The sequence below is a fragment of the Kogia breviceps genome, chromosome 17 (assembly GCF_026419965.1).
Source record: "Kogia breviceps isolate mKogBre1 chromosome 17, mKogBre1 haplotype 1, whole genome shotgun sequence".
Classification (NCBI taxonomy): domain Eukaryota; kingdom Metazoa; phylum Chordata; class Mammalia; order Artiodactyla; family Physeteridae; genus Kogia; species Kogia breviceps.
Genome location: NC_081326.1, coordinates 18,247,320 through 18,535,677, shown reverse-complemented (window position 1 = coordinate 18,535,677; position 288,358 = coordinate 18,247,320). Strand labels below are relative to the sequence as shown.

The 288,358-nt window shown below is 36.6% G+C and overlaps 1 protein-coding gene and 1 pseudogene across 2 annotated transcripts; one reads left to right on the top strand and one right to left on the bottom strand.

The window, feature by feature from the left end:
- Nucleotides 1-21,555: 21,555 nt before the first annotated feature.
- On the top strand, nucleotides 21,556-33,356 carry LOC131743768 (elongation factor 1-gamma pseudogene; annotated as a pseudogene).
- Nucleotides 33,357-95,312: 61,956 nt separating this feature from the next.
- Nucleotides 95,313-234,820, bottom strand: HNF4G (hepatocyte nuclear factor 4 gamma). Of its 2 annotated transcripts, none has more exons than XM_067018117.1 (10): nucleotides 234,138-234,820; nucleotides 117,725-117,896; nucleotides 114,028-114,122; nucleotides 112,134-112,240; nucleotides 109,986-110,141; nucleotides 106,104-106,191; nucleotides 103,733-103,885; nucleotides 103,154-103,390; nucleotides 102,098-102,220; nucleotides 95,313-97,889 (listed from the first exon to the last, which is right to left on the bottom strand). In XM_067018117.1, the coding sequence occupies exons 2-10, from the start codon at nucleotides 117,868-117,870 to the stop codon at nucleotides 97,768-97,770; spliced, it is 1,227 nt and encodes a 408-aa protein (XP_066874218.1). In that variant the 5' UTR covers nucleotides 117,871-117,896; nucleotides 234,138-234,820; the 3' UTR covers nucleotides 95,313-97,767. The 2 variants fall into 2 exon arrangements, with proteins under 2 accessions (XP_066874218.1, XP_058898636.1); XM_059042653.2 differs by lacking the exon at nucleotides 234,138-234,820 and adding an exon at nucleotides 121,187-121,322.
- Nucleotides 234,821-288,358: the final 53,538 nt, after the last annotated feature.

Here is a 288,358-nt window from a genome sequence, read left to right as displayed (position 1 = left end):
TAAGCAGCCATTGGTGATGGTATGGGAACATATACTGAGCTGCATCCAGGAGCATTGTTTCAGCTGAGGATAAAGTAACTGCATGATTTTTTAGAAAAGGTGCTCTGTGCTGAGAACACTATCTAAAGAGGGTGAGAATTTGGGAAGAGAAAGCCAACCAATAACGCACGTGCAGCCAGGTGCACTCGTTGCACAATCAATTCCTACCTTTTGGCAGTGACCTTTTGGAAAGTAAGGTATACGACTCTAAGAGACCCATGCCTTCTAACTGTATTCAACACTCAAGGATATGAATGACACACAGACATCTCTAGATAACTGAGGAAATTATTCCTCACTAAAGATACGGATTTGAATGAGCAATCAAAATATCTGATCCCAGAGAAAACAGAGATTATTCATGGAACAGAGATGAATTCTAATCCATGTCTTCAGAGAAAGTCAAGGAGATATTTTATCCATAAAGTAATAATGATGAGCTGCCTTGGAAAAGGGTTAAGTAGTGGACAAAAAATAGTGTTTCAAAATTTAAGATAAGATTGTCAAAATTATAAAAAAATTTAAAAACCAAATGTATGGTCTTAATCATAAAATGATATCTGACTTAAAACAAAGTTAATAATTTACAAGATAAAGTCAAGGAAATCCTCAGAACATAGAAACAAAATGCAGCAGAGTTGAAAAAAATGTACATCTCAGAATTTAAGAATTACAAAAATAGGGACAAATAATCAATTTATGATAGAAGAAAAAAATTCCTGAGCCCCTTCCAAAGCTCTTCAAAACATAGGAAGAAATAAATGTTATAAATTTAAATAGAAGTTAATATTTACTAAGTATTAACTGGGTTGAAGGCTTTAGTCCAACTTTTCCAGAAATGAGTATAATTAGAGGGCAAAATAAGTATTTGAATTAAAAAAATTTTAGGGGAAAATGTTTATACAATCTGAGGAGTACACAGACCTTCTTAAGTAACACCTAAGACAGAAACCGTAAAAAGGAATATTGATGAATTTTATTTTATGATATTTTAAATTTCCATACACTGAAAGACAGCATTAAAAGTTTACGACAGGGCTTCCCTGGTGGCGCAGTGGTTGAGAGTCCGCCTGCCGATGCAGGGGACACGGGTTCGAGCCCCAGTCCGGGAGGATCCCACATGCCGCGGAGAGGCTGGGCCCGTGAGCCATGGCCGCTGAGCCTGCGCGTCCAGAGCCTGTGCTCAGCAACGGGAGAGGCCACAGCAGTGAGAGGCCCGTGTAAAAAAAAAAAGTTTACAACAAATACAGAAAGAGAAAGACAAATACCGTATGATATCATTTATATGTAGAATCTAAAATATGACACAAATAAACCCATCTACAAAACAGAAACAAACTCATGGACATAGAGAGCAGTCTGGTGGTTGCCAACGGGGAGGAGAGGGATGGAGTGGGAAATTGGGGTTAGCAGATGTAAGCTATTATATATGGAATGGATAAACAACAAGATCTTACTGTATAGCACAGAGAACTATATTCAGCTTCCTATGATAAACCATAATGGAAAAGTATATTTTAAAAAAGAATACATATATATATATATATATATATATATATATATAACTGAATTACTTTGCTGAAGAGCAGAAATTAACACAATAAAAATCAACTATACTTCAATAAAATAAATTTTAAAACAAAATAAAACAAAAAGTTTATGACAAATAAACGTATTATATATTGGAAAAATTATTAGTCTCCAGAATTTGTAATGACTTTCTATAAATGAGTAAAGACAAATAACAGTAAAAAATAGAAACTTTACTAAAAAGAATTAACTGGTCAATAAATATTTTAAAAGCCTATAAACCGCTTCATTAGTTAGCAAGATGGTTATTTAAATAATAGTTTTTTGTTGAGTTTTATTTTTTTCCCAATAGCAAAAACTAAAACTATATAGATATTGATCATATCATGTACTGACATGAGTATGAGGAAAGATAAATTTCCATATGGAGTTGGTAGAAGCTAAACTGGAAGAACCTCTTGGAAGGCCATTGACCCATACTTATCGAAAGCTGAAATGCACAAATCAACTTGCTCCTTCATTTAACAGCTATTTACTGAGCATCTACTAATTAATTATAGACACTGTTCTAGGCACTGAGGATAGAGCAGTTAATAAAGGATGAAAGGTGTCTGCCTTCATGGAGCTTACATTCTTATATACACTTCATTGTATATTTTTAAAACTTCATATTTTCCCGGGGAATTCCCTGGTGGTCCAGTGGTTAGGACCCGGTGCTCTCACTGCTGAGGCCCTGGGTTCAATCCCTGGTGGGGGAACTAAGATCCCGCAAGTCACGTGGTGCAGCCAAAAAAAATAAAAAATTATATTTTCCTGTTGCCTCTATATCCCCACAAACAGGCTGTGAACATCACACCCAGGCAACTATGTGCACCCATGTGAAAGGATGGTCCTGTCAATTCCCCCTGCATATCCTCACCTATGACCAAGTGACATGCAAAACACCAATGAAATCCTCTCATGTCCTTTGCTGTGTACTCCTCTGTGACCCTCACACTTGTCCCCAGGTCCTCACTCTCTCTCAGCTTTGCACCTGCATAGAATAGCTCACTCCGGACAGTGCCTCTTATGTGACCCACTGGGTGGCAAGTTGTGACTCCCTCCTCTAGGACCTGTGAGGAAAAGAATCTCCCACTTTCATGTGCTTCTCCATGGTGTTATTCTGTGTTTACACCAAACTGAGCATCAGAAACCCGACTTTTAAGTAACATAATTATTTCTTACAACACATACACCTTAGCAAAATAATCACAAATGCTCATAAAGTAGCATTTATAAGGATGCCCATTGTAGCCTTATTTATAACAGTGATAACCCAGAAGGCACTGAAATGTCCATCAACATGGGAAAAACTAATCTAATTATGATTTCTCTATATTAAAAATAATAAGCTTCTGTTAGAAAGAATGTGGCAGAGCTATGAATACTAGCAGGAAAAAATCTCCAAATTATGCTATCAAGTGAAAAAGACAAGTTGCAGAATAAAAAAATTAAATGACTGCGTGTACTTTTCAACAAATATTCTCATGTATTTCTTTTTCAATCTTTATCTCCCTGTACTTATATATTTATTATATTATATTTGTATATTCTACCTCCATAGGAAATGTCTGAATTTATATATACTAATTAGTCAATGAGTTAGTAGTGGTTATTCCTGGGACAATGAGTGAGTGGGATCTGGGAAGATGAAAAATAATTTTATATTTTTATTACATAAATTTTATTTTGGTTAAATTTTAAAGGAAAATGTCTACAAATTGTCAGGCAAGCAAAGTCAAATAACCAAGGAACACATACTCTCTTCCTCCTAGAGCAATATTCAATGGAGAAAACTGCCAAGACCAGAAGAGTAGCAGATAAGCAGATCCCCAATTCCCATGTGTCTTATACAACATGTAGAGCTCCATTAAGGATCTCCATCAGACTCCAGGTGAGGTACCTTGACACTCAGGTTGTGTGATTTTTTACCTGCAGGTGTAGGGAAATACCAGCTCCTTACCTGGTCACTCAAGGACCAGGATACAAGAGAAATATGATCTGGCAGAATCTTTAATCCAGCAGTAGCCTGGAAGCTAATTAATTGCAGTAGGGGTACCACTGGCCCCTCTTTGGCCTGACTAAGGGTTAGGGTTCAAGCCTCGCTGTGGCAGCTAAATGATACTGGTTGCTCTATTTGCCATATCAGCATTCTTGCTTAGGAAAGCAACAGCTTCTTCTCTGGCATGATTAAGGAGCTGTGGTCCTAACCTTGAGGCTAGTCAAGTTTGATTGCCTTAAGCATGGATATGTAGCCAATTTCCATGGAGTTTTGTAAAAGATCATATTCGTGTTTGGAAGCTAACCTTCAGGAAATCAGTCTTGGGCAATATTTTTCTGAAGAATTAATGTATTTTAAAATGTGAGTTAGAGATAATACAATAATTGTTAACATATTAAATTTGTATATAGTAGGGACGATGGTAATCTTGGAGAAGGTGGTAGTGTTTGCGGTAAAAGACTGAGGTCATAGGGGAAAAAATGGATGGTGAGTATATAAAGCTTTCTGAGAAATATGACTTTGAAGGAGGGGTAAGAAGCAGACAATTAACTGCTACGGTGTATGAGTGGTTGAGAGCAGGTCCAGAAAGGTGATTTAAATTGTGTGCAATGAGGGTGTGGGGAGCCTGTGGGGAACGTCAGTGATAGTGAAATGAGAAGGAGCCAGAATCATGGAAGAGAGAGCATGATGGGCGAGGGCTGACGGTCCATGAGCTCGAGAATGTAGCGGGAAGGATTGTCCCTGCTTGGGAGAATGAACTCCTTTTCCATTCTAGTTAGAGGGAAGGGAGAAAGGATGGTGCACAGGCGAACATTTTTTGGAGATTTTTATGATGAAAAGTTGAGGGAGGTCTTTTCTGATAGTTTCCAGTTTATCTGAAAAGTTGAAAGGAATTAAACAGTTTTTTCTAAGAATCAAAGGAAGACTACGCAGTTTGAAACAAAAGAAGATATCTGGAACAGTTGTCATGGCGGATAAGAGATGGATGTTTTTCAACAGTGCTCCACATGAATACAAGTGACAACAACTTGAATATTTTGTTGTTCCCCCAACAGCGCTAAACAGGCTGGGTGCAGATGTGAAAAAGACAGATATTTGGATTGATTCAGAATTGGGAATTTTCCAGTTTAGTGTGAGCGGAAAACCATGAGCTAATGCTATGCATAGAACCCACTACATATAAAACATTCAATAAATCTTAGCTATTGAAGCGATCAATGGGTTAGAAAAGAGGCTCTCCCAAATGATCTAAAACTCAGGGTGCTGGAAATACAGTCTAGAAGGTTAGAAAGTGGGAGATGTGGAATTTGATTTCAGGAGTAGAGTGGTTTCAAATAAGGGCAAAATAATCTAGGGCAGAGAGTCACTGAAGATGAGGTTGGATACTCGGTACACTTAGAATTTAACTGAGGCATATACAGGAGGTCCAGTGGCTTCAGTGTGACTCTTCCCTATTTTTCTAGGTCTTGGGAATTGGTGACAAAAAGTAGCAATTGCCAGGGAAATGAAGAGATCCTTGTGGTCTCGGTATTCTAGGATTACCCATAGTTTGAGGGCTTTGGATGTGGAGAACGCAGGGTCCCATCTTGCATGCTTATGTTTTTTATTTTTATGATCTCTACTCCAAATTTGGTTTCCTTCTCAGAAACAGTTGCTTTCTCAGAACATTTGATCAAGAAGTGCCATGCCCTTTTGAATTGTTTCACACTGTAGTATTACAATTCAATACTCAAAAGCAGCTATTTAACTCTTATTGTGGGCAAGAAGTAATGCTTTGTCCCTTATGAGATACGAATTCCTCGTCTCTGCCCTCAAAACATGTTCAATCCAGTTAGTGTAATACCCTTATATAATATAGGATATATAATATAATATATACTATAACTAGGATAACATAGTCTAGCTTATACAATATATTTAGAAGTAAAACCAGTTTATTAGTGTCAAAAGCAATTTTAATAATCCACTTTTTCCTGAATTCTCAAGGCATTTTATTTGTACTTCCTTTACTAAATTAATGCATGGTATCATAGTTTTGAGGGGCATACTTCTTAACTACTCTGTTATAAAATAAGTTAATCATAGATAGGATCATATATTTTCATATGTATTTAAATTTAATGAAGGTCTAGATAAAAAGTATGGCTCTATGGGATATCAATCTATGTTCGACTGTGAAGGGAAAAAAAGTCCTTTAAAAGACTGCTGAGCCACAATGAGCTGGATTCTTGTGCCAAGAGTTAAAGCTGTGTAGATGTGACTTTTATACCTGGAAGTATAAAAGATTAGAGTCTCTAAACACATAGTCCAGGCAAGCGATAATATTTCTGATGGACAGCTTTAAAGACTGGAAGTAGTTGTATGGATTGACAAAATTAGTTTTGGACTTGAAGATGACAGTACTAAAAATAGACTGAGGCTATAGTTTGGTTCATTGTGCTACAAAATTCCAGAGGAAAAGCAAGTAGCAATGACAAAGTTTATTTTTTAATGCCACTTTTATTGTAACTTTAATGGAACCCAAGAACTGACTTGCTTAAGATGTAAACCCTGATTACATCATCTAATCTTGACACCACCAAAGCCATTTGTTTCAGTTTAGGATGAGAAAAAGTCAAATTGTTTGTCTACAAAATAAACAAATGCCAACCAATTCAACAACCATCATTCCAGTTTGTTATGACTGGTTCATTCATGTTTTCAGCACACTCATCTCAGCATGCTCAGAACCCCAAATCTATATTTAATTTAAACATTGCACCATCACACAGAAATCTTTCAATAAACGCACTGCCACTTAAAGGGAAAGGGAAAAAGCGACTCCTTACTAAAAGTACTTTATTGTCTCAGAAGAAATAATAATTCCAAATATATAATTTTTTAATTCAAGAAAAAATAATTTTAAAAAACATAATCCCTTTTCTTTCATTCTGCATCTTAGCAGAGTTAGGAGAAGTTTGCATTTTAACTTAAAATTTTAACTTCATGCAGAAAATGCAAGAAAAATGTTACATAAGATTTGAGAACCAAAAATAGACTTAGCTGAGCATTTGAATTTAGATTTTAAACTTTAATCAACAAAGCTTCCCAGTTTTTAAGTGATCATTTTATCTATTGTTCATTTCTGTTTCCTGGTAAGAAAGAGACTACAACTCAGACACTAGAAGAGATTTTAAAGAAAGATCTATTAACAGAGGTGTAATTGGGTTTAAGAGAACAAAGGGGCCAGTCTAGTCCCAGAAAGGGAGGGGGAGAAAACAGAGTTACTGGCACTCAGTGGGAACTGAAGGCATGAGGAGGAGCCCTAGGTTATGGGGAGATGCAGTAAGTACCACAAACTGCAGTGCAGAGCAAAAAGAGCAGAGAAAAAACATGCACACTTTTCCCCATCTTCTCTCCCACTCTCCCATATTCTTCTGGTACATCCCATTAGCTGAAACAACCAAAAGCCAATAGGTGAGGGAGACTGGGTGATGCAAAACAGGTCTCATATCACAAGGAACAAAGTAGAGTCAGGGAGGGACAAGATGGGATCCAGATGTTCTAGGAAGGGAGACAGAGATGACCAGACAATATCACCCAAGATGAACAGGAGTTTCCATATACCATGAAACAGATATCTGTTCAATTGCCGACTCTGCCACCTAGTCTTTTCATAGATTTGTGCAATCCACTTCCCTTCTCTGACCCTTGGTTTTCTTTCATAAAGATATCTGCAAGGGGATTGCATTCTCAAACAAAGGATTTTCAAATTCGCCTAACGTTAGGTTAAGGGTGGGTGAGTTAGCACAAAAAAAGAAACTAAATCCTGATCATCTGGGGGTGAAAACTAACATGAAAAAGAAAATAAGAAAGGTTAAAAATGGTCTAGAGATGGAATTAGTTCAAGGAAGCACAACTTTGTCACTGCTTGCCAGACCACAGGGTATCAATGACTCCATCAACTTTGTGAACACACTGATGTAGCAACCCAGGAAAGGAGGGAAAAAAAAATTTTGGGGGGGTGCAAATTATGTACCAGAGGCATGATGAAGTTTTAAAATATTGTACTCATATTGTTTAAACCCTTTATATTCTTTATTTTTTTGCTTTCATTTGTAGTTTAATTCATTCATCTATTCACTAGCCATAGAATCAGCATCTAGTTTGAACCAGATCATGTACTAGATTCCTAGGACACAAATATGGAAAAGACATTATCACCTGAGGACTTCTTACAGATAGAAACTAACTTAGAGTTGCAAGGAAAAGATCTGTATTTGTCAGCAAATTCTCTGCCAGCATTAAGGGGAATGTTAACAGAAAACTCAGGTATTATTATCCACATTTAAACATATTTTTTTCTACTTGCGTGACATGTTTCAATATAAACTATCAAATTCATTTATAGAATGTTTTGAGGCTTAAGTAACAAGTGCTTTTTTAAAATTCTATTATTTTTTTATTCTATTCTGTTTTATTCTATTCTATTTTTTATTCTATTCTATTTATTCTATTCTGATCTTCTGACAGCATGGTCCAACTTATTGCAGTTTCTGGGATCTAGAAGATCATTTGGAAGATCTCATAATTTCAGAAAAAAAATCTAGATTTTTAGTCTAACATAAAATGAATTCTGAGATGTCAATACATTATCTTTAATTATAAACAATATTTTTCAGAAAGCATCTTAACTTTCTCCCCACTATTAAGATTTTAAGAAGCTGTCATCTGACATAATCAAATTAAACCTATACATATATTCAACTATGATTAAGTTGCTGATATGATAAAATTCTATAAATGATTGATCATTGCTCTTTTGACAAGGCACCATGATTTTGTTTGTGTTTTGTTGGTTTTATTTTTTATTGTTGTGTGTCTAGCTTTGTTATTTCAGAAAACATGATGCATTTGTAATGATAAATATTTCCATGAATTTTAATTTACAACTTGAATTCATAATAATAAAACCATATTACTAGAACCTGAAAATGCAGGCAAAAATGTTATAAGCAATTTGATCTTGCTCAAATGAGATGATAAATTGATATCTGACATTTTCATTGGATCAATAAGCTATGTGCATGGATACAACCAGGCCCAGCCAAGACTTTGGCATTGTGTAACTTCAGGGGATACCATATTGAAAAAAATGGCACCCAGAAAGTGTTGATCACTATAGCCCAGAACCCGTGTTGAGTAGCACAAGTCAGAAATTATACAGTATTTTCATTTTTATTTATTTATACCACACATTATTCCCCCAGCGAATTGGGGCAGCAAGATTCATTAGTACAGTAAAGGCTGTTGACCCAAGGTGTTTTATTTGACATCTACAGTACATTGGTTGTTCCTACCTTGTACTTTTAGACCCAGTCTTAAAGAACTAAGCTTCTACCTTGAATTCCTTAATTTATACTCTATTAATTAATATAATCCAGAATCATAATACATCACCAACATATGTGATGCCATATGGCGGTGGTGTCACCACCACCACCTTGTTATTTTTATCATTTCAATCGTTATTACCATAACTAGCACTAACATCAGAGTTCAGCTTAAACCTCCTGCTTTCATGCCCTGCCCAGTGGATTTACCTCCATTGGGTGTTATGCTCTCTTATCTTATATAAATTTGTCATCACATTGAGTTGTGTGTATTTGCCTGCCAGTGATTAGGTTGATTTCCCCAGTACAGTTCTCTACATGGTTTCAACTTTCTCTGCACCATAGTTCCCAACTGATCCTATTTAAATTATAAAAGTATTAAGCACCATATCAGATTTAATACATTTATAAATGTAAAAAGTGTAAAATCAGACACTATAACTTAAAAAGAAGTAGTCTTCAAATGAATTGGAAATACAATTGTAAAACCATATATTCACAGACTTTCATTTTGGTCTCTGCTAAGCTCTTTTAAAATATTCCTAATCATAAACCACCTCCCTCCATCACTCTGTGATTCACCTCTACTGGCAGCATGTGCTCAGCTCTCTACATCCTGCTTCTTTGACCCTATTGGAATATGCAACCTCTTTTCAGACACATCCTGTGTGTCTCCTTACTGCAGGCAGTTCTCCTTACTGTTTGTTAAGTTATGTTCCTTCTGATTTTCCCCAGAAATCAAAATTGGACAACAGTTGTTTAATATTTTATACTCTATAAAGTTGGAAAGTATTTCTGAAGCATACCTTAAGCATTCATAATGATGCTAAGCCCTAAGAGGCAATGAAAGTAGGAAAATGTTAGGTAATAAGTTGCCTTCAAGAAGCCCAGAGTTGGGGGACCTTCAAAATAGAGGAGGAGTAAGACATGGCAATCACCTTCCTCCCCACAAATACATCAAAAATACATCTACATGTGGAACAACTCCTACAGAACAACTACTGAATGCTGGCAGAAGACTTCAGATTTCCCAAAAGGCAAGAAAATCCCCACCTACCTGGGTAGGGCAGAAGAAGACAGAAAAAAACAGAGACAAAAGAATAAGGACGGGACCTGCACCTCGGGGAGGGAGCAATGAAGGAGGAAAGGTTTTCACACACTAGGAAGCCCCTTCGCAGGTGGAGACTGTGGATGGCAGAGGAGGAAAGCTTTGGAGCCACGGAGAATAGTGCAGCAACAGGGGTGAAGATGGCAAAGTGGAGAGATTCCCACACAGATGATCGGTGCCGACCAGCACTCACCAGCCTGAGAGGATTGTCTGCTCACCCGCCAGGACAGATGGGGGGTGGGAGCTGAGGCTTGGGGTTTGGAGGTCAGACCCCAGGGAGAAGACAGGGGTTGGCTGTGTGAACACAGCCTGAAGGGGGCTAGTGCACCACAACTAGCAGAGAGGGAGTCCAGGAAAAAGTATGGAACCCCCTAAGAGGCAAGAGACCACTGTTTTGGGATGCACGAGGAGAAGGGATTCAGAGCATCCATTAAACAAGCTCCAGAGATGGGCGCGAGCTGGGGCTATCAGTGCAGACACCAGAGACGGGAATGAGATGCTAATGCTGCTGCTGCAGCCACCAAGAAGCCTGTGTGCAAGCACAGGTCATTATCCACACCTGCCCTCCTGGGAGCCTGTGTAGCCCACCACAGCCAGGGTCCTGTGATCCAGGGACAACTTCCCAGGGAGAACACACTGTGTCCCTCAGGCTGTTGCAATGTCACGCCGGCCTCTGCTGCCTCAGGTTCACCCCGCATTCCGTGCCCCTCCCTCCTCCCAGCCTGAGTGAGCCAGAGCCCCCTAAACAGCTGCCCCTTTAACCCCGTCCTGCTTGGGCAGGGAACAGATGCCATCAGGTGACCTACACACAGAGGTGGAGCCAAATCCAAAGCTGAAGCCCAAGAGCTGTGTAGACAAAGAAGAGAAAGGGAAATTTCTCCCAGCATCCTCAGGAGCAGCAGATTAAATCTCCACAGTCAACTTGATGTACCCTGCATCTCTGGAATACCTGAATAGAAAACAAATCATCCCAAAATTGAGGTGGTGGACTGTGGGAGCAACTGTAGACTTGGGGTTTGCTTTCTGCATCTAATTTCCTTCTGGCTTTATGTTTATCTTAGTTTAGAATTTAGAGCTTATTAACACTGGTAGATTTGTTTATAGATTTCGCTGCTCCCTTCATTTTTTTTTCTCTCTCTCTCTATATATATTATTTTCCCTTTTTCTTTTTTTGTGAGTTTGTATGTGTATACTTCTTTGTTTGGTTTTTATCTGTATAGCTTTGCTTTTACGATTTGTCCTAGGGTTCTGTCTGTACTGGGTTCTTTGTTGTTTTTTTTTTTAGTATACTTTTTAGTGCTTGTTATCATTGGTGAATTTATTTTTGGTTTAGTTGCTCTCTTCTCTCTTTCTTTTTTTCATTACTTTTAAATTTTTAATTTTTTATTTAATAACTTTATTTTACCTTATTATACTTATTTTCTTTCTTTCTTTTTTTTCCCCTAATATGGGAAAGGAAATAGTGAATCAAGTCCAGGAAGCACATAGAATGCCATACAAGATAAATCCAAGGAGAAACACACCAAGACACATATTAAACAAACTATCAAAAATTAAATACAAAGAAAACATATTAAAAACAGCAAGGGAAAAACAACAAATAACACACAAGGGAATCCCCATAAGGCTAACAGCTGATCTTTCAGCAGAAACTCTGCAAGCCAGAAGGGAGTGGAAGGACATATTTTAAATGATGAAAGGGAAAAACCTACAACCAAGATTACTCTACCCAGCAAGGATCTCATTCCTTGAGAATTCCTAGAGAAATTTAAATAATTAATTAATTAATTCCTAGAGAAATTAAAACTTTACAAACAAGCAAAAGCTAAGAGAACTCAACAACACCAGACCAGCTTTACAATAAATGCTAAAGGAACTTCTCTAAGCAGAAAACACGAGAGAAGGAAAAGACCTACAAAAAAAACACACCCCAAAATTAAGAGAATGGTAATAGGAACATGTATATTAATAAGCACCTTAAATATAAATGGATTAAATGCTGCAACCAAAAGACAGAGACCATCTGCATGGATACAAAAACAAGACCCATCAATATGCTGTCTACAAGAGACCCACTTCAGACCTAGGGACACATACAGACTGAAAATGAGGGGATGGAAAAAGATATTCCATGCAAATGGAGATCAAAAGAAAGCTGGAGTAGCAATTCTCATATCAGACAAAATAGCCTTTAAAATAAAGACGATTACAAGAGACAAAGAAGGACACTACATAATGATCAAGGGATCAATCCAAGAAGAAAATATAACAATTGTAAATATTTATACACCCAACACTGGAGCCCCTCAATACATAAGGCAAATGCTAACATCCAGAAAAGGGGAAATTGACAGTAACACAATAATAGTAGGGGACGTTAACACCCCACTTTCACCAAAGGACAGATTGTCCAAAATGAAAATAAATAAGGAAACTCAAGCTTTAAATGACACATTAAACAAGATGGACTTACTTGAGATTTATAGGACATTCCATCCAAAATCAACAAAATACACTTTCTTCTCAAGTGCTCATGGAATATTCTCCAGGATAGGTCATATCTTGGGTCACAAATCAAGGCTTGGTAAATTTAAGAAAACTGAAATCGCATCAAGTATCTTTTCCAACCACAATGCTATGAGACTAGATATCAATTACAGGAAAACAATCTGTAAAAAATACAAGCATATGGAGGCTAAACAATACACTACTAAAGAACCAAGAGATCACTGAAGAAGTCAAAGAGGAAATCAAAAAATACCTAGAAACAAATGACATTGAAAACACTACTACCCAAAACCTATGGGATGCAGCAATAGCAGTTTTAAGAGGGAAGTTTAAAGCAATACAATCCTACCTCAAGAAACAAGAAACATCTCAAATAAACAACCTAACTTTACATGTAAAGCAATTAGAGAAAGAACAAAAAAAAACAAATTTAGTGGAAGGAAAGCAATCATAAAGATCAGATCAGAAATAAATGAAAAAGAAATGAAGGAAACAATAGCAAAGATCAATAAAACTAAAAGCTGCTTCTTTGAGAAGATAAACAAAATTGATAAACCATTAGCCAGACTCATCAAGAAAAAAAGGGAAAAAACTGAAATCAATAGAATTAGAAATGAAAAGGAGAAGTAACAACTGACACTGCAGAAATACAAAGGATCATGAGAGATTACTACAAGCAACAATATGCTAATAAAATGGACAACCTGGAAGAAATGGAAAAATTCTTAGAAAAGCACAATTTTCCGAGGCTGAACCAGGAAAAAATAAAAACTATAACAGACCAATCACAAGCACTGAAATTGAAACTGTGATTAAAAATCTTCCAAGAAACAAAAGCCCAAGACCAGATGGCTTCACAGGTGAATTCTATCAAACATTTAGAGAAGAGCTAACACCCATCCTTCTCAAACTCTTCCAAAAGATAGCAGAGGGAGGAACACTCCCAAACTCATTCTACGAGGCCAACATCACCCTGATACCAAAACCAGACAAAGATGTCACAAAGAAAGAAAACTACAGGCCAATATCACTGATGAACATAGATGCAAAAATCTGCAACAAAATACAAGTAAACAGAATCCAAAAGCATATTAAAATGATCATACACCATATCAAGAGGGGTTTATCCCAGAAATGCAAGGATTCTTCAATATACGTAAATCAATCAATGTGATACACCATATTAACAAATTGAAGGAGAAAAACCATATGATCATCTCAATAGATGCAGAAAAAGCTTTCTACAAAATTCAATAGGCATGTATGATAAAACCCTTCCAGAAAGTAGGCATAGAGGGAATTTACCTCAACATAATAAAGGTGATATATGACAAACCCACAACCAATATTGTTCTCAATTGTGAGAAACTGAAAACATTTCCACTAAGATCAGGAACAAGACAAGATTTCCCACTCTGTCCACTATTATTCAACACAGTTTTGGAAGTTTTAGCCACAACAATCAGGGGGAAAAAAGGATCCAAATTGGAAAAGAAGTAAAACTGTCACTGTTTCCCTATGACATGATACTATACATAGAGTATCCTAAAGATGTCACCAGAAAACTACTAGAGCTAATCAATGAATTTGGTAATGTAGCAGGATACCAAATTAATGCACAGAAATCTCTTGCATTCCTATACACTAATGATGAAAAATCTGAAAGAGAAATTAAGGAAACACTCCCATTTACCATTGCAACAAGAAGAATAAAATACCTAGGAATAAACCTACCTAAGGAGACAAAAGACCTGTATGCAGAAAACTATAAGACACTGATGAAAGAAATTAAAGATGATAGAAAAAAGATGGAGAGATACACCATGTTCTTGGATTGGAAAAATCAACATCGTGAAAATGAATATACTACCCAAAGCAATCTACAGATACAATACAATCCCTATCAAACTACCAATGGTATTTTTCACAGAACTAGAACAAAGCATTTCACGATTGTATGGAAACACAAAAGACTCCGAATAGCCAAAGCAAACTTGAAAAAGAAAAACAGAGCTGGAGGAATCAGGTTCCCTGACTTCAGACTCTACTACAAAGCTACAGTAATGAAGACTGTATGGTACTGGCAGAAAAACAGATATATAGATCAATGGAACATTATAGAAAGCCCGGAGATAAACCCATGCACATATGGTCACCTTATTTTTGATAAAGGAGACAAGAATATACAATGGAGAAGACAGTTTCTTCAATAAGTGGTCCTGGGAAAACTGGACAGCTACATGTAAAAGAATGAAATTAGAACACTTCCTTACACCATACACAAAAATAAACTCAAAGTGAATTAAAGACCTAAATGTAAGACCAGACACTATAAAACTCTTAGAGGAAAACATAGGCAGAACATTCTATAACATAAATCACAGCGAGATTCTTTTTGACCCACTTCCTAGAGAAATGGAAATAAAAACAAAAATAAACAAACGGGACCTAATGAAACGTAAAAGCTTTTGCACAGCAAAGGAAACCATAAACAAGTCAAAAAGACAACCCTCAGAATGGGAGAAAATATTTGCAAACGAAGCAAGTGACAAAGGATTAATCTTCAAAATATACAAGCAGCTCATGCAGCTCAATATCAAAAAAAAAAAACCAAGAACTTAGTCAAAAAATGGGCAGAAGACTTAAATAGACATTTCTCCAAGGAAGATATACAGATTGGCAACAAATACATGAAAGGATGCTCAACGTCAGTAATCATTAGAGAAATGCAAATCAAAACTACAATGAGGTATCACCTCATACTGGTCAGAATGACCAGCATCAGAAAATCTGTAAACAATAAGTGCTGGAGAGGATGTGGAGACAAGGGAACCCTCTTGCATTGTTGGTGGGAATATAAATTGATACAACCACTATGGAGAACAGTATGGAGGTTCCTTAAAAATGTAAAAATAAAACTACCATATGATCCAGCAATCCTACTACTGGGCATATACCCCGAGAAAACCATATTTGAAAAATAGTCATGTACCACAATTTTGATTGCAGCACTATTTACAATAGCCAGGACATGGAAGCATCCTAAGTGTCCATTGACAGATGAATGGGTAAAGAAGATGTGCCACATAATTGCAATGGAATATTACTCAGCCATAAAATGAAATGAAACTGAGTTATTTGTAGTGAGGTGGATGGACCTAGAGACTGTCATATAGAGTGAAGTAAGTCAGAAAGAGAAAAATACCATATGCTAACACATATATATGGAATCTAAAAGAAATAAAAGGTTCTGAAGAACGTAGGGGCAGGACAGGAATAAAGATGCAGATGTAGAGAATGCACTTGAAGACATGGGGAGGGGGAAGGGTAAGCTGGCACAAAGTGAGAGAGTGGCATGGACATATATACACTACCAAATATAAAATAGGTAGTGGGAAGCAGCCACATAGCACAGCGAGATCAACTTCGTGCTTTTTGTCCACCTAGAGGGGTGGGATAGGGAGGATGGGAGGGAGATGCAAGAGGGAGGAGATATGGGGATAGATGTATACGTATATCTGATTCACCCTGTCATACAGCAGAAACTAACACACCATTGTAAATAATTATACTAAAATAAAGATGTTGAAAAAAGAAGTCCACAGTCTAGTTAGGGAAAGAAAACATGAAAAGTAAATAACAATAAATTTTTAATTTGTAATTTAAGACAATAATAGAAAGGTTATCAAAAGGCTGCACAAAGTAATCTTCAAAATATTAGGGAATAACTGTTAGGACAGTTTAAAGAAGTACAGCTGATAAGTAGGCTGGGAAGAGAATATTCTAGTGTATGCAATATTACTAGTGCAAGTAATGAGAGAGATGAGCAGAGTAAAATTTGTACTAAAGAGAATAATTTAAGAAAGAGGGTGGGGAGAGGCCTGAAGGAATGCAGGCGAGAGAATGCAGGATCTCAATTATTCAGGACCATAAATAACAAGCCAAATCATCTCACCTTCAACTGGGAAACAGGAGCTATGAAATATATTGGAAATGGATAGTAATGGGCTCATTTATCTAGTGATGGTGTAAAGGATGGTTGGGGGAGCAGAAAACTATCATGAAGACAAATCGAGGGGCTATTACTTAGGTTCTAGTGTGTGATGATAACTTCCAGAATCAACAGAGTGTCAGTGGAAGAGAAAGAAAAGTTATTTGGAGTCACTCGTTTCATTTACTAAGAAAGAAGAAAAAGGGGGAATCAAAGATGATCCTAAGGCTCTTTTGAGTTGAGAAGATAGATGATAGAGCTCTTTGGATGCCAGCTTTGGAAAGCCATTTTAGAGGAAAATATGAATACAGTTTTTAAAAAGATATTCAGTCATACATATGTATGTAATTTACAAATAAAGTCTGGAGTTTAAGAGAGAAGCAGTGTCTAAAGGTACATTGTTTGTATGGCCAGCAGAGACATGCTATTTGAAAGTACAAGATGATGTATTGTAAACTCAAGTGGGAGGAAGTATAGAGAGGTGTGCCAGCTAGTGTCACAATCAGCGTAGAGTGACACAATGTGTGTTACTTGGTGATCATGAAGCAAAGTGCAAACGAACAAAACTCTGAACAAATAATTTACCATGGAAATCTGACAAGATCCGGATCTCTACTAGACCACAGACTGCTACCTAAGATCACAGACGATTTCCGATATCACCTACACATTTGCAAATTTAGTGCAGTAAGTGTGCATTCTAGCTGTGGAAATAGGGACTTCTAATGAAAACATGATTATTTATCCAATTTAAGTCGATAGTATATACTTGCAGATGTGAGGCAGAAGAACTAATATTGTAACCATAGTTGTAAAGTATGTAGATGAAATATGATATCATTTTCAAAGAAAAGCTACATTTTTATAAATATGTCATAGGATAACAATGGCATTATTATCCCCCAATATGTTAACTTGAACCATATGAAAATAAAAAACCCCAAATAGTGAAATATTGGCAAATTTATATATTCCACTTACAATTTATACTCATATCTTTTTTTTTTTTTTTTTTTTTTTTTTTTTTTTTGCGGTACGTGGGCCTCTCACTGCTGTGGCCTCTCCCGTTGCGGAGCACAGGCTCCGGACATGCAGGCCCAACGGCCATGGCTCATGGGCCCAGCCACTCCACGGCACGTGGGATCCTCCCGGACCGGGGCACGAACCTGTGTCCCCTGCCTCGGCAGGCGGACTCCCAACCACTGCGGCACCAGGGAAGCCCTATACTCATATATTGAACAGGTTTCTAAATTTTAAAATTCAAGTTAAAAGAATTATAATAATCCAGTAGAAATTTCCTGGTTTTACTTTCTTTGACTTACAAATATTCTTTTTTCTGCTATATTTAACTCTCAAATAAGTCCCTATAATAAATTATACTTGATATACAAGCATAAGAAAAAATCAAATAATTACCATTCTACTACAGAACCTAAAATTAAATAAAGATCTGGTAATTATTGAACAATTTGGACAAAATACACAATTTAACAAGTAGTAAAAATGAAAAGATATACCTTGTCCACTTTACATTGCGTCTGCATTGATCCTCTTAACAAGATTCTTACCAAACTCTAGTTTACTTTGTACTCTGTGGAAAAAAAGCCACCTTATTTAAATGTATTGAAATGCTAAACAAAGGATACAAAAATTACTTCTAAAATATTGATCTGCTTTTAAAGTATAGTGGACAGTTCAGCATTGGCACATCATGAAGCTCAGTACAAAACGGATTTTCGGGTTTCCCTGGCGGCGCAGTGGTTGAGTCCACCTGCCGATGCAGGGGACACGGGTTCGTGCCCCGGTCCGGGAAGATCCCACGTGCCGCGGAGCGGCTGGGCCCGTGAGCCATGGCCGCTGAGCCTGCGCGTCCGGAGCCTGTGCTCCGCAACGGGAGAGGCCACAACGGTGAGAGGCCCGCGTACCGCAAAAAAATAAAATAAAATAAAATAAAATAAATAAAACGGATTTTCTTCTTTCAGGGCAGGAACTATCATAATATACACGTTAAATGTATGCATTTGATATAAGAAAAGTAGGGTAATGTGACATTCCTACTACATGATGGAATATTCTTTTAGATGGTGAAACATATTAATCACACACATGATAGAGTTCTTTTTGGTTCTTGACATTTAGAACCAAATTTTTCAAAGGTTGTCCTCATTATGCATGTATACAGGAAGTATAAACCGCACCAGCACCAGGCATACAAACAAATGCCTCAGCCTTTGCTTCAGTAGAACTTTGCCCAACGGGTGATCACAGTTTTCTAGTTCCTTTAAATACAAAGTCTTTAAAGAAAACTAAATGAAAACATTTCTTGGTAAATTATTTGCACTGGCACAACCTTTTGAGATAAGCTTGTGATAAAAGTATTTGGGATGAAAGGAAAGTTAAAGCAATGTTGCCTCCTGCTAAAGTCATGCAAAATAACATTTACTAGGATTCTGTGTGTTTGTTTACATACACTCATGAATATACAGGTGCCTTCATACACAGACCTGGCTATAATATATACACATATATATGGGTATATATACATATATATCTTTGTGACTCAAGTTAAATGACATACTAAGGAAATTGTTGTAAAAGTTTTTGTGTCACCAATCTGATATTTTTGAGATTGTTACGGATTCTATGAACCCAGTCCCCACAGATAAATCTATATGCACATACATGTAGCATTCTGTGTGTCCTTTCAGGGGTTCAGTACATTTCTGGAGTCTAACCACAGGATTCTGCAGCTGCTGCTTTCAATGTGATGACTTAGCAAACATGTTGTCTTTGTAGATTTGTTTTAGACAACACTGTTACTTTTGAAAGGAAAAAGTAGAATTGCCTCATAATTTTGACATATTCATCATCAATATTTATTTGAAATTCCCAAGAGGCAGCTATCATACACTATCACAGAGACACAATTTGGAAGTTAGACCACGTGGATATTTGAATATCATCTCTCCCAGTATTGGGTTCATTGGTAAGTCACTTGACTTCTCTGTCCTTGGTTACCTCAACTTCCAATTATGAATAAAAACAATCATAGAGCATATTAAGCATAGAAAAGTACCTAAAAAGCACTTAAACCTGTTCCTGATATTTATAAACATCAATAGTGGAGAGCTATTATTATTTTCAAAGTCTATCTCTTAAGGTATGGATACTGTTGCTGTTCTGTGTCTTCTTCGGCCATCTTCTGGACTATCCTTTTTCATATTGCATTATGTCCCATTGCTCTAATTTATAGACTATTAAAATTTCCATTTGTAGTGATTGGAAAAAAATAAGAGTTTGTTTGTTTGTTTTGCTTTGCCAAGTATCATGCCTCCATGAAATGAACTCATGAAGTGAGTACAAGAACGATAGTAAATGGTATTACCATTAGACCTATTCCACTGCAAAATGCAGCAAGGTGAATTAGAGGCCAAGGTCTACTATTATAAATTATTTTGTCTATCCAAAAAGATAGCTATGTTTTATAATAAAAAAGGTAAGAAGCTCTCAGCCATATAACTGTGACACTTGAGGTCTCTTTTATCTGTTTCTTGAATTTAAATCATTAGAAATTTTAATAATACCTTATGCCAATGTTTGATGAAAGCTTGAAATCAGCTACTGAATTTGATAATTGGCTTACTATTATTAGAAATTAGAAAAAGACTATCTTAATAAATTTATCCACTTGAATTTTGTTGTAGATTCTACATGATTAATCAATATGAAATGCAAAGATGCTAAAGCCAAACAATTTGGCTTCAACAATGTATATCTAGGAGCATAGTACAGGACAAATTAATCTATAAACTCATTTTCATTAAAAAAGAATTTTGGTAATTCAGTGGTTTGATAGCACAGCAGAGAGAGGTATGAGAAAGGAACAAGACTGGAAGATCAGGATACCAAAACAAGTCATTTCTTTTTTTTAGGCAAGGGTTTTAATTTTTCTAAATCTCAATTTAGCACCTTCTACTATAAAGTGATATAATTTGACTAGTTTGGATAGCAAAAAAGGTCCAGTGTCAACTCTGATTGATTAATGATAACTCCCTCAAGTCCTGTGCTGAGACTCATTTTTAGACTCCATTTCTATCCTGCCAAAGAGGGAGAAGGATACCATGGACGAGGGTGGAAGCAAAGGCAGAGCATATATTTTGACGACTGCAGAATTATATAAATAAATACGATTCTTAGTAGCTCTAAAAAAGGTATTAATTGCTTAGGGCCACCATGAAAATTATTTATAATAATACTTTCTGGTGCATCTTTCTAAAAATAAATTTTAATTCATAACTATGGCATTCAACTGAAATGTATTAGACCTGATGAAGGAATAAATACAATTCTGTTTCTAAAGTATACTTTTTTTTACCAAAAAAATCCAGATTACTCAATATGACTTGGTTTACATCACTTGAAAAATGCGGTATGCTTGAAAAATTGTTAGTTCCACACAATAGATATCTGAGTCTCCTTAAATAACAAAGCATAAATGAATGTGGGTTGTGAACAGAGTGGAAATGCTACTGATCCAATAGCTTCTTGGGAGCAGAGGCCATGTCTTAGTTAACTTTTTGTCTCTCCCTAGGGCCTGAAATATGAATGATATACAATAAACATGGATCAAATTATACTGTTCAACATATAACTTCAGTTCAAACATTTACTGAGTATTCAATTATTCTACTAGAATTATTCAGTGTTAGTTGCTGGTATAAAATTTTTCTTTTTTTTTTTTTTTCTTTAACTGGTTATTCCATGTTGAGATTATTTTTATAGTCAAAAACTCATTTGTGAAATGTCTTATCCATGTTGTGATCTAGTTTCTGGCTGTGCAGCACAGAGGAGAGAACTTAATATTACAAGACCGTCCTGACTCTAGTCAATTTGTATCCTATCTTAGTTCAGGGCATAGATTGGATTCCCCAGGAAATAGGCTTGGAGATAGAGATTAGTGTGCAAGATGGTTCTCAGCAAATGTCCAAGTGCAACCTCTGCGAAAGGGAAAGTAAGAAAGCAGCATTGGGCAGACAGAGAAGTTGAGCTGTGATACAGTCTCAATGAAGATCTCAACTATTTCTATGAGACGTTCTAGAAGTAGGATGACCCTTAAGACTTGTCTCAAGTTGAGGCCCCAGTGCCGTGGTTCTCTCCTAAGACAGAAGACATTGTCTAAGCACAAAACAGCATGGTGGTAAAGACCATCAAATCATATGCTCAGCCATGATTTCTGAGAATTCTGGGAGAAGGAATGTCAGCCATTAGTTGATGTAACATTAACCAATTTGCAAAGCTTGGCTCAGACTATGGCTTGCGCTGGGCCACATAGCCAGAATGGCCAGAGGTATGGGGGCTGCATCTAATTCTGCAAGCCTTTCCCTGGTGACAGGCTGTGTCTACCCAGAGGAAGGAACTGTCATATTGCAATCCACCCACCATAGGGTCAACATATCCAGCATTTACAGAGGTGCTGTGTGTTTTAGTAAGGGCTCAATCTTTATTGCTATTCTCACTCACATATAAACACTGTGAGCACATATATAACCTATTTTATTCCTTTGCTTTTCTCTTTCAGATGTAAACAATGACTGTGTTGGCAGTGGTGAAAAAATTCCATTTTTGTACTATCAGCCTAATGAGTGTCATATTGTCAAGGATCACTATTCTTAACATATAGGCACATCACATGATAGCCTTATTTACATCACTACACAAAACAATGCCAGAAGAAACATGGCAGTATAAAATAAATTGTATTAATCAACTTATGCATTTTGAATTATTGTTTGGTTTTTAGAACAGCTGAAAACTTCCAATACTAAATTCCATAGGATTAGAAATTTTACAGGAAAACTTTGCAAGAAAAATATTAAGTGGTTTATTTTTACTTGTATTAAAAAGTCAACATTTTCATGAATTCTACTAAATGCCTACCTATTTAATCATATTTATTGTCATAAATTTTAATCTGCATTTCTGCTATTTGACATACTGCTGGCTGTATACATAAAATAATACTAAGCAATAATGATAGCAAAATTCCCTAGAATTTTTAAAGTTTACATCTGTGTTCTCATTTGTTTACATATGTGAAATTATATACAGAGACAACCCATTTCCACTGTTCTTCAATTCAAATCAGAGTGTTTAGGTAACAGTGCCACCTATTGCTATAAAATTGAAGTAACCCCATTTGTTATCATTCCTTTGGTATTTGATACTACAATTCTTTTTTTTCTAACTGCTTCTGTCTGTTAGCTTAAGTTTTCATTTTTATTTTAAAGTAATAGATAATTTCATGTAATTTAAATATATAATACTTTAAGGAAAACTACATTTAAAGGACAGATTTCTTCTGAAGGTTTAAGTACACAACAGGTCAAAAACAATATAAAAATAAATTAAGCTTGAATTTTTTTGTCTGTGTTTGAGAAGCAACAGTATAGTAGTATAGAGCAGAAATTTGTATTTTAATTAAATTTTGTATTCTTATCAAGCATAAATAATGGCCTTTGATTTAATCTGTGACAAAATATACTAAAATATATTTAAAATAGATCATTGAAAAAAGGAAATAAATTTTCTTTGCTGTGCTAAAAATTGAGAATTTATTTTCAAAATATTGTTCACAGTATTCATTTGTATATACGTAAGAATATGTAAATTGCAATAGTTTGCACATTTTATTTCAGTTTTCTATTTTGCAATAAGTTCAAAATTCACTGCAAATATACACTCATAGAATTAATATCAATTACCTATTTTCAACAACATGTATGTGAATACCTTTTTGAATATAACTATACTTTTAACATGTGTAAAAGTAAGATGTTTATTTGCTTAATTAATTCTTAAAGACTATGAAAGGTTTATTTAGATATATTGTGAGTTTTTGTTTATTCTTTATTTTATTTTACAAATAACTGTATAGGGCTTTGTAAATGATGAGACTGTCTAAATATGTAAAGGGGAGTTATGAATTTCCCAGTAGCAAAATAATCAGTGAAATAAAATATAAGAAAAGCAGAATTTTCTTTACCTCCTCAAATGGATTATGATTTAAAGTGGTATTTATAGTTTAAAAATACTTTAGATGAGCAAAAGAATGGTTGATTTGTAATATATGCTTCTCAGTCCTTAGGGAAGATATCATAAATAATGTTTTTCTAAAACCTAATTGTAGAGATTGTATGATTTTTCAAAATTACAATTACTGTAGTTTTGTATAATCTTTGTAACTTAAATGTAAAAATTATGTCAATCTTTCAATTATACCTTTTAATTTTTATATTCAATTGCATAGAAATGTTCTGTTGACTGTATATGTTTATATGGAAAACATGATTGAATCACCTCAAATTGTGTCATTTAATTTAAAAGTAAATTTATTAATGCTATAAATTCTGAATATGCTGAAATATTGAATTAGTTTAATATCACTGACCGATTGCTTATATACCTGTGTATGTGTTCAGAAGACACCCAAGTTTAGTAAAAATATGGCCAGTTACATATCTAGGAGAGCAGGGAATATAGCTCTCTTTTTTTTTTTGATTCTTAAATAATTTATGCTATAGGTAAAAATGTAATATAGTATCTTATAGACCAGGAATTTTGTTCATAATAGTGAGTACAGTTCTTGGCACATAGTAGGTGTTAAACAACTATTTATTCAAAGTTAAAAGAATGAACACAGTTATCATTTGTTCTAGAAGGATCAAAACACTTTTTTTCTAAATTTCAGCTCCCTTGTATATAATTACTCTTCTTACTCAACATAACTGATTATTTTAAACATGATTCCATTCAAGTATAGATTGTTTTCAGAAATATTTTAACTCAAATGTACAAGACAGTATGTATTTTAAGGTCAAGAAAAAAATATTGGAAGAAACCTGACTATTGTTTCAAAAATCCTTGTTTTATATAACATTTTTTTAAAACTTTAAAAATTATTGTCAATTAATATCTTTACAAACTTTTAAAAATTCCTCATCTTCAGAATAATTACCTATTGTTTTTCAATTGGAAAAATAGAAACAACATAAAATAGAAAAGATGGGCTCAGATACCAGTGAAAATATCCTAGACAACTGTTTTGAAATATCTGCCTCCTGTAATATAAAAATGCAGAAAAGATTTTGCCTATGTAAAAGTTTATTGTCTATAAGAGTAAAGAACACTGATAACATATATTAAGAACAAAGATAACATGTTGCTCGAGAAAAATAGGCTTACACTAACATACATAAACTGAACTTGATAATTCTTGAAGTCTGATTGATTTGGCTTATTTCGTTCTGTTGAAATTAAAACAAGTATTTTGTATAAAGCTCTTCAAGGTGCTGAATTTAAATTTGGGGGTCATGGTCCTTTATATAAGATTATTATTAGGGCATAATTCAATCTAGGATAAGAATGGGGAGGGGTGGATAATTAGGTCTAACGTTTAATTATTCGTCTTAGCTTCCCCACATGATTTTCTGAGAATGCAGACCAGGAATGCAAAGGTAGGATGATTATACCCCAACAGCTAACATCATCACTGCTTTTATGTCTTGGTTTTACTAGATCATTGCTTTAAATGAGCATCGCAAAACCAACAGAGCTTTAGTCTCTGCCTTTACCTTCTCCTCATAATCATTTTCAATTTATTTTTTTTCTTGTATGTCATCATTTTAATGTAAATCTTTCTTTTTCTTTTCAATAAAATGAAATGATTAAGTAATTCTGCCTTTTGCATGATTAAAGATGACGGATAAACTTGGGTGGATATATATGAAGGCTCCTAACAGAATCTGTGCACCTCACATGTCAGATTTCTTCTAGCTTGCTCACTGTTAATGACAGGAAAAATTAGCATGTCTGTGGATAGCCTAAGAAGAATCAGAAGATAAGGAAACTATAACATTTTTTCTTACTAAGTTTAAATCCCTTTCATTTTTCTTGCTGTAATTAATCTCACCTGTAAAGAGCAGAAATTGAATTACATGTAAGTCCTAACCACAAGACAGGTTTACATAAAACTAAAAAATCAGTAGTTATTTAACAATGGTTTCGTAAGTACACAAGTATAAACAAATAAAGGATAGAGAGAAAATATTAATGCAAGGACATTTACAGAATCATTGATGATATGAAACATTTTTTATTATAATAGCACTACTTTAGTCATTTTGTCATTTAAGGGGTAAACACAAACAAAATTAACGATATTTACCACTTTATATTTTATAAATCTTTTATCTTTCATCTTTTCATACTCAGACATATATATATATATATATATATATATATATATAAACTATTGCAAGAGAGCACATAATATATTGTCATTGCTTTTAGATATAAGAACTGAAACAATGTTAAGAATTGGGTTTTTGGCCCAGTACTAACTAGCCTCTTGTGATTAATTCAGATTTTTAAAAATTTAATGCTAAAGACCAAGATTATTTTTAAATTTTAACACTTCTAAGGACACACCATATTTCCCTCAATCAGTCTTAGTTTTATAAAATAAAAACCACTGGTTTCTAAGCAAGGCCTGTGACAACAGCAAAACACCACCTGCATCAGCTTTGCTCACCAGGACCACACAACATTTCCTGACCTAAGTTTTGTAGATGCCTGTATCATGGTAGCCCTGATTTTTGTTTCTTTTGACAGAAGAATTACTATTCTCCGAATTTTTTTTTTTTTCTGAGTGTATTCTGGATGGCAAAATTTGGGCCACAAAATGCTAATTTCTAACCTAACACCGTGACAGCAATCACAGCCTTCACAAGGATGGAATAAAGAGAGCAATCTAACATCCAGGGGTATGAGTTTCTCATCAGTGGCTGGCAGACTGCCGTGAAGGCTTACAGTAATCCCATTGGACAGCCCTGTTTGATGAAGCCTGGGAACAGGCAGCCACAATGTAGGGAGTTCACAATTGCAAGCATTTGTCCATAATTTAAAGCTATACGAGAAGTGGAGAGTATTCATCTGAACAACACGCTGTAATTTAACTGGAGTAACATTTACACAGGTTTTAACCCATTAACTCCTTCTTTCCTCATGCACGCTGACTTCCTTGTTTCAGAAAATAACTCTCCAAAGAAGCAATGTGCAAACACCTAACACAAGCTTATCTGTTAAGCTGTGAAAACCTGCCATAAGAATAAAAGCTTTTTGTTTGGAAACAGGATCAGTGAGTGACATTTCTAAATCTCAACCTTGGCAGTTTTTTGATAGTTTCCTCTTATGCTGCGTTTTAGTACTTGAAATTCATTTTTAGCATATCACAAGCATATCTAGGCTGGTATTTAGCTTTTTTCTTTTTTCATTTTAATGTGCACTAGGTCTGACCACCTATTACTACAGCCTAGGATGTTACCAAATGTAAATATATTAACTCAAGTAACTCAGTTTTACCATTCACACAGAACTGTGAGTGTGTGTGTGTGTGTTTGTGTGTGTGCTTTCCCCTGCTATTGTACAAAAATATTATAAACTTTTGCAACTTATGCCTTATTTGCTTCTCTTATTACTTTAGAAGTTGGATGTTATTTCAAGAAAAAGAAACAATGTGTTTTGTTATATCAAAAATACAGAATATTAGTTTTTAAATATACAAAGCACTTCTTTTCAGAATGTTCATGGTTAGATTGTCTAATAGGTCATTTTGAATAAAAGAGTCTGCCATCCTCTAAAGCTTAGAATTGGAAAGTTAGTGCTGGTTACGCTTCTTAAAAAGTCTTTATTCCCTCCTTCCTTTCCTTTGTACTTTCTCAGGAATGTCTTGACATGTACAAATATGGCCATAAGGCTCCATTTTTCTTGTTCTCCCAGATTTAAAAAAGACATTTATATGTTATGATATTATTTCAAATTTCCACTCTCCATCCAGTGTTTAAAGAAAATCTAATTTTATCTCTACAGCAAGGGTTACTTCTTCCCATCATTATTTCTTTTTTTATATATACAAGCTTTTGTTTGTTTTTTTAAATTTATTTTTGGCTGCATTGGGTCTTCATTGCTGCGCGCGGGCTTTCTCTTGTTGCGGCGAGCGGGGGCTACTCTTCGTTACAGTGCGTGGGCTTCTCTTGCAGTGGATTCTCTTGCTGTGGAGCACAGGCTCTAGGCGCGTGGACTTCAGTAGTTGTGGTGCGCAGGCTCAGTAGTTGTGGCTCGCAGGCTTAGTTGCTCCGCGGCATGTGGGATCTTCCTGGACCAGCGCTCGAACCCATGTCCCCTGCGTTGGCAGGTGGATTCTTAATCACTGCGCCACCAGGGAAGTCCCCCCACCATTATTTCTTACCCCCATCTTACTCTTTCCATTTAAAACTACAGGGAAATCCTATGATAACTAGTATTATAATGTTTTACACTTTGGTCTTCTGGTCCCAATTTCTTTCTCAATAAATTCTTTGAAGGCTACAGTAATTTTGCTTGCTTACTAATCCAGTCATTTTAAGGACAAAAAAAACCTCCCATTTTAAATCCAGGTCATTACCTATTGTGCTGAAGTAGCATAAAGAGAAAGAAGATCAGTAATTTCTTTTACAAATTAGACATATTACTGAGGCACAGATCACATTTTCTACTATCTGTTGTTACAATATACAGTCCAAGAAGCCAAAAGGTACCCTGGCATTGAACTACAGTGGGCCTGATGTGCCTAGGTCTTCCCTTTCTCCTGGGCCAGCTCACTTTTTGTGAAGCTGTCACAGATACATTGTGTTATTATACCACAATGCCAGTGGTATCTGAAGAGTCTCTTATTCAAATATGATCTAGAATTCTCAAGAAAAACCAAGTACTATTGCCAGATGGCCCTAAATGTGGCATTTCTATTTACCTAGTTATTCTCAAATTATCCTTTGTGATTTACACTGAAGCCTATATTTCTCCAAAAGCTGCTCATTGTATTAAAGATAATCAATAATTTCACATCATCAAATTAAATTCAGACTCCTTTCCTTAGCACTCAAGGTCCCAACCTCTGTTTCTAACATTTTTAAACTTTATTATAGTAAAATAAAACCCAGATCTGGAAAACCACACACACATAAATAGTATTACTTGATGAAATATTATAAGGCAAATGTTCTTTTGACCCTGCTTAAGTGAAAAAACAGAATTTGTCACCCCAGAAATCCCTCCACATGCTCCATCCTAATGGGAGCCCAGTCTCTTTGCATTTGTTTATGGTTTCATCATCTAAGTGTGTGTGCAGCCCTAGTCACAAAATATAGTCTTGCCAAAATTTTAACTTGATATCTTATAAGTTAAAATAAAAATCTTTAGATTCCCCTGCCCTACCCCTTTCTTTCCATACAATTTTTCAGGTGAAGAACACACAACTGATAGTTTCTTAAAGAACCTACAAACATGTCACCTGAGTTTGTCAGTCTAGATTTGCTGATTGTGTACTCCTGGTGCAATTTAATTGCACCCTTTCTTTTCATATAATTTTTCAGGTGAAGAACACACAACTGATAGTTTCTTAAAGAACCTGCAAACATGCCACCTGAGTTTGTCAGTCTAGATCTGCTGATTGCGTACTCCTGGTGCAATTTAACATGTTCTTCTGTCCTTTATTTCCTGAAAATTGGCATTGTATCCAGAGGATCAATTAATCTCAAGACCGATTCCATTGATGGTGTGTTCTTTCATCAAGAAGCACAAAATGCCTTTTTCCTTTCTGTGATGTTTGTGGCTGGAATGTAAAGTGTCTAAATCCATTAATTCATTAGGGATTGCAAACTTGTGATATTTTGATTCCTTTTTTTTTTTTTTTTTTTTACTTGTTAGATGGAACAATTTCATAAGGAGGCTCTATAGGATAGAGTTAATCTACAGCTGGTCTTGGAAAACTCTCTCTTTATCTCCAGGGATGCCTGGATTATCTGGCTTTGACTCTTGACCAAGGTAAGTGCACTGAAATTTATGATGTTTTGTTTAAAATCCAAAATTCCCTTGGTGATCCCCAAACCCCAGAGTCAGTTTGTTTATGGATAGTTTTCTACTGGCATGACTGGTTACACAGCTGGGTGATTATGTAACCAGAAGGGCATAAAAGACCTCCTGGAAGCTTCTGCCTTGAGCTCTTTTAAAGCCAAATTCAAAATTCATTGCACAGATCAACCTGAAGTGAGTAAGAACGACAAGGAGATTTCATCTGACTGTCTCTTGGATCCCCATTGCCTACCTGCACTCCCTTTCTTTTGCTGTATCATCTTCTCTGACTTTAGATAGTAGTGTTAAATGAGCATGTTCTGTTGAGTCTTATAAGTCTTTTCAAATATCCAAAACTAAAAATTACTTCCAGAGACAACTGCCCTCACCTACTAATTTTTTATCCAATAGTTTAGTTCACATAGAAAGGCAAGATAATGTTTATTTCTTTCCTCTGATTTAACCAGCTTAGTTTTCAAGAGAATGAACTGGTTTTCTGTTATCTTCAGCAGGTAACCAATTATGGGTTTGTTTTTTAAAGATACTTTTTACACTTGTTTGTTTAAACATAGCCAACAAGTTTAGATCAATTTCGACGTTTATCCTTTATGAAGTTCAAATTGAACCATTTGTCCCAGTAATCTTTGTCACCTTTCACGCTCTGGTAGGTCAAGATGGTCCAGAGTCATCGTTTGCATTCCTACCCACCCCCAACCTGGTATCATCCATTATTCCAAAAGCACAGTCTGTATCCTGGGGATGCTCATTGCTACTGGGTCACTCATTATCTCTAGACTTTTTCAGTGAACAGAACTAACTAGTAAATAAATACTTTAAAATATTTTATGAGTTTATACTCATATTTTGAGTTCAAATGTGGACTATGGGGTGTTTATTTAACCTCCTCTATATATCTTCTCCAAACTGAATACACAATGAACTTTAATGGATATTTGAGGAGGTTTATTTATTTATTTATTTTTGTTTGTTTTTTTGTGGTACGCGGGCCTCTCACTGTTGTGGCCTCTCCCGTTGCGGAGCACAGGCTCCGGACGCACAGGCGCAGCGGCCATGGCTCACGGGCCCAGCCGCTCCGCGGCATGTGGGATCCTCCCAGACCGGGGCACGAACCCGTGTCCCCTGCATCGGCAGGCGGATTCTCAACCACTGCCCCACCAGGGAAGCCCAGGAGGTTTATTTTAAAAGGAGGGAAGTTATAAATATCTGGCTACATAGGAATCACAAAGGTTAGGACAATAATCTGGCGCTTGTCACAGGTGAGCTGATACCAACCTAAAGCACAAATGAATGAGTGGAGGTATTGTCTCTAGAACCTAGAAGGATTAAGAGTTGTGTAGTCAGTCATCTTGTTAGGAATCATGACCATGATCAAAGGACACAGTTAGTTCAAGAAAAACTTTCAGGGAGGGAGCCAGAAATTAACTCTGATCTCCTTCTCCTAGCGATTCATGTTATGCATATTGTTTTATAATCTGTTTTCTATACTTACTCTGTTTGTCAGTAACTAGTCTTCAAAAGTAGTATTTCAATTGCTAAAAGATATTTTATTACATATGTATGCCACAAATAATGTGCTCAAGTAGTAAATATTTAATCTCTTTTCTGTTAATTTTCTACCATTATAAAAGAGTTTTTATGGAAATGTATGTGACTAATTGTTTGCACGGGTTTCTACCTATATCTTGGGTAAATATGTAGAAATAGAATTGATATTCCAAGCAGCAAGTACCCTTTCAGTGCTTTCAGGATATTTTGTAAAAGTGCCCTCTAGAAATATAGTAGCACCTTACACTTCCTACAACAGTTTTTTCATACTCGATTAAAAATGTGGGCTCTGATGTCAGATTTTCTGACATCAAAACCTGACTCATCTACTTATTAGTTATGAGGCAAGTTACTTAACCACTCTCAGCATCCTTGTTCTGTAACTAGAGATGGTAGCTATCTACTTACTTATAGGATTGTCTGTTGGAAAAATTAAACAGGATGCTGCACCTTTAAAATGGTGTCTGACATACAGAAAGCACTCAATAAATGTCAGCTAAATAATAGCAGGCATTATAACCCTGAGAATACATCTTTGCCAATTTGATATGTACAAAAGTTATTTATTATTATTTAACTTGAAATTCTTTAATAATCAGCTTGAATTTTTAAAAATTTCATTATAAATGATTAACCCTTACTCTTTATGAATTGTTTATTTATGCTTTTCACAGATTCCTTTTATTTTGTAGTATTTATTTTAAAAATTATTTTAAATATTTAAATATTAAATTTTAATATTTATATTTAAATATTTTAAATATTAAGTATTTGTTTTAAATAATTAAATATTTAATTATTTTAAATATATTTTATTATATTACATATTTTAAATATTAAGTAAGTATTTAAATATTAATAAATAAATATTAATATTTATTTTAAACATTGTTAGTATTTATTTTAAATATTAAGGTATCCATATGTTAGATATAGTTTGTATATTATATATGCTTCAAATTATTCTCAGGTTGCCATTTGAATTTTAATTGTACATTATAAGTAATTGATTCTGTAATTTTTTTAATGATTTCTGATTTTGTCATCATGCTTGTAAAGGCCTTCTACAACGCAAAATAACAAAAATAGTCTTTATATTCTCCAATTATGTCTATAATTTTGTTTTGTATACCTCTACCTTTAATACCTTTGCAATTTCTTTAGATGCAAGTTGTAAAACAGAGAATCTAAATATTATTTTTCCAAGATGACTGAAGTTTACCCTAACAATTTTGTGTCTGTGTAATATATGATCTTATCACTAATTGGAATAGCATTCTTATTTTATGTGAGATTGTTATTATTGTATCTTATTTTGTTATATTGTATCTTATTTTACAAAGACTGTGTAAGTATAGATGTAATTCAGAAATTTCTATCATTTCACTCATATGCCTGTAGCTTTCTTATATATGTGAATATATGATAGGGCAACTGTGACGTCACAGTTGTCTGCACCCTGTTGTGGCTTTATAAACAGGTTCTGGAGTCCTCTTTCCACCAGGCCTTCCCTAATACAAACCGCTGGTTCCTCACCTGCATTAACCAGCCCCAGTTCCCGGCTGTCTTGGGGGAGGTGAAACTGAGAAAATGGCCCACTTTGGTGCTAAAAAGTTTGCAGAGAGCCAGCCTAAGAAGGACACCCCACGCAAAGAGAAAGATTCTCGAGAAGAGAAGCCGAAGCCCCAGGCCAAGCAGAAAGAGGAGACGAAGGCAGCTGCCCCTGAGGAGGAGCTGGATGAACCGAGCGGGAGGCGGCTGCTGAGCCGAAGGCCAAGGATCCCTTGCTCCCCTGCCCAAGAGCACCTTTGTGTTGCATAAATTTACGCGCAAGCCCTCCAATGAGGACACACCCTCCGTGGCGCTGCCGTACTTTGGGGAGCACTTTGATAAAGATGCCTGGTCCCTGTGGCACCCCGACTACCGCTTCTCCGAAGAGCTCACCCAGACCTTCATGAGCTGCAACCTCATCACGGCAGTGTTCCAGCGATTGGACAAACTGAGGACGAATGCATGTCAGTGTCATTCTCTTTGGAACCAACATTAGCGGCTCCATTTCTGGAGTCTGGGTCTTCCGAGGCCAGGAGCTTGCCTTTCCGCGGAGTCCAGATTGGCAGGTAGACTACGAATCATACACATGGTGGAAACTGGATTCCAGCAGCGAGGAGACTCAGACTGGTTCGAGAATGCTTTACCTGGTATGGGGCCTTCCCGCATGTGGGCAAAGCCTTCAATCAGGGCAAGATCTTCAAGTGACCATCTCTTGCCATAGCCTAGCTTCCTGCACCTGCCCTTCAGGGAGAATGGGGGTCGTTAAAGGAAACTGAACATCGAACCCTTTCCTGCCCTGCCTCCTTTGTGGGTGATGGCTGCTTCAGAGGGGAGTAGATAGATTGAAGCAGGGTGCTGTCTATACCTGCAGGACCTCCCTGTACAGGAAAGAAGTCTTCAGAAGAGCAGAAAGAGAGGCCTCTTGTCAGTTTTGATTTCTGTTTTTTTAATCGCCTTGCCTCTCCTGTGATGACCATCTTCTAGACTAGCTGGGAAAGATTGGATGTAGTTAGAAGGTGGTGACATGAGGCTTTGTAAGTACCTAATTCCAGACCTTCCTGCATGAAGGGGGAGAATACCTGCTGACTGGGTGAGAGCACAGCATATGCAAAGCGACTTAACACTATTTCCCTACTTCCTGCAGCTGCCCTGTGAAGTGGGGTGGCAGCTGTATCCAAGAGTTATAGTTTCAACACTTCAGACAAACGGCAAGCAGAGGCACAGACTCCTTGGAACAGATGCTGGCCTGTGGGCCCTAACCTGGCTGTGGGTCATCTCTGGGGTATCCCTACTTTCTATCAAGGAAGTGGGGTTCAGAGATTTAAGCAACTTGCCTGTGATCACACATCTTAGATGGTGGAGACAAGATTTTGAACCCAGCGGTTGTCACTGGAGCCTGTACCCTAAACACTCCCCAGCGCTTCCTGCAATGTACAGCAGTCATAAATGTCATTCAACAACCCTGAAAAAAAATATATAGGGGCTTCCCTGGTGGCGCAGTGGTTCAGAGTCTGCCTGCCGATGCAGGGGACACGGGTTTGTGCCCCGGTCCGGGAGGATCCCACATGCCGCGGAGCGTCTGGGCCCGTGAGCCATGGCCACTGAGCCTGCGCGTCCGGAGCCTGTGCTCCGCAATGGGAGAGGCCACAACAGTGAGAGGCCCGAGTACCGCAAAAAAAAAAAAAAAAAAAAAGCAATCGTCATATCACTGAGATGTACAGGTAGCAATGAAACATTTGTGTACACTAAGAAATTGAAGGAGTAAAGCTTTTACATGTCACCTGGTGTTATATGAGCTTTGATAGGAAAACAGTAATCAGAATATCATTTTTTATAAACTAAATGAGCATTCATAAATAACTGTCTAAATGTCAGAGGTAGATCAATAATAGATAGATAGCTAGAGGTATCTATATCTATCTGTATACATACTGTATGTCCTTCTCTATAGTACCCTTACCAGCATCAAGGCTCCATGTAATATGTACCCGAGATTGTGCCTCATTTTATTTAAACCCACCCTGTAAGATTTAAATCTTCATTGTACAAATGATGAAACTGACACTTAGAGTTTAAAAACTCACCCAAGGACACAAAGCTGGTATCTGGCAGATCCAAGACTGGAAGTCAGAGTTTCTCACTCTGAAGCACAAAATGGGCAGAAAAGCTGTTTTCTGTAGATTCTATCTATATCAACAGATATATTTTTTTCTTAAGTCCAGAGTCACTTGTGACACTTAATGTTGTCATTGGGTGGACTGGGTCCTGATTCTCTCCCACCCACCCAATTTCATTTTGCAGCAGTTACCCCAGGTCTTTTCACTCTAGACATATTGGCTTTTTTTTTCTTTTTCTTGAATTCCCATTTTTCATTTATAGAACTTTTTGAGAGTACATGATTCATCTAATTAAACTTCATATACAGGACAAAGCAAAACAAGTTGAATGTTTTCATTTTTCACTTTGGGGAAAAAAAATAAGCTTTTAGTTAAATCAACTTAAGAAACAGCTTGAATTGCAAGATAATACCACTCCTATAAGTAATTGCTTATGTGCTTGTCCTATTCATAGTGGAAGAGCTATGATTTATGAACATTTTTAGTTAAAGTATAATCTTGGATTTATTCCAAATAATTGCCATCTTTGAAATGTTGTCAACCTGTGATAGCCACGGGGATGCCAGAATTAAAGTATTATATCAGCTCACCACATGGTCCGCCCATTGGGCTCAAGTACGTTTTTATCCATCTCTCTTTTATCACATATTTCCTTACTTCACATTTATATTTAATCCATTGACTTCCGTGATTTCTTTTATACCAGAGAGCATGTGAAACACAGGGAAAATGAGTAGACATATTCACTTAGCAGGAGCTTTCTTCCTGGTTCTCTTTCCCTCTCTTTCTGGCTAAAACTCCATTAGGCGAAACTGCTCCTGGTATTAATCTAAGATGATTAGCTGTGAAGTGGAACACAGAGGCTGGCCTGGGGTGGAGACATCTGACAGTGGGAAGATACTTCAGAGCAAAAGAATCAAGAAGAACATGAGTTTAAGAGGCAAACTTCAAACAATATTAGGCACAAGAAATAATGTGAGCTGCAGCTGCAAACCAAATGGAAAAGTATATTCGCCAGTGTAGAGACTGTTCCTGGCCTTTCGTTAGCTGTGCGTGGGTCCCAGAGAGCAACACCAGTATATTTCAGTTAAGTTTTTTCCTCTCTCTCTCATCCTCCTCTTACTTTTTACTTTTTAAAATTTTTTATGGGAATATAATTGCTTTACGATGTTGTGCTAGTTTCTGCTGTACAAGGAAGTGAATCAGCTATATGTATACATATATCCCCTTCCTCTTGGACCTCCCTCCCACCCCTCCTTCCCACCCCTCTAGGTCAACACAGAGCACTGAGCTGAGCTCCCTGTGCTGTACAGCAGGTTGGTTCATCACTTGACTTTTTTTCCCTACATGCCCCCACATCTTATTCCTTTAGTTTGCCTAACTAGCTATTAATGTTGTGTTAGAGGCAGCACTGCTTCCCTTATATACTATGTGCTCCTCTAAATAATTCAGCCTCCCTGGCAATTATATTAGGCCACGAGGCTAGTTCCAGCCAATACTGACTTATCAGAGGTGACCTATTGCACTTCTAGACCAAACATTTGATCGTGTGGTACCTCTCTCAGGAAAGGGAGACATCACAACATACAGGGAACCTGGATCCCTGAGTCACCTGATGGAAGAGCATCTCCAGTGACTGGCATCAGACTTCCTATGAATAATTATTAAAAGTTGTATAAGAAACTGTTGAGATTCAGAGATTAATTTGTTCCTATAGCATAGTCTAGTTTATACATTAAGCTACATTTTAAACTAACATATACATTGATATTCACTACTAATGTGCCAATGAAGTGGAAAGAATGCACAGGTCACACACTAGGAGTCTAGGATTTTACTTCTATCCATTTTATATTCCTTCAAACACTATGTATGAAGTTTCTACAGTATTTTAATCATTGTTTCAGAGAGGCCCTGGGAAGAGTAAATAAGACAGATCAGATCCCTGTTCTCAGAGAAAGGGTTAGACAAAAATTAAGTAAATGAACATATTAGGTAATTCAGAGTTTAATAAGCACCGTTAAAATCAATACTAACATTGTGTGAGACCGGTGACTGGGGGGACTATTTAATTCAATAGTTAAGGAAGACCTCTCCACCTTAGAATTAGGACATGACTGAAATAAAGGTACTAGTCCAAATATTTCAGAGAAAAGAACGTGGGTAAAAATATTCTTAATGCATTAAGAAAACGAAAGAAATCCAGAGTAACGGAAGCATCACAGTGAACCTGAAGAGAGTAGTACCGTATGGGGCAAGAGTGATATGCACCATTTCAGTCCGTAGTAAGGATTTGCAATTTTATTCTAAATTCTATGAGAAAATATTGGAGAAATTTAAGTAGGAAAATATTTTAATTGTGTTTGCATTTTCATACGTTCATTCCAGGCATAGTGAAGAGAATATGCTTATTTTTAAGGTAGAACTGACTAGACTCACTAATCAATGGGATTTGCAAAGTGAAGAAATAAAGAAAGCAATAACAGCTCCTAGACTCTAGACTCGTACAACTGGTACATAGTGATGTCTTTTGCTAAGATGAAGGAAGCTGGATTGCTAAGATGAAGGAAGCTGGAAGGAGAATTTTCTTTCAGATGGGCTTTATGCTGTCAATTACACATCCAAGTGCAGGTGTTTATTTACTTTTTTTTTTTTTTTTTTTTTTTTTTTTTTTGTGGTACGCAGGCCCCTCACCGCTGTGGCCTCTTCCGTTGCGGAGCACAGCCTCCGGACGCGCAGGCTCAGCGGCCATGGCTCACGGGCCCAGCCGCTCCGCGGCATGTGGGATCCTCCTGGACCGGGGCACGAACCCGCATCCCCCACATCGGCAGGCGGACTCTCAACCACTGCGCCACCAGGGAAGCCCCCGTGCAGGTGTTTAATAGAAAGTTAGATATACCGTACTAGAGCACAGTGAAAAAGAGTGAGAAAAATTTGGAAATATTTTTATGCAAATTTCATTTGATGCACTGGATTGGTCAAGACCACTTAGGGAAAGAGCTTAGACAGAGAATAAGAGTCATCTGAGGGTAGAGTCCTGGAATATTCCAGCATTTGCTAATTCAGAGACTTAATCCCTCACTCTCTTTCTCCTCCTCAAAGCAGATGACTCAGTCTCTAAAAGCTTTATCTTGAGGCAAATCCAGAAAGAGTGATTATAGTGAAATTTTCAGGTATAGTGATAAAGCCACTGAGAGAAATAAAATCAGTAAAAAAGCACTTTTGAAAAATCTATAAATACACGACTTAGGTAGTTGCTTATTCTATCTGCAGCCCTGACTTAATTATGAAATAGTCACCTAACTCAGAGAATCCTCATTATATGACCCTACAAAGGGAAAGTAAGAGCAAGCTACTTCCTTTAATATATACTGGGAATACAATCATACATTTGAAATAAATGATCACCCTGCCACATATCTTGATTGGGTTTCCATGAATAGCTCACTCGTGAAATATTCACTTGGTTAGTCAAGGAAATGATAAGGGGACCACAGAAATGAGTATTTTTTTCCGAGAGTGATCTGGCCTAGTTTGTTATAGGTCTTGGGGACATCACTCGAATTTTTCTGTGTGTGTTTTGAAGCAAGTGCTAGGACATGACCAGCAGCAGAAGTTCCATTTGCCCTCTCTGCAGTCTGTTTTCACAGGCAAACCACCACCATCATTCACCAAGTAGCACAGGTATAGTTTTTACTGGTAACAAAAGAGACATCAGGGACAGGGGCAAAAGATGTCTCAATGGAATAATGATGTTTAGCTCTTGAAAAACCACTGATGAATTCCAGAATGCCAGCCACAGACCTCTTCTATATAGCACTGTGAACACGGTAACCAGGCAAACTAGAGGAAGATAGTAAATAAAATGCCTGTACCACAGTCTTAGTTAACAATCATACGAAGGATCTTAATAAGAAAGAGTCATTCGGGGAGGAAAACAATTATTCACTCAATTGGTTTGGGCAATTTCCTATGTATAAATATTAAATCTCGGGCTTCCCTGGTGGCGCAGTGGTTGAGAGTCCGCCTGCCGATGCAGGAGACGTGGGTTCGTGCCCTGGTCCGGGAGGATCCCACGTGCCGCGGAGCGACTGGGCCCGTGAGCCATGGCCGCTGGGCCTGCGCGTCCGGAGCCTGTGCTCTGCAACGGGAGAGGCCACGGCAGTGAGAGGCCCGCATACCGCAAAAAAAAAAAAAAAAAAATTAAATCTCTTATGGATACACTTAGTGAAGGTAGACTAACAGAATGGACATTCATTGGTTTGATTGCTCATGAGCTATCTAAGGGTCACAGACAAGTATTGCTTACATTGGATCGTTGTGCAAATATACAGTTGTTACTATAAATTTGAGGAGGAGTGAAAACAGAAAAGAAGGGAAGTGAAAGAGTATAAAGGGGAAGGTGCTTCTCCGCCTTTGTCTGCAGCCCTCAGGTGCAGACAAAACTTAGGATCCTTGTATTCACTGTGCCTTCTCTAAAGCTTCTTCTTTCCCAACACATACATAATTTGCTTAATTATTAACTTTCCACGAGATCTACCATGTTCCTTCTTCATTTTCCAGTTATATGTCTCTCTCCCAGCAGTCTCTGTTCACCTCTGCTTTTCCAGCATGGTTTAAGCTGGTTAATAACTGAGTGGGTTTTAAAAAAAAATTTTATTGGTGTATGGTTGATTTACAATTTTGTGTTAGTTTCTGCTGTACAGCAAAGTGAATCAGTTATACCTATACATATATCCACTCTTTTTAAGATTCTTTTCCCATATAGGTCATTACAGAGTATTGAGTAGAGTTCTCTGTGCTATACTGTAGGTCCTATTTTATATATAGTAGTGTGTACATGTCAATCCCAATCTCCCAGTTTATCCCTCCCTCCCCCACAAGAATTGGGTATTTTGAGTACATCAAAACATCTGTTATAGGGGAACTTCTGAAAAGCCAAGATAATACCGGGGTTTAGCCTGATAAATATGGTGTATTCAGTCAGCTTATCTTGCATTTATATTTACATTTTTGTTTAATTTTGCCTGAACTTTCATATATCAAGCACTTTCAAATAGTCATCCAATTAAGTTATTAAATATATCTTAAGTACTTAATACAGGGATCCCCTTATGATACACTGGATACAAAGCAGGGACCAAGACAGACAAGTTCTATGCCCTCAGACAGCAGATGGTCTCATATGGAAGCAGGCATTATATTAAAAAATTACAATGAAATTTGATAACTCTTATGTACAGAACAATTTTGGAGCTCATTACAATTATCATCAGGAGTATCAAACAAATCATGTCCTATTTTAATCTGCAGAAGATCTCTAGGAGAAATGACCCTAAACCTTCCCCTGAATTCTTATTCACACTGGGATATTTCCTGACTTCCAATTAAATTAGTACGATTGAACTCTTTGTCTTCAAAGCAATTTACTGAGGTATTTTCCTGACATACCTAACATGTATATTCTGTGTTTTCCATCCATGTAAATCCTGAATACGTAACCTTAGACATGGTAGAAATATCATAGAATAAGGACTGTCCACTAAACCAGAGACAGTGAAGTGGTTTCAACTGAAATGCTAATCTATGCTTTGTTGAAAAAGATTCTGGAGTCACATTTGAGATCAGCAAGAAAAACGACCAATGAAAATACCTGTGACATGAACAAGAAGAGGAGAAACGGCTCCTATTTACCATCTGTGTGCTAGATTGAGCGCACCCTCTTTGATTAGACTGAGACCTCCTCTATAAGACTGAATTCCCTGAGGGCTGACAGTGTCTTGTTCATTTTGGTACTTATTTAGGTGCCTAATCATTGTAAATGAGAGAGCAATTTTATATAGCCTCCCTCCTTCCACTGAGAATTATCACTAGGAAAATTCTCTGTAATTTAACCTTATTCTACATTTTTGAAATAAAATGGAAGAGGATTTGTGGGGAATTTTCTTGGAAAATGACCTACCTATTCTTCATTACATGGTATCAAATATGCCTTTCTAATACACATGTTTTTCACGTTCATATGCTGATGTTATTGTTTTCTAAATTCATACTCTACCCAGAAAACATGGAAGTGCCAAATGCAAAAAGTTAAGTTATATCAAATTAGCAAGATATGACACACATACAACCGAAGGGGAGCATTTTTTTCTCCTTTTTTTGTGTGTGTGCTATATTTATTCAGCTATCCAAGTACTTATAGGATAAAAATTCTTAGAATAGAGAAAAAGAATAAAAAATACATTAGTACTCTAATAAACTATGTGCAACTCCTGATATTGGGTTGGTCAAAAAGTTCAGTCAATTAGTGAACACGTTGTTCAATAGAGTTCCTCGTGAAAATGAAAAATGAGTCTTTTATGTTTACTTAAATACGCACGAACTTTTTGGCCAATGCAGTAAACCCCCCAAATTCTGAGTTTTCTCCAGTAAAAGCATTTTCTTAACATGTACCTATAATAAGTAAATTTTTCACCTGAAGAAAATGGTGAATTGTTGTGATGTGTGTTCTAATAACATTTTCCTTTGTTTATTAAGGAAAAGGTGTTTTCACTATCCTTTACCAGAGCATTTCTTGGGTCCTTCTCCCCTGGTGCACTGTTTGTGCTGAGCAACTTGTCATTTGACATGCTTATTTGGCACTTCCCTAAGTGCTTATAAAAAGCCTTTCAAACAATCTTTCAACCAGATTAAAATTTTAGAAGAGAATGCAATTGGTACTTTTGTTGGGGCTAGGGTGGGCAACATTAAAAGAAAATTGTTAATGTTGTCTATACTACTTAGATTGATTCATGGTGTAAAACGTTTCTTAGTTTATTGTCTCCATCTGAACAGCAAATCTATGTAGAAAATCTGATCAAAGCACACTCTTCAATAATGCATCATGTCTTACTATTGACATTCTTAAGTTGTGTTGACTTTTACCACACTGGTAATGGTAGGAGAAGCTTAACATTTATAAGTGAACTGATATTTTGAATATATATGCTCCATCTGAGTGTTTGGAAAGTCATTTAAATGCTGCCTTAGGTCAAGTATATTGTAGAAAAAAAGTAAAAAATCTCTCCCAATGGCTGATGGCATAAACGTAGCTAAATGTAGACCAGTATTTGTTTCTGTTCATTTTCTTGTCATCTAGTAGAAGCATGCTGCTGTGTATCAGGGTTGCATTTTAGCTGTTGGGTACCCGGGGTATTGGTCATGAGTGTCTGATCTGTGAGTGGTGAGTTTTCTGATTTCAACACTAGCAAAAGTGTTCCAAGACTGTTGTCTCCTTAGTCGGTATTCTAATGACCTTTCAGCACTGAATTGAGATAAAGGAATGGATGCCACTAATAGAATTTGCTGCAGGGAGGCTCATGGTGAATTGCTGACTTCACCGTGAACTCTAGTGCTATAGGACACTAAAACAAAGCTACGGTGAGGGAAAGAACAGTGACTAGAACATAGAAAGGAAGTACAATTATTTAAAAAATTAATCTGAATATTCCGAGACTGTGTAAAACATTATGTGGTTTAACATACAACAGTTTTGTTCCTTATATCTGAAGCCAGGCTGGTGTCTTCTTTGGTGCAATAAGCCCTATGGCAATGCACATGTTTTTATGCTGCTTTGCAGTACTGAGGATGGTATTATACATTATAATAAACAAAATGCAGGAATGTCACAGTTGGCTAAATTCCTATCAATTATGAACTTAATTTTTACACACATTTAATACTTATCTCATTTCAGACTTTGCTATACTGAGAAATCTTCTTTTAAAGAAAAATGGTTTATACAGTTCACTTCCTGCCATAATCAAGGTCTTTCTAACCTGATATCTGAAGGTTATGCTTCAGTGAATAATTCAGTAGGTTAGTGAAACTCTGGCAGCAAAGAAAGTGCTAATCTTAGATGGAAGCTGTGAGGGATATTAAGAAACAATTGCAAAAAGTGACATATTTAATAGAGAAAGATTACGCTGTGCTACATCTATTTAATTTGAATTGAATAAATTTTGCCAGTATTTTATAAGATGCAGACTAGAAATTATGTGAAACTTCATAGTGTCACTTTAGGAGAGAGAATAAAGGCCTTAAACATATTTTATTATGATTTTGAAGACTTCTCTATCATTGAAGTTACAGTTTTGAAGAAACTGCAAAAGAATTCACTTCAGGACTTTATTCATTTGAATTTTAAAATAAAGGATTGGAGAATGTGATTTACCAAAAGATAAATAAGGTGCAGAACTAAAAAGAAACCATGTCAAATGAGTCCTTGAAATCGGGGAATTCCTTCTGGGCTGTGACTGAGTGAGGTTGGCTTCCTTCTCCATTTTTCAAGGGAAATTTAGTTGATCTGGCTGAGACAAGTCTGAAATTATGAATAATTGCAAGTGCAAAAATGATAGGGGGCAGTGTGTGGTCTTAATCTCTAAGTAGATCCTCATATGAACCCATCTCTGATATTTATAATTACGTTTTGCAACGTGTACATCTGACATAATTTCTGAAAAAGAAAACATAAATACTTCTAATGCTTAACCTAGCACTGCTTAGTTTAAGAACTTAAAAATGGCATATTTATTAATAAATTCACTTGAACGATATTTATTTTGGGGGGAGTTTGCAAGTATAAATATACCTCAAAATCAGTTTTCTCCACCCAGACTGTGTTCCATGAAAAGTAGAGCCCACTTCAACAGTCTTGGGAAAAATATGTACTCTATCTCTTTGTTGGCTATTCACAATATTATTTAACATATTAAAATCTAAAATATCCTGCTGGAAAACAAAGTAAATTTTTAAAAATATATATTAACCAAAAATAACATTATTTAATCTCACATTTCCCGAATTCAACTTCTATAGTCTATCCTCTTCCACATAGTACTTTTCCTGCAAAATATATTTTTGGAAATTGCTCCTTATATCATTATAATGGACTGAATGTTTGTGTCCTTCCAAAATTCATACTTTGAAGCCCTAACCCCCAATGTTGTGCTATTAGGAGATGAGATTTTGGGAGGTGATGAGGTAATGAATCCTGAGAGAGGATCCCCCATTATACAATTAGTGCTCTTAGAAGAAGAGGAAAAGACATCAGAGCTCCATTTCTACGTGCACATGCACCCAGGAAAAGTCATGTGAGGACACATGAGAAGTTGGTCCTCTGCAAGCCAGGAAACAGGTGTTTACCAGAACCCGGGTCGTTACCAAACCTTGGTGCTGGCAACCTGAGCTTGGACTTCCAGCCTCCAGAACTGTGAGGAATAAATGTCTCTTGTTTAAGCCACCCATTCTATGGTATGTTGTCATAGCATTCTGAACAGACTAAGACAATCGCTTTATCATTTTTCAATTTATATCACATTTTATCTATCCTTGGATAGATCATGTCCTTGGATCACGAAAGTTTCTTCTGTCCTTGACTCTCATAGGGACGTGCATCTCAATCTTTTAAAAGGTAGAGGTGTTTTTAACGTGGAAAGGACACAATGGCCTTCCCATCTGTAGGTATACCCAGGTTTAGCTGCTACTTATCCTGGAGTAATTTCCATACCAAGCATTAGTTTCCTCACCTTAAACAGTATTAGTAACATTACATGGCTAAAGTGATGTAAAGATTAAATAAATCGCCTTATACAAAATTTCAAAACAGCTCCTGTAGTCCGTAGACAATTAGTGAGCGATAAGACATTATTATGATCATTATTAAAGAAAATCTTAAGAATAAACCAACTAACTAGACTACTACTAGTATGCATGTATGTGTTATAATAATACCAGAACAACTTTCCAGTACCGTGACATAGGCGGCAGCCTTAGGAAAGAAGTCTGCAGGCTTTCTGGTCCTTTTTCTTCTCAGCCCTGTGGCAGATTGAGAGTGAAAACCTTGCCTATTTAGTTACTGTGGCAGATGCTGTCAGTTCCTTTGCTACATCCTGTACACCTTACTTATTTGGTGTACTCTTGCCAGCTTCCACTTGCCAGCCCGCCTCCTGTGAGCTGAGTATGCCTGAGAGGCCTTTTTATCTGGCCATCTGGCCCACGTGAAGTAGGCTGGATGTACAGGGGAAATCGATAGCATCCCCACACCCCATCCTTCAAGAAATGCCTCTTGGGAGTTGGGGATAAATCTCCCAGCTCACTTGCTATAGGGTGAGATCATTCTGAATGCATTTCTCAGAGTCTCCTTGAGGGATTAACGTCAATGCCTTACTTTCCTTTTGATGTTTCCTGCATTTTGCGAATAAAGTATTTGCACTTGAAGCTTTGTCTCAAAGTCTGCTTCTAGGAGAACCCAACCTAAGAAAACTGTGACTAGTTCGTGTGGGCTGTCATGAACCCACACGTACACAGCTTCTTCAGAAATGCTCTGAAGTCTAGGCTTACAACTTGTTATGAGTCCTGATTGATTCCATTGCTTTTTCCGTGAACATTATGAAAACTAACAAAAACAAAAATGAGAACTGAATCCACACTGTATGTAATGGAAGAACTAACTTATATAGTTGACACTTCTATTCCACATTGAGGGAGTCCAAAGTCCTTCTCGAATTTTCTGAAATTCCCAGAGAAGAATGAAAATTTCATAGTCACCTTTGCCTCTGGGACCATGCTTCTATGCAAGCCTCTTTAATTTATATAAAATTCCCACTCACATCAATTAGCAGTAACTGTGGTAACTTGTGAAAACTGGGGAGGGTGGGAAGTGAGAAATAGTTTGTATGGTGACAGTGAAGAGAGGCTTTGTTCTTCCACAAAGCATTAGGCTATCCACTGTCAAAATATTACCTGGCTACTATATTCTCTGTGCTATATAATATTTCTGCATGATAGAAGATTCTACTCTGGCTTTACCAAAGGCCATCCTCTTAACTGTACAGTCTGTCATGCCCCAATCCATCTTTCTTTCTCCTCTTTTTAGTCCCCCTGTTTGAGAAACAAATTTTTTTTTTTTTGTGGTATGCGGGCCTCACTGTTGTGGCCTCTCCCGTTGCGGAGCACAGGCTCCGGACGCGCAGGCTCAGCGGCCATGGCTCACGGGCCCAGCCGCTCCGCGGCATGTGGGATCTTCCCGGACCGGGGCACGAACCCGTGTCCCCTGCATCGGCAGGCGGATTCTCAACCACTGCGCCACCAGGGAAGCCCAGCAAATTATTTTTTGATCAGACCCTGAGTTTCACTATTTCCCCTAAAGTCACTGCAAGGTATTTTCTCCTTTAAGGAGTATTTTGGTGCCACTTCTTTACACTTATACTGTTTACTTTACACATATACTGTTTAACTGTTTCTTTTTCTAATTATGTTAGTAACATCCAAAGTAATGGTTTATGTAATTACTTATTCCTTCTCACTATGCCAGAGTTAATAAATGTGGTTAAATTATAGTGTACAATTGAATTCTAGGAGATAAACAGGTGAACATTGTTTATTACTTATAAATTTATTTTATGTGAATTAGAAGCAATATAACTACAATATCAAAATTTAAAAGAAACCCGTCATGTAAGAAGATACTACTTTCAAAATATCTAATTCAAATTAAAGTTGAAATAAATAAAAATATTATAATGAAGTCAGTAACACTTCTGACATAGCCAACCGACATGCCAAGAATTACGAAGGTGGTGTTTGACTGATTGAATGAAATTTTTGAATTAATTCCCTAGAGTAATGGTGATGAGTTTAATAAAAAATGGCTGGGAGAATGTTTGTCATGATTTAGGTCCTGTTTTATTTGTCTCAGATTTTTATATATTTTTGGAAAATATATGGTACTCTCAAATGGACTGTTAAACTTATTTCACCAGGTCTGAAACACTAATTTAAATTCACTGTGACTCTCCACTTTAGCAATTGTTCCAAGTTGAATATTGACCCTATTAAGAAAACTGATATTGCCCTAATTATTTGTCTCATTTAATACTTCACACACATTTGCACATACATGCATAGACAGAAAGAAGATAGATAGATAGATAGATAGATAGACAGATAGATAGATAGATAGATATAGATAGATACATAGATACATAGAGTTATAAGTATAGGTACTCATAGCTTCAACAGTGGTGCTCCTTTGCTGGGTTTCCTTTAATATTCCCACTTTCAAAATGTAGTCTTCTATGCTCTTCCAGAGTGAGTCAGTTTCTCTAGACTACTGTGGATTTGAAATAAAGGGAATAAATCCCAGGCTAAGTACTACCTAAAGTTTTCTGTTTATTTATTCTATGGTTGTTTAATCCAAAATTCTTGCTCCCTACCCACCCCAAATTTCAAAAAGCATGACTAAAAATAACCTTCATGCCACTGTACTGGAATTGCATTATTTAACAATTATTTTTGGATACTTCTTCGGTTACATTTAGATTGGTCCCAAAAATTGGGGACAGGAGAAGACAAAGGTCATAGCAACTCTCCAGAATATCTCTGGATATCAGTGGTCATTCATTCACCAAATATGGATTAAGCATTATGTTACGATTAACATAAATGAAGACAAAATGGGTCTTGATGTACAACAAATTAAATTATATTTTTTACTTGCCCATCTTCAGAGTAAATGCAGTAAAGTGCCCACATTTATATTAAACATTAAAATATTTATCTAATATTGATTGAATAGGCTACAGCCTCATTTCAGACTTTACCATCAGTGCAACTTATTTCAAAGAGGATATTGAAATAATTAAACAAAATCACGTCCACCTGTATTTCTTTTTTTACCTTGTCTTTTCAAAGACAATACTTTACACTTTAAAAAATATTGTCCATATATACCTAATTTTATCCTCATAACAAACAAATCAACTGAGTAGGTTATGGCATTGCACCAGATTCATCAACGAGGTCATAGACAGATGAGAAAATCATGTGACCCTTAAGAATGGCAAACACACTTATTTCTGTCTCCTTCCTAACTAATCCCTGGCACTTTGACAATACTCCTATCTTCTGGTTGTCCATGGACAAGTGGTTCTATAATGAACAAAGTGTGGCTAGGGAAGCAGTCATGCACTTATATACCTCAACCATCCAGTCTTTACCTTAAAGCAACTGTGCCTTCACCTTTGTACCAGGTAAGGCACCGAACCCACACATTTCCCCAGTCACTGTTATTGATACAAAAACAAATAGAAGAATGACCCATCAGCTTCTGTCCAAAAATTGTGATTCAGTGGCTCTGTTTAGACACCTCCTAGAAAGGACATTTGTCTTTTCAGATACCAGCCTTTCCACTTCTGCCCTAAATCCTGTAATTTCACTTACCTTCTATTTCATTTCCTCTCCATCCATCCATCTCCTCACTTCTGCCTTCAAGCACACCCAAGACATTTACTATTAAAAGAAAAAAAAAGTAAAATTCAACACTGTAGCTTCCAACTAGTATCTATTTTATTTTTCCTCCCACTGTATTTTTTTAAAACTTAATTTCCACAGCCTGTCTCTAGATAAACTTTAAACAATATATGTTATAAATAATTGAATATCTGTAAAAGTTGAAATGTATTAAATAGTGAAAAACCACTCTTCCTCTCAAGCTTCCACTAGCAGCCCAGCTCCCTTTCCCAGAGGCAATCACTTTTATCACTGTGTGTTGTTCCAGAGGTAAACATGCTTAAGCATATATGTTCATATCCTGTTTGTTTTTACACAATTGATTACATGCAATGCACATGGTTCCATGTGTTGGTTTTTTCACCTGAGATTAATATCTCTTGGAGGCTGCAGAATATTTGTACACTATGAAAATGCCTAGGCTTATTTTTATTGTTTCTTTTATTAGTTTGCTTCTTGTAAAAACAAATATCATATATTAATGCATACATGTGGAATCTAGAAAACTGGTACAGATGAACCTGTTTGCAGGTCAGGAATAGGGACACAGACGTAGAGAATGGACATATGGACACAGGGGAGGAAGGGGAGTGTGGGACGAATTGGGAGATTAGGATTGACATATATACACTATCATGTGTAAAATAGCTGGTGGGAACCAGCTGTAGAGCACAGGGAGGTCAGCTTGGTGCTTTGTGATGACCTAGATGGGTGGATGGGGTTGAGGGGTGAGAGGGAGGTCCAAGAGGGAGGGGATATACATATACATAGAGCTGATTCACTTTTTTGTACAGCAGAAACCAACACACCATTGTACAGCAACTATATTCCAATAAAAAAAAGAAGAGCTGCTCAGTAGTCATTGCATGTGAATACCGTCATTTATTTACCTGTAAATTAGCATTTAGGTGTCTCAAAGTTTGATATTTCAATAATACTGCAATGAATAGCCTCTACATAAGTCATTTGGGCAAGTATATATGTAAGATATATTTCTAGGAATGAAATTGCTCACTTAAAAATGGAATTTAAAAAACAGTCTAATCTTTTCTCTCGGAATTACTCTATGCTCTAGTCAAAATAACTCAGTAATCCTCACTACCCACTTATTTGCCTGCCTTTCTACTGCCTTTCTCGTCCATTTTGTGCACTTCTCTTTAAATGTCCTTGCCACTGCTTTCACAAACTCAAGTTATCTTCTTTTCAATTAAAATCTTCTTCCTTAACAACCATCATCTAATTCTCCATTCCACAAGGACACACCCCTGTTTCTTAATACCTCCATTAAATCTTGTTTACGATGAACTCTCATGACACGTGCTGCTCTCAACTTGGTAATGTAGTCATTTGCATGAATGCTTTATCTCCCATCTAGTTTCTTAGAAGGCAGTCTGTACATTTTTGTTTGTTTGCTTGTTCCTGAGTTGCACTTAGCACAGACCTGTATATTTAGTAGACTCAATAAATGTTTGTTGCATGAATATATTATTAAATAAATGAATGAAAAATGAATAAATGAGCAAGTGAAAGAAATATAAGTTTTGCAGAGAATCACATTCAATTCAGTCTGAGAAGGCAGTGTGTATCCTTCTGCACTTTTATTTTTGTATCTACTTCACGATTTTTATCTTCAAAGCCATCATTAAATGCATAAAATCTTAGGGCATTTTGAATCCCTCCAAATTGAGATAAATTGTAATCCCTTCAAGTTCAGCATTACCTGTATACATTTGACATCCAAATGAAGATGCTGTTAGAAAAATGTTTTTCTACTCTGGTCGTGTACACAGGGTTAGATATTAATTCTTATTAGTAATTGAGATCAGATGCATGGCTCATGGAGAAGCATCTCTTCTGTTCATCATTGCTTGAGGAACTAACTTTTGCCTTCTCTGCATACCTCTGTTATTATTATTATTTTTTAAGAGTCTAGATTCTACTGTGGTTTGAGGAAAAAAGCCTAGACGTCATATAAAGCAAACTACAAGCCTTCTGATTAGTTCTGTAAGAGAGACACAGTGGTGAGAACTGCTACCATAATGCACTGCTAACAGCATTTGCCACCACTCACTATACAAATAACAGAATTTGGGATTTTATGTGATGAAGCTCTGTCTTTCTCAAGAAGACAGACTCTGGAAATGATTTTCTGGTTTCTGAATCAGAGGATTGGGTCAACTGTTTAATTATTATAAATACTGAACTTTTAAAAATTTTAGACATTCTCAAATTTTGTAGTTAAGAAACTGTTTAAAATGCAGATAACAGGATATTGTAATTTAAAAAAAAATACATTAGAAATAACAAGGAAGGGCTCTGGTCCTAACTCTGCCTCTGTCTCATCGTCCAGTCCGTTCCCTCTCCGTCCTCCATCTTCTCATTGAATAAATAACGGTTTAGACTAGAAAATTTGAAGGTCCATTTAAGTCCTAATGATCTATTTAGGAGTGGAGTTCTGGAGATAGAAAAACTGCCTCCCAGATACAGTTGCACTATTTTGTGCTAAGCGAGACTTGGCAAGTTATTTTAAGTCTCTGTGCTTCCATTGCCTTATTTTTTTCATTTGGGGCTAATGATGCCTACTCTACACAGTTATTGTGGGGTTCAGATAAAACAAAGTAAGGAAAAATAATTGTAAATTTTAAGTCACTGCATACAAAAAGTAGTTATTAAAATTGTATTGTTAGTTCTTTCTTAATCATGAATAGAGACATTCTCATTTTTCTTGCACAGGGTTTTATTAGGTAGCATGTGTGGTGAATAAAGCATGGCATGGCACATTGTTCCCATAACCTAAGCTCAGTTTTTTGTATAAGGCTCCAAACTTTGGGAAAGTCAAGTTATGTCTTTTAGCCACAAGCTTTCAATACCCCTAGGAAACAAACAAACGAAAAATCTTTGTTTTTTTAGAGAAAGGAATAAATGCTAATATAAAAGAAGAATTCAAATGCCCTGCAGTAAAAATTGAAAATAAGCCAACTAACACCAAGATATACTTAAACATTTCTAGACTCCATGTATTTCTAATAATTAGGTAACATTTTACACTTTAGTTTCAGATACTTTTCTAAGGACTTTGCATGCATTAATTCAATTAACATTAAAATCAGGTACATATCATTTTAATTTTGCACATGAGATTAATTGGGGAATAGTTTAAATAATTTGATCAAAGTCAGATTCTAGATAACCTAGTCATTATTTCAGTTCACACATTTCAGGTCATAATCAGAGATTATGATTATACCTGGCTCATAAAAGGTGTTGAATAACAAAAACTGTAACTTAATAGTAAGAATTACTCCTGGCTCAGGTATCCTAAAGAGTCATAGAAACAAAATTTAGTATTAAAATTTTTTCATTATTCCTGTATGTTTTAATATAACTTGAAAAGAATGGAGAGAGTCTATGTGAGATAAAAGGTCTGCATGCTGCAGAAGGAAAAGGTGGGAAAAATTATTTGAAAGTTCATGATAATTTTTGTGTCTTTCAGGTAAATTAAAGAGCTGCTCTCTTGAATTTACCATTTCTGTGGAAGACGAATACTGATATTAACTGCAGTTGGGGAACCAGTATCAATGCCAGCTATAGTGGTATCAGTATCAAAACAGTAGTTAGCATCAGTACGCAAAAGATATTTCTCAGCATCAAAGGTATAAACAGAAATGCACTATTCAATTATTTTCTATGCTTTTTCTTGCCTTTCTTAAAAATATTGCCAAAACATTGAGGAGGAATGGTAAAGAAAAGTGTATTCTTTACATGTGCCTGCCCTTTGAAACAGCAAGAGTATGTTGGTATTGTTTTTTATTTCTTTATACAAGTGTGAAGATTGATTCTATTTGTCTTTTGATGATTTACTTTGTTTTGTTATAGAATGTAACATGTTCATAATCAGCAACATTTGTCTCTATTACAATTAGGAACTAAATGAAAGTCTAAAACCATCAAGCGTTATCATTACAGCAATGCTACCAACTGGAAGCAATTGGAAATTTTGAGAAACTAACTTGCCTTAGATACTTTAGGCTTAAAAAGCTTTTAGAATCTAAGGCAATTATATCACTGATTTTAACAACATGGATTGTGATGACTCAAATTTAAAAAGGTCGTGTTGCTCTGAGCATGATTTATTTACTTTCCATGTACAAAATGTTATTTTATTTTAAAAATAACAGGTTGTTTGAAATATGGCTGGCTAAAGTTATGGTAATATAAAATTAAAGAATCATAAGCACAGACAATCACAGAGAATGAGAGAATAATGCTTCCTTAAACCTAAGACATTGGGTGCATTTACATACAATCAAATATATGGGCTTAATTTACCATAGCAAAGCAGTTCAGTTCCCTTTACGTGTGTGTGTGTGTGTGTGTGTGTGTAAACACATCTTTGGTATACATGCTGTCATTTACAAATGCACCTTTGTGCGCACATGTCACAATAGTTGAGAAGTGATATTGTCAGAAAGATCCTTAAACATTAGTATTGTATTTCTTGGGAAAAGAGTGAGTCTATCCTCTAAGCATTAGTTACTGTGCTTGATAACTCAGAACTTCACTTTAAATTAGCTCTTGAAATTTTACCACCCCTAGATTTAAGGCAGTTACTATAGGTCCTTTGTTTTCTATCTAGTTTGCTCTTGAGTAGGGAAGAACATCCTCTGCCTTCTGCCTGATGAGTTTAAAGTCCCCGGTTCCCAGAAAGGCACTTGTACAAGATTCACAGGAAACATGGTATCTTCTTGCAAAGCAAGAAAGGAGAAAATGCAATGCTTAGATTTCTAGTAGTATGTAATTAACAAATCATTTTCTGTAAAGCAAGCAAATGGAAAACAAAATACAGAAGCAAATGGAGTCCTCTTAAAAGTGAATACTCCTCATTTCTTGCTTTTTTAAAATAAAGTCCTTAACTGTATATGTTTATAGGATATGTATAAGTGGCATAAATTGCATTATAAAACATCTACTATAAATGGCTATATGTATATGTATGTATACATGTATCTATATCTATTTATCTAGATGGATATAGACATCTGTATGGATAAATGTAGATATATATCCATCTAGATGGATAGATAAAGATATAAATATACATAAAGAGGAGAGGAAAAAAAGGAAAGAGAAGAGAAGGGAAGAGTAAAGAAAGAAGGAGGGAATAAAAGGAGAGAAAAGAGACAGATTCTTATGAAGAGGGGACCTTGCAGGATCTGAGAACCAATTCATTTGCTTTCATACCCTTTGCTTCTTAACAGCTATAGAGCTGAGTGGAGTATTCTCACCAGGCTTAGATAAAAAAAGGAAAATTTCTTACCTCTTTTTCTCTACACCCTCCAATTAAATCCCTGCCAACAAACTGTACTTAGTCTCAAAGCATCTCTACATAATGCAGGGGATTACTTTTAACTATACCCTGAAACTGAGAATACCCATTCAATTGTGTATTGCCATATATAGAAGGACATTATAAAAATGAAACCAATTCAATCAATAGTTCATATTTTAGAATCTATAATAAAACATAGAAACAAAAAAGGAAATGTAGATTGATATAAAAATAATATTCAGGCAAAATGTAGATTTACATCACAGTATTTAGGAAACACCAATTAAAAGATGCATGCTCAAATTGTGACGATGAATATTCCTTTCATAGAGCAACATAAATGTTCTAGTCCTAAACCTAAGAAAAAAATATATAATTATATCCCCACCTAGTGGATACCAATGGTAAAGCAGGTGCAAGAAGCAAAACCTAAAAATTTCTCACCGTCTAATAAAAAGCAGCAAAACAGGATTGCCATAAAAATCTTGAAAATGAACCCCAAATTAGTTTATGATGTCTTCAGGGACTTTAAGGCATACTAGGGTACTCCTGCTTTCAATGTTTTATCTCGAACAGCATTACTCTCTCTCTGGATGTTAGAAAACCGTGTCTGGTCTTAGACAGAAAAACGTACTTTAAATGGAATTGGAGATAGATTTGTTTGATTTGGTGTGTATTTGGGTGGATATTGCCTCTTAAATTTTTGTCTGAAGAAAACAGTGAGCTTGATGATTATCACTGGAAGCCAAAGGGAATTCCAGATAAAACACAAATAAAAAGTAAAAAGAGATCCTTGGATTATATTACGGGACTGCCTATTAGCAATTGTTTTGATGTTAATGAGGGAAAAGTTCAGACAAACTCACTCCAAACCAAAGGTTTACAGAGGGGTTATGTGGTGTAATTTAATTAGTATTTTTTAACCAGCACAAGCATTTTTACTCTAGGCGCAAATGAAAATTTTTATTTTGTCCTTCTCCCTTAAGTGTTCAAGGGAATATTATAAATATTCTAAAGCTGTGATTTACGGCTGTAAGATCTAGAAACAGTGGACTGAGGTAATCTTCACAATGTAATATGTTTAGCACAATAATGTTCACCACAAAGATGTATATCTGGTGTATGTTTTGGGGGGAGGGTGAAAATGCACTTCCTGGAAAGTCAATGGCATTAGATGGCATTAAAATACTATGATTTCTCAACACAAAAAAAAAGCTCATTAAAATACATCATTGCTAGAAAAACAAGATCATTGATAGTTTTTAAAAAATTGTTGGACCCAAAATAAGGATGACTTTAAAAATCATAAATCTGTTTTAAAAAAGAATATAGGGTAAAAAAAGAATTGTTTAGAATTAAACAGTGAAAAGTAGTAAAGCTTATAGATTCTCCATGGTAGACAAGGATGAAGACTTGCAATTTATGGATTATATATCTACAAATCTAGAAAGGTATATTAATACTAGAAAAAAATTATTCAATAATAAAATTATACCAATAAACTTGTGGTTACAAGTAAAAAGTAAAATAAAATAGCAGCAGGAAAAAAAAGAATAAAATTTCAAAATAGCCCATCAACTGATGTTGATTTCATTTGTGCTTTTCTTGTTTGCTTCTTTATATTTCTCCTTTGTTTTGTTCTTAATTTTTCAGATTTCTGAAATATGATGTATTTCCAATTTTGGGAATAGATTTTGCAGGACATTTTCACAATGCTAGCACGTTTACTATCCTGCTACCTAACTCTACCATTTTCAAAACTGGTATTAAAACAATTTTCTAACTTAGAAACAATTTTGTAAAAGAACAAAATCTTGTTAAAATGTTTGTGAAGATTCCCTCTTTAAAACATGACTAGAAAAAAAAATAAAAAAAATAAAAAAAATAAAAAAAAAAAAAAACATGACTAGCACGTTTCTGATCCAAAGATCAGAGATTTAATTATGTATATCAGTATTTAGCATAATATTTTAAGTCTGTATTATGGTAACTGAGAAAGCTAATTTAGTAATATAGCTGCTACCACTATATAATAACAGAAATGAGACTCTTTTCTACATACATATCACTGCAAATGTTTTTGAAATTTTCCCTGGGCCTTTGTCTCATTTCTTGTGAAACTAAATATAGATTCTATGCCTGCTGTTTTCCTTCTACAAAAGATTTAAATTTAAAGAATAATAGATGCCTGTCTAGACAACCCTAAAATTGTTTTACTTACTGATGTATGGATGACTGATAAATGTCATCTTTTCTGCCTGCAGTGCATTTTGAATCTAGTCTACTGACATTTGTCTATAGCTGACCTGGGTCTGCATTTTAGATTTACATGATGCATTTAAGTTTTACAACTATCAACCTTTCTATTTCATTGTTCCTACTCTACATCCAATACAATAAAACAATTAGATCCTTTACCATGTTTCTTCTTCCTCACATGGATGTTTTTAATTAAACCAGCAGGGAAGATTGTAATCAAACGAAAGGCAATGGAATTTACTTCATCCCTTACCTAGTGAAACAATTATTAAATTCCCTAGCTTCATATTTCTCATACCGATAAAATTAAATCTGCAGCTCTGCTAGGAAGGGTGGGAAAAAAAAGCAGTGCCAGGTAATCAAAGCCTATAGGTCTTCAGAACAATAATGCAAAATATATAACTCTGTTGTCTGGAAAATTGTTAGCTTACTCCTGTAGATTTCATATCAGTTTTCCACATTTTCACTTTATTGGGAAGTGTTCCTATATTTTACACATAATAACAGAACAGTAGCCCTTAGAAATGTGGTTATAAGACCTAATTAGGTTATTTCTGAACAACGTTTTTATAGAATAATGGCTTACCTTGAGTTGACCCATGGTTCTATTGAAAAAAAATAGGTTTTTTGTTTTGTTTTGTTTTTTGCTTATGTTATAAACACAAAATTATCAAGAACATGAATACGAAGAAGTGCTTTGCAGGCTGTGTGTCTATGAGTCTTTGTTAGACATCTCATTATCCTGATACATTGTGACATGTGACATTCTCACTTTTCACCTTTTACACAGCTTACACTGCTTGGACAAGTTTAAAAATTTATATTAAAAAATCAACCTTACATTTTTAACATGTAGAGAAAACAATTTACATAATTCCTAGCCAATAAAGAAACAAAGAATTTGAGCAGCTAGAGAAGTGATAACTTCAGTAATATGAACAACGATTCCTGACTTCTCTCCATCTGATTTAGGTTTGCACTAGACGTTTAGCTGGCAAAGGCCAGTGAAAACGTCCTTCCTTTGTATGTACTTCGTTTATAGCACTTATCTCAAATATATCAGTATTTGTCTCCATCACTTGACTGTGAGATTAAGAGCAGAAAACATAACATTTGTCACCATCAAATACTTCACACACGGTAGGCACTCAATCAATGTTAGATGGATTAATGGATTAATTAATCTTAAAGGAATGAATAAATATAATTGAAATGTTGATATTATGTTACCAATTCCAGACTCCATCCTCTTAAACATCAAAATATTTTTTTTTAAAACTTGCTAATTTTCTGCAGAATCCTATAGAGGACCCTGAAAGTCATAAATGAAGTTAAGCATAAGATAAAAGCACGAAGACCCCGAAAAGAAAAGGATAAAAACCTTCCGAGTTAATCGTGTTTTGGATGAGATAAGAGGGAGAAAAACATAAAACAATTAAGATGAACATAATTTTATAATATTTTGAATGTGAATTTGAAGCTTTAAGCTACATTAATTGAAGGCACTTAATGAAAATTAGGCTACAATCCTAACTTCGTGACTATCCTTTACGATTTATTTTGTCTGGTTTCAAAATGAATCCATGTTCTGTGAGGACTGCAGACTCTAATTTATGAAGTGATTTATATGAGCAGATGCAGACGACTTTGGCTGAAACTGGTGTTTCGTCAGGGATCCAGGAAATGGAGTTATATCTGTGGTAAATGTGACTATAGTCAATGCAAATTTTGCAGACAATATAATTAGTAAGATGATAATGAGTTGTTGTTTTTTATGTGTGTTTTTTTTTTTGTAGTACGCGGGCCTCTCACTGCCGCGGCCTCTCCCGTTGCGGAGCACAGGCTCCGGACGCGCAGGCGCAGCGGCCATGGCTCACGGGCCGAGCCGCTCCGCAGTATGTGGGATCTTCCCGGACCGGGGCACGAACCCGTGTCCCCTACATCAGCAGGCAGACTCTCAACCACTGCGCCACCAGGGAAGCCCGATAATGAGTTTTGAAAGGAATTTACAAAGGTAAATTATGCTATCTTGCACTGTTTTTGGATATGGATATGGATATAGGAAATCAAGAAGAGAGTACAGGAAAAGTAAAGGAAAATCCTCTCAGGAAAAAAAAAGAGAGAGAGAGAGAGAGAATGTTCCCAAAAGGGGATAGAATGAATAAAATTAAACACAATGTAGGTGAATGCAGTACTACTCTCCTTAAAGAATTATTATCGAACCAGGGATGGCTGCCTTGTGCCAGGAGTTGCCGGGCTGCCACCTGCTAAAGAAGAGGATGTGTCACCCATACCTGCCGCTGGAATTTCTCCCCGTGCAGAGATTGGGGTAGAAGATGGCGGAAGAGTAAGACGCGGAGATCTCCTTCCTCCTCACAGATACATCAGGAGTACATCTACACGTGGAACTGCTCCTACAGAACACCCACCGAACGCTGGCAGAGGACCTCAGACCTCCCAAAAGGCAAGAAACTCCCCCACGTACCTGGGTAGGGCAAAAGAAAAAAGAATAAACAGAGACAAAAGAATAGGGACGGGACCTGCACCAGTGGGAGGGAGCCGTGAAGGAGGAAAGGTTCCCACACACTAGGAGCCCCTTCGCGGGCGGAGACTGCGGGTGGCGGAGGGGGGAAGCTTCGGAGCCGCGGAGGAGAGCGCAGCCACAGGGGTGCGGAGGGCAAAGCGGAGAGATTCCCACAGAGGATCGGTGCTGACCGGCACTCACCAGCCCGAGAGGCTTGTCTGCTCCCCCGCCGAAGTAGGCGGGGGCCGGGAGCTGAGGCTCAGGCTTCAGTCGGATTCCAGGGAAAGGTCTGGAGTTGGCAGAGTGAAAACAGCCTGAAGGGGTTAGTGCGCCACGGCTGGCCGGGAGGGAGTCCGGTTGAAGTCTGGAGCTGCCGAAGAGGCAAGAGACCTTTTCTTCCCTCTTTGCCTCCTGGTGCGTGAGGAGAGGGGTTTAAGCGCGCCGCTTAAAGGAGCTCCAGAAACGGGCGCGAGCCGCGGCTGTCGGCACGGACAACAGAGACGGGTGTGGGACGCTAGGGTTGCTACTGCCGCCACCAAGAGGCCTGTGTGCGAGCACAGGTCACTCTCCACACCGCCCCTCCCGGGAGCCTGTGCAGCCCGCCACTGCCGGGGTCCCGGGATCCAGGGACAGCTTCCCCGGGAAAACGCACGGTGCGCCTCGGGCCGGTGCAGCGTCACTCCGGCCTCTGACGTCGCAGGCTCGCCCCGCATCCGTGCCCCTCCCTCCCCCGCGCCCGAGTGAGCCAGAGCCCCCGAATCAGCTGCTCCTTTAACCCCGTCCTGTCTGAGCGAAGGGCAGACGCCCTCGGACGACCTACGTGCAGAGGCGGGGCCAAGTCCAAAGCTGAACCCCAGAAGCTGTGCAAACAAAGAGAGGGGGAGATCTCTCCCAGCAGCCTCAGAAGCAGCGGATTAAAGCTCCACAGTCAACTTGAAGTGCCCTGCATCTATGGAAAACCTGAATAGTCAGCGAAATATCCCAAGTTGAGGAGGTAGACTTTGGGAGCAAGATATACTATTATTTTCCCCTTTTTTCTTTTTGTGAGTGTGTATGTGTGTGCTGCTGTGTGAGATTTTGTCTGTATAGCTTTGTTTTCACCATTTGTCCTAGGGTTAGACCGACCTGTTTTGGCGGAGGGGGGGGGGTTTCTTTAATAGAAATTTTTCTTCTTAATAATTATTTTTTATTTTAATAACTGTATTTTACCCTACTTTATTTTGTCTTCTCCCTTTCTTTCTTCCTTTCTTCCCTCCTTTCTTTCCTACTTCCCTCCTTCCTTCCTTCCTCCCTTCCTTCCTTTATTCCCTCCTTCCTTCCTCCCTTCCTTCCCTTTCTATTTTTTTCTCCCTTTTATTTTGAGCCGTGTGGATTAAAGGCTCTTGGCACTCCAGCCAGGTGTCAAGGCTGTGTCTCTGAGGTGGGAGAACCAACCTCAGGACACTGGTCTACAAGAGACCTCTCAGCTCCACATAATATCAAACGGCAAAAATCTCCCAGAGATCTCCATCTCAACACCAAGACCCAGCTTCACTCAAGGACCAGCAACGAACAGTGCTGGACACCCTATACCCAACAAAGAGCATGACAGGTCTACAGCCCCATCCATTAGCAGAGAGGCTGCCTAAAATCATAATAAGACTACCAACATCCCCATACACACCACCAGATGTGGACCTGCCCACCAGAAAGACAAGATCCAGCCTCATCCACCAGAACAGAGGCACTAGTCCCCCCAACCAGGAAACCTGCTCAACCCACTGAACCAACCTCAGCCACTGCAGACAGCCACCAAAAACAGAGAGAACTACGAACCTGCAGCCTGCAAAAAGGAGACCCCAAACACAGTAAGATAAGCAAAATGAGAAGACAGAAAAACACACAGCAGATGAAGGAGCAAGATAAAAACACACCAGACCTAACAAATGAAGATGTAATAGCCAGTCTACCTGAAAAAGAATTCAGAATAATGATAGTAAAGATGATTCAAAATCTTGGAAATAGAATAGACAAATTGCAAGAAACAGTTAACAAGGACCTAGAAGAAATAAAGAGGAAGCAAGTAACGATGAGCAACACAATAAATGAAATGAAAAATACTCTAGATGGGATCAATAGCAGAATAACTGAGGCAGAAGGACGGATAAGTGACCTGGAAGATAAAATAGTGGAAATAACTACTGCAGAGCAGAAGAAAGAAAAAAGAATGAAAAGAACTGAGGACAGTCTCAGAGACCTCTGGGACAACATTAAATGCACCAACATTCGAATCATAGGGGTCCCAGAAGAAGAAGAGAAAAAGAAAGGGACTGAGAAAATATTTGAAGAGATTAGAGTTGAAAACTTCCCTAATAAGGGAAAGGAAATAGTCAGTCAGGTCCAGGAAGCACAGAGAGTCCCATACAGGATAAATCCAAAGAGAAACATGTCCAGACCCATATTAATCAAACTATCAAAAATTAAATACAAAGGAAAACTAGTAAAAACTGCAAGGGAAAAGCAAAGGATAACATACAAGGGAATTCCCATAAGGTTAACATCTGATCTTTCAGCAGAAACTCTACAAGCCAGAAGGGAGTGGCAGGACATATTTTAAGTGATGATGGAAAAAAACCTACAACCAGGATCACTCTACCCAGCAAGGACCTCATTCAGATTTGATGGGGAAATTAAAACCTTTACAGACAAGCAAAAGCTGAGAGAGTTCAGCACCACCAAACCAGCTTTACAGCAAATGCTAAAGGAACTTCTCTAAGCAAGAAACACAAGAGAAGGAAAAGACCTATAAGAAGAACCCGAAACAATTAAGTAAATGGTAATAGGAACACACATATCAATAATTACCTTAAATGTAAATGGATTAAATGCTCCCACCAAAAGACACAGACTGGCTGAATGGATACAAAAATAGGACCCATATATATGCTGTCTACAAGAGACCCACTTCAGACCTAGGGACACTTACAGACTAAAAGTGAGGGGATGGAAAAAGATATTCCATGCAAATGGAAATCAGAAGAAAGCTGGAGTAGCAATTCTCATATCAGACAAAATAGACTTTAAAATAAAAACTATTACAAGAGACAAAGAAGGACACTACATAATGATCAAGGGATCGATCCATGAAGAAGATATAACAATTGTAAATATTTATGCACCCAACATAGGAGCACCTCAATATATAAGGCAAATACTAACAGCCATAAAAGGGGAAATCGACAGTAACACAATCATAGTAGGGAACTTTAACACCCCACTGTCACCAATGGACAGATCATCCAAAATGAAAATAAATAAGGAAACACAAGCTTCAAATGATACATTATACAAGATGGATTTACTTGATATTTATAGGACATTCCATCCAAAAACAACAGAATACACATTTTTCTCAAGTGCTCATGGAATATTCTCCAGGATAGATCATATCTTGGGTCACAAATCTAGCCTTGGCAAATTTAAGAAAATTGAAATCATATCAAGTATCTTTTCTGACCACAATGCTATGAGACTAGATATCAATTACAGGAAAAGATCTGTAAAAAATACAAACACATAGAGGCTAAACAATACACTACTTAATAACGAAGTGATCACTGAAGAAATCAAAGAGGAAATCAAAAAGTACTTAGAAACAAATGACAATGGAGACACGACGACCCCAAACCTATGGGTTACAGCAAAAGCAGTTCTAACAGGGAAGTTTATAGCAATACAATCATACCTTAAGAAACAGGAAACATCTCGAATAAACAACCTAACTTTGCACCTAAAGCAATTAGAGAAGGAAGAACAAAAAAACCCCAAATTTAGCAGAAGGAAAGAAATCATAAAGATCAGATCAGAAATAAATGAAAAAGAAATGAAGGAAACAATAGCAAAGATCAATAAAAGTAAAAACTGGTTCTTTGAGAAGATAAATAAAATTGATAAACCATTAGCCAGACTCATCAAGAAAAAAAGGGAGAAGACTCAAATCAATAGAATTAGAAATGAAAAAGGAGATGTAACAACTGACACTGCAGAAATACAAAAGATTATTAGAGATTACTACAAGCAATAAAATGTATGCCAATAAAATGGACAATCTGGAAGAAATGGACAAATTCTTAGAAATGCACAACCTGCCAAGACTGAACCAGGAATAAATAGAAAATATGAACAGACCAATCACAAGCACTGAAATTGAAACTGTGATTAAAAATCTTCCAACAAACAAAAGCCCAGGACCAGATGGCTTCACAGGCGAATTCTATCAAACATTTAGAGAAGGGCTAACACCTATCCTTCTCAAATTCTTCCAAAACATAGCAGAGGGAGGAACACTCCCAAACTCATTCTATGAGGCCACCATCACCCTGATACCAAAACCAGACAAAGACGTCACAAAGAAAGAAAACTACAGGCCAATATCACTGATGAACATAGATGCAAAAATCCTCAACAAAATACTAGCAAACAGAATCCAATAGCACATTAAAAGGATCATACACCATGATCAAGTGGGGTTTATTCCAGGAATGCAAGGATTCTTCAATATACGCAAGTCAATCATGATACACCATATCAACAAACTGAAGGAGAAAAACCATATGATCATCTCAATAGATGCAGAGAAAGCTTCTGACAAAATTCAACACCCATTTATGATAAAAACCCTGCAGAAAGTAGGCATAGAGGGAACTTTCCTCAATATAATAAAGGCCATATATGACAAACCCACAGCCAGCATTGTTCTCAATGGTGAAAAACTGAATCCATTTCCTCTAAGATCAGGACCAAGACAAAGTTGCCCACTCTCACCAGTCTTATTCAACCTAGTTTTGGAAGTTCTAGCCACAGCAATCAGAGACTAAAAAAGAAATAAAAGGAATCCAAATAGGAAAAGAAGAAGTAAAGCTGTCACTGTTTGCAGATGACATGATACTATACATAGAGAATACTAAGGATGCTACCAGAAATCTACTAGAACTAATCAATGAATTTGGTAAAGTAGCAGGATACAAAATTAATGCACAGAAATGTCTGGCATTCTTATACACTAATGATGAAAAATCTGAGAGGGAAATTAAGAAAACACTCCCATTTACCATTGCAACAAAAAGAATAAAATATCTAGGAATAAACCTACCTAAGGAGACAAAAGACTTATATGCAGAAAACTATAAGACACTGATGAAAGAAATTAAAGATGATACAAATAGGTGAAGAAATATACCATGTTCTTGGATTGGAAGAATCAACATTGTGAAAATGACTCTATTACCCAAAGCAATCTACAGATTCAATGCAATCCCTATCAAATTACCACTGGCATTTTTTACAGAACTAGAACAAAAAATTTCACAATTTGTATGGAAACACAAAAGACCCCGAATAGCCAAAGCAATCTTGAGAACGAAAAATGGAGCTGGAGGAATCAGGCTCCCTGACTTCAGACTATACTTTAAGGCCATAGTAATCAAGACAGTATGGTACTGGCACAAAAACAGAAATATAGATCAATGGAACAGGATAGAAAGCCCAGAGATAAACCCACACACATATGGTCACCTTATCTTTGATAAAGGAAGGAAGGATATACAGTGGAGAAAAGACAGCCTCTTCAATAAGTGATGCTGGGAAAACTGGACAGCTACCTTTAGAAGTATGAAATTGGAACACTCCCTAACACCACACACAAAAAAAACCTCAAAATGGGTTAAAGACCTAAATGTAAGGCCAGACACTATCAAACTCTTAGAGGAAAACATAGGCAGAACACTCTATGACATAAATCACAGCAAGATCCTTTTTGACCCATCTCCTAGAGAAATGGAAATAAAAACAAAAATAAACAAATGGGATCTAATGAAACTTAAAAGCTTTTGCACAGCAAAGGATACCATAAACAAGACCAAAAGACAACCCTCAGAATGGGAGAAAATATTTGCAAATGAAACAACTGACAAAGGATTAATATCCAAAATTTATAAGCAACTCGTGCAGCCCAATAACCAGAAAACAAACAACCCAATCCAAAAATGGGCAGAAGAACTAAATAGACATTTCTCCAAAGAAGATATACAGATTGCCAACAAACACATGAAAGAATGCTCAACATCATTAATCATTAGAGAAATGCAAATCAAAACTACAATGAGATATCACCTCACACCGGTCAGATTGGCCATCATGAAAAACTCTAGAAACAATAAATGCTGGAGAGGGTGTGGAGAAAAGGGAACCCTCTTGCACTGCTGGTGGGAATGTAAGTTGATACAGCCACTATGCAGAACAGTATGGAGGTTCCTTAAAAACTACAAATAGAACTACCATACGACCCAGCAATCCCACTACTGGGCATATACCCTGAGAAAACCATAATTCAAAAAGACTCATGTACCAAAATGTTCATTGCAGCTCTATTTACAATAGCCAGGACATGGAAGCAACCTAAGTGTCCATCAACAGATGAATGGATAAAGAAGATGTGGCACATATATACAATGGAATATTACTCGGCCATAAAAAGAAATGAAACTGAGTTATTTGTAATGAGGTGGATAGACCTGGAGTCTGTCATACAGAGTGAAGTAAGTCAGAAGGAGAAAAAAATACCGTATGCTAACACATATATATGGAATCTAAGAAAAAAAAATGTCATGAAGAGATTAGTGGTAGGACAGGAATAAAACACAGACCTACTAGAGCAGGGACTTGAGGATATGGGGAGGGGGAAGGGTAAGCTGTGACGATGTGAGAGAGTGGCAGGGACGTATACACACTACCAAATGTAAATGAGATAGCTAGTGGGAAGCTGCCGCATAGCACAGGGAGTTCACCTCTGTGCTTTGTGACCACCTACAGGGGTGGGATAGGAAGGGTGGGAGGGAGGGTAACGCACGAGGGAAGAGATATGGGAACATATGTATATGTATAACTGATTCACTTTGTTGTAAAGGAGAAACTAACACACTATTGTAAAACAGTTATACTCAAATAAAGATGTTAAAAAAATGAATTATTATCATCATTAATTACCTCAATTATTAGTGTTCATCACTTTCTTATTTATTTGCTACTAGTTAACATAAATGGGAAATGAAAAAAGAATTCCTTAAACTTGCAACCAGAATAGATAATTAATAAATCAGAAGACAGGTTTAATGAATTTAGCCAGAATGCAATACGGAAGGAGAAAAACAAGAAATATGGACATGACTTTGAAATGTCAAAGTATCAAGGCAAAGATACTAAATATATCTAATAGATGTTTTAAGTCTCACTTTTGATGTTGTGGAACAAGTGGACTGACCTTCTTACAGCTATTTATTGTTTAAACTCTGGGCAAAATACCATAAAACAACTACCATATGGGTTTGAAGAGTCAACAAAAGGAAGCCGATTTTAGATGAGACCAGATGATTGCAAATATAAACTCTCAAGAGGTGCCGGCTCTGTCCTGTGGCTTTAGCCTGAGGGCAGGCTCGGGTTGCAGCTGGGCACAAGTAGACTCTAGCTCCTTTAGAAAACCTGCTATCTTTTGGGCCTAAGGAAAATGAAGACGGGACAACCTCAGACTGAACTGCCCACTGCAAAAGACAGTTTACAGTTTGAATCACACCTTGTGAATTTAAATGCTAGATAAAAAGCATCACAGTTGTTGGAGCAAGCTAACAGAATCCAGAGACTCCACAACCTAATATTCAAAATGCAAAAAATACAGTTCAAAATTACTTCTTGTACAAAGAACTCAGAAACTGTGATTCATGACCAAGGAAAAAGATATTAACATCACCAACTGTGAGATGACACAGACGTTGGTATGAGACAAGGATTTTAAGGCAGCTATTATAACTATGCTCAATGAGGTGAAGGAAAATAGTTTTGCAATGAAAGAAAAGATAGTAAACTTTCAGCCAAAAATAGAAAATAGAAAAAAAGAATTGTAGATTGAATCATGCCTCTCCCCCACCCCCAAAATACATTGTTGAAGTCCTAACCATTAGTACCTGTGACTGTGACCTCATTTGGAAATAGGGCTTTTGATGAAGTAATTAGTAAAAATTAGGTCATACTGGAATATGGTGAGCTCTAAATCCAATTATTAGATTCTTTTATAAAAACAGACTCAGGCACAGAAGGAAGGATGCCTCGGAAAGACAGAGGTAGAGATCAGAGTTATGCTGCCACAGTAAAGGAACGCTAGGGACTGCCAGAAATCACCAGAAAAGGCAAGGAAAGATTCTTCTCTAAAGTCTTTGGATGGAGCATGGCCCTGCTGACACCTTAATTTCAGACTTCCAGCCTCTAGACCTCAGAGAGAATAAATTTCTATTGTATTAAGTCATCCAGTTTGAGGTAATTCGTTATAGCAGCCCCGAGAAACCAATACAATAATCAAATGGAAAATTTTAAGCTGCAATTTAAAAATACAGTATAGAAAGTTTTAAAAATTCACTGTAGGGGTTTAATAGTAGAATGACGAAGATAGAGTAAAAGGTCAGTGACTTTAAAACAAACCAATAGAAAGTATCCAACTTGAAGAATATATATTGACTTGCAAGAACAGTGCAACTATTTTGAAAATTAAAGTTTAAAGGCATAAAATAATGTAGTCCAAATGAGTAACTTTTACTCTACCCACATATATGACTTTTAAAGAGACTGTAAGAATTTCAAATTAAGAGAAAATGTGAGAATTTACTTATAAATTTATAAACTTTTTATTGGGGCCAAGAAACCAATGATCAAAAGAGGAATGAAAATTTCTTTATATAGAAATTAATGTGTGGGAAAGGTACCTAGGAAAAGAGGTTGGGGTTGACCCATTCTGCATGATAACAAGGGCTCAGTATTGTATGTGCTAATGGATGACTGAAGTAGTTGAGAAAATTCACTGGAATACAAAGATTTTGGAAAATGGTAAAATATTAATAATGGAGACATTAACATAGATATTAAAATCACAGAGATTAGTGAGAGGGAATAGAGTGAAGAAAATAAAACAGGTCTGGTTAATATATTTCAGGATAAACTCATTTAAATAACATTTATTGAGCTCCTACTAAGTACTAGTCACTGTGTACAATAATGCAGAAATAGATTATCTATTTTTCAAAGAGCTCATAATATAATAGGAAGTCAAGAAAATGTCTTAGGGATTAAAGTAAGTAGCTATGAGGTTACGTGCTAAACAGATGGTATAAATGTCAACAGAGTTAAGTTGTTAAAATGTGGTGCAGCCAAAGTTCTAGAAGTGGGAATGGGGGTTGGAGAGTGTTCTCCTCCCAAATCTGAGGATCTGGGGGAAACACAGAAGCAAAGGCTGCAATATTAAAGGGAAGTCGTAGAGTCAGAAGAACAGCAAATTAGCACTAAGGGATAAAAAGACGGAAGAAACAACTAATTATTTCAGAGGCAACAGGAGACATCGACAGCAGTAGGTTAAAGAGTCCATAGGATAGAAGGAGAAATGGTTGGAAGGAATTGGTCAAAGGTAGATTTTTAAAAGGACAAGATTGAGCTTACAAGGATTGAGAGAAGTAGGAGGCATATGTTTTTAAATGATGAATCAATTACTCAGTAGATGTAGATAAATGGATGAAAAGAATTTTGTTGTAGGTGGGTGTGCATGTGACCGTAAACATGTGTATGCTTGCATGTGTGTGTGTGTGTGTGTGCATATATATACACATGCAAGTATAAATAGTGAGAAAAAGTGAGGTTAAGAACTATAAAGACTGGAGAATTAGTGTAGGCAGTGTATTTTTCTTTTAAAAATTGCTTGGATTAATTTAATGAAATCTGGTTGGTGTGAGTAGAAGAAGGTATATTTCCAAAAAGCACTAAAAATAATTTAATGTTTGTATATGAGTGAAAGGCACTCTTAAAAGCAATTCAATTTTAAGAAGTTTGTATTTTCAACAATCAGCCAATTATACTCAATCTAGTTATTCGAAGTCAGTGCTTTTTATTTGTGACAGTACCCCTTGAACCTACATAGTAACACTTCATAGTGTTTTTATATAAACAAAATATCTGGCTGGAATAAATTGTCTCTGTCTTTGGTAAGTAATATTTTATGTGCCATTGAGAATTGAAAGCAGGAGCTCACAGAGCAGGATGTAAAATGGATAATAAGAATGAACGGATAATAAGAATTTCCTAATTAGCAGCAATCACTGTCAGCACCATTTTTTTTCTATAACAATAAAAACAAAAGTACATTATATTTAAGTGCAACAAAACTTGTTGTTTTTGTAATTGTTGTATTTTTTAACTCAAGGGCTAAGTAACCCCAAATGAAGCGGATCCCATTTTGCCACCATTCAGCAGATGGTGCTGTTGACCTGGATTTAATTCCAGTCACTGGAACTGGGACAAACAAATGTTTGATCCACTCACTCTTAATAACAATGTGTATAACTGGTTCCTCAAAAAAATGGAAAAGTTTTCTTAATATATATTCATCTAAGATCTGAAAAAATTATTGAAAGAAATTAATCATAATAACATCATTCCAAAATAAGCAGTACAACACATCTCATATTTTAGACATATTTACAATATCTACCTTACCACGTATATGATTTAAAACCCAATTTTTTTCATTATATATTATATTGAAAAGCACTTCCTATGTTTTAAAATTATTTTAAATAATTGCCTTAAATACCTGAATATTCCATTACTTATTTGTAAAGGTATTCTTTTTATTTGTGTCCTAATAAAAAATTAATTACAACACACAACACTCTCAATATACATCAATTTGAGCATAAATATAGAAAGAAATTTATATGCACACAATACACATATACATATATATGAACTGTGGAATTGATCTGGTGCTCTGGTGATAACAGCTAAATCTTGCTCATGAAATTAACAAATTTATCAGTCAGTTGTAGTTCTGGTGAATGTCTCTGCTTTGATTCTGGACTAGGTCCTCAAATTCCATTGTTCTGACTTCCAGTCATCTACTCTGTGATTCTGTCTGCCTCACCAGTAGCAATACCAGTAAAATAAATTTTCAGAGAACGATTTTCTAAGTTTATAAGTGTTTAAAGATAATTTTAAAGTAAAACATTTGTTATAAAAAATATTTTAGGGCTTCCCTGGTGGCGCAGTGGTTGGGAGTCCGCCTGCCGGTGCAGGGGACACGGGTTCGTGCCCTGGTCCAGGAAGATCCCACATGCCGCGGCTGGGCCCGTGAGCCATGGCTGCTGGGCCTGCGCGTCCGGAGCCTGTGCTCCGCAACGGGAGAGGCCACAGCAGTGAGAGGCCCGCATACCGCAAAAAAAAAAAAAAAAAAAAAAAAAAAATTTTAAAACTTCAGCTATTTCTGTTTCTACTCACTACAGAACATATCTGAGAGGTTCAAAGTTTCAGTATGTCTAATGCAGGTGACTGGGATTTTATAGTCCCCATTTCACCTGCTGGGTTGTAAATAACTACTGCTGGTGTCATTTGGAAAAACCTTTTTTCAAATCTTGGAAATCCTATAGTTGCATTCCGTGTTGCCTCACTAACATTCTTCCCAGTAACTACAATGCTTCTATAAAATGGTTCAAATTACACTTAGGAGTTTGTGTTCGAACTATTTAACATTGTGAATTTAAAAATTAAACTCATTTGCTTTGTAGCACATAGCAAAAATATAACTAAATGTATTCCCTAGACTATACAAATATTCCAGCAAAAATATAACTAAATGTATTCCCCACACCATACAAATATTCCCACTATTATCCAAAAAGAATTAGAAGAGTCACATATGAACCAAACAGCAGTTAGTCTTCTTTCAGATATTTAGTTTGCTCTAAAAGGATGACAAATTTTTAGCGATTTAGCCTGCAGTCAGTCATGGTTTATTTAGGGAATGCTTACCCAATACTAAAGGATGGAAGAGATAAAATGATATACAGAGGAAAGGAGAAATATGGTATAAATTTTTCTTGCTGATTTTGTATTTTTGGTTCAGGATTTCATGGTCTGCCTGGCCTTATTATAAGTAATTATCAGAAAGTGTGACATATTCTTTCAAAGTCTCCTCTGAGTCTACAGTAATGAGGGCTGGTCTAAGACACATAGACACCCTTAGAAGGCTCATAATTTGATATTTCTTCAAACAAATATTGTCAAACTACTATTCGACTTCTTTTTTTTTTTTTTTTTTTTTTGTCAAGACGATGCTGGGATCTACAAGAGGGAGAGGGGAAAACAAAGAATTGTAGATGGCAATACCGTGCTGTCTTGAGGAATTCATCTCCAAAGTCCAAGTTCCAAACATACATGCATTTTCCACTTTGCAGAAGACTAGAAAGAATTTCCTGAGTTAAGAGTTTAACATGACAAGCAAGATTGGGGAACCAAAGCTATCCCTAAGTATCCCATCTTCCAGTTTTTTACAGAACTTTCCCTGAAGACAGTTCTAGGAAGCACAATCTTCTTCATCCTCTTAAATTTCTGGAGGTGTGTAACTGTCTAGACTAGGACATTGAGCAGTTTCCATGCTGCTCTTCTCCTTAAACCAGTTCTGATATTTTCAGCATTTATTGTAGTTGTCTGAATTTTGAGACAATTACTACCTCTATATGTCATAAGCATTATAGATTTTATATATTTTTTAAAATTTCTTTACTTTCTCTAAAAACAAATGGGCAAGTCTCATTAGAGATGGAGGAGATATATAAGTATGCCAATTCTAAACAGAAGGGAAAATTAAGCTTATATTCATCAGAAGGATCCACTCTTCCCCTCTCTCTTTCTCTCTCTTCCTCCCTCCCTCCCTTCCTCATTTCTCTTTCAGCAATCTTCCTTTTTTTCCTAGACACAATCTCATGTCAAAAATTCTTTTCCTGGCTTAATTTCCACATGCTAATTCTTTCAGCTAAAGCTTGTCACAGCTTTATCTATTTCCTTGAAACTTACCTTTTGATGCCATATGTCTTCAAAATAATAGCCATGGACCTGATGAATGATGACACACTGAGATGCAGGTGAGTTCCTTGGTAATTTGTATTATTGAATTAATTAATATAAATTTAGACTAGGCTGGCAGTGAGGGGTTTTTTTTTCCCCTAATGGGTAGGCCATTTCAAATGCCTTAAGTAACATCAGGTTGGAAACTTACTAATAGTCTTTAGGTAATTATTTATTTAGGTTATTTATTTATTTATTTAGGTAATTTAAACATCTCAATTTAAATCCAGGTTGATTAGGATTCAGAATCACCTATGAATGCCATTTACTGACTTTGTGCTCTGGGACAGTCATGAAGTCACTTTCAGTCTCAGTCTCCTCACTGTAAAGTGGAGATATTAACAGTATCTATTAATATTAATTCAGACATGGGTTTGAAAGTGAAATGGAAAAAATGCACATATAGTACTTAATAGAGTGTGGGAAATAGAAGGCATGTAATAAATATTATCTGCTGTTATTGGTGTTATTTATCCCAAGTAATCATTAAAATAATTAGGATCCTATTGGTTTAATTTAATATAATCCATGTTCAAATATTACAGAATATATATTTATATTACATAATATATATATATTACAAATATTACAGAATAAGTAGAAGAGTTTAAAATTATATTATATTTAGAGTGTCTTCCCACCCTGGCGTCTAATGACTCTGATTCATACAACTATGAATTATACTTTTGAATGTGTCTAGTCAAATATAATTCTAAATACAATATTATTAATGTACTTTTCATTTTTCCCTTTTATTATTTTGTAGATGTTTAATAGCAACCTGGTAGAACTGAAAAGCAGTGAGATTCTAGTGGCAATTTCCTTAGTTTTACTTGAGTATCCAATATAATAAATGTAGGGGTGACTGTTTTATTGATTGAGAAAGTGAAACTAAAATCACCACTGAAACAAATGGAGGTTGATGATTCCCCCATCACTTTAGATGCCATAACTGTTAAAGACCATTTCTTTAGGGAAGTGTTTGCTGTCGAGTCCTATTGACATCAGTGAAGATGCCTTCATTATCTGGTTGCCCTGACTGGATGTTCATGTAGTGAAACTTAGAAAATGCCAGTAAACAGCAACAGTTTGATGATTTTAATGTTTTTGCTCTTTCCAATCTCAGATTCTTTTTCTAAATGGCCAAAGGCATTAATGCCAGATAAGCTGTCCAATTGTTTGGTTTAAAAATCAAACTGAACTCCTAAGTCCAGTTATCATCTTTGTGACAGATTTTGAAACAGACCACCAGTGCTGTACTACAAACTGTCAAAAAAAAATGGCTTCAATTCTGTAGCTTCCCCAAGGCCTGGTTACCATTTGGTATTCTTAACTTATTGAATTTTCACTCAAGCAGTCGGGTTTTCTGAGAATTGTCAAGCTGTTCTATCAGAAAGAAAAGCTCATTTGTAGACTGGCCATGTAAACAGGGCTCAACCAGAATCATGTCAATTTACTAATTTTCACCTCTTACATGAATATATGTAACATTTGAATATGACTGTGACTTGGCTCAAAATAATCAATTTATGGAGAGTTCTTGATGCAATGAGTACAGATAAAGAAAGGATGAGGCTTAATTTTATATCAAATTTAAACATTTTCTTTCAAATGAATATGTATACTGAAAAATGGTTTTATAGATTATTCAAATAGGATGTAGTAGTTTTTCTAAACAGGGGAACATTTTAGAATACATTTTTTTCTAAAAAAATGAGTGACAGTAGTAATTTTGTTTTACACCTTCTTGACATATTTCATTTCCATGGCATTATTTATAGTTTCTTATATTCCTTTCAAAATGGAAATATTATGGAACTACCAATTATTAATGGCCTTAGAACTTCAAGTAATTTATAGATTATGAATAATGTAGCTATGAATTTAAAAAGCAAGCCACACTTCCACGTATGTAGCTAAACATTTGCTTAAAAATGAGCCAGGTTTGTTTTTAGCAAGAAACCAGGTAGATTTTTAGAAGTGCATTTTAGAGTCTGTATGGCATAATCTTCCCATTTTACAGATATGAGGAAACTGCATGACAGAAGGTGATTAACCTACTCCTGCTCTTACTTGTATCTATAGAATCACAGCCACAGCTTTCCTGATTCCCAGTTCTGTATGGTTTGCCATGAGCTCATGCTACCATCATATAATCATTTATTAATTCTTTAGGCCAGGAGAGAATGGGATGACATAGTCAAAGGGCTGAAGGAAAAAAATTGTTAACTAAGAACATATTACCTGGCAAGGTTGTCTTTCAGAAATAAAGGAGGGATATATACTTTCCCAGACAAACAAAGCTGAAGGAGTTTATCACCACTAGACCTACCTTAATAGAAATACTGAAAGTAATTCACCAGGCTAAAATGAAATGAAGCTAGTTAGTAACATAAAGACATATGAAAATATAAAACACATTGATAAGGGTTAAGTATATAGTCAAATTCAGAATACTCTATTATTGTAATATGGTGGTGTGTTAATTGTTTAACTCTAGTATAAATGTTAAAGGATAAAAGTATTAAAGAGTAACTATAGCTATAATAATGTGTTAATGCAAGCAATTTTAAAAAGATGTAAATTGCAATGCTGAAAACAAAAAATTGGGCAAAGGAGTAAAGGGGTAAAATTTTTGTATATGATCTAAATTACCAGCTTAAAATAGACTGTTATAACTATAAGATGATTTATGTAAGCATCATGGAAACCACAAAGAAAAAACCTACAGTAGATAAAAAGAGCAAAGAGAAAGGAATCAAAGCATAGCACACAGAAAATCATCAATTTACAAGGGAAGACAGCAAGAGAGGAAGAAAAGAACTATAAAACAGCCAGAAAATAATTAAGATGGCATTAGTAAGTCATTATCAATAATTTGTTACTCTAAATGTTAATAGATTAAATTCTCCAATCAAAAGACATAGAGTAGTGAAATGTATTATAAAAAAAAAAAAAAGGTCCAACTACATGCTCTCTATAAGAGAATCATGAGATTTAGCAACACACATAGGCTCAAAGTGAAGGGATGGTAAAAGATATTTAATGCAAATCAAAACAAAAAGAGCAGGAGTAGCTATACTATGAGAAAAAATAGACTTACGGTCAAAAATTGTAACAAGAGACAAAGAAAGTCATTATATAATGATAAAAGAGTTAATTCATTAGGAGGCCATAACAATTATAAATATATATGCACTCAACATAGGAGCACCTAAATACCAACAGATATGACAGGAGAAATAGAGTAATCCAATAGTAGCAGGGGATGTCAAAACCCTACTTTTAACAATGGATATATCATAGAGACCAAAAAGCAATTAGGAAACATTGGACTTGAACTCTACTTTAGGACAAATGGAAATAGTAGAAATGTACAGAACATTGTATCCAACAGCAGCAGAATATACATTATACTAAAGTGCACACAGAGCATCCTTAATGGAAGATCATATGTTAGGTCACAAAACAAGTCTTAGCAAATTTAGGGAGACTGATATCATACAAAGTAATTATGTGGAAACCACATATCAAGAACAGAAGGAAAACTGTAAAATAAACAACAGCTTCCTGAACAACCAATGGGTCAAAGAAAAAACTCAAGGGAGAAATTTTAAAATATCTTGAGGCAAATGAAAATGAAAACTCAACAAACTAAAACCTACAAGATGCAGAAAAGCAGTCCTAAGGAAAGTTTATAGAAATAAACACCCACATTACAAAAAAAAGAAATATCTCAAATAAACAACCTAACTTTATATATCAAGGAACAAGGGGGAAAAAAAGAATAAACTAAGACCAATGTTAGCAGAAGGAAGAACATAACAAAGATCAGAATAGAAATAAATGAAATAGAGACCAGAAAAACAAAGAAAAGTTCAGTGGAACTAAAAGGTGGCTTTCTGAAAACATTTTTTAAAAATTGAAAAATTTGTTCTAGATTTGTCTTAGTTACTAGACTAACTAAAAAAGAGAAGACTGAATAAAATAAGACATTAAAGAAGAGACATTATAACTGATAATAAAAATACAAAGGATCATAAGAAAATACTATGAAAAATTGGATAACCTAGAAGAAATGGATAAATTGCTAGAAACTTAAAATCTACCAAGACAGAATCATGAAAAAATAGAGAGCCTGAACAGACAAAAAATGAGTAAGGAGTTTGAATCAGTAATCAGAAACCTCCCAACAAAGAAAAGTCCAGGATCTGATTGTTTTACTGGTAAATTCTACCAAACATTTAAAGAAGAATTAATGCCAATCATTCTAAAAGTTTTCAAAATTTTGAAGAGAAGAAAACAATACCAAACTCATTTTATGAAGCCAACATTACCCTTATACCAAAGTCATACAAAGACACTACAAGAAAATAAAATTACTAGCCAATATCCCTAATAAATATAGATGAAAAAACCCTCAACTAATTACTAACAAACAGAATTCAACAGCATAGTAAAATGATCATACACCATGACCAAGTCGAAATTTAGGTAGGATTTATCCCTGGGATGTAAGTTCAGCTCAATATATACAAATCGATGATTAAGGCACACCACATTAATAGAACAAAAGATAAAAATCATATGATTTTCTCAATGGATTCAGAAATGCATTTGACAGAATGCAACATCCTTTCATGGTAAAACAATCAACAAATTGGGTGTAGAAGAAATATATCTCAGTGAAAAAAAACATATATAACAAGGCCATAGCTAACATCATACTAACATCAGGAACTACATAAGAATGCCCACTTTCACCACTTTTATTCAACATAGTACTGGAAGTCTATTCAGGCTTCTTAAATTAGGCAAGAAAAAAAAAAAATGTATCCAAGTTGGAAAGGAAGAAGTAAAACTGTCTCTGTTTGCATATGACATAATCTTATATACACATAGAAAACCTGAAAGACTCCACAAAAAAATTGTTGAAACTAAGAAATTAATTCTGTAAAGTTGCAGGATATAAACTACATTATGAATCTTTAGTAACCAAAACAGTATGGTACCGGCATAAAAACAGACACATAGACCAATAGAACAGAGTAGAGAGCCCAGATATAAACCCAAATGGATATGGTCAACAAATTTTTGACCAAAGTGCTAAGAAAAATAGGGAAAGAATAGTCCCTTCAATAAATGGTATTGGGAAAACTGGATATCCACATGCAAAAGAATGAAATTGAACTCTTATATCACTCACAAAAATAAATTTGAGATACATTAAAGACTTAAATGTGAGACTTGAAATCATAAAACTCCTAGAAGAAAACATAGGAAAGAAGCTCCTCAACATTGCTCTTGGAAATGATTTTTTTGGATATGACACAAAAGCACAGGAAGCAAACAAACAAACAAACAAACTAGTAGGACTACATCCAACTAAAAACCTTCTGCAAAACAAAGGAAACAATCAACAAAATGAAAGTACAACCTATGGAATGGGAGAAAATATTTGCAAACCATATATCTGATAAGGGGTTAATATCTGAAATTTATGCAGAAATTATACAACATGAGAGCAAAAACCAAATAATCCCTTTTTATAATGGACAAAGGACCTGAATAGACATTTTCCCAAAGAAGACATACAAAGGACCAACAGCTACATCAAAAGGTGCTCAACATCATTAATCATTAGGGAAATGCAAAGCAAAACTACAGTGAGACATCACCTAGCATCCATTAGGATGGATTTTATCAAAAAGACAACAGATAACAGGTGCTGGCAAGAATTTTGAAAAAAGGGAAACTTTGCATATTGTTGGTGGTAATGTAAAAGGGAGCAGCCATTATGGAAAACAGAATTGTGATTTCTCAAAAAATTAAAGTAGAACTACCATAAAAGCCAGCAATCCTCTTCTAAGTATATATCCAAAGGAAACAAAATCAGTATCTTGAAGATGTATTTGCACTTCCAAGTCCATTGCAGCATTATTCACAATAACCAGATATGGAAACAACTTAAGTTTTCATTCATGCATAAATGGATTAAGAAGATGTGACATATAAATGTACATATATTATATATATATATATAAATTTATATATCATATCTTTTTATACATACATTCCGTTATACATGTGTGTGTGTGTATATATATATATATATATATATATATATATTATAATGGAATATTATTCAACCATGAAAAAGAAGGAAATCCTTCATTTGCAACAACATCAATAAATTTAGGAAACACTACGCTAAGTGGAATTAACCAGACATAGACATAACCATATGACTTCACTTATACACGGAACTTTAAGAAATAATTAGAACTCATAGCAACAGAGAGTACATTGGTGGTTATCAGGGCCTGACGGAGGGGTGGGGGAGATGAGGAGATGCTGGTTAAAGGGTCAAGTCTTCAACTATAAGACGAAGAAACTCTGGGGTTCTAATGTACAGTACGGTAACTATAGTTAGTAACAGTGTGTTGTATACTTGAAATTTGCTAAGCTAGTAGAACTTAGTCCTTCTCACCACACACACAAGAAAGATAAATACACAAAGTTGATAAATGTGTTAATTAACCAGATTGTGGTAAATATATATATATATATATATATATACACATATATACATAAAATTATCACATTGTACACTTTAGATATATACAATTGTATTTGTCAATTATACCTCAGTAAAGCTAAAAAGAAAGAAAACTATATCTGAGTAACAATTCCATCTAAAGCAATGAGAGAACAGAGATGACTAGCAATTTACAGCTATATTTTATGATGTCATAGGCTAAAATATGACTAGGCACAGGGCTTCAGAGTAAAGAAAACATTATCTTTATATATATATATTTTTTAATAGCAAAGATTGGGATAAATTTAGTCATTAAATGAAATCTTTTAGCTAGTTGATGTTTTTATGAATAGCTTACATAACGGGCAGAGACAATTAAAAACATTACTGAGGGCTTCCCTGGTGGTGCAGTGGTTGAGAAGCTGCCTGCCAATGAAGGGGACACGGGTTCGAGACCTGGTCTGGGAAGATCCCACATTCCACGGGGCAACTGGGCCCGTGAGCCACAACTACTGAGCCTGCGCGTCTGGAGCCTGTGCTCTGCAACAAGAGAGGCCGCGACAGTGAGAGGCCCGTGCACCGCAATGAAGAGTGGCCCCCGCTTGCCACAACTAGAGAAGGCCCTCTCACGGAAACGAAGACCCAACACAGCCAAAAATAAATAAATAAAAATTAATTAATTAATTTTTTAAAAACATTACTGAAATATCCCTCGGTTAGCCAATTGATCACATGCTTCATCTAAAAAAATTCATCATATACACCCTGACAACAAAATAACACACACACAAATTATTCTAACATCCAAATTAGCTTCGCTTTTCTTCTTACTGGTTTTGTGTTTCCTTCCACAAGTTTTAGTTACACTCTCAATAAGTCCTTTAATATTCTTAGCACATTTATTCCTCTATAGAAATGCAGCCACTGTTTGCTTTTGTTTATAAAAATATTTTTTTCCAGCAAAGTTTGGAAATATCTCTGAGGTATGTTTAGGGAGACAGGTACTTATTTTAGCAAGCTATTATGAAAAATAGCATATACGCTTCCAAGATTTCTTGAAAAATATATCTCCCTGAAGTACATGTTACATTAGGATGTAAGAGGTTTCTATGACTAATTTAAAATGTTCTTTATTTGTTTCTCAAAGAGTAGTCTAAAAATAAAGTTCTAAATATTTAAAACATTTCTTTGATTAGTGCTTTGCACCGTGTAGCTCTTCAGGGGATGTTTAATAAGATCTAATGATCACAAACTGACATAAATCCCTATAATGGAAAATTCAAATTAGATACAGTAACACTCGCCTATTAAGACTGAGACAGAGTTAACACCTGAGATGTTTTTTCTCTCTTATTTCTTATGTTTGACTTGTCACACTTATTTTCATTGATATGCTCATTAATTTACTTAATTGTTTTTGAAGGACAGTAACACTCTGGCAAAATCATTGAAACCAGCTGACAGACCATTCTACGGAGTTGGTACATAGCTCATCAGGTACCCGAATAAATATTGGATAAAGTAGGGTTGAAAATAATTCTCTAATTTGTCATTTGCTGTTGTCTGTTTCTTCTTATTAGGCATTTTAACATTACTTTTTTGCTTCCCTCCCCTTTGTCAAGCTCTCTCCCTTTCTCTCTCTCTCTCTCATACAATAATTATAATTACCATTTATACCTTGACAAAACTGAATTTATCTCCAAATATCAACCTGTTATTTTGTCCTATCCCTTTGAGTCCTCATGCTTTTTTCTCTGCTAGGATCAATTGTCACACTTAAGGTATGTTCTCTTTGCATTTTGATCAAATAAAATATTAACTCTACCTTTTATCCCATTGTTATCATTCCCTCTAGTTACTTAATTATTACTTTATAGCTTAAATCAAGTGATTTTATCTAATAGTTTCAAATTTCTTTTTATCACCTAGTTTATAGACAAAATTTGGGGTTATGGTCATATATACATTACTATGGGTCCATGAATCACGGGATTTTCCAATTTTTTATGGTCTTTTATGAATATCTTATATAACAGACAGGGACAAATAGAAAAATTTTGGACTGAAATGTCCCTTGATTAGCCATCTGATCATATAATGATTCTAACAATGTTCATCATATACCTCTACTGAAATAATCCCACAAATTATTATTCTAACATGGAAATTAGCTTCTTATTGGTTTTTTGTTGTCTTAAAAAGTTAAAAATCACAAGTGAATATTCAATGCAGCAAATCTTACTATCAATGTTATTGAGTACATAAGAAATTCCTGAGGATATAAATAATGAAGACAATAAACAAAAGGAAACCTAAATATTTTTCACCTTAATTTTGCTGAAAACATTAATGATTTATACAACACCATATAAACTTTTTTTTTTTTGGTTCAGGTAAGAACTATTAATGGTAGCCACATTTTTAAAAAATATGACAGTCTCATAGACAATGTTATTTTTTCCATCAGAACTCAAGCCATTAAATCCGTTACCCATTTTTGTTTCCTTGTCAATGTAATCTGTCTCTTTGCTTTGCCCCTATTAACACCACATTGAAAACTTGAATCGGCTCCCTAAGTTAGTCTCTAACCTCTTTTATTATTTGAAAGAGAGTTTAGTGCTTGGAAACTTGTTCAGGGAAATAGAATTCCCTTCCAAAAATTTTCTGCATTACAAACATCAGTATTGCAAACGTGTTCGTTCACCAGTGAGCCCCTGGCCTGTTTTTGAAGAATTGCTGAACAAAATGACTGAGGTCAATATAGGATCTCTCAGAGGCTCAGCTAATTTATATGTTACAGGTGATGCTAATCCCTTCAGATTAAGAGAAAAGCCACTGCATTCTAAGGCCCATGTGCTTTGGGTCTATGTGCTTTGGGACCTAGAAAGAAAAACCTTAATATATTTAATTGCCAGTTTTAGATACCTTAAAAGATACTCCTTTTTTAATCCAGGTAGATTCAAAAATTAAATTCCATATTAAATTATTTTATTTATAGTTTGATAAAACTACAGATCATTATTAAATATAATTTTCCTATATTGGATCAGCTAGAATAATTTGAGTGCAAATGAGGTCATCTAAAAAAGTCAAGGTTGTTTTTTTTTTCTCAGATGTATGGGAAAATAGGACAGACTAATTAGCAAATTTCAGCCACCTCAGCCATTGTGAACTCTGTTCTCTGTCTCCTGGTCTCCTCAACACAGTGAGACCACTCTGCCTGCTGTATGGATTCTTGTCGCCACATCATGGTCTCCAAAGCTGGACTCCTCCTCCATACAAAGAGCCAAGTTGACTGCAGGGCTCATATCATTGCTTCTTTTCAAAGGGATCACAGTCCTGCACTTTCAACTCTCCAGTGAAATGACTAAAAACAGTGGTTTCATTTATTCTGTCCAGTTTTCTATTTTTGTTCTTTACAGTGAGAGAGTAAGTCCTTTCTCCTCGACTCCTCATAACAAGAAGCAGAAATCTCTTTTTATTTTGTGAGTTTATCACCAGATTGAACAACAATCACTAGCTATAGTTATTTTTATAACTTTTTCCCTTCAACCTTTGCTTTAATTGTGTAACAACTTATTCCGAAACAGAGATGCAATCTTCTGATTCTATTTATCACCCTACTCAAGTTCTGTGTACTTTCACTTTTTTGCTTCAGGTAGAAGACCTCCTTTTAACAATTTTTGTAAGGCAGGTGTAGTGGTGATGAACTCCCTCAGCTTTTGTTCGTTGGGAAAAGCCTTTACTTATTCTTCATATCTGAAGGATAACTTCTTGGCTGATGGTTTTCATCCTTCAAAATTTTGAGTATGTCACTCCACTCTCTCCTGGCCTGTAGAGTTTCTGCTGAGAAATCTGCTGATAGCCTGATGGGAGGTCCTTTGTAGGTTGCCATCTTTTTTTTTCCCTGACCGCCTTTAGTCATCGATTTTTTGACAGTTTTGATACAACGTGTCTTGAAGAAGGTCTTTTTGCATTGAGGTAGTTAGATGTTCTCTTCGCTTAAAGGACTTGTATATCCAGTTTATTCCCCAGATTTGGGAAGTTCTCAGCTATTATCTCTTTAAATAAACTCTCAGTTTCTTCTCCTTCTCTTGTCCTTCTGTGATATCCATTACACTTATGTTGCCTTTCCTAAGGGTGTCAGATAGTCCTCATAGAACTTCTTCATTTGTTTTAGATCTTATTTCTCTCTTCTCTCCTACCTGTATTATTTCTAGATTCCTATCTTCGAGTTCACATATTCTGTCTTCCATATTGTCTGTTCTATTTCTAATGCTTTCTAATGTATTCTTCATCTCATTTATTGAGTTCTTCAGCTCCAGAATTTCTGTTTGTTCAGTTTCAGAGTTTCAATCTTTTTAATAAAGTACTCCTTCTGTTCATAAAATCTGGAGAGATAGGTTCATCCAGAGAGATATAGCAACTGAGGTTGACTTACATGGAACAGAAGCTGCTGGAGCAATAAACTGGTAGAAGTATCAAAAATATAATTTTGATGAATTGCTGGAGGCTGATTATGGACCTGTTGAATTGTTGAAATCAGGTTAAAAAAAAATAAAAAACTTAACCTACAGAAGAAAGGTGTTCACTACTTCAGTTGTGCCAGCAATGAAACAACACATCAAGCACCATAAAAAACCATGACAACATTGTAGCACAAAAGAAAATGACAATTCTCCAGAAACCAAGCTTAAAGACACAGAATATTGCGATCTAACTGATAGAGAATTCAAAATAGCTGTCACAATAAAAAACAATGTACTGCAAGAAAACTTAGAAACGCAGTTCAATGAGCTCAAGAATAAAATTAGCGAACAGCTCAACAGGTTAGCAATTACTTTCTTTTGTTTTTCAGTAGGTGGTGCTATAGCACAAGTTTTGGTTTCTCTTACCTACGCTGCCTCTGGCTATCTTGGAGAATCAGCACTTGGCATCTTCCACAGCCTCTGCCAGAGGTAATGTCCTATGCTCTTGTGGTCGCTGTTTATGGGTCGCTGGTGCCTTGCTGCTGCCGGTGTCACTGTTGCTGCTGGCATAGTCACCAGGCACTGGGATGCTGGGTACATCTGCCATTTCCAGTGTCGCCTGAGTTTCGGGCTCTGCTTCCATCGAGGGCAGGGGAGCCAGGGTCGTGGATGCTTCTGCTGTATATGAGGCTGTTGGCTTTGCAGGTGCTGCCACTGCAAGTGGTGATGCCACAGTTGCAGGTTCCTCCATGGCTGGAGAGGCGGGGTCACAGGTCCCACTGTAGCTGCTGCCCAACTCCTTGTGGCTGTGGGCATTGCTGCAGTGGGAGGCTACATTTCTGTTTCAGACAATCTAGATTCAAGTCCTGTTTCTCCACTTAATAAGTGAGTGACTTGAGACAAATTATTCTACCAAGCATCAGTTTCCTCATCTGAAATTGGACTAAAAATATGCACCTAGGACTTTCCTGGTGGTGCAGCGGTTAAAAATTTGCCTGCCAATGCAGGAGACACGGGTTTGAGCCTTGGTCCGGGAAGATCCCACATGCAGCAGAGCGGCTGGGCCCGTGAGCCATGGCCGCTGAGCCTGTGCATCCGGAGCCTGTGCTCCTCAATGGGAGAGGCCACAGCAGTGAGAGGCCGGCGTACTGCAAAAAAAAAAAAAAAAAAAAAAAAAAAAAAGCTGCTCAATGGTGATACACAATATATGAAATCAAATCAAACTACAGCTAGGAGTACAGTGGCAATGAAGATATTGCCTTACTATGGTTTTTAACTGAGTTACTGGAAGCACACTGGCAGAAAATTAGCCAATTATTACTTGCTTTTTTGCCTGCATAGTTCCATCATGGAAACATCCATCACTATACATTTTTTAAAAGTTTTTATTTTATTGTATTTTAAAGCAGGATTAAATCAAGTTTATTTTTTAGTGCAATATTAGATTCACAGAAAGATGGGACAGAAAGTACAGAGAGTTCCCAAATACCCTTTACCCCCACTCTGAAAAACCCCCATCCCTTTTTAATGTCTCCCACTGCAATGGTTCATTGATTTGGTACAATCAATGAACCTATGTTGATACATCATTATCACCCAAAGTCCATATTTTACATTAGGGATCACTCTTGGTATATTCTATGGGTTTTCACAAATGTGGAATGAGATGTATCCACAATCATAGTATCATACAGAATAGTTTCAATGCCCTAAAAATCCTCCCTGCTCCAAAATCCTTCGTGCTTTGCCTATTCACCCCTTTCTCCTACCAACTCAACCACTCCTCTTTTTTCTGTTTCCATAGTACATTTTGCCTTTTCCAGAATGTCATATAGTTGGAAATGTACAGTATGTAGCCATTTCATATTGGCTTCTTTCACTTAGTAATGTGCCTTTAAAATTCCTCTGTGTCCTTTCATAGCTTGATAGTTCATTTCTTCCTAGCACTGAATAATATCCCACTGCTTGGATGTACCAAAGTTTATTCATTCACCTACTTGGAGGACATCTTGGTGGCTTCCAAATTTTGGAAATTATGAATAAAGCTGCTGTGAACATCTGTGTGCAGATGGCTGTGTGGACAAAAATTTTCAACTCCTTTGGGTAAATACCAAAGAGCATGATTGCTGGATCACATGGTAAGTTTGGTATGTTTGGTTTTGTAAGAAACTGCCAACCTGTTTTTAAAACTGGCTGTGTAAGTGTATATACTACCACAATGAATGAGAGTTCCCTTTGCTTTACATCCTTGTCAGTATTTGGTATTGTCAGTGTTCCAGATTTTGGACACTTTAATAGGTATATCGTGATATTTAATTGTTGTTTTGAAACGCCTTTCCCTGATGACACATGAAAGATATATCGTTAGGGAAAGGTGCCATACGTTTATCATTGCTTATCATCACCATATGCTTATTTATCATTCACATGTTTTCTTTGGTGAGGTATCTCTCCAGGACTGTTGCTCATTTTTATTTGGGTTACTGGGGGGAGGTGTTGAATTTTAAGAATCTTTGTCTCTATTTTTGATGAGTCCTTTATCACTATGTTTTACAAATATTTTTTCCTAGTCTGTAACTTGTCTTTCTATTCTCTTGACAGTGTCTTGCACAGAACAGAAGTTTTAAACTTTAATTAACTCTAGCTTATCAATTATTTCTGCCATGGATTATGCTATTTGTTTTGTATTCAAAAAGTCATTAACATACCCAAAGTCATCTAGATTTTCTCTGATGTTATCACCTCAAAATTTATAGTTTTGAGTTTTACATAGAGGTCTATGATCCATTTTGAATTGATTTTTCTGGAGGGTGTGAGATCTGTGTCTAAATTCATATTTTCACATGTGGATGTCCAGTTGTTCCAGCATCGTTGGTTGAAAAGATTATCTTTTCTCCATTGTATTGGCTTTGGGACCTTTGTCAAAGACCAGCTGACTATATTTATGTGGGTCTATTTCTGGAATCTCTATTATTTTTCCCTGATCTGTCAATTCTTTCACCGACATGACACTCTCTTGATTACTGTAGCTTTGCAGCAAGTCTTGAAGTTGGGTAGTGTTGTTCCTCCAACTTTTTGTTTTTCTCTTTCAATACACTGTATTGTGTTGGCCCAGCATGCGGTCTGTCTTGGTGAATGTTCTATGTGAGCTTGAGAAAAGTGTGTATTCTACTGTTATTGGAGGAAGTGCTCTATAGATATCAATTATATCCAGTTGATCAATGATGTTGTTGAGTTCAATTATGTCCTTACTTATTTTCTGCCTGCTGGATCTGTCCACATCTGATAGGGGAGTATTGAAGTCTCCAATATAACAGTACATTCATCTAGTTCCCCTTGCAGTTCTAGAGGTTTTTTACCATATGCATTTTGATGCTCTGTAGTTAGGTAAATACACATTAAGGATTGTTATATGTTCTTGGAGAATTGCCCCCTTTATCATTATGTAGTGCCCCTATTTATAGCTTATAATTTCCCTCGCTCTGAGAAGTATACATACTCTGTCTGAAATTAATAGAGCTATCCTTGGTTTATTTTGATAAGTATTAGCATAGTATATCTTTCTCCATCCCTTTGCTTTTGATCTATGTGAGACTTTATATTTAACATAGTTTTCTTGAAGACAACATATAGCTGAGTTTTGCTTTTTGATCTACTTTGACGATTTCTGTCTTTTAATCGGCGTTATTTAGACCATTGACATTTAAAGTGGCTATTGATATAATTGGATTAATAACTACCATCTTTGCTATTGTTTTCTACGTACTGCCCTTATTTTTGTTCCTTATTTTTGTTTTCTTTTTTTCTGCATTTTGTGGTTTTAATGAGCAATTTATGTGATTCCATTTTCTTTGCTATCTTAGCATATTAGTTATAATTTCATTTACTTTTTTTCAGAGGTTGCCTTAGTGTTTGCAGTATGCATTTAAAACCAATCTAAGTCAACTCTCAAGTAACGCTATACCATTGCACAAGTAGTACAAGTATCTTGTAGTAACCAAAAAATTCCTAATTCCTCTCTCCTGTCTCTTATATCATTGCTCTCAATTCATTTAACTTATCATTTAGGTACACTCATGGAATACTGTGTTGTTACTACTATTCTGAACAAACGGTTAAGTATTATATCAATTAAGAAGAAAAGTTTTTATTTTACCTTCATTTATTGCTTCTCTGATGCTCATCCTTCTTTATGTAGATCTGAGTTTCTGACCTATATTCGTTTTCCCTCTTTCTAAATAACTTCTTTTAGCATGTCTTGCAAACTAGGTCTACAACTTTGTCTCTGAAGTTGAATGTCTGTCTTTTAATTAATTAATTAAACCAATATTTGTTATGTAAGTTACATTCTACGTTATTCTACTAGGAGTACAATGATAAATAAATTCAACATGATTTCTTATCCCAGTAGCTTAAATTCTAAATGGGCTGGTGGGGGGAGAAAGAGTAGGCAAATGAACAAATAACATAATAAAATGATTGTTTGTTGAGATACATGTTTAAAGGCATTCACTATGGTAATGAGGAAAACGATACCTCAGGGGATAAAGTAAAGATTCTCTGAAGAGGTAACATACGAGCTGAAACACAAACTGTGAACAACGTATTAACCATATGAAGAGTATTCTGAATAGAAAAAAAGCCCTAAATTACACTAAAATAAATAATGATGATGATGATGATTATGCAAGTCCAGCATACTAAGTGAAGAGGATTGAATGGCATATGATTATGTCGAAGAGATAGGGTGTATAAATTATCTAGAGCTTGGTGGGGACATGGCATGGAATTGAAATTTTACTCAAAGAGTAGTGGGAAACCATTAGAGGTTTCAAGGGGGCACTGCCATGATTATTTATGTTTAATTATGGCACATAAATCCGAACTTCCAACATAATGCCTTTCTCATTTAGCCTAATATTTGATTTAACAATTTACCAAGGAATCTTTCCGTGCTAAATTATCAGAGGAAAAAAATGACTACCTCTTTCAAAAGATATTTTTGAACAAACCAAAACATTTTCATGTGTATTAATTGTAATTTCATTTATCAAAATATACCTTTAAGTAAATAACTTCCTTTTTAAGTTTATTGCTACTGAAATTGTATTACTGTTTAGCTGTTAAAAATGCACAAGTTGAAGAAATTGTTTTGTAGTTTTTCAAAGGGTTTTCTAGGGAAAGCTTGTTTTTGTATCTGATCTTATCTGAATCCACCTGGGAGTCAGGAGACAGTCTTGGCCCCCGAATGAACTGCTGTGAATACTTGGCCGGATCTCAAAATCCATGTGTGACTAGCACTTTGAGCTTTCTGTAATTACAGAAAATTCTCAACCTATAGGAATTAACTTAGAGTGATTCTCATTTATAGCACTCTTGCAATTGCACCTGTGTAATTATTTATGACACACAGAGGAACAAGAGCGCAAACTGGCACTCAGGCTGTCTAGATCAGGCTGTATTGCCACATAAAACTTGAACTTCTGGGCTATGTCCTTGGGGTCATTCTAGATACCTGGTTCAGGTGCAGCATCAATTCCTGGATAAGAATTAACCACTTCCTTGCATGTTTACCATTCTCTTTCCAGCCAGGCATTCCTTATATAATAATAAAAATACATATTAAAGTAGATACTGTATATCCTTTTTAAATTATTATTTATAAATTCAAAAAGCTTTTTGCTACAACATATACAGATATTTGTTGTTGTTTTTTTCATAGTTCAGTAATGATAGTGTTTGTAGTCATGTTGATAAAATGTTGGTCAGTAGGTCCTTGGGTATTTTATATAACTCTCTATTGCAATGCTTTACTAGAATATAGCATTGTCACATTAGAGTGATAAAAGAATACTCAATGTATTTTAAAATTCCTGTATATATTCAAGTTATGATCAATACAAGATTATGTGGATCACTTTTTAAAGGAGGAATATAACCTGAGTGTTTATTTAATTGGTTAAAAAATGGATTATTCACCTATGCTCTTAATAGAATTATTAAGATGACTTATCATAAATAGCCTGAAAAAGAACCTCATTGTTTTGCAGAATGATATTTTAAAGATAAATTCCTCTAAGATATGTTCTAAGAAACTAAGGGAAGGTCTATGTCAATGTCAAAATATACTTAAAACAAATATCTAATATTTCCATTAGATCATGATTTTGCATTAGTTTTTGATGCCTTAATTTATCTGAAAATAGATTAAACTCTCAGAAATGTTTCATAGTTTTCAGTTTCAGTGCAAACATTTTTCTTTAGATTATTTTATAAATTTGATTTCTGATGATATTGTAATTTATATTGATTTTTACAAATCTGATTTTTACAAATTTTATTTTTAATGATAATATTTAATTTATATGGTTAATTAATTTTATTTTACAATTACCTATGACAGTATATAAATATGAATTAATTGTCTTTGTTGTTTCAGATTGGGTTCCCTAGGAATCAGACTCTGAATTTAGCATGTAGTGTATTTATTAGGGAAAGCTTTCAGGATCTGAAATAGGAGGAAAGGGGACAGGGAACAACATTTAAAAGAATGACATAGGGCTTCCCTGGTGGCACAGTGGTTGAGAGTCCGCCTGCTGATTCAGGGGACACGGGTTCGTGCCCCGGTCTGGGAAGATCCCACGTGCCACGGAGCGGCTGGGCCCGTGAGCCGTGGCCGCTGAGCCTGGGCGTCCGGAGCCTGTGTTCCGCAACGGGAGAGGCCACAACAGTGGGAGGCCCGCGTACCGCAAAAAAAGACAGTGGGTTCAAGTCCCCTGAGTTGTGGGGTTTCAGATCTACACTCTTAAAGAGGATAGAGGCAAACTTTGGGAAAGAAGTTAAGCTGTGATGCAGACTCATAAAAGACCTCAGCCAATCCCATAGTGAACTCTGAAACTGGACAAGAAGCCCAGAGTTTTCCTAAGTTGGGGGAAGAGGGCTAGGCTTCTCTGCCCCTGCACTGACCAATCCTTGGATGCAGGCTGCTCCCAAGGAAGAAGGTATGGTGATGAATGAGGTGACTTTGGGTAATTTTCAGAGATATCTGCCCACTGATTGTTCTTAGCCAGCTGCACTCCAGCAACTGTCAAAATAAGTCCTTCAGTCTGCGGTATACCTTGTGCCTCTCTGATGCATATCTTCCTCTAAATTTAGGTAGCATCTCCTCTGATTCTGGAGAGCCCCTTTTCTGGAGGAAAATTAAGAAAGAACGGTAAGTGGCATAGATTTCATAACGATACCAAGCAGGACCTTCTGGGGATCCTGGGCACAAAAGTCTTCCTGTGTCCCCCATTTTTTCATTACAGGAAATAGGCTTCATTCAGCCTCCATGACCTTCCCTGAGTTCCAAAGAGCAGGTTCAAACATTTGCTGATGGGCTTCCCTGGTTGGTGCAGTGGTTGCGAGTCCGCCTGCCGATGCAGGGGACATGGGTTCGTGCCCCGGTCCGGGAAGATCCCACGTGCCGCGGAGCGGCTGAGCCCGTGAGCCATGGCCGCTGAGCCTGCGCGTCCGGAGCCTGTGCTCCGCAATGGGAGAGGCCACAACAGTGAGAGGCCCGCGTACAGCAAAAAAAAAAAAAAAAAAAAAAAAAAAAAACATTTGCTGATTAGGGAAGGGAGGGAATGTGAGACAAGGGAGAAACAGTCAGAAGAAACAATACTACAGCCTTGGGGCAGGGTCCTGGTTCCCCCTCAAGGGATACACAGAACAATATCTTTAAGCTGTTTTGCAGATACTGAAACTCCCACCAGGTGGGAGAAGTTAACAGTGTGTTGTCCACAAGCACGTAGACCAGTTGGAACCAGAAGGTTGATGACGCTGACTCCCACATACCTCACCGCCAACCAGTCAGGAAAATGTCCACGAGCTGATAATGCCCTCTTCTTTGAACCATTACCATCAAACTCCTCGCTACCCCCTCCAGGTCAGGACACACACTTGTGAGGGCATAAACCTGCTATGGTTCCCTAATGCCTGGCAAAGCAATAAAGCGATTTTCCACTTCACCCAAAACTCTGTCTCTGAGAATTAATTCGGTGCTGGATCACAGATGCCAGATTCAGCTTCAATAACCCACCAAGGAAGATGTTCTTAAGGCTGCAGCTGATCATTATTGTCCCCTCTTTCTACTACCTAGAGTCTCCTCACCTTTGGCTGAACCTCTGTCGTCTCAGTGGCTTGCATGGCTGGCAGGGATCTGAGTCTCTAATTACCAAGCTCTTCTCAGGCACTGGCTGCGGAACTTGTCCATTTCCCTTCACAGATGGGCAACGAGGTACCAAGAGATGCCCCTTTGTGGCACCTGCTCTCTGCCCCACTGCATAGCAGCAACCTTACTTCCTGATACTCAGGGGCAGCTACCCCTGCTAAGATACTGATTCTTCTTTTAGTGTCCTGGTCTCTTGGAAATCATATAAATAGAAAATATTTGTAAATGGAAGTCTTCTTCAGAATTACCTCTTTAGAGCCAATACTTCTAATCACTGAGAGCCCAGAGTTATGGGGACGGAGAGCACAAATTCCCCAAATGGGCTGGGAATCATTTTTCTACCATTTGATTTCCAGATCTAATTATTTTACTTTCTGGGGATACAGTTAGAACATGTAATGTGTCCTGAAGGATAGCATCCTATCCTCAACATTTATTATCTGCAAGCTGGTTCCTCTGATGGACATTCAAGAAGCCATTTCTTCTCTCCTTAAAGACAACAGCTTCTGGCTGAATAGGAACCAATATCATGTTTGATAAGATATCAGGCTGATCGAGATATCTTCAGACTATATTATGGCAAAAGGCAGGAAAGTCAACATAGCCTTGGATCAACTCTGTCAATGTAGATCATTGGCTGTTCCAAATCATAGTACGAAAGAGTTTCTCATCTGGCATCCTGCTGCAGCTTAGAGCCAAGCTTCCCCAGGGGCAGGGTGGGGCCGGGCAGGTGGACAGACAGACAGACCTTCAGATGAGGGACAGCAGCACCACCTCCTTCCTCCCCGGATCCATTTTTGACCAGAATGAAAAAGAATGCATTCGTTAGATCAGTAGCCACATACCTCATACCTGGAGCCGTGTTAATCCACTGCAATTAAGGCTACTACTCTACTTGGTTGAAATTTGGGGCAGTCTACTCTTATTCTCCAGGATTTCTCTGTCTTTTTGGGATCCATTTTGATGAATTAAATTGAGATACAACAGAGACTACTATTCTTGCATTCTATAGATTTCTAAGCGATAATAATATTTGTTTCCTCCCCCTCTCCCACACCAGCTTCAAATATGATATTCTTTTAGTTACTGACGTTTTCTGGAGAGTGGCAACAATTTTCTAGGCTTCCGCTGGGCTTTCCCCACTAAGACAGTTTTTATCCAGCAGGACAAGGAACAGATGGTTGGATTCCAACAACCTCAAAGTATGTCCAACCCACTGAGGTACTAGAGAAATGATTATCTGATTGACTTTTAGACTCAGCAAAATCACTGTATCAGTCAAGATTCAATCATAGAAACAGAAACACAAGAAGTTATATACAATTATGAATTTAAGACTTCAATGTCACATAGTTTTAGGGCTGGTTTAATACTCTACATAAAACTGTTGCTTCTGTAAATAGTTCTGTGGCCTGAAGTCAACAAGGTATTAGTTGGAAAGGAAATATGGACATAATGGGTAAAAGCAAGGACAGACTGGAGTGTGTGAAGATGAGTTGGAATCCACAAGGGCACATCAGAACTCTTACTGATGACTCCTTGCCTCTAAGAATCCAACTGCAATCAAGTGAATGACCTGCCTGAGGAGCTGGTGTCATTTCTCAAGGAGCTAACCTCGCTCATGGCCTGGGAGTCCGAGAAACAATGGCAGCAAAATCAGCCAGAACTGAGGGAAGTGAAAATGACTACTTCCCCACACAAACAAGGTCAGCCAGCAATTAAGTGACAGATGTATGAGCTGCAAAGGCACCTGGTACCTTTTACTAATCTTCTGAGCATAGAAGGGCATGGCTGCTGCTTCACTTATGCTTTCCCAATTCATACAAACAAATTTTCTCTTGTGGCCTGAACTCACCCAGAAATTCAGGGAAGGGAATTTTTGTAACATAATTTCAGTTAGTTATTTTGAAACAAATCCACCACACTCATTGTGGGCTGATCCTAGGCCATGTCTCTATTTATTATCTAGCTTCCTTATGCTACCATTCTAACAGGGGTCCATGAAGATGCTTCAGGTTTCCAGGTATCAGTGTCAAGCAAGAACCTCTTGCAACAATTCCAAAATGCTTATTTTTTTTTCCTTCCTCCAGGGAATGTTTATCTGAGTAAATGGCCACAGGTCTGTTTGGAAAAGGACTGGGGGAATCCTTAAAATATATACCTGCTGTAGAGATATAGGGCCTGTCTGTCCTGGGGGCTCTTTTTCAGTCAATGGATTCTGGGTTAACAAATAGACCTAAGTCTGGGAACTTGGCAAGATACTGCAATTAAAAAAATTTGTTTGGCAACCCTCAGCTCATCATCCTTGTTTCTTCCTTCCTTCCTCCTTCTTTCTGTCTCATTTTTCTGTTCCTTCTCTCCTTCCTTTCTTCTTTCTCTCCTTCCCTCCCTCCCTCCCTCTCTCCGTCCCTTCCTCTGTTCCTTCATTCTTTCTTTTTGGTTGCATAGATTGAAAAATACCCTTGTTGGCTATTTATCTTGTTACCCCTATGGTCTCTTTGGGTCTAGTCACCATCTCCATAGCTCTTTGCAGATCAAGCCCCTTTAGGTACTACCGTAAACTTGGTACTCATTAAAATGCATGTGCTTGTCTGCATCACCACTCAGCCTCCATGATTTTAGGGTTCTTGCCAAGAGGCTAAACTCTGTAACCTAGTAGGTTGTTTCCATATTAATATAATCTCCCTTATTCAGCTTTTCGCTATGTCCCTCCAGTTCTAACAGAACCAACCTCCTAACTGCTGGCATTATATCTCATTATGTTGGAAATATAATTCCCCCTTTTTCTCTCAGCAAGCCTAGCACTTCCAAGACCTGGCAATGTTGTGACTTAACCCTCAGTATTGGTTTAGTCAACAGGAGAGGAGGAGGGCATATGTCCTGAGGGGCATATGTCTTGTCTGGAGAAAAGGCCTTTGTTTGTCCTCAAGCAGTGAGTTCTCTCCTTACCAGAAAGAGTCCTACTCTTAACAGCAAGAGTAAGGCATTTCTGCAGAGAGTTCCAGAGTATTTGGGAATTCAAAATTTTCTATAAAAGTTCCTATCTCAATTTCAAGGTCCCAGTTTTCCCAGTCAGGGCCCTCACCCTGGTGAAGCTGACTTGCCTCATTTGAGAATTTAACCTCTCTGGGAACTCTGTTTACACTTTTGACTAAATCGTGGGCATGGCTTAAAACTTCTCTGTCTGCCCGACTATTATAGTGCTCTGAAGTTAGGATTTCTCCATCCCTCTGTGACTGCATGCAACTCCTCTCATTTGGAAATTGCTGTGGCCCTGACCCTCCTTCATTGGTCAGCCTTTCTGCCTCAAGGGAAATCAGATGAATCTCAATAGGAGCCCTCTATACTGGGTCACTGCCGTAGCCCCTTATGTTCTTTGATGTGACCTTCATTGACTGCTGCATGCTCTTCCTTGATCTCAGCCTCTAGTGTTAAATCATTGAAGATTCTGAGGTCTCTATTTGCGGAATTTCACATTACTTTCCCAGAAGCACCATTACGCCTGTGCTTAATCATAGACTGGTCTGCATTTCCTTTACTCAGATGTCATCACCCCATATTTTTCAGGAAAAAATTTTTTTTAAGTTTCAGTACCTGTATAGATTTTTCTTATTTTTGAGAAGTGTTTCTCTTGGCAATTCAGTGGGATTGGAGGGAAAGAAGAGACATAAGTTAAAAATATCATCTCAAATAACCAAGTTGAAATGGATGTCATATCACACTCAAACATGTGGTTATGATAAACTTCACTATTAATATATTTGATGTGCTTTCTTTTTTCTAAGTCACATTCATTCTGTGAACTGGAGCTAGGACTATTCTTACTTCTGCTATAAGATTACGGTATATATCTTCTATTCTCCACAGAGATATAAAAATTACCTGTTTCACATTTTAAATGATGGTTTAAAATTATTTAAATAGTGACTACTAAGTAAAAATATTGATTTTTTTAAGAAATTGGGAGAATGTGGTGAGGATGAAGTGTCTGTATACAAAGCAACTCTAAAAATGAAAAAAAATTGCAAAATATGATTTTAAAAAACATGTGCTTTCAAATCTTGGCGAAAAATATCAGCTAAAATAGCTGTAATAATTGAATATAGTTACTAAAGAGCAGTACATGGAGACCAGGGGAGTGAAGGGATGGAGGACTGACTGCAGGTTTTCACTTTACACCTTAAGTATAATTTGTGTTTTAAATGATGTATACGTTACCCTGATAAGAATGAAAATAAAATAAAACCTAGTAGAATTCTATAAAAATAAAATCACTGGTCTTAATAATATAAGAAATGTTACAAAGAAGCTTTAAATGTGAACGAAGGATATCAGGAATTAAAACATTTAGGTTAAAAATTTACATGCCAGGGCTTCCCTGGTGGCGCAGTGGTTGGGAGTCCGCCTGCCGATGCAGGGGACACGGGTTCGTGCCCCGGTCCGGGAAGATCCCACATGCCGCAGAGCGGCTGGGCCCGTGAGCCATGGCCGCTGGGCCTGCACGTCTGGAACCTGTGCTCCGCAGCGGGAGAGGCCACAGTGGTGAGAGGCCCACGTACCGCAAAAAAAAAAAAAAAAAAAAAAAATTTACCTGCCAAATTTATGTACAGTGTTTAAGTCAGCCTAGGGCATCTGTTTTAATTATTGGGACAAAACTTTCAAGCAAAACTACATAATTAAAGGGCAAATATGAGGTTCTTCCTTCAATCAGTGTCCAACTCTACAATTATTTGAAGATGTGCTAATTAATTTTGCTCTGGCCTCTAAAGACCAGTATTTTGCACATGCTATGTAAATTTAATTAAGTGACAATATAAAAGACACTATCAGTATCTCTAAAATTATGAAATCATTTTTGAACACTAAGGAAGGACCACATTTTAGGGTTTTTTTTTTTTCTCAGTTTTTATTTAGAAAGTTCAGTGAAACAATATGGTATCACAGTTTAGAAATATTTTAATCTCACTATAATTTAACATTAAAAAAATCTAGTAATTTTTGATTTTCAACAATGAAATTTATAAAAATAATTTTACATTTATAAAATGAATCATTATTTCACAATAAATTATTCTTTTTTATTACCTGAAAAATGGTTTGTGCTATATAAAGGCAACAACTTTGCTTATCAACATTTTGAAGATATGCTGAAAACTTCAGTTCCCCTTTGTCCAGCATTTTTGGCAGTTAAGTATACAAAAATATTATATTACACATTCCCTGACCATAGTATTTAAAACAAATTTGTTAGCAATAATTTTTAAAACATGACTGTTTAGTAAATACATGCAGATAAGTTACAAGGTTCACTAAAAATGAATTATATGTTTTACATTCTAAAGGGTTTTTTATGTATTCTGAGAACACAAAAAATTAAACAGAAAACTACAAAATATATTTCCATTTATAAAAATCAAAAGCATTCTTATTCATGAAATAGAGATACTAGCGTAAATTTTTTAAAAAATGAGTTAATTTTTTTTTCCTGTCCTCACTCTCTCTCAAAGATATATTTTACAGTTTCCAGGTACCAGCTCTGCAAGAAATTTTATTGATTCTATTAAATCAATGATAGCTTCTAAGTAATCATTTTTCCATTTTAAGAGTTAATAAGTTAGTTACAGTTAACAGAAGCTTTTTATTTGCAGGGTAAGTGGGGGGCTATGAAATCATAATCATAGAAATTTTGAAAGATTCTGTAAAAATCATTTAATTCAGCCTCTTGCAGCTTGGAGAACCCTTTTTACATCATTAATAATTACTAAACCAGTTTTTCCCTGCTTCAGCAAATAAAGTGTGTGTGTGTGTGTGTGTGTGTGTGTGTGTGTGTGTGTGTGTGAATGAGAAAGAGAGAGGGAGGCATCACTGTTTCTTGAGGCAGCCTGTCAATTGTTTTAAATAAGCTCCAGCTTTAGATAATATCAAATAGTCAAATAGTTTTGGGCTCCAATGAACTACATTCCTCAGTGCACTGGATTTTTTGAAAATATGCTGAGTCACTGATTTAAATTTGTCTTTGCTTTCATCATAACCTACCTGGTATATATTTTAGTTTCTTAAATCCGTTCAAAAGTTTGGGGTTTTCTGTTTTGTTTTTTTGATTTGTTTTTAGGAGGAAGATTCGTTAAAAGTACAAAAGTCATTTCTTATTCATGTTGCAACAAATTTACACTCATTTGCATGTAAATATGTGTTAACGGGTAACACAATGGGTAATATTCAATCATCACTCAATTGCATATATTTAAAAACCACAGTAGGAAGCTCACATTTTCATTCTATACCAAAGATTTAATCTTCTTCAAGTCCACCAGACCTGGGCTTGAATATGGCTCTCCTACTTTTTAGGTTAATGAACTTTGGTTACATTATTAAAACCCTCTAAGCTAAAGGTTTCTTCCTTTACAAGAGAAAGATAATAATACCTCTCTTACAGGGCTGCTCGGAGGATTAAATGAGGCAACGCGTGTGTGACAGCTGGCTACTCTGTCTCCCCGATAGCGGAAGCCCAGTGATGTACAGTTTTTGTTGGCACAAGGCTTTCTACCTAACACTCCCAGCCTCCCCGAGAACAAGATGTGGGCGTGGGCTAAGTTCTAGTCAATGGATATCTGCTTCTAGATTGTTTTAGGAGAGGGAAATAAATGTCTGTCTTGGTTGAGCCACTCTTTTAAGAGTTTCTGTTTTACAGTTTAACCTGTATCCTAACTGATAAAACTAACATGTTTTATTTTAACATACATCTTCAAATATAGGCAGATTTCAAGGAATACCCAGTCATCTATGGAATGCCTATTTATAATTTTCTAAACTTAATATAGGCGTGTTTAACTGTGGACCAAAAAGATGCTTCTTAGCCACGGTATATCCATAAGTGATTTTTCTTCAAAGAAATATACCCTATTCTACACTGACTGCTTTATTTTATGAATTTGCAAGTTTAAAATTTATTTAAAAACTTGATTCATTTAATATTAATCTGGGATTTCTGATCTACTGTTCTCAGTCAAAAAAGAACACTTAGTTCTGCATCACATCACCATAAGCAGTTATTTACAGATTTAAATTAATAATAAGACAGCAAATGAAAGTAGTACATAAGATTCAACTGGTTCAGGCACAGTACGAGTTTATAAACAGTATGATATAAACATACTGAAACTCAGATATACATTGGTCGCATCTAAAGGTTTTAAACAATAGCAACAACAAACAAAATGAGTATATAAACAAGAAAACAGGATACCATCTTATAACAGCACCATGAAGAAGCCTTGGCTAAGAGTTTGCCAAAGTGCTTTCCTGAGATATTTCAAGACCAACAACTTTTCACATTTATGCAGTGCCGTTCAGAAGTAAACATATTCTCACAATTGCTTCTGTTTGGAGAGAGGCTGGTGTGAAATGACTGAAGCTTGATTTGCAGCTATTTTGTATGGTTCTTGTCCAGAGCCTTGAGGTGGGGAAGGAAGTGGGGTTTCTGGAGTTGCTAAAAAAAGAATCAGAGAATTGTAGGTAATGGTGACCTTCACCTTGGCCCATCCCATTAAGTCCTGCATGACACCAATATGCATTACTTTATTTTGGATATGTTTTTAAAAGATCACATATAAAGTAGTGATTATAATACATTATCAGGTCATTGACATACTATTGGAGATGCACTCCCATCTTACTGTCTCAATTAGCATTAAACTAAATCATACTTAAAAATCTTGACAGTCACTTTAAGGTGTCTTCTGCCTTTCTTAATAGCATTTATGAACATCTGATTCTCTCATAAACCCAGCAGAAAAAAAGTTAAAATGTAAAGAATGAACAGAAAGCTAGTTTTTTTCCAAATCTTACAGTATAAATTTTATATTGTAAATCAAAATTGCAATCAAAAAAGCACATAAAATAAAACATATTTAGTTTAGATTTTACTAATTCAAACATTAGATGACATAAAAAAATTAAGGTAAGATAACTTTTCAAGTGCTTTGAAATCTATGTTGTAGTTAAAAGCATCTAAAAAACACTGGCTTTGTCACTTCAAAGTTATTCTATTACAAATACACTTGGAGGTCCCTTCCCCATCAATGCAAAGAGCACTGAGTAATTTAAAAAAATAAGTTACAGCTTGAATACTTCATTATCTATAACAGTATTTCTTTCTATTGGCAAATTTTAACCACATTACAAAATAATCTAGAAGCCATTCTATAATTTTTAAAAACTTGAAATATTTTAGTACTCACATTATTATTTCATATATTTAACAGAACAAATAGAAAAGGATTAATGATCAGACTGAGGCATTGCAATCTTCATAGATATTTTTTTCCCAAACAGTTTTTAAAAATTATATACAAAATGAGAACAGTCCCTTTTTGCCTGGTTTTCTTAAATATATTAACTTTATATTATTAGGTGTGAATTAGCAATTACTTAGAAACAATGTCTTTAGATATAATTTAATTGACAAAAGAATTACCAAATTTGCTTTAAAACTTATTCCTGGATATTTAGGATGGATCTAACACTCAAGTAGTCTGCTCTAAAAGACCAAGAAAATATGCATGAACTTAAATATGTGTGTATGCTTGTGTTTAATGTTTTGCTTTGTGTAAAATATAAACTGTTCCAAATGAGTACAAGCAAAGCAAAGTTTTCCTTTACAAATGAATTTCTTAAATATTATGTTGAGAGAGGGAAAATAAAATTAAAAAGTGTGATGATGTGATTCTAAAAAGATTAGGGTCAGCAAAAATGCTTTTAAAATACTACAAAGCTAGCATTTAAAAAGTAAAGGATTTAACCACCAGCAGAATTGTTAAACTTTCTTGTCAGTTGATACCTACAATGTTCAATGTGTTGTTAATGTGTTTTATTTTCCAAGTTTATGAATAACTGATCTCTAAAAGACACAACTTCATAGACTTTTTGGTATGGTGTTGGGCTTGCCTCTCTCTGCTCTAGACGATTAATTAAATGAAAGTGGTAACATGTGCTTTGCAAGAATGGTCCCAGTATGGAGGTTCCTCAAAAAATTAAAACCAGAACTTCCATAGTATCCAGCAATTCCACTCCTGGGTTTATATCTGAAGAAAACAGAAATGCTAATTTGAAAAGATACATGCACCTCAATGTTCATAGCAGCTTTATTTACAATAGCCAAGATATGGAAGCCACCTAAGTGTCCATTAACAGATGAATGGACAAGGAAGATGTGAAAAAAATATATATAGATATATTTATATATATTGAATATTACATATTTTACATATATATCATTTATATATATGAATATTACTCAGCCATAAAAAAGAATGAAATTTTGCCACTTGCAACAACTTGGATGGACCTGTAGGGTATTATGAATAGTGAAATAAGTCAAACAGAGAAAGACAAATACTGTATGTTTTCACTTATATGTGGAAACTAAACAATAAAACAAATGAATAAATATAACAAAGCAGAAACAGACTCATAGATACAGAGAACAAGCTAGTGGTTTACCTGTGAGAAGTTGGGGAGAGGGAAGGGAAGACACAAGAAGCAGATTGAGAGGCACAAACTACTAGGTATAAAATAAGATACAAGGATGTGATGTACAACACAGGGACTATAACCAATATAACCAATAACTTTAAATGGAATATAATCTATAAAAATATTGAATCACTATGTTGTACACCTGAAACCAATACACCATCGTAAATTAACTGTACTTCAAGGAAAAAACAAAAGAGAATGTTCCCAAATTAATGTCTTTCAACTACATGGGGATCCACAGATTAAATGTGCTATAGTATACATCATGTGTATTTTTTTCTAACAATTTCATTTCTGCCTCTGTCATATACTCAAAGAACTTTGTGTTTCAGACACTATTTACACATAGGTCTACCAGTGTGTGTATCTAAAGAAGAGCCGTGATGGCATGCATTTCTGTGGCTTCTACTCTCCCTACCACTAGGTAGCAGTCAGATGGTACTCACTTAATTGTTGTCACATTGCACTGAACATTTGGGTAAAACAACACTGTAGCTAGTTATTAAGGGCACCTGTAAATTCAGTAGGCAATGCTGGTACCCATAATAATTATATCACAATAACTGAAGGCATCTCAGTGAGGTAGCTGGTTTAGTGTTCAGAGGCAGTAGATCAAAAGTAAATCTGGAATTAATTAGTATGAATTCAGAAGCAATTAATTCTAGATATTTTTGTCAAATAGAGATTTTTTAAATCTCCAATGTGACATATAAAAATAAAATTTGTGTTAAATCTGCAATAATATCAGATTAACTATCTACTAGCAACCCCTAGTATTTATATAGTCATTTTAGTTCCAAAGAACTAAAGGAAGCCTAAGCAGCCCACGCTTTGCACAATTACGATATACATGAATGTCAGTTATCACAGCTTAGTTAAATAGCACCAGTCTTTCGAAAACGTGGTTCAAATTTCAGTTAGCATGCTAACTCTAATTAACTGTGAGTATTGCATAAACTCACAAACTTCACTGTGTTACAAACTTCACAAACTTCACTGATAACTCTTCAGTCTACAAATAATTACCTAAAATAATAGATGTGCATTTTGATCAGTGACCAATCACATCACATCCTGCAGTCTGTCCATGATTATTCAATGAACATATTTCCTTCAGTTCATACACTGACAACATACTGTGTAGTTGTGTTGCCTCCTCGTCTCCCTCTCAGTGACAAATCCACATGATATTTTGCAAAAATGAACAACTGAAAGAGAATTGGCCAAAAGGGGAGAATGTGCAGTAAAGAAACAAAAAGTGATAATGTTGGAAGTGAAGTTCAAATCGAACATAAATGTAGTTATAGAAGAAAGAGCTGACGATGGAAATGTTGACACTACCATTGTTTGAGTCCCTAAAAATTCAGCCAAGAACTTAGTGAAGGAAAGCTTGTCAGCAGAAATGAGGAACCAGTTGCACTGAAAAGGTTGAAGAGGTCCCAGAGGAAGTGAAACTGGCAGAAAACTTCACATCAAATGGACTCTCAGAGATATTTTAGGACATTAAAAATGTAAAGGATAAAATGTTGGAAACTGACCCAAACTTCCAAAAGAGTAAAATCCATCAAAGATGCTCATTTCCTCTTGTAAGTCATTAGAAGAGAACATGGCAAGCAGTGCTCAAACTACTCTTCATATTTTTTTACAAAAAAATAAAACACATTAATTCTCAGTGTTATTAATATTTTAAATTATGGTGCACTAAGCATTAAAACTACTATTTTTTTTTAGTTTCCCTATACATTTATAACCTATAGCTAAAAGAGTTCTTGATGTTTTGACAAATATATTTAAAGGTCACAAGCAATCATAATTTTTCTGTTGATTATTAAGATTCCTTTGCATGGTTCCACCTTGTATAGTCATTTTTATGGTACTGTACTACCAGGCAAAGCTAGGACATCCTGTATGTTCTTTTGTGCTCCTAAACCTATGAAGAAGAAAGATTTAGTACTCACATCTCCATTTTAGGGAGAAAACTCATACCTAAGAAGAATAAGTGACTCGCTTCACAATCTCCCACAATTAAATCTAGGAGAAGAAATTATATCCAATTTTTATAATTTCTGGGCACAAATAGATTCTTTCCCCAAATTCCACCTTTTCTCAGGTAATTAACTTTAAGAAATATTATGTTTCAAAAGTAGCTCGGATACTTACAGATCTGGTCTGTATGAACCAGTGTTGACATTGGACCCAAAAGTATAGTTTGTCCAGTTAATGGATCTTGAGATAAATGTGGATGCATTGGATGATGGAGATGGTTAGCCTCACTGGAAGCACCTACAGAAGATAAAAAGATGCTTGCATTAGTGTTATTTAAGTTTACCTTGGAACAGTTGTTTTGATTGACAGCTTGAATACTGCTATTTTTGCAAAGTGCCTTTTGGAAATTCAAAAATAAATTAATAGAGCCACTGCCATGTTAAAGACAATGTCAGCTTTCACTGTACATTGGTTAGATTAATGTTGTATTATATTATGTTGTATATTAATAATGGACCTTCTGTGCAGTTTCCTGGAATCATTAGGTTTGCTGCCTGTTGTTAAGGCAATTCCAAGAATCACTTACCTTAAGTTTACAGTATTTGGGAATCACCCTACTAGCATAAACAACTTTTATTTCAGAAAGATGTCATTAGAAACACATTAAGCACTAGAAAACTAAAATTAAACTAAACTAAAATAAAGTGATTTTATAAGGAAATTTAATCTAGATCAGAATACAAAATAAATGATTTCTTAAGTTATTCCTGACATCTACTGCAGCAATGAAATCTCGTTTTTCCCTTTTCATTGTGTTGTGTCAGTTAATTACTTCAGGAGCACAATGTTTATTTTTAAAGTATGTACTATATATATTTTTTGGTTATGTTGCAATTCCGATAATCCTTGAGCTTTTAGAGGAGTCAAGGCATAGAAAAATATAATATACTCCAAGAAGTACTAACAATAGGAGATATAGTTCTATTTACCCTATTTGGGAGGATCTGAAAATTGAGAAAAGAGGGACGGGGTAAAGATGGTGAGTACAAATGGAGGGGAGGTTTGAATGTGTTCAAGTATTTCTGTTCCCATCCAATGGGTTTTGCAGACTTTCTAAATATAAAATACTGAGTTCATTACATCACGGACAAAAGGTAAACAGGTCAAGTTGCTCTAAAGTACTGTAGTATGATGTTAACAAATAAAATAGAAATTCTCAAATCTACTCACCACCCAGTAACATCTCCTGAAGTAAGTTGTCGATTTTAACCATCCCAAAAAGTTTAACGAATTGTATTTGCTCAATCATTTGCCAAGTGATGCTCTGCAGCGTAGGCAGCAGCAGAAGCAGCTCCCCAAACCTGCCCCGGGAGTCGTACTGTCGGTCGTTGATGTAGTCCTCCAAACTCAGCTGCACTTGGAACCGCATGTTCTTAATCTTTACTGGGTCACTTAGCCCTTTTGCGTCTAATAAAGGAATAAAAAGGGCAATCTAAATACTTAACCTTACTAGAGTGTAACAGAAAATATTCTAAAGTTTAAAAAGTAGTTTCGTTCGGGCTTCCCTGGTGGCGCAGTGGTTGAGAATCCGCCTGCCGATGCAGGGGACACGGGTTCGTGCCCCGGTCCGGGAGGATCCCACGTGCCGCGGAGCGGCTGGGCCCGTGAGCCGTGGCCGCTGCGCCTGCGCGTCCGGAGCCTGTGCCCCGCAGCAGGAGAAGCCACAGCGGTGAGAAGCCCGCGTACAGCAAAAAAAAAAAAAGTTTAATTTTCACTGCAATTATTTTTAATGGAACTTTGGAAACAAACCTGGATCAAAAAATACAATTGCCTTCAAACAAGCATATTCATTGTCATCAATCTGAATCTCTTGAAATGGTCGGACCAGCTCGTCTAGAACCCGGTTGGCCACACGGCTAATCTCAACTTCACAGCTGTTGCGGTGAATAACGTAATTGTTTCCTAGGTAAAAAAAAAAATAAAAAAATAAAATAATCACTCTCCTCACACACACAAAATTGTAAGATTTTGTTTAATTTTTTACAAACCAATATTTTAAATGGTCTTCCCTTGAAGAAACAGGAATAGTACTTCCTCTTTCAAGAGCATTGTTAGTTATGTTAGAAAAACTTTAGAACACTTACAGGATCAATAACATTGATAATATGATCACATGCATTTTAACAGCCTCGGTTACTTGTGATAATACTAAAGTACAGACTAATAACAAGCTAATTATTGACAAGGGAGAAACAAGATATAATGATTAGCTTTCCACTATATCAGTTGTCTATTAGTGTTTTACTCATTAATGAGCATATTACAAAACCTAAAGAATCTCTCTTGCTTACAGTGAACTAAAAATGGCATTCCTTTAGTGGTCTAGGTGTATATACATGTAACAATTACTGAGACACAATTTTAATAAGCCTAAGTAGACGAGGCTGATTTTTGAAAATTAGCATGTATATTCTCATGAGTTGCCTCATTGAATAGTAAATTCTCTCTTCCTGGACTTGTTTAAGTAGAGAGGGGATGATCCCTTTACGGGGCTACATTCAAAGGAGTTCAGAAATTGGACAGAGAACTGGACCACCAAATCCCTAAAGGCATTCTACCTTAGAAAGTCTCGGGCTATAATATGATACTATTATAGCTTCTAAAACATTAGAAAATTGGAAGCTTATTTTAGCCCCGAAAATAGCTGCTAAATTTTTATTTTCTGGTTTTATAAAAAACAGAATAGGGCTTCCCTGGTGGCGCAGTGGTTGAGAGTCCGCCTGCCAATGCAGGGGACACAGGTTCGTGCCCCGGTCCGGGAGGATCCCACGTGCCGCGGAGCGGCTGGGCCCGTGAGCCATGGCCGCTGAGCCTGTGCATCCGGAGCCTGTGCTCCGCAGCGGGAGAGGCCACAACAGTGAGAGGCCCGCATACCATAAAACAAAAACAAAAACCAGAATATTCTGACTTCTTTCACTGCAAGCAAAGACAATCTTCAGCATAAATAGTAACATGTGCAAAATTATTCAAAAAAATGTAGCCCTGCTCTTCTTATGAAAAGTTAAAGTACCTAATTACTTAGGGTAAAACAATTTAGAACTATGTAGTAAAATTGTTTTGATTTCTATGTATATTGTATTCAGATTTATAATGAGAACAGTATTGTAGGGGAACCAAAAATGCAAGAGAAAGTTTAACAGAATTTAAAAGCAGTCATATCATGTGGTTTAGAATCCTGGCTCTATCCCCTACTTGCTCTGTGACCTTAGGTAAATTTTCTTGGCCTTCATTTCTTCACCTACGAAACAGGCTGCAAATAATAGTACATATCCCTCAGGGTTATTGTGAAGATTAAATGAGAGAGTGTATATATAAACATGTGAAGCACTTAAAGCAATGCATCGTACATAGTAAGTCCTCAGTAAATATTAGCTATTGTGATAATATGTTCAATTTATTTATATTTGGGACAAAATATCTAATCACAAAAATGGAATAAGACAATTTAATCATCATTTCACACAGCCAGAGGGGGGTAGAGCTTATAAACATTAGAGAGATCTCAAATATCCCAACAGGAAACCTAACTTTATAAGTTAAGTAGGGGATCAGAGTACTTCCTCAATGAAGACACACTTCACCTTTGTGTCTTATCCCACCTGCCATCCTACTTTTGCGTGTTATAGCACTGCTCTTTAACTCTCAGAATTTTTCAGACATTGCCACAAAAATTTTTTTTTAACTTGGGGTTCGGTAGCATATCATGGGCAATGAGATCATAGGAGATAAACATGTTCCTTAGAAGAGTATAAAATAATATATACTATAATTATTAGGTAGACACTGAGAGTGTGTGAAACAACACTGGGACTCCATAAGATGGTGACACAAATCACTAACTCTTTGTCCTGATAAGATTTAAACGTACCTCAATATTATGTTTATTGAGCAACATCTTTTATTTTTAAATATTAACGCACCCTGAACATCCACTCTGAACTTCCCTGAATTAACGGCAAGGAAAAACAGGGCTTGAGCGAGGACCTGACCAACTAAGTCCAATTTGTGAAGTGACAGAACCATTTGGCAGTGTCTATGAATGCCCAGTACATACAGAATAGGCCTCATGTAAGTATGAAGCATGCATAATTTTTTCTCAAATTAAAAACAAAAAACTTACCCAAAAGCAAAATATCTTTATACACCATGGATCTCTTTGTAGCTCCAAGCAGTAAATGTTCCCCTGCGTGAGCTCTCAACAGTGCCACCTTAATGAAAAATTCCAAGTTTAACAATTAATTATAAAATATAATGATTAAAAGATTATATAAGCCTGATTAACTTAGTATTCTTTAAGACTGGGACTTTTTTGGTTTTAACAACTACAATATTCATAGATTCTTGCCAGGATTAAGGCTTCCATTTTTCTACTTTTAGCATGTCAACAGAGTTTTACTTTTCAACATTTCTAAAACTAACAAGTCAATACAATGGCAGCAAAAAGAAAAAGAAAAAGAAAAAGAAAAGCAGAACAGTTTAGTGTTTGGGAGTGAATGATGTTTGGGCAAAGAGTCAAACAAACCAGAGTTCAAATTCTGGCTTGGCCACTTACTCCTGTTTAACCTTGGGTTAGTTGTTCAGTATGTTTGGGACTTATTTGTTTTCATCTATCAAATGGAGATAGTGATAAAAATCTGAAAGTGTAGTCATGAGGACTAAAGGGGAAAATATATGTAAAACAAGATCTCTTATACATAATAAACTGAATAAACAAAAGCAAAACAAAGATTGGTGATATAGCGAAATGAGTATGGGGCATCTGGGTTCTGACACTTTCTAGATTGAACCTTTAACTCTGCACTAAGCTCTCAAAGGAGTTCCATTGCCAACATCTGATGCAGTTCCATCTCCAACATCTTCATCTCCTTAGTAAATGGCACCATCATCCAAAATGCTTTTTCACACCAAAAACAAGGGTCTATTTGGATCCCTCTCTAATTGTACAGCAAATTCTAGTGCTGCTTCTCCATTGCTACGGCCCCTGTCCAAGCCTTGGTCATTCTTTGCCTGGCCCACCAAAATACACTCCAAAGAGCTACTGGGTATTCCTGCTTCCTTTCTGGTTCCTCCATCCTAAGTCCTTCTTGCCAGAGCTTCTAGGATGACATCTTGTAATAATAATCATCACTTAATATCACTCCTCTGCTAAAAACTCTTACTGTCCTTAGAATAAAACCCAAAACCCTCAACCATGGCCTCACGTGAGGTCATGGCTCAATGCTTTGCCCCCCTGCCTGTCTCTGGTTTCATCTTACAACATCCTTTGCTCACTTTTCTCCAGGCACACTATGCCTGCCTGCCTCAGAGCCTTTGAACTTGCTGTTCCTGTACCCAGAATGCTTTCTCCTCAGATCTTGACATGCTTAGCCCCTTGCCACTCAGGTCTCAAGAAAAATCTTCTCTAATCCCCAATTTAAAGGATCTGTTAACCACTCCACCCCCAGTCATTCTCCAACAACTCATCCCATTTCATTTTATAGAACTCTTCCCCACCTAGAATCAACTTACTCATTATCCATACATTTTTATTGTCTGCCTCTCCCAAATAGAATGCAAATTTTATGAGAATAGTGATGTAATCTGTATTTTTACTGCTGGATACTCACAGCTCCTAAAACTGAACAGTAATCCTAAGAAATATTTGTTTGATGAATACACTGAGTGAATTGAACCGATATATGGTTCAGTTTTAAAAACTGTTAAGTTTTTAAAGAGATTATAAAACTTATGCCACAGACCTCCCGAGAGTATTAAATAAAATAATGTAATATATAATGCATTTACAACCCGAGTGCCTTATCCATAATATAATAGACATCCACCAATCCATGGCTATTAATGTTATACTGTTAATAGTAAAGTGTCAGTTAGTAAATGAAAACTATTATTGACAAGTTACAGGATTTCAATTTCCCAATTTTTAAATCATTGTCTTCATACATGTCAGCAACTTTTTAAAAAAAAAGAGTGGTAATAAAAATATAAAACTGATAAATAACATAACCCTACTTATATGGCTTGGGGTGAGACAAGTAAGTTTTAGCAATTTAGCATTATTCACTCTGAAATAACCTTCTGAGCCAAGCTATCTTTACGATATGTCCACAACCATGACTCATACCAGGAAGGGACTTACAGAACATTTAAAGAATGATTTCAGATTTCACAGTATATTCTTTTTGTAACCAGGTGAAATGCTCTCCTAGAAATATAACTGCTAACTTTCTGTGATCACTTATTTTCTGGTTATATAAATATTTTGCCCTTCTTTGATTTTTAAACAATCATGTACTTTTCCCTTTGATTGTTTCTTTGTTTTTGTTTATCAATGATAAAGAGCATTGGTCAGAGGGTATAAAAATAGACACTGGTTATATTATATATCATGCTTTATTTAACCTGGGGGAACTGGAAATTTTCAAATTATTTACATCTACAGAATATTATATACTACTTAGAAGAGTTAAAAATGAATCTGAAACGAATAATCTAATCTTTATAGACTAATTAGAACATTAAACTTCTTAACTACTTTTTTTTTGTTAAGAAAGTGGATTGCTTTATTAGAAACAGTGAATATAAAAAGGAGATTGATTTCAGGTAAGAACGCTTTAAAAATATTTCAAGACTATACAAGTAAAAACTTTTTACAAAGATGTTCAGCATTCCTTTTCCCTTGGTTCATTTTAAAGAACCTAAATATTTTATTTACTTAAAGACATCAAAATGTTAGACTGCTGGTGAGTTAAGCTCCGTGAGATAATTCAAAATATCAAATATCTCAATTTTTGAGAACTTATATATTTGATGCTAGTAATTAAAACATATTTTATTGATAAACTTTTCTTTTTACTGATTTGAATACAATATGTTGATAATCTGAAGTGTAAGGTCACTTGAGAAATGAGATCAGATAATTTTTCTAACGTCCAAGTTGTGTTTTAGCCACCAAGTTCTGTTACAATTCTACAGGTTCAAAGAAAAAGTCAGATTAAGTCTCATCATTGCCCCTAATGCTGGTCATTTTTATGGGTAACTAGCAGTTTCCCCCTCCCTCTCGAATAGTCAAGGTTTATAGACCTGTTAACACTGATTAAATGGCAGTACTTTCCAATATGTTTACATTTACAATAAATAATGCAATAATAAATATAAAACGGATAAACTTGAAGGTTGATTACAGGTTAATTTATCAGACAAACTAAAATGTGCCTAACCTTGCAGAAAGTCTGGGGAAAATTAGAGTTCATAAACTGTGAAAGGTAGAGACAAATATCTTAGCTACTTCTTTAAACATTTTAGAAAGTGAACTTTTAACTATTAACTAAAATATCTTAATATACATATGACAAAGTATGAAAATGTCTAAATTAGGAAAAGACCACTACATCTGAATTCTATTTTCAGCGGATTTCAGAACACAATTCTCAGACTTTTTTTTCTTTACCAGATTTGTACTTTTTATACAGTAAATGCTAGAATAAAACTGACAACATGAAAGGCACAATTTTATATGTTAAGTGCATAAAAGTGCCTACAAAGACACCAACACAACCTGTGTGGTTTCTGTCTAGAAGTGGCCTGGTATTTCTGAAGAATTTTATATGCACCTTTAGTAAACAACAAGACACAGTGGGGTACCATTTGCCTTCCAGACATTTATTCTTCCAATACTTTATCTCACAATGGCAGTTACCTACTACCTGTCTTTCTCCCTTACTTAAGCTTTTTAAACCTCAGGAGGGAAGAACATAGGCTTGATCAACCCTCATCCAATCAATAAATGTGTAAGACCCCCTAAAAGAGAATTTAAACAGTCTGTCTCTCAATAGACTGTTTAACTTCAAGGAGATTGAACAAGAAAACCAATCTTTCTCTCATAAGATAATTTAACCTTTGTCAAATATAGGAAATCTACTACAAATATAATTAAAAGAACTGAAAAACTTAGCAAAGTTCAAAAAACATTTTTTAAAGCATTCATAATCTCTTTAAATTATACCTGATCATCCAGTGGTAATTCACAAAAGGCAGGAATATATTTAGCCCATTCCACCAAGACTAAGAGCTGCTGTTTCATGGATTCACAGACATCACCAATACTGGCAATTTTCTTAATATTTATGTCAGTGCTCACACCAGGGCTTGAGACTGAGATCTAGCATTAAGAAGAACATTATATTAATTCATCACTGAACATAATACAAGACCACTATTTCTCTTTTTCTACAACTGCAATAAGTAAGCGCCACTGAAGTGGGTACTATCATTGTCACAGTATATTGAAATATACAAAACATTTTAAAATTGAGAAATCAAATACCTATCAGTGCAAGTTAAATTGAGAACATTCACTGCATAGCACCATGGTCTGGGAGTACTATCTTATTTTCTGGCCAAACCTGTAAAATAAGTTACCACAACTTTCAGGGAGTTTCATAATTCAAAATGACTATACAAAGAGCTATGGAGTATCCACATGAACTATGTTGTATGATTTTATTTTTAATTGAAGATGATAGTTGCATTAAGAAAGCCCATCTTGGGGCTTCCCCGGTGGCGCAGTGGTTGAGAGTCCGCCTGCCGATTCAGGGGACACGGGTTCGTGCCCCGGTCTGGGAAGATCCCACGTGCCGCGGAGCGGCTGGGCTCGTGAGCTTTGGCCGCTGAGCCTGCGCGTCCGGAGCCTGTGCTCCGCAACGGGAGAGGCCACAACAGTGAGAGGCCCGCGTAACGCAAAAAAAAGAAAGCCCATCTTTAATTTGTTGTAATTTACGAAGGAAAGTTTCCATTGGATAAAGCTTACCAACTGAGGAGAAAAGATGTAGATGAGAAGTCAGACTATCTATGTTGCTGCATCTAATGGAAGCCCCACCCAAACAAAGTTAAGAAACCAACCTTTGACTCAGCCAGTTGAAAATCTTAATGTACAATCATATATTTGTTAAATGACATATAATTTTGAACTATCTAAGGTATAAGTAGTGTTCAAATGCCTTTCTACTGAAAAAAATCACTTTCTAAAAGTTCTTCTAAACTTAACTTTTGAACATGTGTGTGTGTGTGTACGTGTCTTTCTGCAGTGTATGTCTATTTCCTCACAGTTCCTTTCAGGCCATTCTCGAAATACTTTATAGGACCATCAAGTAATCTTCAAGTAATGATGACAATGGTGATGTTAACTTCATCATTTACCCTTGTGTTTTCAAAAATGAAAGTAGTTGCATTGACTCATTATAGAACATGATTAATAGCTATTTCACTGTTTTTTTTTTGTTTTTGTTTTTTTTTGGTACGCGGGCCTCTCATTGCTGTGGCCTCTCCCGTTGTGGAGCACAGGCTCCGGACGCACAGGCTCAGCGGCCATGGCTCACGGGTCCAGCCACTCCGCGGCAATTGGGATCTTCCCGGACCGGGGCACGAACCCGCGTCCCCGGCAACGGCAGGCGGACTCGCAACCACCGCGCCACCAGGGAAGCCCCATTGTTTGCATTATACTAGAAAAATACCATTAACATTTCTAATATGGGCAATGGTAAAATAAACTTTCTTCAAAAGGTTTCTTTATTTGATTCTTAAGTGATTTAGTTTTATTTATATAACTAATCACTTACATTTTTAACTTTAGAATTGATATCCTCATTCTAGAAATTTCAAATAAAAGTTTTTCCTGTGTTTTCTAAATTCTGGTTCTTCTCTTAAATACCTGTTTCCAAAGCAGATGTTAAGGTGAGTTCTTGAATCTATAAGTCATTTTCAAGGAAGGAAGCTCTAATGAGAGGCCTCAACTAAACACCCCCAAAGCTGTGATAATTGATTTCCAGATTCAATCAATAAAACAAGATACTGCCCCCAGGGCATTGTGCTATGCATTAAGTAAGTTAAATCAACCTTGCAAACAAACTTTTAACAGACTGAAATGCATTTCATTTTTCCACTTAAAAAGTAGGAACTTGCCTAAGAAAAGTCAAAATTGACTCAACAGTCCAATTAATATTTTCAAAGTAAAATTCTTCAATTTGCATAGGTGTAATTTATTATAGTAATGAGCACATTTGAATGAACTTAAATCATTTTAGTATTATGCCTAAATAAACATCGGATTCTATAAACAGGGCTGGATGCTGGTGCAGCAGTAATGCAGCAGTACCTGGCGAGACCGAACCTCTGCTTGTGCCAGTGTGTTAATGGAGGGGATGTTGATGCCATCAAACGTGCTTCTTCTGGTGCTTATTCTATCACGTTCGTTTTGCACAGCTAGGGGAGAAAATCACAGTATTTACTGGTCAGTTTTCTTCAATATATGCCAGAATATACAGTTTGAAGTAAAAATAACATTACTATAAAAGGGGAAATGGGATGCCTCTAAAAGACCTTGGAGGCGGGTGCTTGAGGAAGGGAGAAAAGTATGACTGAAGGTATGTTTCATTCTGTACCATTTTTAAAGTAGAAAGAGCCAGGCTTGTCACTAGAGTTCATAAAATATTGCCTTTGGGGACTTCATGATGGCACGCATATTACAAAGTGTTGGGCCATCCAGTTAGTTCAGCCATGCTGTATTTTTACAAGGTTGGTTTTCCATTCTCTCAAAGTTAATAAAACCATAAGATAACTAGAGGAAGAGTACAACCTGTGAGACTGACCAGGTTAAAGATAAGAGTGTATTCACTGTCAGAAAATATGAGTCATACATTTTGAAACTCCCATTTTTCTTTTTCTTCTAAAACACTAGCAAAAACGGAAAATAAATTTATTTTAGTTAAGGTGATTTTCAGATCACAATCCCATGATCTCTTATGAAACAATGTCCTCAGGACAGTTTACAAACATTAATAAGGCAAAAATTGCAGCACGTAGAGGTCTCTCTTGAGAACATTGAGATTGGAATATCAGCATTTTGGAACAATGAAGAAATATTAAGTATTTATATGAAAGTCTTCTAAGAAAGAGATCTCTTTGTTTCAGAAAAGAAAAAAAAAGAATAAAGTGTATCCCCAATTTTTTATTGAAAACTAAATTTTTAAAAATAAGGAAGAGGGAGAGGGTTAGTACAAATTTGTATACTTGTAATACATAGAATAATAGAAGTCAGATGTCAAAGTTGGATTTCAAACCTTAAAAGGTAAAATTATCTTCTCTTAACCAAAAAGAATGGACACAAAATCTGTAGCCCCTAAATTATTTACACTAATGCTCTATCAAATTCTGCTGGAAAGATAAGACATTAAACTATCAGAATTTTTTTCTGTAATTATTCTTTTATTAAAGAAATTCACCGATTTCTATGCCAAAATCTACTATCTAACCAAACTTACTATTAACTATCAACTCCACTAATTTGAAAGAGAAAATATTAAATGCTGAAACATCAGCACCCACAAGTGTTTGGAGAGCAGCTGTGCTCAATAAATTTGTTAAATAAATAAATGAATGCATGAAAAGTCAATGTTCAGTTAATGTTTATGAAATGAATAAAGACATTCAATTGTTATTGAGAATTAAAAATCCATTTATAATTGCATCCTATTAATATAGTTTGCCATTTAGCTTTTTTTTTTTTTTTTTTCGGTATGCGGGCCTTTCACAGTTGCGGCCTTTCCAGTTGCGGAGCACAGGCTCCGGACGCGCAGGCTCAGCGGCCATGGCTCACAGGCCCAGCCGCTCCGCGGCATGTGGGATCTTCCCGGACCGGGGCACGAACCCGTGTCCCCCGCATCAGCAGGCGGATTCTCAACCACTGCGCCACCAGGGAAGCCCTGCCATTTAGCTTTTGAACAAGACATTGGAATATTTTTCTTGCCAGGGATTACGCAGTAGTGGATAGAACATGGCAAATCGGTCAGCAGGTAAAGACTGGCTCTACCACTCACCAGTGGGTATCAGTGTCATTGGGTAAATTCTTAAACTCGAGGAACCACAGATTCTTCACTGAGGATGATCAGAATTCATGTAAAGGTTATTATGATTAAATGAGAACATGTGTGTATAACACTTTTCATCAATAATGTTAATTTTTTAATAATAATTATGTTATATATTATTACCTTCTTTTTTCATTCCTGCTCTAAAGCACTTTCTTAATCGACAGTATCTACATTGATTCCTTTTGTCTTTGTCAACAACACATTGCCGACTGAACCTACAACGCCAAACAAATATATTAGTTTGCAGAAAACTGTTATTTATCAAAAAAAAGCAAACAGACAGACTTTAAAAAGTATAGCCAACTTTAGATCAACAGAAAGAATGTATAAGAATAATTAACTACGACTTTTCTAATCTCATGATCGACATGAAAATACAAGCCTCACCTCTCATGCAGTCTTTCTAATAAAACAAAACTGAATGATATCTCACTTTTGGCCAGTATGCATGATCATTTCTATCTTGAGCCATGAAAGCCAAACCTAGTTTAAAAATTCTGGCATACAAATTCTAATGCTTACTGCTAATTGATTTCAGTGTGACGGGGAACTTCACTCCTCTGAACTTTCACGCTTTTCTCTATTTAAAAATTTTTCTATTAATTTTACGTCATATCCAATTGGAGTTTACTCTAAATTCCAAATTACATATCAAGAGGCAATTGAATAAAGTATAAGGAGTAGAGTCTCTGAAAAATTCGGTACCACTTCACACCCACTACAGTGGCTATCATCAGAAAAAACAGACAATAGCAAATGATGAGGTTGTGGAAAAACTGGACCTCTCACACATTGTCAGTTATAATACAAAATGATGTGTAGCTGCTTAGGAGAACAGTTGGGCAGTTTTTCAAAAAGTTAAACAAGAGTTACCAAATGACCCAGCAATTCCACTCCTAGATAGACACCCAAGAGAAATGAAAGCATATATTCACACAAACACTTATACACAAATGTCCATGGCAGCATTATTCATAATAGCCAAAAAGTGAGAACCCAAATGCTCATCAGCTGATGAACAGATAAACAAAATGTGGTGTACCCACACAATGGAATAGTACACCTGGCAATAAATAAGAATGAAGCGCTGATACATGCTACAACATGGATGAACCTTGAAAACACTATTCTAAGTGAAAGAAGTCAGACACAAAAGGTCACATATTGTGTAATTTCGTTTATATGAAATGTGCAAAAGAGGCAAATCTATAGAGACAGAAAGTAGATTAGTAGTTACCTCATATTGGTGGGGAGGGAGTTGGGGGGAATGAGGAGTGACTACTAAAGGGTACTAAGAGGTTTCTTTATAGGATGGTGAAATACTCTAAATTGAACATAGTGATGATTGTACAACTCTGTGAATATAATAAAAAAAGAATTGCATACTTAAAAAAAAAAAAAAAAAGTACAGTCTCTGGAATTAGACCTGAGCTTGAGTCCCAGGTCAACATTCACTGTCTATAGAACTTGGAAATGTTATTTAACTTTCCAAGTTAACCCACAATTGTAAAATAGGGAAAACCTGCCGTCACAGATTGTTAACTGAGCACACTTAAAAGACTATGGGATCAGCAAAACCTGAGCTTAAAAAATCTTTTTGCCCCTAAACTTACATCAATAAAGTATTTTCCAAATGGAAAATCATGGCATTTGCTTAATACCAATACATGTAAAGAAATCTAAGTTGGCAGCAGTATTCATGATGGGAAGGTGGGAGGAGTAAAGCCATACATGTTGTTGGAATAGTTTTTAAATTTCCAAAATTTGTTATGGGAACATTTCTTTCCCACTTTTCTCACACAGGAAGGGTGGAAATCTTGAAAGCTCTGTGTACTGACATTCTCTGACTCTTAAAAGTTCTTGTTGGGGTGCTCAACTCAATATTCTGTAATAACCTATATGGGAAAAGAATCTGAAAAAGAATAGGTATATGTATATGTATAACTGATTCACTTTTCTGTACACCTGAAACTAACACAACATTGTAAATCAACTATGGTCCAACATAAAGTAAAAAATTAAATTGAAATAAAGTTGCAGGGCTTCCCTGGTGGCGCAGTGGTTGAGAGTCCGCCTGCCGATGCAGGGAACATGGGTTCGTGCCCCAGTCCGGGAGGATCCCACGTGCCGCGGAGCGGCTGGGCCAGTGAGCCGTGGCCACTGAGCCTGCGCGTCCGGAGCCTGTGCTCCGCAACGGGAGAGGCCACAACAGTGAGAGGCCCGCGTACCACACACACACACACAAAAAAAGTTGCTGTTGGATTTAGTTGCTTGGATGGCCATTTTTCATATACGTATATAGATAGATAGATAGATAGATTTCACCTTCAACAGAACACATAACTTAAAAATTGTAAAAAATATTGTTTACATGTTATTTTGTATGTATTTTAGTTATTTATCTTTTAGAAGCACTCAATATTTGATGTAATCATAGAGAAAATACTTTTGATGGAGGAAATTCACTTGATTACTTTACACCTCTCGAGTCTGGCTGTATATAAAAGCAAGGACATACTCTTTTGTTTACCAAGAAGGTTTTAAAGTGGATGATTTACATTTTTATACCTACTTTAAGCTCTCCTAAAAAAATTACTAGAGAACACTAGTTAGATATTTGGGAGTTATATATTAACTTTTCCCACATCCCTAGAAGTCAAATGGCATCATATTGTAAGAGAGTTAACTTCTTCCCAAATGTCCAACTTGTTCCTAAAACACCTTAACAATCCTACACATGACTTTCAGAGACAGAGCACACACAGACATTTTTTCTGGTAAAGTCAGTCATTTTTTAATAACCCATATTTAACACAGATATAATCTGTATTCAAGAAATGTCATTCTGAACACTCAAAAGGAAATAGCTAACCCTAAATCGTGCTATGATGTTGACTTTTTTTAAAAAAAAAAGCCTACTAGAAACGTGTGATACATAAAATATAAATACATTTTAGACAAACATTAAATTCAATTACAAAATTGTGGCACGAGAAATACATCTAAACTTTTAGAGCTGAAAATTTCATTTTATTCAGTAACATCAACAAGCTACCAAAATCATCTGCCTTTTATTTTTTATTTTTTTGCGGTATGCGGGCCTCTCAACTGTTGTGGCCTCTCCTGTGGCAGAGCACAGGCTCCGGACGCGCAGGCTCACCGGCCACGGCTCACGGGCCCAGCCGCTCCGCGGCATGTGGGATCCTCCCGGACCGGGGCACGAACCCGTGTCCCCTGCATCGGCAGGCAGACTCCCAACCACTGCGCCACCAGGGAAGCCCCAGGGAAGCCCCAGGGAAGCCCTTATCTGCCTTTTTATAATTTTGTGCCAAGACTCAGGACGTGATGACGCTAAAAAGATAAGCAATATGCAGAAACGTACACACATTGTGAAACCATTTAAATACAGATTTCCGTATGTCTGTTGGTATACAAACATGTGGTGAAACAATAAAGAAACACAAGGAAAAGACAAACACCAAATTTCAGATGGTGTTTACCTCTGGGAGAGAGGGGAGGGAGAAAGTGATAGGGGAGGTGTCCACTGGAGGCTTCAATTATATTGGTCTAAACTGGGTGGTAAGCATGGGGATTTTTTAAAATACACTTTATAAGTCTAAGATGTTTCATAAAAAAGAACCACCCGTGTGACTGCATGTGTATACACACCCACACATCCTCACTTTTCATGTCGCTTATGAATTTTGTTCTTAGAGTTACAGAAATTTGAAAGCTCTGAATTTTATTCCCATACTTCTTGCATGGCATTTTGAAACACCTCTAAAGATCACCTTCTGGGAAGGAGCATTACAAGTACCTGCAGGAATAAACGTGACTCTTGCGGATGCTGCGTCTGAAGAAGCCCTTGCACCCATCACAGCTGGAGGCGCCATAGTGCTTTCCTGTCGCTCTGTCCCCACATATAGCACATAGACAGTTGACACCGTTATCTGTGGTATTCATACTTGTTGTCTCTGGGACAGAGCTATCTGTTAAAGAAAGAGAAAGAGGTAGAGTGCAAGTTAGCACTGAGTCTTTCTTACATAAATTGGCCTACTAATTATTCATGGGAGTGAAATAGTCCCTTCCTCAGCTTCTTGGAAGCTCCACACCAGTGCTCTCCTTTTATCCACTGGCTATTTCCGCCAGTCTCCATTCCAAACTCCCCACTCGTATTTTGGAGGATTAAAATTTGGCATACCATAGGGCTCAGTCCCTCAACTATACCCTTTCCCTAGGGAAGCTCATCCAGTCCCATGACATTAAATATCATCTGTATGATGAAAAATCCCCACATTTTATTTCTAGGACCGATGTCTCCCAGGGGTATCAGTCTGAAATGCCCAAGTATCTACTGAACAACTTCACTTTGGAGTTTAATAAGAATTTCAAATTAATGTATCGAAAATAGAACTCTGATTTTTTTTTTTTTTTTTTTCCTCCTAGAACTTGTTCTTCCTTCAGTCTTCCCTAGTCAGTCAATGGTACCATCTGGTACCTAAGGCCAATAATCTGGGAGTCTTTACTGAATTCTCACCTTCTTTGCTCATATCCAATCCACGAGTCATATTTAAAATACATATCGAATCCACACCTTTTCAGCCTTTTACCATGACCACTCTTATCCAATCGAACATAATCTTTTCCCTGGATTATTGCAATAGCTTCCTACCTAATTTCTCGAATACTTCCACCCTGGTTCCCCTACTGTTGATTATCAGAAAGCTTGCAATGTGCTCTTGGCATAAGAAATTCACATCACATTAGCCTTGTGAATCTAACCCTTAGATACAAAAAGCCTACACATATTCCCGTGGCCTATAGAGCTCAGAGGGAAAAGGTTCCCCTCCCACCTCTCTGATCCCATTATCTGGCTCTACTTTTCATCCTGTTCACTAGTCTCCAGTAATGTTGCCTCTTTTTTTTTTTTTTTTTTCCTCCTTGAAGTCTGTTCCCATCTCAGAGCCTTTACACTTGCTATTCCTTCTGCCTGGAAGGGAAGCTCTTCCTCAAGAATTTCTATGAGCTGGCTACCCAGTTTCTGCTCAAATCTCACATTTTCTGTGAAACATTCTGTAAACACTCATCTAAAAGAGTCATCTCTCATTTGCCCTTCAAGTAGAACCTAGTACCCTGCTTATATTTTATTTTATTTTATTTTTTTACAGTATGCGGGCCTCTCGCTGTCGTGGCCTCTCCCGTCGCGGAGCACAGGCTCCGGACGCGAAGGCTCAGCGGCCGTGGCTTACGGGCCCAGCCGCTCCGCGGCATGTGGGATCTTCCCGGACCGGGGCACGAACCCGCGTCCCCTGCATCGGCAGGCGGACTCCCAACCACTGCGCCACCAGGGAAGCCCCCTGCTTATATTTTAAACTAACCACTTCGTTTTCTAAAATTATATTATGCTTCGGTCTGTTCATTTATTACCCATCTTTCCCCATAGAATAAAAACTTCATGATGTCAGAGGATTTATCTGTCTTAGTCACCCCTCTGCCTTCCAGCTCTTAGAACTACGCCTTACATAAACTGAGAACTAATTGTTTTGGAAAGACGCTTCAAAAAAATCCACATAGATATTTTTACTTAAATATTTCTTAAATTAGTTAATATTGTTTACTACATTTTTACAAATATCTATGTACTCAAAAGATATTAAATAATAAGAATATATTATATACTTTACTTGATAATAAATTATATAATAATGTAAATATAATAATTCATTATTATATTTCCAATATAAAAAGGATAAAATCAAAGACTGTTATGTCCCAATTACATTCTGTGACAATATATGTATTCTACTTAGTAATACTTCTGAGTTGACAAATATTGTCATATATAACTTCATAGTTACAAAAATCTTCAGTGAGAATATGCTTAAGAGTAATCATGTGACATTTTAGAATTTAAATGCTAGTAATTTTTCTTTTGATAATATAAACAAAATAGATATTAGAAATATGGCAGAAGTGTTAAGGATTGACTGTGTTCTGGAAGATTATATGGAAACAAAAATAATATTCAACTCTTCCTTCCAGTTTAATGTCATACTTACATATTATTAACAAGAATTTACATATTATTACAAGAAAACAGGTTAGACAACACTTTGGAAATAGCCATATAAGTCAGTTAGTTGTTTTAGTAAATATTTATGGTAAATCTAGCCCTACTATTTAGTAATCTATAGCCTTTAAAAAATTCATGAGTCTATTGAGGTAAATACTTTATTAAATACCTTAGGCAAGTCTAAACATAAGGATTAAAAATAGTGACTTCCTAATAGATGCACTGTCAATTGATTTTAACTCCTTTGTGCTAAAATTTCAGAATTCATCTTTGAAAACTTTTAGAAATCTTCCCACTAATAAATTATTGTTGTTTATTGTAAATATTACAGCTATAGCAGTCACTGAAATTGTACAGCATAGTAGAACGTTAAGATATCCTGAGTACAAGATATATTCTCAGTCCTGAGCTAAACACACACACACACACACACACACACACACACACGCACAGAATTTTCCAAAGCATACATAATTAGCAGATTTTAGGAGTTCTAACAATTATAACTGATCTTGGACAAAATTTTTACATGAAAAAATATCTAAATTCAAAGTCAGTAGTAAACTGTATTCTATAAAGACATGAGCCCTAAACAAGTCATGTCTTATTTAAAGTTAAAATGTTACAGTAGATAAATACCAAGAGCTTTGTGAGGCTAAACATTAGCTTGTCAAGTGCAGTTATAATACAAACCCTTATTTCTTTTCATATTTGTGTTCAATGCAAAACCTTGATAGTAATGTTAAATACAGTTTCTCATCAGCAGCAGTTGAGAACTGGGATAATGAAAGGAGAAGGTGACCAGTAAAACTCTCCAGTGTTCTAAGGACAATTTTCCATGTCATTTTAAATGTTGCATAGAAAATATACTTTACAGCCAACCTGCCAATATTACTCATTACTGTGATTTACAGTAAATAAAATAACTGCTGAAACTACTCTTTCTATCTAACTGGCCCATGACAGAATTCCGAGGTTACTTTATTATGCATAGCTAAGCTTTTTCTATCTCAAACGTAAGACAGCCATAGCATTATTAAGTTAAATTTTGTGATGAAGAGCAAAAGCCTCAGATTTGTGGCCTTAAAAAACAAGCCCTGAATTCTCCAGCAATGAAACACACGGACCCACCACCTGGGAAGCTCAGTTTTCCTGCTCTCATTATACTCACTTTTCTTTTTTATCTACAAGCAGATGAGAACTCACCATTTGAATTATACAGAATCTGCATAGTTTCAAACTCCAAAGTTGTGTAAGTTGGGTCCAAAACTTCACTGTAATTTGCCATCTCCATGTCCAGTATCGGTTCCGATACCCTCATCATTGATTTAGATACACACATACAAGTGGCAGCACAGGCCCAGAGTGTGTGATGGCTGTTGGGCTTTCAATCTGTGAGGGATAATCCAAAGTTAACTGTAACTGAGTGACTTATGTCCTACAGTGGGAGGAGCTGTAAAACTGTAAACTCCTTCAGCAGGCCGTATTCTGCTTACTTCTTTTTCTTTTATGGTGTACGAAAGCAATTCATCGCGATAATGTTGGAATGCTTCATGAAATCACCTTATCTGAAGTACTTAGTGGACTAACATGATTTCCTAAATCGATTTCCAGTAGACAATAAATGATGTCATTAAGAGGATTAAAAATAGAAAAGAGAATGCCTCTGAGTTTGAACTGTCATTATAGCATCATTTCTCCCATTTAAGCGGCTGAAATCTCATGCCCCATGTTCTAAAAAAATGAGAATTACTTTACTGTTATCAATTGGGTAAGTCAAGACCGGAAGTTAACACTTAACATAAGAACTTAATAATTTCAAGTTTCCTTAGCCATACAATAAAGCTAACTGTATGTTGAGGAAAAACAAATTTGTAACTTGAAATGACAGAGATTTATGATATATTCCAGTAGAAGCCTGGGCATAGCCCTAATATGGCCTGAAACACATTCTCTTTAGTTATCAATCTATGAGTCGGTGTCCCTTGCATGTTTGTAAATGTTCCAAGGGCAGAACCAGTACGGTTGCTAGTATCTCGTAGGCGTTCGATAAGTAATTGTTAGACAACCACGGTGAGATGCTGGGAAGCCTGCCATGGCGTGCAGCCTGAGAGCCCTTAAAAACTGCTCCAGGGAGGCCCCTTGGAAAAGATGTGCAGGAGGCTGAATTCCAGTGTGCAATGAAGACAGGGTAGGAAAGAAAGCTACATACTCATCCTCCATAGTGGAGCGTCAATGGATAACACTAAAACTGAAAGTACAGGAAGCAGCATGTCACTTAAAGTCATGGGGTAATAGTGGGGGGAAAAAAAAGAAAGAAAAAAGAAGAAGGCTAAAAGAAGTGCCTCTGAGAACGATGTCCATTTACCTTTTTTGTTTGCTTTTTGTCTTGTAGAATTCTTGGGAGAAACTTTGTAGAATTATTTAATTCTTAAATCTACGTGCTTCTATAACTTTAATAAAAATAAAAAAAACAAAAAAGGCAAAAATAATAATAAATGAATGTTACATGAATAAGGATTCATTTATTTTTATTTCTAATGTCAGTTACATTCTAGACATTAAACTGAACATGTGTAGATTTACACATTCCCATCATTAACTTTCTCATACATAACATCTATAAAGTACACTATCTATCTTTTATGTGTATGTGTGACAAGAAGCATTTAGAGTGTGGGGAAATTTAGAAGATAATATTCAAAGATTATATTTTATTTCTGAGAATATGTTTATTGATTTTATCTTCCAAGAAAGAATTCCAGCCACATTTACATTATAAAGTCAGAATTTCATTTTCCACATGTGTTAACGATTACTGCAAAGTAATATTTCTTATTCAATTTCTTAACACCATAAACTTTGTGACTACTGTGTCTTAGAAATTATTGTATTTTTCATCAGGGAAGACAGGCCTCTTAAACTCAAAGCCATGTGAAGAAATTAGCTGAGAGTCATTTCAGCAGCCAGAGTCACGAAATCAAACAGTGATAATTGGAATAGTCCTCTTGCCTTCATATTCTGTGGGATTCTTAATTGTGAGGATAATATCTGGGGGATAAATTTTAGGGACTGATTTTGTTTAGAAGGTTAACTGTAGTAGTTGTTTTTGAAGGGCACAACATGAAAATCCGGTGGTTTTCATTTACATGAAGTGGTTCTCATTTGTGGTGAAGTAGCACAGACCTGTTGTGTTTCCTGTGTGGACACAAAGAGTGCAATGTGCACTGCCCACTGTCTTTCACATGCACGTAGTGACTCACTGATGCTGAGGTATGTCACCAATGGGAATGTACCAACAGAAGGAAAAGAAGCAAAGAAAAATGTAGAGAACCATTCATTTATAAGACTGCAAAACACTTAAGAGAAATGTGATAAAAAGAGAAATGTGGATATAGATCAGGAAAACAATGCTGTCATAGTTTTACTGGTCTACTCCATCCTGTGTCCATGGGTGGCATCACCATGGATCAGGGCACTGCACTCAAAAGTGGAAGGAGATTTAAATTCATCTCAGCACAGATCCTCAAGTAGCCACTAGGAATTAGAGCTGGTTTTCAAGATGAGACACATTTCCCATCCACATTATTGTAAATTATTTTCTTCATTTTATCAAGTAAAAACTTGAGAATTTCCAGAAGATATAGAGGATCAAAATAGCAGGCATATCTCTTCAATGGGGGCAGTCTGTCTTCCTAATGATCTTCAGATGTGGAAACTCCCACAGAATTCAGTCAGCCTCACTCTAGTGAAGGAATGATTCTCTTTGTTTTTTTTTTGTTGTTGTTTGTTTTTAATCTTCTAAGACATTACAAAGTAGAGTAGAAGTCCTCTTTTCTTAAATCCTAGAATTGGTAATTTACTGAACTAGTTAAGCAAATAAAATAATTGAAACAGAGTCATAAAAATGGTATATCTATACTTAATATGTATAATTGTTACTGTTTTGTTGGATAACCAAGACCTTTTATTTGAGTAAGAATCCAAATAAATGGATTCTTTCTTTTTAAATTGGGATTGGGATTCTTTCCTTTTAAATTGAAGTATATATCGAATATATATACATATATCCTTTTTCAGATTCTTTTCCATTATAGGTTATTGTAAGATATTGACTATAATTCCCTGTGCTATACAATAGAACCTTGTTACTTACCTGTGTTGTATAAAGTAGTGTGTACCTGTTAATCCCAAGCTCTTAATTTATCCCTTCCCACCCCACCCTGCTTCCCCCTTTGGTAACCATAAATTTGTTTTCTATGTCTGTGAGTCTGTTTCTGTTTTGTAAATAAGTTCACTTGTATCATTTTTTAAGATTCCATACGTAAAGGATATCATATGATGTTTGTCTTTGTCTGGCTTGCTTCGCTTAGTATGATAATCTCTAGGTCCATCCATGTTGCTGCAAATGGCATTATTTCATTATTTGTTATGGCTGAGTAATATTCCATTGTATATATGTACCACATCTTTTTTATCCATTCATCTGTCGATGGACACTTAGTTTTCTTCCATGTCTTGGTTATTGTAAATAGTGCTGCTATGAACATTAGGGTGCATGTATCTTTTTGAATAAGAATTTTCTCTGGATATATGCCCAGGAGTGGGATTGCTGGATCACATGGTAACTATTTTTAGTTTTTTAAGGGACTTCCATATGGTTCTCCATAGCGGCTGCACCAATTTACATTTGGGATTCTTTATTATTATTATTTTTTAATAAATCCCATACACTACCTTTGATTTCTTGTATTTTTTTTAAGTGGAGAAAAAAGTCAAAGGTATCTATAAAGCAACTGGAATACAGAAGCCTTCTAGAATTTTATACTTTTTGAAATATATTTTAATCAACTTGCTTTTTTTCACAAAGTATTTTCTTTGGTTTTTATAGGGAAAATGTTTTCTTTTAACACTCATATTTCATTAGATTATGCAATATTTAACTAAATTATAGAGTAAAATAACAAGAATAAATGGCATTAACATGCTAGGTAAAAAATACAAGTGACCCTTGATAACTATATAGAGTTGATGAGATGGTCAGAGGACACTGCAGCACTATTAACAATAGCCAAGGTGGAAACAATACAAATGTCCATAATGGATGAATGGATTAAAAAAACGTGGTATATAATGGAAAACTATTCAGCTTTAAAAAGCAATGAACTAGTGAAACATACTACAAAATGGATGAACCTTAAAAACATTACGATAAATAAAATAAGCCCATCACAGAAATACAAATACTGCAAGATTCCACTAATATGAGAAATCTAAAAGAGTCATCCGTATAGATTCAAAGAGAGGAATGGTGGGCTTCCCTGGTGGCATAGTGGTTGAGAATCCGCCTGCTGACACAGGGGACACGGGTTCGTGCCCCGGTCCAGGAAGATCCCACATGCTGCGGAACAGCTAGACCCGTGAGCCATGGGCGCTGAGCCTGTGTGTCCGGAGTCTGTGCTCCACAACGGGAGAGGCCACAACAGTGAGAGACCCGCGTACAGCAAAAGGGGAAGTTACTAATTAAAAGGTTTAAAATTTTATTGAAGCAAGATGCATAAGTTCTAAAGATCTACCATACAGCATTGTACCAGCCAACAATAATGTATAACACAACTTAAAAATTTATTAAAAAGGCAGCACTTATGTTAGATGTTCTTAGCACAATAAAATCAAAAGATTTATGATGAAGAACTGAACTACAGTATGGGAAAATGATCAACCTTATTAGTAATAAGAGAAACGTAAAACAAAACAGTGTTGTTAAAAAAAAAAAGATGCCTTCTACTTGAGGAAAGTAGCCTACCCTGGAAACTAATTAGTATCTTCTACAAAGGAAGTTGAGAACCTGAGTCCATGCAGGGAGCTGGCTAAGTAGAGATTAGATTTTTCTCTTGAATTGATTTTAACATGAGATAACTTGTGTTTTAAAATTAACGTGTATTCCTCCATAAGACAAATCCCTCCTCTCTACTTTTAAAATTAATTAGGCTTCATTCAGAATATTTTTATTTGCTTAAAGAGGAGTAAGGAAGGACAATGAGGAGGATGAGAAAGAAAGGAAATAAAGAATAATGGAAAAAGAAAATGCCATAGAGAAATAATTTTAATCATGGTTACTTTGGATTTTTAATAATGCATCATAATCAAGCAAGTATCACACTCTTTAGTATTTTGTGTTTTCCCTTTCAATAGTGATTGTGACGTTTTCATAACTTAGTAACTTTGATTTTTGGAAACATGTCACTTGGCACAATTGAACAAAAGAAAATTATACCATTTAATTGTACAGTATAAAATGTAGATGCGTAAAAGTTATGGTATTTGTTTATATATTTTCATATTAAAATTCAGTTATTTCCAGTAAAGGGACAGATGAAAAGTCCATGGAGCTTTTCATAATTGCTTCATCAGGTACTTCTTACAGATAAATTCATTAAGGCTACATTAGATTAAAAGCTTAAGTAGTTATAAGAAAAAATGTATTAATTTTATGCCTAGGTGATATAGAAATGATTGTCCTTAAATAAATGGGACTTATGTTATTAAACCCTACATTCAACATAATAAACTTATGAGTAATTTTAAATTTACTTCTTAATGTTTAATTGGGAGAATCATCAAATATTCATGCTAATTCCTAACACAGTAATCTATAATAATTAACATACATTTTCTAAAATAGAGGTATATAAACTTAATCTACATTCAAAAATATACATCATAAACTATGATCTACTGAAAGCTCTTTAAACAGAGGTCACTTTGCAGTATCTGTTCTGTATGCTGAACAAAATGTTATTGTTTTTTAGTGTGATCTCATGGTTTGTAGGCTAAGATATACCTTCTTATTCCTAGTCAGGTCATATACCTCAGAAAGAAAGACAACAATATTTGTAGATAAAATGTCAGTTTTAAATAGCACAACTAATGTTCTTGAAAAATGTTAAAGCAATGGTTCCTTAAGCTGGCATGTGAAATATGATATTTAAATTTCTTTAGACCAACATAACAAGAGATGAAAACAACATAGGATTTAAAGAAGACAACAACTCAGTTCACCATTGACTGATTATTCAAGATAATAGCAGAAACATTGCTATCTTATCTGTAAGACTATTAAGCCTGTTAAACAGTTCTATACTTTAATTAAATCATTCCTTCAGAGCACGATTTAAAATAGAAAACAGGCTAATAAAAATCAATGTTATTTTCATAAAAGAATTTTCATGAAAATAATTTGGAATATTAACATTAAAACATTTTAAAGTTTTAGTTAATAAAATTTGTTCTGTAAATGTATTCGAGATTCCTTTTCATTACCAAAAGTACCAAAAGTACTATACTAATCCCCAAAGTAGTTTCTTTTGTTTCCATGTTCCACTTTTTCAACTATGAAGATTGCACAAATGTGACCGCTAAAAGTTTGATGAAGAATAGCAATCCAAATCAACCCAGTATATATATATATATATATATATATTATATATATATATATGTTTTTTCTTAACATTTTTATTGGAGTATAATTGCTTTACAATGGTGTGTTAAGTTTCTGCATTATAACAAAGTGAATCAGTTATACATATACATATATCCCCATATCTCTTCCCTCTTGCATCTCCCTCCCTCCCACCCTCCCTATTCCACCCTTCTAGCTGGTCACAAAGCACTGAGCTGATCTCCCTGTGCTATGCGGCTGCTTCCCACTAGCTATCTGTTTCACATTTGGTAGTGTATATGTGTCCATGCCACTCTCTCACTTTGTCCCAGTTTACCCTTCCCCCTCCCCATGTCCTCAAGTCCATTCTCTAGTAGGTCTGTGTCTTTATTTCTGTCTTGCCCCTAGGTTCTTCATGACCATTTATTTTTCTTTTTTTAAGATTCCATATATATGTGTTGGCATATGGTATTTTTCTCTTTCTGACTTACTTCACTCTGTATGACAGACTCTAGGTCCATCCACCTCACTACAAATAACTCAATTTTGTTTATTTTTATGGCCAAGTAATATTCCATTGTATATATGTGCCATATCTCCTTTATCCATTCATCTGTTGATGGACACTTAGGTTGCTTCCATGTCCTGGCTATTGTAAATAGAGCTGCAATGAACATTGTGGTACATGACTCTTTTTGAATTATGGTTTTCTCGGGGTATATGCCCAGTAGTGGGATTGCTGGGTCATATGGTAGTTCTATTTTTAGTTTTTAAGGAACCTCCATACTGTTCTCCATAGTGGCTGTATCAATTTACATTCCCACCAACAGTGTATGAGGGTTCTCTTTTCTCCACATTCTCTCCAGCATTTATTTGTTTGTAGATTTTTTGATGATGGCCATCCTGACTGGTGTTAGATGATATCGCACTGTAGTTTTGATTTGCAATTCTCTAATGATTAACGATGTTGAGCATTCTTTCCTGTGTTTGTTGGCAATCCATATATCTTCTTTGGAGAAATGTCTATTTAGGTCTTCGGACTATTCTTGGATTGGGGTTGTTTGTTTTTCTGATATTGAGATGCATGAGCTGTTTGTAAATTTTGGAGATTAATCCTTTGTCAGTTGCTTCATTTGCAAATATTTTCTCCCATTCTGAGGGTTGTCTTTACATCTTGTTTATGGTTTGCTTTGCTGTGCAAAAGCTTTTAAGTTTCATTAGGTCCCATTTGTTTATTTTTGTTTTTATTTCCATTTCTCTAGGAGCTGGGTCAAAAAGGATCTTGCTGTGATTTGTCACAGAGTGTTCTGCCTATGTTTTCCTCTAAGAGTTTGATAGCGTCTGGCCTTACATTTAGGTCTTTAATCCATTTTGGGATTATTTTTGTGTATGGTGTTAGGGATTGTTCTAATTTCATTCTTTCACATGTAGCTGTCCAGTTTTCCCAGCACCACTTATTGAAGAGGCTGTCTTTTCTCCATTGTATATTCTTTCCTCTCTTATCAAAGATAAGGTGACCATATGTGCATGGGTTTATCTCTGCAACCCAGTATATTTTTCAGTGTAAACTGGAAACCAACAAGAGGAGAACTCCACCCAATAAAATGGATTATTAATTCAAAGCAAAGCCACCTTTCATTTCTCAAAAAAAATGAGTCAATTAAAAAACTCATTATTTTCCTGGTTGCCACTGTCTTAATCATCAGCCCTTTTTCGAAATAGAAATCTTGTCTCTTATCCTTTCTACTTTCAATGAGGGAAAACAAACATATTTAAAAATTAAAACAAATCAAAATAGGCATTTTAATCTTCAAAGTAAGTTGCTATCACTGACATGCAAAGAAAGAAGTCTGAAATTGGATCTAATGATGGGATTCTATTTTCAAAGTGGTTCATAGATTCTTTCTTAAAGCACGGATTATATATCAGTTTTAGATAAACAAAAACAATTTTTCCTTGTCTTTTTTTCCTTCTTCAATCTAGTTGATGATCATGCAATGACCAGCAAAACCACAAAGCTCATTAGGTCATTTAAACTAAAGTCATTACCAACATTTAAAAATATATAGTATTTTTTTATTGAAATATACTCATTTTTGAACTGGTGGAAAAAATTAAAATTAAACTGCACATTCATAAACTTTACTTACAAAGTTTTCTAATTCCTTTGAAATAATTATAATTATTCCATAGCTTATTGCCCAGTTCATATTGTTTTTCAATTCATGACTATACCCCAAGTAAACAATTTTAAATCCTTATTTTAGATCCACCTTTTATCTAATCAGTGCAAACAACTCACATCACTACTAAAAAATGCTAAATAAATAAATTGGACAGAGATTCACAGCATCTTGTGAAATACCTGAATTAGTTTAGAAATGTTACTATTTTTTATAATATTTATGGTTTACCTCAGCTATTCATTTCTTTCTATATGCTCATTAAAACATCAGATTGTTATTTAAAACTAGTTATACAATAAATGTAAAACCCCGAACTAAAGAAGAGTGAAAATGGTATCATAATTAAATCAGTTACTGTTAAGATAGACAAAAGGAGGACTGCACAGCTGAGACCTAAATGTAACCAAGAAAACACTGAGTAAAAGCTTAGAGGTGATATGAGAAATCTGCATATATTAAACCTACCTTCAAGGTCAGTTGCCTTGTGATTCAAAACAGACTCTCCTTTCCAGAAGATAAGGAGCTGATTAGTACTAAATTATTAACTGGAATATAGATTATACTGGTAAGGAAAATTTAAAAAGTCTGGATATAAGCAACATGTTAGGATTCAACAGTCACTATTTCTGCATTTGCTTTTTACAATCAGTATTATCATTGTTGCCACTGCAAACTCAGCAAAGTTAGTTAGAATATTTAAGATTGTTGTGGCACTCTGATACCAAAGTTGCTGCATTATGCAAAATGAAGGGAAGAAAGTTATCAGTTTGAGCCAGTACCTATCTCAAATATGTTCTAAAGAGGTATAATTTTTAATAAAAATAGCAGCAGTTCTACTATGCTGAGTGCACTGACTTGAGCATTTTGAATAAATGTATTATAATGACCATAAACTTTTGCATCTGGGAGCCCAATGCATACATACATACACATATACATACATAAGAGTTACTCTTTCTTCATTTTAAAAATGTAGTAGCACATTATACACACAGTCATATTGTCAAGAACAGCTCAACATTCCTCCTTAAAGCTTTCTTACATACACAGGGAGAACAACATAATTGTTGTTCTCCCTGTGTATGTAATAATGTGATAATTGATTTATTTTATTATTTTATTTATTTGGCTGCATTGGGTCTTCATTGCTGCGTGCAAGCTTTCTCTAGTTACATTGAGCGGGGGCTACTCTTCGTTGTGGTGCGCAGGCTTCTCACTGCGGTGGCTTCTCTTGTTGTGAAGCACAGGCTCTAGGCGCATGGGCTTTGGTAGCTGCAGCATGTGGCTCAGTTGTTGTGGCACACGGGTCCTAGAGCGCAGGCTCAGTAGTTATGGCGCATGGGCTTAGTTGCTCTGCACCATGTGTGATCTTCCCGGACCACGGATCGAACCCGTGTCCCCTGCATTGGCAGGTGGATTCTTAACCACTGTGCCACCAGGGAAGTCTCTGTGATAACTGATTTAGATGAAACTAATTAAGATTTGCATCTCCATTTAATATAGTTAGGTATTTGGTCAACTCAACTGAAATGTTAAATATTTCACCACAATTTATGTAAATTTATTTTTGAAAAACACAATATTGGTTGTTTTTTTGAAAATACCATAATGAAGTATATCTTTTGGATTACAAATATAGACGATTAAAATGATATTAATAACAAACAAATATTAATTTAATTTGAGCCAAATGTCACAGGTAAGGTCATGGCTTTTGCCAATGTGCTAAGCTTTAAAATTAAAGTATCAGAAGCTATTACCACTCTCAAATAAGCAATTTGGAATTGCTTAATGTGTAACATACATTAGGCCAGTGATTCACAAATTCTGCTGCACATTAGAATCATCTGGGGAATTTTTAAAGATCCCAAGGCCCAAGTTGCATCAGATACCAATTACATTAGAATGTCTGTGGTGGCAGTCAGGTATCAGTGTTTTTAAAAATCTTTAGGAGATTCCAAAGTGCTGAAAAATTGGGAAACCATTGCTTTAAGCTGTTAAATTCTAGAAGGGCAATATGTTCTATTTATTATTATGGCTTTAGGGCCTAGAATAGTGTCTTCCACATGGTAAACACTCCACAGATACTTATTGAATGTGTGAATAAAATATATATGTAAATAATTAACTTTGACAGAGTATAGCATTAATATTGAGCACAGAAGTAATTTTTGTATGTCAAGTACTTTTCCAGTGACAGTATTTCTACATGAACAAATAGAGAAATTTCCTGCCCTCATGAAACTTACAATAAAATAATAATGATAATTTATATCTCTATAAAGAGATGGATAATTGAACCATTGTGTTTCCATTGGATTCACAAAACTGAATTGAGAAATTCAATGTCTTATACATTTAGACCTTGAAACAGCAAACTTACTGGTCTGTAGGTAGATAGAAAGAGGTGTAAACCCTCCTTAGTCACTGATTCCTCAATGCCTGCTTTAATTCACATTGTTCTTTATTTTTAGGTATTTTGGTAGGAAGTCGCTGCAAACACTGTGTTACCAAATATGGAACTTTTGCTCCTAGGGGAAATACAGGGTTACATTCCTGTGAGCTTCTGGTCACAATATTTTCATCAATGGATCAATTCATAAACTTGTTTTATGTGGGTTTCTGTTTAAAGACACCTTATTTAATATCCATATTGTTGATTCATTACCATTGAACTCATTGTCAACAACATTATAACTCATGCCTGAATGAAGCTTATCTAACACACATAGTTTCTCTGTAAGGCACATCATAGCCTTCAGCAATTAGGAACACTATACAGTACTACCTTTGGGGTCATTTTAAACAGAAAAATCACCAACAAAAAGCACAAAAATGAGGGAAACATGGCACTAAATATGTTGTGAAAAGAACACTTGTTCACAGAACAAAGCTGAAACAAAAAGGCAGTGTTGTCTTGTTTGACCTCAACTGGGAACGCCATCATCTAGCAACTCAAACTTTTCACTACTCGGCACTGCAAAAGTGTTTCCAGTATTGATTTTGGGGTTAGAAATAAATTTTAGCAAGTAGTCAAATTCACAAACATGGAATCTGTGAATAATGAGGATCCACTGTATATACATATATGCATTATTACTGAGGTTTTCGATATGCAATAAACAGAAACTTTTTCATTGGCTGTATAACATTAATTTTATTTTGAGGCAAAATAAAAACTTTTGGAGAAATACAAAGTCCTTTGTAGTCTATTTTTTAAATCCTGTGTCAACCTGTTAAGGTGCTACCAACCTTTAAAAAAGTTATGTGAATATATTTTTGTGCCTAATATTTGTTTTAAATGTAAAGAAAAACATTGATATATATTAATAAATCCATTCCTTTTAAGTCTGTCCATTTTTGTTGAACCAACCTCTAAATGTTTAATTTTATTTTTTGTTACAGGAAACTAAACAATAACTTTTCCGTTCCAGGGCCCTAAAAGTAAAAACTCTATTTCCAAATATTTTATTAAAAAACAAAACAAAACCAAAAAACCCTTCAGCTGGTAATTTCACTGTGATTTTAGGTTATGACAGTAAATGAAATGCTTGTTCAGCCAAGCACTGTCACATTCACATTAATTAGGGCAATTTAATTTTTCAGTGATAAATCTGCATTATAACAGATATCATGTTTTTCTAACTGTTCTCCTTTCAGTTATAGAAGAAAGAAAAGAAAGAAAAGAAAAGAAAAGAAAAGAAAAGAAAAGAAAAGAAAAGAAAAGAAAAGAAAAGAAAAGAAAAGAAAAGAAAAGAAAAGAAAAGAAAAGAAAAAAGAAAAGAAAAGAAAAAAGAATGACAACTTAGGTCGGAAACATGAACCTCTGGAAAAGTTTAGGTAACCATGAATATGCAGAATTTAAATAAATTCAATATGTATTTTTATCCAAATGCAAAAATATTATGTTTTACTTAAGTGTTAAGAGCTTATCAGAAGAATTTTATAGCATCACTACTGTTTATAAAATGAAATGAGTAAAAATTAATACCAAGTAGAAAAAAAACAGTATGGTAAAAATGTATGGTAGCCAATCTACTTTTCATGGAAATGAAGCTTATACAATTTTGAGGTCTCTTGAAGAGGAACAAATTACTAGAAACACATTGCCCTAACCAGGACCTTAGAAGAGGCTCAGACAACTGATGGGTCTTGAAATTTAAGTTTCATTAGCTTCACTTGAAATCTACCTCTGACTCACCAAATATAGTAACTGGTTTTATTTAAAATTATATAATCCTGATTTCATCTTTACCTGCGTGGCACCCCCCTTTTTTCCTCTTCCTCATCCTTCTCATAGATGTTCATTCTTCAGCTTGCTGCTATTTTCTTTTCGTTTGGAATCTCAGGCATTTAAAATTACTATCACTATTTAGAAATATGAATCCAAATTTTTATTGCAGTGATTACTCCATTGCAAAATATAATTTTATATCCCCAATTTTTGATTAATCCTTTTCTCTCTGGAATGCTTTTTTGTCACATACAATAAAACTTTGCTGCAATAATGTAAGTAGGGGGGCTTCCCTGGTGGTGCAGTGGTTGAGAGTCCGCCTGCCGATGCAGGGGACACGGGTTCGTGCCCCGCTCTGGGAAGATCCCACATGCCGCAGAGCGGCTGGGCCCGTGAGCCATGGCCGCTGAGCCTGCATGTCGGGAGCCTGTGCTCCGCAATGGGAGAGGCCACGACAGTGAGAGGCTCACGTACCACAAAAAAAAAAAGTAAGTAGGGACCAAAAACATACAGAATTATTTGTTTCTGATCAGTTATAATCAAACTAAGTGTTAATGAAATGTCTTGGTAATCTTTTTTACTAAATTTCACACTCTCTTTTTTATTATGGGCTTTAGAAAGATTTTTAAAAACTCATTGAATCTCTCTACCCTAAAATATCTGCAATAGTTCACTAGTTACATCCGCATGCTTACATTCTACTGTATACCAGCTTCCTGGTACCTTCAACATACCCAAACTAAGAAGATTCACATAGATACTCTCCACTTCTTCATTTATTGTTCATTGTTATACTCCAAAATATTGGAAAGATTATTTTATTATACATCTAGCAGGGAGGTCAATGTGTTTGCATGAATGAGGAAAGAAGAAAATGAAATAAAGGATTAAAATTTTTTCTACATAAAGACCTCATTGCAGCAATGGGGGCTACTTAGAGAGCTTATGTGATAATGATAGAGATATAATGTTCAAATGCCTTGATTCTAGAAGTTGAATTAGCATTTAGAAAAAGCATGAAGGAGAAGAAATTCATTATCCTGTGGCTTCAAGGACTATTCCTTTGTGTTATCTCCAGAGAGCTGAGATTCAAAACAAGCCTTTCTGGTTCCGAAGGCTTTGCTTCTTTTATGCCCTCTATTTGGTGGTATGCTTCAATTCACTTTGTCAAGATACTGAAAGACAAGGAACCAAATTCTAGTGAAAGTATTTCCATTATATAGGCATGACATAATTCCAGCCTTATATTAACTTGTATGAAATATCACTTCACCAAAATTTAAGTGGCATATTAAGAAAATCATCAAGCTATAGCAGTGGTTCTCAGTGAAGGGTAATTTCCCCTCAGGGCGGAAATTTGCAAATGTCTGGAGACCTTTTCGGTTGTGACAACTTAGAGACAGCAGTGATGCTGATATACAGTAAGTACAGGCCAGGATTGCTGCAAACATCTTACAACAACAGAGTGATTGCTCACAGCAAAGAATTATCTATGTCAAATGTTAATAATGCTCAGGCTGAGAAAACTTGACCTACATATCGTAGACCTAGGTCATGTGTCCTCATTTAAAATTCAACATATTTTAAATGAGAATCAATTGTGAAAATATGTTCATGCTTTTTGAAAATTGTAAGGCTCAACTGTGATAGCATGCTTCAGCCTTTTGGATATTATAAAGAAATGTTTAATCTCTATTTATTTACTTAAACCTTTATTTATTGAAATGTTATTATAAAATAAATGTTCTTACAAATATATTATGATATTATCTAAGCTACATAGACACAACCTCTTACATACTTCATCATAACCCCAGTATCTCCACAGTCAAGTAGTATTATGCACATGAAAAAAAGTTTGTTTAATTAATGAACTAATATACTAGCATAACAATTGCAATTCCTGGGCAGAATCTTCTACCAGGTTTAAAATGAAATGAGTAAAAATGAATACCAAGTAGAAAAAAACTATATGGTAAAACTGTATGGTAATCAATCTATTTTTCATGGAAATAAAGCTTATAAAATATAGCATTTTTTAAAGAGTTCATTTTAATAACTCCAAAGTTAATAACTATAAAACTTAAGAAATATTTGTTATTTCAACAGCTTTAGAATTTGATCTGATCATTACCAAATATTTATACTTTTGGACTTGAGTATGTTTTACTGTTATTTCTTATGTTATTTTCCATTGAAACTTATCCATATATAAAATATTTTATTTATATTACATCCTGCTTGAGATAATACTTCAAGAGTTAGATAACAGTAAATGTAAATGAAAAAAACTCGTCATTCTTTGCACTTAACATTCCATATGTTGGTACTTCACTCCAGTTCAGGCAGTATGGCTTGAGAAACTATATGCGTAACTAGGACTGGAACACTGAAAAGACTACTAAGCAAAGTAATAATATAGACATTGATAAGCATGAACTAAGATAAATAACTAAAGTAATAATCAGCAATAACATTTAAATTAAGGAGGAAGTGATTCTTAAAGAAGTTTAAAGGCTTATGTTATTTAGATGACAGATGTAGATATTTTCAAGCTTAAGTACAGTAAACAAGTTAACATTTTTAATTTATTAAGTAAAATAATATAAATATAATCTTTGTCCTATGATCTATGCCCCAGTCCTTGAAAAACCCTCCAACTACTGCCAAAGATTGATCCCTGAATTTAACTGGTCCTGTCAGCTCAATTATCTTCTCTCCTTTCCTCATTCTAATTTCAAATTTCATTTCCTAAACAAAATGTATATACATTCTGGGGCTTCCCTGGTGGCGCAGTGGTTGAGAGTTCGCCTGCCGATGCAAGGGACACAGGTTCGTGCCCCGGTCCGGGAAGATCCCACGTGCCGCGGAGTGGCTGGGCCCGTGGGCCATGGCCGCTGAGCCTGCGCGTCCGGAGCCTGTGCTCCGCAACGGGAGAGGCCACAACAGTGAGAGGCCCGCGTACCACACACACACACACACACACACACACACACACACACACACACACAAAATGTGTTCTTGTCAATCATTCATGAATGTTTATAAAATCTGAACACAGAAAAAGTATCAAAATAAAAAGTAATATTAAATAGATCAAATTGCCTGAAAAATATGTAATAAAATTAGATATAAGAATCATAGAAATAATAAAAACCATACTTTATTTCAGAAATTTAAAAAATATTCTAAATAACTCAGGATTTGAGTTTGATATTATGAAGCAAAGTAGGGGGGAAAACCTACCTTGTATGAAACTAAGCTATAGTCAGAGGACAGTTTAGACTTTTGGTGTCCAATTTAAAAAGTCAGAAAACCAGCATCAGAAAAAATATATAATAAATATGAAATAGTGAAAAGAAACATCCATTATTGAAATAAAGCAAAGGTTAAACAAAGAGGTTCTGTGTCATGATTTGGTTTTTGAGTAGAAAATAAGTTGGAAATAAACATCTGGCAAGTCTTACGAAGAAAAAAGAGAAAACACACAAAGAATATTAGGAATTACAAAACCAGCAAAGCAGTTACATCAGAAATTTTAAAATAATATGTGAACATTATGAACAACTTGATGGCATTGATTAGAAAATCTAGACCATATGGTCATTTTCCTAGACAAATTTAACTTACTAAATTTCATCAGAAGAAATAGAAAATCTGAATGAAGTCATTACTATCTTAAAAATTATATTGATTTATTAAAATCTACCAATAACAAAATTTCAGGCCCAGCAAGTTTTATAAGCAAACTATATCAGATACTTACAAAGCACACAAACTCAATCTTTTATACACTATTTTAGAACAAAAACCAAAAATCTCTCCTAGTACATTCTTAATTCTGAAATCAGGCAAGGACAGGTTAGTAGATACAATTCTTAAATAAAAATTAGCAAATTAAATCCAGCAATGTATAAAAATATAATAAAATATGATCAAGTTGGATATATTGTAGGAATGTTTGGATGGTTTAATATTTAAAAATCTATTGATGTAATTCTAATTTAATTTAAAGATTAAATTAATAAAGATGCTAATGTAAAGTGGAGTCATTTGATAATATTCAATATCCATTCACAATAAAAACTCTTAACTACAAATACTAGTGAACTTTTAAAATAAAAAATCACATCAAACATTATTCTTAACAGTTACTGATTAAGATCATTGTTTTTAAACTCATGAAAGAGATGAGATGGCAACTATCATTGCTTTTATTCAATCTTGTATTAGAGGCCCTAACCAGAAGAGTATAAGAAAAAGTTCCATAAAAAATTCCAATCAACTTAATTGTTCAAATAGAAAATGCAAAAGAATTTACAAGTATATTATTACTTTTAATACAATCATTCAAAAAGTCTGCATATACAAGTATCAATTGTATATGCTATACTGGCAACAAACTGATAAAAAATACTGGGTTTTAAAAGAAAAAAAAAAAAAACTCCCATGCACCAGAGGAACAAAAATGTTAATGTACTTAGAAATGATGAAGAACATTATAAAACGTTATTGAAACTCATTAACATCAACTTAAACAAATGGAGACATATACCAAGTTCTTGGATATCAACACTGCTCTAGTTAATCTCCAACTTTAACTCAACTTTTAACCCATAGCCAGTGGTGTTTTCATTGTATTTGAACAAGTGATTGCATAATAGATGTAGAAGAGGAAAAAGCCCATGCAATCCCAGATAATTCTGAAGAAGAACAGCAGAAAGGACTTCTCCAATTAGACATGAAGGCATACTTGCCTATTATGAAGGGAGTGTGATATCATTACAGAGATCGTCAATATATAAGTAGAACAGAATAAAGCACTGAAAATAGAGCTATATCGGGATGAGAAGTTGATATCTGAATGTCATTCTAGGCCAATGGATAAATGATGGATTATTTAATAAATGATCCTAAGACAACTGATTATACCTATAGAAATCATACAGTCAAATCCTTAACACAAAATATACCTAAAGTAGATAAATGATTTAAATTTAAAAAGTAAATCTTTTAGAAAAAATAATAATCAATAATATCAAATATATGTATTATGTCAGTATAGGAAATAGAATCATAATAAAAGATTAAAAAAGCACAAACCATAAAGAAAATATAAATACATCTGATTACATTAAATTAAAAAAAAACTTTTGATTTGTTTTTGTTTTATAATATCAAAAGATACCATAAGCAAAATGAAAAGACGAAGTGCTAACTGGATGAAACATTAAGCAGCAGTATAAAATGATGATTACAAGAAAATGTAAGAATACTGTGATAAAATTTTAATTTCAAAATTACTTTTAGTTACATAGCCTTCAACTATATAAAACACACACACAAATACACACACATAGATAGATGATAGATCTGTAGGCAGATGAGAAAGAGGAAAAGAGAAACAGAGACACAGAAAGAGAGAGGAGATTCACTAGTGGGCCATATCTATAACTTTTATCTTGCCACCATTTCCAAATGAATCATGATAATGCCTTTCAATATATCAGTGTCCTATGATATCACTATATGATAGGCATTAGAATGCCCAGATATCTCACCCTCACCCTCAATTGCTGAATTCCTGTTAGTCTACCCAATCCTGACTTAATACCTCCACTTAACCTCAGGTCTCCTGTCAGTCAAATCTTAGATCCACAGCACCAGATGTGGATCCCAGGGTGACTCCCAAACTTTTGCACTTTTTACCTCTTTCTCATGTTGGTTCAGCCCTTGGCTCTTCACAGTGAAAACGTCCTCATTACACAGAACTCACTAGACCTGGGAATAAGACCCTAAAACGCTAGCTACAAATATCTCATTCTGCTTCTCTTGTGATGCCCTCTCAGCTGATTTATATGTTGAGTAGATTCCTGTAAGTATGTCTGCCTCCATGGTACCTTGTAATCACTCTCTAATGAGACAATAGACTCTTTATGGATTTTCTATTTGTGTATCTTCTCAACTGGCCTTTTAGCCCAATAGTCACTTCTACTCAGTTCTCTTTGTGAGATTTTTGCTTTTTAGCTGTCAATTCCTTACACTCATAAGTTTGGCAATCTCATCTTCTCTCACATAATTGCAATTATGTATATATGAATAATTTCCATGTATATATATACATACACATATATATATATATAAACATCCAGAAATATGAATAGATATAGAATAGGGTTAGGTATAGAGAAAGAGAGAGACAGATAGGGAGAAACAGAGATATTGGTAGGCTAGCCCAGACCCATTCATCTACCACGATCTTTGTATCTCAAACTTAACATGTCCTAAATGGAAATTATCTCCTTCACAAACTTCCTTCTACATTCCTGAGTCAAATCTACTTCTCCAGCACTCTCTTACTCCATATTGGCACCATCATCAGCCCAGAAGACCAACATAAAATCCTAAACTTTATTAAGTTCTCCCTCTCTCCCATCTCCAAAATAATCAATTCCTGCCACATCGACTTCACTTTTATCCTCTTTCAAAATGAGGACTTTATTCTGTTCACCATGTTAAAATTAACTTTTAAAATCATTTTGACAAGTTTTGCCCAAACTATAAATTAATTCAAAAGCTTCTGAATTATTAACATATGTTAGTTTTCTTACTCAGGAACCTGGTAATTCCATTTATTCCTTTTTATGTTTTCTTCAAATCACTTAATAAGCTTATAATTGTCTTAAACTTGACACATCTCTGCGTACAATTTTTTCCAAACACCATGTATTTTTAAAAACACATAACTAAATTCTGATGGAATTAGTTAATACTTTTTGAGTCAGTTTTGTAACTTTACTATAAGTATTAGTTTTGTAAAGTATATTCTTTGTAAAAAGAATAATGATGCTTATCACCACCATTTCTCTTGCACATTTAATTATAAAAGCCATGTAAGCTTGATTGAAAAAAAGCAAACTTTACAAAGTAAATAAATGACAATTTAAAAGTCAATTCTCCCTCTTCCCAGTGTCACTCCCCAGAGATAGGGATATAGAGATAAAGATTGCAATAAAATAGGTAGGAAGGTAAGTAGATAGGTTATATAAAAAATAATTATCTATCTATAATTCCTATATATAAATACACAAAATATATGTTTCATAAATGCTCACATATATACACATATACATGTAAAATTTTCTATACACATAACCTTTTCAAATGGCTATAGAAATTTTCAACCCAAATAAAATTGTAGTGTTCAACCATCAGGACATGAATATTATTCGACCTTTATACATGGAGATAGATCTCAGTTTTAGTCCCTGCATAAAAGGATTTTTTTTTTTTTTTTGTCAAAAGACATTTCAGTGGTTTCCACCTAGGTCACAAGAATTTGGAAGGGGAAAGTAATCCTTACAGAGTACCTTTTGGTTTTATATGGGAGAAGAAAAATGGAATTTAGGAGAAGCCAGTGCATAAACAGCATATTCAGAAAATATTTAGGAACTATAATTAAGTGGTAGTGAGCCAGTTCAATCATGAAATCTACAGCTTTGAATTACAAAGAAGGTTAAAGAGAATGATATTCTAGTAATCAAGATGTACACTACCTTGTAGGAATTAAGGAAGAGGAGAATGAGGTTGTTTGTTAATTATTTTCTCTGATTAGGTTACCTATTTCTCCTCATGTGCATTTAAATATTAATCAGAGATTCACTTTAGCACAAGATTATTCAAAAGGATAAAATGAGGGAAGAGTTCAAGTACAAGATAAACAGCCATTTAAACGGAGATAAGAGTTACCTGCTTACTAAGCCTAGAATTTAATAATTACAAAAGCTGCTTGTAAATTTTATGATCGATTTCATTTTTGCTATCTTATAAACTGAACTTTTATGTTAGTAAAATTAGTTTAGTGTTTGACTTTCAAACTCAAATTCTTATAAAAATCACTAAATCTTTTACTTTCAGACCTCTGTTACTTAAGTTTTAGGCTACACAGTTTCTAATAGACTAGAAGATTGGAATGCAGTGGTAGAAAGAAAAGGTACAATTCTCTGTGATAAATGTCTGATCTTAAATTACTTACATAATCACTTTTAAAAGCACATCCAGGTTTTTAAAATGCAAAACACTTTCATTTTCATTAAGAGAGAAAAATCACTAAACTAACCAATTTTCAAAGGGCATTTTTACCACCAAGGATCTTAAACTCTGGAGATGTCTTTCCTAATTTAAAAAATTAATTAGAGTGGAGTGTTAGTTATTACAAACAGATGTCAAGGGTCATTCCACTTAAATCACTGAGTAGTAAGCAGAGTTAATTATTCAGAGTCCATGTATGTACAAAATATTTAAAATGCAACCGCGAGTTAAACGGATTCATCACATTCTTTCTTAGATGATTTTTTAAACTAGATGGAAAAGTGGCAAGAATTCACAAATATATATATTTGCAACTCTTGTATTATGTACATTTTATAACTTGCATTAAGGAGCTTGCAATATAACTATCTCTAGCATAAAGCACATTTGTATTTGTTTATGAGACAGGACAGTGAAACTGACTCAAAAAGACTACAAGACAGATGTCCTTACATATTTTGCCTTATCTTTGTCCATATTTTAGTAAATGAATATAATTTCAAAACATTGGGGTTTTGAGTTTCAAACTTTTGAAATCTTTGTACTGTTTATCTTGTGCTGGAAAAGGATTAAAGAATGAGATTGGGAGAAAATCCAACTCAGTGTAGACCACAGACAATCTTACATGCATTTGGGAATTCCAAAGGTGTACTTGCAGGCAAGAAATGCACGGTATTAATGAATGAGTAGGCACAGCCAGTATGGAATTTAGAGATGTCTCAGGCTAATGCTTCATTTGCGGTTGAGGAAGCAAAGAGGTTAAATGACTTGTCAAAGGTTCACCAGCAAGTCAGCAGAAGAATTGGGTTTAGAAATCAGTAACTAAATCAAATATTTAGCGGGTGAAAATCCGTACCCACGCTCAAAAACTAACATATTTTTAGAGAATGTCAGCATAGAAAAAGAGACCTTCTTCTCTCTAAACACTAATAAACTACTGATAAAATCTGCTGAAAAGAAAAAAAATTTCTTAGTGATAGTCAAAGAAGTGTTAAGAGGTGACTACATCCCAGATTCTGGTAGAAATTTCTATAATTACCTACATGAGTGAGGGGAATTAAGAAATATCTACCCTCCATTCTACTCATGGACCACCAAATATAATAGGTATAATTCAAAATCACAAATTCTAGAGTCAGACAGGTAAGAAGCTCAAACTAGTTTCCACAATTAATAATTCACATTATAAGATTCCAGAGTACCTATATATAAGTAATAAGAGATCATTTTAATTTGTACTGAAAACATCAAGAATCTAATAAATCATCATAAGTGAAACATAAATATACAATTTAGACAAAGGGAAATAAAAATAGAATACCAACCTATGGGAAAATATCCAAATTTGGTAATAATCAAAGGACATTAATCTTAAAACATAATGTTATGCCTAGCAAATTAGTTTATTTCGTAAATGACATTATATGCTGCAGATAACTTACATCACTCATACAATGCTGATAACAATATAAACTGCCCTCCCCTAAGTGTATATATGTATATATATGTAATGAATATGTATAAATCAAGAGGTATTAAAATGCTTATAACTTTTGGCCTAGTAATACCAGTTCTAAGAAGGTATCTTTCTTGAGATTTAATAAGTAGAGAGGCACTTGGTATTAAAAGCAGAAATACTATTGTTTAATAAAAATGGTAAAACTGTTTTCTTTCCTGATCATGCCCATTATTTTACTGGCTTTTAGGATTATGAAGGCAACTTTAGGCTTGTGTATTCCCCAAATAGTCTACAATGATTCCCAGGTCCTTAGATCACCTAGAACTTTGTGGTTACTGACTTTAAACTAGTTCCCATCTATAGCAAAGGATTATAACTTATGATGACATAATTTCCTCATATGTGGCACACTCCCACTGGAACACCCAGAGTTGTCAAGAATTCTCTGCATTATGGCCGAGAGTAACTCCACTCCTTTCCTACTCAAAAAATCATTTCATAATTCGAGAAAGAGAGATTTTATAGGCATAGCGCTGATTCACTTCTAACATAAAAGAAACAGTCCTCACACTCTGATAAAGTATTATAAGAAACAAATTACAATACACACAACATTGATTGTCACACATCAGCTTGTCATGGCACCATGTACAGGAAGCTCCTCTGATTTAGATCAGCAGCAATTGTAAGAATATCTTGACAACATCTGTCATTGGAAGCCAAAAACTCTGTACGTTGAATTTTCTTGAGCTACTATTACTATTATAACAAAAATAATATATGGCATTTATTAGATGATTACTCTTTGTCAGGCCCTATGTTAGTTTACATACTTTATCTTATTTAACACTTACAATAGCTCTGTAGGTGACCACCATTTTAATCTTTATTTTATAGAGAGGAAAATGGTGCTTAGAGAGCATAAGTAATTGCCCAAAATACAGTAAGTGGTAAAATCAAACACAAATATAGGGCTATCTAATGTTCTCATAACCAGTGCTTTTTTTTTTTTTAACCACAGGAAATTTCCTCAGATATTGAGAACTATTTGCCTAAGAAGTCTTCTATATGGAAAGTAATCTCCTTCTCCCTCCAGATTCCAAATTGCCCTTCCTAGTGGCACCATGACTATTTTGGAGTTATTACGAGTTTGTGCAGAGAAAAGTCTATACGTGAAAAAACTGTATGTGTGTAAGTGTGTTTGTGTACTTTTTAAAGAAAAATAAATCAAAATCTACATTATGTCCTTCAAATGTCTTTGTTTGCTTGAGAATCTACCCAGGAAATGTTTCCATATCCTCATATATATTGGGCAATCACTCTCTCAATAGTTAAGTTGTCTACAGGCATTTGCTCTTACAGACAATATTATCATGAATAGTCTGCAAACATCTTTGCCAACAGTGTGTGAGTCTTTCTAGAGACAGTATCCCTGAGTCAACAGGTATGAATATTTTTTTCTTTTTGAGAGATAAGGTCAAATTACTTCAAAGTTATTGTAATAATTTACATACACATCAACACTATATGGCAATAAAATGCCTGTTTTCCCACAACCTCAGCAATACCAAATATTAACAGAAATTTTTATTTTGGCTAAAATGAAGAGCAGAAATATTACATTGTTGTTTATACTTCCATTTCTTTAATTATTTGTATAGACCAGGCACTTTACCATATGTTTAAAAGTTTATTTTTTTCCTTTGAGCTACATGCAAATATCCTTTTGCCTATAAAGCTGGTTGCTACTTTCTTGATTAATAAACGCTCCTTATATATTAAAATTAATATTCATCTAAAATATGTTATAAACTACCATTTTTGTCATGCAGATTAAAAAAAAATTTCACATAGTCAAATTTCATTATTTGTTGTATTGTATACTTTATTTAGTGTGTTTACTGTATAGAGGTATTCTCACTAGAATTAGAGAAAAAATATTCTCTTTCTTATAGATTTTACAACTAATATTTTACATTTAAAAATTTATTTCATCAGGATAAACAACAAGGTCTTACTGTATAGCACAGAGAACTATATTCAATATCCTATGATAAACCATAATGGAAAAGAATTTTGTGTGTGTGTGTGTGTGTGTGTGTGTGTGTGTGTGTGTGTGTGTGTGTGGTACGCGGGCCTCTCACTGTTGTGGCCTCTCCCGTTGCAGAGCACAGGCTCCAGAAGAGCAGGCTCAGCGGCGATGGCTCACGGGCCCAGCCGCTCGGAGGCATGTGGGATCTTCCCGGACCGGGGCACGAACCCGTGTCCCCTGCATCGGCAGGCGGACTCTCAACCAATGTGCCACCAGGGAAGCCCGAAAAGAATATTTTTAAAAAAGAATATACATATGTATAACTGAATCACTTTGTGGTTATAGCAGAAATTGACACAACTTTGTAAGTCAACTACACTTCGGTAAAATGTGTAGTTCCCAGCCTCAAAGCCTATGTCCATTTGAGAGTTTACAAGTCCCCCAGGTGCTCTCTTCATGGTTACTGAGGCTCTGTCACTCACACATTTGAGCAAACCTAGTGTGAATCCATGTACCTGTCAGCACTTGTTTTTTTATTATTATGAAATTCTTAATTTGTCCAAAGCCCATTTCCTCCATTTTTTTCTTTTACTAGTCAAAATCTGCATTTAAAAAATGAGACTATTTGTTTCGTTAAAAAAAAAAAAAAAGTATTTCATCTGGAATATATTTTGGCATGATATATGAAGTAGGGATGCAGTTGTAATTTTTTTTCCCTGATCGAATACTGGCCTGTTGTCTACACACATTTATTGAATAAAACATCTTTTAGCAATCATTTGATATAGTTTCCACATAAACAAAAAAGAGCTGTATGTGTGTGTGGTGGGGGTGGGAGTGTATTCAGTAACACATTTGGACTCTGTTTTATCTTATTGATCCATCATGCACCATTTTTAAAGAATTACTGTGGTTTTATAGTGTGTTTTAAAATCTGATGTTATCTATTACTCCCAGAATATATATATACATATATACACATTTATATATATGTATATATATGTGTTATATATATACACACACACACAAATAATAAACATATATAACTATAGACATTTAGCGTACATATATATTTATGTATGTATATTTATTTATAATTCAGCTGTTTAATAATATTCTAAAGGTTGTGCAACCAGCCTCGCTATCTCTAATTCCAGAACATTTTCATCACCCCCCTCACAAAACCACTCATTACGAGCCCTTAGTAACCACTACTCCATGTTTTTTCTCTAGTAGGTTTCCCCATTCTGGACATTTCATATAAATGGAATTGTATAATATTTTGTCTGTGTGTGTTTGTCTTGTTCTTTTCACTTAACATAATGTCATGATTCATCTATCTTGTATCAGGACTTCATTTTTTATGTTTGAATAATATTCTATTGTATAGATCTACCCCATTTTTGTTTATCCATTCATCAGCTGATGGAATTGTGGATTGTTTCCACTTTTTGTCTGTTATGAATAATGCTGCTATGAACATTGGTATACTCGTTTTTTGTATGAAAATATATTTTAAATTCTCTTAGGTATATACTTAGAAGTAGAATTGTTGGATCATATGGTTAATCTATGTTTAACTTTTTGAGAAACTGCAAAAATTTCTCCCAAAGCAGCTGTGATAATTTACATTCTATCCAGTAATGTATATGAAGTTTCAATTTTTCAGTGTCCTGGCCCATACTTGTTTCTGTGTCTCTTTTTTATTATACCCATCATAGGATGTGTTAAATCTTATTTCATTGTCATTCTAAATTGTATTTCCCATTTATGTATCTTCTTTATGAAAGCACCTATTCAAATCCTTTGTTCATTTGTAATTGGGTTATATCATATTATTGTTGCGGTGTTAGAGTTCTTTTTATAGTCTGGATACTAGACCTTTAACAGATATACGATTTGCAAATATTACCTCCCATTCTGTTGGCTGTCTCTTCAATTTCTTGATATTGTCCTTTGAAGCACAAAGATTTTCAATTTTGATAAGTCCAATTGTTTTTTCCTTTTCTTAGTTGTGCTTTTAGTATCGTATCTAAAAGTCCATTGCTTAATCCAAGGTCATGAAGATGTAAAACTATGTTTTCTTCTAAGGATTTTATAATTTTAGCTCTTAGATTTAGGCTATTGATCATTTTGAGTATAGTTTTGTATATTGTGTTAGGTAGGGGGTCCAACTTCATCTTCTTTCATATGAATTTCCAGATGGCCCAGCACCATCTGTTATAGACACCATTCTTTTCGTACTGGATAGTCTTAGTACTATTGTCAAAATCAGCTGAGTATAAATGTATGGATTTATATATGGACTCTCAGTTCTATGTATCTGTTTTCATTCCAGTACCATACGTTTTTGTTTGTTTGTTTGCGGTACGCGGGCCTCTCACTGTTGTGGCCTCTCCCGTTGCGGAGCACAGGCTCCGGACGCGCAGGGTCAGCGGCCGTGGCTCACGGGCCCAGCCGCTCCGCGGCACGTGGGATCTTCCCGGACCGGGGCACGAACCCGTGTCCCCTGCATCGGCAGGTGGACTCTCAACCACTGCGCCACCAGGGAAGCCCCCATACATTTTTAATTACTGCAGCTTTGTAAAAAGCTGTAGTAAGTTTTGAAGTTAAGAACAATGGATCCTCCAACACATCTTTTTAAAAAAAAAATAATGCTTCTTTAAAAAAAAAATTATTTATCTATTTATTATTTATTTATGTATTTATTTATTTATTAGCCATGCCACGTAGCTTGTGGGATCTTAGTTCCCCAACCAGGGATCAAATCCACTGGATCAAATCCAGGCCCTCAGCAGTGAAAGCACAGGATTTTATGTGGTTCCCACATGTCTCAGTGTTTGCCTACAATATAAATAATTTTCTTTTTAAATTTTCAGTGAGGTTTCTATTAACATGTATATTACATTAATAATAGCATGGTACATTTTTAAAGTGTCTGTACATATTTTTGAAATTTTTATGACTGAAAACTGAGACACCAAGATAATATTAAATGCAGTTCAAGTTTAGCTTCTAAATTGATTTGGCATATCATAGCATAAGACTTTTCTTTTAATTAAAAAAAAATTCCAAGGAATCCTATGAATAAATTCATAGAGTAACAAAAGCTTGGAACACAGAAATATCTAGAGAGTTTCTTTCATTACTGTAAAGAAAACAAAGACAGCTAGGAAAGATCAGGGAGCAACCAGGAAGAAAATAGATTTGATAAATAAGATTTAAGATGAAATAAAGATTTTCTGCCCTGAATTTATAATGATGTGCTCCTCGTCAATAGCTATAGGAAACAATGTTATCTTTTTCTCTGTGAGTTATTTATTAGATATATAATTTACTGGGATTTACATCTCTTTTAATTGTTTTATTTTGTCCATCAGTTAGGAATTCCTTTCGCAAGGAATCAGATGTGATATCCTTTGCTTAATGAAGTTATACATTTGCTTTAACAACGCACAAACACAAACGCATTTCTTTCTGCCAACAGAGAGACCAGACTTTGTTTTAAAACAGCTGTTTATGTACTTAAGGCCTTTAAAGTAAAGTCAAATACAAATACACAGCTCTGTTAGGTTCTCAGTCATTAAACAGTTCTCTACACAACATTTAATAAACCCAGTCACATCTAGTGGGAAGCAAGGGGCCGTGGACAACGTCTTAACTAAGCTCTTCTGAATCACAGGTCAACGGAGCTGAGAACATGCGCTTTCTACAGCAAAATTTATATTTGGTCGATAAAGTAATGTTTCCAAATCTAGTAAACACTGCTGCATTTGATTTCCTCTAAAACTGCAATTCTTATAATGACAAAATTTTTATGCTGGTAATCTGAGATATAGCAAAACCTTTTTATTAAAACTTGTTTTAATGCTGTTTAGAGATATAGCAATAATGTATCTGATGCTGCTTCACTGTAGTATAATTTCCACTTATGACATCATTTATGTTTTCTACATCTTTTTTACACTTTTCTGGTTGTAGTAACATTAGTCGATTGATTTTCATGGAACAAAAGCCGAAATTTATATGAACTGTTTCAAGAAAACCAGTTACATGTTTTTGAATTTTGCAGAAGAGGTCCCTATAAAAATTAAATGGTAAGAAAAAGTGCAGGAGTCTTTAAGAATGCCATGTTACGGGGTGGAGAATTCTAGTGCAGGCTGCCCCAAATAATTAGGAGGTTGAAAAATGTCCTAAGAAAAACTATAGTAATATCAAACTTTTGTTTGAGTAACTAAAAGTTGAAGGCTGCAGGAAATATAAATAAAAATATCTCAAGTGTTATGAAGGTAATGTAATACCTACAAAGTTGAAAAAATTAGAATATTAAAATATATTCAAGAAGCTATCAGAAAGCTGCCAATAGACGTCAGGTAGAGTTCATGACAAAAAAAGCAAAAGATTAAAGACTAACAGTGACCAGAATAATATTTTAAAAATATTAATTACCTTTAAAAAGTAGATCTTATTGTAGATTTTGTTTTATCTTGTAATAATTTTCAGTACTTTCCAAATTTTCTGCATATAATTATAATATTAAAAATAGATTTAAATATAAAATTATTTTTGAAGAAGTAACAGACTTTACATGTTAGTTTTGATAGTATGTTCTTTTTCCCATGGTATTTCACACATCTTTCAATTATAAATTATTAATAGCACATCCTTATAAATATAAATACAACAGTTCACAAAATTCAAAGGCTTTGTTGAGGAGGGAGGGAATATGTAATTGATAAATTTGCTAAAAGGGGCAAAGAGAAAATATTAAAATATTGATAATATTCTATTGCTTAAGTAGGGAGGTAGCTATACCATTTTAGTATTATTCTTTTTACTGCATATATAACCTGTTTATATGTTAAATATTTCATTATAAAAAATGTAAACTGTTATGTCTTTATGGAAGTTACTGTTTCTCCTTTATACAAGTTCCAAAGTTGATAGCATGCTCAAGCAGAGACATTTAAAAATCAGGAAACTGCCAGCTCCTCAGCCTAGTGAATTCTGAGGCTTACAGTAATATTACTGGTTGGTAACTTAAAGACCTGTTTAAGAACAACCTCCCATCCTTAACAACTTGAATAAAAGTGATAATAGCGAATGCCGTCACATGGGGATAGTACAACTGAAGATTTCCGAGATATTACAATTTATTAAAATTTTCTTCCATCTTTAATGTCCATGCGCGTGTGCACGTGCGCACACACACACACACACACATACACACACACACACGGCTAACAATGTAGAAGGAGACTGAGGAAAAATCATGTGGTAGAAGCGAAGATTTATTTGATAGTATTTCATACCAAGAAAGAGTACTAGATGAGAAGGGTAGGAGGGCACCGTTTCATCTTTAAATCTTAAAAAATATAATCTGTGAGTCAACTGCCAAAGTACAAATAGAATAAGTATAAATTCATTTTGCTCCAAAATCACTGCCTTTTATCCCCTTCTATGATACTCCTCTCATTCTGTCCTCAGTTTTTGTTATTTGGTAACATATACTAGCTTACTACTGGGTCTTAATTACTCATTACTGGAGACCAAACTTCATGCAACTATGTAGTTTCCTTAACACCAAAAACATTACCTCGCAGATAGCCGGCAGGCCATAATTTACAATCAATTTAAATTAAAATGGCTATTGTCACCTTTTTAAAGTAGTTTATTGTTAAACTAAAATATATTTTTCATTTGAGTGCATGTTTATTTATATATATTTTGAGTTAAAGACATTATCTAAAGTGTGGCCCTTTCAAACATTACATTTTACCACTATTCATTCATTCAAAAAAAATTAATGGCCATTTTTATGTTCTAGGCACTAATCTAGGCAATAATTTCAAGGATTAATAAATCAGAGTACCTGCACTTGATGAAATTGTTTCTAAATACACATGATACACAATATTTTAATATGCAATCTTTATTACATTCAATAAAAACAAATTTACTCTGTAGTCAGTAGACGTATTCTCAATTGTCACAAATTAAAGCTCAATTTATGCGACTATAATAAATGACCTCATTAATGTTTGTCTCATTATTTTAGGCAATAAAGATGACTTAAGTTTTCACTTATCTACCACATGATTTTCTTTAGTCTCCTTCTACATCTTCTACATTTTCAGCCCTGTGGGGGATGTGTGTGGATGTGTGTGTGTGTTGGAAGGTACAGGGAATGCTTTTTCCTCATTCCCTGCAAAAGCGTTTTGTCTAATTTTATTATGTCATTTATTATATTTCGTGTTGTCTGTTAATTTATTGAATACATGTTCATAACCTCACTACACTCCGTTTTTTGCAGGAAGGTTAAATATTTTATAAAACTCAGATTTTCCTATGGTTTTTTTCAACAAAGTATGGATTCAATAAATTTTCATAAATGAACTCAAAGTTTATAATTATTTAGTCAGTAGTCCTAAAATATATTATTATTTAAATATCAATACAGTGCTGCTCAGAAACCTCACGTTTTTGTTTTTTTGTTTTTTTTGCGTTACGCGGGCCTCTCACTGTTGTGGCCTCTCCCGCTGCGGAGCACAGGCTCCGGACGCACAGGCTCAGCGGCCATGGCTCACGGGCCCAGCCGCTCTGCGGCACGTGGGATCTTCCCGGACCGGGGCACGAACCTGTGTCCCCTGCATCGGCAGGCGAACTCTCAACCACTGCGCCACCAGGGAAGCCCCTCACGTCTTAAAAATATCAGTATAGTGAGGGTGGATTTTATTATTTGGCATTGATATCTATTCTGCAAATTTTGCTTAGAGTGGGAAATGCAGCAACAGAGAAAATAAAAGAAAATGTACCCCAATTACTTGGGACAAATTTTAAACTATTTCTTTTGGAAATGAATCACAATAAAAACATAATCAGGCTTAATGAAATTAGTAGGTACAGCAAATAAATTTCCTAATTTTTATTAATATCAGTGGGAATTATATATGCTTATCAGATGTTTAAACAAGTGAAAAACACTACAAGGCTTATATAAATTAATTTTAAAAACACTGCTGTTAGAATAGACATTATGAAATGTTAAAAATATATACAATTTTGAAAAATAGGAAGCACAGTTACTAAATAAAGATATAGAAAATTTCACCCTAAACTGAAAACAATAAAGAGCAATTGTTGTTTTACATTTCAACTTAGCATTTTTTACAAATTACAATACCCAGTGCTAATAAAGATAAAGTAGAATAGACAATCTCTTATACTTCTGTTGGAAATACTCATTGGGTTACAAACATTTTGCAAAGCTACCTTTATAAGTTTTGCCTCAATGATTCATTTTGTGAGAAAAGAGGCCATTTGGGGAACTCTTCAGGGTGGAGAAGCCCATGTGCCACCGTCCGTCCTCCATTTCTTCCCAGGACATGAAAGGGTCTCCCTGATCCAGTTCAGTCCAATAGCTCCTTTCCCTCCAGATATTTACCTTGCTTCCTCTTCTAAAATTTTTCAACACGAATCTGGGCCATCCCAATGATGAGATTTCCCCTTCAATCCCAAACTTCACTAAATACATATTGTTAAAATAAACAAGGAGGCTGTTAGACTGAAGTGGCTCTGTTGCTTTGATGGTCTATCAAATCAAAACCCAAGCCTGGGGGCTTCCCGGGGCTTCCCTCGTGGCGCAGTGGTTGAGAGTCTGTCTGCCGATGCAGGGAACACGGGTTCGTACCCCGGTCCGGGAAGATCCCACAAGCCGCGGAGCGGCTGGGCCCGTGAGCCATGGCCGCTGAGCCTGTGCGTCCGGAGCCTGTGCTCCGCAGCGGGAGAGGCCACAACAGTGAGAGGCCTGCGTACCGCAAAACAAACAAACAAACAAAAACCCAAGCCTGTAAATGCCTCAAGGTGAAGAAATAGAAACCTCAGGACAACCAACTAGGTTTCAAGCTATAGCCAATCAAATGATTGTCTTTATTTGCACCTTCTTTGTCTTTCCCTAGCTCTTGGCCAGTGGAATGCTCCCTACAAGTTCTATTCTGGCGCTGTCTGGCTGGAGCTGATTTTTGCTCAAATAAACTCTTAAAAATTTTAATATGCTTCAGTTTATCTTTTAACAATATAAGTAGAGGTAGATATACATTTTTCACACATTCTAATGGTATATATATGAATACATATGCGTATGTGTTTGTACATATACATATATATATTTTTTCAAATCACGTTCCAACTCTGTTCCCTCATGCAGCTCTTGCAGGCACTAAGTCTGCTGGCTGCCATCTGTTTTTTGTGTCAAACCAATCTTGTTCCAAGAACCATCCCCCTCCTCGCCTCCAAAGTGCAAGAGGCAGAGACTGCTTAGGATGGGTGGCTGTTCTTCTCTCACTTTTTCTCAAGAGAAATCACCTTCATTGTTTATCAATCGAAGCTAAAAATGTCTTTATGGCCTTCCTCATGTGGTTCCTGTGAGGATGAGGCCGGCCACACTGTGAGGTCACCTGGGATTGATAGAAAAGTGATGGACTTCAGCAGGACTCGGGACAAATCCCATAACCTCTTACAGCCTTTGGTTCTTCTCTACAAAAATGAGGATAACGAGACTCACACCTCATAAGATTGCTTTGAAGAATTAATGAAATGAATTATATGAAAGTTTTATGTAATCTATGAAGTAGCATGGTAAATTCTGTTATTATTAGGTGAGAATGGGATATATATGTAAAAGTATGCACAAATATAACCAGTTAGGATAAAGCTCCAATTTACTGCTAGAATTTGCATTTTATCCCCAATACTCTCGGCTTTAACTAGTTTTTCTGATCTCTTTTTAATGTGTCATTGTGTAGCTACTAAAGGGACAGTAAAAGAATCTTCCCTGACTTATGTGTTTCTAGCTGGGTTAGATCTTATCTGGATGGAGATTAGATTATCATCTAATCTCAGATGTTAGAGTGATTCATACTATCAATGCTGAAACAATTTAGAAAGGGAAGAAACAAGTAGGTGGGAACAATAGGGATAGATTGTGGGGGAGGTGACACTCCAGCTAGGCCTTGAACATTGGAAATAACTTTAAGAAGCAAGCATTCCAAGCCAGAAGTAGAGTATGAAAATAAGTATAGAAAACTCATTTTAAAGGCGAGTTCCTTCAGCATGCAAGACAAGAATGAAACCAGGTTGTAGTAATACATGTTGGTATAAAGCAGTGGACAAGAAACTCAGTGCTGCACTGGGGCATACCTTCCCTAGAGAGAATGTCATTGGAACAGGCTTAAAAGTATGGCCATAATGACCTCATTGTCTAAAGCTGCTTGCTGGTTTCCAGCTTTGCTCTTCCTATGCTATCTCTTACCCACTGCAGTCTGTCTGTCTCAAAGAGCTGGCTTCATCTGCTTGGAAGTCTTCATAATGGATCTAACCATTTGTCTCCTAACAGACTTGTATCCTCCATTTCATCGAGAATTAGAGTGATCTTAGAAGTATGTTTGCATGCTCCTCAAATCTCTATAATTAGAAAAAAATTGCTTAAAAGATGCTATGGTTTTTATGTACATTTGTTAACTGCATATTTTCTTTACTCTCAACATGTATCTACTGGTATTAGATAAAAATGTAAATATCATAAAATTAAGTTCTTTAGCAAAAACCACATATCAGTAATGTCATAACCATTACAGAACCATTAAAATGTGCTCATGCTAAGACTATATTATCATTTATTATTTCAATAACCCTTTGCATACATATATTATTATTTTTATTTTTCATTTTATAGTAGAAGAAAGTGTTATGTACCAGACTAAGTTACTTTCCTCAAGTCACAGAGCTCATCAATGGGGGAGATGTGATTGAAAAGTTTATACTCTTCAAACTTAATCAAATGAATTTTAAGGAATGGATGAGATGAGTAGCTTTTTGGATTTCCAAATTACAAACGGTGCTACAATACCCCAGCCTTAATTCAAAAAGTGTATACTGGTCCTGTGCCTATCAATGTAGGAAGCCAGGGGGAGGGAAGGGAGAAACATGTTATTAAGCACAGACCTCTTTCTGTTGAGTATTCTTATGTGTGTGTAGTTTCAGTCAGCTAAAAGTAGACAGTCACAATCTTCAAATTTCTCCGTTTACTGGACACAGAAGTGTATTTTCTTATTATATAAATTATAACCATTAAAAATCTTATGGTTCACAAAATCACAAAAGAAAATCTAAGAGAGAATTCAGAAAAAGAAAGCATTTGCAATTTTTTTCAGAACACTGACTCTACTACATTACTGCAAGTGAATTAAATATTTGCATCTTCTCTGATAAACAATTTTTATTCATAGAAACTGTTCCCTCCATCATTAAATAAATGTTCTTCAAATATTTTAAACTTTTTAGTTTGAAAATGTGCTAATTAACTGCATAGTGCCGGGCTCCAAACTGCCATCCTGTCTAGTGCTCCGTCTGGAACATATGTATATAAGCTTTTACGATATTTTGCAGGCATTATATCAGAAATGAGAATGGCAAAAGGCATAATTGTAATATGCGTACAACAAATCAGATTTGCAATGTAAGATAGGAAGAAAAGGAGTGCCTTTAGAAGGTTGTGGTCAGTGTACATGCTGAGACCTTTCAATATATATGAGACCTTAGAAATCACAGGCAAGTCAGACAAGAAGAAAAGAGGTCTTTACAAGGTGTCCAAGTAATAAATAATTTACAAAGCAATTTCGAAACCTCAGCAGTCACCACTTGCAAGGCTGTGGTAGAGAACGGAGTCTGTATTTGTAGAGAAGAGTAGAATCAATCAAGGAGTAACCTGTCAGTGTTTTCTATAGTGTCAATATCTCAGACTGGCTGCTTTCACTGGCGCTCCTGTGGAAACAATTTCCAAAAGTATACTACTGAGTGACATGCCGCATGGATTAAATGATTTACTTTAATCCCCTAAGTGCATGTTGAAAGACCAACAGCCCAAAAGGAATACTAGATTGCCTGAGGACAAAGCAACCTATAATAACTGTGTGATTTTGGAATGGTTTATACTTAAGAAAACCCCCGTGCCACAACAAGTTCCATCCAGAACGAGTAAAAATGAGAAGTGGCCACAATAGACATAATATCTGGCTACCAGGAGGATCACTCACAATATTGAGAGATCTGATTAAACAGATTTATTGGTCAACTTTCCAGTTTGTAAGTCATCAGATAAAATGGTGATTTGATCTTAGAACAGCAAAGGGCAGTCTTAACCATTCCCTTTTCATTTGCACCTATGTGATAAAGATCTAGTAAAAATTTCTGAAGTGTCTTATCAAGCTCAAACAGGGTCTTGGCACTAAATAATTAGGTATAAGAAGTACTAATTTCATTAAATCAGAAGGCTATAAAATTAAATTGACTGTAAGCATACAGCAATGGGAAGCTTCAGAGGCAAGTGCAGCAGGGAAACACTCCATCTTTAGCCATGGAGTAGGTTTAAAAAAGATGGCTCTCCCAACTTCACTGCTGTGTGACTCTGACCTTTTAAATGAGAAGATGAGTTCAGTTTATCTCTGGTCCCTTCCAGCTCTAACAATTCTATAATTATAAACATCAATTATTATTCAGGGTTAAAGTACATTGATCTCTGTGAGCTCCTGAGGTGTGTGGAAACATCTGCCCTTAAACTAAAAGGCACTGAATTTTTGAGATAAGAAAACTGAGATGTAAATATAAGGATAAGTTTTCTTTTTGTTTGTTTTTTGCTTTCCTAGTTCAGATTCTATCATTTAGGAACAGTCACAAACATTGAGAAGGTGGAAGAGACGTAGAAGCTTTACTGCTCCTGCAGCGGTCACAGGTGAATAAATGCTTAGGCTTCACCATATACGAGGTGTTTTTGTAAGCACTTTGTTCTTTGAATGAAATCCCTTCCTGCTTCAAATTCTTAAAGCGGTTTTTGCTTTTCTGACCAAAGCATGGATAATACAGTGTCTTTTACATTATTAATACACAGAAGACATCACATCACATATATTCATTGTAAAGTTTGAGGAAACAGAATGAGAAAGGATATCAAAGACACTGCGATAAAGACTATTAAGAATGGCTGTTCCATACTGCCCCCATTTAAATCTCAGTTTTCTCGTCTGTAAAATAAAAAAATTTGGTATATTAACCCCTAAGATCCCTAATGCTTCAAAGTACTAAGATTGCATGATTCTAAGTTTATTGTTCAAAATGTCCAATTGTGTTAAATAACAGCAGCAATTTGAAACATGGCTTCTATTCTCAAGGAGTCAATCTACTCGTGGAGAGAAAAACTGGTAAGGGTAATTAGCATGAATGAGTGAGAAATGAGATTATTCTAACTCTAGGAACTTCTGCAATGCAGAGGAAAATTCTTAATTGAAGAATTGGGTGATCATGATATTAGGTCTAAGCTGAGCTGTAGATTTTGATTTTGATTGGTAGACAAAAGAAGACTTTGGGGTAAAAGGAAAGCAAATGATGGATGTTTGAAAGGATATGTGAGATGTGATTGGACTTTAAAAGTGGTACTATATTATAGAGGGTTTAGAGAGGTTGAGACAGAAATTTTCAGGTTTGTCTCCAGGTGTGACTGGAAGCCATGAAAGATTTTTTTTAAGCAGATAAGTGATAAGTGTACAAATCAAATGACACCTTAAAAAATCAAATCTATATCATTCCTGGAAGTCTTAAATGTGGCAGGTCCTAAAACCAAGGACATGTTGTAAATTTTAAGAATACAAAAAAAAAAAAAAAAAAAAAAGAATGGGTGATCCACACATACAGTTATATGCAAAAGGACAACCCGTTTGTGAGTTGGAAAAAAAAGCCTGTCGCAAGGTAAATTATCATGAAGGAAATTAAAGTTTATGAAAATGTGAAATGTGAAAATTAGTAATCAGAAAAGAGCAAGTAAACAAAACAATTAGGATACTAGGTTTTACCATTTTTTAAAATTGTTGAGATGTTAAGTGGGATTATAAAATTACTCACTTTTTGAATTCACTTTTGGAGTGTGAATTTCCAAAATCAACTTTAAAATTTTAAGCCAGAAAAGGTTTTTAAATTTTTGTTTGTCGTTTGCTTGAATTGGGCCAGGTCCCATCCACAAAGGTATAGATAAGCTATATGTTCATGGTTCTGCAAATGAACCACAGTAAATTATTACTAATTTAACTAAAGTATAAAATACTATTATACAGGACTACTATTTTCATGTATTTTGTCTCCCATCTCAGGGCTTAGCTCTACTCTGTATTTAAAAGTTCAGGAAGAAAAGATGGTCAAATCAGATTATTCAAATCTAGTTACTAAAATATAATGAAATGTATTGTCAAGGCTCAGGGAGAAAGCATGTTGGGGTCTCTGCAAATGGGACAATGAAAGGTACACTTTAAGAAGTAGAAAATTTAAGGAGAAATAATGGGGCAAAGGCTGGTCCTAGAGACGTCCAAAGAAAGGATCATCAGATTCATTTGTAACGTCAGGGCCAAGAAGTCCAATGTGATGGTGAAGAAACAACAGCTGGAGATTAGGAATCCAGTTAAGATAGAGGCTGTCAATTCATTCATTCATTCATTCATAAGATTAGCAATAAGCCATGAATAAAAATAGGCCCTGTATAAACACTGTGGGTTCATATCTGATGCTTTTGATCTAAGGTACAGTGGGCAGCTGGCACAGACCTATGGGGAGTTCAGTAACTGTGACAACCTTCAGAATCTGTGTGTAGGCAGCATGACTTAATTCTTTGCCTATCAAATGCTGTACCCCAATAGAGAAGATGTGGTACATAAATACAATGAAATATTACACAGCCATAAAAAAGAAAGAAATAATGCCATTTGCAGCAACATGGATGCAACTAGAGATTATCATACTAAGTGAAGTAAGTCAGAGAGAGAAAACAAAGACTGTATGACATCACTTATATGTGGAATCTAAAATATGGCACAAATGAACCTATCCAAAAAACAGAAACAGACTCAACGGACAGAGAGAACAGACTTGTGGTTGCCAAGGGGCAGGGGTGGAGGGAGGGGGAAGGATGGGCTGGGAGCTTGGGTTTAGTAGATGCACACTATTACATTTAGAATGTAATATAAATTTTATGTTATGTTACCTTGGTGAGTTTCAGGAAAAATAATTAACTTTTGAAAACCAAGTTTATCTTAAATACTAATGCTTGCAATAAACAAAACATGTATTTTTAAAACTAGATGCTATAAATTTTATTACTAGCAGTATCTGTGATAGAAAATAATAGAAAGCATGAAAGGCATATATAGAAAGAAGTATACCCAACCAGCTCAAAACCTTAATAGTTCTATGATGTAGACGTAATGTGGCTTCCTGTTCTGTAGTCTTAGATTTCACAAAGAATTTTCAATTAAAATTTTAAAACAATATTTTAAAGATTAACTTTGCATTAAACTATCTGCAAAAATTAATCAATTGCTAATTGTATAGCAATTCATAAGATGGTTATAACTTTGCAATATAGAACTCTGATTTTCTCTTTCACACAGTCTATTTATTCAATGAAAACTCTTTGGGATTTGGTGTCAAACGATCTGGACTTGAGGGACTTCCCTGGTGGCACAGTGGTTAAGAATCCGCCAATGCAGAGGACACAAGTTTGAGCCCTGGTCTGGGAAGGTTCCACATGCCATGGAGAAACTAAGCCTATGCGCCACAACTACTGAGTCTGCGTGCTGCAACTACTGAAGCCCACGTGCCTAGAGCACATACTCAGCAACAAGAGAAGCCACCGCAAGAAGCCTGTGCACTGCAATGAAGACTAGCCCCTGCTCGCCGCAACTAGAGGAAGCCTACGCGTAGCAACAAGACCCAATGCAGCCAAAAATTAAAAAAAAAAAAAATCTGGACTTGAGAACTAGCTCCAACATTCTGGGGTCAGTAGATTTTAATAACTGTGCTCCTTTTTACAGAAAAATGATTAAAAAGTGTAGAAAATTTGAAGAATGTTAAGATTGTGTGCAAAACATAAAAACTACTGCAGTTCTACCACAGTATTTATTTTTATAGATTTTGCAGAATTTAAAATGTTTGTAAATTCATTATTAATAAAATAATATGAAGTTGGTTATTCATATGAATCATATGAATTTCACCATCTTTGACCTACAAATGTGAACATTTAATATAGTTCAACAAGATACGGTTGACTTATTAGTTATATTCAGTGCAACCACTTCCATATTCTGTGTCTAAGAACTTGTGCACTACATTCCAGGACATCAGGTTTCAATTTGAGCCGTCCACTGACTTGCTATACAACTTTGGACAATTTTCTCTAAGATTTAGTTTCCTTATCCATAAAATGTAATAGAGATGGCCCCCACTTCATCTTTTTTGTGGAGTCTCAAAGAGATTAAGTGAAAATTCCTCAGCACAGTGCCTTGCATTCATTCATTCATTCAGTCAGTCATTTCTTCAACAAATGTTTACTGGGTTCATACTACGTCCCAGTCTCTGTACCACGCATTGAGAAACAAGGTTGATGCAGTTTCTGCTCAAATGAAGCTTACAGTCTAGTAAGGAAGACAGACATTCAGAAGATACTACAGGGCTTCCCTGGTGGCGCAGTGGTTGAGAATCCGCCTGCCGATGCAGGGGACGCGGGTTCGTGCCCCGGTCCGGGAAGATCCCACATGCCGTGGAGCGGCTGGGCCTGTGAGCCATGGCCGCTGCGCCTGTGCGTCCGGAGCCTGTGCTCCGCAACGGGAGAGGCCACGGCAGTGAGAGGCCCGCGTACCGCAAAAAAAAAAAAAAGATACTACAAAGTGCTTGTCATCATAATAAGTATTAAAGCATTAGGACAAGATATAACTGGGGTACACGCCTGGTCTGAAGTGACCCTGAGAATCAGCAAATGCTTTCCTGAGAAAGTAACATTTAATCTGGAACCTGAAGGAGTAGCCAAGCAAAGAGATGAACCAGGAGAACGCAGAGAGAACCCTGAGATGGATAGATGCTTTGTGCATTGGATTATTCAGGCTCGGGACTCGGAGATATGTTTCTATAATTGCAGTCATCACATTAAACATTTCTACATCCTGCTTTTATTCACCTATTATTAACCTGTGAAAATTTTTCCATGTTATTAGAAAATTAACTTGTAATAGTTACTTAATACTCATCATGAAGATAATATACTTAACCATTCTCCTATTAATCATTTGATTTTTCCTAATAATTCCTATTTTAAGAAATGCTGAGATAAAAGTTCATATTTACTTGAGGTTACTTTCTCATAATGATATATTGGGTCAAAGGGAAAATACTGTCAATTTTGCCAAAATTTCATTTCATTAAAAGAGTAAAAATGTACCTTCTAAAAGCAGCCATTCACTTGGCTTCCTTAACTTGAGTCTTTCTTAACTTAGCTTTGAATCTTTAATAATATCTGTATACCAATAATATTAATAATAGGGTTGTGATAATCCAATGAGGTATTTCACATGAAAGTGACATTTGCATAGAAAATTGTACTAAGGGGTTAGTTATTCTTTTCATCAATGTTGTTAATTATTATTGGCCACATATATCAACATAGAAATAATAGTTCTAAGCAACTATGACTAATAATACTTATTAAGATCTCAGCTTGTTTAATCCTGCAATGGATGTCATTATGATAAATTTTTAAGGAGAATATCCGCTATATGCTTAGTTTTAAAAATATCACCTACTCTCTATTTAAATACTATCATTTTCCTTAGTTTTAAAGAAAGTAGACCTATCATTGGTAAGCCCAGCTTTAGATCAATGATATTGAACTTCAATGAAAAGTTATACAGACGACATGCTTTTTGGAGAGAAGATGACTAAGCTCAACAATTTAGACTGTGAGGCCACTTGGTGAGATGCAGGGGGCAGTGTAACAAAAGCTGAGGAAGGAAATGACAGAACTGAAGGAGTCTGAGCAGGGAGGGGCCACGCACCAGCCAGAACTTCCGTGGGCAAAATAGGTGCATAGTTTCAACAAGAGAACACCTCTGCTTATTTTGTTAACAGGACTGTTAAAAGTCTGAGCTCTGAGCCACAAAAACCACTTCAAGAATTACATTTGTGTTGGGAAGAGAAAATGAACTTCTCTCGACTGACTTATTAAGATAAAATTAGGGAAATTTTTATCGGATCTAATTGAAATAGATGAATAAATATTTTAATCAATCAACACACTATTTTTAGAAATATAATCAATTTTATATTTAAGTAAAATGTAACATGATAAACAATTAATGATTTCCTCATAATTGAAAAGTTACCATTTTATCAACACATCCTTTCAAACTTTATGTTATAACTAAGCTTGTGGCATGTTTGGTTCTCATGTCATTGAGTCAGACGCGCTCTCTCTTCCCTCCTGAACACCCAGTCACTACTGAACACTCTGCTATTTAGTCATAAACAGAATAAGTGATTAGATTAACATTTTAACTGGAATATGAAAAATTAATTGGGAATAACTTCAAACAGGAAACAATAATCAAATGATGGTATAAATCTGTTATAAACGCTATCACGGTTACATAGAGAATTAAAATATGAGTGTTTCAAATTGTTCATATAGTTTAACAATCAAACGTTTTTCATGGGAATAAGGAAGTAGGATCACCAGCAGAGCAAAATTTAAAAGCATATAAACTTATCAGTATTCTAGTGTATTTAGTGAGCACTAAAGGAGCTCAGAAAAAGCAGCTGAAAAGGAAAACTGCTCTAATACAAATTATCTTTCAAGATTAACACAAGAAGTTTGCTTTAAAACCCTCTCAACTTTCCAGATGAGACTTCTGATTTCTTCTAGGCAACTGGCTAATCTGTCTGCCTCTTCAATAACTATAGCACAACTGTTAAACTTTCCTTAATCTCCTTCTTCTGGAAGGCATTTATACTATGCTGCAGAGCAACAAGCAGGGGATACTGTGGTAAAGAATGGAAGGTTTTACCTTTGAAGATATCCACTTACAATTTGATCATCTTGAGAGCATTGTCACATTTCTCTTCACAGTCAAGTTTGCACTAGTTTTTATCAAGATCAGGATTTCAGTCAAGCCTATATAAAAAGGCTGTCTGAACATTTCCAATAAGATTCACTAAATTCTGTTGAACAAACATGCAAGTAAATAGATTGTGTTCGTGTCAGGGGGTGAAAACATGTGTGCATGTATGGTCCAGAGGCGTATTCAAGTGGCCATCAAATACTTTTTGTTGTTCTGGCACTTTCTGGGCTTTATTTTTGAATGTTTTCAAAAGTTAAAATTTCCATGAAAACTTCAGATGTACAATTTTTATTGAAATATAATTTGATAATATTGATCTTAAATTTCCCTGTGGACGGTATCCAGGAATCCCATTACGGTTATGCCCTCCTAATGGCCCATGTGCTCTCCAGGGAGTGCCCTGTCATCCCAGCATTATTTTCTCTCCATCTGCCTACTCCAGCTATAGCCCCTACAGGAATTAGAGACGGCAACTCTGCCAATATATACAAACCATGATAGAAGGAAGAACAGGTATGTACCTCAGAAACGATGCTAACATGCTGTTACTGAAATTCCAAGGAAGGAGAGCTTTTTCTGGCTATCACAGAGATAGAGTTGGACCTTGAAAAACAAGAGGATCTGTGACTGTTGCAAAGGGGCAGATGGGTATTCCATCTGGAAAAGTCTGGAATGCAAGGCAGTGGTGATTTGCGTGTTTTGAGTCTAGCATAGGAATTAGGAAAGAAATGGATCATATAATGTTAAAGGTGGGAGGAATTCCTGATGCATCTCTAGTCCAGGGGCTTTTCAAATCGTTACTCTCTGGAAGTATTTTCCAAGCAGATTGCAAGCATGTAACCAATAGGTGAAATACGAAGTCAGAGCGGCTTAGGAGACTAAAGCGCTCCTGATCTGTAGCACAGGGCGGAGCGCTGTCTGAAAACCAGCGACCTAAGTCCATCCCCCGTGAGAAAAGAGACTCAGAAATGAAGTTAGGCGCTCAAGGTCATTACTAGGCTTTGACAGCAAGAGTCCTTTACAGTAATATGTATAACACTGTGAAGAAATTAATAATGATGGGTGATTTTTACCTCCACCTGAATTTTGATTTATTTTAAATGGTATCTTTATAATTCACTCTTGATTTCACTGATGAAAATGATTTTTTTTTTTTTTTTTTTTTTTTTTTTTTTTTTGCGGTACGCGGGCCTCTCACTGCTGTGGCCTCTCCCGTTGCGGAGCACAGGCTCCGGACGCGCAGGCTCAGCGGCCAATGGCTCACGGGCCCAGCCGCTCCGCGGCATGTGGGATCTTCCCGGGGCACGAACCCGCGTCCCCTGCATCGGCAGGCGGACTCCCAACCACTGTGCCACCAGGGAAGCCCGAAAATGATTTTTTAATGTAAAATTGAAAATCAGATAGAAGACCTATACTAGCTTATCAAAGTGTAATCATGCTGCAGCATTTGGCCTGAGATTCCAGGTTTGCTCTCTTTGAGACTTTCAGCACTCAGTCTACGGGGATCCATCATGGCTGCACATCTGAACATTCAAAATGCTGTGTCCTTCTCAAAGAAGAGGAGATTATTTTCCCCAAAGTTGAATTTAATTTCACTGTACATATTTGATACATTCCAATCGACCGAGTAAAGCACTGTGTTGTCATTCATTCTCAAAAATTATTTTTATTTAGATGAATAAAGTAAAAATTGCCTTATATATTACATAGATAAGTTAATTCTCACTTATGAGGCAGTTAAGTATGCATTCACTAGAAATTACATTGTTTTCAAATTGCACAGTAGTTTTCCAAAAACAAAACTCTTATCTAAGCACCAAAAAAAGAAAAAAACGACAAAGAACATTAGGAATTGAAAAGAATATTATTTCTACGTTTTCCAGCTTATTATAAAATGTTCCTTCACATCCACATACATGATAGTTAAACAGATATAGAATATTTGTCATATTTTCTTTTGTGACCCAGCTTCTGAAACAAAATGTTCATTCAACAAAAAAGTACTCACACACAGCACAGCTGTTTCTTCACACAACACATACACACACCCAAACTCATTAAAAACAAGTGACAGAACCTCATTAATGATATAGGCTGGCATTATTTTTTAGACTGACATTATCTCTTATTAATTACTGTGCCATGAATAAGGATACTGCTTGAAACAATATCCTCGAGTTCAAATTCTGGTTCCACTACTTGTGTGACCTCAGGGAAATATACCCAAATTCTTTTTGCCTCAATTTCCCTGTATATAAAAATGGAATAATATCTAAATATAACTGAGGAGTAAATATGTTAACACATGTGAACTTTTTAGTGTGGTGGCTGACATTTTTAAAACAATGTGAGTTATGACCATTAGACTGAAACTATAAACAAATGAAAAATTCATATATGTTCTTTTTTCAAAGGAGGAAGAAAATCCAGACATTCCATATGGATTATAAAACTAAAAAGAATGCAGATTTTTTAAAAGTCTTTAAGAAATGCGTAAACCATCATACAATGTTGTTTTTCTCCCCACTCCTTCCTTTCTTAGAAGGGGAAAGACTCCTGAATTTCTGATACCTTTTGAAATACAATCTTTAGGTTATTGAAAAATTGAGTATCTGGAAAAAGAGAAAGTATCAGAGACTGCTGAACAGTCTCCAAACACTATCCTCTCCAGAAGACAGAGCACCTGATTCCATACAGTTTCATTTGAAAATTGCATTATCAGTGAAATATGCAAGACATAAAAGGTTTGACTTCACCAAATGCAGCTCTTTTTTTAGGTGCAAGAATCTGCTGACTGTTCAAGGACAATCATTTCCATTTCTTTAGGTAAAACAATCATTCGCCTTCATTCAGGAGCAAAGCTGGTAGATACAGTCTAAGAGGTGGATTTATCTCTTAATAGGGTTGTAGCTTGGAGAGAGAGACAGTTCAGAGTGTTGCATTTGAAAGGAGAATATTATGCTTAACAGATACCGAAGGACAATTCTGTGCTGTGCATTTTGCAAGGCCTTTTTCTCATTTAATCCTAACCAGATTTTATACAGTGACGAGTTATTGTCCCCAGCTTTATAAATGAGAAAACTGGGACTCAAAAGGGCACAGTAACTTGAGCAAAGACACATACTACTCACAATACCAAGATTCTAACCTAAATTTATCTGGCACCAAAATGGATTCTCAGGTCACCACACCATATTTGGAGATTCTAGAGTCTAAAAAGCCACTTTCTTTAATTTTTAGAGTGAATTCATAGCTCCTGTGTTCCCAGACTCAACATCTAGCTCTTGTTTAGCTATGAATTTCACTGTCTTCACTGAAAGAAATGTATGTTAAAAACTCTACTGTATAAGACCTGGATTCTGGAATCCATGTAACAACAAGTTTTAAACCTTTAGAATGCCTGGGGAAGTCTTATTAGAGCTCTCATATCCATGAGTTCCTTAAAAGGTTTTCATCCTTTGTCCTTAGAATCATTTGAATTTCAATATATATTTTTAGGTGAACTCATGAATCATAAGAAATTGTTTTAATAATTTTTATAGTGGTGCATGTGGTAATACAAATCAAAATGCAAGGTCTAACAGAATAATGAACCATCAATTTGGTTTCATTTAACTTGGATATTGACCCTACTTTGAATACTTATATACTAAGAAAATAGGTGTTTCTCTCTACCTTGGAATATCCATTGCCTTTCTGCTCCCTGTACGTATTTGGTCACCTGGAAATTAACTATTCTTCAGCTTCTGTATATATAGAGAAGTGAAGGATTTGATTCTAAATATACACAATCCAATATACAATAATAGCATTTCTTTTCTCCAGAGTGTGATTTTAACAAACATTTTAGCACTAAAAGTCTACGGTTCAAAAGATTAACCTAAGAATCCTTTCAAAATGTAATGGTTGGCTCTGACCTCCGGGAACACAGGCACATACCAGGTCAAGTGGTTTCCTTTTATATTTCAGGATAATCTAAAAAAACAAAATCTTTAAGATTCTTGAAGCTAAGCTGGCAAACTTCTATTTTACCCTACAAACTCTAGTAAAGGTGCTATCAGTAAAACTGACAAGGGTGTTGACAGAGCCAGGACATTGAGAGGGGGCTTATTAATTTTATAGCTAAATACGAAGTCTTAAATTTTATTTTGAAATAGATAAGTAAGCCAAATTAACAACCACTACCTTAATTAAAGCTTTTATGCTTAGGTTTCAAACTAAATCTACCCATGAATATTAGAAATATTCATACTTTGGTGGGTATTAATTAATATTAAAATTAATACTTACTCCTCACCCTTGATGTTTCTGTGGAACTGAAGCTGTCTCCTGACCCCAGGCCACCCATTTATTCACCTGACCCTAGAAGAGGTGAAGGGACTTACCTGGTAGGCACATTTGGGAAGACTAAACTGGAGTGTGTAGCCCCAATCATGCTCTCTTTCTTGGGGAGCAAGCTGCCTACAAGTTCCCACAGAAAGTTACACAGAAAGGAATTCTTAGTCTCTGAATTATTGATAAAATATGACATGAATAAATTATAGTATATGCAAAAAAAGCAAAGACAAATTTTAAAAAATTATGCTTCAATGTGTTATCTTCTCACAAATGCTAAAACACATAACTGGGTTAATTTTGCCAGTGAGTTCAGCCTAAAACGTGCAAAAAACCCCCATAAGCCCAATATTGAAGCTGACAGTGAGATATATACTCAAACTCAGAAGTTGAAAAATTTGCGTTAGAAAGTGAAGGTAAATTAGAAAGTCACATACAAATTGCCAGTTATATACACTTACCACATATTTTAGTTTCTTTTCTATAATAAAAATTGTATTTCTCCAGTTCATTGTAAATGAAAAATAAGACTGGGAACTGGGCATTATCTGCTTGGCACTTTACAATAAAAACAATAAATGAATAAATAAAAAACCTCACTGAAGCTGAAGGTTTCCAGTGCTTGTCAATATAACTGATCCATGGGCCATTAGAGGGTCATAAAATAAGAAAGCTCAATAAAATAATCATAATCTCACATGTTTATTTAGTTCTGAGACTTAAATGATGGACCTTTGTACCTGACCATGCCTAGAGACAAGTTTCATTACATACACACACTCACAAATACACACACACACAGACTTATGCTCATGCTATTTCTCTTAATTGTGTAAACTCACATACACAGGTTTATGGGACATCAATAAAGCCACCATAGCTTTCCTTTAATAAACAACAAAGGGCTGTTATTTAGTTTTATTTTAAAAATAAATAATTTAAGCAATGGATTTTTATGTAAATTATAATAATGTATAATCCTTGACCTCTGGATTTCCTCTGAATGGCAGATAAACCCAAACAAAAAAGAAAAGCTTGTCTTACGTGAACATACTTTGATGCTTTTAAATTATACTTCTAGCATCTGAACTTGTTTCATCATTATCAAGTTCATTTTAAGTAGGTTTTCAGGACATAAAATTCAAGATTCTCTTATGATAATCTTCTTTCTAACCTCCTAACTTACACAAAATATGGTATATATAATTATAATTTTTCAAGTTACAGTAGTGTTTTAGACAAGTTTAGGGTGAATCAAAGATATGTTTCACAGAGACCTACTAGAGCATGGACTTGAGGATATGGGGAGGGGGAAGGGTAAGCTGGGACGAAGTGAGAGAGTGGCATGGACATATATACACTACCAAACGTAGGGTGGATAGCTAGTGGGAAGCAGCTGCATAGCACGCACAGGGAGATCAGCTCTGTGGTTTGTGACCACCTAGAGGGGTGGGGGAGGGAGACGCAAGAGGGAAGAGATATGGGAACATATGTATATGTATAACTGATTCACTTTGTTATAAAGCAGAAACTAACACACCATTGTAAAGCAATTATACTCCAATAAAGATGTTAAAAAAAAAAAGACAAGCGATAACTGTTGGCAAAGATGTAGAAAAGAGGGAGCCCTTGTGCATTGTTGGTGGACTTGTAAATTGGTACAGCAATTATGGAAACAGTATAACAGTATGGAGGTTCCTCAAGAAATTAAAATCAGAACTACTATACAATCCCGCAATCCCACTTCTTGTGTGTATATCCAAAGGAAATAAAAAAATTATCTTGAAGAAATATCTTCACTCCCATGTTCACTGCAGCACTATTCACAGTAGCCAAGGTATGGGAACAACCTAAGTGTCCATCGAAAGGTGAATGGATAAAGAAGATGTGATATATATAATGGAATATTATTCAGACATGAGAAGGAAGGAAATCCTGCCATTTGCAGCAACATGGATGGACCTTGAGGGCATTATGCTAAGTGATATAATTCACAGAAAAACAGTTACTGGATGATATCACTTATATGTGGAATCTAAAAAAGCTGAACTCACAGAAACAGAGTAGAACGGTGGTTACCAGGCGCTGGGGGTAGGGGAAAGGGGAGATAACCGGTTAAAGGGTACAAACTTCTAGATAGAAGATGAATAAGTTCTGGGAATCTAATGTACAGCATGGTGATTATGCTTAATAAGACTGTATTATATACTTGAAAGTTGCTAAAAGGGTAGATCTTAAATGTTCACACCACAAAAAAGAAATGGTTAAATATATGAGGTGATGGAGGTGTTAGCTAACGCTATGGTGGTAATCATTTTTCAATATATAAGTGGATCAAATCAACACATTGTGTACCTTGGACTTACATAATGTTATATGTCAATTTTATCTCAATAAACTGGGAAAAAACATTTAAAAAAAGATATGTTTATTACAAAGAAAATTAAATGTTTTTACAACTTAAAAATGTCTCTTGTTAGTAACACAAAATTTGTAGACTAATGCCACATCTTGATTTAAACTGTTTTCCCTGGTTAATCTTCAACTTATAGAAAGCAACATTCATTAACTCTGTCTTTCTTTAAGTTTCTCTTATCCACAAGCAGTAATTGCTCCCATCCCCACGGGTCTTAATCACTAGATTTCAGAAGAAAGGAATTATCTTCCTTCCCAGGTAATCTTTTTAAGTAGAATTTTGATGTCTTCTTTAGATTCATTTCTAATCTATGTCTAGAAGCCTTCTCTGTTGACCTGCCCTAGTTGACCACAAAGAATTTTATCTCCTCCCTATTTTAACAAAAACTTTATAACTGTATTATCCTACTATTTTTTTCCTTAACTATTTCTTTTCCTCAAACAGCAGTTTTAAAAAATTGTTTACTATTCAAGCTCCATTTAGTCATCACCCACTCACTTTTTGTTAACCTCTTTCCACCCCAGTCTTGCCAAGAAACTTTTTCTCTACGGGTTGTCACCAGTCAAGGCCACACGTTCCTTACCCTGTGCTGACTCTTTTGCACAGTTCTTGATCTGGTCTCCCCAGTTCCAATTCAATTTACCCGTTTCTGACAGATTAATCTTTCTAATCTTTCTAATGTATAGTTTGGTTAAATCCTCTTAATGTGGAGGGTAGAGACAATGAAGGGCAGAGGATTCTTTTTTTTTTTTCCCCCCAGAGGATTCTTAATGATTCTTCAATAGAAGAATGGATTCTTCTTCCCTGAATAAACTTTACCGTCATTAACTATTCTTAACACTTGTGATCGAGCAAAACCATTGAAGTCACTATTCTTCTACAAAGCATTCACATGTCTGCCTCAAACTTAACAATTCTCTTTGTGTAAAACAGTATCTCTCAAACATCTTTAACCATGACCTCCAGTGAGACCTATATTTTAAATTGTGACCAAGCATACACAAAATTATACATATGTATTTTATGTCAGTATCACATAAACCTACACAATTTTCATGACATAATGACACTCTGTAACTTTTTAGAGGTAAATCATGATCCAGAAGACCTATTTCATCAGCCAATGAAGTACGACCTAGTGTTTAAACACCCTGATCTAGATTATCTAAATCCTTGCTCTTTTTCTAGATTTGATTCAATTATATACTTCCGTAAGCCATTCATTCATTCATCCCATTCAAAAAAACAAGCAATGATCCCCTTTTGGACGGCAGCCATTTCTGTACGCATTGGGAACAAAATGACAATGAGCAAACAAGGCCCTGCCTTCATGGAGTTTGCTGTGTCCAGCCTCAAGGCATAATGATCACCCAAGCTCCTCTCTTCTTGAAGTATTTACCTATTCCAACCATTTCATCACTGTATCATGCTACTTTGCATTTCCTCATCTTTTATACCTTAATTCCATCTCCATAAATAGACTGTGATATCCTTCAAGAGAGGAATCTTAATTATGCATATTTTTCATTCTGTACCTTCACATAGTAAGGGGAACAATAGGGTAAGGGTGAAAAACAACTGAGTTCTATCCTTAGCTCATCACTTACCAGTGTGCAAGTTTAGGCCAGTCACTACTCAGCTTCTCTCAAATACGGTTTTCTCATCTGTAAAATGAGAGCATGGGGCTACATCAGTAGTTTTCAAATTCTACTGCACAAAGTTTGCAGGACTCAGTGAAGGTTCCAAAGCATGACAACAAGGGGTCTTCACTCAGAAGAGAGGATCCCCATCTCCTGCCTCAAGTAGAGCTTACAATTTGGTTTAAAAAAGTTTTGATGCTAAAAAAAATGTTAATCTATTAAACCTCAGGATTTTGCAATCATGTGCTCATCTTGTCTGGAAGTTGAGGAAGAAGAATAAGATAGGAAAAAAGAGGAAGAAAAGAGGGATTGTAGGAGGAAGAGAGGAAAGAAGAGAAAATACTTTTAATAGAGTGTCCACTGCTATGTTTCAGGAACTGTGTGAGGATCAGTATATATGTTACCTTAGTTTTTTCTATTCAACAATTTCACAAGATAGAAATTTATTAGGTCCCTTCTACACACAAGGAAAGGAAGGAAAATGAAGTTCAGAAAGGTTAGATAACTTGATCAAGTACCTACTAAAGAAGCAGCGAGGCCAAAATCTGTTCTCTTTCCATTATCCCACGCTTCCCTTAAAGAAAGCTAACATGGACATTACATTTTTTTTGTTTGTTTTTTAACAAATTTCCCTAGATTTCACCTGACTTAATCCTCACAACTTTTGAGGAATATACTTTAGCATTATCCTTATTTTGCCAATTAGGAAACCATGGTTCAGAGAAATGAAAGTGATCTGTCCAAAACCAAATTCAGTGGGGGCAAAGATGGAATGAAATAACCTGCATTCATATTCTGTGCTCTTTCCATATACCAAATAGCCTCCTTTACAAGAAAGAAACAGAAACAGGGAAACAAGAAGAGGGAAGGAGGCAGAAAGGATGGGACAGGTAGAGAATTACAACAATTCCACTGCTTACTTAAGAGGGCTAGTGAGTCAGATAATTTAATGGAAAGTACCTGGAAAAATCTGAAATGCTCTATCAAGATAAGTCATCATTATTAACTATTCAAACAGTGTGTGCTAAGGATGACAATATTACGTTTGTAAAACTCCATGTGGTTACTGCAAATATAAAAGAGCTATATAATGAATTAATTACTTAGAGATACTACAGAAACTCATATAAAAGAGGGACAATCTGACACTCTTCAGATTATGATACAAGAATTGGTTACATATGCCTGCTTTCTGTTCATGATGTACTGTCCCTACTGGCAGTAGAATAATTCAAATTTTCAATTTTTCTTGGATTTCATCACAGACTCAAGCAAAAGCATGAAAGTCAGTATTTTAATACCCTTGCACCATGTGAAAAATAATAGCATGCTCTACTACCTGAACTCTTAGAGCATTTTTTATTTTGATTGCCTTCCCTTACAGACTGTCAGGACTTTATCAGGAAGATCAACCAAACAAACTAGAACATTATTAAGGTTCCAGCAGTGCAGTAACTCCCTGAATGTATGAGTGATTAAAAGCCATACAGTTGCGACAAGGACCATAAGGAGAGCAGATAAAGAAGTTACATGACTCTAAAAGATTAAAAAAAAAAAAAAAGAGTACTAGAATGAGTTAACCCTTTGTATCTTTTACCAGTGTACTAACGCTGCAGTATTATTTGATCAATATTTAAAACTTATGTGACTGGATTCCTTATAGCAAATAATTTCCAAAGGTTAAAACAGAGGAAAATACAATTAACACAGAATTAAAGCATAACTATTGCCTTGTCGAGGTGCCAATGTTCCAAAAATCATATTTAACATAACATGATGCCCTGACATTAGTAAACTACTACCACTTTTGTAATTTATCACTGACTACAGTTACACTTTTTTAGTTCATTGAATATTCCCATTTCATTTCACATTCACAAACCTATTAATTAAATATTTCCTATTTGCCAGACATTGCATTGTTCATGGGAAATAGGGTATAAGCTGAGAATAGATGCTCTTGGGAGGAATGAGCAATTTAGGGTGAGAAAGAGCTAAATTAATTTTTAAAATAGAATATAATTGAAAAAATGCCGTCATATTGTTAAATTAAATAAACCAACCTGTAAAAAAAAAAAAAAGTACCAAAATGTTAACTGTATTCTCTTACCAGAGAAGAAGTGATTTCTACAGACTTTATTTTCTTCTTAACACTATATATGTCATTTCATTTTTATAAAGTTCCCTTTTTTTATACTTTTAGAATCAAAAGGAAAGAATCCAAGAAAGAAATTCTGTAATGGATATTTGGGTAGAATGCTGAGAGGACACCAGAAGACTGCCAACTGTGAGTCAGGCAATGCCTGAGGGCAAAGGTGGCATCTGAACTGGATCTGGAAGGTGAATCGGGGTTTACTGAGTGGAGAAGACAGGAGATGATGGCCAAGGTCATGAGAGAAACATCTAGAAGAGTAAAGGTTTGGAAGTCAGCATTTCACATAGTTTGAGTGGCAGACAGAGGAGAGGAGGTGGAAGCTGGAGGTTCCCCAGGTGAGAGAACATTGAGACCAAATTCTAAAGGGCTTTAGATGCTATCTTAGAGACACTGAGATTTCAGTCAATGCAGAGCCAGGGCCCTAGCAGCTGAGGCCTCTAAACGTGGGGCGCTCTCATATTTCTTTTCTATGAGTTGTTTCTGTCCCCACCCGTCTGTGAGGCAAAACTCCTGGTTAAAGATGAAACTTTCTAATGGAGTAAAAATGGAGTGAGGGGATGTGAAAGGTACACTGACAGGGTTGGAACTGACGGTATCCGTTCACCAGTTGGCTACAGGGATGCAAAAGAAGAAAATCTTGAGGAGAAAAGAGAGATCTGGTGATGGGAAATTAAGGAGCAACAGGATTAGGGTAAATAAAGAATAAGTGACGGGCTTCCCTGGTGGCGCAGTGGTTGAGAGTCTGCCTGCTGATGCAGGGGACACGGGTTCGTGCCCCGGTCCGGGAAGATCCCACACACCGCGGAGCGGCTGGGCCCGTGAGCCATGGCCGCTGAGCCTGCGCGTCTGGAGCCTGTGCTCCGTAGCGGAAGAGGCCGCAACAGCGAGAGGCCCGCGCATGCCAAAAACCAACCAAACAAACAAAAAGAATTAGTGAAATAACGGTGCATATTGGTTGGACAGTTTGAAACACGGATCCTATATTCATGAGAGAGACTGAGGCCCTTTCCCGTCTGATTTTCACCACTACTGCAGTAGCGTAACTAATTATATATCGCTAAAAAGTAAATGAGTAACGTTTTTAGTCTTATAAGTGAAACTCTTGGAAAAAAAAAAAAAACGCTTGTGGAAAACAAACCAACAAAGGTCATGCACATCAAGAATACTTGTACTTCTATTCATATACGTTCCTCCCGATATAAACTGGATTAGTATCCAATTATTCAGTCTCTTGTCCTATGATTATACATCCACACCCTGTGCTATGTAATTTTATCGTGCCTCCCCCCTGTGGCTGGGATGCTCTTCTCTATCCCACTCAGGTCGGGGTTGCCCATGCAATTGCTTTGACTAATACAGTGTTAGTGGACATGATGCAGCAGGAACTTTACCTGCTTGCGTGGCTCAGCTTGCTCTCTCCTGCGCCTGTGACCTGCCATGAAAAGAGCAGGCCACTCATTCTGCTGCTGCTTCAGCCCGGACCTCGGGCCTGGAACCTCATCAGAAGCCTGCAATGTAGCCTTAACCCAAAGGAGCCTAGCCTAGATCAGCCACTTTGTACCCTCAGGAGTGTAAAAATAAATAAAACATCAATAAGCCACTGAGCATTTTATGATTTTGTCATTGTTGTTATGCAGTATTGTAGCAAGAGTCGATGAACACAGCTTTTCCTTTACCTCCAAGTAAACAGAGGGGTATTTTTTTCCCTTAAAATTGTGGTTTTCTATAAAATCATAATATACTTGTTAAGATACATATATGTGAAATACCCCCATTCAGAAAACCCCAAAGTTGAAGAAAATACCAACAGAGGGATATATCACGATCCTGGATTACCTTACTCAATAAATAAAGGTTTTTCAACTCTTTGCAAATTAATCAACGAAGTTATAGCATTTCCAATGAGAATCCAAGCATGATTTTTAGTGAATATTAACAAGGCCATTCTAAATATCTATATGGTACTGAAAAGAATAAGAGTAGCCAAGACAATCTTGAAGACAGTGTCTGATTTTATGCATGTATGGTATTTCTTATAGTTTCAAAAAATTAATATAAATAAAAAATAGAAATAATTATAGAACTAGAAAGAGACCTGAGAGATTAAACATATAATAACAAAAACATGAAAGGCACCTGAAGACTGAAAAGTAAGCAATAAAAGTATTTCTTATGTGAAGAGCAAAAGTGGAAAGAGAATAAAAAGATGAAATAAAGACAAGAGACAGAGAAAACTAATCTAGGAGGTCCAACGAATAGAAATGAGAATGAGAAAATAAAAAACAAAGAAATGGGAAAGAAGAAATCATCAAAGAAAAAACAAGAAAATATCCCCAAACTAAAGAATGATAATGAGTTTCAAAATTGAACAGTCCCATATGGGGATCCCAATGCAAGGAGTGAAAAAAGGCCCACACTCATATCCTTCTGAAATTTGGGGATACTGCATTGTGAGACTTAAAAAATATGTAGAGCTTCACAAGGGAAGTTTCCAGGGGAAAAAAACTGAGACTTTGAGGGGAAAAATAAAATATGGATAAGATAACAGCAAATTTAGAGCAGGAAGTAAAACAAAACAAAATTCAGGATAAAAACAAACCTGTATGAAAAAGTCAAGGCCCATACGTAAAGCAAATGTAATTTGGAATGCCATCAAGCAACTGAAATAAAAAATAAATAAATAAATAAATAAGAGAGAGTCCGTTTGGATATGGTGAACCTTTTTCCAAGCATGTCCTAGGTTTCCTGGGATGGGACTCTATCCAAGAACACAGCACACTACCTGTGATTCACCATTAGATAATGTTAGTGGAGTGTCAACACTGTTTACAGGTTTCCAACATTTAGAGTCAACGTATTAAAAAAAGGAAGACAGTGGCTGTTATAGAAAGAATGTAAATATAAACAAGCTTGACAATATACAAGTTTAGCTGACTAAAAAAGTTAGCCTGAGGAAGAAGGAAAATTTGAGGACATGGGTGGAAGTATTAATAACTTGTCTTAGAAAGTGAACTGTATAGACTGGTTGGAAAAAAGAAATAAACTTTAACTACATTATTTTGAGTTATAAAAGTAATCAATAGAAGAACAAAACTAAAACTATAAATGTCAAGTATTGAAAGGAGGGATGGGGAAAGGTGAGGTAAGCTAAGTGGGACAGACCCTCAAGCTTCACACCGGAAGTCAACTACATCAGTTCAAAGTTGACAGTCATGTGATCAAGAATTGCAGAATAGCAGTCCAAAGAAAAACAACTAAAAATCCACAGGTAGGAGCTGCCCCTGAGAATGTGATCAAAGTGAGGGAATGATAAGGCAGAGATGGTACTTTCATTATAACTCTCCTAGAACATGAATTGTGATTTATCTTTATTTTATTTTATTTTTTAACACCTTTATTGGAGTACAATTGCTTTACAATGGTGTGTTAGTTTATAACAAAGTGAATCAGCTATACATATACATATATCCCTATATCTCCTCCCTCTTGCATCTCCTACCCACCGTCCCTATCCCACCCCTCTAGGTGGTCACAAAGGACTGAGTTGATCTCCCTGTGCTATGCAACTACTTCCCACTAGCTATCTATTTTACATTTGGTAGTGTGTATATGTCAATGCTACTCTCTCACTTCATCCCAGCTTACCCTTCCCCCTCCCCATGTCCTTAAGTCCACTCTCTATGTCTGTGTCTTTATTCCTGTCCTGCGCATAGGTTCATTAGAACCATTTTTTTTTTTTTTTTTTTGTGGTACACGGGCCTCTCACTGTTGTGGCCTCTCCCGTTGTGGAGCACAGTCTCTGGATGCGCAGGCTCAGTGGCCATGGCTCACGGGCCCAGCCGCTCCGCGGCATGTGGGAACTTTCTGTACCAGGGCATGAACGCATATCCCCTGCATCGGCAGGCGGACGCTCAACCACTGCACCACCAGGGAAGCCCAGAACCATTTTTTTTAGATTCCATATATATGTGTTAGCATTCGGTATTTATTATTCTCTTTCTGACTTACTTCACCCTGTATGAAAGACTCTAGGTCCATCCACCTCAACAAATAACTCAATTTCGTTTCTTTTTATGGCTGAGTAATATTCCATTGTATATATGTGCCACATCTTCTTTATCCATTCATCTGTCGGTGGGGACTTAGGTTGCTTCCATGTCCTGGCTATTGTAAATAGAGCTGCAATGAACATTGTGGTACATGACTCTTTTTGAATTATGGTTTTCTCAGGGTATATGCCCAGTAGTGGGATTGCTGGGTCCTATGGTAGTTCTATTTTTAGATTTTTAAGAAACCTCCATAGTGTTCTCCATAGTGGCTGTATCAATTTACATTCCCACCAGCAGTGAAAGAGTGTTCCCTTTTCTCCACACCCTCTCCAGCATTTATTGTTTCTAGATTTTTTGATGATGGCCATTCTGACCAGTGTGAGATGATATCTCATTGTAGTTTTGATTTACATTTCTCTAATGATTAATGATGTTGAACATTCTTTCACACGTTTCTTGGCAATCTGTATATCTTCTTTGGAAAAATGTCTATTTAGGTCTTCTGCTCATTTTTGGATTGGGTTGTTTTTTTGTTATTGAGCTGCATGAGTTGCTTATAAATTTTGGATATTAATCCTTTGTCAGTTGCTTCCTTTGCAAATATTTTCTCCCATTCTGAGGGTTGTCTTTTCATCTTGTTTACGGTTTCCTTTGCTGTGCAAAAGCTTTCAAGTTTCATTAAGTCCCATTTGTTTATTTTTGTTTTTATTTCCATTTCTCTAGGAGGTGGGTCAAAAAGGATCTTGCTGTGAGTTATGTCATAGAGTGTTCTGCCTATGTTTTGCTCTAAGAGGTTTATAGTGTCTGGCCTTACATTTAGGTCTTTAATCCATTTTAAGTTTATTTTTGTGTATGGTGTTAGAAAGTTTTCTAATTTCATTCTTTTATATGTAGCTGTCCAGTTTTCCTAGCACCACTTATTGGGGGAGGCTGTCCTTTCTCCATTGTATATTCTTTCCTTCTTTACCAAAGATAAGGTGATCATATGTGCGTGGGTTTATCTCTGTGCTTTCTATCCTGTTCCATTGATCTATATTTCTGTTTTTGTGCCAGTACCATAGTGTCATGATTACTGTAGCTTTGTATTATAGTCTGAAGTCAGGGAGCCTGATTCCCCCAGCTCCGTTTTTCTTTCTCAAGATTGCTTTGGATACTTGGGGCCTTTTGGGTTTCCATACATATTGTGAACTTTTTTGTTCTAGTTCTCTGAAAAATTCCATTGGTAGTTTGATAGGGATTGCATTGAATCTGTAGATTGCTTTGGGTAGTATAGTCATTTTCAGAATGTTGATTCTTCCAGTCCAAGAACATGGTATATCTCCCATCTGTTTGTATCATCTTTAATTTATTTCATCAGTGTCTTATAGTTTTCTGCATACAGGTCTTTTGTCTCCTTAGGTAGGTATATTCCTGGGTATTTTATTCTTTTTGTTTAAATGGTAAATGGGAGTGTGTTCTTAATTTCTCTTTCAGATTTTTCATCATGATTTATCTTTAAAAATCATTTTTATTGGGCTGGCCAAAAAGTTCGTTCGGGTGTTTCCACCATGTCTTATGGCAAAACCCAAATAAACTTTTAGGCCAGCCCAATAAAAGACTGACCCAGGATCCATTTCCCATGAAATGGGAAACAAACAACAAACAACAAAGAAAACTTCATCTCAAAAAACTAAGTACCTGAAATGGAATGAGAAAAAGCCATCATCAGGGTAATGAATTAATTCAAATACCCAAATTTAACATTATAGTAAAAAACAAACAAAGCAGGCACTGAATACTAGAAAGTAAAAAAGAGAATACTGAGTAGTGGAATATTATTTGTAGACCATCTACCAGCTAACTGTTTGTTTCCATTTGTTCTAAGAATAAATTGTTTTAATTTACCATCATTTCAATTCTAAAGAAATGGCACTAAGAGATTTATCTCAGGTTGTACAGGTAGTAAATGATGGAGAAGGAATTTTTCTGGATTCAAAACCATTCCATTATATATTATATACTATATACAGATTACATAATATATACATATTATATACTATCATCATTTTAGTGATCATTAATCTTACTGATTATAATTTTGGGCTACTAAATTACAATATCAAAATATTAATTTTAAAATAGACACACAACTGCAGTATATTTACCTAGATCTACTTTAGCTTCTGTGGTAGGCAGATTAATCGTGTTTCAAAGATGCCCTAATCTCTGGAAGCTATGAATATGTTACCTTACATGGCAAGTGACTTTGCAGACGTGATTAAGGACCTTTAAATAAGGAGATTATCCTGGATAGTCTGGATGGGCCCAGTGTAATTACAAGAGTTCTTAAAATATGGAACAGGGAGACAAGAGAGTCAGGAAAAGAGATGTGATGACAGAAATAAAGGTTAGAGAGACTTCCCTGGTGGTGCAGTGGTTAAGAATCCACCTGCCAATGCAAGGGACACAGGTTCAATCCCTGGTCCAGGAAGATTCCCACATGTCGCAGAGCAACCAAGCCCGTGTGCCACAATTACTGAGCCTGTGCTCTAGAGCCCGTGAGCCACAACTACTGAAGCCTGCACGCCTAGAGCCCGTGCTCCGCAACAAGAGAAAGCCACAGCAGTGAGAAGCCCGAGCACCGCAACAAAGAGTAGCCCCAGCTCGCCGCAACCAGAGAAAGCCTGCGTGCAGAAACGAAGACCCAACGCAGCCAAAAATAGATAAATAAATAAATAAATTTATTTGAAAAAAAGAAAAAGAAAAAGCTTAGAGCGATGGAATTGTTGGCTTGGAAGATGGAAGATGGAAGAAGGGGCCATGAGCCAAGGAATGGAAGAAGACTGTAGAAGCAGAAAAAGGCAAGATAACACATTCTCCCCTAGAGTCTGCAGAGGAATGCAGCCTTGCAGACGCCTGGAATTTAGCCCAGTGAGACCTCTTTTGGACTTCTGACCTTCAGAGCTGTAAAATAATAAATCTGTGCTATTTCACGCCACTCAGTTGGTGGTAATTTGTTACAGGAGAATTAGGAAGCTAATACAGAATCTGCTCCAGAATCAGAAAGATCTGTGCTTAAGCCCTGTCTCTGCTATGAGATTTTTTGGGGTTTTTTGGTGGTACGCGGGTTTCTCACTGTTGTGGCCTCTCCCCTTGCGGAGCACAGGCTCCAGACGCACAGGTTCAGCGGCCATGGCTCACGGGCCCAGCCGCTCCGTGGCATGTGGGATCTTCCCGGACTGGGGCACGAACACGTGTCCCCTGCATCGGCAGGCGGATTCTCAACCACTGCGCCACCAGGGAAGCCCTCTGCTATGCGATTTTGAGCTAGATTCCTAACCTCTATGAACCTCTGGTTTCTTTATCCGAAAAGGTGAATTTATTAAAAAAACATTTATTCAAGCAAGTTTGGTGACCATTAGTCTACAGTTAGAGTTCACTAAAGTGTAGGTATTATTATTAAGTACTAATTGTAGAAGAAAAAGAAAACTCGTAAGAAAAAAATGGTTAAGATTGTTTTTTGCTTCTGAACACCCAAAGTTAGCTAGCCAGTGATTCTTCATAACATACTGTCTACAAGTTGAAATATGAAGGGGGAAAAGTCCTCCAATATTGAAACCACTTCATGATTTGAGCTCATTCACTCTACTCCTTTAATATCTAGCCTCTTTGGGGAAGAGGCAATATCCTTGACTGGCTATAAATTTATGACTGTAGTTGCTTTTATGGCTCTGAATGTAATAGAAGCTAAGTAAATACTGATAAGTTCTCTATTCTTCTGAGAAGTTTCCACCCACATAATATTGTCCTATCATTGGAAATCCCCATAGTTTTGATAAGAATGAAGGCAAGAACTCTTTTATATATAACACTTGTCAATTAGAATCAGAACAGCATTCATCATTTTAGTTGGAAAGGCTACGGGGTTTTTTAAAAACCCACTTGAAGTCTATATAAAGAAATTTTGCCCTTATTGTCTTTTGAGCAACTTCAGCTGGTTTGGGAGGTTAATGTTGGCTTCCAAATTTATTTTTTTCAAGCATTCTTTAACACTGTTTGCATTTATAGATTAAGTGGTAAACTGAATTACAGGAAATAAGCATTTTCTGTCACCACAATCTTCCCACATAAAGAGACTAAGTTTGAAAACCATGTCCATTTTTTCAATACAGGGCTAGGTATTGTCTTCATGAAGTAGCCCTATAGGGAATTATTTTAACTCTTTCAAACCACTTAGTTACCAGTCATTTTCAAGAATTCTTTGTGTACAGTGTTTTTAATGAGCTTTTTTCTCAGATGCAATGTATCTAACCTTTCTGTGTACAGGACCATAACATGGCAAAAGTTAACTAGTATCCAGGAGGCCTCACAACTGGGTGAATTCTCACTGAAAATCTTGATCATTCTAAAAAGTATAAAATGTGACTAAGGAAAAATAATTACAACCCCCCCCCCTATTTTTCGTGGCATATGCTTTTTCACTGGTATGTACATCACATCAAGACACTACCTATGTCATTTGTAAAACAACTCTTTAGGGAACCATTATTGATATTGACCAAAAGATCTTTCAGATCTCACGTGGTTATTTTGCTTTGGCTCTAAGAAAACTTCTACTTTGGGTGTTTCTTACCTGGAATGTGAGGATGAATTTCATACATCACCAAACTGAAAAGTGCCTGTATCTTCTATGAAGCTAATAGGAGCTCACTAAATACGTACAGAGTTTCATACACTTATATGGCCATATACATGCAAACACACACACACACACACACAAATTTACCATTCAGAGATAGGGAACTTTTTCTAGACTGCTAGCATTCTGAAGTCAAGTGACAGTCCATCCCACCATCAGTATCTGGATCACTCCAATGGATAGGAAGTGTTATAAACTTAATGTTCGTGTCCTCCTGAAATTCATATTTTGAAACCCTAATCTCAATGTGATGGTATTTAGAGGTGAGACCTTTGGGAGGTTATTAGGTCATGAAGGTGGAATGCTTATTAATAGGATTAGTGCCCTTATAAGAAGAGGCCAGAGAGCTAGCTAGATGTCTTTCTGCCATGTAAGGATACAGCAAGACGTCAGCTGTCTGCAACCCTGAAGAGGGCTGGTACCATGCTGGTGCCATGATCCTGGACTTCCAGCCTCCAGAACTGTGAGAAATAAATGTTTGCTGTTTAAGCCACCCAGTCTACAGTAATTTGTTAGAGCAGCCCAAACTAAGACAGGAGGTATGAATAAACAGTATATGATTAAATGCATAAATGAACAAACATTTCCTGAATGAAGATATACATGAATTAGTTACTTGATTTTAAACAAGGACATAGCAGAATTTATTTCTCTTTGCTAATATGAAGCCAAAGTACACAGTTCATTTATAAACAGGACTACACAAGCAATATTATGAGGTCAAGGCTAGAATAAATATCTTATTATCCAGAATCCTATCACCCAACGAAGCAGGTATTTTTTCATGCTCCTATTGATTTCCTGATCATATTTTATATAGCTTATTTGTTTAGCACAGAGAAATCAGAATTTTCTACATAATGAGAAAAATTCAAACACGAGTTTAAAATTCTGCACAGTAGGTCTTATATTCTTGACAGACCACAGTGATCTCTCCTTCCTAAGAACTCATGACACTCATGAATATCATACTGACTAGGGATGCAGTAAAATACATACTACTACAAGACACGTTTGATATTATCATTTAGCCTACATTCGATTCAATTTTATGTGTGTTGTTCACCTAGCTACTATGAAGCTCCTTCTCATTAGAGAATAGGAATTATGTCTCTGTAATCCCACCCTGCCTAGAAGTGTGTGAATGACAGATGGATAGATAGGCAGATAGATGACATACATAAACATTTGTTGAATGAATTTTAAATGAATGTAGTTATTATAAGTGGACAAAAAATAAATGGTAAAAATTTAAAATGCCTAATATTTTATATTGTATTTTGAATATAATTACAATAGCTTGTTTCATAATCTTACTGTCTAAGATAAAAAATCATTACTGTCCCTTAAAATTATATATTTTAAGTTAATCAGAATTTTTACATTAATATTTTATCTATTAAAAATAGTTTAAAATATCAGGAAGTCATTAGGAAAATAAAAATAGAGCAAGAGGGATTATTATTATTCTTGTAATTTTGCTTCAGATTTAAAAGCATTCGTGACATGAAAACTGTGTTCTTAACTTTGACCCACTTACGATGCTGAAGCAACATGAACTCTGCCCTTGAATGCCAACCTGTAAGTGGAGGTCATTGCCTCTTCCCACAAGGGTGTAAATTCAATTAAATAAATGTAACACATGTACCAGGCATTTAGGAAACAAAGAAATGAAGAAGATATAATTCCTGCCTTCAAGGAGCTTACAGGATAATGGAGACATTCATATATATCTGAATTGTTCAAGTCAGAATAGGTTTTTGTTTTATTTTGTGTTTCAGTAGAAATCACAAAAAGTTGATCCCTGCTTCCTTTGGGAAAATGAAAGCATACAAATCAGCAAATGCTTATAACAGTCCCTTAAGTCTCTTCTTGAAGTGTGTTATATCTCTGTGCTCATACCACCCTCAAACTTTTAAAATCTCATTCTTAGTAGGTGCTCAATGCATTCAGAATTAACCTTCTACTTTTGTTTCCTTCCTCAGTAATAATATTAATGTTATGTTGAATTTTGAATAATTCAATTAAGATCTTACATAGAAAATAAGCTCTCAGAAGTATAGAAAATGAGCCTTTTAGTATGTGAGGTTAAGGGCAGGTTTATAAAATGTTGTGTACTCCTGGACAAAGAACTCTCAGGTGAAAAATGTATTTTATAGTTCCCATAACCACTTAGTCAATTATGTTCATAAGATAGAAAAGTTTGTACAACTTGCTACAAACCAGTTCTGATTTAGAATACTTAATTCCATAGAGTTATTATTCTATTCAATTAGGACGTTCTGTTTTTGCTTTTGGTTTGATTTCATTTGGTTTAGTTTTTTTGAGGGAGATGAGATTAAATCAGTCTTCATAGAGAAAATATGCAAATACTGCAACTGCTAATATTTTAAAAGCAGCTAAAGTAACTTATAGAAGAAATTGTGTTAACAGTGCATCATGGTTATTTTTAAAAAATCATTTTAACATCCAACTGGAAAATATAGAGGCAATTATCACTTCTATGAGCTTTTTCAGTTATCTCAATGACACTGAATGACATCGTGATGTGTCTGCAAAATCAAACGTAGAACTGAAATAAATTTATCAAGATAAATGTTAGTAGAACATTTTCTGAAATTACTTGAAAATTTCATTTTGCTATACTTTCAGCTGAGTTATCCAGAAAATTATAGTTCTTCAAAGTTCATGCACAATAGGAAACTCCAGGTTGTAGCAATTGATTTAATTGTTCTCTGGAGCATAAATTACGTGAACATTAATCACTGTATTGTTGCCATTGTTGAATATGTGTGTGACTAAAGATACCAACATTTTATGAAACTTTTTAAAAATTATCAATCATTTCCTATCTGTCTCAAAGCAATGTGATTACCTAAATATGAATAAATAAAATATTTCTAAATAGAGACAGATGGAAGAGCTATATGAAATATAACACAGGTTAAAAAAGTTCATAAATTTCATGTTCTCAAAAACGATTACACTTTTTGTTCTCAAAAAGAGTACAGTTATCTGGTATTAATTTTTCAGGAATTCAATCTCCGAAAATCTTACAGTTAGTGTTTTATTACTCTGAGGGTTGATATAATTAATTTGGAAGACTAATTACTTGTTTGGTTTTTGATGGAATAGAAAATGCATTTGAGGAATATGTTATTTGCATAAAACGGATGGGTGTGGGAGTAATAGGGTAGAGGAGGGACTCAATACCTATATCTCATTTTTCATAGATGACTGACAATCTTATAAAATTCCCTCCAAAATCCTAAGGTTTATAAAAACATCCACATATACGAGTGCTTCTAAGTAGGTTAACTTTTTTTTTTTTTTTTTAGAGAGAGATTATGAGGAGAGAGAGAGAGATTGTGAGGAGAGTGAGATAGATTATAAGGAGAGAGAGATTGTGAGGAGAGAGAGATTGTGAGGAGAGTGAGAGAGATTATGAGGAGAAACAGAGACATTGTGAGGAGAGAGAGATTGTGAGGAGAGAGACAGAGATTATGAGGAGAGAGACAAGGAGGGATTATGAGGAGAGAGAGAGGTTATGAGGAGAGAGAGATTATGAGGAGAGAGAGATAATGAGGAGAGAGATTATGAGGAGAGAGAGAGATTATGAGGAGAGAGAGAGAGATTATGAGGAGAGAGAGATTATGAGGAGAGAGAGAAACTGACATTATGAGGACAGAGAGATTATGAGGAGAGAGAGATTTTGAGGAGAGAGAGAGAGAGAGAGAGAGAGATTATGAGGAGAGAGATTATGAGGAGAGAGAGAGATTATGAGGAGAGAGAGAGAGATTATGAGGAGAGAGAGAGATTATGAGGAGAGAGAGAGACAGACATTATGAGGACAGAGAGATTATGAGGAGAGAGAGATTATGAGGAGAGAGAGAGATTGTGAGGAGAGAGAGAGAGATTATGAGGAGAGAGAGATTATGAGGAGAGAGAGAGATTATGAGGAGAAAGAGAGAGATTATGAGGAGAGAGAGATTAGGAGAGAGAGATTATGAGGAGAGAGAGAGATTGTGAGGAGAGTGAGAGAGATTATGAGGAGAGAGAGATTGTGAGGAGAGAGAGATTGTGAGGAGAGTGAGAGAGATTATGAGGAGAAAGAGAGACATTGTGAGGAGAGAGAGAGAGATTATGAGGAGAGAGAGATTATGAGGAGAGAGAGAGATTATGAGGAGAGAGATTATGAGGAGAAAGAGAGAGATTATGAGGAGAGAGAGATTAGGAGAGAGAGATTATGAGGAGAGAGAGAGAGATTGTGAGGAGAGTGAGAGAGATTATGAGGAGAGAGAGATTGTGAGGAGAGAGAGATTGTGAGGAGAGTGAGAGAGATTATGAGGAGAAAGAGAGACATTGTGAGGAGAGAGAGAGATTATGAGGAGAGAGAGATTATGAGGAGAGAGAGATTATGAGGAGAGAGATTATGAGGAGAGAGAGAGATTATGAGGAGAGAGAGAGAGATTATGAGGAGAGAGAGAGATTATGAGGAGAGAGAGAAACAGACATTATGAGGACAGAGAGATTATGAGGAGAGAGAGATTATGAGGAGAGAGAGAGATTGTGAGGAGAGTGAGAGAGATTATGAGGAGAGAGAGATTGTGAGGAGAGAGAGATTGTGAGGAGAGAGAGAGAGATTGTGAGGAGAGTGAGAGAGAGTATGAGGAGAGAGAGAGAGATTGTGAGGAGAGAGAGAGATTGTGAGGAGAGAGAGAGACATTGTGAAGAGAGAGAGATTATGAGGAGAGAGAGGGACATTGTGAGGAGAGAGAGACATTGTGAAGAGAGAGAGAGAGAGATTGTGAGGAGAGAGAGATTAAGAGAGAGAGATTATGAGGACAGAGAGAGAGATTATGAGGACAGAGAGATTATGAGGAGAGAGAGATTATGAGGAGAGAGAGAGAGATTGTGAGGAGAGAGACAGAGATTATGAGGAGAGAGACAGAGAGGGATTATGAGGAGAGAGAGAGGTTATGAGGAGAGAGAGATTATGAGGAGAGAGATTATGAGGAGAGAGAGAGATTATGAGGAGAGAGAGAGAGATTATGAGGAGAGAGAGATTATGAGGAGAGAGAGAAACTGACATTATGAGGACAGAGAGATTATGAGGAGAGAGAGATTTTGAGGAGAGAGAGAGAGAGAGAGAGAGAGAGAGAGAGAGATTGTGAGGAGAGAGATTATGAGGAGAAAGAGAGAGATTATGAGGAGAGAGAGATTAGGAGAGATTATGAGGAGAGAGAGAGATTGTGAGGAGAGTGAGAGAGATTATGAGGAGAGAGAGATTGTGAGGAGAGAGAGATTGTGAGGAGAGTGAGAGAGATTATGAGGAGAAAGAGAGACATTGTGAGGAGAGAGAGAGAGATTATGAGGAGAGAGAGATTATGAGGAGAGAGAGAGATTATGAGGAGAGAGATTATGAGGAGAAAGAGAGAGATTATGAGGAGAGAGAGATTAGGAGAGAGAGATTATGAGGAGAGAGAGAGATTGTGAGGAGAGTGAGAGAGATTTCGAGGAGAGAGAGATTGTGAGGAGAGAGACATTGTGAGGAGAGTGAGAGAGATTATGAGGAGAAAGAGAGACATTGTGAGGAGAGAGAGAGAGATTATGAGGAGAGAGAGATTATGAGGAGAGAGAGAGATTATGAGGAGAGAGATTATGAGGAGAAAGAGAGAGATTATGAGGAGAGAGAGATTAGGAGAGAGAGATTATGAGGAGAGAGAGAGATTGTGAGGAGAGTGAGAGAGATTATGAGGAGAGAGAGATTGTGAGGAGAGAGAGATTGTGAGGAGAGTGAGAGAGATTATGAGGAGAAAGAGAGACATTGTGAGGAGAGAGAGAGAGATTATGAGGAGAGAGAGATTATGAGGAGAGAGAGAGATTATGAGGAGAGAGATTATGAGGAGAAAGAGAGAGATTATGAGGAGAGAGAGATTAGGAGAGAGAGATTATGAGGAGAGAGAGAGAGATTGTGAGGAGAGTGAGAGAGATTATGAGGAGAGAGAGATTGTGAGGAGAGAGAGATTGTGAGGAGAGTGAGAGAGATTATGAGGAGAAAGAGAGACATTGTGAGGAGAGAGAGAGAGATTATGAGGAGATAGAGATTATGAGGAGAGAGAGATTATGAGGAGAGAGATTATGAGGAGAGAGAGAGATTATGAGGAGAGAGAGAGAGATTATGAGGAGAGAGAGATTGTGAGGAGAGAGAGATTGTGAGGAGAGTGAGAGAGATTATGAGGAGAAAGAGAGACATTGTGAGGAGAGAGAGAGAGATTATGAGGAGAGAGAGATTATGAGGAGAGAGAGAGATTATGAGGAGAGAGATTATGAGGAGAAAGAGAGAGATTATGAGGAGAGAGAGATTATGAGGAGAGAGAGAAATTGTGAGGAGAGTGCGAGAGATTATGAGGAGAGAGAGAGAGATTGTGAGGAGAGTGAGAGAGATTTTGAGGAGAGAGAGAGACATTGTGAAGAGAGAGAGAGATTGTGAGGAGAGAGAGAGATTAGGAGAGAGAGAGATTGTGAGGAGAGATAGAGAGATTGTGAGGAGAGAGAGAGAGATTATGAGGAGAGAGAGATTATGAGGAGAGAGAGAGATTATGAGGAGAGAGATTATGAGGAGAAAGAGAGAGATTATGAGGAGAGAGATTAGGAGAGAGATTATGAGGAGAGGGAGAGATTGTGAGGAGAGTGAGAGAGATTATGAGGAGAGAGAGATTGTGAGGAGAGAGAGATTGTGAGGAGAGTGAGAGAGATTATGTGGAGAAAGAGAGACATTGTGAGGAGAGAGAGAGAGATTATGAGGAGAGATTATGAGGAGAGAGAGAGATTATGAGGAGAGAGATTATGAGGAGAAAGAGAGAGATTATGAGGAGAGAGAGATTAGGAGAGAGAGATTATGAGGAGAGAGAGAGATTGTGAGGAGAGTGAGAGAGATTATGAGGAGAGAGAGATTATGAGGAGAGAGAGAGATTATGAGGAGAGAGATTATGAGGAGAAAGAGAGAGATTATGAGGAGAGAGAGATTAGGAGAGAGAGATTATGAGGAGAGAGAGATTGTGAGGAGAGAGAGATTGTGAGGAGAGAGAGAGAGATTATGAGGAGAGAGAGATTATGAGGAGAGAGAGAGAGATTATGAGGAGAGAGAGAGATTATGAGGAGAGCGAGAGTGAGATTATGAGGAGAGAGAGAGAGATTATGAGGAGAGAGAGAGAGATTGTGAGGAGAGTGAGAGAGAGTATGAGGAGAGAGAGAGAGATTGTGAGGAGAGAGAGAGATTGTGAGGAGAGAGAGAGACATTGTGAAGAGAGAGAGATTATGAGGAGAGAGAGAGACATTGTGAGGAGAGAGAGACATTGTGAAGAGAGAGAGAGAGATTGTGAGGAGAGAGAGATTAAGAGAGAGAGATTGTGAGGAGAGTGAGAGAGATTATGAGGAGAGAGAGATTGTGAGGAGAGAGAGATTATGAGGAGAGAGATTATGAGGAGAGAGAGAGATTATGAGGAGAGAGAGAGAGATTATGAGGAGAGAGAGATTATGAGGAGAGAGAGAAACTGACATTATGAGGACAGAGAGATTATGAGGAGAGAGAGATTTTGAGGAGAGAGAGAGAGAGAGAGAGATTATGAGGAGAGAGATTATGAGGAGAGAGAGAGATTATGAGGAGAGAGAGAGATTATGAGGAGAGAGAGAAACTGACATTATGAGGACAGAGAGATTATGAGGAGAGAGAGATTTTGAGGAGAGAGAGAGAGAGAGAGAGAGAGATTATGAGGAGAGAGATTATGAGGAGAAAGAAAGAGATTATGAGGAGAGAGAGATTAGGAGAGATTATGAGGAGAGAGAGAGATTGTGAGGAGAGTGAGAGAGATTATGAGGAGAGAGATTGTGAGGAGAGAGAGATTGTGAGGAGAGTGAGAGAGATTATGAGGAGAAAGAGAGACATTGTGAGGAGAGAGAGAGAGATTATGAGGAGAGAGCGATTGTGAGGAGAGATAGAGAGATTGTGAGGAGAGAGAGAGAGATTATGAGGAGAGAGAGATTATGAGGAGAGAGAGAGATTATGAGGAGAGAGATTATGAGGAGAAAGAGAGAGATTATGAGGAGAGAGAGATTAGGAGAGAGAGATTATGAGGAGAGAGAGAGATTGTGAGGAGAGTGAGAGAGATTATGAGGAGAGAGAGATTGTGAGGAGAGAGAGATTGTGAGGAGAGAGATTATGAGGAGAAAGAGAGAGATTATGAGGAGAGAGAGATTAGGAGAGAGAGATTATGAGGAGAGAGAGAGATTGTGAGGAGAGTGAGAGAGATTATGAGGAGAGAGAGATTGTGAGGAGAGAGACATTGTGAGGAGAGTGAGAGAGATTATGAGGAGAAAGAGAGACATTGTGAGGAGAGAGAGAGAGATTATGAGGAGAGAGAGATTATGAGGAGAGAGAGAGATTATGAGGAGAGAGATTATGAGGAGAAAGAGAGAGATTATGAGGAGAGAGAGATTAGGAGAGAGAGATTATGAGGAGAGAGAGAGAGATTGTGAGGAGAGTGAGAGAGATTATGAGGAGAGAGAGATTGTGAGGAGAGAGAGATTGTGAGGAGAGTGAGAGAGATTATGAGGACAAAGAGAGACATTGTGAGGAGAGAGAGAGATTATGAGGAGAGAGAGATTATGAGGAGAGAGAGATTATGAGGAGAGAGATTATGAGGAGAGAGAGAGATTATGAGGAGAGAGAGAGAGATTATGAGGAGAGAGATTATGAGGAGAGAGAGATTATGAGGAGAGAGAGAAATTGTGAGGAGAGTGCGAGAGATTGTGAGGAGAGTGAGAGAGATTTTGAGGAGAGAGAGAGACATTGTGAAGAGAGAGAGAGATTGTGAGGAGAGAGAGAGATTAGGAGAGAGAGAGATTATGAGGAGAGAGAGAGATTAGGAGAGAGAGAGATTGTGAGGAGAGATAGAGAGATTGTGAGGAGAGAGAGAGAGATTATGAGGAGAGAGAGATTATGAGGAGAGAGAGAGATTATGAGGAGAGAGATTATGAGGAGAAAGAGAGAGATTATGAGGAGAGAGATTAGGAGAGAGAGATTATGAGGAGAGGGAGAGATTGTGAGGAGAGTGAGAGAGATTATGAGGAGAGAGAGATTGTGAGGAGAGAGAGATTGTGAGGAGAGTGAGAGAGATTATGAGGAGAAAGAGAGACATTGTGAGGAGAGAGAGAGAGATTATGAGGAGAGAGAGATTATGAGGAGAGAGAGAGATTATGAGGAGAGAGATTATGAGGAGAAAGAGAGAGATTATGAGGAGAGAGAGATTAGGAGAGAGAGATTATGAGGAGAGAGAGAGAGATTGTGAGGAGAGTGAGAGAGATTATGAGGAGAGAGAGATTGTGAGGAGAGAGAGATTGTGAGGAGAGTGAGAGAGATTATGAGGACAAAGAGAGACATTGTGAGGAGAGAGAGAGATTATGAGGAGAGAGAGAGAGATTATGAGGAGAGAGATTATGAGGAGAGAGAGATTATGAGGAGAGAGAGAAATTGTGAGGAGAGTGCGAGAGATTATGAGGAGAGAGAGAGAGATTGTGAGGAGAGTGAGAGAGATTTTGAGGAGAGAGAGAGACATTGTGAAGAGAGAGAGAGATTGTGAGGAGAGAGAGAGATTATGAGAGAGAGAGATTATGAGGAGAGAGAGAGATTAGGAGAGAGAGAGATTGTGAGGAGAGATAGAGAGATTGTGAGGAGAGAGAGAGAGATTATGAGGAGAGAGAGATTATGAGGAGAGAGAGAGATTATGAGGAGAGAGATTATGAGGAGAAAGAGAGAGATTATGAGGAGAGAGATTAGGAGAGAGAGATTATGAGGAGAGGGAGAGATTGTGAGGAGAGTGAGAGAGATTATGAGGAGAGAGAGATTGTGAGGAGAGAGAGATTGTGAGGAGAGTGAGAGAGATTATGAGGAGAAAGAGAGACATTGTGAGGAGAGAGAGAGAGATTATGAGGAGAGAGAGATTATGAGGAGAGAGAGAGATTATGAGGAGAGAGATTATGAGGAGAAAGAGAGAGATTATGAGGAGAGAGAGATTAGGAGAGAGAGATTATGAGGAGAGAGATAGATTATGAGGAGAGTGAGATTGTGAGGAGAGAGAGATTGTGAGGAGAGTGAGAGAGATTATGAGGAGAAAGAGAGACATTGTGAGGAGAGAGAGAGAGATTATGAGGAGAGAGAGATTATGAGGAGAGAGAGAGATTATGAGGAGAGAGATTATGAGGAGAAAGAGAGAGATTATGAGGAGAGAGAGATTAGGAGAGAGAGATTATGAGGAGAGAGAGAGAGATTGTGAGGAGAGAGAGAGATTATGAGGAGAGAGAGATTATGAGGAGAGAGATTATGAGGAGAGAGAGAGATTATGAGGAGAGAGAGAGAGATTATGAGGAGAGAGAGAGATTATCAGGAGAGAGAGAGAGATTATGAGGAGAGAGAGAGAGATTATGAGGAGAGAGAGAGAGATTGAGAGGAGAGTGAGAGAGAGTATGAGGAGAGAGAGAGTATGAGGAGAGAGAGAGAGATTGTGAGGAGAGAGAGAGATTGTGAGGAGAGAGAGAGACATTGTGAAGAGAGAGAGAGAGATTGTGAGGAGAGAGAGATTATGAGAGAAAGAGATTATGAGGAGAGAGAGATTAGGAGAGAGAGAGATTGTGAGAAGAGAGAGAGATTGTGAGGAGAGAGAGATTATGAGGACAGAGAGAGAGATTATGAGGACTGAGATTATGAGGAGAGAGAACAGGTTAACTTTTAATAACAGCATGTTCTTATATGATTCCCTTTGTTCAGGCAAAAAAATAGGTGTTTCAAGATGCCATAGGCAAGAGGAGCTTCAAGATGGCAGAAGAGTAAGAAGTGGAGATCACCGTCCTCCCCACAGATACATCAGAAATACATCTACATGTGGAACAACTCCTACAGAACACCTACTGAACGCTGGCAGAAGACCTCAGACCTCCCAAAAGGCAAGAAACTCCCCAAATACCTGGGTAGGGCAAAAGAAAAAAGAAAAAACAGAGACAAAGAATAGGGATGGGACCTGCATCAGTGGGTGGGAGCTGTGAAGAAGGAAAGGTTTCCACACACTAGAAGCCCCTTCATGGGTGGAGACTGCAGGTGGTGGAGGGGAAGATTCGGAGCCGTGGAGGAGAGCTAAGCAACAGGGTGCGGAGGGCAAAGTGGAGAGATTCCCGCACAGAGGATCGGTGCCGACCAGCACTCACCAGCCCTAGAGGCTTGTCTGCTCACCTGCTGGGGCGGGCAGGGGCTGGGAGCTGAGGCTCGGGCTTCGTAGGTCGTATCCCAGGGAGAGGACTGGGCTTGGCGGCGTGAACACAGGCTGAAGGGGGCTAGTGTGCCACGGCTAGCCGGAGGGAGTCCAGGAAATAGTATGGAGCTGCCGAAGAGGCAAGAGACTTTTTCTTGCCTCTTTGTTTCCTAGTGCACGAGGAGAGGGGATTCAGAGCAATGCCTAAATGAGCTCCAGAGACGGTCGCGAGCTGTGGCTATCAGCACGGACCCCAGAGACGGGCATGAGATGCTAAGGCTGCTGCTGCCGCCACCAAGAAGCCTGTGTGCGAGCACAGGTCACTCTCCACACCTCCCCTCCCGAGAGCCTGTGCAGACCGCCACTGCCAGGGTCCCGTGATCCAGGGACAACTTCCCCGGGAAAACGCACGGTGCGCCTCAGGCTGGTGCAACGTCATGCTGGCCTCTGCTGCCGCAGGCTCGCCCCGCATCCGTACCCCTCCCTCCCCCCAGCCTGAGTGAGCCAGAGCCCCCGAATCAGCCACTCCTTTAACCCCGTCCTGTCTGAGCGAAGAACAGATGCCCTCAGGTGACCTACATGCACAGGCGGGGCCAAATCCAAAGCTGAACCCTGGGAGCTGTGTGAACAAAGAAGAGAAAGGGAAATCTCTCCCAGCAGCCTCAGGAGCAGTGGATTAAATCTCCACAATCAATTTGATGTACCATGCATCTGTGGAATACCTGAATAGACAATGAATCATCCCAAATTGAGGAGGTAGACTTTGGGAGCAATGAAATATATTTTCCTTTTTTCTCTTTTTGTGAGTGTGTATGTGTATGCTTCTGTGTGTGATTTTGTCTGTATAGCTTTGCCTTTACCATTTGTCGTAGGGTTCTGTCTGACTAGTTTTTTTTTTTTTTTAGTATAATTTTTAGAACTTGTTATAATTGGTGGATTTGTTTTTTGGTTGCTCTCTTCTTTCTTTCATTCTTTCCTCCCTTCTTCCCTTCCTTCCTTCCTTTCTTTCTTTTTCCTCCCTTTTATTCTAAGCCGTGTGGATGACAGGCTCTTAGTGCTCCAACCTGGCATCAGGGCAGTGCCTCAGAGGTGAGAGACTCAAGTTCAAGATATTGGTCCACAAGAGACCTCCCAGCTCCATGTAATATAAAATGGTGAAAATCTCCCAGAGATCTTCATCTCAATGTCAAGACCCAGCTCCACTCAGTGACCAGCAAGCTGGAGTGCTGGACACCGTATGCCAAACAGCTAGGAAGACAGGAACACAACCCCACCCATTAGCAGAGAGGCTGCCTAAAATCATAATAAGGCCACAGACAACGCAAAACACACCACAAGACATTGACCTGACCACCAGAAAGACAAGATCCAGCCTCATCCACCAGAACATAGGCACTATTCCCCTCCACCCGGAAGCCTACACAACCCACTGAACCAAACTTAGCCACTGGGGGCAGACACCAAAAACAACGGGTACTATGAACCCGCAGTCTGCAAAAAGGAGACCCCAAACACAGTAAGTGAAGCAAAATGAGAAGACATAGAAACACACAGCAGATGAAGGAACAAGGTCAAAACCCAACAGACATAACAAATGAAGAGGAAATAGGCAGTCTACTTGAAAAAGAATTCAGAAAAATGATAGTAAAGATGATCCAAAACCTTAGAAATAGAATGGAGAAAATACAAGAAACATTTAACAAGGACCTAGAAGAACTAGAGAGCAAACGAACAGTGATGAACAACACAATAAATGAAATTTAAAATTCTCTGGAAGGGATCAATAGCAGAATAACTGAGGCAGAAGAACGTATAAGTGACCTGGAAGATAAAATACTGGAACTAACTACTGCAGACCAGAATAAAGAAAAAGGAGTGAAAAGAATTGAGGACAGTCTCAGAGACCTCTGGGACAACATTAAACACAGCAACATTCGAATTATAGGGGTCCCAGAAGAAGAAGAGAAAAAGAAAGGGACTGAGAAAATATTTGAAGAGATTATAGTTGAAAACTTCCCTAATATGTGAAAGGAAATAGTCAGTCAAGCCCAGGAAGCACAGAGTCCCATACAGGATAAATCCAAGGAGAAACATGCCAAGACACATATTAATCAAACTATCAAAAATTAAATACAAAGAAAAAATATTAAAAGCAGCAAGGGAGGGCTTCCCTGGTGGCGCAGTGGTTGAGAATCCGCCTGCCGATGCAGGAGACACGGGTTCGTGCCCTGGTCCGGGAAGATCCCACATGCCGCGGAGCAACTAAGCCCGTGAGCCGAGGCCGCTGGGCCTGCGCGTCCGGAGCCTGTGCTCCGCAACGGGAGAGGCCACAACAGTGAGAGGCCCGCATACCGCAAAAAAAAAAAAAAAAAAAAAAAAAAAAAAAAAAAAAAAAAAAAAAAGCAGCAAGGGAAAAGCAACAAATAACAAACAAGCGAATCCGCATAAGGTTAACAGCTGATCTTTCAGCAGAAACTCTGCAAGCCAGAAGGGAGTGGTGGGACATATTTAAAGTGATGAAGAGGAAAAACCTACAACCAAGATTACTCAAGCCTGCAAGGATCTCATTCAGATTTGACAGAAAAATTAAAACCTTTACAGACAAGTGAAAGCTAAGCAAATTCAGTACTACCAAACCAGCTTTACAAAAAATGCTAAAGGAACTTCTCTAGGCACGAAACACAAGAGAAGGAAACGACCTACAATAACAAACCTGAAACAATTAAGAATATGGTCACAGGAACATACATATCGATAATTACCTTAAACATGAATGGATTAAATGCTCCAATCAAAAGACACAGGCTTGCTGAATGGATACAAAAAGAAGACCCATCTAGAAGCTGTCTACAAGAGACCCACTTCATACCTAGGGACACATACAGACTGAAAGTCAGGGGATGGAAAAAGATATTCCATGCAAATGGAAATCAAAAGAAAGCTGGAGTAGCAACTCTCTTATCAGACAAAATAGACTTTAAAATAAAGACTATTACAAGAGACAAAGAAGGACATTACATAATGATCAAGGGATCAATCCAAGAAGATATAACAATTGTAAATATTTATGCACCCAGCATAGGAGCACCTCAATACATGAGGCAAATACTAACAGCCAAAAAAGGGGAAATTGACAGTAACACAATCATAGTAGGGCACTTTAACACCCCACTTTCACCAATGGACAGATCATCCAAAATGAAAATAAATAAGGAAACACAAGCCTTAAATGATACATTACACAAGATGGACTTAATTGAGATTTATAGGACATTCCATCCAAAAACAACAGAATACACTTTCTTCTGAAGTGCTCATGGAACATTCTCCAGGATAGATCATATCTTGGGTCACAAATCAAGTCTTGGTAAATTTAAGAGAAATGAAATTACATCAAGTATCTTTTCCAACCACAATGCTATGAGACTAGATATCAATTACAGGAAAAAAATCTGTAAAAAATACAAACACATGGAGGCTAAACAATATGGTACTTAATAACCAAGAGATCACTGAAGAAATCAAAGAGGAAATCAAAAAATACCTACAAACAAATGACAATGAAAACATGACGACTCAAAATCTATGGGATGCAGCAAAAGCAGTTCTAAGAGGGAAGTTTATAACAATACAATCCGACATTAAGAAACAAGAAACATCTCAAATAAACAACCTAGCCTTACACCTAAAACAATTAGAGAAAGAACAACAACAAAAACACCCTCACTGTTAGCAGAAGAAAAGAAATCATATAGATCAGATCAGAAATAAATGAAAAAAAAATGAAGGAAACGATAGCAAAGATCAACAAAACTAAAAGCTGGTTGTTTGAGAAGATAAACAAAATTGATAAACCACTAGCCAGACTCATCAAGAAAAAAACGGAGAAGACTCAAATCAATAGAATTAGAAATTGAAAAGGAGAAGTAACAAATGACACTGCAGAAATACAAAGAATCATGAGAGTTTACTATAAGCAACTATATGCCAATAAAATGGACAACCTGGAGGAAATAGACACATTCTTAAAAATGTACAACCTTCTGAGACTGAACCAGAAAGAAATAGAAAATATGAACAGACCAATTACAAGCACTGAAAGTGAAACTTCCATTAAAAATCTTCCAGCAAACCAAAGCCCAGGGTCAGATGGCTTCACAGGTGAATTCTATCAAATATTTAGAAAAGAGCTAACACCTATCTTTCTCAAACTCTTCCAAAATATAGCACAGGAAGGAACACTCCAAAACTCATTCTACAAGGCCACCCTCACCCTGATACCAAAACCAAAGATGTCACAAAGAAAGAAGACTATAGGCCAATATCACTGATGAACATAGATGCAAAAATCCTCAACAAAATACTAGCAAACAAAATCCAAAGGCACATAAAAAGTTCATACACCATGATTAAGTGGGATTTATCCCAGGAATGCAGGATTCTTCACTATATGCAAATCAATCAATGTGATACACCATATTAACAAATTGAAGGAGAAAAACCATATGGTCATCTCAATAGATGCAGAGAAAGCTTTTGACAAAATTCAACACCCATTTATGATAAAAAAAAAACCCTCCAGAAAGTAGGCATAGAGGGAACTTACCTCAACATAATAAAGGCCATATATGACAAACCCACAGCCAACATCATCCTCAATGGTGAAACACTAAAACCATTTCCACTAAGATCAGGAATAAGACAAGGTTGCCCACTCTCACCACTATTATTCAACATAGTTTTGGAAGTTTTAGCCACAGCAATCAGAGAAGAAAAAGAAATAAAAGGAATCCAAATCAGAAAAGGAGAAGTAAAGCGGTCCCTGTTTGCAGATGACATGATACTATACATACAGAATCTGAGAGATGCTACCAGAAATCTACTAGAGCTAATCAATGAATTTGGTAAAGTAGCAGGATACAAAATTAATGCATGGAAATCTCTTGCATTCCTATACACTAATGATGAAAAATCTGAAAGTGAAATTAAGAAAACACTCCCATTCACCATTGCAACAAAAAGAATAAAATATCTAGGAATAAACCTACCTAAGGAGACAACAGACCTGTATGCAGAAAACTATAAGACACTGATGAAAGAAATTAAAGATAATACAAACAGATGGAGAGATATACCATGTTGTTGGATTGGAAGAATCAAAATTGTGAAAATCACTATACTACCCAAAGCGATCTACAGATTCAATGCAATCCTGATCAAACTACCACTGGCATTTTTCACAGAAGTAGAACAAAAAATTTCACAATTTGTATGGAAACACAAAAGACCCTAAATAGCCAAAGCAACCTTGAGAATGAAAAACGGAGCTTGAGAATGAATAACGGAGCTGGAGGAATCAGGCTCCCTGAGTTCAGATGATAATACAAAGCTATAGTAATCAAGACAGTATGGTACTGGCACAAAAACAGAAATATAGATCAATGATAATCAAAGATAAAAAGCCCAGAGATAAACCCACGCACATATGGCCACCTTATCTTTGATAAAGCAGGCAGGAATATACAGTGGAGAAAAGACAGCCTCTTCAATAAGTGGTGCTGGGAAAACTGGACAGCTACATGTAAAAGAATGAAATTAGAACACTCCCTAACACCACACACAAAAATAAACTGAAAATGGATTAAAGAACTAAATGTAAGGCCAGCAGACACTATCAAACTCTTAGAGGAAAACATAGGCAGAACACTCTATGACATAAATCACAGCAAGATCCTTTTTGACCCACCTCCTAGAGAAATCGAAATCGAAACAAAAATAAACAAATGGGACCTAATGAAACTTAAAAGCTTTTGCACAGCAAAGGAAACCATAAACAAGACGAAAAGACAACCCTCAGAATGGGAGAAAATATTTGCAAATGAAAGAACTAACAAAGGACTAATCTCCAAAATTTACAAGCAGCTCATGCAGCTGAATATCAAAAAATCAAATAACCCAATCCCCAAATGGGCAGAAGACCTAAATAGACTTTTCTCCAAAGAAGATATACAGATTGCCAACAAACACATGAAAGAATGCTCAACATCATTAATCATTAGAGAAATGCAAATCAAAACTACAATGCGATATCACCTCACACCGGTGAGAATGGCCAACATCAAAAAATCTAGAAACAATAAATGCTGGAGAGGGTGTGGAGAAAAGGGAACACTCTTTCACTGTTGGTGGGAATGTAAATTGATACAGCCACTATGGAGAACAGTACGGAGGTTCCTTAAAAAACTAAAAATAGAACTACCATATGACCCAGCAATCCCACTACTGGGCATATACCCCGAGAAAACCATAATTCAAAAAGAATCATGTACCACAATGTTCATTGCAGCTCTATTTACAATAGCCAGGACATGGAAGCAACTTAATTGTCCATCAACAGATGAATGGATAAAGAAGATGTCGCACATATATACAATGGAATATTACTCAGCCATAAAAAGAAACGAAATTGAGTTATTTGTTGAGGTGGATGGACCTAGAGTCTTTCATACAGAGTGAAGTAAGTCAGAAAGAGAAAAACGAATACCGCATGCTAACAACTATATATGGAATCAAAAAAACAACAACAAAAATGGTCATGAAGAACCTAGGGGTAAGAGGGGAATAAAAATGCAGACCTACTAGAGAATGGACTTGAGCATACCAGGAGGTGGAAAGGTATGCTGGGACAAAGTGAGAGAGTGGCATGGACATATATACATTACCAAATGTAAAATAGATAGCTAGTGGGAAGCAGGCGCATAGCACAGGGAGATCAGCTCGGTGCTTTGTGACCACCTAGAGGGGTGGGATAGGGAGGGTGGGTGCGAGGGAGGGAGATGCAGCAGGGAAGAGATATGGGTATATATGTATATGTATACCTGATTCACTTTGTTATAAAGCAGAAACTAACACACCATTGTGAAGCAATTACACTTCAATAAAGATGTTTAAAAAAATTTAAAAAGATGCCATAGACAAGGTACTTCTCTAAGTGCTGGGGATAGAGCAGTGAATAAGGAAGACAAAAAGTCCCTGTTCTCTGAATCTCATTCCTGTGAGCAAGGGGGTACTATAAAATACATATCAGCTAAATACAATGAAGAGAAATGAAACAAGATGAGATGATAATGTGATGAAGGCTATTTCCAATGTGATTAGAGAAGACCTAAGAATTTTACATTTAGGAGGAGACTTCAGCAAATAACTGGGGAGAAAAGGGCTACAGTGGAGAGCCCTTTCCATGGTGTACAGCAGCTACACTGAAGCAGCAACAATCTCTATGCATTCTGGGAACTTCAGGTAGGCCAATGTGATTGAAGAACAAGAGGATAGGCAGCTTGAGTTCTTAGGACATCTTAGGAAATGTAACAACTATTTTATAATTATCTTACTTAATCCTCCGTACCATCCTATGTGATACACATTATTTTTCTCTTTTTGCAAAATAAAACATAAAACACAGAGATTAGAAACATGAAATAACTTGTCCACGGTTGAGGCAGAACAAGGACCTAATCCCAGGAAGTTGAAACCAATCTTAGTTGTTATGCTATTCTGCTTCTAGCAAAGATTAAAACAGACAGAACCGACAGTCCTGGAACAAGGAGTCTGGCTGCAGATTATTAGAACAGCCTGGTGCAGAGACTAGAAAGCTTAAATTGAGGGGGCCTGACATTCTTGCTATCCTGCTGTGTGATGGTGAGCAATCATGTAATCTCTTAACATTTAATTTGTATAATCATTCATTTCCTCATTAATTCATTCTAAACATATCTATTGAAGACCTTATATAAATTAGGCAATACGGTCAAGAATCACAATGAAAGACAATCAAATGTGTCTTCATGCATCCCTCATTCAAGTGGAAGACAAATCTATGGACATTCCTTCAAGATAATATAAGTCCAATAAATAGGTAGAAAAAAAGTGCAATGAAAACATCAAGCCAAGAACAATGCTGTCTGGCTGTCAGTTTTCTGTAAAATCCAAGAATGAAGCTGTATGATCACACTAGGCCTTCCTCACCTTTAATATTTTATTCTGTCAGTGACTGAGTAACATTCTAAGCATCCTGTGAGAAAGCAATGTTATATAAATTCCCATCATAAAGTTTAAAGTTTTTTGGCAGTCATAAGTCTATCTGGGTTCCTCATTCTCTCCTTCCTGTAACAATCGAAATTATTTTCTCCAATTTTAAATTATTTTCTGGAATTCTAAATTCTTTTCTAGTAAGTCATATACTCAGAAATCTTCATAGGTCATGAGTTTCTTTGTTGGTAACAAGAAGAATGGGTGGAAAGAATTTCACCTTAGTATGTAAGCACTGGCTACCACTCAAAACTGAAGCCTATGCATAGGGAAACTTTATGCATATTTGACTTTTCTTTAACATTTAAAAAATAAAGTCAGGTTTTTACAGTATAATCTTAGAAGAAATAAACTTAAAGAGCTCAAACTTACATAATTGTTGACATGCATCTTTACTAAAAACCACTGTATATACTTCACATCCACATAGCTTTTAAAGGTTTGAATAAGCCCAAGAATAATAAAGGAGGCTGACTTGAGATACGGTATGTTCTGAGGCTCACATAATGAAACTCTAGATAAGAGAATAAGCTGTAGGAACAAGTCATCAAACCAGAGGGTGAACTAAGCTGAACCCGGTAACTCTGTCTTGAAGCTGCTTTGTCTTTCTCTCTGAAGTATGACATCCCTCCTGAGGAATTAAAATCTCATTTCTCTACCACAGTGCTTGTAAAACAAAGAGAACTGCAGAACTCTGAGAAATGGATAAGCCTGAGCCAGAAAATAAAAAATTTAGATCAATTAAGAAGTAAAATGTTGAATTTCAAGTTGGTCCTATGACATAAACTTAGCAACACTCCAAACAGAAACAAGGAAAGTCAGGTTCTACAATCTCCACCCTCTTCAAAATGGGGTAATATATCAACTTACTGTTTACCTTATATATTATATATATTAAAAGGGGTTTGTAATTACTTCCTAATAATTGAATAACAAATCTTCCATTTGAACAATGAAATTAAATTTGAGTGGTCATACTAACACTTGTTATGGAGACCGAGAGTCTAGGTTTGCACAATTATGATCTTGCTACTTGTGTGTCCAGGCCTTAAGACACTGTGCATGAAATCCTCCAGGCTCTGTCCTTCCTGTAAGCTGGAATGCAAATGTGTCTGTGATTTAGCACCAACCAGGCAGGGCAAGACAATGCCCTAGAGCAAGGGTCATAAAACTAAAGAGCTGCCTGTTTTAGTAAATAAAGTTTTATTGGAACATAGTTATACACATTTGTTTATGCATTGTCTATGGTCCCTTTTACCCTACAAGTGCAGAACTGAGTAATTGCAACAGACATGATATGGCCCCAAATCCTACAATATTTTTTATCTGGCCCTTTACAGAAAAAAAAAAATGTCAAATACTGCCCAAGGACATGGTAAAGCAACAAGAGAGAAATGATCTGAGTCCCCCAAATGACCACATGAAACACAAATATCATTCAACCCAGACCAGAGACTTTGGGGTTGTTATGTGGGAAAGAAACAAATTCCTGTTTTATCTGAGCAAAATCTCCTTAGGGACATTGAGTTCTACCAGCATAATTTTTCATACCAGGGAAGCTAAGTTTTTATAAAATTATGGTATTTAAATGTATCGTTTTTATTAAAGTTTGAAAATTTTTCTTCTTAATTTATGGAGTTCTTTGTGTGTTAGGGATTTAAACCTAAGCCTATAATATTTATGGGAAATAATATCCATAGGTGGTTGTTTGATTTTTATGTTATGATGTTTCTATACAGTTTATAAAATATTTATCTTCTATCACATCTATCTTTACTTCCTTTTAGAATTTCTTACATTGTTTCATATTTATAAAGTTTTCCTTACCCCAAGATCAGATAAACATTTGCCCCTTTTTGGGTGTTTTTTCACTATCTTTATATTTCGCTCATATTTTTTCATTCCAAATGGTACCCAGCAGTACTTTCTAAATAGTTTTTCCATAGATGTATTATAATAATTTATATATTATATCCATATATTTAGATTTACATCATATGATATATATTATGAATTTTTAAACATTAGGATCTGTTTCAGAGTTTTTATATTGCTCCACTGCTGTAGTCTTCTTTTCTCAAATCAGTACCATAGAGCTTTAATTATTATAGATGTAAAATTCAATTAATATTCAACATGGCAAGTCACCTTATTCATTCATATTTACAGTTTCTAACTTTTGGAGGGGAAATGAAGACAAGGATGCTTTATAAAAATTTGTTTTATCAAGTGATAAATATAAAATAAATTATAATTTATCAAAACTACAGAGAAATATTGACATAGATGGATATTTACAACACAGGTGAAAAAAAAAATCACACTACAATACTATGTATACCATATTCAAAAATAAACCTGCAAAAAATCTAATTTCATATAATTCTTCATTAGCATAAAGGTAAGACAAATACGTTTTGCCTAGTAATGTATAATATTAAACTTACATGTTTTCTCACAAGAGCTTCTGCAATAATTCTGAGAAGTTTTTAACGCTATTGTTCTTTTCACTTTGGATACTAGAAATACCAGATGATGCAATTAAGTGATTTGATTAAAATCATGAGGTCATGGGATTCCCTGGTGGCGCAGTGGTTGGGAGTCCACCTGCCGAGGTAGAGGACAAAGGTTCGTGCCCCGGTCTGGGAGGATCCCACATGCCGCGGAGCGGCTGGGCCCGTGAGCTATGGCCACTGAGCCTGCGCTTCCGGAGCCAGAGACCACAACAGTGAGAGGCCCGCGTAACGCAAAAAAAAAAAAAAAAAAAAAAATCATGAGGTCACTAAGTAGTAGAGCCTGAGATTTGGTACCCCTGTGTACTATTGTGATTTTCACATTGATCTGAGCATTCATTCTACAATGGGTCTAGCCAACTCACTGAATGTAGACATTACATTAAATATTTTTTATCTCCGAACACCTTAATAGCAAGGATTTTATGTTGCTGCAATCAAATCCCTACATTGAAACTCAGTATAGAATAATGATCTCCTGTCCCTCACAGGCTTTAGGATATTTATGGGTATTACTTTTTCAGTTTTACTTTGTTTATTACTTTTCTGACTGGAATTGGATCAAATGTATCTATACATGTGGACTCAAAGCTTTATAATTCTGAGTCTTCCATTCAGGAATATCTTCATACTCACATCTTTTACAGGCCTTTCAGAAAAATTCTATTTTAAAAGTCTTGCATATTTATAATTTTAGTAATTTTATATCAAACTTCAATACATACTAAATAAAATTTAATATCTATTCAGTTTAATAATAATGAAATAAATATTCATATGTCCAGTACTCAGTTTATGAAGTAGAACATAAATAGTGACTTTGAAGACCCCTGGGTACCTTTCCTTATTGAGTCCCCACTCCTAGAGTTAATTACTAGCCTATCCTAATAATTCCTTACTTTTCTTTGAGTTATACCACATATCTATGAATTAATAACAATGATGTACTCTTTAGTTGTTTCTGTTTGAGTCTTTATATAAATGAAACATTAGCATATTCTTTGACGTGATTTTTTTTTTTCTGAACATCATGTTTATGAGATTTATCTATGTTGGTAGATAGAGGAGTGATTTATTTACTTTCTCTGCTTTATAGTAAATCATTACGTGAACACACCACAGTGCATTTATCCATTCTACTATTGATAGACATTTGGGGTGTTTCCAATTTTTGCTTTTACAAACAGCGCTGCTATAAATATTCTGGTATATGTTTCCAGGTGTTCATATCAACACGTGGTTTGTGGACCCAAGCCAGTTCATGAATTGTTTGTTACAAGTCCATGATGGGATAAGTACAGAAACTGAGGGTAATCGTTTAGAAACTTTAATAGCAATTGGATTTTGCTGCAATATCCAAGCTCACAATCAGTGAACTCATCTCATTTAAAAGGGTTTCACCAGTTTAATGTTGAACCCATGTGGTGAGAGTCACAATATGACAAAAACCACATAGGAGTCATGCACAGTGGGACCATGTGATTTTTTAAAGATTAGATTGGTAACTGTAATCCAAAAGTGGATAAAATCAGATAAAATGAGTACATATATATTTTATAAATATCTGTACATTCTTCTAATCCTTGCAAAAAATCCCAATGAAGTTGGTTACATATAAAAGAGGTATAGAGAGGAAGAAATACAGAAGAGAGTATAGCTTCTATAACTAATCTCTTTATATGTATAGTTTTTGCTTCTGAAAGCATAATATGCATATTGAAAAACAATCAAAGTAAGTAAGAATGGGAAGCAGAAAAAAATGAAAAAGATGAAACAAATGAAGTTAAATTGTATTTCAAATGAATATTACAACCATGTTGAAGGACAAAGAAGGAGGGAAGGAGAGAAGGGAAAGAAGCAAGGAAAGGAAGGAAGAAGGGAAATTTTAAAAGTATAGTGTCTTTGTCCTGAACAGCTTGAGAAGCTCCCCTCAGGTACACTCAGCAGTGGAACTGCTGGCTCCCAGTGTTATTGCTTAACTTTACTATTAATTCCAAATATAGTTTTCTAGAACATTGTACAATGATACACTGTCACCTGTCACAATGTATGCTAGTTCCTATGGCTCACTAATGCCATTATTGTCATTTATTCCTGGAAATACAGTGAGACATAATATTCAGTGCAGTTTAAATTTGCCTTTCCATTATTAGAGGTTAGTGCCAGCGTGTCTACCAATGTTTCTTGGCTGTTTTCATTTATTTTTTATGAAATGCTTGTCCAAGGCTGCTTATCCCTGTTTTTCTATTGGGTGTGTGTCTTTTTTTTTTGGTTCGCGGGCCTCTCACTGTTGTGGCCTCTCCCATTGCGGAACACAGGCTCCGGACGCACAGGCTCAGCGGCCATGGCTCACGGACCCAGACGCTCCGCGGCATGTGGGATCTTCCCGGACCGGGGCACGAATCCGTGTTCCCTGCATCAGCAGGCGGATTCTCAACCACTGCGCCACCAGGGAAGCCCTGGGTGTCTGTCTTTTATAAACTGATACCAACTTGTATATATTCTAGATTCTAAATCGTGTTGGTCATGCGCAGGGCAAACATCTTCTTCCAGCTTTTGGACTGTTATTTCACTGTTCTCACAGTGCCTTCCCATGGACAAAGCTCTTAATTTGAATGTGAAATTTGTCAACCTATCTCTTTATGGTTGTGCTTCTTTTTAAAAATAACTCTTTCATGGAAAAAAAAGATCAGAAAGATATTCTCTTATGTCCCTTTTCAAATTTAATGTATTAACCCAACTGGAATTGATTTTTATGTTAAATGTGAGGTGGGGTTCACTTTCTTTCCCATATTAATCGTCAATTTCCCTAACTCCTTTGTCCAGAGGACTAAGCTTTCTCCACTGGTCTGTAATGTTGGCTGAAAGAACAAGTTTCTGTATATGTGTGGGTTGTTTATGAGCTAAGCATTCTGTTCCAGCAATCTATTCCCGAACACATTGTAATAATTATAATAGGTTTAAAGTAGATCTTGATATCTGATTGGGCAAGAGGTCATTCCTTGTACTACTTTTTCAGAAGTGAATTAGCATTCTTGTCTGTTTGATCTACCATATATGTTAAAATGAGCTAGTCAGTTTCATGAAAAGTCTTTGTTGAGACTTGATAGGAATTGCATTAAATCATAAAACAAGGGAGGAAAATTGTCATTTTAAAAATAGTGTCTTCTTGTCCATGGTGTGATTCTCCATTTACTTGGATGTCTTTTAATGTTTTTCAATACAGTTTTTTAATTTTCCATGAAAAGAGCTTACATTTTTTTCATTATTCTGAAGGACCTTATAATTTATGTTGCTATTATAATAGAACATTTTTCCAAGTGAAAATATTAACTAATACTAATATATAGAAATGTACTTAACTTTGTATTTTGATTTTACAATTAAAAATGACTAATAATGTTTAGATTTTTTTCTAAATGGGAAATCATATCATCTATATAAAAAATTTAAATGTGCTTTTTTCCTCTTAAAGCTTAATAAATTTTATTCTTTCTCTCTTCTTATTGCCCTGGCTATAATCTGCAGTACAATATTGAATTGACATGGTGAAAACAGGCATTGTTGATTTTACTCTGGATTTTAGTGATTCACCGTAGAGTGAGATGTTTATTAAAAACTTTTGGTAGCTACACTTTATCATGTTAAAAATGGTCTCTTGGGCTTCCCTGGTGGTGCAGTGGTTGAGAGTCCGCCTGCTGATGCAGGGGACGCGGGTTCGTGCCCCGGTCCGGGAAGATCCCACATGCCGCGGAGCTGCTGGGCCCGTGAGCTATGGCCGTTGAGCCTGTGCATCTGGAGCCTGTGCTCCGCAACGGGAGAGGCCACAACAGTGAGAGGCCCGCGTACCGCAAAAAAAAAAAAAAAAAAAAAAAAAAATGGTCTCTTGTATTCTAGTTTATTAAACGTTTTAACAAATAGTTGAATAGATGTTGAATTTATAGGTGGCTTTTTCTGTACTTATAAGATGATGATATTAATTAATATGATGAATACATTAATAGATTTTTTATGCTGAATCAACTTTGCATTTCTGTAATAAACCCAAGATTGTAATGATGTATGATATTTTATAATCATATTTAGTTTTGTTTTACTAATATTTTATATAAGAATTTTGTAACTGTGTTCATGAGTCTGCTATTTTTCATTCTCATATTATGTGTATACTAGACTCATGAAATAAGCTGTAGAGTACTCCCAGGTATTTTATCCTTTGAAGAGTTCAGGTACTACTGAAATGACAGGATCCTTAATTATTAGGTAAATGTATCTGTAAAATCATTTGGATTTGTCTTTTCTTCATGGAGAGATTGTGACTATTGATTCAATGTCCTTAGCGGCTATTAGACTATTAAGATTTTCTGTTTCATGTGTCATTTTTGGTGAGTTGTATTTCTGTGGATATAATGGCTTTTTAATTTTTTTAAGTGTATTGATACAAAGCTATTCATGATGCCCATGGACTGTCATTGTAGTTGCTGTTGCACCTTAGTTATATCCCACTTTATTGCCTAATTTGTGTGTGTGCGTGTGCATGAGCATGTGTGTGTTGGCATAGTTGATTGTTTTCTTCAGTCTTTTTTTTTAGGGGTTTTCAAATTTCTAGGTTTTTTTCTCACTCTCTATTGTTCATTCTCTGTTGTATTGTTTCCTCATTCATTAATTTCTTATCATTATGACTTTTCTTTGATTTCCTTGTGTTTATTCTGTTGTTCTAACTTCTTTAGTCAGATCTTTATCTCATCTATTTTCATCTATTTTATCTTATCTATTTTTATTTCATCTATTTTCATTTTTTTCTTATTGTATTGTAAGGATGTTAAGGCTTCAAATTTCCCTTTTGATTCTACTTCAGTGGTGTTCCAAAAGTTTTTATATGTTGCATTTTCATGGTCATTCAGTTCTAAATATTTTTTTTTAATTTCCATTATGATTTCTTCTTAGAAACATTAGTTACTTAAAGTGTATGTTTTTGATTTCCAAAATAGGGTGTTCTTATCTTTAATTATTGAATTGTGTGTTAATTGTGCTGAAGTTAAAGAATATGGTTGTATGATATTAGTCTTTTAAAATTTATAAAATTTTCTATATACTTACTGTTTTAGTATCCGGTCAATATGAGAATTACTAATATAGTTGTGTTAACTCTCTCCCTATAACAGTATATTAAAATGCCTGTAAATTATTACCTAGTTTATTTTGAAGATATAGTAGCAACCATGAAGATTTAAAATTATATTTACTTGTTTAGTTGAAATTCTATCTTTAGTGTATAAGTTATATGTTGTTGCATAGTAAATTATTTCAAGATTTAATGGCTTAAAACAACAATGAAAATTATTAACTCACACTTTCTCTGGGTCAGGAATCTGGGAGCAGGTTAGCTTGGCGGTTCTGTCTCAGGATCTCTCGTCTAGTTACATTCAAGTTGTCAAGGGTACAAACATCTGAAGGCTTGACTAGGGAAGAGGATTTGCTTTGAAAATAGCTCACTCAACTGGCTGGCAAATTGGTAGTCTTTTAGCAAAAAGCCCCAATTCTTTAAACATGTACCTCTCCATAGGACTGTTTGAATGTCCACAAAACATTGCAGCTGATTTCCCCAGAGCAGTGCTCCAAGAGAGCAAAGTAGAGGCTACATTGTCTTTTATTTATTTATTTTTTATTAATTTATTTTTTTAATTTTTGGCTGCTTTGGGTCTTCATTGTTGTACACAGCCTTTCTCTAGTTGCAGCGAGCTAGGGCTACTCTTCATTGTGGTGTGCGGGCTTCTCATTGTGGTGACTTTTCCTCTTGCGGAGCATGGGCTCTAGGTATGCAGGCTTCAGTAGTTGGGGCACACAGGCTTAGTTGCTCCATGGCAGCAGCATGTGGGATCTTCCCGGACCAGGGATCGAACCCGTGTCTGGCAGGCAGATTCTTAACCACTGCTTGATATATGTTTTGCTTTGTGAATATGAAGACTGATGTCTTTCATTAATTCAAAAATTATTTCATCCATTGTTCTTTGAATATTGTTTCACCCCTATTTTTTTCTTTTCCCTCTTTCTGACTCTCCAATTTGACGTTACACTTTCTCTTTCTATACTCCTTATCTTTTAAAGCCTCTTTCATATTTTCTAGCTTTGTCTCTCTCTCCTATAACTTTTTCAGACCTATTTTCTACTTCAAAAAATTACCTCTTTAGCTGTGTCTCCTCTGCTGTATAACCCATACAATGTATTTCAACTTCCATTTAATTTTTTAAAATCTCTCAAAAATACTGTTTGGTACTTTTCCAAATGTATGTTTGTTTTTATAGTTGCTTATCTTTTACTGTATTTGTGATAATCTATATTATTATTATTATGATTATTATTTATTTTTGGCTGTGTTGGGTCTTTGTTTCTGTGCGAGGGCTTTCTCTAGTTGCGGCAACCGGGGGCCACTCTTCATTGCAATGCGCGGGCCTCTCACTATCACAGCCTCTCTTGTTGTGGAGCATAGGCTCCAGACGTGCAGGCTCAGTAGTTGTGGCTCACGGGCCTAGTTGCTCCGCGGCATGCGGGATCTTCCCAGACCAGGGCTCGGACCTGTGTCCCCTGCATTGGCAGGCAGATTCTCAACCACTGCACCACCAGGAAAGCCCTATATTATTTTAAGTATTAAATATATTAAATATAATTAATTTTAAATATAGTTAATTTATATTCTATAAATGAAAGTTCCAATAGCTACAATCTTTTTGGATTTGCTTCTTTAATGACTCACTGTGTTTCCTAATGACTCTCACTGTGATGTTTTATTCTGCTTGTATTTAGTGATTATTTTTTAATGCAATCTCATGCTGTTTGAAATTTCATCTGTGAGAATTACTTAAAGCTTTGTTTTAAATTGTTTTCTTTACCTCCTCACAAAAGCGTTTTTCCTTGATTCTGCCAAGTACATGAGGCTATGATCAACCTTAAAACTGAAATTTTATCTTTAGATGTTTTTAGGTTACATGTGTAGTATGAATCTGAATTACATGAGGGTTGAGGTTGGGAATTTCATTCAGGTGAAACTTTCTATTTTTTCCACTTTACTCAGAACCAAGACTAAGAAACTTAATTATTCTCACTCTCTCAATTGCATTTGCTCACTCATGCTCTCTCTCTTCTCTCTTTCTCTCTCTCTCATTTTATTTGCTTATCTCACAATAACAGTTGCCTTCTAGTGCTTCCCTGGTGACGCAGTGGTTAAGAATCCACCTGCTAAGTCAGGGGACACAGGTTCGAGCTGTGGTCTGGGAAGATCCCACATGCCGTGGAGCAACTAAGCCCATGTGCCACAACTACTGAGACTGCGTACCACAGCTACTGAAGCCTGCGTGCCTAGAGCCCGTGCTCCACAACAAGAGAAGCCACCGCAATGAGAAGCCCGCCCACCACAACGAAGAGTAGCTCCCACTCACCGCAACTAGAGAAAGCCCACACGCAGCAACGAAGACGCAACACAGCCAAAAATAAATAAGTAAAATAAATAAAAAATTTTTAAAAAAGAGTTGCCTTCTAGAGATCCTATTTATGCAGAGGATTTCCAGTCCAACCTAATAATTTTTGCCCTCCAAAGCCATTTTTGGTTTACCAAAAAATGCTCTCTTAAATCTTAAGCTTCCACGAGGAGCTGCCAAATATCCCCAGGAAAGATGTCTGTTTCAGTGCTCGCTTACTTCCCTTGATTTGTGATTTCATGCTGTTCATGGACTCTGAGAATTCCCTTTACTTTCCCACCAACTCAGCTATGCAACTAAATATTTAAATATATACATTTTGTGAAATATATATGTGTATATATATGTGTATATATATACATGTATTCTGTCTGAAGGTCAAAGGTTAGAAAATTTCAATTATAAGATAAGTTACTAGGGATGTAATGTACAAAATGATTAATATAAGTGATACTGCTGTCTATTATATATAAAAATTGTTAAAAGAGTAAATCATAAGAGTTCTCATCACAAGGAAAAAATAGTTTTTTCTTTTTCTTTTATTTTGTATGTTCACTAAATGTTTTGTGGTCATCATTTCATGATGTATGTAAGTCAAATTACTATGCTGTACACCTTAAACTTATACAGTGTTGTATGTCAGTTATATCTTAATAAAATTGGAAAAATAAAAATAATAAAAAATAGATTTTTAAAAATTTAAAAATTATGTATAGAAAGCATATAATTCAGTGCATAACATATAGTAGTTACTTAATTAAATGGTGACTCTAATTACAATTCAAAAAAAGGGAAAGAAAGAAAAATATTTCTTTCTGGCATTTTTTTAGTTTTCACCAATGATAAAATTTCTCTACACATACAATCTACCATATTGTCAGAAATTAAAGAAAAAAATAACCATGGGATTTCTGGTTGGAAATCAGAACAATGAAATTTTATGATTCCAGCTTTCTTTCTTAAACTCATACTTTTGGTCCTGATCACCCTTTGCTCTTCAGAGGAAACAACACAGACCTACCATTCAAATCATCACACTTTTATGAAATGTCAACATATTCACTAATATTAGAACAAGCCTAACACTACTAGCTTCAATTGAGAGAGGGTATTATTTTAATTTGTAAATTGGTATTATATTGAGAGAGGGTATTATTTTAATCATGGTGAGCAGCAAAAAACCAATAATCCTCTTCTATGTTGAATCTAGAATCTGATATTCCTATGGGTGATGGATGGAAATTAAAATGGAAGAGAGGGAGATAATAAAGACTTCCTTTATAGTCATATCTTTCTGTCTGTTGTCTAAAAAGGAGGGAGAAAAAAATGGTCTTGTACTATACTGAAAATTCATTTCAAAACATAATACAAACATTATAGAAACATACTTTTGAAAGTCTAAATTAGATCAGTATATGCTCTCAGAAGTCTCAAATGCACACATTTAATATGTGCAAATCTGAATCAACAATGTACAGCGTCCCTGTAGCCTATAGTCTTCTTCCTATATTCTCTCTCTCAGTTAAGGGTACCACCAGCCATTCATTTAGGTAATCTAGAAACTCAGAAATCATTTTTGAAGTTATCTCCTACACACTCCCCATATCCAATTCATTACCAAATCCCTTACATTTTACCCTCAAAAATTTTCTGAAATCAATTTGTATCTTCTCATCTCCTCTACCAGAACTTTCATCCAAACTACCATAATGTGTTACCTGACCACCAGGTCTCTTGGCTGGTCTACCCCTGTCTACCTTTGCCCCCACCCCATCAGTCATTCAGCTGCAGCCAAAGTGATATATTCAAATGTAAATCTGTTCACATCATCTCCCTACTTAAAACATCTCGACAGCTTCTCATCTCTCTGAAGAAAGATGAAAGCCTTAATGTTATCTGCAGGACGCATGCTTTGACAGTTACATACCTCTTGAATAATATTCTTTACAATGTTCATTTCTCTCTTCGCACCACCTACATCGCCCTACTTTTCTTCATATCCACAGTGCTCCTTCCTGTACCACAAAGCTTTTGTGTATATCAGTTTCCCTATAAGGATACTTTTACCCTTCTTCCTTTTTTTCCAAGTTATCTTTGACTCATTATTTAGATACTAGCTCAATTCTCTCTTTACCAATGAAGCCCTTTCCACACTTCCTTGATTAGATCATATACCACTTGCACAGTCTTTTAGCACCACATACTTCTCATTCAGTAAGCCTAAAGTAACTGCAATTATTGAATTAATGTCTACATTTACTCTAGCTGAGAGCTGCAGAATACAAGGATATTGCCTAACACACGACGGTCTCTAAGAAACAGTTTATTTTATTTTTGATTGTAAAATGTATTAGAAAAGGAAGCATGTATATAGTGCATTTGTACAGGTTAAATATTGATAATAAATGAAACACTGAGTAACATTACCCAAATGAAGAAAGAGAACACTGACAGCCTGTGAAAACCCGATTTGTGCCTCTCTCCAAACATACATCCACTTGCCTGGTATATACCAAATAGCTAAGCATTAAAATGGGACTTTGATCACTATTCCAAATCTTCCCTTTACAGAATATAATTAATAACATTAACATTTATGTATTACGTAGAAAAGTGTTTAGATTTTCTAGCTTTTGAAATCATATAAAAGGAACCACACTCAGTACATCCTTCCCTGATTTGCTTCTTTCATTCAATGTTATATTTCTGAGATTCAACCATGTTGACGGTGTACCCCTGGTTCATTCATTCTTATACAACATTCCACTGTATGAATATAAAGTAGTGTTTTATTTGTTGTACTACTGATGGACACTGACATGCTGTTATGCATTGCTGTACATGACTCCTCATATACATGGGCAAGAGCTTGTCTAGAGCACACAGGTAGGAAAAGAACTGCTGGCTTATAGTGCTATGCAAACGTTCAGAGTTCACTTAAATTAGTAAAGTGTGGGTTATCTTATATGCTATACTATGCATCTTCCGTAATATATGTTTTATTTATTTTCTGTATTTTTCTCAGTATAGCCCTGCGATTATCTAAATGGTCAATTTTTTAAAAAATTTTACTTATTTCCCTAATATATTCATTCATTAATCAAATATTTATTGAGACGCCCACTATCTGTTAGGTACTACACTAATGATAAAATATTCTTAATTTCTTTTTTTTTTTTTTCTTTTTTTTTTTTTTTTTTTCGGTACGCGGGCCTCTCACTGTTGTGGCCTCTCCCATTGTGGGGCACAGGCTCCGGACGCGCAGGCTCAGCGGCCATGGCTCACGGGCCCAGCCGCTCCGTGGCATGTGGGATCTTCCTGGACCGGGGCACGAACCCGTGTCCCCTGCATCGGCAGGCGGACTCTCAACCACTGCGCCACCAGGGAAGCCCTCTTAATTTCTTATATGCTTATTCCAACAGTGAGAGTCTGAATGCTTGCTAGATGCTCAACACCATAGCCCACTCACTGGTCTTCAGAAGGTAAGGTTCTTTCTGACACTAAGAACCAGAGTGCGAGTATGAATACAGAAATACCTGCAAAGAGCCAGTATGCGGTATGTTGTAGATTGTTGACAAAACTGTCCTAAAATAATTACTTTTTATTGCCTCATTTCTCATGTAATATCTTAAAACTAACTGCAAAACTTTTTTTTTTTTTTTTTTCCAAAGTAAAGCCACTCAACAGTTTGGAAAAGAACACAGCGGTTTAAAATGTTTAAATCTGATGTTTGTCTTATTTTATTTTGTCATTTCTCTCCCACCAGCTGTCACCCCACCTCGATCCCCAGGATGATCCGCAGGCGTGGAAATAGCTTCACATGATGGAGTTTGAACAAGAGACTAAAATACTCCCGAGTACTAAAATAAACATGAACATAATTCGAACTATGTTCCATAGTACTTAGCCAATCTTTGTCACTTCCCATCTACTCTTTTCTCTTTACATTCTTTTACCTTCCAATACATAACGACTACAATAATGGAAACATTGTCTGGCCTGCACCTCAATGATATTATTAAGCTCCAAACCATCGTTATAGTTCGGGCGTCCCAGAGAGAAGATATTTACAGCTGACACACCCTAACAAATGAAAGCTGCTTAATGACAATGCATGAAAGCCTGCTGAAGGAATTTTTTGCACTGACTTCCTGGTTCAGAGGTATAAGAGAGGACATAAAAGAATCACCAGAATCATTTCAAGAAAATTTGACCATACAATAGGCAGATGATATAATTTATAAGAATAGCTTAAGTTCTTTAAAATTTATTGTTCTCATAACCTTACTTAAATAAAAAGTATATTTTGAAGATCATGCACTCACTAATACGCAATAAAGCTTGGGATTTGTGTGGGGGGGTCTCCACGTGTGCTGTGCTTACCTGAAATATTCACATGAATTCTACATTAAACAAAGTGCAAGGGTACAGTTTCATTGGGTCCATTAACATACACAAATATTGCCTGTCAGTGGATGGTGTGTATTCAGTACGTACTAATGTGAAGTGATGCACAAAGTGCAATGGGGAAACATAAAGAGACCACTGAAGATGTGATTCTGGGCAGACACAAAGGCATGAGCAAAATCCATGAAGAATAGAAGCAAAGGGTGTTTACAGACAACATAGTAAAGATAGTTATACATAATTATATCTCAATAAAAATAGTAACAATAATAAAAGTCTAACAGTTTAGGAATTCATTTATGTGAACTAATAGTTATATAGCTTCACGTATGATAAATTCATACAAAAAGAAAGGGAATCATTAAAGGCGAGTGGAACTTGTTAAGTTTTGCCACCAATGAAAGACAGTTTCTAGACTCAGTTCTGCTACTGCTTTCTTGAATTATTTATTCTCTCCCTTTTTGTATGATAGTATACTATTCTTACCAATCTATAATATAGAAATATTTTACTAGTATTTTAAATAGATTTTAAATCGTAAGGAAGGCAATATATTAGATAAACATATGTATCCTCTGTGATCAGTATTTCCACTCTTGGAATATAACCCTCAGAAATGAAGGCTCAGGTCCAGCAAATGGCCTGTAAAGTATGTTTAAGGTAGCTTTATTTGTAGTAGCCCAGAAACGTTTGGAAACAACCCAAATGTCCATCAAGAGTAGACTTGGTAAACTGTTGTATATACATCCCAAGGCATATTACAGAACAACAAAAGAGAACAAGCAACTAACATACACAGCACACAGTAAAATAGGCAAATTTAATCTATGTCAGAGTAGAAGCCCAATGATATTTTTTAAAAATTGGGAAAATTCTATTTTAGGTGGCAATGGCTACATTTTACATATGTAAAAATTTGAGTGTATACTTTAAGATTGGCCACAACTCAATAAAAAAATCTTTAGTTCAAAGCAAAAGCAATACAACAACACATGTCAAAAACTAGAAAAAGGCTTACTTATTGACTTAAGAAATTAACAGTAGGGAAATAAATCAATTTTTTAAAAAGCTGTGTTCATGCACATTCATTACAAAATTGCGAACAGGAAATAATTAAAATCAACCTGTACAACAGTAGGAAAATGGTCAGGTAGGTTGTGCTATTTCAAGGTAATAGCATTTTAATGAGATACAACAAAGGTAATTCTAAGGATTACTCTAAAAAAAATTAATTCAATAATCAGTGAAAAAATCCAAACACAAATCACTCATGGTGGGTAAATATAAAACGTATGTATCCCCACAAGTACACATGTATAGGAGACTGGACAGAAGTGTGCAAAAAGATACTGTGTATGCATTGAATAGTGTGTGATTTAAGTTTCATTTAAAAAATTCCTCGGATGTTGCTATAATTCTGCTCTGATAATTAAGAGAAGGTAGAAGAATATTGAGATTTTTGAGAACTAATTAATATAAAATGTTACTAAAGGACAGATCTAAGGATAAAGAAGAGGAATTATACTTCAGATAAGGTGAATGGCATAGAGGAGACACAAAGGGAAGTAAGAGTACTGAATGATGTGAAAGAGAAAAAAATTCCAGGAAAAAAATTCAAATGGATGTGTAGTTGGATATAAATTTATAGAGTAGGAGGAGATCAAGGAAGAGAGCATTATGTCCCAAAAGAACAAAGTAAGGCAGCTGAATCTCAAAGAGAAGAGGATATAAAGCAGCAGTTCAGTGGTTCAAAATATCACCCCTGCTAACTGACTGTGTAACATCTATCCGTAAAATAAGAACAACAATAATAGAGTCATTAGGTTGTTACAAGGACTAAATGAATTAATGCAGGTAGAGCATTTAGAGCAGTGCCTGCCAATAATAAGTGCTCAGTAAGTATTAGATAATACAACAGAAAAATTAAAGTTGTCAGAGAAAATAAAGAGGAAAGATTAATTTCACTCGATTGTTTTCTAAATTTAGCCTTTAAATTCTTTTTCAAATTCATAGCTTTATCAAAGTTATATTTAGTTTGAAAATAATTTTTCTCATCACTCAGAAATTTCACGATAAGTTTACTTAGTATTCACAGAGGCCTGACCACACAATTGGAGCTTTGTAGAAATTCAACATAATACAGTAGCTGTATGAGCATTTTTCTGTTCATATAAACAATGGTACTATTTCCATGTGACCCTTAAAGCTAATTGTAGGATTTGGAACTTAGTGATATTAGAAAGACTAGAAAAACAATGCAGAAAATATTTGAGTATTCAAAATTGAGTATTGGGTTGAGTATTCATTTGACAGAACTATTATTGATTCAGTAAAAGTCTATCATCATCTCAACCTAGAACATAGACACTGTTCCCCACCCCTCAAAGCAAAAGAGGTGAAATATAAGAAATAGTCACCAGGAGCTTTTACTGCCCCCCCTGACCTCAGTGGCATTTTGTTAAGTGTTTCCTTTTTGAAATGTGTATTTGGTTCTCTCTTGCCTCCCCTCTAGGGCTCTTTTGCTCCTCTTTCTCCAAGTGGAATACAACATCATAATGGATGGAGAGGTGACCTCCTCCATCCACCTCCCCCAACTTCCCCGCTGCAACACGCACACCAACAGAAACAAACAGACAAAAACAGGGGACGGGGTGGAGGGAAGGTGATCTCTGCCGATACAGTCTCCACCAGCTGCAGCACCTGCAAATGCAGATTCTCAGCCCCACCCCAGGTGTGCTGAGCCTAAATCTCTGGGAGTGTGACCCATTACTCTGCATGACCACTGGCTCTCAGGTGAATCTGATGCCTGCTCCACTTGGAGAATCCCCTGCATGTACCATTTCCATGTAAACTGCCTCACAACTAAATCTTACAAGCAGCAGGACATCTAGCAGCAACATCAGCTCTGCAGTGTAAACTAAGCCCCGTCAACTGTACCTCTCTTCAAACATAATGAAGAGAGAAATGATAGGTTTTGTGTTTTCAGAAAGGTGAGAAAATATTTTTCTCACAAATTTATTAGAAAGTCCTTGAAAACAGAAAGCTGATGTATCTACTCTAAAAAAAAAAAAAAAAAAAAAAAAAATTAAATTGTCCCAAAATTCAATTAAAAAATCCTTTCAGATGATGAAAGAGTGGTATGGATGGAATCTCTGTTGAATAACCTTTAAATTTGCACTGACCATCAAGGTACCATGTGGCCACTGAGAACTGAGACTAGTAGGAACTGAGATGTGCTATAAGCTTAAAGAATGCACCAGATTTCAAAGGCTTACTATGAAAAACAATGTAAACTATCTCTAATAATATGTTTATGTTTATATTGATTATATGTTGAAATGATTATACTTTGGATACACTGGGTTAAATAAAAGAGATTATTAAAATTACTCTCCCTTATTTCTATTTACTTGTAATGTGGCGACACAAAAACTTTTAAAAGTACGTATGGGGTTGTATTATATTTCTATGGCAGAGTGCTGCTTTAGAGTTCAAAACTAGCAGTTAGTAATAATTATATCTTAATCCAAACAAAAGAAAAATCATGTCATGAAATATGTTTTCAAGTCATATGTAGAATAAAGAATGTCAGACTTTCCTTTTTAACCTTATTAAATATTTAGTATCCCGATTTCCTTTCTTCTCTTGCTCTCCTAGGCTTCTGTTTTATCCATTTTTGCAACGTCCACCCAGGCTTCTGCTGCTAAGACCTCCCAGCCAGCTGAACTGATTTGATCATCTCCAATCCACAATAAATATGGAAGAAGGCATATTTACAAATCAGAGGAAACTCTGAGAAACCTCTCTGTGGAGGTGACATTTAAACTGAAAAGTAAAGGATGAAGATACTCATGTGATGTTTATGTATGGGAGGTGGGGGGTGAGTTTGGAAGGAGAAAAGGGCAAAGGGCAAACGCCCTGAGATGAAAAATAATTTGGCTTTTTTTTGAGAACTGAGAAAACCTGGATGTGGCTAGAACCCAAGGAGTAAGGGAGAGTTGCAAGTGGTAAGAGTGAAAGAGACAGGGGGAGCGCAGGACCTCAAATGACTCAGAGGCCACAATGAAGAGCCCGGACGTTATTCCTGGTACAGTGGAAAATCAATTGGATGGGTTGAAGCAGGGGGATGACGTGTTCTCATTTCACCCTTGAAGGGAATGATACGGAAGCTGAGAGCAGTGAGTGGACTGTTGCAGTTGTCAGGTACGATTCAACGATTGTGGCTTGGATGCCAGCTGCAGTAGAGGTGAAATACGCAAGGCTCATTTGGAGGTAGTACTGGCAGATCTCTAATTCACTGACAAATTAGGTCGAGTGTGTGAGGAAAAGACACAAATTAAGGATAACTCCTGGCTTCTGGTTTAAGTAAAAAATTAAAAGCGTTTTCTTTTAAAATATCTATTTCCAATATCATAAGAGGAGATTATAACTCATGAAGAAAAGAGCGGCTATGTCCATTTCTTAAGCCACTGCCAAATACCAGAAAATGGTGCTGGGTGGTGTCTTATATATGATGTCCAGTTTTTTTTTTTTTTTTTTTTTTTTTTGCGGTATGCGGGCCTCTCACTGTTGTGGCCTCTCCCGCCGCGGAGCACAGGCTCCGGACGCACAGGCTCAGCGGCCATGGCTCACGGGCTTAGTTGCTCCGCGGCATGTGGGATCCTCCCGGACCAGGGCACGAACCCGTGTCTCCTGCATCGGCAGGCGGACTCTCAACCACTGCGCCACCAGGGAAGCCCTGATGTCCAGTTTTAAGATTCTCAGGAACCCTTTGATAGTAGGTGTATTATCTCAGATTAGAAATGGGCAAAATAAAGCACAAAAAGTTAAATAACTTGTCAAGTGTCATTCAGTAGCTCAGTCTACTATCTAACTCTCGCTGACTGAAGTGCTTTATACACATCATACCATACCAGGACTGATAATTTTCTCTACATCAATGAGCTGACTATTCCTAAGATGTTTATTGCAAGATGGCTAAAGACATAGTACTGATACAATTAATCTTTCACAATTTTAAAACAGACTCACAGTAGTGAACACACTGTTCCAAACGCCCGTGATTTGCAATTTGAGAAACTCTGAAACAACCTGTTTAACGCATAACTTCAAATGCAGAAACTGCCCTTTGAACCTGAAAGGCTGTATGTGTTTATCTCTCTCAACCAGGCAAGAGGGGATTGGGCCATAGAGAGCGTCCCTCAAAATTGGTTTGACGTTTCGGCACTTTTGCTCGCAGCATGAATGGTGCTGTGCTGTATGTCTCCGTCCCATTAACTCAAGAGATATACAGTTTCACAGTCTCTGAATTATTGTATATATTTCTGTATAATTTCTACACTTCTTACTGAAACTCAATGCTTATAAATTAAGGTGATGCATAAATGCCTATACAACATCCTGGACACAGTAGAGAAGCCGGAAAGAAAGATATATTTTAAATGTTTTCTCCAAAACTGCAAACACATTATGTGCCCTGCTTTGGAATTCAGCTTAATTTGGCATTGTTCTTTGACTTCTGTAGTCTCAGTGACACAAACATGTATACCCAGAGGACTTCCCTCTACTGTTACTTAACCAAAACAGTGCACCATTATTCAGAGGCCAAGATGGGGAAATAGGATGAACCTATGAAACAGATAGTAGGTTTCTAATATCAGACGTATCTCTAGATTATTCACAGAAGATTTTTCTTTCTATATATTATTCACTGAATCTAGATATTATCTCAAGCCACACCAATTTTTGCCACTTGTCCTGGCCAGAGGGACTGATCAAAAGGGAGGAAATATTAAGGGAACAATGGCAGAGTATGGATGGAGGTAAGTGTGAAGAGAGAGAGGAAGGCCTTCTAGAGATCAACATGAATGATTTGGGTTTTGGACTCAGTTAACTGATTTAATTTAGAGTCTAAAACAAAAAATATTCATGAGCCATAAAGAATACCTGAATATCTAAGGCTGTAGTAAGACTAAATACTTTACGTTACCCTGCTGTTGTGAACTGAATTGTATCTCCCCAACCCCCAAACTTTATATGTTTAAGTCCCAAATCCCAGTACCTCAGAATATAACTGTATTTGGAGATAGAGCTTTAAAGATGAATTAAGATAAAATGAGTTCCTATGGGTGAGTCCTCCATTAATCCAATATGACTTGTGTCCTTATAAGAAGAGGAGATTAGGATACAGACACTCACGAAGGGACGTGTGAAGACACAGTGAGAAGATGGCCATCTACAAGTCAAGGAGAGAGGCATTAGAAGAAACCAAACCTGCCAACACCTTGATCTTGGACTTCTAGGCTCCAGAACTGTGAGAAAATAAATTTCTGTTGTTTAAGACAGCCAATCTGTGGGTTTCTTTTTTTCCTTATTTATTTATTTGGGTTTTTAAAAATTTTTAAATTAAAAAAAAATTTTTAACATCTTTATTGGAGTGGTTTCTGCTGTATAACAAAGTGAATCAGCTATACATATACATATATGCCCACATCTCCTCCCTCTTGCATCTCCCTCCCTCCCACCCTCCCTATCCCACCCTTCTAGGTGGTCACAAAGCACCTAGCTGATCTCCCTGTGCTATGCAGCTGCTTCCCACTAGCTATCTACTTTACATTTGGTAGTGTATATAAGTCTATGCCACTCTCTCACTTCGTCCCAGCTTATAATCTGTGGTTTTCGTTATGGCACCCCCAGCAAACTAAAACACCTACCTAAAGAAGTATTTTATTTACCTTTTTTTCTTCCAATAGAAAAAAAAAAAAATGTATGTTTGAGGTAAGTTCTGTGGGCTTTCCCAATATCTGGAATACACTATACCAAAAAGAGGAACTATGGAATCTCTTCAGTGTATAATTTTTATATAAATGGATTTATATAATTCTACCTTTAATTAATTTCCCACATTTTGCTCCCATTTTCCTCTGTTTTTGAAATTAGCTTCACTAGCTTTGACAGTTACTTCTCTTTTGCTTTCTATTTATTTTGTTTAAAATTGATACACTGTTCAAGGAATAATACTGAACTATAATACATTTATGACAGATAATGGAAAATATAGCATATTATTATTAAGATTGATTAAGCTCTTTTACTTAGCTCAATTAAACTTGGAATGAAGCATCTCATACATTTAGAACCTAAATACAAATGTGTATGTACATGTGTATATACTAGTGTATATTATTTGTGGACAAATTATATATATATACATACACACAGACACACATATAAGAATACATATATATATGTGTGTGTGTATCCTGGAAAAAGTGGTTTGTATGTTATAACACCATAAACCAATCTGAATGAGAATTAGTTTTTGTTTTTATATCTCTAACTAGTTTGGTAAACTCTAAGGATTCTATTTATTCTTCACATCACTTAAGCCACTATATGTCTTGCACATAATACTCAAAAACTCTTGCCTAATTGAATTATAACCCTTTTTAATCAATAATTCATTTTTATGATAGCTACTCATTTCTAACATACAAGTTATCAGTTCAATTTCACAAAATGAAATGTCAAGTTTTGAATTCACTTGTAAGACAAAATATGTGCTTTACATTGGAAGAAAACCACAATGCTGTTAACAACTGTTCTAAGTTTAAATAAAAGAACTACACGTTAGGCACGTATATTGTTTGTTCTCCATTACAATTTAAGAGTTTAAGGCAGTTTGAGAACATATATCAAAAATACTCTCTACTGGGCTTCCCTGGTGGCGCAATGGTTGCGCCTGCCAATGCAGGGGACACGGGTTCGCGTCCCGGTCCGGGAAGATCCCACATGCCGCGGAGCAGCTGGGCCCGTGAGCCATGGCCGCTGAGCCTGCTGGTCCGGAGCCTGTGCTCCGCCACGGGAGAGGCCACAACAGTTGAGAGGCCCGCATACAGCAAAAAACAAAAGAAAACAAAACTCTCTACTTAGATGACAATTACTTTGCAAGTTTTAACTTTCTGGGAATCCATGCATAAATAGAAGAAAAATATGACTATTAAAATTCATAAGTCACTTGGTAACGGAAAGTAGTTCAATATATATGATATATACTAGATATACTTACATTTCCTGTTTAATGTACTCATAATAAGGATAATTTCAGGTAGTAGGAATCCTTGTCCAGAAAGAAGCTGATCAACTAAACCAAGAAAGGAAAATCATCTTTTGAAACACTCCAGGCTTTTTAAAACTTGTAAGCCTTGCTTCCCAAGATGTTTCATTATTAAATAATTACTAATTGAGAAACTTTTCAACTAGTACTTATTCATGACTCCTGAAGAGAAGATAGTAATGTACGCACATTTATAATTAACTGAATATTCAAAATGCTTCAATTCTTTCACCGGGAAAAGAACCCATGGGAGTTAAGGATGGATGAAATTTACAAACAAGGAGCAAATGAGGACATTTCAAAAACTGCAAGTGAGAAAAAAAAAAAAAGAGAAAGATTTAATTCCTAAATTGTGAGCCTGTTTAGCATGTAACTTTTTTCACGTCTACGAAGTTGACCTGAGGTAAGAACAGAGTAGTGCGTGTCAATGGCAGAGGGAAAGAGGGCGGGTACTCAGCAGAACAATGGAAACAGAATATATGGAACCAAAGGTTTATGTTTGAAAGCTTCCCATTATCCTTGAACTTCCCATGAGAAACTAAAAAGTTAAAATTAAACAATAAAGAACTTGATTATACAGGTTTTCTTCCCTTAGCAAATTAGCTAATCAATACCTAGAACACATGCAATACTTTATTCATCTAGAATCAAGACAACTGAAAGAAAATTCACAGAGTCCAGAAAATCCTCTGAGATTTTGGAATTTTTGTTAAACATTCTATGTTAACTGTGAATGATCATTTTCGAAGTACTACAACTATACTCCCCAACCTTTATCAGGGTCTCCTGTACATCTACCAGAGCTCAGCAGGACACTGTCCCCTGCCCAACTGGGTAAGTGCTCTTCTGCCCCTGCAGACCAACCCAGCTGTCACTCTTTCTCACACAAATTCACACACACACACACACACACACACACACACACACACACACTAGCCAAAAAGACACTTGCTCAAAATCCCAAAGCCTATACTTAATATTTTGTGCACTAATCTCCAAGCCTCAGTGTCTTCCTATGTTTGTCACAGGACTTAAATAATGTAGAGGGAAACACTGTAAACTGTGCATATGAAAGAATTCTATAAACTGAAACTCAATTAGTATCAATATCGTTATTGTATAAATATTTATTAATGTTAATGCTCACACACACACACAAAAAGTCTAAATTCCACAGCATGACCTCAAAAATTCTCTATTTTCAGGCTTCTTCTTGTTTTTGCAAATTCACTTTCTACCACTTTTTCCTATTTTACCACACACTGGAGCCTCATGAAACCACAAAACCAACCTTTTTATTTGCACATGCTATTCCTGTTTATGACTAGAATATCCTTCAGTCTCTTCTTCTCTCAGTCAAATCCTACCTCTGGTACAATAGATTAAATCATATAGGGAGATAATGTTTTAAAATCCTGTATCTGATAAAGGACGTGTAGCTATACTATACATAGAACACTTACAACCTGATAATAAGAAGACAAACAACTTAATTCTGAAAAGATAGGTGGGGGGAATTCCCTGGCAGTCCAGTGTTTGGGACTTCATGCTTTCCCTGCCAAAGGCCTGGGTTCGATCCCTGGTCGGGAAACTAATATCCTACAATCTGTGCAGCATGGCCAAATAAATAAACAAATAAATAAAATAAAATAGAAAGATGGGTGGGGCAGGGGGTGCAGATGCATAGGTTTTGAACCACCAAAGACAATACATGAATGGTACACAAGCTCATGAAAAGATGCTCAGCACCACTAGTCATCTGGGAAATGCAAATTAAAACCACAATGTAATCTCATCATCTACCTTTAAGAAAGTCTAAAATTAAGACTGACCATACCAAGTGTTGGTAAGGACGTGAAGAGACCGCAACTCAAACACTACTGGTGGAAACATGAAATGCTACAACTACTTCGGAAACCTGTTTCTTCCATAAGATCTAGCTTTTGTACTGTTAGGAAACTATATAAAACAAATGAAAGCATGTATCCTCACAAAGTCTTTGTACAAGAAGGTTCAGATTAGCTTTATTTGTAAGAGCAAAAACTAGAAACAGTTTAAATGTTCGTCAACGGGTGAATGTTGAATAAACAAATTGTGGCATATTCATACAATGTTATAGCATTCACTTAAAAGAAAATTCTTTTAAGAATGAACAATTGGTTGATGCAATAATATGTATGAATCTCAAAATAATTATGCTAATAATTATGAAAGAAACCAGACACAAAAGAATACTCCATGATTCCATGGATAAGAAATTCTAGAAAATGAAAACTAATTTGCAAAGGCAGAAAGTAGATCAGTGGTTGCTTCAGGACAGAGGACAGGGAGGAACAGGAGGGACGGTTTCCAAAGGAGCTTGAAAAAACCTTTGGGGGTGTTGGCTACATTCACTATCTTTATTATGGTGATTGTTTCACGGCTATATACATATGTCAAAACTTTTAAAATTGCGTACTTTAAATATGTGCAGTTTATTGTATGTCAATTGTATCTCATAAATCTGTTTTTTTTAAAGAGGAATAAGCTACTGATAAGCCCAACAAGATGGATGAATCTGATGGATGAATCTCAAAATTATTACGTGAAAGGAAAAAAGCAGGACACAAAAAGCTACATACTATATGATTCTATGTATATATTATTCTGGAAAAGGCAATCCTAGGGACAGAAATCACACTGGTGGTTGCTGGGGAGAGGTGGAAGGGGCTGAATGCAAAAGGGCACAAGGGAATTAGGGGGAGGGTTGTGCAGAAAGGTTCTATATCCTCATCCTGGTTGGTAGTGATTACACAACGGCATACATTTGTCAAAATTCATTGAAGTGTACGGTTAAAAAGGATGGATTTTACTGAATGCAAATTGTATCTCAATATACTTATCTCAATGTAATTATATCTCAATATCAATATATTATATCCCTCTTGACTTAAAAATAAAGAATTCACATGTCATCTCTTGCATAACCTACTCCAGGAAAAGTTAGTGGGCTTTCTGCTGGGTTTCTACGATCCTTCTCCAGTACTCAACGTATGCCGTTATCATAGTGAGTAATAATTCTTTAATGCATATCCCCAACCAGACATGAAACTCTTAGGAGAGAATTGTTTCCAGTCATTGCTTAATCCCCAATATAGAATGCAGTGCTTGAAAATTAGCTTCTCAACAAATGTTTTAATTCTATTATTGGCATTTCACCTTCCTTTTCCATTACAGATACTCATTCATTCAGGGAACACATGCTCATTAAGCCTCAACTAAATGTCTAACTAAAGAATGAGCAAGAATAATACATTTCTTACTCTCAGAAGCCTAACACTCAAGCCTAAGAGAATCATCATCAAACGTGCAACCACTGTGTGTGATGAAGTTGGTATCATGATAGGGAAAGAACAAGATACAATTAAATTAGGTATATTGGGTCAGGAGGTCAGGAAAGGTGGGATTTGAGCAAAGACCTGCAAGATAAGTGGAAGCTGGCTAGAACAGAGGGGGGAAAGGATGGTGACACTGGCAGAGAGTTTTTCCAAACAGTAGAAACAGCGCTTTTGAAGGTGCAGAGCATGGTGCGTTTGAGGAACTGGAAGAGATTTATTCCAGCTAAAGACTAAAGTAAGGGATGTCAAGGAAAGAGAGATGAAGCTTGGAGTGGAAATCATAGACCAAGTTACATGGGGTCTAGTGATGTGAATATACTTGGAGTTGATGATAAGGGCATCAAGAAGTGAATGAATGGTTTTAAATGGAAGAAAAAAATAATGATCAGATTTGTCTTCTCTATAGCACTCTAACTGTTACCATGGGAACTGACTGGGGTTAAGACTAACTAGGAAGGGAGAACAGTTGCTTGTTGCAAAAATTCAGATTAAAAATAGTAATTACTTTGCTGAAAATTAGCCCAAACTAGAGAAACAATCCTCTTCCTAAGTACTTGACAATGTGGCTCAGATGGCCAAATGAGGTTGACTTTTGCCGCACAAACTAAGTTTTAAAACGTGTACAACTTTTAGGATTATAATAGTTGAAAAACTATAAATCTATAATGACCAGGATCAAATCAAAGCTTCCTGTACAATCCTAAAGATTTAAGGTCAGCTTCAATCCCTCACATTCCCTCATCTTCCTTATTCTACAGTTCTTAAATCCAGTTTAAAGAATTTCAAAACGTCTCTAGATTCTACGCTATCCTCTTCACATCTCCATTGGACTGCTGGGAAAGCTTCCTACTATTCCCCTGTCTTTCGTCTGCCCCTTTTTGATCCATCCTCCAAAATGTTGCCAACCAATTAAAAAAAAAAAAAAAAAAAGAAGAAGAAAAAAAATACTTTCATAACCCAACCTGCTTACAGACTTTTGATGGCTCCCTGTTGCCTAGAGGACATTGCTCAAACCTTTGTCACCCACATTCAAGACTGTCAGAATCTGGCCAGGTGTTCCTTCCCAATTCATCTCTTGCCATTGCACTTATTTCAAATGTCATCTCTTCCGCCCCAAACAACTTTCTCATTCTTTTCTATTCAGCAAGTTCTAATCAGAAAAATCATTTTAACTACTCCATGAAATCTTTCCAGGCCACTCAAGCTAAATGTATCTTTTGTGCTTCTATTTTCCATTGCATTTCTGTCTACTGTACTAATGCAATAGTTATCACCCTATGTTATAGACGGTGATATGTGTTTGTCTTCCAAGTAGATTATTTGTGTTTGAGGGTGGGGACACTGATTTATTTATACCTGTATTCTGGGCATCTAATACAGTGCATACAATTAAACTCCATCTAAATTAATATATAGACTTTATTTGCAAACTATAGCCATGATGTCTGAAATGACAAAATGCAAAAGAAAAAAAAAGTACTGGGACAGATTCCATAATCTTCAGTAAGCGAGGAGCACAAGCAAAGTACAATACAGTATGCAAGCCTAGAGGAACAATACTCACAGATTCAAAATATTAAAAAATACTAAATTACCAGGCTCAGATGATGCTATCAACAGATTCAGCAGATACTTTTAAAAGAGACGGGGACAGGGGACACACTATCTAGATGTCTATGTCAACTTTTTGCTATCATATATAAATGTGATTCTTCCATATTTGAACTATAGTGCAGAGAAAGGGTCAAACATTCAAAAAGTAAAATGCTTGGCTTCAATAATACAAGAATTAATCCACATATACTTTAAGGGTAAAGAGTGTTATTCTCATTTTAAAACTTTTTAAACTGAGGCACAAAAATCTTAAGTAACACACAAGGGATGCACAGCTAGCAGAGGGCAGAACTGAGATTTGCACTCAGGTTTTGATGATTCCTAAGCCCATGTTCTAGCCACTGAACTATACTCAAGGCGATCCTTGTCTACACTGCTTAGCTAAATGCTCCATGAAGTCAGGGACTATGTCTCTCTTCTTCATCACTGATCTCCGAGGCCTATTAGAGGGCTTGGCCAGGTCTCTAGGGGTCCATAAACTCTTGAAGTCTTATGCAGTTTGTTTGTGTACATAAGTATAATTTCTCTAGAGAGAGGATCAATAAAAACGGGTGACACTTATTAACAACAATCAAGCAGTGTTGTAGATGAATTATCTCATTCTATCACAACAACAGCTACACGAGATACATGGTGGGTACTCAGTATACGCCAGGCATCGTTCTAAATGTTTTCATGTATTAACATATATAATCATCATAGAAATTCTACGAGATAGATGTTATAATCACGTACACTTCAAAAATGAGGAAATTGGGCCTCAATGAGGTGAACTTGGCCAAGTGCCTTAGCTTTTGCTCCCCTTATAGTAAATAGCCGGGCAGGAATATAAACGTCCCAATGTGACAACAAAGCAGTCTTTCTTGGCTTATAGCCCATGAGATAGGCATCTTCAAAGACCGTCATGTCCCTCAAAATGTTAAGAGAATTACAAAAAAAGAAAAAATAATAAATGCCCTATGCATCTTCCAGAAAGTCATCTTGATAAAACCAAAGGTTTTCACGGCAACACCACATCAGGAGCTATAAGCTAATTCTCCCACCTAGAGAGCATTCTGTCTCCTCATGTATTAAATACAAGGTAGGAAGTATACGTAGTAGGGGAGAGTTTTTTCTTTAAGGGTTAACTATGATGAATGGGCGAGATAGTATTGAGTTCCAAAGGTACTTATATAAGCACGCAAATATGTATACATGGAGGTCCTGATACATCAGGAGCAGGGTTGCTGCTAGCCCTTACAGACATTTTGTGACCTAGAAAAGTGCCTTCCCCCCAGGAATACTCAGGCAAGAACAAGGGGACATGGCAGGGACTGTGGAGTCCGACCCAGGTATCATTCCTCGCACCCCCCTCAGCTGGGCAGCCCTGTGCAATGAACAACCAAGGACTTCTTGAAGATGCCGTGGTTACTTACTAGAGCCTAGAGCCACAGTGCCTGGATTTGAATCCCCAGTTTCATCTCCTATAGATGTGTGACCTTAGTCAAGTTTTAAAATTTCTCTCTGCCTCAGTTTTCCCATCTGAAAATGGGGAGAATATTAGTATAAGCTGCATAGATTTGTTTAAAGAATCTAAGAGAAAAAAATGCATATATATAAATAGCTTAGAACAATACGCAACACATATTAAGGATTCAGTAAGTTTCAGCTAAAATATGTATATTCTTAATATTCATAAATAGCTCTCCCAACTGTAGGAGTAAGGCATATTTGGTTTTTTTGTTTTTTTTTTTTTTTTTGCGGTATGCGGGCCTCTCACTGTTGTGGCCTCTCCCGTTGCGGAGCACAGGCTCCGGACGCGCAGGCCTAGCGGCCATGGCTCACGGGCTTAGTTGCTCCGCGGCATGTGGGATCTTCCCGGACCAGGGCACGAACCCGTGTTTCCTGCATCGGCAGGCGGATTCTCAACCACTGCGCCACCAGGGAAGCCCGGCATATTTGAAGCATTCCATGTGTCTATGTATGAGCTGATTAATACCAAGAGGTGAAAGTTCCTATTATGGGGAGGGTGGAGAGAAGTGATTCTACAAGGAAGTATCATTGTACCCTCAGCTGTTTTGTTTGCCTCTACAGCTTCCCAAGGACCCCAAATAATGATACCTCAGTTAAAATTGTGATTTTATTCCCAGGGATGTGAAGTCAAGAGCCACAAAATCACAACAGCAGCCACTAGGCATACCAGAGTCACATGTTTGCAACATAGAAATTCTCACTCAGCATGTATCAGTATCTCCAGCCATGCAGTAAATGGATAGATAGTAACTAATACAGTGGCATCTTTTACAAGCTCAAAATAAGGCCGTATTTTAAAATGCATTTAACTTGTTTTCCACTTTATTACTATATTTTCAAAGCAAAATTCTCAGGCTCTCGAAGTCAGATGTTACAGGACTGGCTTATATAATTTCCAAATATCCAACTCCGACAATGAGAAATCCATTTTTCAACAACCAGATTGGCAACATTTTAAACAGATCATTATTATCCACTGTTGGCAAATGGTGAATACACCGTGGGTACTTAGGAAGGCTCTTTGCAATATCCATCGAATTTAAAGTGAATGTCCCCCTGGAACTAGCAATTCTCTTCTCAGAATAAATCTTCTGCAGTACCCTTGCAGAGCTAATGTACACAGATATCCACTGCATCACTGTTTGTAATAGTAAGAAATTGGAAAAATCCAAGTGAATATTCTGGGGGATATTGGCTGGCTGGTTACATTGGGTAAATACATTTAAAACAGAATCTTCATATATGGACAGAGAAATATTAAATTAAAAATAAATTTCAGAACACTGGACTATGAACCATTATCCATTTTTTTTGAAATAATGAAAGAAAAATTCCTGTGGTTATACCCATGAAAGCACACAACTCCACCCATCAATGGTAGTTACACATATGGAGTGGAATAGGAAAGGGGGCTCACTTTATATTTTACTATAATTTTCATGTTGTTTTATAAGCAAGTAGTACTTTTAGAATTCATAAAGAATTTTCAAAAGAAACGGGGAACTCAAAAAAAGTTATTATTTGCATGCAGGTATTTAAAAAAACTTAGCACTCCCCCAAATTAATTTCCGCTGTCCCATATGCTTGTAATCACAACTGCAGAATAAAATGCTTATGAGATCTTAAGAGACACACTCTCGTTAAAAAGTTGTACTACCTTCATAAGGCATGTTGAGAAATATTCCTTATTTGTAGGCCTATAAATGGAGCTTAGGAGGAATGGGAAGAAGAGAACAAACAGCTCTCAACCTCCATTCCACTTTGAAAAGTGAAAAATAAGTAGTTTACCACCACTGGCCACCTTGCTTTCCTCCACCTCCTCCCCCAGCTGGTACCAGAGAGAAGCCCAGCTCTGCTAGGTCACTGACTTCAAACTCACAATAAATAGATCAGGTGACCTGACTGATAGTAGAGTGCACAAAAGATGAAAACAGGGGGAAGTGTTGGGGGTGACAAGGTTATCAAGAAAAAGTGGTGAGAGCTGGAAGGGAAGAATATTGTAACGATGACGAGAGAGAAGATACATGTAAAAAGAACGGAAAAGAGGGAGAAAGTAACAAAACAAAAGCAGGAAATGTTACTATTCATGAAGTGTTTAGCTTTCAGGACATCCCCTTAAGTGTGCAGCCTCTGTAGTCTGCATTCTCTAGCCCTTGCCCTCAAATGAAAGCCGACTGAAGACTGTTTGCTTGTTGGAGAGGGGTCCTTTGACTCTGTTTTGAGCAAGTCTTAGAAGCACAGCACATCAGGTATGAAGCCCATTATATTCAATTCAAAGATCGTATCACGTGCTGGGTTAATCCCGTTAGACAGGGAGTGATTATTGCTTAACTGGCACATTGTTTAAACAAGCTTCCAAAGGACAGTTCTTCCCAAAGGAAGCCAAAGTGACTTAAATAGAATGAGATATACCTATGTCCATGTGAGTATAGACGGACAGACATATACATACATATTTCACAAAATCTCGCCAGCAGCAGCATCGGAAGGTGCCCACTCTCCAAATGCGTCTCAGGGAGAAGTGGCATAAACTGAGGCTGGAGCAAAGGCCTTGGGGTGATGCTTCAGGACCAAGCACCTTCCTACACACCCCCGCGGTCCATAGATATCTCAAAGCCCTAGCCTGGCCCCAGGCCACACACACACACACACACACACACACACACACACACACACACACACACACACACACTCCACCAAAGCCCCCAGAGACCTGGCAACCACGTGACCCGCCGACAGACACCGAAACTTTCTCTGCCAAACAAATCCAACCTTTATTTTACTTTTCCTGGGTGAACGGCTTGCGCTGGCCTCCCGCGGCCTGTCCTCCGGCCCTTTCCTCCTCCCTCCACCTCCGGCTGTGGGAGGCCTCGAGGTATCTCCTTTCCAGCTCGTCCGGCCTAGGGGTCCTAAAGCTCAGCCCCTCCCGGGGCAGGCGTCCCTCCTTCAGCCGCCGGAGGGGAGCCAAGCCTCCTGCTGCCCAACAGCGGCCGGGGACGGCGGACTCCGGCTCAGCCCCGGGTCGGGGAGCACGGGCCGAGAAACTTACCTGCGCGGAGCCGCTCCCGGAGCTCCTGCGTCGCAGTCAGCGGCTCGGCAGCCGCCGCATCTCCCGGCGGCAGGTCCCCCCACCCCGGCCCAGCAGCGGGGCTCTGTGCAGCACTTTTCCCAGCCTGGGAAGTAGGTTCAAAGCGCGGAGGTGGGAGGTAGGGGTGGGCGGGGTGATCTGGGAGAAGAGGCTTAAGGATTTGGTGGTTGTTTGTTTGTTTGTTTGTTTTTCCCGATCTCTAGCAAAGACTCTAGACCATATGCTGGGAGAATATTAGCTTTGCTCAATGGCGACAAAGCAGCGGCCTGACTCTCACAGTCCGGTCGATTTACTAAACAAACTGAAACGTGGGTGGGGATGTTAAACAGTAACCAGCAGCCTCAATGAAAACTGAAAGCAGCGAGGGCCGCCACCGCCTCGGCGCGCTCATTTCCCTGTTCCCAAGGCCCCAGGGCGACCGGCGGGCGCGCCAGCACGTCCCAGAGACCAGGCTGCGTGGACCGTAGCGGCTTTCCGGGGCCTCCCGGAGGCCGCCAGGCTGTAACTGCCACACGCCACATGCCTAAATTTCCACCATCAGGGCGAGGCGCCGGGCGTCTTGACCCTTCGAGCCGGATTCGCGCGCGCGCGCGCGCGCCTCCCGCACCTGGAGGACCCCCAGCCAGCTTCCGCGCCCGCGGCCTGCGGCCAAACGCGGCCCCCGCGACGCAGGCACCGTCCTTCTCCCCGCCCCGGGTCACGCCTCGCCTAGGGCGGTGTCAGCCCTCGGCCAGTGCCTTTGGAAAAGCGGCAGCGGGAGAAGCCTTCTGACCCAAGAATGCAGATATAATTCCGAGCCAATGAGGTCCAGAAAAGAGCCGGAAGTGTTATTAAAGGGAATTAAATAGGATCCTAGGGACAGCACTGCGGCCACACCACTAGGGGAAGCCGCAACCATTTCATTAAATTGCACCTTGGGCCGCTGGGGTTAACTTCTGCCCTGAGGCTTGTGACCACCTTGAGCTGCTAGAGTTCCGGGAAGTAGAGGGAGACCAGTTTTCCGTTCCCAGCCAACCCAGCCACCTGTGGCTTCAGTCAGTACCTCTTTACATATGTATCTGATGGAAAGCTTCCTCTCTCCCTCCCACACCCTGGGAGCCGTCACAACTTTAGACTTTGAGAAATGACGCTCAGACCCGTCTGAGATGCGCTGGTCATCTGGGTCAGGCTTTTGTTAGCCAAGCAACATAGCCAGAAGCTGTGGCTATTAAAAACATCTTAACAGTTTAACTTCGTGGTTTCAGGAATGAATGACTTCTGGTCAAACAAGTAATTATCCTCATGAGATAAATAGTTGCTTAATCCGTAAGGTTTTTCTTTTCCGACCGGGGGGGTGGCGGTTATTTTAAGACTGTAATAAAAATGCCAGGGAGATCAAAGAGCCAGGTATTTTTTCTTTTTCTTTTTAGATAGGGTTTACTAAACTTTCTCAGTTTCCTCCTGAATCTCTTTCTGAAAGGCTGTCTTAAAAACAAGTAGTTGGTTGTTTTAGAAATCAGAACAAAAGGGAGCGATCAGATACTATTTTCTTTAAATCGACCTTCTTGAGCAAAACACATTCTTTGGGTCCTCATTACCCACGTGGTCTGCAAAGCATGACAGGAAAGCGGCCTCTGTCCACGTCAGCTCCAGGAAACCCTCCACAGACAGCTGAGTAGAAGAGTAACAATTAACGGGTTGTATTTATTATGCAAATCTTTCACTGGTGTGTTGTTTAACGATCACCTATTGACATTCTCTTTTAAAATATTTCCAGATACTTGGAGGGTGAAGGTTGTCTAATTATTACTTGCCAAAATATACAGTTCCCATAAAACGCTGAAAAGTCTGAAGTCAGAAATTGTCCATCCCCATTCACGGAAGCTTTAATGCCACTTGACATCTGTTGTTCCCAGCAGAGAAACCATATTTTAGTTCAATAGAGTCAGTTTATTTCACTGCTAACAATTCGCGATGGCAGTGGGTTCGGTTCTGGATGATCAGTTTGGTCATCGATGTGTGGTAGAATCGCTGATCTACCCGAAAGTGATCTTCACATATTCTGTGTTCAAAATTATTTTGACACAATACGTAGAACCTTTGCCAGGGACTTTTATTGCCACAGGGATTCTGACTAATTATAAGGGAAATGACAGTACATTCAAGGAAGTATATAAACTCTGTTAAGACTTAGTTATTATCTAAAGGAAGCATTGCGTTTGTTCAATTTAGAAAAATCTCTAAGAGTGGATGTCACACTACCAGTGTTCCCGCGTTCGCAGCAAGCAGGCAGTCGTTTCAGGTAACTAACTAAATAAATAAGTGACTGCGAGCTAAAGGAAAGTATGAGGAGTTGGCTCAGCTCCGGGTTTGGCAATTTCTTACTAAATCAACCAATGCCAATTGACCAAGCTTTAGAGCATCACTTACATTGTTCCTGAAACTAATTTATTACGATTCTCCATGGCATGGGTTTATGATGCTGAAAATGAAAAATGTGCTTATGGCGAGTTGTCCCCTGACGCATTGCGGAGCGGGGTGGGGGGGGGGCGGGGGGAGGGGGGCAGAACCACACAAAGAGAGGGAAGGGATCGGAATGATTCTTTAGGGAGAGGTTCTCAGAAGGTACAAAGTTCTGTTTCAATAGTTAGTGTTTAGGGGGAAATTATACGTATATGTAATTTATGTGTCACATCTGCGCTTTTAACCTAAGATGAAACCCTGAAAAGTGGCGTCCGAAAACCCTTTATTTCACTTTCCTGTTAAATGTCTCGTTTAGCTTCGTCTTTTCCTTTCTGCTTTGATCATCTTTTTTTACACCATCTTTTGTTTTGTTTTTTTCTTTCCAATACCACCAGACCGTCTGGATAAAAACTCCGGGTTTTCCCGGGAGCGCTTCCGACGCTATTAATGAAAATCAGTGGCCTCTGGCAGAGCGCTCGCGAGGTGGGCCGGGCGCTGGCAGGAGAGCGGCACCTCCAGGGCAAGGGTCTTGCAGATTTCAGCACCCCGAGACCCTGTTTCCGAGCGCAACTCCACGCCTTTCGCCTGTACATAAACCTTCACAGGACGCGAACGGGAGGCGTCCGCTTCCTGCCCAGGCGCGCTCCACCTCTGCTGACCTGGTGTGACAGCCGTCGCACCCACCCTGGAGCCGGCCACCGCCCGGGCGGCCGCAGTCAGTGGGGATGACCGCCCGCCCTCACGCACGCTGTACACGCGGGGGGGGGGGGGAATAAAAGGAAAACTAAAAAACTCGTACGGTTTTCCACCTGCCGGTCCATTCTGGATTTGGGCAAAGCTCAGTGACCCCTTCCAAGCCACTCACATGTAAAGGACCGCGGGCGGAAAGCGGCCACGGGGACTCCGGTGAAATGAAAAGTCTGGAGTTGCGCTAAGCGCATCTCGCAACTCAACCTTTAGGGCTGTGTTTGACCCCGGGGGCGGAAACAAGCGGGTAAAGCAGCCTCCGTCAGAATTTCAAAACTCCTTGGTCTCCAGAGAATGTGTTTTGCATCAGAAGTGAAGGCGGGGATTCCGGTCCTCGGGACTGGGATGGCGGAAGGGCCCGGCCTGAGAGGGGTGGGGGGGGGTGGGGGAACAGCCTAAAGCCGTCGCGTCCTCCGGTGTAGGGCCTCGGGCTTCTTCTCCCGCCGCTCACTACCCTGTAGCCCTCATCTCCCTCCGAGGAAGCACAGTCCCTTGGCTCCCTAGCGCAGCCCAGAGCGAGGCATTGCCGAAGCTGTAAAGCTGCGGGGCTCCCGCCGCTGCGAAAGGGGAGTGCTGAGCCGTTTCATCTCCTCCGACCCTGCGCAGTAGCCTCAAGGAGGTCTGTCCCGCCGGCCTGGAGCAGTAGCGGATTTTGTCTCCAAATCCGGGGGTTTGGTACCCTCGTCTGTTATTTGATTGGTCGGACTTTTTTCGGGGCACTCACCTTGAATGCCTTGAATTTAAAGTGGTAAAACAACACCCCACCCCCCCACCGCGGAAAATCCGCAGAACAGGCAGATTGAATACGGAGGAGGGTTTGCTGAGTGTCTGTCCAGCATCATCATCATCACCAACACCGTGTGGATCCTAAAAAGCCATGTCCAGATCCTTGCACGGCTCTTTTTGGGAGTCAGGCGCTTAAAAACGCTTGCGAAAAGCTGCAAGCAAGGCCTCCGCAACTAGGCACCCTGCTGGGCCCCACACTGACCCAGATAAAAATTAGTCTTTCATTTATGCCCAAGTCACAGATCAGGAGCGTCCGGAGTAAGCCCATGTAGATAAGGCCACAGGAATGTCCCCACTACCTGTTATTATAAATGTAAGACCAAGATTTCCGATTAAGTATCTAAATATAAACTGCTCTGCAGATATTACACTCTGGCTGAGACACTGTCAAAATTGAACATTCACTAATTCTCAATGTCAGCATATGGTTCCTGTGGCCAAAAATGCAAACTGCTAGGCTGGATCTCTTTTCCCCACCTCCTCTCTTTGTAGATTTCCTGCTGAAGTATTGATTGCCAAGGTCTCTGCATGATTTGCAAACTTTTACAGTCATTTATGGTGCATGCAATAAAAAACGAGGTGATATGAACATGCTAGTTCAAGGTGTAATGCAAAGATGTATTTGGTGCCCTTGGCAACTATCTGTGGGACCTGTTTGTCTTTGCAGAGCACACCCTTCTCTGCAATGAACCCCTCTGTAACAAAGATTGGCCCTTTACATTTCCAGGGCCTTGGTCCCTCAATGGAAAGTCATGCGTTCAAACCAGAAAATTCTATTCTTTCTATGTCATTTCACACCAGGAAAAACAATATTCCTATCAAAGCTGTGGAGAAAAAAAGGAAAAGAATCTTTTTATAGTTCTCTACTTCCCTACTCTCTCCTATCATAAAGATGATAGAAAGAAGAAAAAAGAAATCGATTACCAAGTTATAATGTAATCTCCAGCTTCCCCTTGCATAACAGAGATCCACAGAACCTTCCACAGTAAGAAAATAAAAGGATTTAGATTATTCAGAGAAAACACACCATTTTAGACTGGATGTGCCCAAAAGAGAAAGAAAAAAATCATAAACGTTTTTTGTGAAACTACATAGCTAGTCAAATACAGATTTGTTGCTGAATTTTAGTTTTACAGTTTTTCGATAAAATAAATTCACAAGCGTTCTGTTGTTCTACTCTAACTGTAGATAAAAACATAAAAGCCTTATTAGAAACTCTATATGCTTTTACCAGTTCTTTTTTGCTTTTTAAGACTGTGTAGGAGATTGAGGGGGGTGAAAGAAAAAGAAACTCATTTCTAAAATGTCCTACTTTGAACTAAATCGGTTTTCTCATCTAGTGCTGCAAATAACAGCTGACGCACAGCTTCTGAAAGGTATTCTGAATCCTCTACCTGCCATCTAGTGGGCATAAGAGAAAATGCTAATTCTAGACATCCTTAAAAGACTGAGTTTCTAGCTGTTTTCTTATTTTTAAACCAAGACAAGTCTAAGAAGTGAAAAAGAAAATATACCTTTAAAACTTAAAGGGAAGGAAGAAAACAATTGTGTTAGGAACTCTATAAAATAATCACTCAATTGTATTCCATTTCCTTTTGTTCTTAGTAATCATTAAGGTTACTGATCTTTGCTGAGATAATCAATTTATGATTATACTCATTTTCTTCTGCATACCCTCTCCACATAGAATTTATGCTGTTTGTTTTCTTTTGAATAAAACTCATTATCAGTTTTGCATCTAGTTGATATTCAAATTTTTAAAAATTCAAAAGGAAACTAGTAAGTATTCCATTTCTATTTGGACTCTCAAAAAATCCACAAAAAGCCATCCTCCATTTTGCAACACACCATGAAAGAGACAGAGAAAAGAAAGGAATAAATAAAGGGAGAAAGGAAGGAAGAAAAAAGAGAGAGAAAAAAGATGGAGTTATTATACACTTGCTTTTTTTTTTTTTTTTTTTTTTTTTTTTGCGGTATGCGGGCCTCCCACTGTCGTGGCCTCTCCCGCTGCGGAGCACAGGCTCCGGACACGCAGGCCCAGCGGCCATGGCTCACGGGCCTAGTCGCTCCGCGGCATGTGGGATCTTCCCGGACCGGGGCACGAACCCGCGTCTCCTGCATCGGTAGGCGGACTCCCAACCACTGCGCCACCAGGGAAGCCCTATACACTTGCTTTTGATGCTGTGCTATAAGTATTACACTCCTTCAAAAGTTTACCTCATCAAATATCAGAAAACAGGTAGGTTAAAATCCAGCAGGTTATGGCAACTTAAACTACATTTTCTTGAGGTTCACATTATAAAGTATTGAGCGTATGTAGAAGGTTTGCTGTATGAAAGAGTCATGAGATATCATCACCATATTTTAATGACAGCTGACTTTTTGGAATGCTTACACTATGCTATGCACTGTTTTATGGGCTTTAAATCAGTTAACACATTGAGTACTTACAACAACCCTAAAAGATTTGTATTATTAATACCATTTTATAGATGAGGAAGATGAGGATCAGAATTATGAAGCTGGTAAGTTCAGAGCTGACCTGGTTCCAGAGTCAAGGCTGGCGTCTTCCATGTCATCTTCCCTCCCATAGAGAAAAGAAACAAAAAGAGGCCACTGCAATTCATGTTATGAGATAACATATATATAAGATACATCCAAAAGAAACATTTGTTTGAATATTTAAATTTGGTCTGCAAAGTATCAGATATCCAAATTAAAAGAAAAACATACTTACTTACCACTCATTGTAAAAATCAAGTACTAAGAATAATGTATTCTTATAAGTAAATAACATGTTCATTTGCCTCATCTGTTTAGTATAATTTTTGACAGACATCGTGCAAACCTTTACTGTAGATTTGTCCTATGATCTATGCCCCAGTCCTTGAAAAACCCTCCAACTACTGCCAAAGATTTATCCCTGAATTTAACTGGTCCTGTCAGCTCAATTATCTTCTCTCCTTTCCTCATTCTAATTTCAAATTTCATTTCCTAAACAAAATGTATATACATTCTGGGGCTCCCCTGGTGGCGCAGTGGTTGAGAGTCCGCCTGCCGATGCAGGGGACGCAGGTTCGTGCCCCGGTCCGGGAGGATCCCACGTGCCGCGGAGTGGCTGGGTCCGTGAGCCGTGGCCGCTGAGCCTGCGCGTCCGGAGCCTGTGCTCCGCAACGGGAGAGGGTACAACGGTGAGAGGCACGTGTACCGCAAAAAAAAAAAAAAAAAAAAAAAAAGTATATACATTCTGAACATATTTTTCTCCTCTTTAATTATGCAAAAGACTCTCCTGTTTTCAGAATGGCTACTTTACTAATATGAGCTAGTTCAAGAGTCATGAATCTTAAATCATCACTATTAAATGTATTCACATTCTCTCCATAACACTATATCATGAGAACAAGCTTTCTCTTCTGAAAGCATATTGATAATTTTAGAAACTATAAGTGAATGATCAGTCTTTGACCCACGGTGACTTTTGTTTGTTTGTTTGTTTTAACCCACAACATTTGAGATATTTATTAAGTAGCACTCTATTACGTAGACATGAATTTAAGAGTAGTGACTGCTTTCATAAACTGACAGCAGCTAGCTTGGGATTCCTGCCATGGTTTAATACTCGCAAGTGAAGTCACCAGTTCTGCCTTCCTGATCTCTTATATACCTCCAATCAAGATCAGACAACAGATAAAAGCTGGAGACTACAGCTGTCAGGCCCTTTGTATCTCTCCAGTGTATCCATGTAGATCTAAGTGCACATTCCCCTTCTCAGGAAGAAATGCTGATGCTCTCACAGGAAGAAGAGATTCAATTCCTGTTTAAGATTAATCCTTCCACCTGTGTTCTTGATCCCATCCCTTCCTGCCTAGGCCTGGCCTTGTTCTATCAACTATTTCTTTTTCTTAAATTTTCAAACTCTCTCTCACCAATGGCTTCTTCCCTGCAGGCTATAAATATGTTCAAATCTTACTAACAAAGTAAAAAAAAAATTTTTTTAAGAAACTGAATTTGCTCTCTCTACTCTCTCTCTATAATTTGAGTCTTCAAATTATAATCAAAATCAGATCTTTCTCCTAAGTATCAGTATTATAGCAGCTTTGGTGTTCCAACTACCTTCTAAATAGTACCTCTTAGCTTTCTCACTTGCTCTTCAAACTCAATATTTCCAAAACCTAAGTTATCTTCTTCCATTTTTTTTTTTTCCAATCCATTAATGAAATGAACATAAGTTCCTTCCACCCCTGTAAGCATTGTGACTGTGCCATGCTCCCATCAGGAAGTAGAATCTGGAATGCAGATAAAACGAAGGAAGTGTATTGCAACCAGGAGGATGAGAGTCCCACACTGAGGGTATGGGATAGGAAGACAGAAAGAGCTGGAGGCTTGAAGGCCTTGTTTAGCTGCCTTCCCAAGTGGGAACTACTTACCTTCAGACTTTTTGTTATGTGAGAAAAACAAAACCCTTATTTTAATCCACTGGAGCAGATGAACTGCTATACTAACTCAAGGTAATGAAAAAGGTGGAGTCACTAATGGTCCTTATGTTGCTGGCTTACACAACTGGGTGAATAATGGTTCCATTAATTAATGCAAAAGGAAAAGCAAGTTTGGGAAGAAGATAACTTGGAAGCATTTTGGAAATAATGAGTTTGAAGTGCATGTGAGAGGTCCATTTTTTTTCCAATCCACTAAAGTAAGAAAGTACCGGAGGGTTTCGCTGGTGGCGCAGTGGTTGAGAGTCTGCCTACCAATGCAGGGGACATTGCCCCGGTCCGGGAAGATCCCACATACCGCGGAGCGGCTGGGCCCGTGAGCCATGGCCGCTGAGCCTGCGCGTCCGGAGCCTGTGCTCCGCAACGGGAGAGGCCACAGCAGTGAGAGGCCCGCGTACCGAAAAAAAAAAAAAAAAAAAAAAAAAAGAAAGTACCGGAGAATAGATATTGGGTGGGCAATAGTAGTAACTGCCTCACCTCTCATATTTCAACACCAATTAACCTGTTATATACTCTTTTTCTTTTTTTTTTTTGGCCACAACGCACAGCTTGCAGGATCTTAGTTCTCCGACCAGGGATCGAACCCGCCCCCTGAAGTGGATACGCGGAGTCCTCACCACTGGACCTCCAGGGAATTCCCCGATACTATATATTTTTTAGGTCTGTTCTTTTTATGAATCCCCTTAACTTTCTAACTCTCTGCTTCCAGTTCTTCATTAGCTTTCACAGTCAAGATTGTTAAACTTTCTTTGGCTTGGGTCCCATTGAAAATCTGATCAAAATTATGGTCTGTTATGGATGGTTTGTGCTCCCCACCCCCCAAGTTCATATATTAAATCCCTAATCCCCAGTGTGGCTGCATCTGGAGATGGAACCTCTAAGAAAGTAAATAAGATTAAAAGAGGGCCATAAGGGTGGGGCCCTGACCCAGTAGGATTAACGGCCTTATAAGACACACGAAAGGACTTGCTCCGCTCTGCTTCCCTCTCCCTCCATGTGTGCTCATGGAGGAAATGCCATGTGAGGACAGAGCGAGAAGGTGGCTCTGCAAACAACGAAGAGAGTCCTCCCTAGAAACCAACTTTGCCGGCACCTTGATCACGGATTTCTAGCCCCTAGAACCGTGAGAAGATACGTTTCTGTTCTTTAAGCCCCCAGTCTGTAGTCTTTTGTCACCGCAGCCAGAACATGGTCTCTCTCTCAGAAGTAAGCAATTGCACAACACACAGAACTTTGTGGGTTATGTCAGAGTGACTCCAGACACTAGAATGCCACCTAGGGACCTTAAGGCATTCATGCATCCCAGGTTACAAATCTCTGCTTCCCAACAACAGCCGAGATAGCTTTCAGAAATGCACATTTATTTACGTGGTCACTTATTTGAAAGCTTTTAATGGTTTCCCATCAGCTTCAAACTGCTTCGTGTGGCCTGGTTCTTCGCTGTTGCCACCGACTGCTCCAGGAAGTCTCTCGTAGCTTCCTTCTCCTCCGGTCACATGACAGCAGTGAATGCACTGGCTTCTGTTCCTGAGCAGAGTATCCTGGTCTCCCTCTGTACCTCTACATCTGTTGTCACATCCATCTGGAATGTCCCCTCCTTTCTTATCTTTCAGGTGAACACTTACTCATTTTTTGAACATTGCTCTTCCTGTAAACAATGAATCTTTCCCTGTAGTCCTCCTATCAAGCCCCCTCCAACAGAGTTTGTTAGTTTTTCCTTCTATGCTATCTCAATTTTCTTATATATACATACTTGTCTTATTTCTTCGTCGCCTGAAGCTAACTGTTGATGTGTCTGTAATCCTTGATAATAGGTTTTGTGACTACAAACTAATAAATTTGGCTTTCACTATCAGAGTGTTCTATTCTTCCATGATTTGAAGATATACTTGAAGTTCTTTTTACATTTCCTTTCAACAAAATTTTGAGATGCATAATAGAGGTTGTTTGCCTTCTGGCTGCCAAAGCCTTACTTCAGAAAGTACCTCATGCTCTCAATTTATTTCTTTACCTAGTTCATAGATAAGCTGTTGATGGAATATGAGAAATTCACTTACGATTACTAACAGTTTAATGCTTCATTTCTTCCAAGGATATCTGCGTTTTAATAGGGTCAGGAAAAGATTTTAAATGGAGCAATAAATCTTGAATGGTGGAAATACAGACGTCACCAAGAGTGAGGACAATGGGATGTCCCCTTGTGGCCTTTAAATTTTACCACGTTTGTGTCTAACTCTTTCTTCTCTAACTAAGGTTATCAATATTCCTATTTATACATTGCTGACATGGAAGGTTAAAAAAAATTAAGGAACAGTGAATATTTATGGGGCTATTTTTCAAGTCTTACAGATGTATTTGTGATACCCCCAAAATAGTACTCCTGATATTACTACATCTCTACAATTACTCATGTTAATAACTATCAGTTAAAAATGTTTATGTGCCAGACACTGTGCTAAGCACTTTATGTATTATTTCATTTAATCCTCATAAGAGCCCTATGAGGTAGGTTTATAGATGCAAAAACAGAGGTATCAAGAGTTAAGTGACAGGCACAAAGCGATGTAGTAAAGGTTTGAACCCAGCGATCACACTTTGTTTCTTTTTTTTTTTTTTCAGTTTATTTTTATTTCACACTTTGTTTCTTTTAAACAACGTCGTTAGTTACGTGACTTGTTCAAAATTGCCCTTCCTGCTAAAATTGGATTTGACCATGCAAGACATGGTGAAACACAAATCAGCTTATCTCTGTCCCCTGCCCCATCAGCAGAGGCAATGCTCTAGGACCCTTGTCATGCTTAGCTAACATTTTATGTGGTTCAAAAGGATCTTCAAGCTAGTAAAGGTGCCTTTTCACTTCCACCATGGCCTTCAGATACCTGATGTTCCCTTCTCTCCCAAGTTATTAGCCAGCCTATTCTGCCACAGCTGAATCCACAGTGAGCTATCTCAGGACTCTTCTCACCAACATGCTAATCTTCTTACTTCCTGGCGGCACTGACATTTATACCAGTTCACGCAAAGTCTCCTTCCACTCTCTATTCTTTTCCTCCCTGGCCTCAGAGCTGGAAATTCGTTCACAAAAGCAAGCTTTTCTTTCACACCATAAATGGAGGCTTCAACAGAGCCTTTGCAGGTATACATATGTGCAGTTTTCCTTTATTTCTCTTTTACTTCAAGTGGCTGTTCCTTGCCAATCTATTGAAATGTACAACCTCAACCTCTGACCCAGTGATTCACTCATACAAACATTTTTTTTTTTTTTTTTAATCATGTGTGTCTCACTCACCTTTAACCATGCCGCAAATCTCTTTGGCCTGACTTTCTTGAATTGCAGCTTTGTATTTCTATCTACTTGGGAACATCGTCATCTTATTGCACCCTAGCATCACCTAGATGGAACTTACTGAGATAGTCTCTTCCCACAAAATTCCTACTTCTGAGAAAGTTACCATAGTTCTTCTTATCATTCTTGCATAAAACCTCAGAATAATCTTAATTTTTCCCTATCCCTGGTTCTTCAGAGCCACTAAATCACAAACTTTTGGTGTTTTTCTATACAAAATCTCTTGCATCTGGTTTCTCCTTTCCATGAAATCAATGCAGTAATACATGAACTGGTTTCTTTGCTTTTAGCCTCTTCCTTTCCCAAACCAACCAACACATTGTTAGTTTATTTTGTCCTAAAACAAAATATGCTTTGTTCATTTCACCCTGTGGCTCCAGCATTTTAAATGACATCTGAATAACTAAAGAGAACTATTAAAATATCTAAGAAGATGCATACATGGGTGCCCACATCTGGTCCCAAACCTATTTCTACAGCTTTTTTTCCTGAGAATTAGGTTAGGCTGGACCTATGTGGCAGCAACACACAACGGCAAAGTCTCAGGAGCATAATTGAAAAAAAAAAAGGAGTATACTTCTCAGGACAAAGACTGCTTCAGTGAAGTTGTACTATAAGAAGTAACAATTATCAAAACTACTTAAAACTTGTGGCTCTACAGTTCAACAAGAGGTCTCCATATTCACAACAGCGTGGACTGGGAGACACTGGAGAATCATGCAGGATATTTTCACTGCCTCAGCCTCAGACAGACACATGTTCCTCTGAATCAGACTTAACTGTCCAGAAATAGTTACATGACCCCTAACAATCTGTATCAAGGAAATATCATTTTTATGTGCCCAGAAAGAGATATGAAATGGAATTTAGTAAACTCATAGCATTTCTCAATAATAAAGCTTGGAACCATCCATTCCTTTGTATGGGTTGTCTCACTGTCCTGAATATTCTTTCTACTTCTCTTTTAGGACATAATGAAAGTGCTCTATATATTCAGGAAAAAACCACCAACAAAAAAACCCCTGTTCTGACCACCATAATTCAGAGAGTTTCTATTTCCTTGAATTCTTAAAGAAACTTTTTTTTTTTCCTCTGTCATTCTTTTGGTACTGTGCTAGCTATTGGTGATATTCTCTGAATATTTCTAAATCTCTGCCCTCTGTACTTCTTGAACGTCTTTAGATAAGTGGAACCATGTGACTAGTTGTGAGCAGAAGTGGTGCCACTTGTGACTGAAGCGTTTAATTATGCTATGACACCCTTAACGGCTCTCTGTCTCTCTACCTCGGTCATTAGTTGTGATCCAGACAGTGGATGCTCCATCAGCCTGGGTCGTAAAAGTGAGTGCAGTATGGAATACAGTCTCCAGCTGCTCCACTGGGGATATTTGTATAAATGAGGAAAAACATCTGTTTTTAAGCTGAAATCTGTGAATTTGTTAATGCAGTATAATCTAGCCAATTTTAATTGAAACAAATTGGTACCAGAGGTGGGATGCTACTTTATCAGGCTACGAAAACCCTGTAAAGCATATGGCAATAGTTAGAGGGCTGGGCATTCATAGACGGTGAGGAAACTGGTTTCAAAAACTGGGATCCATGAACCGTGTCAGTGATGCATTTGGTAAAATGTTGATTCTATTAACTAGGAAGTTAACTTGATTGCCAGGAAGCACGATCTGAAAGTAGTTTGTAGAAACAATGCTTGTTGCTATTGGCTGTGTTTGATGAGCTATTGCAAGAAAAAGATGATTTAGAGAAATGATTTATAAGCAGAGGTGAAAGGAAATAAAAACATTTAGGAGACTTGTAGAGTTGGAAAATTCAAACATTTTTTTAACTCCAAAGAGTAAAAAAGAAACCTAGCTCACCTGGCACCTGGCAGGCGAGGAGGACACCATCCTAGCTGGTAGATGGAGTTGAGATAATCCCTGGCACAAAGTAGCAGAACAATTGCTCAGGAGTTCACCAGATATGACTAGGGAAAAGGTCCCAGCAGAGGGGAATGTCATAGAAGAGATGATAAGAGTATAGATTTTTATAAAAATAAGGGGGGAACAATGCCTACAAGGAAAGCTGAGGCCACTTGTTTTTGTTAAGCTGTATCCACACCCCACAGAAGAATGAAGAGGGCCTGAGGGCTGATAACCAGCAGTTAGTACCAAAGAGCCTCTTTCTTAGCTAACAAAAAGGCTTTTATTACCTGTAGTGGAAGGGCAGATACAGTTGAGGGAGGCCTGAAGAATTAATTGCTAAAATTATAGGACTGCAGAGATATTTGACTGCTCAGCCATGGCATGTCTGTTACATGAAGGTTAGGACACTAGTTGGGGTAACCTGGAATCCTGAGTCATGGTGCACATGATACATGGTACACATGGTACAACAAGATGAATGACCTTAAGAATGTTGCCTCTGTAATCACCCTGGACCCTTTGGGGTTACAGAAGTGGACCGCTCTTCTCTAGCAAGGGCTAGAAGATGCTGCAGAATCCTCTCCCCTTCAAGGGAACAGGTGCCTTACTCCCCCTTTAGAAGCTACCCACATGTCCTTTCCTGTATACCAGGTTGATAGCTAGGGTTAAATCCCAGTGTAACTTACACAGCATCACATCTAACTATGGGTGTGGGAGCAGGCCCATGACCATGGGATCTATTGGTTGTATCACATGCTGCATGATCCAGAGGCATCCAGCTTCACAGAGCTCTGAATCAACCTTCCAAAGTCACAACTGAAGCACCACGTTGGAGCAAACACCTGAAGAGATAGGGTGCATCCAGTAAGATACGTGTACTTAACTAAGTCAAAGGTCTCCACATGATGCTGTGTCCACAAGTGGAAAGATACCTGTGTTCAGGAATCAAGAAGTGGGAGCAAAAGTGGCGCCCATATCAGTCCAATACTGTGCTTCCTATTGCCACACATCTGAGGTCTGTACGTTTGGAAGTCCTTGTCCCTAGAGGGTTGTACACTTGAAGGGGGCACAGCACGATTCCTGTTGAACTACAAGTTATGGCTGCTACTAGGGCACTTTGGAGTCCTTATGCCCAGTGGCCAGCAGATAAAAGGAGGAATCATGATATGAGGCAATTCCAGATCAGCAGGAGGAAGTAAGCCTGCTTTTACACAAATAAATGCCAAGGTCATAGGTAAAGGTGAAGGGAATTAGAATGAGTGGTGGTGGAAGGAGAGGATGAGTATCAGTTACATCCCCAAGATCAAATGCAATGCTAGGGGTTGTAGTTCAATTTACTAACCTCTCTCTTCTGAAGTTACATTCAGGAAGAGGGGTCGTTAGGAACAATGGAAGAGCTGCTCCCTGAACCTGGGTGAGAGATGGATCTGCAGGACACAAGTGTAGATTGTGGTGGCCGTGAGAATGTGCCTTGCAGACTCCAACTACAGGGGACTTAACTGACCAAGCTGCTGCCTTTCGGTATCCATTATCATGTTTGCCCTTGCAGCCCACGTCCCACAGGCTTCTCACAGCTGGTGACTGAGTGCACCACGGATACTAAGGCAGCCCATTTCTAGGAGGTATAGGATTACTCCGACAGCTGCCTTTGGCTGCAGAAACATCTGGAAGCCTGACTGAACCTTTATTTGACTTCATGACCATCTAGGATGCTTTTACCCAACCCTTCTTTCCTTTCTCCCTCAATCAGGGTCAGACTTAATTCATACTCTGACATCTTCCCCAGCCTTCTCTGGATACTTCCCCATTCTCTCTCATGGGTGTTTCCCCTAATAAAATAATTACTTTTTTATTCCCATCTTGGCATCTGCTTCTTGGAGGATCTGAAGGAACACACTATCCTTAGGTAGGGAGATCTTTTCCACCATTGGTTATTGGGTAAGAGTAACTTGTCCTTTTTTCATGGTGTCTAAGTTAGGGAAAGCTACATTTAGACCTGCTATAAAGACTGTCACACGTCACCGCCAACTTTAGAAATTATGATGCATCATCCAAAGAATGTGGACTTTGAGCTTGATGCTATGTTGGATGGGACTTTTGTTTTATTTCCTTTGTTTAGAGGGTGAGTGTGTTTGTGCACAGAAAGGATAATCAGCCAAACATTTCGTTATTAGATTTAAGGGTTGTGATGGTCATAAAAGCTCATACTATCTCTTTCTGATATCTACCTTCTAAGAATATGTTAGATATCATTTCCTGACCCTCTTGTAATTGGGTGTGACAAAGTGACCAGACTTGGCTAATGAGTTCTAAGTGAAAGTGACATTTGTGAATTTCTAGGCCAGGACATTTAATCGCCAGATATATTTTTTTCTTCTCAAGTGGTGGCAAGAGTGTTCCTTCACCCTGGGTCCTGAAGTGAGGAGATCACATAAGAGAGCAGCCAAGTAACACATACAAATATCCTGTATGGGTAAGAAATAAATCTGTGTTGTTTTAAGTCACAAAAAGTTTATTATCTGGGCATAATTCAGCCCAGGGTTTCTCAAACTAAATGTGCATCAGAATTACCTGGAAGATTCGTTAAAACACAGATTTGGGGGCCTCACCTTTTGAATTTCTGATTCCAGACCACACCAGGTCTGGAGTGTACCCAAGGATCTGCATTTCTAAGAAGTTCCCAGGTTATGCAGATGCTGCTGGTCCAATGACCACACTTTGAGAACCTGATCTAACTAATCCTGACACACAAGTATTAACCTAACAGCCTATAAAACTATGAACATGAAACAGTTTAAGGACAGGCATGATGGAGGTCACTGCACAATGAGGATAGCATTCAGCTTCTAAATAATTGAAAAACTGCTCTTGCCATTAATGGAAATGGGAAACTATCATCCCATATGTACTGTATGGCATGGACAATATACTGAGTCAGCAGTCAAGACATATTCAATGAAAGACAGAATCCTTTAGGACCATGTGAATAGAAAACAAAGCATTAGTAGCTGTATTGGTTAGCATTCAGAAAACAGAATTCTATTCTAGTTAGTTTAAGCAGGAAATTATTTAGTACATTGTATTCAATAACTTATAAAAATGTTAAGAAAGGTGAAGAAAGAGATTTTAGGGACCGTGTCCATCCTGTTCATGACTGTGTCTCTACAAGTGCCTTGTACTTCATACATATTTTTGGATTGAATAATGACAAGAATTTATGACTTTTATTTTAGCTTTGTATCACTAGGCTCATTGTGCCTCCTTGTCAGCAAACGTGTAGGTGATAGTTGGGTATAACTGAAAACTCTTAAGCATGAAATTATTTGAACAGAAAGTTTACTGTCATGTCCACTCTGCATCTGCATGGTTGATGGGTAAGCTTACCCATCAACCATGCAGATGCCAACACTATGGGCCCTGCTTGGTGTTCAGAGTAAAATTTCTCAAGAGGTGGGTTTAGAGATACTGTGGATGGTTTTATAGAAACAATCATTCCTAGCTTTAACTGAAGCCACCCTTCAGAGAGTTACCAAATAAACCTTGCTTTAAAATTGGTGTATTTTTGTTCAAGTAAATTAATTCTATCATATGTCAACTATACCTCAAAGCAGTTGATTCAAAAAGTATGAAAAAACAGGCCTTTTTGTTTTTCTGGGGATTTGTGAGAATGTTAACATAAAACACATATGAAGATCCTGAAAATTAAGTGGAAGTAAAGAACTAACCAAATATTAGAAAAAGAGGTTTACTTTCATCTAACAAACTCACACTGGTCAGAATGGCCATCATCAAAAAGCCTACAAACAGTAAATGTTGGAGAGGGTGTGGAGAAAAGGGAACCCTCCTACGCTATTGGTGGGAAGGTAAATTGGTACAGCCACTATGGAGGAACAGTATGAAGGTTCCTCAAAAAGCTAAAAATAGAACTACCATATGACCCAGCAATCCCACTCCTGGGCATAAACCCAGAGGAAACCATAATTCAAAAAGATACATGCACCCCAATGTTCATTGCAGCACTATTTACAATAGCCAGGAGACATGGAAGCAACCTAAATGCCCATCGACAGACGAATTGATAAAGAAGATGTGGTACCTATATACAATGGAATATTCCTCAGCCATAAAAAGGATGAAATACTGCCATTTACAGAGATATCGGTAGACCTAGAGATTGTCATACAAAGTGAAGTAAATCAGAAAGAGAAAAACAAATGTTGTATAATATTGCTTATATGTGGATTCTAGACAAATGGCACAGATGAACTTATTTGCAAAGCACAAATAGAGACACAGATGTAGAGAAAAAACTTATGGATACCATGGAGGGAAGGGGGGATGGGATGAATTAGGAGATTGGGATTGACATATATACACTGCTATGTATAAAATAGAAAACTAATGAGAACTTACTGTAGAGCACAAGGAACTCTACTCAGTGCTCTGTGGTGACCTAAATGGGAAGGAAATCGTAAAAAGAGGGGATGTATGTATGCGTTTAACTGATTCACTTTGCTGTACAGTAGAAACTAACACAACATTGTAAAGCAACTACTATACTCCAATAAAAATGGATAAAAAATTTTAATAATGATTTTTTTTTTCTGTTATGGGAACTGAGTCCATGTAGCCATTTCTTCCTTCTGTACTTCTTATTTATCATATAGTGATTCATCTACAGAAAAACAAAGTCAACTTGAAGCCTGTGTTCAGGAGTAAAACAACTATTTTTGTAGCTGAGCATTATTATTCGTTTTCAATCTAGCAACCAGGTATTTGAAAGCTGAATGATTAAGGGGGGAGGACTTAAAGAAAGATCATTGTTATTAGGTCCATTTTTAAGCAGCACTAGACCAACAAATATTGGAAAGCATACGTTTTCTTAATCTTCTTTATGTGAGTAAAACTGCTCATGAAAATGTCATATACTACCAAGTACTGTTCTTATATCAGCCAGCATTCAGTACACATAATGCTAGCTCTCTTCCATTCTCTGTTAACATCAGTAGAGCATAAATTGGTAATTGTGTGGGAACTATGCAATTAACTCATGTCACCACTGTACCTTTTCATTAGCCTCACCAAGAGTAGTATTACCCTCTCAGTGACCTCAGCAAAAGTGATAACATCCTTAGCTGTTAGAGTGAAAAAAAAAATTAAGTGAGTTTAGTGTTGTGAAGGGTGATGGAGTGACAGCCTTGGAGACTGGATCCCTTTATCACATGGCACAAACAGTGAAAATGCAAACCTCTCTAAGCAGCCTCATTAGTACATCTCTCCTCTTTTCTCTAAGAACAGAAAGTTTCTTACTTATTCTTTTACTTGCAAAGTTACCTATTGTGTATGATTTGTTCCATGAAGGGTAATGGCTGTGAGAGCCTCCTAGAGTCCTGGGTTCATTTGCCCGCTTCCAGACAGGACTCATGCTAACAAATACACTTGGTACATATGTTCTTAAAGCCCGTCTTTGGAAATCCTTATCACTGATTCTCATTTGTTAAATGTGTACTTGTGTATTTTAAAAATAGTTTAAAAACTATTAAACGTTAAATCACTTTTACAGAAAATTCATTTTTATATTAAACATTGGCCAGGTTTTTGATCTTAAGGTTCTTGCTCTTGCTGAACATTAAATTGAGAACAGATTAGTATATATTCAATAGCGTAGCCTCCCTTGAACTGTGAGGCATTGGAGAAGGAAACTTAAGCTGGAGGCGGTGGGTATCCTACTGATTAAAAGTATGGGCTTGGGAATCAGATTCACCTGGATCTGGGTCCAGGTGTTCAATGAGAGCATATAAGAATGCTGAGGTATTAGGAAATGTTTCCGTGAGAAAATGCTTTTTTATCTGTGACATGAAAAAGTATTAGAATGATCTAGGCACAGGGAAGAACACAGTAGACAAAGAAACTAAGAAACTGGCATGTGAAAAGGCCCTATTATGAGAGAGAGCCTAGCATACCCATGAGTTCTAAATGTGCATGTTGTGTGTGTATGTGTGCGCGTGTATGTGAATGTGAGGGGGGAGGTGGGAAATGCAAGGTACAGTAGAAGGATTTTAATAAAATGTGTGCATTTGAACAAGTACACTGGTTACACAGCATAGATAGGAGGACAAGAACCTATGTGAGGGTATCAATTAAAAGGCTATTGCAAGATTTTAGGCAAGAAATAAAGGTAGTCTTTATTAGGGTGCTGGTGGTGGAGATGGAAAGATGGGTACAGATTCAAGAGCTATTTGGGAGGCAAAACTGAGGGGACTTGGATATTGGGAAGTGGACTGAGGGAAGATCATGAATGATTCCCAGGTTTTGGCTTATGGAACCAGATGGCTATTTACTCACATGGGGGCCACTGCAAAAAACCAGATTTGTGTGAGAAGACCTAAGATTTATCAAGGTGACCTTGAGATCTGAGTAGATCACAAGTCCACAGCACCTTGTATCCATTTTTATAGTAACTGGTATCCACCTTTGTCCCTTCCTATCCATTTTCCACAGCGAACCCAGAGTCATCTTACAAAACCCCAAATTTGATTACGACACTTCTCCTGCTGATACTGTTAACTGACTTTTCACTGCACTTAAGATTAAGAAAAAAAAAAAGTGAACAATATAAAAAGCCTGTCTGATTGGGTCCCTGCTTCTTCTGTTGGTATTAGATTATACCACTCTTCCTCTCGCTCATTGTACATCCTTTACATTGGCCTTTTATTTTATTATTTATTTATTTATTTATTTATTTATTTATTTATTTATTTTTATTTTTTGGCCTTTATTTTTTTATTTATTTATTTTTTTAACATCTTTATTGGAGTATAATTGTTTTACAATAGTGTGTTAGTTTTCCCTCTACAACAAACTAAATCAGTTATACATACACACATGCTCCCACATCTCCTCCCTCTTAGTTTCTTGACGGCATCTTGCTCTACAGACTACATGCTCAAGAAGCTTCACGTATTTATCTTCTACCCTTTCTTTGGTTATCAGCTCAAACTTCTTCCAGGAAGTCTTTACTGCTGTACATTCTCGTGGTCCTTATAATTTTCTTTTATAACATTATTGCTTGTAAATTTGTAAACGTGAGATTGTTAAACTTCAAAGTCGTTATGGAAGCTTATATTTGGATTGGTAGGATATAATGGTTTATTTGGATGCTGCGGTAGGCAGAAGAGTGGCCCCCAAAGAGTTGCATGTCCTAACCTGGAACCTGTGAGTATGTTATTTTGCGTGGCAAAAGGACTTTCTAGATTTGGTTAAGCCAAGGACTTCAGGATGGAGAGATTATCGTGGATAATTATCCGAGTCACCCCACCAAGTCTCGGAGGTTCTAAAAGTGGATGACCTTTTCCAGTTGTGGTCAGAGAAAGAAATGTGGTGACAGAAGCAAGGTCAAAGAGATGCTACATTTGCTGATGGAGGAAGAGGGGACACATGCCAAGAATGTAAGCAGCCTCTAGGATCTGGAGAAGGCAAGGAAACGGATTCTTCCCTAGAGTCTCCAGAAGGGAATGCTGCCCTGCTGCATCTTGATTTTAGCCAAGTGAGACCTGTGTTAGACTTCTGACCTATTGAACTATAAGAAAAAAAAATTGTGTTGTTTCAAGCCAGTGTTTATGGTAATTTGTTACAGCATGAATAGAAAATTAACATGGATGCAGTGATTAATTATGTTGTACCACAATTAACTCCAAATATATTTCTGGCCCATAGGTTTCTAATTTAGGAATTATATTGTTAAATCATGCTGAAATTAAGCTCATGAAAATATAGTATTTTGAATTATCAATATAAAAAATGATCTTCAACTTTGATCTTCTTAATTGAATTCACAGTAGCATTTACAATAACATCAAATGTTTCACTTCAGAAAAAATTAAAATAAGGCTTAACATTGATTCCATAAATTGTTTGAAGAAATTAATGCAGGGCTTCCCTGGTGGCACAGTGGTTGAGAGTCCGCCTGCCGGTGCAGGGGGCTCGGGTTTGTACCCCGGTCCGGGAAGATCCCACATGCCGCGGAGCGGCTAGACCCGTGAGCCATGGCTGCTGAGCCTGCGCGTCCGGAGCCTGTGCTCCGCAACAGGAGAGGCCACAACAGTGAGAGGCCCGCGTACCACACACACACACACACACACACACACACACACACACAAATTAATGCATTATTAAAATTAGCTTATATGATTATTCCTTTTAGCTCTGATGTAAAACTGGCATCATTTAACTCTAGCAATGTCTTCTTTTGCTAATGGAGCCAATATATTAACAGCAATTGTGTCATAATTCTACAAGAAATTATGGAATGGAAATGAGTGAAATTAATTCAGAAGGACAGTTATTTGATCTATGTGAAAAGTCATGCATCACAATGTGATAGGTAAACGGAACTTTTGCAGCCACACTTGTTCAATCTTTGTAAGCACAGTATTTTAAAATTCACTGATGAGACTTCCCTGGTGGCGCAGTGGTTAGGAGTCCACCTCCAATGCAGGGGACACGGGTTTGAGCCCTGGTCCGGGAAGATCCCACATGCTGTGGAGCAACTAAGCCCGTGTGCCCCAACTACTGAGCCAGTGAGCCACAACTACTGAGCCCAAGTGCCACAACTACTGAAGCCCATGCACCTAGAGCCCGTGCTCTGCAACAAGAGAAGCCACCGCAATAAGGAGCCCGCGCACCACATCAAAGAGTAGCCCCCGGCTCACCGCAACTAGAGAAAGCCTGCGTACAGCAACAAAGACCCAATGCAGCCAAAAAGAAAAATAAAATAAAAAAAAATAAATTCACTGATGCTCTTTTGAAATAGTTGTTGATGTCTCATCATCAGCTCTATTTCTGTTTTTTATGTGGACAGTGATATCATTATAGCCCCATAGTAGATGGTAGGGTCAGCACATATTTTAAACCAGTTACATATTCATTGTCAAGTCTCTTGAGAAAAAAATGTCAGTACTAAATTTTTACAAAAATGATTTTTTAAACTTTTTTGTTGCCAAAAATGCTTATTACAAAATAAAGCAGTATATTTTATGACATGATTGTGTGTATTTTATTGCACATTTCATATAGGGATAACTTATAAATTCCCTTGTTGCCCACTGGCCCCAATGGCTAGTGTCTTATAAAACAACTGGCTGTTAACACAAAGTGGCCATCAGGGAGAACAGGTGTCAAACAGCCTCCCACCATCACTAAGACCAGAAGGAATGAACTCTCCCCAGCCACTTTTGCCCATCTACGTGTCACGTAAACGTTACACTCAAAATTTCCCTGGGCCTGTCCTTTGACCAAGTTGTGTGACTATTTTCTTTAGGATAAATTTCTGAGGAGGCTTTGTCCTTTGTCTCCTTCAAAACTTAGGGATTTTGTTATAAAAACGAGCTAGGTACACCTCTTCATCAATACCTATTTCCTCCCAGCAAGCATTTCTAGCCCTGATACTGTGCCCTCTTGCCAACAGTCCATACAGGCCTGGGCACGTCTGCTTTCACAATCTGAGGGCTTAGGCCTTTGCTCGGGAACACCTTACATCTGCCTTTCCTCAACTCCCTGTGTTCCTAAGTCATTTTCCAGAGTAATGGAAACTTTCCAAATTTAGAGAAATTTAAAACCTCGAGTAACTGCCACGATTATCCGTTATCTTGAAATAAATATGCTTTACAAACGTATCAAATGTGACAGTCCACAAAACCAGTTGTACCAGAAATGGATGTTTATATTTTGATACTAAACTGAATATCTATTTTGAGTTGCCAATCTCTGTGACAGAAAGTTAACCTTGGTCAATTCCAAGTAATCTTAGTTAGTTCAGGATCCCTCTCTACTCCTCTACCTTTAACTCATCAAAGTTGTCAGTGGCTTTCTTAATGCCAAAAACACTGAGCAGGAAAGGGTCTGTGGTGCCCATCTGTCCCTGTTGGCTTCTCTCAAGATGCCCATGGTTCTGGAAGAGTCTTGGTCCTTGGTCCACCCAGGACCATTGTTGGACCCAACAGTGGACCAGGTCCACTGTTCCTTGATCCAGGCCTGCTCTAATTCACCCCCTCAGCTACTCCCACACTTCTCTCTGGGGCACAGGGTCCATTTGGCTCTCATTCTGTGCCACTCTGTGAGGTTGTCACAGGCCCATGTCATAGGCACTTTAGACCTTTCCTTCTGTCTCTACTCCCTACTGGCCCTGAGGAGTTTGGGGTTTTGACATAATCCTGATAATAATCAGATATGTCTAGTCACTATGTCCCACCCAAAGTACTTTGTGGTCAAAATAGTACAAAGGGGAATCAGCCAGTTAAAGACGCCATGCTTGAGCCTCAAGAAGAATCATACTTCTAAGTCAGAATCAGGATAAACTTTACTGCATTACAATCTGCAAGAAAATACTGCACTAAATACCTACGTGTCTCTGTTTTTAGTAAACTAAACATTTTTTGTGCTGGAATTTCAGGCCAAGTTTGCTCTCTTATCATTGCTGATGTGCTTTGTGTTCTTGGTACTCTATATTTGGAATCAGAGATATTATATTTTTCTTACTTGGTTTATTTGATTTTTTCAGAAGTGTTTTATAGACAGAAAAGTTAGGTGACCTGAATTTGAAAATATCATAAGATGTATAAGAAAGAGACACACGGTAGTTAGTGAGAAATGGACTTGCTCAATTTAGTTGCACAATGTTAGAAATTTATCCAGTGTATTAGCAAGGCCACAAAAGTAGGGTAAAACTCTTGTGAAAAAGAAAACATAAGCTCCCATCTTCACCTTAGTATGGGCAGACCAGCTAAAACCTCTCAACATAGGGCTGGTATCAGGGTTTCTTCTCCACTATGTACTGCTGCCTTAATAACTGGGGCCAGCCCCCCTCACCCCATGACTTTCATGGACCCTGAACCTAAATTTAATTGAGAAGAGGACCGTAACACAGATGCTTTCTCAGGGAAATATATAGATTATTTGTTCTAATTCAGGAAAGACTGGAAAAGTAGACTTTCATTGTAGTTTGAAAGAATCCTTTTATTTTCAATTATTTGTATCCTGTCATTTTCTCCAGAGAATTTAAGATAAACTCCAAGAAGTTCTAAATTGTTGTTCCAGCCTGAATGTGTAGGAAGAGAATTATCTGATCCCCTTGTTATCTTGAAGATACATTTATGGAAGCCAGCAGAGTTCCCGTCCTTTCCCCTCCCCTGATTATACACCCGCTTGTGGCATAAATTCACCATCTATTGAGGAGTCAGGGCTCTGACATTAATCCTCTTCTTTTTCAGACCTCAAGGAAGATGGTAAAGACCTGGCATCTGTAGCAGTAAATATAAGAATGTATATTTAGCAGACATTATGCTTTTTTCCTTAAATTACCTTCAAAGCAGTAACAAGATATATCCTGCTGGAAGTTCTTAACATTCCATTCTGCTTCTTTACTGTCCACAAACATTAGCTGGAAGACTGTGTTTTCAGAACTATGATCAGTATTATATAGATTTAAAGAGAAGCAGAAGGCATGCCACTTTCAGTAGAAAAATCTAGAACCTAATTGAGACAGCTAAGACATATTTATAAGAAAAGATTAAGAAAATCAACATCCCCATCCCAATATTCTATTTCAAATGAATGATCAAATTTCTACTTTGTGTTAGTACAAAACCAAGTAAGCAGTGTAAGATCAGTGAAAGGAGAGGTTGATAAAGACTGGAATTCCACAGATGACCAAGATTGAAAGGGAGGGGTGTAAGTTATGCCTGGAATTATGCATAAGATTTGGGGGAACTGATAAAAGAGGTCATTTCAACTCTACCACTAACATTAATATATTTTCCTATTCCTCATCACCGATTAATATAAATCTTTTTTTTTTTTTTTTTTTTTTTTTTTGTGGTATGCGGGCCTCTCACTGTTGTGGCCTCTCCCATTGCGGAGCACAGGCTCCGGACGCACAGGCTCAGCGGCCATGGCTCACGGGCCCAGCCGCTCCGCGGTATGTGGGATCTTCCCGGACCGGGGCACGAACCCGTGTCCCCTGCATCGGCAGGCGGATTCTCAACCACTGCGCCACCAGGGAAGCCCTAATATAAATCTTTAACTGTTTCAATTTAATATCTTTACATCACACTTTAAACATCCTATCTCTCTCTGATTATTTAATACTATATCTATTTCACCGTATCTATTTGACTTATATTTAACTATTTTGAGTAGGATTTCTGTCGCTGGCAACTGAAAGTTTCAAAATTCAGGATTCAAGATGTGGGAAAGAGTTATATAGAACAAGATAACATACATAACAAAATTATTCAATTAAATTCAATAAAAGTTCATAGAAATGGGGGTTATGTGTGGTACAGAATCATTAAAAAAAGGAATCATGGAGTAATAAATCTAGATCAGGATTTTGAATGAGAGATATGATTTTATTGGTAAAGAGGGACAAAAGAATATTCTCTTTGCTTATGTAAATGCCTAAGCAAAGATGTGGAGGAAGAAAGGCAATCTGAAATATATATACAGATTTCAACTGTACACATGATCTTTGAGAAGTGTTAGTTACTTTTGTCAAATAATCTGAGAATTCATTAATCTGAGTTTAATTTGGGATAATAAGTCTTTTTAAAAATATTAAGGCTTTTAGAAGGTTATTAGTCATTGTACTATGGCATACATTAATGTGGTTATTTCAATTTCTTTTAAGATACAACAGATATCAACCAAATTGAAGGAATGGGTGTTCTGATAAAGAGCCAAGAAGCCAAGAAAAACCATGACACTCTTGAAGAAGAAAAAGGAGGGAAAACTTGCCCTAACAATTATTAATACTTATCCTAAAGTTGCAGTAATTAAGAGTGAAGTATTTGTGCAACAATAGAAAAATAGACACATACACTTGGAATTATCCATTGAGTTGAGCATTATTTATCATTTTTAAACTTTTGATAAATGGAATTCTCTAAATTTTTATTGTAGAGCTGTATGAGAAACCCTTGCTTCCATGGCAACAGCAAGGTAAACTCAGACAAAATAAAAATCGTAATTTTCTACACAACAAGCAATGAACAATGGATACTAGGAAGGCTAAATGAATTGAATTCCATACAGAAGAAGCCCTCCATATGTGAGCAGAGAACCATGGTGTCAGCTTCTATTGCTGGGAGTTGGCGTCTAGTCCAGATAGGGGTGCACAGAGAAAAGGCCCACATAGAAAGAGAATAGGAATAGGAGGAATCATCTAGGCCTTAGATAAGAGGGTAGGCTGGAGAGATGAAATAGAATCTAAAGGAACCCCAAACACAAAACAAATTGCTCTACCTGACAATTCTTCTTTCTCTTCTCCTGAAAGGCAAAGGTAAATTTAAGTTTTACCCCTCACCAAAAAAAAAAAGTAGCTTTGGAGAAAAGTGGAAAGATATCAGAGAGGACCATATTTAATCATGGGTCGTCACATGTGTATACCAATCTTTGGTTCAAAAATATCTGAAACTGCAATTTAACCTATCTTCACTTCAAATACCGATGTGATCAAATGGGAGCAACTTGGAGGGTTGGAGGTTCCTCTGACCATGGACAAATTCAATTGAATTTAAAGCTACAACCCAATCCTAGTTCAACTCAGTTTTAGAAGATATCTAAATAAGTAGCCTTTCACCATAAGTGCCAGGCAGAGAAAAAGCCTTGAACTTTCTAAGAAATAAACAAAACTAAATAAAAGAAAATTATATCTTAATCTCCATTGTTCTTCTATACAAAATGTCTAGTATATAATTAAAAGTAATAAAGCAGTAAAGAATCAGGAAAGTGTGACTCATAAACAAGAAGAAAAAAGCCAACGCAATAGCACTCATTGATGATATAATTATTATACTTCATTGTTAAAAAATGCCAAAACTATTATAATAGCAACATCAAAGATCATTAATCGCAGATCATCACAAATATAATAATAATGAAAATATCTGAAATATTGCAAGAATTACCACAATGTGACACAGAGACATGAAGTGAGAAATGCTGTTGGAAAAATGGCGCCAAAAGACTTGCCTGATGGAGCGCTGCCATAAACCTTCAATCTGTAAAAAACTTAACAAAGCAAAGCACAATAAAATGAGGTATGCCTTTATTCATAAAATTGGCAATGAAATCATACAGGATAAAAATATCACATGTTTGAAAATCAATTCTGAGCAGGGGTTTCACCTCGGTAATATGTAGAGATGAGCCTCCATTTTTAAGTGAACATTACATTAAGTCTCATAAACTATGATGCCATAAAAGTCTAGCAAAAACTCTGTTACCAATAAAATTATTGTGTTATGCAAATGCACTCATATACTTGCTTTTTGAACAACTCTTACATTTTAATATATTGAGAATATGGTTGCCTTTTGGGAAAAGAATACCACATGTATTGCTTTTCATAGTTTTTAATTTATTTTTCTTTCTTTTCTTTTTTTATATAGACATATAGCAAAACGTCTGTCTGGTAAATGTATACATTTGTTTTGTCTCTGCCTAAAAAACCTCACTAAGAATATCTGTAATATTTTCTTCATCTCATTAAGGTCATGTTAAATCGTAAGATTGTTTTTATTTCACTGCTTAGGAAAGCTAGATTGAAAAGAAAGTCTCTTTTTCTAAAATATGTATTCGGAATATTTACAAAATTATGTAAATGATATGCATATGAAAGCAATACATAGGCAGATTTTTTTCTGCAATTACCTTTTGTTAGAACTACATATGATCTTTCTCTGATTTTTTAAAATACTTTAGTGAAGTTCAACAATGTTAGCATATGCTTATGCATTATTAGTCAGGTTCTTTTTTCATGCTATTTATAAAACTTGGTCTATGCTTTTCATATTATTATGAAGCCTGGCATTTATATCATAATATATGTAATATTGGTTGAAAGGTTCTATATATAAATGAGTAGTATATATAGGTATTTATAACAAGATCGTCAATAATTATCCAACGTTAAGTGTTTAGTCTATGTGGGGCTAATATTTAACAACAGCTATTACCTTGAAAATTAACAATGACATAATTTACAATAAATAGCAAAAGACAGTGATATATTTACTAGTATCAGAATGGTAAAAGCTTTATGCTTTAAAGAAAAAATATAAAAGCAAGTATAAATTCATAAGGAATTAAAATGTTCTTTTTTATGTTTGATTTTTTTAGAATTAGACAAATATTAACTTATTTTATAAAAATGATTTATATTATTTAATATACCAATTTACAAATAATAGTGATGGGAAGATTCAGATGTATTTCCCTAAGTAGCCACCAGATGGCTATATGGGCCCTTTCTTGATTTTGAAGTTTAGTTTTTTTTTTCTTTTTGTTACAAAACTAAAGATTCAAGCAATTCTTTACATAATTTTTATGGAGTTTTGAAATAACTGAAGTGTGATGATATAATGGATATGAATGCAATGACATGCGTGTGAGAGTAACTGTTTCTTCTGATTTTAGTATAAGTAATGAAGGCTAATGTGGTGAATTTTAAAGACTCCTCAAATCACAGAATTTTAAATATTTAACTCTGTTCTAGTACAAACTCTTAATTTTACAGGTTAAGAATTTGATACGTAAAAGATTTGCATCTCTCTATCTTTTGGGCTTTATTTTCACTGCAAAGTAAAGTCTAAGTGCATTATCCAGGTAATTCAAATGCAGGATTGGGGAAAGGACATCAAAACTACCCGTAAAACTGCTCTACAAATTTTTTTAAAAAAAGGTTTATTTCTTTAATTCTCCAGGAAATTACATTTATCCAATGCTGAAATTTTTACTTTGCCTTCATTCTGTCAGTGTATTTGTAAGGAAAAATAGGCAAAATAGGAAGCCTAAAGCATTTTTTATGATTATATCTTATCAGTATACTTTGCTCTGGATATAACTGTCTTAAAGTAATTAGCTTTATGCCATCATAAAAATAACTAAGAGTCCTGCCACTCTGTCAAGTATTAGTGTGAGTGTGTAACATAATCAATTTTAGAAAGCGTTGCATAATGTACATTAATTTAGCTCATCTTTATTTTCCAAAAGTAACATTCACTTTGATATATTTTTTGAACTATTTCAAATCATTTTCATTAATTTTTTTTGATTATGGTTTTGAGTATATCTTTACATTTTTATAAAATTGTATTTAAACTTATAACTAATGATACAGAAATGATTTAGCGTGATTGGTCTTTATTCTCCTTTTTGTGGGAGAGCAAAGCTGTACTTGCTCACAGCCAGGAGATTTTACTCAGAATGAACAAGTGTCTTGCTCCTCCACAAATGCGACTCTTAGCCTGGGAATGTTACATTGCTACATTCCCGGAGTAAAGAACGGAAGCAGAGCTTGGGGAGTGAGAAGGAATGTCTGGGTAACGCCACTTTAGCGGGGGCAGGATTTACATACTACAACTCAGACATATTAAAATGTGGCAGGATTTATTTTCTTTATCCGATCTCATCTTGCTTTCAAGTTTCCTTTCTCACTGATGAAGGAGAGGAAAACAGAGAAAAACAAAGTCAAACCTTAACCTTAGTATGCCAATATTTATTCCTGGTGTTAGTGTCTTTTAGCTGGTCATTTCAAATTTCTTCCCATCTGGAAGGGTTTTCTCTTCCCCCTTTCTTTACCAAGATGATATGATACGATGCAGGGCAAAGAATACCTATCCTCATGGTTGGGTAGGAGAAGTCTTCTGGTTGGTTTGCTGTTTTCTCAGTCCATGCTGTCTCCATGGTTATGTCCCTGGAGGCTTCATGTCACTGGGTGTCCTGCAATAGTGTCTAAAAATCATGGTCCACCAGGCTTCTCATCATTTTGGTAGCCCCACTCTAAGTCCTGAAGAACCTCCACTGTGTGTCACTTAGACGACGGGGAACTGGCTACACTCTGCTTTGGCTGAACCGTGATGTTATAATGTGCCCTGTGTATAGTCTCCTCTTAGCTTTCCAAGCAAGAAGACAGGCACAAAAAGAAGCATTGCTTTTAGTTTCTCCATCACCTTCCTTGTGTTTTATTATCTCTCATCAGATCATCCTGTCTCTTCTTTCAGGGTTGGTTTGAGGGCTTGACTTAAGGGAAAGTTGCTTTTGCGTCATGATGTCATCTCCTCCAAATCTTGCCAACCCTATTCTAACACTGAAGGATTATCCTTTCCCTTTGAATTGAAGGGACTTTTCTTACACTGTTCCATCTTCTCTTCTACAGCTTTTATAAGAAACCCTAAGCTCAGACTCTCAAGTTTTGTTATGCCTTTGCAATGGGAAAGTTTGGAAACTGAAAAAAGATTAAAAAAATTTTTTTTTCTCTTTCAGTAAAGCCTAATGTTCAAAACTTTCTTTCTCTATGAAAGTATATTAGGAAAGTTGGAGACTCAGAATTCAAGAATAACCACTTTGTTTTAGGCTCTGTTAACTTTACCTCTGTGAAATAAGGAATTAAAGAATTAAGTAGGTAGAAACACATGGAAAACCATAATCTGTAGTGGAAAAAAACATTGATTTAATATCTCAAGTAGACTGTCACTGTTTCCTTATTAAGACTAGGTAGTAAAAATTCTCACGCTTCGTCACTCTGTCCCTGATATTGCTCCATAATTCTCAGCAAACAGCACTGAACAGAATAAAATTTGTATTTAATTGTCACTATATTTTGTTGCCCGCCCATCTGGCAAGCCATGAGCAAATAAAAGTCTGCCTCTTGTAAAAGTTCACTCACTTATTCGTTCATATGTTCATTCGTTCATTCATTGAGCACCAGATTAATATGAAAAAGAACTACAACAAAAATAACAATAACAACACAACCCAAACATAGTCTCTCAGTACCACACTGTTAGTGTTTAAAGAAGTCTCCACTTCTTTAATGGCAAAATCAGGGCATCAGTTTATGGTTAATTTTTTCATGGTGCAGTTACCTTAGAATCCTCTGGGAAAGAAACTGGTTCTGTCGCACTTGTTATTACTTTTATAATCAGGAAAAAGAGCATCATAAAAAGACATGATTTTGACCTCACCCTGGCCTAGAGTTTGGCAGCTCTAATTAAAAAGTGAATGTACCCAGTGTCTTACAGAATAAAGCCCTTTTATAGCAAATAACCTTTTGATGGAGAAACCACACTGTTTGTACACCAAAAAGTAATTTTAAGGCTTATCTTGAGTTAATGCCAGGGTAAATAGAAGTTGAAGCTTCTTGCCCTTCTTTTCTCTTTACCAAGGAATCAAAACAGATCTATTTCAGCATTCTGCTTTTACATATATTCTACTGTAAATCTTATGCAGTTTGCAAGGACAAAATCCCTTCCAGTGACATTTTGGAACAAAAATGAAAATTCTGGATCTATGGTTGTGTGGTGACTAGATTTGAACAATCTGTACAGAAGAAGCCTTATTGTGAGGGAAGCCAAATTTAATACTGGAATGTTCCAAAGAGTTGTCAACGGTTCATTTAAGGAAACATCTCACTTTTGAAATGTAATTTTGACCCAGTTTATAAAAGTTGGAAAACCAGAGTATTTATGTTTTAGTTAAGGAAGAGTTTTTGGAAACCTGAGTTCATCTCCATAACTTAATGTATGGAACCGTGACTACATTAATGGTACGTTTGTTTGGGTAGCAATTTCAAACTGGGTAGTTCTGAAAAAGCCTCCAGAGACAAGCTAACAAACAGAAGAAATTTCAACAATCACCAAAAAAATCAGTCCTAAAAGGTAGCCTCTAATCTTTTAACCATTGTTCATTTTATTGTGATAATTAAACGCCAAAAAGATAAGCGATTTATAGCTGTACTTCTTGTCACAGTAAACACTTCAAACAAACCATCACCAGTGAGTATTTACAGATTAAGCTTGAGCACTTAAGCAGTACTTCATAAAGTACTTTGTTTAATAATGTCATGGAATAGCCCCATGCCCCTTATAGTTTACAAAATCCTTTCATACACTTTTAAAAAATTGAAGTATAGTGGACTTACAATGTTGTGTTAGTTTCTGGTCAACAGCAAAGTGATTCAGATATATATATATATATATTCTTTCTCAGATCCTTTATGCATTTTTTTCTCATTTGGCCTTTTTACAATGTTGCAGGCTGGGTGGTCTTTTAAAATCTTATATTTATTCTTATTTACAGAAAAGTAAATCATGAGAATTAAGAATCTTGAAAAATTTTATGTAAGTAATCAGTGGAAGAACCAGGATACACTGAAATACAGGATTTCTGATATAAAATTCTTTGCAACTACTTAATTTCCCCTTTGGTATAAACATTTGTTTGTAAATGTGTATAATTTCTTCTTCCTCAATATTTATAACACCAAGACATCACATCAATTTGATTAGATGAGCTGTTTTTAATCCATCCACCTCTTCTTCTTGGCCCTTAACCATTCTCTTTAATCTCCCAGTAGTCTCTCCCATAAAAGACATCTTCAGCTATGGAGAGCAAACTCTGGAAGATAGAAAATGTATCTAGAAGATTTCTGGATTTTGTTGCAGATGTAAGGAGCTTGGAAGTCACCACTCTCTCCTAACAGTACATAAAAAGCTAAACAGACTGAAAAAAACAACAACTCTTCTTGATCTATAAGAGAATGGAGGACACAGGGCAAACCACTGCTCCCACTATTGGAGACAAGTGAATAGACGGAGTCATAGCTTACCAGAGTAGAGACAAGTGGAAACTGCTGCTTTTACCAGTACCAACGTAGGAAAACCCAAACTGTAATTGACAAATGCTGGACGCTCAATGCAGACAACTCTGATAGTTAAAAACTCCAGGGTAACCCAGTCATGGGGGTCCCTACACCTTTATGAGTTTTAGTTCCAGGAGCCTGATCAGGTTCTCAGAGCAATTATCAGAGAAAAATCCCCTCATACTTTAAGTAGGAGGAGGGGAAAAGGAATCATTTTGATATATGCCAGAGCATTTTGTTCTCATCAAGGCTCACCCTCAGGGGAAACTAGTTGGCTAGAGTCTAACCTGTACAGATATTGTCAGAGCTTAACTGACCTAGGTGAAGGGTCTCAACTCAAGTCCACTCTAGCCTTCCATGTGGGAGAATGGAAATACCCAACTCCAGCCTACTCTGGCCATCCTATATTACCTAAGGGGGACAGGGAGAAAAAACCTGAGAAGCACTTGTGAAGTTCACAGTCCAGAGGCATGGACTCTAAAAGACTGAGACCTGTAGAACACTTTCCCTCCCCTGACACCTTACCATCATATTACTAAATACCTATTTACAACAGTTCCTTTTAGCCAGTATATTATGTGTGTCTACCAAGAAAAAAATTTACAAGGCATACTAAAAGGCAAAAAACACAATTTGAAGAGACAGAGCAAGCATCAGAACCAGACATGAGAGGGATGTTGGAATTATCAGACTGCAGATATAAAACAATTATGATTTATATGTTAAGGGCTCTAATTGATAAAGTAGACAGCATACAAGAACAAATGGGCATTGTAAGCATAGAGGTGGAAATCCAAAGAAAGTACCAAAAACACAAGTTGGAAATCAAAAGCTTTATAACAGAAATGAAGAATGTCTTTGATAGGCTAATTAGTAAGCTGGACATGGCTGAGGAAAAAACATCTCTGATATTGGGGTTATCTCAACAGAAACCCCAAAGGTGAAAATCAAAGAAAACAAAGACTGGAAAAAAATAGAACAGAATATTCAAGAACTGTGGGGCCACCACAAAAGATATAACATACACATAATGGGAATACCAGAAGGAGAATAAAAAGAGAAAGGAACAGACAAGGTATTTGAAGCAATAATGACTGAGAATTTCCCCAAATTAATGTCAGACACCAAACCATACATCCAGGAAGCTCAAGGAAAACCAAGCAGAATTTATGCCAAGAAAACTACATTGAAGCACATCATTTTCAAGCTACAGAAAATCAAAGATAAGGAAAAAATCCTGAAAGAAGCCAGATGAAAAAATCTTCTTACCTATAGAAGAACATAGATAAGAATTACATACAACTACTTCTCAGAAATCATTTGAGCAAGATGATAGCAGAGTGAAATATTTAAAGTGTTGAGAACAAAACCCCACCAACACAGACTGTAACATGTGAAATTATCCTTCAAAAGTGAAGGAGGTTAAAGACTTTCTCAGACAAAAATTGAGGAAATTTGTTGCAAGTAACTACCTTGCAAGAAAGGTTAAAAGAAGCTCTTTAGAGAGGGAAAACAATAGTATATATGTAGGTGAGAAACTCAAATCTATGTAAGGAAGGAAGAGCATCAGAGAAGGAATAAGTGAAGGTAAAATAAAAACTTTTATTTTTCTTATTCTTAATTGATCTAACAGCTAAGAGTTTATTCAAAACAGTGATACCAACAATGGTTTTGATTATGTATGCTTATGTGTATATCTTATGCATAAATCTCTATTTATATTTAGCTTGCATACAAGTAAAATTAATAACTAATGCTACAAGGGACAGAAGGCAGGAATTAGGATTATTTTATCATTATATAGTACTTACACTTCTCATAAAGTACTATTTTGTTATTCGAAAATGGATTTGAATTAGCTGTAAATGTTTATTGCACACTCCAGGGAAACCAATTAAAAAACAAAGAAAGAAGTATAACCAGTGTTAAGAAAGGAGAAAAAATATGAATCATATAAAATGCTCAATTAAAACCACAAAAGGCAGAAAAAAACAGGAAGTCAAATATAGGAATTAAGAACAAGAGGAACAAATAGAAAGCAGTAACAAACCATTAATATGGTAAATATTAATCCAACTATATCAATAAATCTCTTTGAATATCAATATTCTAAATGCACCAATTAAAAGACAGTCAGAGTGGATGAAAAAACAGGACATAACTACCCATTGTTTATAAGATACCCTCTTTAAATATAAAAACACATATAGACTAAAAGTAAATGGATGGAGAAAGATATACCATGCTAACACTAATCAAAAGAAAGCAGGAGTAGGTACAGTATATGAAGTTCAGAGCAGACTTTAAAGCTAAGGAAAGTTATCAAGGATAAAGAAGGGCATTAAATAGTGAAAAAAGAATCAATTCTCCAAGAAGATGTAACAATTATTAATGTATATGCTCAGAGCGTATACATCAAAATATGCAAGGAAAAAACTATAAAACAGCAAGGAGAAAAAGATGAGCCCACTATCATTGTCGGAGACTTTAACAGAGAGGCTGTTAGAAATGGATGCAGAAAATCAGGAAGGACATAGGTGAACTCAGTAACACCATAAATCAATTGCATATACTTGTCATCTATTGACTACTTCATACAACAACAGAAAGATATACATTCTTCTCAAGCTCACATGGAATATTCACCAAGATAGACCATGTTCTGGGCCACAAAACACATCTTATCAAATTTAAAAGAATAGAAATCATACTATATCTGCTGTTAGATCACAACTGAATTAAACTAGAAATTAATAACAGAAAGATAACTGGAAAGTCCAAAAAGCATGGAGTTTAATGAATACATTTCTAAGATACACATACGTCAGAGAAAATCTCAAGAGAAATTTAACAAATCTTTGCACTGAATGAATATTAAAATACAACTTATCAAAATTTGGGTGTTGCAGCATTAGTAGAGCTTAGAGGGAAATTTATAGTGTTTAGAGCATATACTAGAAATTTTTTAAAAATCTAAAATCAATAATCTAACTATCCAACTCAGAAACTAGGAGAGGAAGACCAAATTAAATGCAAAGTAAGTAGAAGAAAAGAAATAATAATAATTAGACCATAATTCAATGAAATTGAAAAAAATAATAATAAAAGAAAATCAATGAAAGCAAAAGCTGGTTCTATTACCCAAAGCAATCTACAGATTCAATACAATCCCTATCAAACTAACACTGGCATTGTTCAGAGAACTAGAACAAAAAATTTCACAATTTGTATGGAAACACAAAAGACTCCGAATAGCCAAAGCAAACTTGAAAAAGAAAAACAGAGCTGAAGGAATCAGGCTCCCTGACTTCAGACTATACTACAAATCTAAAGTAATCAAGACAGTATGGTACTGGCAAAAGAACAGAAATATAGATCAATGGAACAGGACAGAAAGCCCAGCAATAAACCCACGCACATATGGTCACCCTATCTTTGATAAAGGAGGCAAGAATATATAGTGGAGAAAAGATAGCCTCTTCAATAAGTGGTGCTGGGAAAACTGGACAGCTACATGTTAAAGAATGAAATTAGAACACTCCCTAACACCGTACACAAAAATAAACTCAAAATGGATTAAAGACCTAAATGTAAGGCCAGACACTATCAAACTCTTAGAGGAAACATAGGTAGAACACTCTATGACATAAATCATAGCAAGATCCTTGTTAACCCTCCTCCTAGAGAAATGGAAATAAAAACAAAAATAAACCAATGGGACCTAATGAAACTTAAAAGCTTTTGCACAGCAAAGGAAGCCATAAACAAGATGAAAAGACAACCCTCAAAATGGGAGAAAATATTTGCAAATGAAGCAACTGACAAAGGATTAATCTCCAAAATATACAAGCAGCTCAGGCATTTCAATATCAAAGAAACAAATAAACAAATCCAAAAATGGGCAGAAGACCTAAATAGACATTTCTCCACAGAAGATATACAGATTGCCAACAAACACATGAAAGGATGTTCAACATCACTAATCATTAGAGAAGTAAAAATGAAAACTACAATCATGAGGTATCACCTCACACTAATCAGATTGGCTGTCATCAAAGAATCTACAAACAATGAATGCTGGAGAGGGTGTGGAGAAACGGGAACCCTCTTGCACTGTTGGTGGGAATGTAAATTGATATAGCCACTATGGAGAACACTATGGAGGTTCCTTAAAAATCTAAAGATAGAACTACCATACAACCCAAAAATCCCACTACTGGGCATATACCCTGAGAAAACCATAATTCAAAAAGAGTCATGTATCACATTGTTCATGCAGCTCTATTTACAATAGCCAGGACATGGAAGCAAACTAAGCATCCATCAACAGATGAGTGGATAAAGATGTGGCACATATATACAATGGAGTATAAAGAAACAAAAATGAGTTATTTGTAGTGAGGTGAATGGACCTAGAGTCTGTCATACAGGGTGAAGTAAGTCAGAAAGAGGAAAACAAATACTGTATGCTAACTCATATATATGGAATCTAAAAAAAAAAAAAAGGTTCTGATGAACCTAGAGGCCAGACAGGAATAAAGACACAGAGGTAGAGAATGGACTTGAAGACATGGGAGGGGGAGGGGTAAGCTGGGACAAAGTGAGAGAGTGGCATGGACATATATACACTACCAAATGTTAAATAGATAGCTAGTGGGAAGCAGCCACATAGCACAGGGAGATCAGCTTGGTGCTTTGTGACCACCTAGAGGGGTGGGATAGGGAAGGTGGGAGGGAGATGCAAGAGGGATGGGATATGGGGATATATGTATACGTATAGCTGGTTCACTTTTTTATACAGCAGAAACTAACACACCGTTGTAAAGCAATTATACTCCAATAAAGATGTTAAAAAAATAAAATAAAATAAAAATTTAGCAGTAAAAAATAAAATAAAATAAAATAAAACAGCAATAAGTGTTGTGGAAATATGTAGGGGACCAATATGGTAAATTAAGATTTTCTACTTTTTTATATTTATTTTTTATTTTATCAATATACTCATTTTTTCTTTAACTGCCTTAATATTTAGTACAATAATGTTGGTATTATTATTACTTTTAGAACTTAATATTTCTGGAGTCTGCACTCAGTTTTCTTTACCCAACATTAAAGATAAATACTCATTAATTTAGTAAACATTCATTGAGTGCCCACCATGTGCTGAACACATTGCCGGAGACTGGAGATGAAACCATGTGGCGTATGTAGGGTGTCTGTTCTCATGAAGCTAATGATATAGCATAGAACAGGACTAATTAAATGATTAGATTGTGAGAAGACTTAAAGCAGAGAAATTACAGGGTATTTTGTTCTTACTCATACTTCATATGATTGTTTCATCCTAACATCTATCATCTATCTATCTACCTATCTATCTACATATCATTCCCCAAATCTTTTAAAATCTCTATGATTTTCCCAATTTTTTACTCATTTTTTGATATTTCTTTAGTTTCAAAATATATAATCATGTCTTATATTGAAAGGTAAATCCATCTTTTATATCTTTATGATATTTCTTAAGATTTTGAACATACCAGCTCCTTACTGTTGTTTAAAAAATAGCAGTATACTCTCTTTCAACTGTGTTCTCTTAATAGGGTAATAATTTCAGCACTTATGCAATACAGTCTGGCTCAGGCTGACTGGAAACTTATCTTACACGTCAGGAGCAGGTCCAGGTACCCATAGGCTTAGTGTGTTGGAGTACTTTAGGAAGCGATAAGACAGCAAGTGACCTAACCATGCAAAAACATTGATGTTCCTTTGAAAAAAATAACATGACAATACACTGCCTTTCCCCATCCTACTTCTTGAATTGCCTGTGGTTACAGGACAAACTTTTGGGCATTGCTAAATTTAGAAAAAAATTTTCACCTCTAAGAGATTAAAATGAGATTAGGGGTTACTATCTTATTTCCAAGGATCCATGCATATTTCAGAACCTTAGTTTAATTTTCATATATTACTAGACAGAGCAGGCAGTATCTTCAGAAATATGAATGCAAGTGAAATCCACAAGTAAACATAGGTAGCAAGTGTTTTAGTACCCTCCACATCTTTATGTGAAATTGCATTTCAGAATATATTGAATGTTAAAAACCTGATGCCTTATTATCATGATGAGACAAGAATAGAAAATGGCAGAGGACTGTAGGCAATTTATTTTCATGACAAGTCAGCAATATCATGAAGAATTGTGAACATGAACTATTCTCATTGCCACTTCGAGACTGTTATATTGTCCTCCAAAGATGTCACACTTGGGTCTCAGTTTTGTCTTTTTTATTTTTAACATCTTTATTGGAGTATAATTGCTTTACAATGTTGTGTTAGCTTCTGCTGTATAACAAAGTGAACCAGCTATACGTATACATATATCCCCATATCTCCTCCCTCTTGCATCTCCCTCCAACCCTCCTTATCCCACCCCTCTAGGTGGTCACAAAGCACGGAGCTGATCTCCCTGTGCTATGCAGCTGCTTCCCACTAGCAAATGACTCAATTCATATTTCTAGATCTTCTTGACCAGACTAGTTATCAGATCTAACCATTTCTAAAATAAATGAATATCATTCTTGTCTAGTCTATTGAAACAAATTTGCCAACACGGAATGCTATGTTTGAATATTTATGAACAATCTAGGCAACTTGAAAAGAATTAAAGTGATCTTGTTAAGGAGTACAGTTTTTGAGTTCACATTTTTTTTTTTTTTTTTTTTTTTTTTTTTTTTTTGGTGGTACGCGGGCCTCTCACTGTTGTGGCCTCTCCCTTTGCGGAGCACAGGCTCCGGACGCGCAGGCTCAGCGGCCATGGCTCACGGGCCCAGCCGCTCCACGGCATGTGGGATCCTCCCGGACCGGGGCACGAACCCGCGTCCCCTGCATCCGCAGGCGGACTCTCAACCACTGCGCCATCAGGGAAGCCCTTGAGTTCACATTTTGATGCATATATAAATAAACAAATTCTAGAGAAGATGTTATAAAATATGTTTTTTAAAAAATGAGAGATGAGAAAAAACATACATGACTTTATTCTCAAGAATGTTCTTTTGAATTTAGCCTGACTGCACCATGATTTACAATGTAATGACACAGTTCTCACAAAAGTGAATCTGTTCAAATAACTCAAGAAAACATTATGTAAATTAACGTTCAATTGAAGTTAGTTACAGAATAAAAACTTAAATCTACCTATATGTTTGCAAATATTTAACATTTTAATTAAAATAACAGAATTCAACTGGAAATCTATAAAAAATTAAAGCAGCTTTAATATTATTCCATATTGAGAAACATTATCCTACTTATTAGAGATCATAAAACAATCTCAAAAATAGAGAGATGTTTGTGTGTAAATATGTGTGCATCTGTGCATGCTTCTGTGTGTGTGTTTGTGTGTGTGTGTTTGTGTCTGTGGCATAATTAGAGCTTTTGAGACCTCAAGTGCCTAAATTATATTTGCTGACATGCCAACATAGGCCAAATAAATAATTCTAAAATAACCCCACATTAGAGACTTAAATGTATTTCTAATTCAAAACAAATACATATGTAGTATTACCATACGTATTCTGTAGGAATTATAGAAAAATCTTCAGTTTTAACAAGGTAAAGGGTGATCTTAGATTGCAGTAAACCTGTTATGATGTACTGGCTAAAAATATTGACGGATCTAATAATGCATATTTTTGTTGTGTTACGTCCTATGAGAAATGCAATTTTAATATCATACTAAGATAAATATTACTATATGCCTATATATTTCTAGATTCTATTTATTATTAGAATTTAGTAGGGACGATTAATAAATGAACTATGATTTCTTTTATTTCTGCTTGGTTAATTTACTTACTCTCCTATCACCAAGTCAGTGCTTCTCCTCAGTTAAGACAAATGCTTTGTCAAATCAAAAATAGTTATTGAATTCCTAATGAACACTGAAGAATTCTGAAAAAGTACAGTTTTAGATTAATTAGAAAACAACACTGTATACTCCTTAGCATAGCTCGTAAAGTTTTTGGAACACAGACTGCTTTTAAAATCTGATGTAAAGATGGAGATTCTCTCCCTAGACAAATATTTGAATAGTTAACCAATTTTTTTCATGGAATTTTATGAGGTTCATAGATCTCTTAAAATTTGAGATACATTCTGGTTATAAAATCCTACAAAAGTTACCTTTGGCTAGCTGTATAACTTTAGATAAGTTAATTAAATTCACCATACCTCAGTTTTCTCATCTGTATGTTCTGGATAATTTTAGTACCTATCTTTAGGGACTCTTGCAAGGATTAAATGAATTGATGTATGTTAAGAACAAAGTTCAATGCCTGGCTCAAAGTAGCACTATATACATGTTTGTTCTTATTGTTTTGTGGTTGCTATAAAATGCTTTATGTAAGCCAAAGGGAAAGGTAAGCCTACCTTTTGTAAACCCTACTTTATGAAGATGTTGAATTTAGGCTAGGCCTTGAAAGTTAATTTTGGATTGGCACAGAGGCGAGCCAAGTGTTTTCAAAAACTGTGAATAGTGACTATATCAATACTTTTAGAAATAGGAAAATGTTGTGGCATGAGTCCCTAAAGTACACTGAAAAGCATAAGTCTCTGTTATTGGAAGTGGGGTAGCCAGCAGAAAGTGTGAGGTGCCCCCCGAGGGTGAAGGGATTTTGATAACATCTTAAGAGAGTTTGACTGGATGAGTAAAAGAGGACGTAGGTTTCCATTGCATAGCTTCCTATCTTCAGCCCCCTTTAGTGTTTTACTTTGCCGTAGTCAAACAGACTGAAACAATGAGAAACAAGATACTTAAGCTCAAACGGGTTAAACACAGCTAAAACTAAACGGTAAAGGGAAATTAATACTTCCAAAGCAGCACCAATGAACCCATGGACAAAGTTTTGCTTAAAATGGTGACATTACACAAAAGAAGGAATGGTCAATTAAAGATGGAAAAAATAAAGAGTTAAAAAGTTTTTAAATGATTTGGCCTTAAAGGTAGAAATATCACATGAAGAGTAAAGTAGTTTGAAGATACCACGTGTAGACTCTCTAACACTAATAGAATGTGTTGCATTCCCATGTATTACATTGTAATAAAGTAATATTTTGAAAAACATTAGTGTCTATTTCTCTTTTTCCTTTGAGATGAACTTCATCCTGGCAAGTCAAAGGTGTTTGTCTATCTACCCCGTAGAGATGAGTGGAAATGGAGGAGAGCTATAGTTTGCTACGGAAGGAATGAAGTTACGTTCAGCTTTTGATATGCAAAATAGAATTCTCTAGGAAGAATACCGCCTAGAAAGAAAATTTCTTGTGGCTCCTTTTTTTTTCCTTTCCCCCATATAGCTTGTTAGTAGGGAAACCAGAAAGAAGCACCTCTTAGAGCTGCCCCACAGGGTGGAGAAAATGCATCTTCTGTCCATGATAGGCTAGTTCCAAAAGAGTCAAGAGGGTATGATAGAAAGGAAGAGAAAGAAAATTCCACCTGCATTTCTGGTCTTAAGAATGACAAGAAAGAGAAGTGAGGGAGGAAAGGATATTTTTCCGGCTTTATCCTGAGATTTTGACACACAGATACCGTGTGCTAGAGCAGATGAGGGACATCGTGAAAACAGATCCTGTCTTAGCTTCTTTTCCGGGTCCCTACAAAAGGGCCATATTTCAGTCTTCTTCGGGTGCACGTCAGTAGGCTGAGGGGCTGATCACTTCATGGAGGAGAGTGAATTTTTCCCAGGACTATTTTTTCCGGTACGCGGGCCTCTCACTGTCGCGGCCTCTCCCGTTGCGGAGCACAGGCTCCGGACGCACAGGCTCAGCGGCCATGGCTCACGGGCCCAGCCGCTCCGCGGTACGTGGGATCTTCCCAGACAGGTACATGAACCCGCGTCCCCTGCATCGGCAGGCGGACTCTCAACCACTGCGCCACCAGGGAAGCCCTCCCAGGACTATTTTAATGATCATATCAGAGTGGGGTTTAGATCAGATTGGCCTTTTTTTTTTTTTTTTCCTGCTAGCATGTGAGTGGAATCTGGAGGAAGAAAGGCCAATTACTTAGAGACTAAATAAAAAGTATTTACATTAATTTTCTGCATATTTGAATATTGCTGTGAGTTAAATTTTTTACCCCAATCGATTTTATATGCTAATTAAAATTATGAAGTTGAGGAATATCAAAGAAAAAAATCGATGACATTTGTTAAAGCACAGTAAGGAAGACTTGATTAAAGGGGGCGGGTGTTACATAAAAGAGGATAGTTATATGGATTACTATAAGAGGATTTTGCGGGGGAGGAGAGAGATTGGGCTCAACTCTGAATACCGCACAGGCAACTGGGAATTTAAAGCCAAGGAGTGGAGTGAGGGTCAGAGAATGGGAAATTACTAAAAGCAGGTGTAAGATTCTGGCTTTCCCAGAAGACAGGCCAGGGTGATCAGACATCACCAGGGTGATGATGGAGAATGAGGAGCCCAATTAGAGGTCAAGGGTGATAAGATACCAAGGGTGGAGGGTTCTTGCTAAAACTGGCTCTTATAAGTAAGTGCACAGATGTGCCTAGGAGAAGGTTCAGATGCTGGACTAAAGTTTGGTCAAACAAAGTACCTTTGCCAGGAACTTATATCACACATATTAGAATTAGGAAGTTACTACACTATGTTTCACTCCCAACACACTAAAATGAAACTGAAGTTCTAGAAGTTGAATGCCTTCTGTTGGAAGAATTTTCTTTTAGTACGATATGTTTAAGCAACAAGTCTGTAATAATAACAAAATATCTTTAGTTGTTTCAACTTTAAACGTATTCTATCTATCTATATTAATTATTTTCCTGTAGTCACAAAAAGCTGAGGACAAGACATAATAGTAGTTCTTTGTTTAATTTTTTTTTTTTTCTAGATTGTGGGAACTTCTCCTTTAGGAAACAATGTATTGAAACAAAATTTGCTCTTAGTAATTGTAATATGATTTATCTTACAAGTATCTAGGTAAAATCTGGAAAATTCTCTGTAGAAAAGAGTAAAGCCAAAAGTATTTTAAACATGTGGACTTTTCCACAAACAATAACAGAGTAAATTTACTTCAAGTTACTGAGGAACAGGGGGAGAAAACCTCTGAGGTAAAGTGTAGGTGGTAAATAGGTAGAAAGATTGCATATTCACCTCCTAGATTCTTAACCAATAATTACATTGGAGAAAATTCTGATTTTGTAAATGTATGCAAATAAAATAAAGACTGAGGGTTTGAAATTGGGAAGAATTCCAGAAATGAATGAAGGCTGTTCACGCATTCTCTTTTATAGCATTGCTTTTCACATAGTAGGTACTTAAAAAATGTTTGCTGAATGAACCAGTTATCCTTGAGAACACCTGGGATCAGTTAACTTAATACATTTACCTGGAATACAGAGTGCATTTTTCCAGAGCTGAAGATTTGTCTGCAGCATATTTGAATAATACAGACGTTTCATTTCCTCCATCTCATTTCCCTTCATCTTCAATCTTGGCTTTCCCATAAATGCCTTCAACTGTGCTGACAATTTCAGTGCTGACTATTCTGTGCCAGTGTAGAGGCCTGAGCGGTGGTCCAGTCCCAGGCCAATTGCCCCTGGGCATTTCCCTTAAAAGCTTGAACATTCTGTTCTGGAGTTTGGATTTTTAAATATCTGCCAACTATATGCCAAGAGTACAATGGGCCTTTGGATTTTTCTTTCTTTCTTATTGAAGTGATTTTTTTTTCCATAACACTAGTCATATTTTTTAAGAGTTTGCACTCTTTTCCTAAATGAAATTATTTTATTGGATGCAACTTAGTAGAAGCTCAGTGATAGGATGGTTATAATATTTTGTCTTTTTATTTTATTTTATTTTAATATCTCCTTTTATTCCTCAGGATGAGCTCCTAATTTAGTTGTTTATGTCTGAATTATTATACTGAAATTTTAATTAGGGGATCTGCATACAAAAATATGTCTTCTCTCAGCCCCTCCATTTATTAATAGGAGACACTTTACAGTTTGGAGTAAAACAAAACAAAACAAAACAAAAACCTAGTTTGGCATCCTGGCTCTCTTCTATAAAACCTGTGGCTTGGGTAAGCCACAGGACCTCTCCAAGTTTTTGTTTCTTTATCTTTATAAGGAGGATAATATGATTAAATGAGACGTTGTGTCCAGCATACCATGAATAAAGGCTAGTTTCCATCTCTCCTTCAACTTCCACTTCCAATTGAGAGAAGCCAGGTTACTCTCTGTGGTTTTCTTTAGTCGCCAGGTTCCCACAACTCAATTCTCACAAATTACTCTATCATCTCTACAGTTCAGCAGATCTATTGTCATAAACGAAGTTTCCTAGGGAACAGAATCAGAGGCAAAGATGCAAGTGCTGATGCTTTATTGGAGGGAGTACAAAACCAGAAGAGCAAGAGTGAGTGCAAATGGAAGGGAGGCAAGGAAAGATGAGAAGGCAGGTGAAGCACTTTACCGTGCTGGCTACTGTCCCATGATGCTGTGAAGAGCCACAGCGTTGCTACGGCATGCAGGACTTCTCTGGATGGGCTATACAGACATACGCTACCTCAGAGTAACTCACGCATGGGAGGTCGGATAAAGGGGGAATTTATCTGCATGTCTCCACTAATTCTTGCTTTCCCACCGCTCAAACTTCAACCCATGGGGAGCTAACGCCTTCACCTCACTTCTGGGCTGAGATATTTGACTTCTTTGGAAGCCTTTCGTAAGCCAGGTCTCATGACCTGTGGTGGTATAGTGTTTCCTTCTAGTCTACAAGTGGGGACAGGGGCTGGCTGACTAGGCAGCAGATAACCTTGAAGTGGAAAGGGTCTAGCACCCCAACAGAAAAACCTGGTTGATCTCAGGTAGGCCCAGAAAGTCTCTAAGAATGTGCATATGAATCAAAGGAATTACTCAACTAGAATTTATTTTGTGAGTATTCTATTTATAGAAATTTTCTCCAATTTTAAATTAGATGCAAAACTCAAAAGCGATCCAAGGTTATCCATTCATTACTTGTTAGCAATAGTGTTCATCTGAAGGGCAAGGAAGGTGTACATCTCCACTCCTTTTCACTATTGCCTTCCTCATGGGATAGTTCTGCATCATCTCCGCGATGCCTACACAGAATGCTCAGTGATTGCAAATTCAATTCCCCTTTTCCTCCACCATTATTACAAGGAGAAAAAAATTATCTGCAGACATAATATAGCAACAGAAAATAACTGTGGCGGGTAGGTAACATAAGCTACCCACTTATGTGCCATTAGAAGTAGGTTTGGCTAAGTGTGCCAGTGGCACGGGTGGTAATCTTCTGAATTTCAGTTTTTGCATCTTCAGAGCAGCATTGTTACATCCTTTGGGAGACTGAGTGTGACTATTTGCCCGAGGCTATATCAAGTGGCAGCCCTTCAGTGACGATTTCCTTCTATTGTGTGTTGTGGGATTTTTTTGTTGTTTCCTTAGGAAAGACAATAGACCTTAATGCATTTGTTTCTTCTTCCTCTTACAAGGATTAATAAAGTTTCAGGTCAAAGATGGGCAGGAGATAGCATTAATTAAAAATAATGGGTATAAATAAGGGAATAAAATCAGTTTTCCAGACTGAGAAGCAGATTCAAATCCTGATTCTACAACTAACTAGCTATCTGACTGTGAGTAAGTTACACTTGTCCCCGCTTATCCATGGGGAATACGTTCCAAGCCCCGCAGTGGATGCCTGAAACTGCAGAGAGTACCGAATCCTATATATACTGTTTTTTCCCTATACACACATACCTATGAGACATTTTAGTTTATGAATTAGGCACAGTAAGTCATTAGTAACTAACAATAAAATAGAACAATTATAACAATATACTGTAATGAAAGTTATGTGAATGTGGTCACTCTCAAAATATCTTACTGTACAAATTTAATGCCTTTTCCATCTTAACTAAGCGCTTATTATGCACTGTGGCCGTAACTTTTTGAAGTTTGAGTTGTGACAGCAAAACTACTAGATATTTCTTTTTCCTTCTTCACAGTTTCACAGATAGAAGATTTGTTGTTACTGTAGACCTTCTCAAGCTCAGCTTGTGATTTTGTTTTCTTAGTAAGACAAGAACTTTCCCCTTTTAATGTAAGTAATGCAGTTTGGGCTCTCTTTGGCATATCCAAATTGCCAGCATCACTGCTTTTGCACTTTGGGACCACTGTTAAGTAAAATAAGTTACTTGAACACAAGCACTGAGGTACCTCAACAGTCCATTTGATAAGATGGCTACTAAGTGGCTAGTAGGCAGGATATGCTGGACAAAAGGATGGTTCACGTCCCAGGCAGGACCTAGCAAGACAGTATGAGATTTCATCATGCTACTTAGAATGGCATACAACTCAAAACTTATGAATTATTTCTGGAATTTTCCATGTGATATTTTTGGACTACAGTTGACAGCAGGTAACCGAAACCTCAAAGAGCATAAACCACCAATAAGAGAGGGACTACTATAGTTAACCTCTCTGAACTTCCAGCTTCTCATCTGTAAAATGATAGTAATACCTCTCTTACAGATTATGAACAAAAATTAAAAGGTATATAAATTGTTTAGTACACGGTAAGCTCTTTCTTCATGGCAGTTAATATTAGACCCAGAAATCTTAGGGTTGGTATATATAATTATCTCCTTTTCCAGTCGGGAAACTGAAGTCTGGCAAAGCCAGACGACTATCCCAAAGTTGTATATACAATTAGTGGCAAAGACTGTTGTATAATCCACTTCTTTTAACAAAACCAAATGGCCTTTTTACTCTAAAACAATGCCACGTTTATTATGAAAACTACCAAGGACAGATTTTTGACCCAGAGAATGACTGCATTTCTCATTCTGATAAGAGAACATTCTGGTAATCTTATTTTATTTGGGGGATTTATAGAGGCACACCTTGGAGAGACTGCCAGTTCACTTCCAGACCACCACAGTAAAACCAATATCACAGTAAAGTGAGTCATGTGAAATTTTTGGTATCACAGTGCATATAAAAGTTGTGTTTACACTACACTGCAGTCTATTAAAGTGTGCAGTAGCATAGACTTATGTCTAAAAAAGTATATACCTTAATTTTTAAATACTTTATTGCTAAAAAATGCTAACCATCATCTGAGCTTTCAGTGAGTGGTAATCTTTTAGCAATAGTAACATCACAGAACACAGATCACAGATCACCATAACAAATATAAAAATAATGAAAAAGTTTGAAATATTGTGAGAATTACATATTGTCAAAATGTGACATAGAGACATGAAGTGAGCAAATGCTGTTAGAAAAATGATACCAATAGACTTGTTCCACATAAGGTTGCCACAAATCTTCACGTTTTAAAAAAACACAGTATCTGCGAAGCACAATAAAGCAAAACACACAAAAACCAAGGTATGCTCATATTAGAATTTTCTTTTGTCTAGAACAAAATTTTGTGCAAAAGCAAATGCATTAGCAAAGCATAATTTGTTTAAGGACCATATAACTAGTTTAAAACAACTTGATTTCCCTGGCGTATACTCTGAACTTCACTCTAGCAATAAAGGATAGTATATTTAAATGTGATTTAATAGTACTTAGTTGATATATTATTTAATTTATTGCATTGTGTGCCTGCACAATTCATCATTATACTGCCAAAACAAGTATACTGAATAAGTACCATGGTTTCAGCTACTCCTTTGGTATTAGAGTGTAGTTTTCTCATTATGCATATGTATTTCACTTTATACCATGATAATTCTGAAATAAAATGCCATTCCTTACTTTCCTGTATGTAAATGTATATTTATATTATGTCCAAAATAATCAAGATGAAATGGTGCTAAGTATAAAATTCTTTTTATGTTCAGAAGAAACGGTTTCGTAGAAGGAAGGCCCAAACTGAAACCATAGCACTAGGCAAGTGCTGGCCTAATGGTTTTCTTAAAAATATTTCTGACAGAGTCAATTTTGTTAAAAACAACCCTGTAATGCTAACTTCATTTCTGAAAAAAAATAGTAGTGGTCCTAAGGTACAGACCTCATGGTGAATGAAGCTTTTAGGCATAATGTTTCTGTGGAGTGGCAAAGTATTTAAAACACAATTCTGACAGTCACTGGTGTATCTGATACGTAAGAATCTTCCTACACTAATTGGCCATTGTAATTTTGTGTAAGTCATTTAACCTCTCTGACCCTCTGATTTCTTTTCTTTCTAAACATAAACAGTAATCTCTGCGTAAGAATAATGAGATATTTAAGCTTCTGTCATCCTTAGAAGAGAGCTGTGTCAAATTCATTTTTATTCCTGGGTCTTGTTTCATCAGTTACATTCTTGGTCTAGGAACTTCAACATCTCTCTTCACCCTGTAATCAATTCATCAAATCATGATCCTAGTCTCATCATTACTTTTCCACTAGCTATAACTCTATCTTTTCCCTTTAAAAGCTAATTTTCTTGAAAAGAGTTTTCTCACTTCTGATGTAACCATATAAGAGAGCAGAGAACATTAGAAAAAACTGCAACTTGGGTAGAGAGCCTGGAGTAGAAGTACAGACAGATAAAGTGAAATTAAAAGCATAACCAGGGTGATTTCTGGTTTCTGGTCCAGCTGTAAGGAGATTGGAAGTTGTCACTCCATCCTAACAATGAATAAAAAGCTGAAAGAACTGAAAAAAACAACTCTTATTAGATCCATTAAAGAAGTGAGGTCACAGAGTAAAGTGCAGCCCTCATAATTAGAGAGCCAGACAGGAGATTACAGAGAATCACAACTTACTAACCAGAGCAGAAACCCTCTGAGCAAGAACCTTCACAGGAACCAGTGCCAGGGTAGGACAACATGAATTGTAATTGACAAATTGCTAGAGGCTCAGAGTGGACAAGCCTGAGAGTTAAAAAAAACTCTTGGGGAGGAGGGGTTAGCCACAGGGGGTTCCCACACTTATGTAAGCTTGACCTCTAGGAGTTTAACCAGATTCTCTCAGTTAAATATTAGAGTCAAATCCCCTTCTTCTGGCAGAATATGCAGAAAAGGAACTGTTTTGAAATATGCCATATCATTCTGGATTTTTAAAAATAAGACATGAATGTATTCCTTATTCACAAAATAGCCCCAAGGTCAGTGTCCCAGGGTTGACACCACCACCCTTGGCTTCTGTGTCTGATACCAAAGTGGCTGCTCCCACTCCCACCATCACATCAGCATCCCAACTGAGCAGGGAGAATAATGTTCACTCTTTTTTTCCCTCAGATTTATTGAGGTATAAATGACAAATAAAAATGGTATAAATTTATGGTGTACAACATGATGTTTTGATATATGTGTACATTGTAAAATGATTACCACAATCAAACTAAGTAACATATCCATCACCTCAAATAGTCACCATTTTTTGTGTGTGTGTGGTAGGAACACTTGAGATCTACTCTCTTAGCAAATTTCAAGTATGTAATACATTATTATTATATAAAGTATACTGTATGTAGTATAATATAATATATAAAATATTGTATTTGTGTGTGTGAGGTGAGAACAAGAGATCTATTCTTAGCAAATTTCCAATATACAATACATTATTGAATATAATGTACATAGTATAGTATATATGTTGTGTATTCTACATAGTCACCATGCTGTACATTAGGTCTCCAAAATGTATTCATCTTATTACTGTAATTTTGTCCCCTCTGACCAACATCTCTCCATTTCTTCCACCTTCGATTTCCAGTCATCACCATCCTACCCTCTGTTCCTATGAGTTCTACTTTTTCAGATTCTGCATACAAATGACATCATGCAGTATTTGTCCTTCTGTTCTGGCTTAATTCACTTAGCATAATATCTACAAGGTTCTTAATGAGTCACACTCAGGAGAAACTATTTTACCATAGTCTAAAGTACTGGGGATTTATCACAGCCTAGACTGCTTTGGGGAAGGAAAATAACCATCTTCAGCCAATTCTAGTCTTCCACACAGAGGACGAGAAATACCCAACTCCAGCGCACAGTAACCATCACGTCCCACATAATGAGGGAGGGAGATGAGGGATAAGAAAGAAGCACTTGTGAAGATAACAGTCCAGAGGCAGAGACTCATTAGAAGGCTGAGACCTACTGTAAGACTGTAGAATGCTTCCCCTCCTTCTATACCTTACCACCACATTGCTAAAGGCCTATTCATCACAGTCCATTTTACCCAGTACATCATGTGTGGCTATCAAGAAAAAATCGCAAGGAATATTAAAAAGCAAAATATACAGTTTGAAGACACAGAACAAGCATCAGAACCAGATCCAGATATGGCAAGAATGTTGGAATTATGAGACCGGAATATAAAATGATAGAGATTAATATGATAAAAACTCTAATGGATAAACTAGACAGCATGCAAGAACAGTTGGGCAATGTAAGCAGAGAGGGAGGTTCTCAAAATGAATCAAAAAGAAATGCTAGAGGTCAAAAACAGTGTAACAGAAATGATGAAAGCCTTTGATAGGTTCATTAGTAGACTGAGATGACTCAGGAAAGCATCTCTGAGCTTGAGGATATCTCAGTAGAAACCTCCAAAATTAAACATCAAGGAGAATAAAGACTGAAAAATACAGAACAGGATATCCAAGAAATATGGGACAACTGTAAAAGGTGTAACATCAAAATGGAAATACCAAAGGAGAAGTATATCATTTTTAAACTACAGAGAATCCAAGATAATGAAAAGATCCCAAAAAAGCCAGAGGAAAAAAACGCTTTACCTATAAAAGAATGAATACAAAAATTACATCTCACTTCTCAGAAACCATTCAAGCAAGAAGGGAATAGAGTGAAATGTTTAAAGTGTTGAGAGAAAAAAGCAAACACGTAGAGTCTGTACCAGCACCACTGACTAAATATCAGGGAGATGCATGTTAAAATTAAAACACATTCTACTATGTATACATCAGAAGGACTAAATTTTTAAAATATATAAAAACTGTTTATATAAAAGGCTGGTGAGGATGTGGAACACCTGGAACATTCATATGCTTTTGAAAACACTATAGCTTGGTAAAAACCACTTGGGAAAAATATGTGGGAATTCCTTTCAAATTCAGCATATTCATACCTCCAAAGCAGCATTTTCATTTTAGTTTATATAGGTTTATAGAACCGCAGTTGTCTGTAGTTGCATTCTTTGTAATAGTCGCAAAGTAGAAATAACCCAAATGGACATTAACAGCTAAAAAAATAAATGTTTTCATGTAAACATACAGGTAATTCTATATAGCAATGAAAGAGAATGAACCATTGTCATATGCAACAACATGGTTGAAACTCATAAAATTGAGCAAAAGAAGCCAGGCATGAAGGAGTGCGTAGCACGTGATTTTATTTATTTAATTTTTTTTAAAAGACAGGAAAAAACTAGTGTTAAAATTCATAATAATGGTTCCCTTTGGGGAGGTAGTTACTCAGAGGGGGCCTGAAGGAGATATATGGGTATTAGTAATGTTCTATTTCTTGATATGAGTGGTAGTTACACAGATGTATGCATCTGTGAAATTTTAAGATTTGTGTGCTTTATTATGCATTGTGTTGTACATTATTTTAAAATTAAAAAATAAGAATACAGATGATTTGAGCAATACAAATAAAAAGCTTGAGCTAATGTGTATTTGTGACACCATATCCAATGATCGTAGAATATACATTTTTAAAAAGCACATATAATAGACAACGTAAAAAATGGTCCTATGGAGAGGTTTTTGAGGCAAGGCAATGAGGCCTCCCGTCAACAACTAGCAGTAAGTTGTCGGTCACTCAACTGAGCTACTTTGGAAGAGGTTCTTCAGCCTCAGTCCAGTCTTTAGATCACTGTAACCTCAGCCAACAACTTGCCTGTAACCTTTAGTGAAAAACCTAGAAATATTATATGTATGGTTAGACTTTGAGTTCCAAAATCAACCTTTATTCTTTCTCCTTCCAATCAATACAAAGAATATATGATAGCATGCTTTAACTCTCATCAACGTTTCCCAATTTGTCCGGTGTTTTAGTTCTGGCTTGTTTAATTTTAACTCAACAATTTGAACTACACTATTATTATTTTATATAGTCAGTATTTTTCTAAATTCGCCCATATGTTTACATTTAATCCCCTCTTAAATCTATGTCCTTAGGATGGTGGGCAAATGGTAATTTTCTACTTCTATTATTCCTTCCACATTTATGAGTTAGCATGGAAGAATGCCTCCGCTTCTTTCATTCATGTGCCTTTCATTCATTATATCAATGTCGACTCATGATTCTTATTTGTTCAATATATTATAATATCATTATTTATTTTGATGTATAAATTATCCCAGATTTGGCCAGAGATAGCCCCTTCAAGATGACCTCTATTACCTTTACATGTATCTCCATAATTCTTTGAGTGCTTCTTCACATTTTGGCACAAAAAGAAGTTTCAGGCCCAGGGTTTTTTTCTTTTTTCTTTTCATGTCCCAGCTATGTAATTGGACAGGACTCACCATGGAACCCAGATTCCTTTTGAGTCTGACTGATTTTTAATAGCTCCTTTGACATATTCCTAGGTCCAGGTATGCTTGGGCTTGTTTCTTGGTCTTTTTCTGTTTGATTACTCTTCACAATTACTACACTGACTTAAAGACTATAAATTTATAACTGGTTTATACCACAGATATTAAAGTGATACTACGGGCCAGGCATTGTTATAGAAACAAGAGGTACCGCAA

Bases quoted from the DNA above. Each gene is read 5' to 3' on its own strand.
- HNF4G (XM_059042653.2), bottom strand. From the start codon at position 121,322: ATGTGTGTATCTAAATCAATGATGAGGGTATCGGAACCGATACTGGAC. The intron at 103,391-103,732 runs GTTTGTTTCCAA...TTCCTTTATTAG, and splicing joins AATTGTATTTTTTGATCCAG to ACGCAAAAGGGCTAAGTGAC. The intron at 102,221-103,153 runs GTGAGTAGATTT...TATCTTCTGTAG, and splicing joins TCAGGAGATGTTACTGGGTG to GTGCTTCCAGTGAGGCTAAC.